General features: G+C 42.1%; 4 protein-coding genes across 12 annotated transcripts; 2 read left to right on the plus strand and 2 right to left on the minus strand.

The window, feature by feature from the left end:
- Nucleotides 1-35,820: 35,820 nt before the first annotated feature.
- KLHL24 (kelch like family member 24) lies at nt 35,821-78,060 on the plus strand. 4 transcript variants are annotated; one of them, XM_084874203.1, is made up of 10 exons: nt 35,825-35,976; nt 42,566-42,660; nt 43,913-44,082; nt 44,278-44,340; nt 49,747-50,727; nt 59,440-59,624; nt 61,085-61,203; nt 65,590-65,778; nt 67,192-67,380; nt 72,878-78,060. In XM_084874203.1, the coding sequence occupies exons 5-10, from the start codon at nt 49,808-49,810 to the stop codon at nt 73,076-73,078; spliced, it is 1,803 nt and encodes a 600-aa protein (XP_084730329.1). In that variant the 5' UTR covers nt 35,825-35,976; nt 42,566-42,660; nt 43,913-44,082; nt 44,278-44,340; nt 49,747-49,807; the 3' UTR covers nt 73,079-78,060. The 4 variants fall into 4 exon arrangements, with proteins under 4 accessions (XP_084730328.1, XP_084730329.1, XP_084730330.1 ...); XM_084874205.1 differs by having other exon boundaries at nt 35,841-36,012; XM_084874202.1 differs by lacking the exon at nt 43,913-44,082 and having other exon boundaries at nt 35,821-35,976.
- Nucleotides 78,061-95,667: 17,607 nt separating this feature from the next.
- On the plus strand, nt 95,668-188,051 carry YEATS2 (YEATS domain containing 2). 3 transcript variants are annotated; one of them, XM_084874183.1, is made up of 31 exons: nt 95,668-95,864; nt 114,944-115,061; nt 120,572-120,669; nt 121,209-121,301; nt 124,853-125,098; nt 127,293-127,408; nt 128,806-128,967; nt 131,998-132,109; nt 137,497-137,541; nt 141,166-141,346; nt 144,803-145,042; nt 146,494-146,652; nt 148,688-148,791; nt 150,147-150,254; nt 150,739-150,921; nt 161,638-161,896; nt 162,386-162,547; nt 164,170-164,342; nt 166,633-166,791; nt 168,733-168,909; nt 169,898-170,078; nt 176,307-176,435; nt 176,995-177,093; nt 177,722-177,824; nt 178,986-179,059; nt 180,468-180,547; nt 181,181-181,382; nt 183,132-183,358; nt 184,096-184,170; nt 185,122-185,195; nt 186,397-188,051. In XM_084874183.1, exons 2-31 carry the CDS (start codon nt 114,962-114,964, stop codon nt 186,503-186,505), a joined length of 4,230 nt encoding a protein of 1,409 aa, XP_084730309.1. In that variant the 5' UTR covers nt 95,668-95,864; nt 114,944-114,961; the 3' UTR covers nt 186,506-188,051. The 3 variants fall into 3 exon arrangements, with proteins under 3 accessions (XP_084730309.1, XP_084730310.1, XP_084730311.1); XM_084874184.1 differs by lacking the exons at nt 183,132-183,358; nt 184,096-184,170; nt 185,122-185,195; nt 186,397-188,051 and having other exon boundaries at nt 169,895-170,078; nt 181,181-182,239; XM_084874185.1 differs by lacking the exons at nt 176,307-176,435; nt 176,995-177,093; nt 177,722-177,824; ... (5 more) ...; nt 185,122-185,195; nt 186,397-188,051 and adding an exon at nt 172,951-173,582.
- Nucleotides 188,052-188,931: 880 nt separating this feature from the next.
- On the minus strand, nt 188,932-198,078 carry MAP6D1 (MAP6 domain containing 1). Its single transcript, XM_084874234.1, has 3 exons — nt 197,641-198,078; nt 192,682-192,799; nt 188,932-192,160 (listed from the first exon to the last, which is right to left on the minus strand). Exons 1-3 carry the CDS (start codon nt 198,021-198,023, stop codon nt 192,080-192,082), a joined length of 582 nt encoding a protein of 193 aa, XP_084730360.1. The 5' UTR covers nt 198,024-198,078; the 3' UTR covers nt 188,932-192,079.
- A 2,376-nt stretch (nt 198,079-200,454) lies between these two features.
- PARL (presenilin associated rhomboid like) lies at nt 200,455-230,662 on the minus strand. 4 transcript variants are annotated; one of them, XM_084874214.1, is made up of 11 exons: nt 230,478-230,657; nt 220,114-220,309; nt 219,499-219,639; nt 216,906-217,010; nt 216,530-216,573; nt 209,903-209,998; nt 208,273-208,422; nt 206,296-206,366; nt 204,325-204,426; nt 204,090-204,187; nt 200,455-200,773 (listed from the first exon to the last, which is right to left on the minus strand). In XM_084874214.1, the coding sequence occupies exons 6-11, from the start codon at nt 209,934-209,936 to the stop codon at nt 200,662-200,664; spliced, it is 567 nt and encodes a 188-aa protein (XP_084730340.1). In that variant the 5' UTR covers nt 209,937-209,998; nt 216,530-216,573; nt 216,906-217,010; nt 219,499-219,639; nt 220,114-220,309; nt 230,478-230,657; the 3' UTR covers nt 200,455-200,661. The 4 variants fall into 4 exon arrangements, with proteins under 4 accessions (XP_084730340.1, XP_084730338.1, XP_084730339.1 ...); XM_084874212.1 differs by lacking the exon at nt 216,530-216,573 and having other exon boundaries at nt 216,962-217,010; nt 230,478-230,662; XM_084874213.1 differs by lacking the exon at nt 216,530-216,573.
- Nucleotides 230,663-231,290: the final 628 nt, after the last annotated feature.

The following is a 231,290-nucleotide window of genomic DNA, read 5'->3' on the forward strand; positions in this document are numbered from 1 at the left end:
TATCCACAAATGAGTGAGGTCATGTGGTGTTTCTCTTTCATTGATTGGCTTATTTCACTCAGCATGATGTTCTCCAATTTCATCCAAGTTGCTGCAAATGCTGAGAATTCCTTCTTTTTTATGGCAGCATAGTATTCCATTGTGTAGATGTTAACAGCACAATTTACAATTGCTAAGATTTGGAGCCCTGACCGGTTTGGCTCAGTGGATAGAGTGTTGGCCTGTGGACTCAAGGTTCCCCGGTTCGATTCCGGTCAAGGGCATGTACCTTGGTTGTGGGCACATCCCCAGTGGGGGGGGGGGGGGGGGGAGGTGCAGGAGGCAGCTGATCAATGTTTCTCTCTTATCAATGTTTCTAACTCTCTATCCCTCTCCCTTCCTCTTTGTAAAAAAATCAATAAAATATATTAAAAAAAAAAAAAAAAAAGATTTGGAAACAGCCTAAATGCCCATCAGCAGATGAATGGGTTAGAAAATTGTGGTACATCTACACAATCGAATACTATGCTGCTATAAAACAGAAAGAACAGCATGGTTGGACCTGGAGAGCATTATGCTAAGCAAAATAAGCCAGTCAGAGAAAGATAAATATCACATGATCTCACTCATTTGTGTGCTCTCACTCATTTGTGGACTACGATGAACAACATAAACTGATGAACAAAAATAGATCCAGAGACATAAAAGCATTGAACAGACTGTCCAACCTCAGAACCTCGTGGGGGGGGGGGGGGGGGGCTGAGTAAGAGATAAGCCAAAGGATTTGTTTGCATGCACATAACCAATCTTCACAGACCGGGGGGCGGGGGGGGGGGGGGGGGGGGGGGGGGGGGGGGGGGAATGAGGGCTTGTGCTCAGGGGTTGGTGTGGGTGTGGGGGGGAGAGGTTAAGGGGGGGGGAGACATATGTAATACTTGCAACAATAAAGAATTAAAAAGAAAAGAAAAAGAAATAATATAAAAATGCACCCCTTCCCTCAATCCCAACTGGCCCGCTCAGCAGAGTCCCATGCTGAAGCCCTGCTACCAGCTCCCTGGGCCATGTACTGGGTACAAAATGCACTAGTGCACTTTCATTACTTATATTATTTTAAGTTAGCACTCATAACTAAGGGAAACAGTTTTTCTGGGAAATCATTGGACTATATGGCAATCCTTTCCTAAAATCCCAGCAGCAGCCACAGAAACTAAGCATGATTCATTCAACCTCATTAAACTTTTTCCAAGATTGTAACTTATTTCTGCCAAATAATTCTGCAAAAACCTGTGACTTCACTGAGCTCTGACCAATTCAGAAATGAAAAATGAGCACAACTTTAGCCAGTTTGGCTCAGTGGATAGAGTGTTGGCCTACAAACTGAAGGGTCCTGGGTTCAATTATGCTCAAGGACACATACCTCAGTTGTAGGCTTGATCCCCAGCCCTGGTCGGGGTTCCTATGGGAGGCAACCAATTGATGTGGCTCTCTCGCATCGAGTCTCTCCTTCTATTTTCGACTCTCTCTAAAATCAATGGAAAAATATCACCGGGTGAAGATTTAAAAAAAGAAGAAGAAGAAGAAGAAGAAGAAGAAGAAGAAGAAGAAGAAGAAGAAGAAGAAGAAGAAGAAGAAGAAGAAGAAGAAGAAGAAGAAGAAGAAGAAGAAGAAGGAGAACGACGACAGTCTAAGGTTGAATGGACCTCCCTGGACAAATTATCAAGGTCCGAGTGCCAACAAGTTGTCAAAGTCAAATCACTAAGGAAGAGCAATCTAGTAGCCTTTGAGTCTCTCAGAGCTCAAGTTCCAAGTAAGTCATTTTTCTCAAGAAGCAAGCCAACAAATCTCATCCCAGCCACTCATTACATTAAAATAAGCCACTCTCTGTACCCTTTGGGCTCAACTACTTCCATATGCCTGAAACTTGTAATAGTTCAAAGCACAGGTATGAGGAAAATGCATAATCTTAATCGTTTTTCATCATATCGTTCAATAAACCAGACTTGAAATATAGCCCTAATGTCAGAAAGGGTAGCTCTGCCCCTTTAAGAGCTAGACAAGACAGATTCAAATCCTTGTTCCGGGTCATGTGGAAAGTCCAGGGCTCTCCTCAGATTTCTGCAAATGGAGCAGAGCAGGAAGGGTTGTGCTCAGAGCTCCTTTGGTTCTGGTTCCCAGCGTCCCTGGAATCCAGGCTCTCCATTCTGCCCCTTGGGGTGTTCCTTTAGCCTGGCGCTGGTATGATTCACCCAGACCAGCCCTTCCACTTGTGACCCTGTGAGGCAACCATGAAAGGTAGGCTGCCTGGGGCGACCTTACAGGGCAGCCCTATAGCCGAGGACACTCATGTACACAACCTGTTGTCAAAGGGCCCCTCAGACAAGCAGCCCTGGGCATATCCCACTGCCCACACCTAACTGGGAACATACTGGCCTGGCTCCTGCCTCTCCTCCTCCTCTTCCCTCTTTCCAACCACCACCTGGGTCCAAAATCTCCTCTCCATTCGAGATGAACCAATCAGCCCCTCCTTCCCAAATCACCCCAGATCCAACTCGAAACAAACCCTAAAAGGGGCCCAGCTGAACAATGGCCCATTTACTCTTTCAGCAGAGGCCTCGACTTTCTAGTTGTTTTTAACTAATAGTCACATCCTGGCTGTGGTTTCCAAGGGCCATTTTTTTCTCATTTTTGCTTCTCTCATGAATGGTCCCATCAAAGTCGGGCACTTGAACAAATATAACAGTGGAAAGCTTTTTCCTCCCTTTTTATGGCAGGTGTCTGGTGTATGGTGAGTGCATTCAACTTTTCCAAGCTTAGAATGAAGTTCTCAAAATAGGGCCTGGCAGGTGGGGTAGTTCTACTTATTTATAGAGCTGACTACGTAGGTTTAGAGACAGAGAAGAGCTGTAGTTTAATACCTCGGCAGGCCCCGGCCCAGCACGACAGGCCCATTTGGTTGACAAGTTCCGTAGTAAGCAGCCTCTCTCAGGAGCACTGCCTGGCAGTACCTCGAGGCCGTCTGCACATTGAGTGGGTTACACCAGTCAAAGGGCTGGTCGTGTTTACTCTCACGGCTTGTTTGGCTGACAGTCATTTTGCAGTTTCCTCTGAACCTTCACTGCCATCCCTACTCACACATCCCAAGATTCTACTGTTCTTCATCTTCTCAAAATGAAATAAAAAGGGACACTCTCTTACCGTATGTGTGCATACATACACATGCATGCACACATAGTGTTATATGCATACATGTGTAGTCTATGGATATACATTTGTTCACAGACTCCTAGAACTCATCAACAGGATACCAGAATCACCTGGGGCACTGTGAGAAAAGGTTGACGCCTTGGCCCAGTGGTCGGCAAACCGCGGCTCAAGAGCCACATGCGGCTCTTTGGCCCCTTGAGTGTGGCTCTTCCACAAGATACCACGGCCTGGGCGAGTCTATTTTGAAGAAGTAGTGTTAGAAGAAGTTTAAGTTTAAAAAAATGTGGCTCTCAAAAGAAATTCCAATGGTTGTACTGTTGATATTTGGCTCTGTTGACTAATGAGTTTGCCGACCACTGCCTTGGCCCATCCCGGATAGATTGTATCCTTCTATCTGGAGGTAGGGCTTGGGCACCTGTATTTTCTGAGTCTTTTTTAAACTCCCAAGGAGATGCTGATGTAAAGCCAGAACTGAGAGCTCCTTGGAGGTCCTCTAAGCCTAGCTACTCAAGTCTGAACAGCAGGGCAGCATTGCCTGGGAGGCAGAGTCTCAGGCCCCGCCCTGGGCCTACAGAATCAGAATCCGCATCTCAACACAACTCCAGGTACGCAGTGTGCATGTTACAGCGTGAGAAGCCCTGCTCTGGTCCCTCTCTCATTTGATCCATGAGGCACCAGGAAACTAAGTGACTTCACAGGTCATGCTGTTAGCTGGGGGCTCAAGTGGGACTGGAGTCCAGGGCCCCTTACTACTAAACCCTTTATTCCCACTTCCTTATTTTTCAGAGTTAGCCAATAGTTAGGTATTCCTCAAAATGTGTAAAATATAGTTTTACACATTTATCACAGCTAACTATGACTTGCCTCTGTTTAAAAACAAAAACAAACACACATAAAATATAAAACACATTTAAGACTTTCAGAAGTTCCCTTTTCTGCTGGTAGAGGACAAAATGGTTAGATATAATGACCAAAAAATGTATCAAAAACGACTGTGGAGGAGAGATGGAGGACATTGAACCAAACAATCATCCCTAAGTTGTGGGCCAGCAGGTTGCAAAAAGAAGCCTCGCTGATGTCAGCAGAGGGCACAGACATGGCCTCCAATCTGTCAGGTCTGCATCTTGTGACAAATCAGAACTCAGCATAGAGGAAATGCCAGAGCCTCTGTCTTGCACCTAAAAAGAGGGCAAGTTGTTTATAGGCTTGGGAATTTCACAGGCCTCTCCTGTGAAAGCAATCTACATTCCTTTATCACAGATCAAGGAAGCTAGACAAACTCCACAGATCCACATAAGACAGTTTTTCAGTCAGGGAGGCCAACTAGATCAGGAATCTGATCAACCCCACTCCTCCATAGCCTAGGCACCTGCAGGATTCCCCTTCCACAGGTTCCAGGCCCAGCCTCCCATCCGTGCACCCTGTACAGTAGGGGTGTCGAACTCAATCAGAGAAGGGGCCAAAATCTAAAATCCAGCCTAAATCGCGGGCCGAATGGTTTACTGAACAGTCATAAACTGACAATGTCATAAACTGACAGCGGAGTGCAGTGATGACAGCGCGGTGCGGGCCACACTGCAAGGCCTGGCGGGCTGGATTTGGCCCGCGGGCCTTGCGTTTGACACGTGCTGTACAGCAAGCACGTGTAAGCCCGCACACCAGCCCCAGAATCACCTAAGAGAAGAGAGACTCCCTCACAAGGTGCTGTTCACAGCCGTCATTTGACCCGGGCTCCCCGCACCGTTGCTTGTACCTTATTCCATTCTGAGTGTGCTGCTGGTTTAAGGGAGGATTTCAGTTCCCCACCTTTGGCCACATGGGCTCAGGCTGCTTCAAGCAAACAGCCCTCCCCCATCTGACCTGCCTGTGACCCTCGTGCCCTGGCCCCACTCCACGTAAGTGGAACTATTTTCAGTCCTGAGAATGGCATCAGGCCACCAGGAATCCACAGTCCCCGGCCCAGAAGCACGTGCTCCTCCCTAGTTCTCTCGTCCCACCCCTGTAAGACTCCCAAGGCCCTGGGAGAACAATACCCCACCCCCAAGGCCCCTGGCAGAACCCTGAGAAGAGGCCCTTGGCCTGTGGGCTGAGCACTGAGCAATGCTACGGCCCTGGCTCAGGGCCGCTCCCTGCCCCGATTGCTTTGCTGGGCGTTTTCAGGCAAATGATAGCAGCTGCTTGGCCTCTCTATGCAGTTTATGCTGCTGTGACTGTGACTCTCAAGAGAGGCAGAATGCATGGTGTTTTGGTTCCCTGCCTGGTGAAAGTGATCCACTTCCAAGGACACATTCCTTATGTGCTATGCACTGCCGCTCCAGCTATCTCTGGCAACGGTGAGCTCAAATAGCAGGAGAGGCCACTGCTAACGGCAAGCATTCCAGAAAAGAGACTCTGCAGCTCAAAGAGGTCATACTATCAAGGAAAACGTCCCTCTGCAAAGACAAGCAGAAATTTTCCTGCTGTCATGAAGGCGGGGAGGCAGGGCGGGAGAAGGGGGCGGCCCAGCTTGGGTGGCAGCGGAGAAGGAAGCAGCAGCTGTTACAGGGTAATTAACCTCAGGCAAACTGCAGAGTGGCCAGGAGGTTGACGTGAGGTCAGGCAGGACCAGGCAAGCCTTTACTGCCAATAGACAAGGATGGCCCATCTAAGCACAGTCCAAAGGCAAGAAAACTCTAACTGTAGAGTTCTAACAAGTATTTCTTCAGAGAATCCCACCCCCAGATCCATCCTGTCACTGCCAAGGATGACTCCCATTGGGGGCTCCTTCAGGGAGGCCGAAGAGGCCCTGTTTCTTGTTATCAGATGATTTAACTGATAATAGGAAGTCTTTTTCCTACTTTATGGTCTATTGAATGGATGAATAGATAGATGAATGAATGAGAGAGAGAGTAGGAAACAAGTATATTGCGTAGAGAAGTAGGAACAAGAGTATTACATAGATAACAAGTATTAAGGCCAGCATGTATCACCCTCCCCAAACTACCTGGGACAGTTGAGGTTCAGGAATGCCCCAATGAAGCTATGAGTATGACCTTCCCGGGCTGGTACCATCGCCAGAGAGCTGCTGCTACATACCAAGCACTGTGTCATAGGCTGTAGTAAGACCATTGCATGTTCTGTGCAAGCTACTTTGAGAAATGTTATTTCAGTGAATAGATGTGATAGCTGTTCAATAATGCCTGTAGAGAAGTGTTTATAAACACTTTTAATAATAATGTTTATAAAAGTGCACCCTGGCCAGTATGGCTCAGTTGGTTAAAGCCTCATCCTGTACACCAGAAGTTGGTGGGTTTGATTCCCGGTCAAAAAACATACCCAGGTTATAGGTTTAATCCCCAGTTGGGGCATGTGTGATAGGCAACTGATCAATATTTCTCTCTCTCCCTTTCTCTCTCTAAAATCAAATTTTTTAAATGCTCATATTTGTCCTGGTAAGGACAAATAAAACTGTTTTATAAGTGAAAAAAAATCAGACTCTTATTGTTATGAGTAACAAAACCCAAATGGACACAAGGCTAAACATAGATATTTTTACAGATATGGAGAGATCACTTTGAACCTATGACCAGGTAATGAACCAACAGACATTCTCTTCTCTTAGCATCTGATTTATTATTTTCCTCAGGCTGGCTCTTTCAGCTTCCCTATTCATGTGATAGAAAACGTGCCTCATCTCTCATGGCAAACAATTACCCAGTGCTGGAGGGCATATGAGAAATGTCATTGGTGACGGGCTAGAAAACAGAGGCTTTGAAGACACCGGATGACATAAAGAGGTATTTAACATAGTCTCATGGCCTTATAGTTTTTCACTTGTCTACCAAGAAGTTGAACTGGCCTAGATTTCCATTCCCCTGTTTAGCCTTAACCTCTTTAAAAATAAAATAAAATAAAATAAAATAAAATAAAATAAAATAAAATAAAATAAAATAAAATAAAATAAAATAATAATAATTTTTATTAATTTATTTGAGCCAAACTAGTGACATTGCCAGGGAGCAAGATTTCAAATCCTCCTATAGTTAACCTCTTAAGCCATGTTTCAGCCTGCCACCTTCTAACCCAGCTACTTCCTGATAGCCTCCTGCCCCATGAAATTAGGTTTCCTTTTGTTTCCAGTATGAATCACAGATGCCTCCAAATCTTAAAATATACTCATGAGCTGTTAAATGTCCCAATACCTGGACTTAAACGAACTTGAAATCAACTTCTTCCTTTAAGGCTTCTCTAAAAGGCTCAGCTCCTCCCAGGTTTATAGAGATGGGAGGAGGAAAGTAAGACAGGCTTTGCGATGTATAATAGTATCCATATGAAATGTTTAGCATGCTGAGGTGTAAGCTGAAAATCTCCCACCATAATGATCATACCACATTTGTCGGCCCTTTCCATGTGTCAGACCCTTCAGCCCAAACAGCTTCACAAAAATAATGAATTCTTAAACAGGAAAATAAAGATTCAGAGGGGTTAAGCGACTTGCCCCAGATCCATTAAGCCAGTAAGTAACAGAGATAGAATTTGAACCCCAGTATCTCTGACCTCCAAGCCCAGGTGTTTTCCACGTGGCTGATCAGATAGCCATTGTCATCTATTTCTACTTGCAATTTAAATTTCACTGGGAAGGAGGGAGTGGGAGTTGTAATCATAGCAGGGTATCCCAGAATTCCTCATCACTTCTGTGACTCAGAGCACCTCATTCAAGTGAGCTTGGAGCCTTTATTCGTTGGGTGTACACTAGACATTGTCAGCCTTAGCAGGGCTTGAGGGCTCCAGGTTAGGCGAGCGCTCTGTCCCTGAGAAGGGAGGTTTTCACCTGAGTCCTGTGCCCTGAACAGGTCGTCGCTCAGTGTAGCCATACAGATTGGGATGCTTCAAATTTGCCCTTTCTGCCATTTTATTTTTAAAAAATACTTTTATTGATTTCAGAGAAGAAGGGAGAGATAGAAACATCATTGATGAGAGAGTATCATTTTTTAAATATATTTTATTGATTTTTTTTTTACAGAGAGGAAGAGAGAGGGATAGAGAGATAGAAACATTGATGAGAGAGAATCATCAATCAGCTGCCTCCTGCACACCTCCTACTGGGGATGTGCCTGCAACCAAGGTACATGCCCTTGACCGGAATCGAACCTGGGACCTTTCAGTCAACAAGCCAACGTTCTATCCACTGAGCCAAACCGGTTTCGGCCTTTCTGCCATTTTAACAGGATTTTCAAGGGGGGGGGGGGGGGGGGGAGGGGTAAGTTTGCTTCTCTGTCATCTTCTAGCTGCAGAGAAGACAAAACTAATTATTGTTCACATCTACCTTCCCCAGTCCTTGAAGACTCTGTCTCCCTCTCCCCAGGTAACATGATGGGGTGGGGCATTGGCCCATGCGGTTGAAGGAAACTCCACTTGGAAGCAATCTCTTTCCCTCTGATTTCACTCTGCAGGGCCCTGTGGTTTCACTCTGAGCTCTTCTAACTCAGGTCCACACGGTCCCCCGGAGGATGTCTACTTCTTGCTGGATGTTGCTCCTTTCATTTATTTAGTCACTGAGGATTTATGGAGCACCTACTGTCTCCAGATACTATTCTAGGTGCCAACAATACTGGTGTGGAAAAAAGATGGGAAGGTCTCTATGCAATCTATTTTCGCTAAGATAAATAAAACCTAAAATAAGTAAACAAACAAGTAATAAGATAATTTACATGTGCGATCAGTGCTGTGGGTAAGAGGAGGCTGTCAGAGTAACGAAGGACTAGCTACTTTAGAAAGGGAGGTGATAGTGGAGCAGGGAGCTGCAGCTGAGAAGAATCCGGCCTTATCAGAGGAAAAGAGCATTCCAAGCAAAGGAAACAGTAAGTGCGAAGTTCCTAGGTAAGCAAGAGACTGAGCCATTCAAGAAAGAAGTGCTGCAACACAGTGAGCCATAGAGAGAGCGGTCAGACAATATGAACTTAAAGAGAAAGACGGGGATTTGGCCATAGAGGATTTTGTAGGCCATGATTAGGAACTTGCAGTTTATTTTATTTTATTTATATTCTATGAAATAGGGAAATAATGGAGGATTTCCACAAAGCCATGACATTATTAGATTTAAATATTTAAAATTCACTCTGATGACACAGAAAGCAGACTGGATGGGGAAATGGTGGAAGAAGAGAGACCAGATAGGAGAGCTTGGCAATAGTCCAGGAAAAGTGGATGTTGCCTTAGGTGGCAATAGAGATAGAGAGATGAGGATGGATTGGGGATATGTTCTTCAGGTAGAACTACAAATCAGAATTATGCACTGAGAGTAAGAGATGATGATGACATCCAAAATGACTCTTGGATTTTGAGTTTAAGCAACTGGTTGCAAAGTGATGCCCTTTATTATTATAGGAATGAATTGGCTGAGTGCTGGGGGAAAGGATGGTGGAGATAAGACAGGGATATCTGAGGCATGTTAAGGTCCCTATTAGACTCAACAAGTGAAATTGCCCGTACCAATTATATTCGTGATTCTGGGGCTCATAGAAAATATTTGGGCTAAAGATACACATTTGAAAGTCATCAGCATAGAGTGAAAGCATAAAATGAAAAGGGATAACATATCAAGAAAAGGTAGTCAAATAAGGGGAGAAGATCCAGGGCAAGTACTGGGTACAACCTCATATGGATGTTGGATCGATGAGGAAAGAGCTGATCTTAAAGATATATTGAGCAAGAAGGATACACTTAACCTAATCAGAAAACCATTTTATTCTTTTTCTTCTCTGCCTGTTCACACAATCCCTCTGAGCAACTGTTTGTTCCCTATTCCTTAAATAAAATGAAGGCAAATTTGTGACTTTTCTAGACATTCTTAAGTAATGACTAAAGCCACTTAATCATCTCTGATCACACACATACACACACAGAGATTCTCATTTACAAATGGTTCAGGGTGATAACAAAAACTTCCAAATCTCTCCCTCAGCTTGGCTATGCTCCATCCTGGCTGCCTCTAGGGTATAGTTGGCTCTTTATTTCTCTTGCCTCAAACATGTAGTCCTCTTCCCCCCTTATTAGGCTGCTTCTGGTTCCTGAAGGCTTGGAGCAGAGTGGGGAGGAAGGGAAGGTATGGGACAGGAAAGATCTTACTTGACTAGTCTAGCTATTTGTGATTGGCTGGTGTTTAGAGTCTCTCATGGAACTATTTTTGGGTGTTTTTATTTCCCGCCCGAGACTCCACCATCCCAAAAAAAATCTTGCAATGGCAGTTTCCTTGCTGGAGTAAATGCATCTCTTAGGGCTGGTCACTTAAAATTCTCCCCTCACCTCCTCAGAATCTAATGGTACGTCTTCAAGATTTGTTTGTAGTTTGTTTATTTGTTTGTCTCCAAGCAGCCCTTTTGGTCAGGATCTATCTAAGAAAACCCCATGCCTGCTCCTTGTGTGTGTACTACTACTTCAAGTCCATGGGAAGTATTCAAGCATCATTGCCCAAACTCTGGGAGAGCCCCTGTCCCAATATAGCATTGTCTCTTCATGCTGTCACAGAGGAGCTAGCCAGCCACAGTCAGACCCCAGTCCTCCATGCTCCTCTCTCCAAGGTACTCCCCAGCAAATCCCCTGTCCCTAAACCATCAGGGCAGACCAAGCACTCCCACTGCTTCCCTACTTTGGTGGAAAACTTACTATACAAATCCTCATAGGTCGTTTTCTCTCCACTATCCTTGCACTTTGGTCTCTCCTATCTTTTTTTTTTAACTGGTTGATATAAGAGCGAGAGAGAGAAACATCAATTTGTTGTTGCACTTATGTATGTATTCATTAATCTTCAACTTTTTTATAAGCTGGAAGTGTTTCATCAGCTAAGGGACATAAAACCCACGCTTAGCTGCCTCCTTTGCAAGTGCGGGCTCATCAGCTCATTCCTCAATTTAAAATGTGGGAAATATTTGCTCTGATTATGTTGGGAAGACTAAGCTGAAGATAAAGTAGGATGACTCCTGTTTTACAATCCTGTGTACCCAGAAAACCAAGAAAGAGCAACCAGAGGGGAAAGTAACGCCAGGAGAGTGTGACAGAGCAGAAGCTACAGGATACTCAAGTACTCAAGTGTTGCTAAAAGGTGGATTAAGATGAAGACAAAGAAATTCTCACTGGAATTCGGTCCCTGTGCAGCTCCATTTCAGTGTGGTGTTGAGGACAAAAGTCAAATTGATATAGAAGATACTTTCCAAGAAGCTGTTCTCTTCTTCCTTGCAAGCAGAACCCCTATAGCCAGCTCCAGGGTAAATCTTGATTGGTCCAAGCCAAGCCCTATAATCTGCTTTCCTCTGGCAATGATTCATTTAAGAATGGGCATGTGCAGTCAGAGAAAGATAAATATCACATAATCTCACTCATTTATGGAATATAATTAACAAAATAAACTGATGAACAAAAACAGATCCAGAGACAAGGAAACATCAATCAGATGGGAGAGGTAAGGAGGAGAGATCAACTAAAGGGCTTGTATGCATGCATATAAGCCTAACCAATGGACATGGACACCAGAGGGGTGAGAGCATGAAGGGGGAGAGAGGAGATAGGGAGGGTAATGGGGGAATAAGGACATATATGTAACACCTTAATCAATAAAGACATTTTAAAAAATAAAAAAAGAACATTACTATAATAAATACAACTATTTTTTTTTAATGGGCATGTGACACAATTCCGGACAAGACATGAGAAGTGTGTTGAAGGATTTCTGAAGAGCTCGCTTTTTCCTTAAGAAGAGACACAAGAAGACAGCTCCTCTTCTTCCATGGGCGATTGCCATTTGTGTGTGTGACACCTCGTTCTGTGAAAACCATCTTGGTACCAGACTGTGGATAAAGCCAACACCAAAGAGGAAGGCACAGCCAAGAGAATTACCACAAAGCAGACCTGGAGCCCGCTCTATCTGTGGGGTTCTCGCTCGTCTCATAAATTCCCATTTTATTTTACACAGTTGATTTGGCATTCTCTGTTATTTAATGCCAAAATCATCCTAAAGGTAAAGGGTGGGCTTCAGGGAGGTGAAACATTGGAGGCAGAGAATTTGAGACATTTTTCTGGGAAGAGAGGCAGAGAAATGATCGGACTGTTGAGGGGGATGAAGGATCTAGTGATGGATTCTTAAATATGGGAGACGCTGCAGCCAGTTTGTAGCTAGATGGGAATGATGCCGTAGAAAGGGGAGAGGGCAGAGATGCAGGTTCAAGCATCTTCTTGCCACCCCACTGAAAGTCCGCAGCCTCTCCTAGAGTCTCCCCCACTGATCTCCCTGACGCCCTCCCAGGAAGAGCAACCCCCGCCCCCCCCCCCCTCACGTCATTGCCCGCATTGTCTGACTATAACTGTTTGCACACTACCTCCTGAGCTGACTGTTGGCAGAACCCCTTCAGGCATCTCTGAGCTCTTTCTTTGGAGAAGAAGCAATGGCTGGTCCCCGCGGGACTGGTCTCTCTTGAGACAGGTTGACAGAAGCCCAGCTTTTTATTCCCTTGAGATCTTCCCAAGGAGACCCACACCTTATGTTACTTCCCCTCACAAAGAAGCACAGGCTACCCAAGAGACTAGCTTGCAGTTATTGGTTTATCCTCCAAGCCCAGCCTACCCCAAAACCCCACTTCCCGGGGCTTCACCTTAATGAAGTTTGCTGTTACATAAACTTATCCTTCCTTAATATCCTATTTCCTAATTATGATCACACAAAAGGACACTCGCTCCTGCCTGTTGGAGGCTGTAGCTACCCTCCTCCAAGGTGGAAAGCCCAAGTCAGGGCTCCCTCCTTGTCCTAGCCACTGCGTTTTATGCAAATTAACTTAAGCTACTGGGTCTTTCCCCGGGGAATGGAAACATTCAGTACCCGCGGGGCTTGCGCTATGTCAGACTAGGTAACTGTGTTTACTGAACAACTAAATGGCGACCCAAAAGGGCATCGCTGTGAAGCATTTCCAGTAAAAATGTAAAAGCAGCGCCGAGGACCAAGTCAAGAGCAACGTTGATTTGCCTTTCTATTGCTTCCTGTCCAGAGCAATGATTTGTTCTGCATTTCACTTCCCCTATTTAGCAGTAAAACAAGATAATGTAGCTTAAACTGTTTAACACCCTGAGATACGATTATCTACAGTCATATAGAAACACCTGGTAAAAACCAGACAACTGGGTTTCATTTCCTTATGAAATTTCTACAATTCGTTAACCAAAATATTGCAATTGACCAAAATATTTTAAATATCTAAAACCAGCCTCCTCTGTTGATTAAATTCAAATTGGTTAGCTAGGTCTTATTTTACTTCATTGTCTTACTAAAGTAATAAAATACAGTCTGTGTTTAAGTAAAGAGATATACCAACCAAATACTCACTTTTTAAAAACCTCCATACCTGCCGAAACCGGTTTGGCTCAGTGGATAGAGCGTTGGCCTGCGGACTCAAGGGTCCCCAGTTCGATTCCGATCAAGGGCATGTACCCTTGTTGTGGGCACATCCCCTGTAGGAGGTGTGCAAGAGGCGGCTGATGGATGTTTCTCTCTCATCGATGTTTCTGACTTTCTATCCCTCTCCCTTCCTCTCTGTAGAAAATCAATAAAATATATTTTTTAAAAATCTCCATACTTGCCCTAGCTAGTTTGGCTCATTGGATAGAGTGTTGGCCTGCGGACTGAAAGGTCCCGAGTTGGATTCTGGACAAGGTCACATGCCCCGGTTGCAGGCTCAATGATTTTTTTCTCATCATTGATGTTTCTATCTCTCTCTACCTCTCCCTTCCTCTCTAAAATCAATTTTAAAAAATTAAAAATAATAATAATTTTTAAAAATAATAAAAATAAAAATCTCCACACTTACCCACAATCACTAGAAATGATATTTTTCCACTTAGAATAAGAATTTAAGTCACACTTGAAATTTTTAACCATTTTGGAGTAAAGCATTTTAATACTAAATTTATTTATTTTCTGGGCTTGTATTAAAGTCTGTACCTGTGCATACTGTAAGAATTAGTTCCTTCATACTCTTTTATAAAATAAGGCCATAATTAATTAATTAATTAATTGTGTGATGATCTTTCTCTTGATGATGATGAGTCCTTGCAGTGAGCATCAATGATATAAGGTTGTCAGAGACTCCTTTGGAGATTTTCCTCTGAGAACTGCCCTTTCTTGTGGAGATAATTTCCATAAACATGGTCTTGTTGATTTTACTCTCTCTTTTTTTAAAATATGTTTTTATTGATTTTTATAGAGAGAGGAAGGGAGAGTTATAGAGAGACAGAAACATCGATGAGAGAGAAACATCATGGATTGGCTACCTCCTGCATGTCCCCTAATGGGGATCAAGCCTGCAACTTGGGTATGTGCCCTGACAGGGAACTGAACCAGTGACCTCTTGGTTCACAGGTCGACACTCAACCACTGAGCCACACCAACCGAGCTGATTTTACTCTCTTGACCATATTTGAGGAAACAATTTTACTTTACCTATGTCACCCCTCCTCAAGGCAGCACAACTCAGTGCTCAGTGCCAAGAGAGACCTACTCAGCCCTGATTTCTCCCATGAGAGAACGTGAGTAGGTAAGTGAACACCCCGCTTCTGCAGCTATGCCAGATGCTGCCAGAGAGACCCAGTGCTTTCTCCCCATCCAGAATGCTAAGAAGTGCTGTGTGATGGGAGTGAGGGGCAGTAACCGCTAGAACAGTAGACAGGGCTCTTAGAGAGAATCAAGGAGCCAGAGATCCTACTAACTGTGTCATGGACTCCACCAGGAATCACACTCATGATCTGCTTGGGATGCCTTACCTGTGGATTCACCAACTTTCCCACAGGCGTCCCCAATGTCCCCTGTGCCTCACCTACACATACTGCCATCCCATGGCTGGCTCCCGGGTATGACTTAGAAAGTAGCAAAAGTAAGCCTTTGCAGACAACTAGCGAGCACAAAGAGAAAGTTGGCCCAACTCCAGAGGATTCATAAAAAACAAACAAAGTTAAGTGTTCGGCACCACCCTAGAGAAAGCAAACAGGAGGCTGTCAGCACCCAACCTTGCTTTGTATGCAATCTTTTTTTAAAAACTGAATTTATGTGGTGACATTGATTAATGAAATTATACAAGTTCCTGGTGTAAAGTTCTACAATACATCATGTGTATATTGTATTGTGTGTTTATCACCCCAAGTCAAGTTGCATGCAATCTTAATCCACCCATCCCCAACCCTAACCCTAACCCACCCTGCCCCCCCCCCACACACAGACATACACACACACACACACACACACACACACACACACACAGAAAAAGAAGTGTGGAACTGGCATATTCTTAGAATAGGTTGAAGAAAGCCTCAGAATCCCTAACAGGGCTAACAAAAGGTATTTCTTTCCCAGCGCCAGTAAGTAAAGACTGAAGGAGGTGATTGCTTCTTCAAATACAAAGACAGCAATGTAAGACTTCAAAAAACAAGAAAACATGATATCAAAGGAACTCAGTGACTTTCCTGATAAAGAATTCAAAATAGCCGAAACTGGTTTTGCTCAGTAGATAGAGCGCTGGCCTGTGGACTGAAAGGTCCCGGGTTCGATTCTAGTCAAAAACATGTACTTGGTTGCAGGCACATCCCCAGTAGGGGGTGTGCAGGAGGCAACTGATAGATGATTCTCTCTCATCGATGTTTCTAACTCTCTATCCCTCTCTCTTCCTCTCTGTAAAAAATCAATAAAATATATATATTTTTAAAATAATTCAAAATATCTGTTTTAAGGAAGCTCAGTGTGCAGGCTCCCCCTCTCAGAAGCACACCCATGCCTTTCTTCTCTCACAAGCACGCATCTCCTAAACTCTAAGGGTCCCCATGAGACTTTCAACCAGGGGAGCAATGGTCAGTGGCAGCATGTCCTAGGCTAATCCCCTGACCCTGTCTCCAAGACCCTTTTTCTTCAACTTTTCAGTGAGCTAAAGGAGCCTCACCTAGGTTCTCTCCTGTTTTTTCTTCTATTCTACACCCTTCCTTTAATAAACATAATCTCAAAATAAAAAAGGAAAAAGGAAGTTCAGTGAACTACAAAAAAAAAATAATAATAATTCAACATAATCAGGAAAACAATACATTAACAAAATGAGAAGTTTAACAGAATGATAAAAATCATAAAAGAGGACCAAACAGAAATTCTAGAGGTAAAGAATACAATTAATGAAATGAAAAGAAAAACATAATAGAAAGCATCAACAGCAGACTCGATAAGCCAAAAGAATCTGTTAAGTAGAAGACAGGTCCTTTGAAATTATCCTGAGGATAACGACAACAAAAAAAAGAATAAAAAAGAGTGAATAAAACCTAGAGGAGCCAAAACCGGTTTGGCTCAGGGGTTGAGCATCTGTCTGTGGACTGAAAGGTCCCAGGTTCGATTCCAGTCAAGGGCATGTACATTGGTTGCGGGCACATCCCCGCTAGGGGGTATGCAAGAGGCAGCTGGTCGATGATTCTCTCTCATCGAGTTTCTAGCTCTCTATCTCCTCTCTCCCTTCCTCTCTGTAAAAAAATCAATAAAATATATATATTTTTTTAAAACCTAGTGGAACTATGGGACACCATTAAAAGAAACATTATATGCATTATGTCATTCCAAAAGAAGAGAGGAATAAAGGGACTGAAAACTTATTTAAATAAATAATGATTAAGAACTTATAAAATCTTGGGGGAATTTTAGACATCCAAGTTCATAAAGATCATAGGTCCTCAATGTATTTAAACTCAAAAAAATCTTATCTAAAACATATTATAATAAACATTCTAAATTTAAACACAAAGATATAAATTTAAAAGCAGCAAGATAAAAAAATTCCTCAGGTACAAGGAAATTTCCATAGGCTATTAATGGATTTCTTAGCAGAGAGCCTGAGAGGCAAAGAGAGAGAGGGATAATATATTCAAAGTACTAAAAGAAAAAACACTGCCAACCAATAATACTTTACCCATCAAAGCTGTCCTTCAGAAATAAAGGCAAGAAAAATACTTCTCCAGATAATGAAAAGCTGAGTGAGTTCACCACCTCTAGAACATCCTTACAAAACAAGATGATGAGCTCTAACGGGTTTGGCTCAGTGGATAGAGTCAGCCTGTGGACTCAAGGGTCCCAGGTTTGATTTCGATCAAGGGCATGTACCTTGGTTGCAGGCACATACCCAATAGGGAGTGTGCAGGAGGCAGCTGATTGATGTTTCTCTCTCACTGATGTTTCTAACTCTCTATCCCTCTACCTTCCTCTCTGTAAAAAAATCAGCTGAAACCGCTTGGCTCAGTGGATAGAGCGTCAGCCTGCGGACTGAAGGGTCCCAGTTCAATTCCAATCAAGGGCATGTACCTTGGTTGTGGGCACAACCCCGGTAGAGGGTGTGCAAGAAGCAGCTGACCTATGATTCTCTCTCATCGATGTTTTTAACTCTGTATCCCTCTCTCTTCCTCCTGTAAAAAATCAATAAAAATATATATATTTTTTAAATCAATAAAATATTTTTTTAAAGATGAAAGGAGTTATTCAAGTTAAATTGAAAGGATGCTATTAGTAATATGAAAATATACAGCATGCTAATGAAAGTAAATATGTAGTCAAATTTACATTACTCTAATAGTAAACTAAGGTGGTGTGTTAATAACTTAACTATAGTATAAATGTTAAAGGACAAAAGTGTTAAAAATAACCATAGCTATAATAATTTTTAATGGATATATTATATCAAAAGATGTAGATTGTGACATCAAAAACATAAAGTGTGCCAGGGGTAAGTAAAAGAGTGGAGTTTTTATATGTGATCAAAGTTAAGTGGTTATCAGCTTCAAATGGACTGTTATATCTTTAGGATGTTTATGTAAGGCTCATAGTAACCACAAAGCAAAAATCTACAGTAGATACACAAAAAAATTTAAAAAGAGAGAGAATCAAAGAATATCACTATAAAAATGATTAATTCTCAAAGGAAGACAGCAATAAAGAAAGAAAGGAACAAGGAAATAAAGCAGCCAGGAAACAATAAGATGGCATTAGTAAGTCCTTACCTATAAACAACTCCTTTAAATGTAAATTAATTAAACTATCCAATAAAAAGGCGTAGAATGCCTGAATTGTTTTTTAAAAAACAAAACCAACATTCAACTTCAGTCGTGCACCACTTGATGATGGAATATTCTGAGAAATATATGGGTAGGTGATTTTTGTCATTGTGTGAATATCACAGAGTGCACTTACACAAACCTAGATAGTATAGCCTGCTATACACTAGGCTATATGGTGCGGCTCTTTGGCCTCTTGAGTGTGGCTCTTCCACATAATACCACGACTGAGCAAGTCTATTTTGAAGAAGTGGCATTAGAAGAAGTTTAAGTTTAAGTTTAAAAAATTTGGCTCTCAAAAGAAATTTCAATGGTTGTTCTGTTGATATTTGGCTCTGGTAACTAATGAGTTTGCTGACCACTGGTATAGCCTATTGCTTCTAGGCTACAAGCCCATTAAGCATGTTACTGTACAAAACAACACAAGATTAAATCAAGCACAAGAGAAAATTATACAATACAATCCTGAAAAGCCAAAGGACTGAAAAAAAATGTCAAAAAATAACTTAAAACAAATGAATATGGAAACAAAACATACCAAACTGTAAGGGATGCAGCAGCGGCAGTTCTTAGAGGGAAGATTTGAACTTCATGTAAAAGAGCACGTCCCAGCACTCTCCACAAATTTAAATATTTTTAAATTTTAATTGTTGACCAGAGTTTGGAAATAAATACACCCAGATATTGCCTTTGCATTTCAAATTGATTTTATTTTTCTCAGCACAGACTGGCAGGCTACAAAGCTCTTTACACTTTGACCTAATTATTTCACTTCTAGGAATACTAGAGGCCCAGAGCACCAAATTGTGCACAGGTAGGGTCCCTAGGCATAGCCTGCAATCAGGGCCCTCGTCCGCCCACTCATCAGTCCCAGTCCCGCCACCCACCCTAGCTCCCCATGGTTCCCCATTGGCCATCCATCAATTAAAGCCTGCAAGCTGAGGGGAAGGGACCGAAAGGTAATCAATGCACCTCATAGGAACTGGTCGACCAGACGTTCTGGTCATTATGCCATTATGGTTGCTGGCCTTTTATTATATAGGATAGCACCAAGGAAATTTACATTCTGGGCAAAAGCTTTTATGGTGGCGCTGTTTTGAATAGCTTAAGCAAACAAACCTTAGAAACAACAAAACCTATAGCTACAGAAAATAATCAAACTAAGATATTTTAGCATGCTGGAATACTATGTACAACAATATTTATAATTTTAACCATCTTTTGAGCACTTGCAATGTGTAAAGTATTGTGCTGGGTGTCTTAAATAGTCTATTTTGCATTTGCATTTCATCACTTAATAATCTCTAACTTAGGTAGATATTTACAGATGGAAAAATTAAAGCTCAGAGAGGTTCTGTCATGGACTCAAGTTTGTAAGTAATAGCAGCAGACAGACAACTGAGGTCTGTCTGCATACAAGACCTTTCAAAAACCTTTTCCACTCTATCCTGGAGTGGGAGGATCTAAATAGGACAAACCCCAAAGTTTGCAGAAAAAGTCAGAAAATAAAACTTTGAGACCAAAGGATGATATCCTCAAAATAAAATTATTTATTACTGGCCAACTATAGAGATCTTCCCAAGAAGTATTTTTGTTGATGTAATACCGTTTTCAAAAATGTAATGCACCCTCTCGGCCATCTCACCAAACCCTTTCTTTGCACCTTCTTTCTGTTTCCTTGGCACCCTTGCCAGAAACCCTTCTTCTTCTATCTGATCCTCCCAGTCTCCTGCCTCCCCCCATCCCTTCTACCCATCCCCCAGGCCTTTCCTCCAAAGAGGCAGATCTCTCTGTTGTGGAAGGGGCTGGGCACATCTCTCCAGAGCTGGGGAAGTGAATTCAGAACTGATGCAACTAGTGGTCCTGAGAGTTGAACAGGGCAGAACAATACTGAAGGGAGTGGCTGGGGCCACTCCAGGCGGCCAGACACTCTGACTCAGTCTCCCTTCCCCAGTCACAGGGACTGAAGTCCCACAGAGGAGCCACACTAGGGGAAACCAGAGGGATGTTTCATAATAGATATGTTTTTCCTATTGAAGTAAAATAAATATGTAGTTTCAATTGTTTTTATTTTACAAATTCTGAGATAAATACAGGAATATCAATATTGCCATTTTGCAGTCATTAACCTATAAATGTGTTGCTGATTAATTTAATTGCTTCATCAATTCCTACAAAGGGGCTTGGGATGTCTTCATTATATGGAAGGCATTAATTTAAAATGCAACTGTTGAAAAAATAAAAATAGAATAAAATAAAACTGATAGAGAGGAGCTATAGGTTTTTTAAAACAATGTCATGTCTGCCCAGTTGGCATGGCTCAGTGTTTGAGTATTGACCTATGAACCAGGAGTTCACTGTTTGATTCCTGTTGTGGGTTTGATCCCCAGCCCCAGTGTGAGGTGTGCAGGAGGCAGCTGATCAATGAATCTCTCATCACTGATGTTTTTATCTCTCCCTCTCCCTTCCTCTCTGAGATCCATAAAAATACATTCTTTTTAAAGAAGAAGAAGAAAAAGGTGTCATGTCTAACAATCAGGAAAAGCTTCAGGTACAGAATACTTCAGTGACTGAAAATGAAAGAGGAGGGGGAAAAAATCTACCTGCGTTTACAAAGGACTGTCCACAGGAGAGACACAGGACTTAATGAATTCTGCTCCCTAGAAAAGTGCACCTTACAGTGGAGAAATTCTCCATACTCCGACATAGCCAGATGAAGCAATGGGCACACACACACACACACACACACACACACACACACACACACTGGACTGAACTCAAGAGGTACAAGCAGGAAATGGCTTTGCTATCTCCCACTGTCCTTTAATATTCCTTGCTGGATCTATTTTTTAGTCCCTGGACAACATATCAGGAAGAGCTTAAAGTTTTTCAGGTTCTATTCACAAGGTTATCTGAATAGTCTCACTTGGGAACCTTTTGAAAAGTCCTCCCCTCCAAAACCGGTTTGGTTCAGTGGATAGAGCATCGGCCTGCGGACTGAAGGGTCCCAGGTTCGATTCCGATCAAGGGCATGTACCTTGGTTGCGGGCACATCCCCAGTAGAAAGTGTGCAAGAAGCAGCTGATCGATGATTCTCTCATCAATGTTTCTGACTCTCTATCCCTCTCTCTTCCTCTCTGTAAAAAAATCAATAAAATATATATTAAAAAAATTAAATAAAATAAAGTCTACCTCATGTTAAACAAAAAATACCTCACATCTCATTCAATACTTCTCCTTACCACCCAGGCTTGGCCTGTAGCTGGGGATCAACATTGGGCAAGAAGGTCTGTGTAGTCTGCAATTTCACTCTCCACCTCCTCCATCTCGTCTTCTGCCTTTTCCAGGACTGGGTTAAAAAGGCAAAGGTCTCTTAACTTAGGCTGGTACCGTTTGTGGTCTTCCATGACTAACTTAGTTGGCTGAGGTTGAAATACTAGATCTGTAGAGGGGAAGCATTTGTGGATTCCTCGGAGACCCAGGTGGCACCTTTGTAGAGCATGGCTCCCCAGGGCAGATGATGTACTCTTTGCCTATCGTGCTGTTCTCCACCCCTCAGCTCCTGACCTCTGGGGTTAACCACCGCCTCCTCATACTGTTGGAGTCCAGGCAGATAGCCCTCTGAGGCAGGGGCCCATCAAGTCCACTGCCCACTGCCCACCACAGAGTTCTCTTGACCAGGGAACACTCAAACATAAATAAATAGATAAACAAACTAAATAAACAAATACATGCAAACATACATACATACCATTGACTTGTACATATTAAATAGGTGAATTGTACAGTATGTGAACCATGTATCAATAAAAATGTTTCTTTAAAGACCCCTGGAGTGGTTTTATTAATATTAGATAAAGTGACTTCAGAATTTTAGAAAGGGATAAAGAGGCACATTTCTCAATAATAAAGTGACTACTTCATCAAAAATATATAATAATCCTTCATGTGTCTGCACTAAATAATGTAGTTTCAAAATTCATGAAGCAAACCTGAAAGGATAAAGATAAATCCATAATTATTTTAAAGATATGAATACTTCTTACTCAATAATTTACAGTATAAGTAGACCCCAAAAATCAGTTAAGACCCCAAAAATCAAATATTTGAACAACAGTATTAATCAACTTAACCTAAATAATATTTTAGAATGCACCACTCAACAACAGAAGCTATCTTCTTTCCAAATGTACGTAAAGTGATCACCAAGATAGACCATATGTTGGTATTTCAAAGAAGAATGGGACCATTATTGTTTTGAATTCTGTTTTTAATGCTGATCAAGCATTCTAACCAGACATTGAGTCTTAAGTCCCTGCTCCGTTTCTATCAAACTGGTTTCTGCCCTGCTCTCCATACACCAGAGGGGGAACCAAGCTGCTGAGGTCCAGTCCCTGTACCTACAGCTTCTGCAATGTTCTCTTATCTTCCAGGCACTGAATTCCTAGAGTTATCTGGCCACTGGTCACAAGAACTTACTCCCTTCCCCTGCCCCACCATCATGAGTGCCTAGGCTCTGGTTCCAGCTACCCAGGAATGGCTCATGCATTCATTAAAAATAATTATTAATTAATTAATTAATTAATTAATTGATTGATTGATTAAGCACCTACTATGTACCAGGCATTGGGGTAGGTGCTGGTAAGTACCAGACAAAGTTACTTTCCCAAAGTAGTTACAATCTAGTGGGGGTATAGAAAAGTAGCAATACGATTACAGAACACTCTGCAAGCAAGTCCAGGGAGATCTGAAAGCACCGATGATGGATACCTGATTTGTACTTCAGGTGTCAGAAAGACTTTCTAGAAGTAATCAAGTCAAGGCTGAGACCTGAAAGCGGGGTGGGAATTAACCAGAAGGACAGGAAGAATAGTACAATGTTCTTGGCCAACAGTTTCAAAGTGTGTTTCCAGACCAGCAGCAGCAGCAACAGCAGCAGCCACTGATAACGTGTTAGAGATGCAAGTTCACAGCTCCTTCCCCAACCTACAGAACCAGAAATTCCAGGTGTGGGACCCAGCAATATTGTTTTAACGACCCTCCAGTTGATTCTGAGGCATGGTAACGTTTGAGAATCTCTGCTCTAGGCTGAGGAACAACATGTGCAAAGGCCTGGAGAGACTGTGGCTTCCTTCACCCAGAAGTCACACTCATTGATCATGAGAATGATGATGTCAGTGCTCATTTGCTATGACAACACCACGCTTAGACCAGTATTTTACTGCATAACAGTAAAATAGGTTAGAGGACTACCACCTGCTAAGTACATAGTACACACTAAGCCCTATGCTTCACATAGTTCCTTTTAACTAATTTCCCCTGTATCCCTGTTAACGTGTCCATTTCACAGATATGAAACATGAGGTTCATATATATTAGGGAATTTTGCCCAACCTCATTCAGCCAGTAAGTACCAGAACTAAAATTTGAAACCAGTTCTCTCTGAGTCCAAAACACAAAGATTTTTCTACACCAGCCCACTGCTTCCAGGAAAAATATTTCAAAATTAAGAGATTAGGACAAGACCAGAATGTGGCTAGACTCTTGAATGGACAGGATAGGGTGAAGAAGGAAATCTCAGTTTCTCCCCATGTCCCCTCCTCCCAGACTCTGCTCCACAGAGAGATGACCAACCGGCAAAAAGCAAAGAGACCAAGCTCTTCCATTCCAGACTGAAATGGGCGTGAGGGACCCAAGTTCAGGGTTTCTCAGTTAAAAAGCCTAATCAGCTGAAACCAGTTTAGCGCAGTGGGCATCGGTCTGTGGACTGAAGGGTCCCCGGTTTGATTCCTGTCAAGGGCATGTACATTGGTTGTGGGCACATCCCCAGTGGAGGGTGTTCAGGAGACAGTTGGTCGATGTTTCTCTCTCATCGATGTTTCTAGCTCTCTATCCCTCTCCCTTCCTCTCTATAAAAAAATCAATAAAATATATATTTTTTTAAATAAAAAGTCTAATCCAAGTCTATGTTTCATGTTGAAGGCTTATCCTTATGCAAATTGACCATCACTCCAACACACAAGATGGCCACCCCCATGTGGTCAAAGATGGCCACCTCCATGTGCACACAAGATGGCTGCCACAAGATGGCCAGCAGGGGAGGGCAGTTGGAAAGGACCAGGCCTGCAAGGGAGGGCAGTTAGGGGCAACCAGGCCTGCAGGGGAGGGAAGTTAGGGGGACCAGGCTGACAGGGGAGGACAGTTAGGGGCAACAAGGCCTGCAGGGGAGGGCAGTTAGGGGTGACTGGGCCAGCAGGGGAGGGCAGTTGGGGGGAAGCAGGCCTGCAGGGGAGGGCAGGTGGGGGGGGGGTTTGACCAGGCTGGCAGGGGAAGGCAATTAGGAGCAATCGGGCCAGCAAGGGAGCAGTTAGGCATTGATCAGGCTGGCAGGGGAGTGGTTAGGGCAGTGTTTCCCAGCCTTCTCTCATGATGAGAATCACCTGGTGGAGTTGTTAAAACACAGATTCCTGAATCCCAACTAAGAAGTGCTAAACTAGGATTTTTGAGAACATATAGGTAAAATTGCATACCTAACTTAGTGCTCTGTATATAACATCTGTCTTAGAGCACTAGTTAAGTATACAATTTTACCTATATGTTCCCAAAAATCCTAGTTTAGCACTTCTTAGTTGGGATTCAGGAATCTGTGTTTTAACAACTCCACCAGGTGATTCTCATCATGAGAGAAGGTTGGGAAACACTGGGTTAGGGGATGAGCAGGGCAGGCAGGTAAAAACAGTTAGGGGCAATCAGGCAGCCAGGCATGTGAGCAGATAGGTACCAGCAGTCCTGGATTGTGAGAGGGCAGTAGGACTTCCCTCGAGGGGGTCCCAGATTGAAGAGGGTGCAGACTAGGCTGAGGGACACACACACACACACACACACACACACACGCACGAATTTCATGCACAGGGCCTCTAGTCAGAAATAAATGGTATAATTATCTAGAAAGCAATTTGATCAATTATGTAGTAAGAGCCTTATGCTTTTAGACACTAATCTAACCTCATCTATAAACAAAGTGCAATCATGAGAATAGTCCCAATATATTATTAAGAAAAAAGGTTGGCCCTAGCTCGTTTGGCTCAGTGGACTGAAGGGTCCTGGGCTCAATTTCGGTCAAGGGCACATCCCTGGATTACGGGCTCCATCCCCAGTGGGGAAGTGTGCAGGAGGCAGCCAATCAATGATTCTCTCTCATCTTTGATGTTTCTCTCTCCCTCTCCACTCCTCTCTGAAATCAATGAAAAATATATGTATATTTTTTAAAAGGTTGAATAAAAAATTATATATGTAGTGTGATTTCAATCATGTTTAAAGTCCTTGATAAAGAAAAGTAAAAGACAATATACCAAAATGTTAAAATGGTTTCTTCCCCAACTAATGCAAAGTAACTTAAATTTAAGAGAAAGATTTATGTACCAAGATGTTCTTTACTGCATTTTATTTATTTATTTATTATTTATTTATTTATTTATTTATTTTTAAAATGTATTTTATTGATTTTGTACAGAGAGGAAGGAAGAGAGATAGAGAGTTAGAAACATCGATGAGAGAGAGAGAGAGTCATCGACCAGCTGCCTCTTGCACACCCCCTACTGGGGATGTCCCCGCAATCAAGGTACATGCCCTTGACCGGAATCGAACCCAGGACCTTTCAGTCCCCAAGCCAACGCTCTATCCATTGAGCCAAACCGGTTTCGGCTCTTTACTGCATTTTAACAGCAAACCCCTAAAGCAATGTAAATATCCAATATTTTTAAAAATGAAAACAAATTAGGGTTCAATCATATGATACAATATTTAGCAATAATCAAAAGTGAAATTTTTAAAAGTATTTTTGTCAAGACCTTGGCTCCTGCCTGCACCCAAATGCCTCCAGAAGCAGGGCCTCGGCTAGACATCTTTCCAAAATGATGGTGAGAGACAGGTCCACAGAGGACAGAAATGGGCTCAGTGGGGCTTCCTGGAAAATGAGTTATGAGTTCAAGTTATACCTTTCCTCTCTCAGGAATTTACCCTGCTGTGGCTGGGATTAAATACAGATCCAACCGAAACCGGTTTGGCTCAGTGGATAGAGCGTAGGCCTGAGGACTGGAGGGTCCCAGGTTCAATTCTGGTCAAGGGCTTGTACCTTGGTTGTGGGCACATCCCCAGTAGGAGGTGTGCAAGAGGCAGCTGGTCGATGACTCTCTCTCATCGATGTTTCTAACTCTCTATCTCTCTCCCTTCCTCTCTGTAAAAACATCAATAAAATATATTTTTAAAAATATATATATTTTTAAAAATACAGATACAACAAATCACAGATTAAGTTGCATTTAAACAGAAAGAAATTCTATTTACATCTCACTTCCTGACTACTTACCCTCTAGCACCCTGCACATCCTAGATAGTGTGTTTCCTGGTAGAGCTGTGACTGATTCACCTCTGAGTCCCTAAGGAGGACAGCACCATTGTTCTCATTGCTCTCGGTCATGATTTTCAGTGGCTGCCCTTTTTTCTGCAGCTGAGGTCAGCCAGCTGCCAGCTCACAGACCAAACCCAGCCCTCCATCTGCTTTGTAGGTCAAGTTTTAAAGGAACGAGCACACACACACACACACAGCATTTTTGAGACCATGAAAATAGTCCTAATATATATATTAAGGAAAAAAGATGGGATGGAAATTATATATACCGTGTGATTCCAAACATGTTTAAAATGCTTCATAAAAAGACTAGAAGGGAATGTACCGAAAAGTGAAAATAGCTTCTCCCTTGTCTTATATGGCCATCCTGTTATAATGGTGCCCGTTCCACGGATGAGGGTGCAGATTGATGGCCTCTGGAGCGTGCAATTGAGGGTGGCTTATTCCTTTTCTATAATTCTACGCCTGTCCCTATCCCAGGAGGTGGGAGGAAGGGTCCTAAAGGAAAAATCCAAAAACAATCCCTGAGGCTCCAATGAATCCCATCTGTACAGACGGACTGCCATCTGTCAAGGACCTCTGGGGCAGTGAGGACACAGGTGCAGCTGTCTATACAATTTAATTTAAGATACAATTTTAAAACCAGAGCCATCCTTGATTAATTAAAATCAATTTCATTCCATTGTAGAAACCCAATCCAAGGCTGCAGAGCAGCTGCCTCGGAGAGAAATTTGGAACTTTCCTGGTGCTATCTCAGCCCCCAGCTTCCATTTCTGCTTTATTCACTCTTCTGGTTCAGAATCTCTTTGTCAACCAGAGGACCCAGCTTCCTTCTGATTATGTACAGATCTGATACCTCTTCAGGCCCACAGCTCCCCCGGGTTCTGTCTGAGCCTCTTGGTGACAGCCCTCAGCCTCCACCCCGCCCCTGACTCCCTGCTCCCTGCCCTTGCGGGCCACCCACTTGGCCAGCACCCTCACAACAGCTCTCAGCCCTGCCCTTAGCACACAGACAGCCACAACATTTTGTGAGGCAAGGTAGCGACCAAGAGGAGGGGTCCGATTTTATTTCTGGTGGCGATTTCAGCAGGAGTTTGAGTGGCTCCTGGTTATAGCTAACAGCCCAGAAACTAGCTCGGGCATTTCGAGGGCTCTCTATTTTTGCTGTTTCTCTGTCTACGCTTGCCACGGCCTCTCTTTTCCCACCAAGCTTTGTTGGTATCATTAAATTTTGTCTCAAATAGAATCCCTGATTCTGAACAGAGTCGAACCCATCAACTGGACCTTAAGTGCCTCCATTTCCCAATGGTTCTTGAATAACGAATGCTTAGGTGCTTATAAATCGAGCAGAGGGAAATGTCTCCAGCAGCACTGCCCGGCTCAGTGCCCCAAATGGCTTTAAACTTGACCTCTCTCTGGGCTGCAGATTCAGACTCTAGAAAAAAAATTTACTCCTGGACAATTCGAGATACCTGACCGATAATTCGGGCCTTAGTCTTTTGACTGACTCCTCCATGAACCTACTAATAAAAATGGGAATGGCTTGTAACCAAACCCCTGTCTTGAAACTTCAGGCAACCTTGTTCCCCTGCCTGCACAGTAGATATTTGCTGCCAGAGCAAAACGTTCATGTACCAGTAATAGAAGCAGGCAGGCTTCCCAAAGTATGCCAGGCATGTGTTTGCAACACTGTCACAAGCAGGGTCAAGAGCATCTGGCCCTGTGTGCTGGTGACCTGGGGGCCTTGCTGTTTTGTAGGCCAGACAGAGAGATCTGGGGCTGGAAGGAAAGGAGATTGCATAATAGTGAGCATGGGTCCTTTTAAAAACCACACTAGGCAAGGGTTTTCTAAAACACTTTTTTAAATTTAAAAAGGGCAGCCCAGCTCAGTAGTTGAGCATCCACCTGTGAATCAGGAGGTCACAGTTCGATTCCCAGTTGGGGTACAGTCAGGGACATGCCCGGGTTGCAGGCTCAATCCCCAGAGTGGGGCGTGCAGGAGGCTGAGTTATTGTTTTTTAAATGTCACATACTTGCTGAAAAAGCATATGTCTACCCTAAACCCCAATTACATTAGTCCCTTGGTCAGGGAACCATGGTTTAAGCTCAATTATGTGACCCCCTGAGTGTGAATATTTTATCTCACTCTTGCTCTCGCTCTCTTTCTATCTTATAAATGCCCACTGGGAAAGATTAAAGAAGTTAGAAACCAGGACCCCAGTGAGTGTTCAGAAAGGCTGGCTTTGTTTTCTGGGTTTCTATATCACTTCATTTCTTCAGGCTTGCATTTCAGATCTAGATAATAGAGGTTGTATGCTTTGTTTTACCTCTTATTTCCTTCCTTACCCCTCCTGCTCATTTTTTAAAAGTTCTTCATTTATTAATCCTCTCATGAAAAATCTGCACAATCCCCAGAGAAAAGCATGAAAAATCTTTAACTCCTTCCGTGTCCAATCTCCAGCTCACTTGTTGCCAGCCCCAGCATTGGCCTCTGCAGTCTCCCTGCTATTTTTCATTCTGTTCTTGAATTCCTTTCTCTGTTTTCCTAAGGTCTTCTTCTCATACAGGCCATGTCTTTCAAGTCTATATTTGGGTTAATTTTTTTCCTTTTTTTTTTTTTTTTTTTTTTTTGAGAGAGCGAAAAAGGGAGAGGGACAGAGAGACAGAAACATCAATGATAAGAGAAACGACAATCGGCTGCCTCCTGCACACCCTCCATTAAGGATCAAGCCCGAAACCTGACAGGGAATCGAACCATGACCTTTTGGTTCATGCATTAATGCTCGATCTCTCTGACTCCATCTTGTTCAAGCCTGCTTTGCTGACAGAGCCTTCAAGTAAACAGCTCCTTGCAGACAAACATGCTAATCATTAGAGGAATTCTGCTTGTGTCTTGAGTTTTACAGAAACAGCCCCTTACCAGAAAGTATCTCGAGGAGATGAGGGAAGTATGTATTGTGTATCGAATATTTGCAGGAACCTCATGACCAGACTCACATCAAGTAGGGTCAACAGACTAAGATCAATCTTTCTCGGACCACTTTGGGTGTCCAGATGTCTACAGTTGTCAATCACCTCTTGACCCTTCCATTTTCCCCTTCCCTTGACATAAAAGAAGCCTGAATTCTGTACTTTCTTAAGCTAGATACGAGGCACTACTAGCTCTCCTATCTTCTTGGTCGGCACCTTCTTGATCAATAAACCCTTCCTTAATTAAAACTCCAATGTTTTGCGTTTTTGGCCTTTTGAACCATCAGGCACATGGACTTTGGACCAGTAAAAAGAGTATCGAGTGAGCTTACTAAAGTGAGAATTCTTGGTCTGGAGATTGGTGTGCCAGCCTCAACAATTTCTTAAGAGACTAAATGGTATCATCCAAGAAGAGGTCTGCAGCAGGTGTTCTTGGACACCCTTTCATACCTTCTGATGGTTACCTGGGAGGGCTGCACTCAAGCCAAAGGGAACCACAGATGGAAGACACACTCTCAGAAACTGCAGCTCCTTGGAGGGAGAGTAGTGCCAGGTGCACCATGGGAAGATCAAGTTGGAATTAGTACCTGCCTCTTAAATGTCGCGAGTGGCAAGAAACTGAAGATAGCCCTAGTTGGTTTGGCTCAGTGGATAGAGCATCAGCCTGCAGACCGAAGGGTCCCAGGTTAGATTCCTGTGAAGGGCATGTATCTCAGTTGCAGGCCCTGGTCAGGGTGCATGCTGGTGGCAAGCAATTGATGTGTTTCTCTCACATTGATGTTTCTCCCTGTCTTTCACTCTTTCTGGAAATCAATGGAAAAATATCCTTGGGTGAGAAAGAGAGAGAGAGAGAGAGAGAGAGAGAGAGAGAGAGAGAGAGAGACTGAAGATGAAGCCAAAGTCTGCTATGACCAGAAGCAGGAATTTTATACAGACTCAGCCATCTGTGGGGTGGAGTGAGCAGCTCTAAGAATAAAAATATAGCTATTTTTTTAAGAAGAAACTTTCCATATGTGCTCATACTTGAGAGGGGTTTGCAACAAGTCATGTTAAAAGGTGTTAAGAGAATCAGGCCCACCTAGAGCAGTCAGGGCAGGAGTACTTTATGACAAAAGACATCAGGTTTCTTCTGAGACCAGAGGGGCCACTTGAATTTTCACTACTGGGGAAGAAATTAAGAAGAAAGGAAGGTAAAATCAGATGTCCTTGGGGCAGAAGAATAAAGAAAAGAGCTGAGTCTGGCCTCACAGTACGGGGAGGATGCAAGTATGCCTCCGCTCCCCGCAATCAGAGCCCAGGGTTCCCAGGGATAACCAGTCACCCTTATCTGCAACGTGTTGGGAGCCAGCAGAGTTGAGGCAAGCAACTCAGTCTTAAGGAAATAGAATTAAGTTCCTTCTAGCAGAAGTTATGCGGTGCCCTGAGGACTTGGCCAGAAGATAAGATAACCTGCAGCTTAACATCTTCCTGCTTAGCATCTTCCTGCCACTTCCCCTTCCTGATCCTCCCCCCCCCCCCCCCCCCCCCAGATAGCCCAGCCTTGGAATGTTGCACCTTGGAATGTCACACCGCCCCTGGCAGTTAGCCAATCCTGTGTTGCCAGTTACCAAAGACCCCCCTGCATAGGCAACCCTGCCCCCCTTTGTTTCTGCTGTATAAATACAGCCATTTCAGAGAATAAAATTCGGAGCTTGATCAGAACCTTGTCTTGCTCCCATTCTTTCGCGTTCCTTGTTTGCCTCATTCTCTTAGGTGGTTCCTGCATACCCCTGTTGTTGTCCTGCAAGCCGGGACAGCAATGAGCAGGGCAAAAAATGGGCACAAACAGGACCTGGAGGCTACTGAGGCACCAACTCCTGGCCTCTCGTGGACGTCCCTCTGTGAAGGACAGTTTCCAGAGCAAAGCCGGGATTGCCACTGCACTCCACCCCCAGACAGGAAGCTCACTTTGTTTCTGTCGCCAAGGAAGAACACCTTGTGGCAGACCGCGCTCCTGAGGGGAGAGCTCAGGGACGGAGAGAGGAGGCTTGCCCTCCACGAAGCAGAAGACGTACCCTCTTCCCCCAGATCTCAAAATGGAAAATTTCCCAGCTATCTCTTTCCTTGTTGAATCCTAACGCTACCCCAAGTTCTAACTGGTCTCGTGGAGCCCATGACGGACTATCTGGGCGGGGTGGGAGTGACCCCCCAGAGGGGCAACTCAAACCTTCCCTGGTAACTCACTACAAAGCCAGGGAGAGTCAGACCTCTGCATCCACAAAGGCTTCGGAGCTGAGTCACTCTTACCTAATGGGAGACTAAGGGAGGGGAGGGAGGGGAGGGCCTCAAGACTGGAGAGGCCCAGGTGCCATGAGCAAATAATGTACTGTGTTTATTCTCCCCTTCACTCAACACTGGGAGGGCTGTTGTGTAACAGACCTGCCGCGATGTTAAATATGTCCGTGGAAGAATATGGTGAGGGGGGTGGGGATCATTTGTTATTTATGAGCTTCTGCTCTCTGAAGGCTGGAACTCTCTGTTTTGAAAGGGGATGAGTGTACAAATGCAAATTACTGAAAAGAGTGTGTGTGTGTGGGGGGGGGGGGGGGGGAGTGTCTAGGAGGAAAATGGCAGGGATCATAGAAAGGGAGAAAAGCCAAGCTGATACTAGAGAGAGGCCCAGAGAGAGGGTGCCTAGTGAGAAAAGAGGGGTGGCTGAAGATGGAGCTGAGGTGAGGGAACAGATGTTTAAAGAGAGTGTTAGTGAGTTTTGTAGTGTAAAATGCCATGTAAATCTCCCTTTGTGGAACCTTCAGTAAAAATCTCCATTCATCAGTGTTTTGCAACTGGGATTTATTGTTGGGGAGAAGCTCGAAGTGCTGGGCCCATACCTGTCAAAGGACCCAGCTGCCTCCAGGGGCTGGGTATAAGCATAATGCCAAATCACAGTCTAAATACTGGAGGTGTGGGGGGCAGGAGTGGTGGGGTGGGGGGCCAACTGGGGGGAAAGGAGACATATGTAATACTTTAAACAATAATAAATACACTGAGTGGCCAGATTATTATGATCTCTGAATGCATAATAATCTGACCACTCAGTGTATATCCTATATAATAAAAGGCTAATATGCAAATTGTCCCCTCGACCAGGAGTTCTACCATCAGGCAGGCTAGCCAACTGCCCATGTCCCCTCCCCCTGGCCAAGCTGGCCAGACCTTACCCATGCACGAATTCATGCACTGGGCCTCAGAGATCATAATAATCTGGCCACTCAGTGTAAATAAATACATAAATACACTGGAGGTGTGCACAGCTTCATGGTAGGTGGGAGAGAAACTCAGAGAAGGCCCCACAGAAGAAGTGGCACCAGAGATGAGCTTTAAAAGAGGACCAACATTTCTGCTGCAATTGTGGACAAGGAAACTTCAAGTGCAAGAGGCCAAAAGCAGAGGCAGGAAAGGCTGGTGTGTTTACAGAGTGATGTTGTCTGCATGGGGAAGAAGAGCCTGCTGGAGAGAGAAAAATAAAAAGAATGGCTGGAGGGACTATGGATGCTTGGCAGCCTTAAACCTTAGAGACTGTTACGGATGCTCTGGAGAGCAAAACGAGGGCTGCTGTGTGCTCTCTGTAAGAAGACAGTCTTTGGAACAATGCTGTATATCCCCAAAAGGAAAGGTTCCCCCCTCTCCAACTTTCTGCCTCTTCACATGACCAGGCCAACCTGGATTGTAAACACTGCATACAATAAGTCACATTACATTACAGAATAATCTCACTCCGTTTCAGAAGATTCCCCCTAGACTTGAGAGCTCTGCTTATGTTCCAGCCCCAGCTGAAAAAGAAAAAAATAGAAAAAAGAAAAAAAGGCTGCTACCTGGCCATGCTCACTGGTGTGGAGTACGCATACCTTCCAAGGCCCTTCACCAATCCTGAAACCACTCAAACTCTGGCGCCTGAGGAGCTCTCATGTCCACCAGCAGTCCTCTGCCCGTGTCCAGGGCTGCCTGTCCCATTGTCCCCTCCCTCACTTCCTCTCTCAAATGACTATCCTGTACCTATCTGCCCCAAGAGAGGAGGCATTCTGAGGAGGACATCATACAGCTGAGCCCAAGTGGATCCCAGGGTCTTGGTGGCACTGCATTTTTTTTTTTTTTTCAGGCGCTTTTAAACTCAAGAAGTAGAAACCATTCCATCCGTGACTAGATACACAGTGGACACCTACGAGGTGAGCTATGATATAAAATGACTCCTGACCTGAGGGGGTACTCAGCTGGTAAAGGCGTGTAAATAAACATGGGCAATTAGTGGAAAGACTGCTGGGAAGGAGATAAAGATGGGTTGCTGTGGGAAGACAGAGGAGAGAGACCTAGTCCAGAGAAAAATGGGAAGGAAAAGAGGGTGTCCCAAGAGAGACTCACAGGCTGACTCCTAGAAGGAAGAGCAGGAGTTAGTCTAGTGAATGGGGTGAAAGGAAGGAGGGGGCATAGGAGGCGTGGGGAGCAGGATATGAATGGGAATGGCCTGGATACCGAGAGAGTGAGTCCTTTGGGCCACTGTGGGCAGTTTATTAAAGCTGGTGTGTAGGCTGCAGAGACAGACCCTAAGGTGCCTCAGGAAGGACCTGTGTGCACTGCCAGGGAGTTGAGACTTCACCAAGGCAGTGAGGATCCACTAGTTGCCTGCCTATTCCTGGAAAAACAAAAATCCAAATAAGAAAAAAAAAATTTGACTCAGTCATGAATAACTTAATTATTTAATCAGAAATTATAATATTGGAAGGACAGGGGACAGGGATGACAATTACTTACATAGAAAATAGGAATATGGTATATAGAAATAGAGATTAAGTGTCAGAATAGTTCAAATAGTTGCAAATGGTTGCTTTTGGAGAATCAGTAAAGGGAAGGGAGGGAGATGGAGCTGCTATTGCACAACTGACCTTGTAATACATGTTTCTTTGTTAATAAACTATTTAGAAAGAAAATTGTCTACCTACATTAACATAAATACAATTTTTTAAGTGTATGTGTGAATTCCAGCTTCACCATTTAATAACCTGGGCTAAAACTTTATCCTCTCTGCAGTTTATTTTCTTATGGGATAATACTACCTATCTTGCTGAGTTATTATAGGATTAAAGGATATATATAAAGTGCCTAACACTGAGTCTGGAGTTTTGTAGTAACTTAATAAATTGCAGACATTTTCATTTTTAATAAGAGACGGAAAGAAACCTAAAAAGTATTTTTAAGAGGCCTGATCTTCTATTTTATCCTAGAGGCCCAGTGCATGAAATTTGTGCACTTGGTGGGTTAGAGGTCAGTCTGAGAGCTGTCAGGGGATGTCCAACCGCTGGCTTAGGCCCACTCCCCACAGCAGTCAGACATCCTTAGCTCTGTGGGAGCACAATGACCACGAGGGGGCAGCTCCTGCATTGACCATCTGCCCCTGGTGGTCAGTGTGCATCATAGTGACTGTGGTTCTGCCATTTGGTCAATTTGCATATCAGCCTTTTATTATATAGGATACACCTCTGGTCATTGCAACACAATCCTTTATTCAATAAAGGCATGACTGTATTCATATTGAATAGAAGAGAGAGGTTATAATTCTGACATCAGAAACCAAAAGCTAGTTAAATGTTTGAGAGTATATATACCCATCCTTGAAAAAAATATCTGCAGATAATGTCCTTAGCTGAATCTATTTGCCTTGGAAAATAGGGATTTGCAACAACTTTGATTTGCATGTATGTCTAAAATAAAAAGGTAACTCAGATTTACACAGAAAGACAGTTTCCCTGCGCCGTCTAGCGACTAGGGTTCTTGTCCCTTTCACCCTCAGGCCCTCAGATTTCACAATTGGGAACCAAGGGATCAAATTTAAAAGATCTCTAAACCTGGTCGCACAAGGTATCTGCGACTTCATGGAAATGTGCTTTTGCCTTGGACGTGGCAATAAACACACCACTCAGGTTTCTCATGAGAATCCTAAAACGATGCATTTCATTTTAACCTGTTTCTAACTAAAACAAAGTATTCCCCAGTCACCAGCCCCTGTGGCCTGGGTCACCTCACGCACGCTTAGCGGTAGCCCCCGCAGTAGGAACTACATCTCCCAGGGTGCCCCGCGCGTGGGGAGCCCACTCGGATTGGCCCAGGGCCTGTGACGCTCAGTGTTTTGGCCCGGCCGGTCACATGTTTCCTTTGTTGTGAGCTACAGCGGTGGCTGGTGGCTCCAGGAGACTTCAGGGCTGGAAGGAGCGCTGCGCCGCCAGCCGCTAACGGACCGCGGGGGCAGCCGCCGCTCGCCACTGCCGCTGGCCGCCTCCAGCCTTCGCCGAGAGGTACCCGGGGATGACAGCTCCGGGACCGGCCGAAAGGCGAGGAACCGGCCGGCGCCGGGGGCGGAGGGGCGACCGAGGTCACGACCACGGGGGTGTCTGCAGGAGGGAGGCCAGCGGCGCCCGGCCTCTCGGGGGCCAGACACAGGGGCGCCGAGGAGAGATTGCGGTTGGGGCTGCTGGACCCCTGTCTGGGGTGAGGGAGTCTGTGGGGCGTCCCTGGAGAGGTCTTTAGCCCCGATCGGCAACGACAGTCCTGAAAGGAGGGCACCCCAGCCTCCTGGCACTGCCGCCCGGAACCGCGGCGGTGCTGACGCGGGGCGCAGGGGCCGGGCTGGGAGGGACAGGGCCGCCGGGCTGGGGTGAGCAGGTGTCGGCCACCCCGTCGCCTCGGGGGCGGGAGCAGCTGGCGAACGGGGCTGGAGAGAACGGGTCCTGCTGTTGCCGACCGGCTTCGAAGGAAGCGCTGAATGCGAAGGCCTCAAATCAAGCCTTTCCGTTTTTATTGGTTTTTTTTGTTGTTTTTTTTTGGGGGGGGGGGGGGGAGGCGATCACTGTCTGTCGGGGAGGACTTGACGGGGTCAAGGCGGGCTCCCAGAGTAGCCCCACTGAAGCGTTTGCGAAATGTGCTCGGTCCTGTCACCTGACCGCTACCCCCGCCCCAACCCCCTGCAAGCCTTTGTTTACCACGGATCGCGGCGGGGCCCGGGCCGAGAACCCGGCCCCGGAGCCGAGCGACCGTCCCCGGGGAGTCGTGGCGGGAGGGGCTGCGGGCGGGCGTTCCGCCGGCCGAGTCCCCGCCTCACCTCCCCACCTTCCCTCCACTCCGAGGCCCGGTTTCTTAATTTAGTTCCTCCCTTCCCCGCCCCCCGAGACCCGGACTTTCCGTAGGCGGACTGCTAGCGCGGTCGGGATTGGGCGTCAGCGGGCGGCTTGCGGGGCTGGAACCCGGGGGCGCGTTCCGAGCGTTGATTGGCGGCCGGCTGGTCGCTAGGTGGTCGGCCCGGCCCGGCGGCCCCGCCCCGCCCCCGCGAAGGTGACCTGGAGGACGCGCGGGGGCGCGCTCCGCGCTGCGCTTCCCGCTCCTCGCTCCCCGCTCCCCGCACCCCGCTCCCCGCTCCCCGCACCCCGCTCCCCGCACCCCGCTCCCCGCTCCCCGCTCCCGGCTCCCCGCTCCCGGCTCCCGGCTCCCGGCTCCCCGCTCCCCGCTCCCCCTGCAGCCCGGGACCTGCCGCCGGGTCGCTCCGGGCTGGGCCCCGCGGCCGCCGCCCGGTGCTGTGTCCTCGGGGAACCGCAGCCGCGGCCCGCCCTCCAGGACCGCAGAAGTAGGCCTTCTCTGCCACCACGTGGGGCAGGAAGTCTTCTTGCGAATTTGTTCTTGATGGTTTTTGTAAACAGGATTTAACACGTTAAGCGCCAAGCCTGTTTTGTCTTCGGTTCCGTTTTCGCCGATTTAGCCCTGGATATCCGATGTCACCGACCTGCTGGCGGCACCGGTGACTGGCCGGTCCGGACGGAAAGTGCAGTGTCAGTCACCGGTGACCGGCATGGCGCTTAACGTGTTAAATAGCTAAGAAAGGACCCTAAAGCCGCATTTTAGGGTGCCTCAGTCACTCACACACACGCACACACGCACCACGGGCAGGGACTGTACACTAGTTTGATGGATTTTAATGACTAATTTCTCGCACTCTAGAGCAGCTTTTTAAAAATCACGTCTCAGTATTTGCAGCTGCAAACAGTTTAGGTCCAGCAGCTGAGATTGATTTTTTTAAAAATATATTTTATTGATTTTTTTTACAGAGAGGGATAAAGAGAGAAACATCGATCAGCTGCCTCCTGCACACCTCCCACTGGGGATGTGCCTGCAACCAAGGCACATGCCTTTGACTGGAATCGAGCCTGGGACCTTTCAGTCCGCAGGCCGACGCTCTATCCATTGAGCCAAACCAGCTAGGGCTGAGGTTGACTTTATATACATATATATTTTTATTTATTTTATTTATTTATTTATTTTTCCTTTTTTACAGAGAGGAAGAGAGGGATAGAGAGTTAGAAACATCAGTGAGACAGAATCATCGATCAGCTGCCTCTTGCACATCCCCTACTGGGGATGTGCCTGCAACCAAGGTACATTCCCTTGACCAGAATCAAACCTGGGACCCTTCAATACGAAGGCCAACGCTCTATCCACTGAGCCAAACCAGTTTCGGCAGGGTTGATTTTTATTAGGTATGTAAAATAGATTTAAAATCTGCCAAAACTGGTTTGGCTCAGTGGATAGAGTGTTGGCATGCGGACTGGAGGGTTCCAGGTTCGATTCCAGTCAAAGGCATGTGCCTTGGTTGCAGGCACTTCCCCAATGGGAGGTGTGCAGGAGGCAGCTGATTGATGTTTCTAACTCTATCTCTCTCAATTCCTCTCTGTAAAAAATTAATAAAATATATATTTTTAAAAATAGATTTAAAATCTGCCTGCTGTCGACCAAGGTGTAAAATTATAATTCTAAAATATTAGATATCCTTTGAGGATATTCTCCTAAAAGTTAAAGATTCTTCGATACCTCCGTTTAAATTCGTTGTTTTCTTTGGTTGGGGTGGGGTGTTATAGCTCACTTTTCTAGGTATTAATCCCCATGGTAATTCAGAATTTGTGAGAGCGAATTGCAAATATGTTTTTGTTTGTTAATCCTCACCTCAGTATATTTTTTCCATTGTTATTTAGAGAAAGGGGGAAGGGGGGAGAAGTAGGAGGAGCAGAGAGGGGGGGGGTGGGGAGAGTAGGGGGGAGAGAGGAACATCAATGTGAAACAGTAATTGTTTGCCTCCCCCATGCACTGGGATGGGGCCCGAATGAACCTGCAACCCAGGTTCAAGCCCTTGACAGAAATCTGCAACCCACCCTTCCGTGTGAGGATCGTCACTTTCAACCTCAACCACGTAGCCTCGTCAGCCAGGGCAGCAAATGTCTTGTTTTGAAATTATAAGTTACTGTGCCTGTAATAAAATCTACCAAAATGTTCATTTTAGCCATGGTGTGTTGAAGATGCAGTTTTCCTGATCTCATGGGGAGATTCTGGAAATAGTGCTTGGGTTTTATCAGTGTTTTTCCCCCCCCTATAAATCCATAGGAATTGACCAAAAACTTAATACATTTCTGTAGCAGCTTGATTGAGCCATCTCAGTAAAGCAGGACTTGAATATGAACAATTCTCATTGATTATGCATCCTATCTAATAAAATAGTAATATGCAAATTAACCATCACTCCAGCACAAGATGGCTGCTCCCATGTGGTCAAAGATACTGCCCCCATGTGGACACAAGATGGCTGCAGGGGAGGGCAATTGAAAGGGACCAGGCCTGCAAGGGAGGGTAGTTGGGGGCAATCAACCCTGTAGGGGAGAGCAGTTGGGAGGGACCAGACCTGCAGAGGAGGGCAGTTAGGGGCAAACAGGCTGGCAGGGGAGCAGTTTGGCATCAATCAGGCTGTCAGGGGAGTGGTTAGGGGGTGATCAGACTGGCAGGCAGAAGTGGTTAGGGGCAATCAGGAAGACAGGCAAGTGAGTATTTGGGAGCCAGCAGTCCTGGATTATAAGAGGTATGTCCATCTGCCCATTTAGGCCAGATCTATTGTTATTTAGAGAAAATGGGAGAAAGGGAGAAGTAGGAGGTGCAGAGAGAGAATGAGTGAGAGAGAGTAGAAGAGAGGAGGAACATCAACGTGAGACACAATAATTGTTTGCCTCCTCCATGCAAGTTTAGTGATCAGGCTTAAACGGGCAGTCAGACATCCCTGGAGGAGTCCCAGTTTGGAGAGGGTGCAGGCTGGCTGAGGGACACTCCCCACTCCCCCCATGCACGAATTTCATGCTCTAGGCCACATGTGTCAAACACAAGGCCCTCGGGCCAAATCCAGCCCGCCAGGCCTTGCAATGTGGCCCGCACCGCGCTGTCATCACTGCACTCCGCTGTCAGTTTATGACATTGTCAGTTTATGACTGTTCAGTAAACCATTCGGCCCGCGATTTAGGCTGGATTTTAGATTTTGGCCCCTTCTCTGATTGAGTTCGACACCCCTACTCTAGGCTCTAGTTTTAATATATGTTTTAAATAGAAGTGGAGATGACCACCATAAGGAGCAGCTTCTGTGATCCCAAACTGATCTTACATGCACATTCAGGGCTTTTAAAAACCTATCTAAATAAATTTAAAAATGCAAACCTTTTGAAAAAAAATAAAACCACCATTCAAAAGGTTGCTTATCCAGATAAAGCCTGTGTCTTAGTCTCTAAACAGGAAGAAGAAATAGTATTCTGAGTAGAGCTATCAGCTTTAATTCAAACTTTCTTAGCTTTTGTCCACGTTGCTAACTCCTTAATGCTTTTTGCTATTTCTTTAAAAAGTGGCTGAAGTTAATTTTGTATATACTTTTTAAGATCCTATTCTACTAAACACAGTAGCTAAACTGACTTTTTTTTTTTTTTAATTGACCAGTTTGTCACTGCTTAAACTCACATAAGGGCTACAGTTTTTCAGATTTGGGCACATCTAAAAGTTTACTAAATTAGTGTTTAAATTAGGCTTTCAGTTGTTTCTAAAAGTTATTTGTGTCACCTAAGGTAAATAAAAATCACTTGACTTATAAAAGCTTTTATATAGAGAGAGGTCATTTTAAATATTGGATCTCAAATTTGTTCAAGTGACAGAGCATTGATAGTGTCCTTGCAGACTTCAGTAGTTCTAATAAGAGAACAGAAAGCATAATTCTAATCTTATATAATAAAACCCTAATATGCAAATCAGAATGACCAGTCGCTATGATGCACACTGACCACCAGGAGGCAGATGCTTGAGAGGGAGGCAACCAGCCGGGGGGGAGGGGGGAGGGCAGCTAGGATCAGCCAGCAGGCAGAGCCAGGCCACTAGCCAAGGCAGATGCCAGCAGGGGGCCCCTGATTTCCCTGTCCACTGTTTACCCCACAGATGGTCCTGATTGCCAGCCAGGCCTAGGTACCCTACCCTATATATTGGGAACAGTCTTGTAGATTTAAAAATTAAAACCTGGCAAGGCTACTCTTAACACTGAAAAAACAGGATGATGCAGCAATGACATGCATGGACTCTGGCTTGCACATTTTGTGATCAGCCTTTATTCTGATACTTATAACTGACCAAGCCAATTACTTAGCTTCTTTCTCCTTCAGTTTTCCCACCCATAAGATGGGGGAAATGGCACTACTGCCTCAGAAGGATCATGTTATGTACTACTTTTCATAACCAGGACAAAAAAATGTGGCGGTCCATACAACAGCAAGATGCCTTTCACCTGTGTGAAAAGTGTGGTCACTGGTGCATGCAGCATCCTGGATGGCGAGAGGGATGTCTGACTGCCCTTTTAGGTCTGACATCCCATCCCCCGAGGGGCCTCAGATTGCGAGAGAATGCAGGCCCGGATGAGGGACCCCACCACCCCCGTGCACAAATTTCATGCACCGGGCCTCTAGTAGAAAACAAAATTCTAACAGAAACTATAACTATATTGTATATCTATAGGTCTTTCCATTTCAAAATAAAACAATGCATTAAATACCTAAAAGAAATATGTTAGCAAGGTAAAGCCAATGAAATTAAATTTACATGTCAAGTCTGGTGAGAGGCATGAGTAGACGCAATAGGACAGCTTAATACCAGGTATGATGTCTGATGATTAATGATTTGTTTTTCTTCCTTTGAGGAATATTAATAGCCAAAATTTTTAAGGCACGGAAAAGAAACACTGAGTGGAGAAATTCAATTTTTTTATTCTGTAATTTGGAAAAAAATAATAGTATTTTTTTTTTAGTTATAGAATTGTACGGTTTAGTCTGACATTGTCTAAACACTCCTAAATTTTTCATCATCATATGCTTCTTATTTCTTTTTCATTAATCAAAGTCATAATGTATTGAGCATTTGAGGTTCTAGTAAACAAAGGATTATCACTAGTTGCTATAATTCTAGGCAAAGAAATGTAAGGTTTTAGTTTATTTCTGATATCTTAAGTGGGTAAATATGTTCTTGGTGGTTCCATCAGAGATTAGAAACATTGAAAATAGCAGCTTGCAGACTGGACTTTAAATATTTCATTTACAAGACTTGGTTCAGGAATCACTGCTCCAAAAGTAAACCTTTAAATTGAAAATTTAGGAGCATAAATTTAAATATAAAGGTTCAAATAAATTAGTTAACTTTTGTGAAAATATCAGAAATTTATAAAAATGGCTTAGTTTTACACAGTATCACATTAAATATAATTTTCTAGCTATTTCAACATAATAGATTTATTATATTGCAGTTGTTTTCTTCCTTCTTTTGACTTACTATGTATCTTTAAAGATAAACTTCTTTTTGCTTGGTCTTTTGTTGGCTCTGCTATTTTTCACTCAAGGTTAAATTTGAGAAAATGCAGTCGTGTAGAGCATAGCATGTGGCAGTGTTACAATGACTGTGTGAATAAAAATGTTGTTGGTCTCTGGTATTTACTAGTCTCAATAAGCCCCTCATTAATCTGTACTCTCTTTAAGGCTGATTGTAATTTCTTTCTTTTTATAGAATTCCTGCATTCTAAAGGAAAAATAAGCTTGGTTGCAGCACAGCTATACTGTAGATTAATTCTTGGGACTTTGTATGCTGACCCCCTCTGTCCCGTAAGTATTAGCTAAAAGCCCTGCAGAAAATGTCCAGATGAATTGTCTTGCCCTTCCACTTCTTAAGGCGGCAATTTTCTACCTTTTTTCCAATCTTGTGGCACACAAACTAAAATTCTGCAGCACACCAAAAAAATACATTATTTTTTTGACAATCTGAAAAAAAAAAGTATAATTTTTTTATTTATTCATTCATACTGGATGGCTCTTGTTGTGTTGGCTCCTGTCATTTTTCTTATTTGGCTGTCTAAGGGAAAGGAGGTCAGTGCCCCTGACTGGATAGTCAGGTATTGCATGTTTTAAAAATTCTTGCAGCACACTGGTTGAAAATCGCTGCCTTAAGATATAATTCTAGATCAGATCAGTCATGAGAGAATCTCTTCCAATCTGCACCTGTGTTTTCTGTTAGAGAAACACTGAGAAAATGAATCTATTTTAATATCAGTCTTTGAGTTCTTGTCTGGTTCTTATATTAGCCAATCCCAAAGTCTAAACTGGGATCTGAATTCAGTATTTGCAACCCCAGTGCCAGACAAAGAATAGGCTCTTTATAAATGTTTCTTGAATTGAGCTGAATACCTGTGTTGGCTCAGAATCTTATTGCCATTGGAAAGAAGCATTTAGCTAGGATTAACAATCCCCTGATCTGACCCATTTGAGATATTCTTTACCAAAGGTACACACAAGTTAGACTGCGTTCTACAAGAAAAGAAACAAGCTGGATAACATTCACCTCACAATCATCGCATAATCAGGGTATAGAGAAGTGTGTTCATGTATTTCTATAGAAAAAAAAATCAATAGTCCATAACTTGGTCTTGAGAATTTATGAGTTCTATTTATAGATATATGGGCCAGAAACCAGGTCCATTAATGTTCAATTGCTATTCTGTGCACAGTTCAAGATGCTAATATTTTTCTCTTAAGCATTCCTCTACTCCCCTTCTACGACCCCCCAAAAAGGAGTTATGCTAAATTAGTTTCTATAGGTACTACATCTATATATGCTTCAACAAAGCAGAAGAAATAATACATTTATATTAAAAGTTTAAAAATTATTTTGTAATTTTTGGAGATTCTATATTGATAATCTAATTACTGTGGATTTTAAAATGAACTTTTTCCTGAATTACCTAGAATACTTGAGGTTTTTCTGAAATGTATTCCTTGTTTATATTATATATAATGACCAAATTGTTTACTTTTAATATTGATAGACCAACTAAGAATTATTTAATGTCTCCAAACTCAGATGTGATATCTATTACCAGACATTCTTCAAATATCCAAATGGAGAATTATCACAAGATATCTATTTTTCTCATCTTACTGTCACCATTAGCTTGCTGTTGATGCCAGTGTTTACTCATCTTTCACTCAAGAAACCTTACTGCAGGATAAAATTGTCAAGTAAAGAAGTTGGTAATGAAACTAGTTTGTATGTGAAATAGCAATTTGCTTTCAGGAATTGTTATTCAGTAATGATTTTCTATACAAAAGTAAACTTCCAGTTGGAAACTAAAAGCATTTTTTAACATATTAGTAAATCCTGCCAGCTACCAGTATAAGTGATTCATATCTGATTTATATGTTGCTGCTGTTCTCCATTTATTTTAGGTGTGGAAATTGAAACAACACAAATATTTTGACTGAGGCTTTGATCAAGCAAATGCTAAAAAGGTATTTATAATATTTATAAACTATTTAAAAATAGTTATTTGAGGATTTAAACCATTTTACTTTCTTGAACCAAGGGTCACTAAGGTCAGTAAGAATCACAAGGAATAGTTCTGTCCTCAAGATGATAAAGGAAGGCAATCTCACGGTCGTTTCCAATACTAAATATTTACCCAGTCCTTTCCACCCTGTCCTGATACTCTCAGTCTCCCTTCAGCATTTTATTTTATTCTTAGAGACAATAAAATAAGTTATCTCCACTCATTTTTCTGGGACATAAATCAAATACATCTAATTTTAAATTCACTTAACAATCAGAAACTAGGTCTATAACATGTATGAGTTCTGTAGCTGGAAATAAACCCTGCAATATCCTTAACAAGAAGAATCTTCTGGCCCTGACCAGTGTGGCTCAATTGGTTGGTCGACATCCAGTGCCCTGAAAGGTTGCCAGTTGGATTCTCATTCAGGGCACATGACTGAATTGCAGGCTGGAGCCCTGATGTGGGGCATGCAGGAGGCAGCCAATCAATGTTCCACTCTCACATCAATGTTTCTCTCTTGCCTCTCCCTTCCTCTCTCTCTAAAAATCAATTCAATTAAAAAATATTCTGTTAAGAAAAGTCTTCTTTTCAAGTGATAATGTAGCTCCAGAAATAAGACCCCTGAAGAAATGAGAGGAGAAAAAAAGTTAGTAGCTTTACTAGACAAATCATGTGATATGGGCAGGCAGTCATTGACACGACAGCCTGATCACCCTTGCATCCACTAATTTACCTCAATATACACTGAGTGGGCAGATTACTATGATCTCTGAATGCATAATAATCTGGCCACTCAGTGTATATCCTATATAATAAATGGCTAATATGCAAATTGTCCCCTTGACTAGGAATTCGACCAGCAGGCAGGCTGGGCAACTGCCCATGTCCCCTCCCCCTGACCGAATTCATTACACTGGGCCTCTAATACACACACACACACACAGAGTGGCCAGATTATTATGCGTTCGGAGATCATAATAGTCTAGCCACTCAGTGTAATTTTCTAATTAAATTTCCTTGGAACAAACATTTTCCTCTTGTTTTGTCCAGAGATGCCAAATTGATTTCTTGCTTTTTCCATTACTAGTTAAAATAAAATACTTGATTTGTGTAAAATGGGGAAACAAAGCTAATAAATTAACATATAGAAGCCCAAAAGATAAACTTTGAAATGCATCTCTTATTTCTAAGATCCTTCCTGGCAAATCATTTACCCACCCTGTCATCTAGGAAGAGTTTATGTTTTATGCTTTGTGGAGACTGATTAATGGGAGAGTTTCCAGAAAGTCCAGAGAAGGCAGGATGTCCAAAAGCCAAGCCAACGCTGCTCAGAAGGAAACAGCCCAGGTCTAAGAGACAGCCACTTACAAGCAGAGCAGTAGACAAGTATCTTGTTACTGTTGAATACTTTATAATAGCAGGTGATTTTTATAGTTGTTCTAATTCAGGATTCTCGGTTTTATGTTGGGTAAAAGACATGAAAGAGCTCTTGTCAGTCAGTTATTAAAAAACCAGCTATGAGCCGAAACAGGTTTGGCTCAGTGGATAGAGTGTCGGTCTGCAGACTGAAAGGTCCCAGGTTTGATTCTGGTCAAGGGCATGTACCTTGGTTGCGGGCACATCCGAGGCAGGGAGTGTGCAGGAGGCAGCTGGTTGATGTTTCTCTCTCATCGATGTTTCTAGCTCTCTATCACTCTCCCTTCCTCTCTGTAAAAAATCAATAAAATATATATTTTTTAAAAAAACAGCTATGAGAATAAGGGGCAGAAAATATCATAAAAAGACAGATCCTTAACTCCTAGAAAGTTTTTGGGGTTTTGTGTGTGTTTTTATATTTTTGAAAGCAGTTTATTAAAACTGAGGACATTGAAACAAGGAAGAGCTTGGGACAGAAGCAGCAACAGGAGAGCCTAGGCAGAGTCACTTAGTAATGCCATAGGAAAGGAGTGAGCCTAGGTGGGGGGTTGCTTTGGCTCACTGAGAAGTAAAAGCCACAGTGAACGAAGTGAGCCAAGGCTGGCTGTTGTCAGCTCACTGCAAGGTCAAAAAAAGGGGGCCTTGGAGACAAGTTCAGGGGGTTAACCCAGGACAAGCTGTCCGCTGCTCCATGGTTCCCTGGTTGCAAGTCTCAGTGGGATCCCTTAGAGTTTAGGGGATGCATGCCTGTGAGGGAGGAAGGGCAGGGAAAGGCCCAAGCGTGTGCTCCCCAGTGCTCCCCAGGAGGGAGAGCGCACAAGTTTTGTTTGTTTAATATATTTTATTGATTTTTTTACAGAGAGGAAGAGAGAAAGAGAGAGAGTTAGACACATCGATGAGAGAGAAACTTCAATGAGCTGCCTCCTACACATCCCCTACTGGGAATGTGCCCACAATCAAGGTACATGCTCTTGACCAGAATCGAACTTGGGACCCTTCATTCTGCAGGCCGATGCTCTATCCACTGAGCCAAACCGTTTAGGGCAAAGAGCACATAGTTTTTTTTTGTTTGTTTGTTTGTTTGTTTTTTAAATATATTTTATTGATTTTATACAGAGAGGAAGGGGGAGAGATAGAGAGCTTGAAACATCGATGAGAGAGAGTCATCGATCAGCTGCCTCTTGCACACCCCCTACTGGGGATATGCCCGCAACCAAGGTACATGCCCTTGACCGGAATCGAACCCGGGACCCTTCAGTCCCCAAGCCGACGCTCTATCCATTGAGCCAAACCGGTCCCGGCCAAAGAGCACATAGTTTTAATCAGCCTTATATTAATACTTAACTCACTCAATATGCTACCCCAAAGTTAATACAGTAAGATACTAGAAAACAAACACAGTAAGATTTTTTTATTATTATTGATTATGGTATCACATAATTGTCCTCATTCCCCCATTCCCATCCCAAACCCCTCCCTACATATGCCCCCACCCCACTGTTGACCGTGACCACTAGTTAGGCTTATGTGCATGCACACAAGTCCTTTGGTTGATCTCTCCCCCATTCCCACACCCTCCCCTATCTTCCCTCTGAGGTTTGACAGTCTTGATTGCTGCTTCTCTGTCTCTGGGTTTGTTTTTGTTCATCAGTTTATGTTGTTCATTATTTCCCCTAGATGTGTAGATTATTGAATACAGAACACAGAATATCTTTTCATTTATGTAAGAAAATCTTGTCCCTTTTACCCAAAAGGGAGATTCTATAATGCTGCAGTGATCAAAGGGGTGTATATATCTTTTCAAATTAGTATTTTGGATTTCTTCAGAAAAATACCCAGAAGTGGAATTGCTGGATCATGTGATAGTTCTATATTTAATTTTTTTAGGAACTTCCATACTGTTTTCCATAATGTTAAGCATTCTTCATGCTACCATCATTTGGCCTGGATATCTGACTGTTGAAATATTTCAGGAAAAAGCTGGGACCTTTATAAGTGATTGTGTATGAAATTCTGAAGGCAAGGGCATAGATGAGAGCTACCCCGAGTGCTCTTAAGCCAATGGATAAATGCATTTTGAGTCATATATCAACTTAAAATGTGAAAAGCGAGTAGGAGAACCACCTTAAAAATTAAAATTTAAGACAATTGATAGCTATAGCCCAGTGCCTCAATTCATTAGCTACCTATCCATAGTCACTTCTGAGCGAGGTTTAAAAACAAATTATTTCCTATGTATAGTGGACATTTAGAGGGAAATAGAGAAAAACAAAACAAATCACTTCAGATTTTCGCATATGTGCCTCCTTTTTTCTATCTCTAGATGCATTGATTCATAAAATTTTCTATTTCTTTAGCATATGTTTTATGATTTGCTTTTCACTTACTATCTAGTTAATTCTTCCCCATGTCATTAAATAGTCTACATAATTTTTTAAAATAACTTTTTATTGATTTCAGAGGGGGGAAAAAAAAAGAGGAAACGAGAGAGAGAAACTTCAATGATCAAAATAATTGATCATCTGCCTCCTACATGCCTCCTACTGGGGATTGAGCCCAAAACCCAGCATGTGCCCTGCCCTGAAATTGAATTGTGACCACCTGGTTCATAGGTGGATGCCCAACCACTGAGCCACACTGGCCGGGCTAGTCTACTTAATTTTTTAAAGGCTGCATAGACTGTGTTCCATCCTTAAGATGTACTTTGGTTTAACTAATCCCCTATTTAGGTCATTTGAGTTGTTTTAAGTATTTTTATTAAAACAGCATTGGGGTCCTAGCTGGTTTGGCTCACTAGCGTCAGCCTCGGGACTGACGGGTCCTGGGTTTGATTCTAGTCAAGGGCACATGCCTGGTTTGTGGGCTCAGTTCCCAGTGGGGGAGTGTAGGAGGCAGCCGATCAATGATTCTCTCATCATTGATGTTTCTCTCTCTCCTTCTCCCTCTCCCTTCCTCTCTGAAATCAATAAAATGTGTCTTAAAAAATACAGCATTGGGGCCGAAACTGGTTTGGCTCAGTGGATGGAGCATCGGCCTGCAGACTGAAAGGTCCCAGTCAAGGGCACGTATCTTGGTTGCAGGCACATCCCCAGTGGGAGGGGGCGGGTGGGGGGGTGTAGGAGGCGGCTGATCAATGTCTCTCTCTCATTGATGTTTCTAATTCTCTATTCCTCTCCCTACCTCTCTGTAAAAAAATCAATAAAATATATATTTTTAAAAATACAGCATTGGGCCGAAACCGGTTTGGCTCAGTGGTAGAGTGTCAGTCTGCGGACTGAAAGGTCCCGGGTTCGATTCCGGTCAAGGGCATGTACGTTGGTTGCGGGCACATCCCCGGTAGGGGGTGTGCAAGAGGCAGCTGGTCGATGTTTCTCTCTCATCGACAATTCTAGCTCTCTATCTCTCTCCCTTCCTTTCTGTGAAAAATCAATAAAATATATATTTTTAAAAAATACAGCATTGAGTATCTCTGTAGATAAATCTTTCTACATACCCTGTAATTTCCTTAGTAATGCTGGAAAAGAACTTGCTAGTCAAACAATATACATATTTTTAAAGACCATTAATAAATATAATTGAATTCCTGTCTAGCAACACTGTGTATTAAGATAATATACACTTATTTTAGGATTCTGAATATAGTCAAGTTCTGTGTCTTACAGTATTCTGACTTACCTTTATAGTCAGTGGGTAAAACCCAGTGTGTAAAGGGGAAGACAGAAGGTTATTAGTAATTCACAAAGTACATGGTATCCTTTCACCTGGGGGTCTAATTGTGCAAATGCAATTTTTATTTATCAATGTTTATTAAAACTAACTCTATATCCTACATGAAATATATTACACGATTCTGTTGCAGAGTTACATCAAAATGAAGTTATGTAATTAGAATACTGAATGTTTTACTTATTAAAATGTTTTCACTGTTTGTTTGTTTTTTCACTTTTAGCTACGTAAGGAAGATCCCTAATAGTCATTTCTCAACAGTTATATAGTCAACTGATGTAACGATGGTCCTAATATTAGGACGAAGACTAAACAGAGAGGATCTCGGGGTGCGTGATTCCCCAGCAACGAAGCGTAAAGTTTTTGAGATGGACCCTAAATCTCTGACAGGCCATGAATTTTTTGACTTCTCTTCAGGATCATCCCATGCTGAAAACATACTCCAGATATTTAATGAATTCCGAGATAACCGATTATTCACAGATGTCATCATTTGTGTGGAAGGGAAAGAATTTCCTTGCCACAGAGCTGTTCTGTCAGCCTGTAGTAGCTACTTCAGAGCCATGTTTTGTAATGACCACAGGGAAAGCCGAGAAATGTTGGTTGAAATCAATGGCATTTTAGCCGAAGCTATGGAATGTTTTTTGCAGTATGTGTATACTGGGAAGGTGAAGATCACTACAGAGAACGTACAGTACATCTTTGAAACATCAAGCCTCTTTCAGATCAGCGTTCTCCGTGATGCGTGCGCCAAGTTCTTGGAGGAGCAACTTGATCCTTGTAATTGCTTAGGAATTCAGCGCTTTGCCGATACCCATTCGCTCAAGACACTCTTCACAAAATGCAAGACTTTCGCGTTGCAGACTTTTGAGGATGTGTCCCAGCACGAAGAGTTTCTTGAGCTTGACAAAGATGAACTTATTGATTATATTTGTAGTGATGAACTTGTTATTAGTAAAGAGGAGATGGTTTTTGAAGCTGTCATGCGTTGGGTCTATCGTGCTGTCGATCTGAGAAGACCACTATTACATGAGCTCCTGACACATGTGAGACTCCCTCTGTTGCATCCCAACTACTTTGTTCAGACAGTTGAGGTGGACCAATTGATCCAGAATTCTCCTGAGTGTTACCAGTTGTTGCACGAAGCAAGGCGGTACCATATACTTGGGAATGAAATGATGTCCCCAAGGACTAGGCCACGAAGGTAAGAAAACTGTTTACCAATTAACTACAATATAATTAACGAAAGTTTTTGTTTTTAACGTATTTTAAACTTCCTGAAGGTAATTTCAGTGTAGTCATGTAGTATACATATTGTTGCATGTAGATGTATATAATTTAAGATTTGTTTTAAATGTCTCTCCCAGTGACAACTACAATAGATTCATTCTTTGTTATTGTTCTGAACTGTCAGGAAGTGTTGCAAAGGGTCTTTGTAGCTGTGCATGTCTCAACATATTTCTACTAATTTCTTGTAGCCTTTGTAGGGTCCCAAAGCATTCCACTTTTCTTTCCAGAGAGTCTTTGGATAGAAAGGAGCTAAAGACTTTGGCAGACTAACAGGCAACATGAAATATAGAGGTGGAGTAAGTAAGCTCATGTACATTGAGTGGATTCTCAGATATAAAACCCAACCTTCAGATCTTTTCTCATTGCCATACTTACTATATTTAATGTTAATCTCAATTTTTAAATTTTTTTCTGATTATAAAATTTGTATCATCATACAGAATTTGGAAAATGTGTTATGTTTAATGCCATTAAATATTGTACAATTATATCTCAATAAAACAAAAACACTGACTCTAGTTTTTTAAAAATTGTTAATTGTTTAACAAAGGACAAAAAAAATACAGTTTTATTCTATAAGTGTGCTGATTTTTTTCTAAGTTCCTGTTCTTTTTTTTTTTAAAGACTGTTCAGAGATTTGGGCTGAGTTTAAAAATGTGGAGAGGCCAAGGTTTTTAAATGTATTAAGAAAAGTAAACAGCTTCAGGGATATTCCACAACCTTTCTGGGTGCACAGTATCCCTCCACGGAAATCACTCCTTCTTCCAAACAGAGTCCCTTGTAGCAGAAGAGTGTTTTGGGATCAAATAGGGCTCATAAAATTAAAATCGGGACCAAGGGATATATGTTGTAAAATCAAAATAAATCATTTATTATTAACTAGAGGCCCGTTGCATGAAGATTTGTGCAACAGATTTTTCTTTTCCTGGCTGTCGGCACTGGTTTTCCTCAGTACCCGGGACCCAGGCCTTGGCTCTGGTTGCTGCCTTCCATCTTCACTCCGGCCAGAGCCTTCAGTCTTCGCTCCAGCTAGAGTGTTGCTCCTGTAGCTCCCTCCATCCCTCTTTCCCCCTCCCCACCCCACCCCCTGCCCTCCTCCTCATAGCAGGCATCCCGCCTTGCCCAGCCCAGCCACTCTGTGCCTGTATGCGTGCTGCCCCTCTGGGCCCAGAGTGGCTGGGGGGGTGAGGCTGCCATCTTTGTCAGGTTATTTTGCATACTCACTCCTGATTGGCTGGTGGGCATTGTGAAGTGATGGTCAATTTGCATGTTTCTCTTTTATTAATGTAGATGTTATTTACAAAGAAATGACCTGAATGAACATTTGGAGCCTCAGGCTAATTAGGTTAGATGAAGATAATAAATACTTTCCTGATTCACTTAATTATTTGATTTATAAAAAGTTACTTGCAATTTTGAAGGGGACCAATCCATTTTATACAGTGGATCACATCTATATAAAAGATTGCTATATCATCTTTCTTTAGAAGGCAAATAGAAAAAAAAGAAACTATAGTTATATTGAGTTTACAGACTATTATGAATATAATAGCAGATATTTATTTTGTGATGAATCCTTTATTTTACAACTCTGTAATTAGCTTCTGTACCTCATATTGTCTTTCACTTACTTGTTACTGCATTTAATACCCAGCACTAGGAATTTCATTATCTGAACAATATGTATTATTTGTACAGGTTATCATCTTTCTGAGAAACTCCAAACTTCTTTGAAAAAGGAGTGATGTCTCCACTTCTTCAACTGCAGTTCCTTCCTCTGACTTCTGCTCCAGTCACTCTCCTGAAACTCCTCTCAATCAAATCATCACTGACCTTCTGTTTGCTATTTGTTAGACACCTCTTTTCAGTCTTTATCCAGCTTCATCTCTCTTTAGAATTTGACATCATAAATTGCTTTAATCCCTCTTGAAACTCCGTTAGCTTGTGGAGTACCATTTTCTTCATGGTCCTCTTACTTATCCAGCTGCTCTTTTCCAGTTGATGGTTTATATCTAGCCTTGGGAATGTTGATAGTCCCTTTGGTTCACATCTCTTTGTCTTGCCTTACACACTTTCCTAGGCGATCACATCTACTCTCATGGTTTTAATTACCATGCATGCTATTAACTATCAAACCTATATCTCAGTCCAGACTTTTTCTTTCATTCATTCATTCATTCATTCAGCCAATGTTACTTTTTTTTTTCTTTTTTTTTTTCTTGAGGATGCATCTTTTAAAAAAGATAACAGGCAAAATAATACCACACTTAAAGTTAATAGTTATTTAATATTATCTAATACCCAATTCATATACATACTTCCTCCAGACTGTTCTTTAATGAATCTGGATCTAATCCAGGATCACTTATTGCATCTGGTTATTTCCATGAAGTCTCTCTTATTTCAGAACAATTTCTTTTTTGTGATTCTGACTTGTTGATGGGCAAGTTGTCCAGAAAAGTATTCCGCCTTCTGTATCAGTCTGGTTGCATCCATCCTTAGGGTATCAGTTACCTGCATTTAGTTATGTTTCTGGAAACAAAGTTCGCTCTGCTAAATGGAGACCAGTAAAGTATTACTGGCAATGCGACACATTAGGAGACACAGACTATCTAGTTGTCTTCACATTAGCAATGCAAAGATTAACTCCAGATTAATCTTAATTAACTCCACCAATGAACAGTTAGGTTATACTCCACATCAGTCAGTATTTCTTTAGTGTTTATCCTGTGCCAAGTATCCTTCAGAGCTCAATCCACGTGTCTCTTAAATAACAGAAAACCCAAAAATGCACCCAAACATGAAAGTTTGATAATCTTCACTGCCAGTTGTAAACCTTTGAGTGCATGGAGACAAAACAGTGGAGACCAGTCACAGAAGGAGCAAAGGTTAGGAAGAGCAGTTGTCTTTTTAATAATATATATTATGCAACCTTAAATGTCTGTGCTAATACATAATATTAATAATATTTTTTATTGATTTCAGAAAGGAAGGGAGAGGGAGAGAGCTATAGAAACATCAATGATGAGATAGAATCATTGATTGGCTGCCTCCTGCACGCCCCCTACTGGGGATCGAGCCTGCAACCCGGGCATGTGCCCTTGACTGGAATCGAACCCAGGACCCTTCAGTCCGTAGGCTGATGCTCTATCCACTGAGCCAAACCAGCTAGGGCCATAATATTATTTTTTAATAAACACCAAGTGCAAGCATCATGATGTGTTTAAAGTACTGACTTCAGCCGAGACCTGTTTGGCTCAGTGGATAGAGCGTCAGCCTGCAGACTGAAAGGTCCTGGGTTCAATTCCGGTCAAGGGCATGTACCTTGGTTGCGGGCACATCCCCAGTAGGGGGTGTGCAAGAGGCAGCTGATCAATGATTCTCTCTCATCGATGTTTCTAACTCTCTATCCCTCACTCTTCCTCTCTGTGAAAAATCAATAAAATATATTAAAGTACTGACTTCAGAAACAGACAGGCCTGATTATAATCTGGCTGTATACTATCAATAGTTAATTCTATGATCTTGTGCAAGGCACTTTAACTACACTATGTATCAGTTTTCACATTTGTAAAATGAGCATAATAGTATGTACCTTGAAAAATTGTTGTGAGTACCTAGCCAATTTGGCTCAGTGGATAGAGTGTCAGCCTGCAGACTGAAGGGTCCTGGATTCAATTCCAGTCAAGGGCACATGTCTGGATTGCAGGCTCGATCCCCAGTGTGGGGCTACAGACGATCAATGATTCTCTCTCATCATTGATGTTTCTCTCTCTCCCTCTTCCTTCCTCTCTGATATCAATAAAAATACATATATTTTTTTTAAATTGTTGTATTAGAGATATCATATGAAAGAATGCATAACCTAGCATTTGACACACACACACAAAAAAAAAAAAAACACTTAATAAAAAGTATTACTGGTTTCATGAAGAAAATACATTTTAAATTTATGCTGCACTTTTACAGAATAGGAAATGTGATTGAAACCGAAATGCTTGCTATCAAATGGTTCATTTTAAGTATAAATTATTCATATCTATGAGGAAAAAAATGTTCTTTGCTATACTCCATTGAGCAATAGGTAGCTAATATTTAATAAGCTCCTACCTCTTGTCCAATAATCAGTTACTATTTAATGAATATCGGAATATAACTGCCATAATGAGAACAAGGTTTAAGTTCCTATTAGGAACCATTTGAGAAAACTGGTTTTTGTGTGTTCTTTAAAGAAATGGTGTTTTAGTTTAAAGAGGCCTGTAAATACAGAGAAAAGACTCATGGTTGCCAGAAAGGAGAGGAGCTGGGGGACTGGGTATGAAAGGTGAAGGGACTAAGTACAAACTGGTAGTGACAAAATAGCCACCAGGATGTGTAGTCAATAATATTGTAATATGGGAGGGGGGGGCAATGTTAAAATATGTACACAGATAATAATTTAATTTAAAAAAAATAAAAATAAATTAAAAATAATAATATTGTGATAACTAGGTATGATACCGCATGGTCCTGGAAACATCAGGGGGAACACTTTGTAAAGTATATGATTATCTAATCACTATGCTGTCCACCTGAAACTAATACAAAATAATGTTGAATCTAAAAAAAAAATAGTTTTTTAAGATTAATAAATACCTTCATTCTTTATTTTATAGGTAATAAAACTGAAGCACAGTTAAATGAACCAACTTGTTCTTGTCATAATGTTACTTAGTGGCAGAGGCAAAACTAAAATTTTTTGTTCTGAATTTTTGTTCCAGTCCCTCTTAATTTTATATTAGAGGATAGGTGGTTTCCCATTTTTAATACATGTTAATTCATTGTTATTTTGAACTCAAACTTTATTACATAAAAGCATATATATATTGTAATTTTCCCTCTACCTGACCTTTGGTGTATCAGTTGTCCCAAAGGATACCTCTGTTACCAAATTTTTTAACTCTTTTATAGAAATATTCTTTGCATATAAGTATGGTGTGTGTGTGTGCACATGTGTATGCATGCCCACATACTCCCACTTTTGTTTATGCAGATAGTAGGGTACTACAGTTTTGCACCTTGTTTTTATAACTTAAAAGTATCTTGTTGATTGTTCTATATCACCACATAAAATACTTTTTTTTTCATTTATTTTTACTTTTGTTATGAATTTTTTCAAATCTTTTTTTGTTTGTTAATCCTTACCCAAGGATATTTTTTTCTATTGATTTTTAGAGAGAGTAGAAGGGAGGGAGGGAGGTGGAAAGAGAGAGAAAAAAAAACATCCATATAAGAGAGACTTACCAATTGGTTGTCTTCCACACGTGTTCCAGCTGAGTTGGGGATAGGAGTTGGGGTGGGAAGGTGGAAGGTTTGTGTCCTTGATGGAGAATCAAACCGTCGACCCTTTGGCCAATGTTCCAACACATAGCCACACTGGCCAGGTCTCAAATCATTTTTTAAAAATTGTATAGTGCCCCATATATGGATACCATAATTTATTTGATTCATCTCTTAATGATATAATAGATGTTTACGTTGTTTCTAGATTTTTGTCATTACAAAGAATGCTCAGTATTGTGCATATGTCTGCATACACTGATAATTTATAACTTGAATTTCTAGAAATAGAATTGCTCAGTCAACTCAGTCATAGGATATGGGCATTCTTAGTTTTGGTAGCTACTGTATAAAATTTTCTTCCAAGCTATACTTCAGCCAAAAATGTGAAAGTATCCATTGTCAGCATATCATATTATTAGTTTTTGTAAATCTTTGCTACTCTGGAAAGTAAAAACCATATCTCATAATTTCTTTTAGAATTTTTATTTATTGATTTTAAAAGGAGTAAGGGAGGGAAAGAGAAAGAGATATATCAATTTGTTATTTACCTGTTTATGCATTCATTGTATAAACAGGTAAATAACATATTTGTATGTGCCTTTACTGGGGATCAAACCAGCAACCTCTTGGTGCAGAGGACAACACTCCCACTAACTGAGCCACACTGGCCTGGGCAAAGCCAACTAACTTTAAAATTCCATAGACCCTTATGAACAAAGAGCTTGGATAAGCCCTTAGTTTTTCCTGTCTCTATCTTAAATTTAAAGTACAAAATTAAAAAGCCAGTATTTAACATAAATTCTGGGACTCTCCTAATGCTCTTAAAAGTTGTTTTTTCATTCTAAAAATAGCCCATGCTCATTATTGTTTTTGAAATTTTATGTTAGAAAGTGGGAAGGCCACACATCCAGAAACAATCATCATTAGCATTTTGGTCTATTATTTTTTAAATATGTTTTTATTGATTTTAGAGAGAAAAGAGGAAGGGCAAGGGAGAGAAAGAGAAATATCTCTGAGAGAAACCATCAATTGGCTGCCTCCTGCGTGCCCGTACTAGGGATCAAGCCCACAACCTGGGCATGTGCTCTGACTGGGAATCGAACCGTTGAACTCTCGGTGCATGGGACAGCTCAACTAACATGAGCCACACCAGCCAGGACCTTTTTATCTTATTTTTCCTTTTTTAATATATTTTTATTGATTTCAGAGAGAAAGGGAGAGGGAGAGAGAGAGATAGAAACATCAGTGATGAGAGAGAATCATTGATTGGCTGCATCTTGCACGCCCCTTACTGGGGGGTCAAGCCTGCTGCCCAGGCATGTGCCCTGGCCAGAAATCAAACCATGACCTCCTAGTTCATAGGTCAACGCATAACCACTGAGCCACACTGGCTGGGTGCAGACCTTTTTAATATAAGTATTAATCATACCTTATGTACAGCTTTTTAAAAAATATATTTTATTGATTTTTTGCAGAGAGAAAGGGAGAAGGATAGAGAGTTAGGAACATCAATGAGAGAGAAACATCGATCAGCTGCCTCCTGCACATACCCCACTGGGGATGTGCCTGCACCAAGGGACATGCCCTTGACCAGAATGGAACCTGGGACCCTTCAGTCCACAAGCCTATCTACTGAGCCAAACTAGTTTTGGCATGTACAGCTTTTTATCTTGCTTTTTTCTTAACATTCTTTGTTATAAACTGTAATAACATTTTTAGTGACTACCAACATTTTGAACGGGATTACCTAAATTTACTTAACTTAAAAAATTTTTTTTAGCCAAAACCGGTTTGGCTCAGCGGTAGAGCATCGGTCTGCGGACTGAAAGGTCCCAGGTTCGATTCCGGTCAAGGGCATGTACGTTGGTTGCGGGCCCATCCCCAGTAGGGGATGTGCAGGAGGCAGCTGGTTGATGGCTCTCTATCTCTCTCCCTTCCTCTCTGTAAAAAATCAATAAAAAATATATTTAAAAAAATTTTTTTTAAATAATTTCTATACATACACAATCATGTTGCTTAGTGAAAGGTATACATTCTGAGACATTCCTCTTTAGGTGATTTTGTAGTTGTGCAGACATCATGGAGTGCATTTACACAAACATAGGCTGAATAGCCCACTGCACACCTAGACTGTACGGTATTACCTCTTGCTCCTCAGCTGTAAGCCTCTACACCTTGTTACTGTACAAGACTACCTGAGATGAAATCAAACACAAGAGAAAACGATGCAGTCAGGAGACACAATAAACAAAATGTATGAGGCTGTTGCTGGTATGACAAGTATAAAGAGTACACTCCAAAACAATGATTTAAAGTAGAGTATAGTTGCCAAAACCGGTTTGGCTCAGTGGATAGAGCATCAGCCTGCGGACCAAAAGGTCCCAGGTTCGATTCCGGTCAAGGGCATGTACCTTGGTTGCGGGCACATCCCCAGTAGGGGATGTGCAAGAGGTGGCTGATTGATGATTCACTCTCATCGATGTTTCTAACTCTCTCTCTCCCTCTCTCTTCCTCTCTGTAAAAAATCAATAAAATACATTTTTTTAAAAAGTAGAGTATAGTTAATACATAAATATACTCATTTACTATAATTTTCATGTGTTATGTATCACATATAAATCTATATGCTATACTTTTATATGATTGGCAGTGCCATAGGTTTGTTTGCACCAGCATCTCCACAAACATGAGTGATGCATTGCACTGCAACTTTATGGCCACTATGATGTCACTAGGTGATAGGGGTTTTTCAGCTCCATTACCGTCTTATAAGACCCCCCCCCTTCCTTCTATCTTCAGTCTGTTTTTGACCCAAACAACTTATGTGGCACATAACTGTACTCCTTTACAGGGTAGTAGATTATACTGTGAAGTGACTTTTTTAGACCTAGCAATCTGACAGAAAAATATCATTTTCTTACACTTAGAAAAAGTGCATCATCATCTTGTGTGGTTGTGCACATCTGAATTACTGCAAAACTTCACTTGAAAATCATCCTTAATATTACCAGAGTTCCAATTGAGTTAGGTAGGCTCTTTGGACCATTTTCCATTTTTTAAGGCAAATTCAAAAAAAAAAAAAAATTACTCAGGAATTTTCTGTGGGAAAAAATGATAACACTAAATCCCTTGTAAATGTTCTCAAAGTAGTAATTAATAGCTTGTGTTATTTGGTACATTCATAGAGAATAAATTAAACTGTTTATAATACTATTCCACGTTCTTTATGGTATGCTTTTAGGGTCTGAAATAATCTTGAGTGTATTTTAAACATATTGCTTTTTCATTCTTATAATAACTCTAGGTCAACCGGCTATTCGGAAGTGATCGTCGTCGTTGGCGGCTGTGAACGCGTCGGCGGCTTTAACCTTCCGTACACTGAGTGCTACGATCCTGTGACCGGAGAGTGGAAGTCTTTGGCTAAGCTTCCGGAATTCACCAAATCAGAGTATGCAGTCTGTGCACTAAGGAATGACATTCTTGTTTCAGGTAATAAAGAATTGTTGTAGCTACTTTTAATTTGAACATAGCTTGGTTCTTTTAAATTAAAAGTGTCACAGAAGAAAACAGTGACACTGGTTATGATGCCCACTTTAGGCAGATCAGTTTATACGACAAGTAAAACCAAGATGACATTTTGCTGTAACTACAGTATCTATGGTCTTAAGTCTGTTAATTGATTAACTAATCCTATTAGCTTTGCAGATCACTAGATTACTACATATTGAACATATAACAACACATTTTATTTTGTACAGTGGTATGCCTTTTTAAAACTCAATCATTTTTTAAAATTTTTTAAAAGTAATTCTGGCCCTGACCGGTTTGGCTCAGTGGATAGAACATCCACCTGCAGAATGAAAGGTCCCAGGTTTAATTCCGGTCAGAGGCATGTACCTTGGTTGCAGGCACATCCCCAGTAAGAGGTGTGCAGGAGGCAGCTGATTGATGTTTCTAACTCTCTATCCTTCTGCCTTCTCTGTAAAAAATCAATAAAAATTTTTTTTAAATGGGCACAAGATACTGGGGGAGGAGGGGTGGAATGAGGGCATGTGACAGGGAGTAGGGGAGACTGGGGGAAGGACAATGGGGGGGTAGAGAAGGAGATATATGTACTACTATATGTAATACTTTAAACAATAAAATAAATAAAATATCTTTAAAAAAAAAATAATTCTGGCCTAGCCAGCATGGCTCAGTGGTTGAGTGCCGACCTAGAAACCAGGAGATTACAGGTTTAATTCCGGGTCAGGGCACATGCCTGGTTGCCAGCTTGATCCCCAGTAGGGGGTGTGCAGGAGGCAGCTGATCAATGATTCTCTCTCATCATGGACGTGTTTCTCTCTCTCTCTCTCTCTCTCTCTCTCTCTCTCTCTCTCTCTCTCTCTCATCAATAAAAATATATTTTTAAATAATAATAATTCTGTTTTTCGGGTGCTTCTGATGACCGACTCCTAAATTAATCTATATACATTTGTAAAATTCAGAGTTTGCATTTTATTATTTGAGGCCTATAATTATTTATTTTATTTTTAAGATATATTTTTATGTATTTCAGAGAGGACAGGAGAGGGAGACAGAGCTAGAGAGAATCATTGATCAGCTGCCTCCTGGCCACCCCCCACTGGGGAAAAAGCCGGCAACCCGGGCATGTGCCCTGACCAGGAATCTAACCATAACCTCCTGATTCATGGGTCAGTGCTCAACAACTGAGCCACGCGAGCCAGGCTGTAATTATTTCTCAAGATAACTGTTGGCAATGTTAAAATCTGTTCTGTAGAACTATTTGCATTAAGCTTTCAGAGGGTCCTTGTTTTCATTTATTGAACTGAATTCTTAAATCCTTGGGCTGAGTGAATAAATCCCTTGTTTTATTATTTATGCCTTGGGCACAGATCCTTTGGTGATAGGTACATATATATTGAATGCGCATTGTTTTGCATTTGAAGGTGGAAGAATCAATGGCCGTGATGTCTGGATTTATAATTCACAGTTAAATATTTGGATCAGAGTTGCTTCTCTAAACAAAGGCAGATGGCGTCACAAAATGGCTGTCCTCCTGGGTAAAGTAAGAGAAACCACTTTTTATCACTATTGCTGGTACATTTCCAAAATAAATACCACAGCTGAATCCTTTATTTTACTCACCCTCTGGGTATTTTGACTTCAAATTGTATTTCCTTCCATTTCTAACCTCAATAGATAAACCGAAGATATAAACAATTTGACACTGTACTTTTGAATGGATAGTTTGTTCTCTCAACTTGGAATTCGTGACAGTACCCCACATTTCTCTTTTCATGCGCCATTGGAGTCTAAATGCCTAAGAAGCATTGGAAAATAAAGGCGTTGCATTGAGTACAAAAACATGCCAACGTCTAATCCAAGCAGTTTTTTTCCTTTTACTGACTTTGGCAGTCCGGCAGAGATATATTTATCTAGAGTGATGCTATTTTATCTTTTTTATTTGTACAAGTAGCGGCAAAACAAACTTAAAGCAAGTATGCAGATAAACTCACCAACATATTTTAAACTAAACTTGTTATTGACTGCAGCTAATAAGTTTTATAAAAACTATGTAATTTGGTTTGGAACCCTTTGCTGTTCTTAGGAACTTGGGAATCACTTGTGGACTAGTGGTCTCCAAACTTTTTAAAAGTAACTACACCCTCCTTTTTAAAGTTAAATCTAATGTAAATTTTATTCCAAGAGCTAACTTGGGACCTTTAGTTTTTCCCTGCCTCCATCTCTATCAGCTCTTCCAAAGCCGCCTCAAACTGACAAACAGTCTAAGAAAAAGCAGCCTACTTGCTTGCACATGTATTTTTTTTAAAATATATTTTATTGATTTTTTACAGAGAGGAAGGGAGAGGACTAGAGAGTTAGAAACATCGGTGAGAGAGAAACATCAATCAGCTGCCTCCTGCACACCCCCTACTGGGGATGTTCCCGCAACCAAGGTACATGCCCTTGACCGGAATCGAACCTGGGACCCTTCAGTCCACAGGCCAACACTCTATCCACTGAGCCAAACCGATTTCGGCCACGTGTATTTTTGACTGGTCCCTTAGTACCAGGCTCTCCTGTGGAGATATTTCAGAGCTACCAATGAGAAAATGGAATTGCTCTAATTTGAAACAGAGATGGTACCAGGAACCTCTCCCACACAGCCTCCCCTCTCCCATGCCCATAGAGCAGGGGTCTTCAAACTACGGCCCGCGGGCCACATGCGGCCCGCAGAGGAGTCTGATCCTGCCCGCCAGGTTTTTTGGGCAGTGAGCGCAGCCAAGGTGTTACAGTAGGAATTAGTAGTTCATATAGTCCGGCCCTCCAGCTCTCTGAGGTACCGTGATCTGGCCCCCACTTTAAAAAGTTTGAGGACCCCTGCCATAGAGGCTTCTAGATAATCTGTCTCTACTCTAGAATACCAGAGCTTCTCAAAGCACAGAGGAAAGCCACGGTTAATTCCGAAGGATTTTTTTATTATTATTATTCCTAAGAATATTGATCTAGTGTGGTGCTGCTGTCAACAAGGTCAGTGAAATATTAGATATTTGTAATGGAAATATTAGATAGATGTAATGGAAAGAAAATATTAATAGAATATTTTATAAAACCCTGGTTTGGCAGTACTTACTATGTTATATATAGTTTTGGTAGCTATGCCTCAAGAATGACAAAATTTTACTGAAAAGGGACTGCTAAAGTAAGGGGAAGAGATGAGGTCTGATTAAAAATATTATAATTAGCCCTAACCGGCCTGTGAACTGAAGGGTCCCAGGTTCGATTCCAGTCAAGGGCATGTATCTTGGTTGCGGGCATATCCCCAGTAGGGAGTGTGCAGGAGGCAGCCGATAAATGTTTCTCTTTCATTTATGTTTCTAACTCTCTATCCCTCTCCCTTCCTCTCTGTAAAAAAAATCATTAAAATAAATAAATAAAACAAAATAAAAATATAATTAGTCTACATACGAAGGTATTAAAATTATTTATCAAGTACTTTATATGGATTAATTAACACAAATTTATTTCATGAATATCAGTATATTTGACTTGAGCTACCCAAAATTTGAAATCACTAAATCAAGAAATAGCCGAAACCGGTTTGGCTCATTGGTAGAGCGTCTGTCTGCGGACTGAAAGGTCCCAGGTTCGATTCCAGTCAGGGGCATGTACGTTGGTTGCGGGCACATCCCGGTAGGGGGTGTGCAAGGGGCAGCTGGTCGATGTTTCTCTCTCATCGACGTTTCTAGCTTTCTATCTCTCTCCCTTCCTCTCTGTAAAAAATCAATAAAATATATATATTTTTTTAAAAGAAATAAAAGGAATCCTTCCTACTTTATACAGCAAGTACTCAATCCATGGAAACCATTATTCTAAAGTTTACAATATAGGCTGAATTCAAACCTACTATCCCTAGTAGGAGGCTTGCAGAAGGTAGCCATTCAATGATTCTCTCTCATCATTGATGTTTCTTTCTCTCTCTCTCTCTCTCCCTCTCCCTTACTCTCTGAAATCAATGAAAAAAATATACATATTTTTTAAAATTAATAAAGTTAATCCAGAGACCCAAGTCACTTGCCCAAGGTTATACAGAAAGTGATAAAGGGACAAAAGCTCAGATTTTCTTAGGCTAGCGGTGTTTTATCTTGATGCTCACAGCACTTATTTTTAATGTAGGGAAAATTAGGTAGCCCTAGGCGGGGTGATAAGATCAGTTGGTTAGAGTGTCATCCTGGTTTGCCAAGCCTGTGGGTTTGATTCCCAACAGAGCACATACAAGAAGCAACCAATGAATGCATAAATAAGTGGAACAACAAATTGACTTTCTCTCTCTCTCTCTCTCTCTCTCTCTCTCTCTCTCTCCCCCCCTCCCTGTCTCACTGTCCTCATCCCTATCTCCTTCCTCTCTCTCTCTAAAATCAATTAACTTTTTTTATAAAAAGAAATTAGGACTGAGTCTCAGAGAGTATAAATTGCCCAAAGTCTTAACATTGTCTGGCTGCCTCTCCTGACTTCAAAGCCTATGTCCTACTGGCTGCATTGTAGGACAATTTCCATATCCCTTCTAACTGCACAACCTTGAGTAAGTTGCTTAGCCTCTCTGAACTACATGGTGTTAGAACAAACCCACCAACAGATCATTTTTAACATAATGTGAGAAAAGCAAGATAGAAATGGCATTGGCTGCTGTGGAAATTTGGCGGAACACAGACTTTCAATGATAATATATAACAGCCTTGATCCTTAGGCATTCATTATTGAACTATTAAAAGGAATTGGTGAGGTGTTTTAGTAAGATTAGTCTGTGGTTTAGAGACCAGTTTAATTGAGAGGTATGAAATGATATGGACCCTGAGGGAGGATAATGGCAACAGGAAACAAAAGAAAGGGACAGATGTCAGAGATATTGTGAAAGAAGACTCAGTAAGTATTAATAGTTAATTAGATGTGGAGGGAAGAGTTGATGATGACTGTCCTTTAAAAGAACTTTGGATGTTAAACAGGAGAACTCCTTTAGTTAGAAGTGTCTTGTATGTCTCATTATGTTTAATGGACTATTCTACATATAAGTCATTTAATAAATGGCTTGTTCATTAGATCATCTGTCATATAAAGATATTAATTTGCCCTATCTTCCTAATATTTGTGAAAATAAAATGTACATGAAAGCCCTTTGAAATATATAGTATGGAGTTCATTATGTGTCAGGTACTTTTCTAGGTACTTGTAGAGATTAAAATGAAGAACAAGCCCTAACTGGTTTGGCTCATGGGATAGAGCATTAGCCTGCGGACTGAAGATTCTGGTCAAGGGCACATGCCTGGGTTGGGAGCTCAGTCCCCAGTAAGGGACATGCAGGAGGCAGCCAAGCAGTGATTCTCTTTCATCATTGATGCTTCTATCTTTTTCTTCCTATCCCTTCCTCTCTGAAAACAATAAAAATACATTTTAAAAAATAAAATAAAATACGAACAAGAGCGGCCCTGCCTCCAAAGATCTCAGTCTAGTAATCCTTACCTAGTATTGTATTTACTAGCTTTCTTACTTTATCATAATCTTATATTTTCATCATTCATGAGTATGAGCATTTAAACTTAAGTCGTGTAATTCTTAGCTCAAGCAGTATTATCCCTAAGGAGGTGAAGATTTGTTCTTGAAGGGGTAAGAAAAAATGTAGTTTCATGTATAAAGCACAGATATACATACAGTACATAAACAGATATACAATTATCTGTGGTATTAAAATTTCATTGAGGAGGCTATTATGAAAAAATGTCTAAAAGACTCTTTGGTGGTGATAAATTTTTTAAAATTTCAGAAGCTGAGCTAAATATATTGCAGTTATAGTTATCAATTGCTCTTTAAAGGGGAGAGGTCACTTAATTGTTTAGCCAACTAGTTCAGCATTCCAGCTTTGTTAATTAAGATTCTTTCCCATGTGTTTATATAGGTATATGTTGTTGGAGGCTATGATGGGCAGAACAGACTTAGCAGCGTAGAATGTTACGATTCCTTTTCCAATCGATGGACTGAAGTTGCTCCCCTTAAGGAAGCAGTGAGTTCTCCTGCTGTGACCAGCTGTGTAGGCAAACTGTTTGTGATTGGTGGAGGACCTGATGATAATACTTGTTCTGATAAGGTAAGCCATGATCTCTTACAGAAATTACCAATGATATATAAAAAGAGAAATATGCAAGGCTTATCAAGGGGGTAGCGAGGTTTCTTAGAGTGAAAGGCCTTTTAAAACTTGGTACTTGAGGGAAAATACTGAATTTCAAGTTATTAAAGAGATTCTAATATATCTGTCATTTTTCTGTAAAAAGCACGATGTGATCTGTTTGAAATGAGACTAATCTCAATGTTGAGATCTTGTACTAAATAAGTTGTTTTAAACCTTTTACTGCTATAGTCAACAGAATTGAAAAATTATTCGTACAAAACACAGTTGGGAAATGAATTAGCAAAGGATAAGACACAGTTACTAATTATGTCGCCTCCAACTGGGTCATTTTCTGCATACTTTACAAGTATTTTTTAGAACAAAGGTGAGAAAAGGAAACCTCTGTAATATAAAAGGAGGATCGTTCAAATTTGCTGCGTTTCAGTTGAACTTTTGGACAAAAGAACTTATGCCACGCTGACATCTCAGGAAATACAAAGTTTATTCTGGAAACAGCTGTCTATTACCTAATTGGTTTAGCAATAGTTAACTGAATTTTATCAATTAATTTTTTTTCTAAATTAACTTTACACAATGTGGTCAAAAGTTGCATATTTAAATTCATTAATTCAGAATTTGTTATCATTCAGAGTTCACTGAATTGAGATTTATTTATGTTCTTTTGAAGAAAGATATCCCTAAAAGTGAAAAGAAATGATATTCAGATTATTATAAATTATAGTTATGCTATATAATACAATTTTTTAAAAAATCTAAACTATTCATTTTAATAGAAATAAGTAAAGCAGACTTGGTAGCCATTCCTCCTGGAAGCAATCTCTGTTTGTTACTTTATTCTGCTTGATGATAATAAATGTACATTTGAGAATTTCATATTTCATAGTTCACTATCAAGCTAACTCCCTTAATTCTGTGAATTAATGGGTTTGACTTTTAATCATGTTTCTGTATATTGATAGGCTTTTTTTTCTTTTCTTTTTTAATTGATTATGGTATCACATAATTGTCCTCATCCCCCCATTCCCATCCCAAACCCCTCCCCATGTATGCCCCAACCCCCCTGTTGTCCGTGACCACTGGTTAGGCTTATATGCATGCATACAAGTCCTTTGGTTGCTCTCTCCCCCTTATCCCCACCTTCCCTTACCTTCTCTCTGAGGTTTGGCAGTCTTGATCGCTGCTTCTCTGTCTCTGGGTCTGTTTTTGTTCATCAGTTTACGTTGTTCATTATTTCCCCTAGATGTGTGAGATCAGGTGATTGAAGAACCAAAACTGAGACAAGCCATAATGGTTTTCCTTGATAGGCTTTTTATTAAGCAAATTTACATTTTTGTTTAGAAATTTTAATTAAACATTTCTTTGTATTATTAGGTTCAATCTTATGATCCAGAAACCAATTCTTGGCTACTTCGTGCAGCTATTCCAATTGCCAAGAGATGTATAACAGCTGTATCCTTAAACAACTTGATATATGTTGCTGGTGGACTGACCAAGGCAATATACTGTTACGATCCAGTTGAAGATTACTGGATGCACGTACAGAATACATTCAGCCGGCAGGTAATAACATAAAAATCCTAAAGAAAAATGAATGTAGGAGGACTAAGTACATGACAATTATGAATATATTACAATTCTGGTATTCAAATATTTCATGCGTGCTTGAAATTTTTAAATTTCATAAAAATTTATGAAATTTAAAAATTTCATAAATTTTTAAAAACTTTTTACCATCCCATGGCAAAGTAGCTATTGTGCTTGAGCTGTTGATTTTTTCCCCCTCGACCTTTGTCAGACCCTGCTCTAGTCCTTATCACTCTCTTGCATATTTTAAAAGATAAGAAATGCTCCCAAACTGGTTTTTTCTTTGTGTAGTCTGAAGCTAGTTGTTTATTTGTTACAAAGAAAATGGCTGATCGTGTTTTCATCCACACACTCTGGCCTGTATCTTCCTGCTCCCCCTCCACCACTGCTCCCAAAAAAAGGCCTCCCCTCAGCCTTTAGATTCATGGCTCCACTCTTCTTTCTTCTGCCAAAAGGCATGATGGTTCTGATGCTGGAAATCTGATTCTACCCATACCACTCTAGAGATCTTATACTCTCAAAGGTCATTCCTTATCTCCCAGACTCATTCATATTTGCTTATCTTTTTTCTACACAGCTTTTAAATATGGGTTTTCCTTGAGCCTCTTCCCTCTCCCTTCTTCACAGTTGATACTCTATTCCTGAATGATCTCACCTACTGCCCAATACTGATGACTTAAAAGTCTGTATCTCCATTAAAGCCTCTCTTTTGTGCTCCAGACTCAAATTTCAAGCTGCTTATTTGATACTAGAGGCCCAGTGCACAAAATTCATGCACTCAGAAGGGGTCCCTCAGCCCGGCCTGCACCCTCTTGCCATCCAGGAGCCCCCGGGGAATGACCAATTGCCGAGGAGCACCACTGCTGCGTTTGCCAGTCGTGAGCCTAGCTGCTGGCTGAGCGGCACACCCCCTGTGGGAGCGCACTGACCACCAGGGGGCAGCTACTGCATTGAGCGTCTGCCTCCTGGTGGTCAGTGCATGTCATAATGACTGGTCGTTCAGCCATTTGGTCGATTTGCATATTAGCTTTTTATTATATAGGATTTTCCATGAGTGTTCTTCCCCAAACCTACTTTTTCTGTTTTCAAATAAGCTAGTGAATGGACAAACCCTGTTTCTCCCTTACTCTCAAAACACTTCTGACACCAGAAATGTGTTTTTTTCCTACAGCAGTTACTTCTTCACAGTCTGGGTGTCTTACAATTCAATTCTGTTCTGACACTATCTACCTGGACTTAGTGTTAGATTCCACAAGTCAAGGGCTCAGTTCCACTAGACCAGGGGTCTGCAACCTTTAAGACATAAAGAGCCACTTGGACCCGTTTCAGAAGGAAAAAAAACCTGGGAGCCGCAAAACCATTGCGACATTTAAAACAAATATAACACTGCATATATTGTTTCTTACCTTAATGCTGTATACCGGACCATGCAGTTAGCTGTCAATCTGAAGAAAAAAAGGACTTTTTCACTTAACAATGTAAAATATATTTTTGCAAGTTAATAGCTAATTAAAATATTTAATTTACCTGGTTAATGGGATTTTTGCTCCTGAACCTCAGTGCACAGTGTCTGCACATCAGGGCTGTAAGACGTTACCTTCATTTTCACACAGGCTTGCAAGTTGTCGGAGCCGCGGTAAAGCTTCAAAAGAGCCGCAGGTTGCCGACACCTGCACTAGACTGTCCCTGCTTCAAATGCCAATCACAAGTCTAGGTTGTCCCCAGTATTTCTGATCTACCAGCTAAAAATCCAGGTTCCCACCTTTAATAATTTGTTTGAACAGCTCACTGAATTCAGAGAAACATTCTTTTTTGTTTCCTGGTTTATTGTGTAAAGGGGTGTTCTAAAGGATACAGGTGAACAACCAGGTGAAGAGGTGTATAGAATGAGGTCCAGAAGGGCCCCAAGCAGAGGAGCTCCTGTCATTGTGCAGTTGGGATGTGCCACCTTTCCAGCACACGGATGTGTCAACAACCTGAACACTCCAAATCCCATACTTTGGAGATCATGTAGGCGTGATAAATTATTAACTCAGTTTCCAGCCCGTCTCCCTTCTCTAATCATGGCTTCACCTTTCTGGCGACCAGCCCCCAGCCAGGAACCCACCAAGAGTCACCTCATTAGAGCAAAAGACACTCCTATCACCCAGGAAATTCCAAGGAATTTAGACGCTCTGTATCAGAAACGTGGGGCCAGAGACAAATATACACACACATTTTCTGTCTATAATAATTAAGTGTAATATGCTAATTAGACTGGACAGCCAGACGACCTTCAGGACAAAGCCACAGCTGCAAGGGCTGAGCCCCTTGCACAATCTCGAGCATCAGGCTTATTAATTCACAGCTAGAAAACTTCCTAGATTTTCTTCTCTTTTATATTCGATCAATCTAGCCTATCAGTTCTCAGAGTTTCTCCTATTCTTTTCCATTTCCATTCTTGCTTTTGTTCAAGTTCTTATCAGTTCCTACCTAAACTGAAGCAATAATAATCTAGTGTTCCTTTGACTAATGTCTTGCTTCTCTAACCCATTTTGCCGCCAATTATTTTCCAATAAATGTAATAATCATGTCTCTCCTCTGATTGGAAACTATTGAGTAAAATCCAAAATTTTCCTACTTCCTTCTATTCTAAGCCTGTGTTGGCTGACCTCTGCTTGCCTTCTTAGCTTCACTTTCTGCAACTATACCTCAATTATATTAATATCTACCATTTAATATCTACAATTATATTAATATCTATTATTTTATATCTACTATAAGATCTAATATATCCTATATAGATCTTATGTGTTCTTGCCTTAGTTCATACTGTTCCCTTAGCTCCTCTTGCCTTTTCTGGCTTCTGTGTTCACTAAGAAACGATAAATCATCTAATTTCATGGTAGACAGTTATTTGAATCCAAGGCTACATTTTCTTTTCTTCCTTTCTTTTTTTTATTTTTAATATATTTTATTGATTTTGGAGAGGAAGGGAGAGGTAGAGAGAGATATAAACATCAATGATGAGAGGAAATCATTGACTGGCTGCCTCCTGCATGCCCCCTACTGGGGATCGAGCCTGCAACCCAGGCATGTGCCCTTGGCCAGAATCAAATCTGGGACCCTTCAGTCCACAGGCCAACGCTCTATCCATTGAGCCAAACCAGTTAGGGCTACATTTTCTTAAATGCTTAAAAGAGCTAAAAAAAATTGGGTTTTTTGTTCGTTTGTTTTGCAGTCCAAATGGACCCAGCCTTTTTTCTCTCACTATTTTCATGCTTCTTGACTTTGCATAATTCATAAAAGCCACAGTTTGCTATTTTAAACATTTTGCATTTTAATTTTTATCAGAAACATCCTTTAAAAATATTGTGGGATTTTAATTCAATTATGATTTTTTTAATCTTTTTTCAGTAGACCAGTTATTTAATTTAAAGTGTCATTAAAGTTTAAAATAATAAATGAAATATGATTCTCTTTTTCTTTATTGTTGGCATTTAAGCCTAAGGAATATAAATAATAATAATTAAGGAGAGGATTATTGATTTGTTTTTTTTTACAGTATTAGGATTGTGTTTCATTTTAATCTATAGTACATGTAATTTCCTGATACGAAAGTATAACTATTTCAGGGTTGCTTGTTTGGTTTAATTCTGAGCATTATTATCTGAAATGATGTTAATAACAAGATCCTATTAACAATGTAGTTTAAGAATCATCATAAAAGTGACTGTAAGGTTTAGTCATGAGGGTTTGCTTAGCCCTGGAAACTAAGGATTTTTTTTTTTGTGGGTGTGTGTTTTTAAGTATATTTTTATTGATTTCAGAGAGGAAGGGAGAGGGAAAGAGAGATAGAACATCAATGATGAGAGTCATTGATCGGCTGCCTCCTGGGCACCCCTTAACTGGGGAGCAAGCCTGCAACCTGGGCTTGTGCCCTGATTGGGAATTGGGCTGTGATCTCCTGGTTCATAAGTCGATGCTCAACCACTGAGCCACACTAGCTGGGCAGGATGTTATTTTTTATTGTAGTAACAACTTTTAGAATTTAATAGAAAGAGCTTGTGTACTTTAAAAATATATATTTTTAAATATATTTTATTGATTTTTTTTTTTTTTTTTTTTTTTACAGAGAGAAAGGGAGAGGGATAGAAAGTCAGAAATATCGATAAGAGAGAACATCGATCAGCTGCCTCCTGCACACTCCCCACTGGGGATGCGCTCGCAACAAAGGCACATGCCTTTGATCGGAATTGACCTGGGGCCCGTTAGTCCACAGGCCGACACTCTATGAACCGAGCCAAACCGGTTTCGGTTTCGGCTTCGGCTTTAGCTAAAATATATATATATATATATGTGTGTGTGTGTGTGGTTTTTTTAATTGATTTCAGAGAGGAAGGGAGAGAGAGATAAAAACATCAATAATGAGAGGATCTTCGATCGGCTACCTCCTGCATGCCCCACACCGGGGATCGTGCCCTGACCCGGAATCGAAACGTGATCTCCTGGTTCATAGGTCGACGCTCAACCACTGAGCCACACTGGCTGGGCATAGCTTTGTACTTTAGATGAAAAATGTTATAGTTTGGCACATAATTGGTACAATTCATGGGTTAGGTCACTCACGATAATTAGCCAAGTCATTTTGGGTGTATATGAACTATAATATAGGCATTTTTAAGTACTCATTCTTTTTTAATTATTATATTTATTTTTTAGAGAGAAAGGGGAGAGAGTAAGAAACATTAAATTGTTTTTCTATTTATTTACACATGCATTGGTTGCTTCTTTTTTCTTTTAATATATTTTATTGATTTTTTACAGAGAGGGAGAGGAATAGAGAGCTAGAAACATCGATCAGCTGACTCTTGCACCCTTCCCCCCCTCCCCCCCCACTGGGGATGTGCCCGCAACCAAGGCATATGCCTCTGACTGGAATCAAACCCTGGACCCCTCAGTCAGCAGGCCGACACTCTATCCACTGAGCAAGACCAGTTTTGGCCATTGATTGCTTCTTGTATGTGCCCTGACCAGAGATCAAACCCGCAACCTTAGCATATCGGGACAATGCTCTACCCAACTGAGCTACCCGGGCAGACTCACTAATTCTTTTATACCCGAAGATACTATCCTAATCATATTATAGCCACTTCCTATAATAAAGAATCTTCCTGTAATAGAAGAAGCAAGCCAAGCTCTTCAAATATGTTTTCTTTCGGTTATCATTAGGTTAAAACCCATTTCCCAGCCCACCACCCTCGCTTCACCCCCTACAACTTGGCCCAATTACTAAATATATTTTACTTAACACTCACTTCATCCATGCAAAATCACCACTCACACATAGAGTAAAAGTTCAGCAAAAGGGAGCTATTTCATGTCTCCTTTTATTGACAGTGTTAAAGCATGTCTTATTTTACTTTTCAGCTGCTACCAAATCTCTTACTTTCAACAATTAATGTGAGATTTTTTTATGTGTTTTTTAAAACAGGAAAACTGTGGTATGTCTGTGTGTAACGGTAAAATATATATCCTGGGTGGAAGACGGGAAAATGGAGAAGCCACAGACACTATTCTCTGTTATGATCCTGCAACGAGCATCATCACAGGGGTAGCTGCGATGCCCAGGCCCGTGTCCTATCATGGCTGTGTGACTATCCACAGATACAATGAGAAATGCTTTAAGCTCTAACACCAGGATTCTTCACCCAAGAACCACACCGATCCAAGACGAGAGGTTTCAAAAGCTCCGGAGTGGGACCTTGGCATATCTCCTTTCTGCCATATGCACAAAAAGTAAAAATAGTAATCGTGGTGCCTTTCTCCCCAAAATATCAACCTTTCAAACTGTAGTAAAGCCTTCCCTGCAATTGGAAAATACAAGGGGCTTGGATTGTTGTTGAAGATAATGGTGGTGTTGCTTGGGCTTTGAAAATGCATCTTTGTAAATATTTGTGAGAAACCTATGTGGAATAGGAGATACTGTCTGATTACCTTTTAGGAACTTGTGAATGGTCTCTTCATTTATGTATGTTTATCTGAAAGACTGTGTATTCCTTATTTTGTCATATAGACAGTTAGAAAATTGCATGACTTAAGGCTTCATTTAGGTTGAATCACGTAATGCTTATACCACATCCTAAGGAGGGAAAAAATCAATTTTCAAAATCTTTGTCACTAAAAATATATTCAAACTGATTAATTTTATTGAAAGGATTTTTTTTCTATAATTGATAAAAATGTGGTGACAGCAATTTGAGTAAGATACCAAATTATTACTTTATGCTTAGAATTGCTGTCTTAAGTGTATTCTTGAGAAGAGATTGGGTAGAAGATAGAAAAGCAGATGCCGTTAAAATGACAGGTTACTCCAGTATTTAGCGTATCCTCTCTAATGCCTCTTAAAGAGGTTCCTTTTCGTGAACCTGGCAAAGGAGTTGAAATCCATTTTGTAATATTGTCCTATGGAAAGCAGGGACAGGTCTTCTCCCGAGCCCAGTAGGGTTTGACCTCATTAATATGGTGCTTTGGGTGAGGACTTCTCTGGTCATCCTACTTTCATGTGGCCCGCTAAAGTCCTGGGAATCTCTACAATTAAGTTGTCTTTAAAGGATAAACCAGGGACCACCTAACTGGGCCCTTTTTTTTTTTTTAATTAACAGTCTGAATAAACCAATGGCAGTAATTGCAGTCTTCTAATCTCATTTGGTACCATTGTGTAAATTACTGATCAAAAGTCTCAAGCTTCTATACAACAAATTGCCTTCGTCTAGATTTTCCAACTCCAGTTTATAAAACTTAACTAGTATTCAGGGATGAACTTAAATTTTCTAAGGCAAATGGAGCAGCAGGAACTACAGCATAAGTGACTGTTATTTCTCGGTGGACCAGTGTAATTTATAACATTTTAGGGATGTTCCAGGTAGCCGCCTATGTTTGAACTTCCCAGGCACTATTGTCTTTATACATTAAAATTAATATGGTCCTTGTCATAGGAGATATGTTGCAAATATATGTTTGGAATGTCACCACATTTAAAACCAAGGTAGTAATAAAAAAATTAACATTGATAAGCTTAATTTTATTATCCTAGAATGATAACAGAGATTTCAAGTAAACTACATGGCATCAACTTGAATGCTTAGCTGGAATCAGAATTCTGAGGAAAATTCTAAAAAACTTACAAATTTTTAAGGAAATTTTACTTTTCAAATCATAATTTTAGATGATCTATACCTTTTTGTGATAATTATCAGAGCAATTCAGAAAACAACTTTCTGACATTTTAATTGAAAAATAATTGTATGGACTGTTAGAATACTTGTTTTAATTTTTGAGTAAATATCTACTTTTGCATTATATCCTTTGTGTAGATAGTGGTAACTATTTAGTTCAGAAATTCTTTGCAGTATATGAGGTAATGTATGAGAAAAGTGTAAATGCTGAGGATTATACAGATGATACTTGTTACTTCATGTTTATTTCTAAGATCATGCCCATTCATAAATACAGACATTTCACATAAAAAATATTTTCTCAAGGTAACTTGTATTCTGGTACTTTTATCTATTGTATTTTGTTATTCATTTATTTTAATATCCATATGTTCATTGTAGTAATTTGGAATGAAATTCAATAGAACAGAATTTGTTTAAACATGACCTCATACCAATATTGTTTAATTTTTTTATACATAATTTAAAACTACATCAATTAAATATTCAAACCAAGAACTTAGTTATACTAGGAAATTAAAGAACTATTTTTAAAGTTACCCAAATGATATTTTAATTTTCTTTATTTATCTTCCTTTACTGATTGTTGGTAAATAATAGTGTTAGCCTTTTAAAAAAAAAAAAAAATTTTTAGATATAATTAGTATTTAAAAACGAAATATGATATATCTACCAAATTGATCAGATTATATTCATACTGTCATCACATAGTTGACAAATTTTCTTTTTTGATAGGTAATGCTTATATAAGCCTTTGGGTTAATGTGTATGTATACTATACATGTGTATGTATGTAGAGAGTATGGTCATGTGCACACATATATACTAGGACAAACACCAAGAGTTGAATAAGTTTGTAATGATCAGGGGGGAAAAAGCACATAAATTAAAAAATAATTGACCTTATTAAATTCCATTTCAGAAGATTTTTTATTTGGGAATTTCTAGATTACTTTTTTTACATTTAAAAGTACATGATAAGTATTCGTATGCATACTTGTATATAGCCAGAATCTACATAAAACAGGGTTTTACAAGGTCAGAAAACAAATTGGAGGTAGAGATGCATTTGCTAAACCCACTCAGTGGGGAAGGGAATTGAAAGTAAGTTTTGTGGGTCAACAGAAAAGTACAGTTTGTTTTTTCATGAACTTTAATCCTTTTCCATGTGTGAGTGACAATAGAGTGGTCTGATTTTTACCCCAGAACTCCCTTTTCTACTCTAATCTTCCCACTGACTTGACTGCACAGGTATGAATTGGTAGCCTGGTAGATTTTAAATAACCTTTTTTCCCCTAGATGACTAAAATATAGATATTTACTCCATTTAAAGAGGTGTTTAAGAAAAATCATGTATATACTCAGGGAGGGTATTAAGTTATCAGTTTGCTTATTTGGGGGGTTTAAAGTGTCATAACTAAGTAACCTTCAGTTCATGGTTCTAGAGTAAATTTAATTCGGTAAAGGGCTTCACACATAGCAGTGGTTGAACATTCATTCTTTTGTATTTAGGAAGATGAAAATGTTTTGTGGACTGATACATTTTCTCTTAGTGAATATGAATTGTTTATATATCTCTACTGTCAAAAACTCTTCTTGAAACTCAGGAAAGACAAAGGTTCAATTATACTACTTTTGTCAGTATGCAAACCAGGTGTATTGAGTGTGGGTTGTTGTTTTTTCCCATGTTGTCTGGCTATGGCAATAGATTTTTTTTTTTTAATTGATTTCAGAGAGAAAGGGAGAGGGCGAGAGAAATAAAAACATCAGTGATGAGAAGGAATCATTGGTTGGCTGCCTCCTGCATGCCCCATACTGGGGATCAAGCCCACAACCCAGGCATGTGCCCTGACCCTGAATGGAACTGTGACCTCTTGGTTCATAGATTGATGCTCAACCACTGAGCCACCCTGGACAGGCAATAGATTTTTTTTTTTTTTAATTGCTGTGAGAACTTATACATGAAAAGAAAGGGGTCAAGTTGTTCATGTGTGCCTGTGGTGTCTTGAGACATAGATGTGGAAAAGACATCTATTCCAGACTGTATTTTTAAAGAATAAAAATTGCTGTTTATATGGTGCCATGTGATAAGATGATTTCTGTTAAAGGCTTCCTGTGGACAGCCTTTATTTTAGTAAACTCAAGACACCAGTTAACCTCAATATAATTTTGGCCTTATTAGAATTTGTTGTGCATTATATTAAAAGCCAGGTTTACATCACCTCAACCCATTATTCCTTTTAGTTAAGTAAATATATTCACCACATCATGTGACCAGAATGGGGCAATTTGTTTGACCTTTAGGGCAGTAGGTTTGACTAGCTAGCTATACTTATTGTCATATCTAATGTTACTCACTAGAAACCACTTGAGCCAAGAGTGTGAATTGAGAATTCCAGAGACATTTTCAACATACTTCAAACATTTTAAAATATTTTATATAAATGTTTTACATTTGTGTGATTGCCTAGATATTAAATTTACTAAGTGCTAAAGATGGTCATCATACATAATTTTTAAAACAGCATTAGTCATAACTTATTTTATATATCATATTATTCCAAAGAAAAGAATTTTAATATTTTTTAAATGACTGCATCTGAATTTGTGCCTTAAGTTCTCCCAGTGCTACTTCAACTTTTTTTCAACCTAAATAAAGCTTAACCTTAGAAAAGTTTCATATTTGTTTCCTATAGAGTAAATCTCTTAAAAAATTTTTTTTTAATTTTAGTTCTCCTTCGACTTTTTAATTAGCACCAGCTGTATGGTTGCTTGGCAGAATGAGAATGTTAAGAAAGGTGGTTGGGTGTTTGGAGTTTTATTATATTTTTTGGTTTGGGTTTTTGTTTGTTTGTTTTTATACCAAGGTGCTTTTTAAAATATTCAGGAAAAACCATCAATCTTACATAGATTACTAAGCCCTTGAAAACATCATTTGCAATATCTACATCCAATGTCAGAAAAGTAAATTTTTTTTTTGTTCCTTTATATACTGTTCTTTTTTTTTTTTTTTTTTTTTTTTTTCCTCTCTACAGACTTTTTCGGTTAACTTTCTTGGAAAAGTTCTTACTCTCCCCCACCCCCCCACCTCCAACACCCTTCCATGGTTTCTTCATTTAAATTTTTGTTGAAGTTTCTGGAGCTATCTGAGACAACACGATTACAGAATTGAACAAAAGTATAGTATGCTTTAGAACTCGTACAGAATGGGCAAATGTCATTTGCCTTCAATTGGAGGCTCTCTAGGGTCTTCACAGTGGAGAGAGAAAACAAGGCTTTGTATTTCTTTGTTCTCAGTTCAGTTGTAGCACATTAATACTTACATGTTTTGTTTAAATATATTTTGTGCATAGTGTTTTTTAAAAGTTGTATCTAATAAAATGTCTTTTAACCATTATTACTTGATTATATGGGTGTATTAAATTTTGTTTACCAAAAATTTGTTGTTTTGTTTTTTTGTGAATCCTCACCCAAGGATATTTTTTTCTGTTGATTTTTAGAGAGGGGAGGGAGATTGAGAGAGAGAAAGAGATTCATCCACTTGAGGGAGACACATCAATTGGTTGCCTCCCGCTCTCACCTCAACTGGAAATTGAATCCAAAACCCTTAATGTACAGGCCAACACTCTTAACCACTGAGAATGCCATTCAAGGCTGTTGTTCTATTTTATTTTAAATACTAGAGGTTCAGTGCATGAAATTCATGCATGGGGGGGTCCTCAGCCTGGCCTGCACCCTCTCCATTCCAAGACCCCTGGGGGGATGTCCAACGGCCGGTTTAGGCCCAATCCCTGTGGGCCAAAACCAGCCATCAGAGATCCCTCTCCAATCCAGGACCACTGACTCCTAACCGTTCACCTGCCTACCTGCCTAATCGCCCCTAACCACTTTGCCTGCCTGTCTGGTTGCCCCTAACTGCCTCCCCCTGCTGGCCTGGTCACCCCTAATCGCCTCTGCCTCGGCCCCCACCACCATGGCTTTGTCCAGAAGGATGTCCAGTCTAATTAGCATATTACCCTTTTATTAGTATAGATATCCAAATGGTTGTGTGGAAAAGGGGTAGGGGTGAAATACGTATTAATATATGTGTGTATTTACTGGTGTGTGGCGGGGGGGGCCAGATATGGCGGGGATCTCCCTTTTCCCCGTCAAGCACAGAAAGAAAGATGAACCGGTTCTGAACAGAGGTGGCTGGGGATTGAGAAATAAAAGAAGACGCAGAGATAGAATCAAAGCTGGAAGCTGGGTGAGACGCTGCCCTCTTCTGATGGAGGGACAGGGACCCAGAGCCAAAGCAGTGTGTTTGTTTATACCCCCAAACACCAGGGGGTTTCACCAAAAGTTAGGATCAAAGGATCTTATTTGCGTTCTTGAGTAGGCCTGACTGGATTTACATATCAAAGTCACACTCCCCGACACCTGGGCAACATTAAGAGTCAGTACTGAAAACAAGTCCGCCTTTTTGGGGAAGCATGTTCCTCTGCACTGGTGTGTTCATAAAGTAACTACAAGGATTGCTTATATTTGTTTTTGTTGGTTTTTTAAAATACATTTTTATTGATTTCAGAGAAGAAGGGAGAGGGAGAGAGAGAAACATCAATGATGATAGAGAATCATTGGTCAATTGCCTCCTGCAACCCAGGCATATGCCCTGACCCAGAATCAAACCTTGACTTCCTGGTTCATAGGTCAATGCTTAACCACTGAGTCATGCCAGCCAGGCAAGGATTGCTTATCCTATATAATAAAGAGGTAGTATGCAAATTGTCCCACCCTCACAATATGGCTGCCTATAACCAGGCCAGCCGGAGGGGGGGAGGGCGGGGAGGGTTAGTGAGGGACAAACAAATGACTAAATAAATAAGCAGGCTGCATGGCACAACCAGGCTGGAGGGTATGGGGTATGAGGAGTGACCAGGCCTGGGGAGGGGGGCGGGGCAGGGAGTTAGGGGCAATCAGGCAGGCAGGTGAGTGATTAGGATCCAGTGGTCCAGTTTGATTCCCATCAGGGCACATGCTGGGCTTGCAGACTCAATCCCCAGTAAAGAGCATGAAGGAGGCAGCTGATCAAGATTCTCATCATTGATGTTTTTATCTCTTCCCTTCCTCTGTCTGAAACCAATAAAAACATTTAAAGAGAAAATAACTTGTTGCTGAAACCGGTTTGGCTCAGTGGTGGAGCGTCGGTCTGCGGACTGAAGGGTCCCAGGTTCGATTCTGGTCAAGGGCATGTGCATTGGTTGCGGGGCAACCAATTCCGGTCAAGGGCATGTGCATTGGAGGCAGCTGGTTAATGTTTCTCTCTCATTGACGTTTCTGGCTCTCTATCTCTCTCCTTTCCTCTCTGTAAAAAAAATCAATAAAATATATATATATTTTTTTTTTAATTTTTTTTTTTTAAAAAAGAAAGAAAGAAAGAAAATAACTTGTTGAAATAACTGGTTGACACTCTTAATTCCATGGTCAGCAAACTGTGGCTCGCAAGCCGCATGCGGCTCTCTGGCCCCTTGAGTGTGGCTCTTCCACAAAATACCACGGCCTGGGCGAGTTTATTTTGAAAAAGTAGCATTAGAAGAAGTTTAAGTTTAAAAAATTTGGCTCTCAAAAGAAATTTCAATTGTACTGCTGATAATTGGCTCTGTTGACTAAGGAGTTTGCCGACCACTGCCTAGTTTATATACCTGGCTGGCTGATCTGAAATTTTCAAGCTTTGCTTGTTGCCAAAATAAATACAACATGGAATTCCCCAAATCTTGGCTGTGTGGGGGTGGGGAGGAATGTTTCCTGGGCTTATCTCTGTGCCTTGGCTTCCTTCTGCTGGAATCCCTGGCCTCTAGCTATCTCCCACATTCTCAGAGAGAGCAAGATTCATTTCCTCAGGGCAGCTTTTGTCTGAGTTAAATAAGCTCCTATGGAGGGAAAAAAAAAAAAAAAAAAAAAAAAAGAGGAACTTTTGTAATAATACGAACAATAAAGATTTATTTTTAAATAAATAAATAAGCTCCTGTGTGCTCCCATTATCCTCTCCTTATACTTCTGTCAGCACACTTTTCTGTCTACTTGACTCTTTACCTCCCTCCCTGAGACTATAGATTCTTCAAAGTGAGGTGAGGGCCAAGAACCTCTAGCCTAGCCGAGACCGGTTTGGCTCAATGGATAGAGCGTTGGGTTGGGGACTGAAGGGACCCGGGTTCCATTCCGGTCAAGGGCATGTACCTTGGTTGCCGGCATATCCCCAGTAGGGGGTGTGCAAGAGGCAGCTGATCGATGACTCTCTCTCATCGATGTTTCTAGCTTTCTATCTCTCTCCCTTCCTCTCTGTACAAAATCAATAAAATATATTTTAAAAAAAAGAAAAAAAAAAAAAAGAAGAACCTCTAGCCTAGAAATCAGTCAGGAGAAAGGATCAGTTGGGGTTGAGAGGGCAGAGCAGGGCGGGGCTAACTCCTGACTCCATTTTGTACTGTGGGGCAGGGCGGAGCTATCCTCCATTTTCTAACTGGACCCTAGCCCTCACCCAACCAGTCAGGGTCAGCCAAAGCAGTGACATCACCACCCCTATAAAACCCCTTGATCTGTTGAAGCTCACGCTCTTCCGCCAATGTCGGTGTGAGTGGGACAGAGCCCATGCTAGCATGGATAAGAGGCTCTTTTGTTCTTTGCATCGGACTCTGCTCCCTGTTGGTCCTTGGGGATCACGAAATCTGGGCGTAACAGGGTAAGATGCTGGTAGTTAGTAAAATATATAATAAGGTGGGTTAATTAGGTGATATATAAATTATGTCTCAATAAAGCTGTGACACTTTTTTAGACTTTGTATAAACTCTTTTCTTCAAGAAACCCATCCTACCCAAGGCTTAGTGGATAGTTTCGGAAAGCTCAAGGTCGCTGAAAAGGGAAAGGAGACAGACTATGGCTAGAAAGTAGAGTGCCAAAGGCAAATGACCTATTTTGACTGCCTAAAACGGAAATGTCTCATCAATATTTGTTAAATCATTTCTAATGATTTCCTGGCATCTTCTATAACAGATAGTGACTTTCCTTGACCTTATCATTAGGTTTTGGGTTTCTGTCTAAATTTAGGTTCAGAAGCAACCTTCTCTTTGGTTCTGAGTCCCTCTCAAATGCTACCTTGTCTAAGAAGTCTCTCCTGATTCCCCAAGTGGGTTTATTTTTCACTCTTTGAGGACAAGAACCAAGTCTATCTTTTTATCCTAACTCTGTCCCCAGGACCTGGCAAAATGCCTGGAACAGAGTAGGTAATGGATATTTATTTGACTGATAATCACTATGGGAGGCAGAAGGGATGTGTTTAAAAAAAGGGAACAGGGCAAATTATAAAGTCTCCAAAGTCCTTCAGTGATCCCCGGTTTGGGTCACAGCTACTGCCTCTCTTGTTATGCTAAGTGGAAGCACTAAGGGATTGCTATCCAATCTTCTATTCCTGACTTACTCTGGTACTGCTCCCTAACCCCTACCTGGTACCCATGCCCCAACATCTGCATAGTTAGTAAAATGTATATAAGTGGTTAATTAGATTATACATAAATTATGTCTCAATAAAGCTGTGACTTTTTAAAAAATAAATATTTTATTGTGGTGGTTTTTTTTTTACAGAGAGGAAGGGAGAAGGATAGAGAGCTAGAAACATCGATGAGAGAGGAACATCGACCAACTGCCTCCTGCACACCCCCTACTGGGGATGTGCCCGCAACCAAGGTACATGCCCTTGACCGGAATCGAACCTGGGACCCCTCAGTCCATAGGCCGATGCTCTATTCACTGAGCCAAACCGGTTTCAGCAAGCTGTGACTTTTTTAAAACTTTGTATAAGTTGCCGAAACCGGTTTGGCTCAGTGGATAGAGTGTCGGCCTGTGGACTGAGGGGTCCCAGGTTCGATTCCGGTCAAGGGCATGTACCTTGGTTGCGGGCACATCCCCAGTGGGGGGTGTGCAGGAGGCAGCTGATCGATGTTTCTCTCTCATCGATGTTTCTAACTATCTCTTTCCCTTCCTCTCTGTACAAAATCAATAAAATATATTTTTAAAAAAGAATATTAATCATGCTCTGTTAACCATGATTGTTTTGTTCTAATTAAAGAAAGCACATTCTGACCTGTCTGAGAGTTGTATTCCCTGTGCTTGTGCGGCCCCCACCTCCCCCAAACCTGCCTGCATTAGCTGTAATCTGTAACCATTTTACCCATTCTTATGCCTTTTGCTTACTTCCCCATGCCCGTAATACTCACTTGTATCCTTTCACATACCCATTCTTATTCCCACTGTGGACAAAAGGGGCCACACGCTAACCCAGGGGTCTTCAAACTACGGCCCACGGGCCACATGCGGCCCGCAGAGGAGTCTGATCCGGCCCACCAGGTTTTTTTGGCAGTGAGCGCAGCCGAGGTGTTACAGTAGGAATTAGTAGTTCATATAGTCCGGCCCTCCAGCTCTCTGAGGGACCGTGATCTGGCCCCCACTTTAAAAAGTTTGAGGACCCCTGCGCTAACCTGATAAGCTCAGGGGAGGCCTGCATGGCAGTCTTGCAAACTCGGAGACCTAAAGTAACCACAAAGGATGGTCTGAAATTAAACTTTAAAAGCAGTTATGGTGGGTAGTTACATCCTAGGCAGGTAACTACACTGACAAGGTCAACCTTTACCTTAACTGAGCCTATCTGTCTTTTTGCATCTATGATAACAGACCCTTGAAATGTCTGGGTAACTTGTAACTTGCCTTTTTCTGGATCCCCTGGGGCACAACCTACTGTGCCTGGGCGCCAGGACAAATACCACAAATTCCTTCATTATCATGTTCATTGTTCCTGCACCCACCTAAGTATGTGTCTATCATTTTACTTTTTTTTTTTTTTTTAGATAATTCTTTATATATATATATATTTTTTTAAATTGATTTCTTACAGAGAGGAAGGGAGAGGAATAGAAAGTTAGAAACATCAATGAGAGAGAAACATCAACCAGCTGCCTCCTGCACACCCCCACTGGGGATGTGCCCGCAACCAAGGTACATGACCTCGACCGGAATCCAACCTGGGACCTTTCAGTCCGCAGACTGATGCTCTATCCACTGAGCCAAACCGGTTTCGGCTATCATTTTACTTTTTATCCAATCCCAGGAGATCCGCTTTCCCCCACCCCCCCTCATTCCCACTCTGCCCCCCCCATCCCGCTCCACCTGGCTTTGCTTTTTCCCACCTCTCTAATCTATCACCAATAGATTTCCTGTAACCCACCCACATCCCTTTCCTTTGATTGCAATGTATAAATACAGATGTAACCTGCAATTCACTGAGGTTCTGTTTCCCGGCATATGTTGACAGTTTGGCTCAAATAAACTCACAAAATTTCTTTACAAGTTTCAATGGTTTTTAACATAAATACCACTTCCCCATGTAATCTTTGTTGTTCTACCCAATATAGCAGCTGGCTTATGGGGGGAGAGGGTAAGAAGGGGAGGCAGGATGACCTGCTGCTCTCCCATGCTGCCAGCATTAACGGAATAAACACTCAGACATGATTCAACCCTGTGTCTGCTGAATTGGCTCAAGTAGTGACAGGCAGCCCTGACCTTGTTTAGTTGTCCAGTTTCAATGGGACTTTTTGCCCTACTCAGCATTTCCTGACACGAACAGGGAGCCAGAACTATGGATGGATGATGGTGATACCATGTGTGAAGACGTGTAATAGAGAGACAATTGGCATAGTGGAGCAAGCACAGATTTTGAAACCAGATGGCCCTGGGTTTGAATACAAGCTCTGCTACTACTAGCCTCCACTCCCTCTTTTATCACTTGTAGACAGTGATGATGGTCCGTAGCACTATTGAAGAAATCATAAGAAATACTGTCATCAAAGAATCCATCATAGTGCGCAAGGCCCTGCAAAAACAGTAAGTACTTCTCACACCTCAGGAAGCACAAAAGTCACCTGGGGATCCTGTTACGTTGCAGATTCTGACTCAGTAGCTCTGAGGTGGGCCCTGAGATTCTGCCGATCTAACAAGCTCCCAGGTGATGTCTGTCTCTACTGTTGGTTGAGGACCACAGTTGAGCAAAATGATGAAGTGCCAATGGAGCGTGGAGGAGAAGGCAAGAAATTAATTCTTCAGGAGAAAGGAAGGCAGGCACTTCTTGAAGAACTGGAGTTTGCAAGGAATGAAAAGGGAGCATGCATGCTAGGCAGGAGGAAGAGAATGAGTCTAGACCTTCACTGCGTAAAAGTGGGAGGTGGCTTGGGAAATGACCAGGAATGTGGTGACTGGGAAGGTGACTTCTTAATGATCTTAAACGTGGTGTTAATGAGTTTTCATTTTAGCCTGAACCAGTGGTTCTTAAAACGTGGTCCTTGGTCAGCATCATCCCCAAGTTTGTTAAAAATGCACATTTTAGGACCTACCCCAGACCTACCGAGTCAGAAACTCTGGAGGAGGAATCCACAATCTGTTTGAACAAGTCCTTCAGGTAATGCAATGACCTGTAAAGTGAGAACCACAGGTCTTGGGCAATGGAGGGTGGGGGCACTGGGAGGAGTTTTAAAGAGTAGAGGGAAGCGATCAGATGTGTGTTGCAGAAAGGTGATCCCTGCCCTAGAGGTGCAGTAGAGGGGGATAGGAGGCAGGTAGCTTGACCAATTGGGAGGAAAGGGCAGGAAACCAGGTGTCATCCAAGAAAGTGCCTGTCTGCACTTAACAGAAAGCCTGAACTCAAGTTGTTTAAAAAATGAATGATATTTTTCTTACACAGCAAGTTGGCAGTCCAGGTTTGGTACTAAGGCTCTGAACTATCCTTAAAGACCCAGGCTCCAGCCCTAATCAGCTTGGCTCAGTGGATAGAGCATCGGCCTGCGGACTGAAGGGTCCCAAGTTCGATTCTGGTCAAGGGCATGTACCTTGGTTGCCGACACATCCCCAGAGGGAGGTGTGCAGTGCATGAGGCAGCTGATCGATGTTTCTCTCTCATCGATGTTTCTGGCTCTCTATCCCTCTCCCTTCCTCTCTGTAACAAAATCAATATTAAAAAAAAAAAAAAAAAAAAAAAGACCCAAGGTCCTGCTTTCCTCTGCTCTACCATGTTGGCTCCTGATCTCAGGTTTCATATCCAAATTTAAGATAGAAAAAAGGAGACCTAGGGGCAAAGGCAGGACTAGTTACAACCCTCCACTTCCTTTGGGAGACTTTTTTTATTCATTGACTTGTGGTTTCATTTTCTTGATCCACATGGTCACGCCTGGTTGCAAGGAAGGGTAGGGAATTGAGTGTTTAATTTTCCTGCTTCTATAGAAGGTAGGGGAAGAAGGGTTGGAAAAGATGTGAAGCCTGCCAAGCTGACATGTATGCCACATCTAAAGGAGATGGGGAGGTGAAAGCAGGAGAGGAGAGGCACAGCTTATCCTATATTGTTGCATAAATAAGTCATTTATACAAAAATATAGATGTCACTCCAGCCAGTTTGGCTTAGTTGATAGAGTGTTGGCCTAAAGATTGAAGAGTCCCAGGCTGAATTTCGATCAAGGGCACATACCCCAGTTGTGGGCTTGATCCCCAGGGAGGGCGTGCAGGAGACTGCCAATGATTCTCTCTAATCATTGGTATTTCTATCTCTCCCTCTCTGAAGTTAATTTAAAAATATATTTAAAACACACACACACACACACACACACACATATATATATATATATACTAGAGGCCCAGTGCATGAAAATTCGTGCACGGGGGGCGGGGGGGTGTCCCTCAGCCCAGCCTGCACCCTCTCCAATCTGGGACCCCTCAAGGGATGTCCGACTGCCCATTTAGGGATCGGACCTAAACAGGCAGTTGGACATCCTTTCACAATCCAGGACTGCTGGCTCCCAACTGCTCACCTGCCTTCCTGATTGCCCCTAACCACTTCTGCCTGCCAGCCTGATCACCCTCTAACCACTTCCATGCCAGCCTGATTGATGTCTAACTACCTGTGTTTCCCTGAAAATAAGACATCCCCTGAAAATAAGATCTAGCGCAACTTTGGGAGAAAAAATTAATATAAGACACTGTCTTATTTTCGGGGAAACAGGGTACTTCCTTGCCAGCTTGTTTGCCCCCAACAGGCCTGGTGCCTCCCAACTGCCCTCCCTTGCTTGCCTGATCACCCACAATTGCCTTCCCTTGCAGGCCTGGTGCCTCCCAACTGCCCTCCCCTGCTGGCTATCTTATGGAGGCCATCTTGTGTCCTACATGGGGACAGGATCTTTGACCACATGGGGGCAGCTATTGTGTGTTGGAGTGATGGTCAATCTTCATGTTATTCTTTTATTAGATAGGATAGAGGCCTGGTGCATGGTGGGGGCCAACTGGTTTGCCCTTAAGCTTGTCTCGGATCAGGGTGGGGGTTCCCTTGGGTGTGGTGTGGCCTGGGCAAGGGGCCTGTGGTCGTTTGCAGGTCAGCTATGCCCCCTGGCAACCCAAGCAGAGACCCTGGTATCTGGAATTTATTTACCTTCTACAATTGAAACTTTGTAGCCTGGAGCGGAGCCAAGCCTTCTGCTTGGTCTGTGGTGGTAGCTATTTCTGTTTGGATTTGTTTACCTTCTATAATTGAAACTTTGTAGCCTTGAGTGGAGGCCTGGGCTGGCAAGGGGAGGCGGAAAGTTTGGCTTCTTCCATTGCCTGGGAAACCCAAGCCTCCCAACTGCTCTCTGTGGTAGCAGCCATCTTAGTTGGGGTTAATTTGCATACTTGTTCTGATTGGCTTCTGGGCATGGCTTTTGGTTGTAGTGGAGGTATGGCCAATTTACATATTATTCTTTTATTAGATAAAATATATATATATATGTCAACATTGTACAAGCAGTATACAATTAAAGGTCAAAAAAAATTTTCCCAGATATCATACCCCTTATTATTTGTTTTTGTTTTACTTTAAAACTGATTGCCTGCATTTGGGGCCTTGAAGATTAAAGTCATTCTACACAGAAACTGTGACTACTTAATCTTACCTACAATGAATCTTAAATAAAGCAGCAGGGAAAATTACCTGACAGTTTCCCCTCCTTTTATTCCTTTTATAATGACAATAATTCTTCTCCTGGCACATTTATGACTTCTGACATTACTGCTGCTCAGCTAGGGAATACCAAACCTGGATGGGTTTAGTCTGAAAATTTGAAGAAGGCATTTTATAAGCATAGAAGGAGGAACATAATGGTCATACAAAATATGAGTTTGGAGATGTATGAGGAAAATAAAAGTTATTACACATGTGGTATGTCTTACTGCCAAGGTCAATTTATAGAAGATTATTTATCCCAATTAAACCCCTCTGTTTACTTACATTTGAGGAATCTGAGGGTTGAATACAGGGGCAAAGTCCCAGCATTTGCCATTGGGTGCCCCATTGTGAGGACAGAATAGGATTCTAGCATCAGGGTCAACAGGATAGCACTCTGGGCAGTATCTGATTTTAGAACCTGGTATATGCAACATTGTTTGTTTTGGCTCCGTTTAGGCCACCAGAGATCTTTTATTTGGGAATGAAGGTTATTTACAGTCAGGACTGTACTTCTTGATTAAGGGCATTTGGGGGCAGTCTGGAACAGAAGGGCCATGCACAAGGAAGCCAGGAAGAGATCAGGATAAAACCTAGCAGAGAATAATACAAGTAAATACTATCAAGGAAATTAAAGGCTATAAGAAATTCTGTCAGCAAATAAATAAGCTCAGTACTAGTGTTGTTGCTTATCTTTCATAACAGAGAACTGTAGTGTGGAAGTCCAATTTAAAAACAATTAGAGCCAAAACTGTTTTGGCTCAGTGGATAGAGCGTCGGCCTGCAGACTGAAAGGTCCCAGGTTCGATTCCGGTCAAGGGCATGTACCTTGGTTGTGGGCACATCCCCAGTAGAGGGTGTGCAGGAGGCAGCTGATCGATGTTTCTCTCTCATTGATGTTTCTAACTCTCTATCCCTCTCTCTTCTTCTCCGTAAAAAGTCAATAATATATATATATATATTAATATATTTTATTGATTTTTATCAATAAAAATATATTTTAAAAAATATATTTTATTAATATATATATATTATTGATTTTTAAATATATTTTATTGATTTTATATATATTATTGTAAAAATCAATAATATATGTATTTTAATATATTTTCATTGATTTTTTATCAATAAAAATATATATTTTAAATATATATTTTATTGATTTTTTACAGAAAGGAAGAGAGAGGGATACAGTTAGAAACATCAATGAGAGAGAATCATCGATCAGCTGCCTCTTGCACACCTCCTACTGGGGATGTGCCCGCAACCAAGCTACATGCCCTTGACCGGAATCGAACCTGGGACCTTTCAGTCGGCAGGCCGACGCTCTATCCACTGAGCCAAACCGTTTCGGCCAATAAAATATATTTTAAAAATGAAATAAAATAAAATAAAATAAAATAAAGTATATTTAAAAAAGAATTAGGGGGTGGGAGTGCTGGGGAGAGGTCAATGGGGAGGAAAAGGAGTCATAAGTAATACTTTATTTTTAAATTTATTTTAAATTCTCACCTGAAGATATTTTTCCATTGATTTTTAGAGAGAGTGGAAGAGAAAGGGAAAGACAGAGAGAAATATCGATGCAAGAGAAACACATCTATTGGTTGCCTCCTGCACGCACCCCGACCAGAGTCCAAGATGGGGAGGAGCCTGCAACTGAGGTATGTGCCCTTGACCAGAATGGGACCCGAGTCCCTTCAGTCCACAGGCCGACGCTCTATCCACTGAGCCAAATCGGATAGGCAACATATAAAATACTTTGAACAATGGGAAAAGCCTGGCTTTTCTCTCTCTATAATGGAAAAAAATTTTTTAAAATCCTACCTGTGTCCCTTTGTCTCCAGTTTATATATGCTGCAGTTCTTTGTTTGAACCTGACCCATTCTTATTGGTCCCTTTCCTTAATTTGGGACCCCCATGTTTTCCTCATTGGCCATTCTCCTAAACAGAATTAGTTTTCAAAGCCCACTCGGTGCCCTCCTTTTTCTCTCCCCCTTATCTTGCTGGTGGGAGTTGGCCTTTGATCTCCCCAACTGCTCAGGCCAGAGCCCCTCAGCCCCCCACCTGTCCTTGGTTTATAGTTGTTTTAATTGTTTAGGCCAGAAATGTTTCCATTTGCCTGGACCCTCTCTTCCTGCGGCATTTCTCTATCCTCTGTATAAAATAAGCACCCTTGCGTCTTTAAGTCTCCATCTATGCATTCCTCTCCCATGGACCCTCCTTATACCCTAAAACCTTCCTAATTAAGCTAGCTAGCTAGCTAACCCTTTCAATATGGTTTTACCAAAATCCAAATAGGCCTAACAAACGTTTGGTTTCTTGTTTGGACCTGGCTGGGGACAATCATTTATTTTTAACTATCCGAATGTAATTCCCAGGCACTCATTTAAGTTTGCTTGAGGCTGTAAATAAGCGAGGCTCTCATTTTACAGGTCTAATTAGTCTCTGCATCCCGGTAGGGGAACCTCATTACCTTCAGGGCTCCGGGAGTCAGGTTCCTGCTAATCTTGGGAAGAGTGGTTGGTCTTCCCAGGGAAGAAGCCCGGGATACCTGGGGCCTGGGAATCTCTGGTCAATTTAGCAACCGTTTTCCCTCTGAGCCAGCTTCCCCTTCCCACTCAGGCCAAGCTGTGGACCCACCACCCTTCTCAGGTTTTCTTTCCCCCGTTTCTCTGCTGCAAGAAGCTATTTGCCAGCAATTGCCAGAGTGAGGCTCCCCCAAACTGCTGGCTCCCTTTCCTAGGTCAGTGTCAACACTCCTAGAACCGCCCCCCAACCCCCTGTTCCCGCCCTTACCCTAACCCACTCCCCACCCTACTCCGCTCCTCACCCCTCCACCTCCAGTGATTGTCCCGGGGAAGAATGCCCGAGGAGGCCTGGCCAAGGAGGGGCCTGAAATCCAACCTCCAGCCACTTGCCCAGCTGCGTGCCCCAGCACAGGTCTTTTCTTTTTAAATATATTTTATTGATTTTTTTTACAGAGAGGAAGGGAGAGGGATGGAGAGCTAGAAACATAGATGAGAGAGGAACATCCACCAGCTGCCTCCTGCATTGGGTATGTGCCCGTAACCAAGATACATGCCCTTGACCAGAATAGAACCTGGGATCCTTGAGTCCGCAGGCCGATGCTCTATCCACCGAGCCAAACCAGTTAGGGCCCAGCACACATCTTTGTCTGCTTGAAGGAAAGGGTGGTTCTTCCTCATGTGCCATTTGACTTAGAAGAGCTTTTTCCCAGTTCATTACCAAGTCTCTGTATTTTGTCCCCAGTTGCTGAATCCACCCACTGACTTTCCTCCATCGCCACTGTACAGTGGAAGCCACTCTCCTATTTCACCTGGGCAATTCAAATTGCTTTCCAACTGTCTGGATGCTTTTTTTCTTTTAATTGATTTTAAAAATATATATTTTATTGATTTTTTTACAGAGAGGAAGGGAGAGGGATAGAAAGCTAAAAACATCAATCAGCTGCCTCCTGCACACCCACCACTGGGGATGTGCCCACACCAATGTACACGCCCTTGACCGGAATCGAAGAACCCGGGACCCCTCAGTCTGCAGGCTGCGCTCTATCCACTGAGCCAAACCGGTTTGAGCTCTTTTAATTGATTTTTTAAAAAAATATATTTTATTGATTTTTCACAGAGAGGAAGGGAGAGGGATAGAGAGCTAGAAATATAGATGAGAGAGATACATCGACTAGCTACCTCCTGCTCACCCCCAACTGGGGATGTGCCCGCAACCAATGTACATGCCCCTGACCAGAATCGAACCTGGGACCTTTCAGTCCGCAGACCAATGCTCTATCCACTGAGCCAAACCGATTTCGGCTTTTAATTGATTTTTTTTTTAAAAATATATTTTATTGATTTTGTACAGAGAGGAAGGGAGAGAGATAGTTAGAAACATTGATGAGAGAGAGTCATCGATCAGTTGCCTCTTGCACACCCCCTACTGGGGATGTGCCCGCAACCAAGGTACATGCCCTTGACCGGAATCGAACCCGGGACCCTTCAGTCCCCAAGCCGACGCTCTATCCATTGAGCCAAACCGGTCCCGGCCTTTTAATTGATTTTAAAGAGAGAGAGAGGAAGGGAAAGAAACACCAATGTGTTGTTCTACTTATTTATGCATTCATTGGTTGACACTTGTATGTGCCCAGAGGTATCAGGAGGATGTTCCAACCAGCTGAGCTATCTGGCCAGGGCATGATCTTATTTTGAAGGGAAATTAAATACTGTTCACTCCACACTTAACACTCTTGATGACCTCTTGTGGTTCTTACAATAAAGATCAAAATCTTAATGCCACTTCCTGTGTGATCTTGCCTCTGACTAACTCAGCCCCATCCCAGCCATTTTGCTCTTGCTTAGGTTACCTTGTGTTCGGGTGGTCAAAGCAGGAACACACGAAGCCCAAAGTGGTAAGGACTTATAAATGGATTAGGGCATCTGGAAAACCAGATGGGCTGAACCCCAAAATGGCACTAGCACCCAGGGACGGGAGTCAGAGATTTTAAGGGACTTTCTCTGGGGGGCAGAATTCTCTAGGTGAGTCCGAGTCCTGGGAAGGTCCAGAGGGGGCAGGTAATGGTTTTAGCATGTAGCATTTAGCCAAGTGGAATGTGGTCTAGCAAGTGGAATGTGTTCTAAGCGAAAGGGAATGTTCTTGTAAAGTGGTCTAAAGGTCAGTTCCCAGGGGAGGGGGTTTCGATTCAATGATTTGATCAGACCTAACACCCTGGACTTCTCTGACCTTGTCTTGGGCTTTGTCATGACCCACAGCTCCTACTGCCTCCGGTTTCATTCAATGCTTTTTTCAGGGAGGACTTTCTTACTTCCACTTCGCAGCACCCTGCCCTCTTCCTTCGCAGAGCTTATCTGTTATTGAAATGGACACATTGCATGCCCATGTGTAAATATCTGTAGCTATGTTATTTCTCTTTAAATATGCAAGCTTTCTCATGGACTTTCATTCCTATGGGGACTGGGCTCCACTCAAACTTGCCTATTAAAGTTACCTGGTCTTAAACAGTCTCGTTGGGAGTAAATATTCAGTCAGTTTAAAGTTGCAGCCCTTGGCCGAAACCGGTTTGGCTCAATGGTAGAGCGTCGGTCTGCGGACTGAAAGGTCCCAGGTTCAATTCCAGTCAGGGGCATGTACATTGGTTGCAGGCACATGCCCAGTTGGGGGTGTGCAGGAGGCAGCTGGTCGGTGTTTCTCTCTCATCGACATTTCTAGCTCTCTATCTCTCTCCCTACTTCTCTGTAAAAAATCAATAAAATATATATTTTTTAAAAATAAAGTTACAGCCCTGCCAGACTTTCCCCACCCCCTCTTGACTTGCCTAGATGGCTTGTGGGATCACAGGGAAACTTCAAGAAAGTGACAGGAGCTGGGAGCGGTAGCCTGGGTCCTCAGTGGCCTCTGCTCCCTCATTACTCCTGGTCACCATGGCCCTGCTGGCATCAGCTGCTGAGCTTGTTCACCTTCAGAGTCTGACATCTCACTTCCCTCCACCTCTGCTCTGCTCACCAGCTGACGGAGGAGCACGTCTGTTCCTGTTGGGGGCTTCGGCTTTTCCCGTCCTTGGGGTCTTAGCCACATTCTCTGTGCGCCTTGCATTTGGTTTAGGATCACCGTGCCCATTGGCCTGTCCCTGGCTCTCGACCATGCTACTTTCTGCCTGCCTGGCAGGAAGCATAGAGAGAAGGGTTTCTGGCATGCCATGTGCAAGCTGTGGACACCCAGCAGCGTTCTCTGACTCCTCTCCCTCCCCAATGCTGCTCTCTGCTCCTGAGCCCGGCTCAATGAAAACTTCTACCAGCACTGGGCAGCCTTCCAAGAGCTGGAGGGGGGGGGGGGGGGCGGGAGGGGGAGGGAGGAGAGAAAATGGGCTCCCAACCTCACCTCCTGAACCCTGCTTAATGGGGTACTTTAGTGCTCCTGTATCAGGGTTAGACCCCAAAAGTCAGGAACACTAGCACACACATGCTGACCTCTTACCTTACCTATTTCTCCGTGGAATTTATTCTTAACACCCCAATGCCTAATATTTCTGTGGGTCTTAGCTTAAAGCTCAGGGAGGCCTTTCCTGCCTCTCACATAAGATTGATCACAAATTTCACAAGGACAGGAACTTCTTGGTTCATTTCTGATTCTCAGTGCCTAACAGAGGTCTTGGCACACAGTGCCAAAACACAGAGTAGAAATGCAATAAAAAAATTTGCTGAAGCCGAAACCGGTTTGGCTCAGTGGATAGAGCGTTGGTCTGCAGACTGAAGGGTCCCAGGTTTAATTCTGGTCAAGGGCATGTACCTTGGTTACGGGCACATCCCCAGTAGGAGATGTGCAGGAGGCAGCTGATGGATGTTTCTCTCTCATTGATGATTCTATCTCTCTCCCTTCTTCTCTGTAAGAAATCAACAAAAAATATTTTTAAAAAATTTGCTGAACAAAATAAAACAAGCCGAAACCAGTTTGGCTCAGTGGATAGAGAGTTGGCCTGTGGACTGAAAGGTCCGGGGTTCGATTCCGGTCAAGGGCATGTACCTTGGTTGCAGGCACAACCCCAATAGGGAGTGTGCAAGAGGCAGCTGATCTATGTTTCTCTCTCATCGATGTTTCTAGCTTTCTATCCTTCTCTCTTCCTCTCTGTAAAACAACAACAAGGACAAAAAACACCCTCAATAAAATATACTTAAAAAAAATTGCTGAACAAATTTCATTAATCTGGTTAACCCCTAATAGTCCTAAACCTCAGCCAATTACTGGCCCTTTTATTCGTTCACTCAACAAATACTTTTTGAGTTCATACTATGCTATTAGAGATAAACTAAATCCTTTAAGACAGTGTTTCCCAAAGTGTGGTACGCGTACCCCCAGGGGTACAGAAAGAGTTTGGTGGGGGTACGCGTTGCACCGGAGTTTGGTGGGGATATGCACTGCACCGTGCTTAGCTGCGCCTAATTCTACGTTCTCATGAGTACGAGGGGTACTCAGCGTTACGAAAATTATAGAAGGGGTACACATATGTCAAAAGTTTGGGAAACACTGCCTTAAGACGTGTTTATTAAACATTAAATACATCCAAAAGCTGACATATGTAAAGTATAAATCAATTGCAAAGTGAACCCTCTCTAAGCCTACCACCCATCTCCAGTGGTAAATCCTATTCTATTAATTTCGATATAAAATAAAAGCCTAATATGCAAATTGTCCCCTCAACCATGAGTTCCACCAGGGGGCGGGGGCAGCTGGTCAACTGCTGGCAGCCCCTCCCTCTGCCCAGCCACCGGATCTGCCCCGGGCAGGCCAACCAGACCCCACTGGTGCACCAATTCATGCAGCAGGCCTCTAGTCTTTACATAATGAAAACAGATGAAGGGGAGACAGGACAGAAACAGATGCCTGGAGACCTGTTGGGAAGCTAGAGCAGTCTTGAGCAGAAAGAAGTAGCAATTTGGGGCAGGGTGGTACAGGGAAAGAGAAGGGTAGAGTTGGCTCAAGAGATATTTATTTACTTATTTATTTTTAAAGAGATATTTGAAGGAAACCTGGATTTGATGGATTGTCACTCGCTAGTTGTGTGACCTAGCCTTTTCAAGCCTCAGTTTCTGCATCTGTAAAGTAGGCTGGTACTAACTGCAGTTATTTGTATTCCTAGCACCTAGCACAAAGCTTGGTACAAGAAGATGACACACAAAAATCATGGCCCCTGTTGTCAATACTGTACTAGGTACACTTCATAAATGCTGGCAAGAGAATGAACATTCTGTCCCGCTTGGAGCTGGAACCTTCCATTTCCTTCTAGGAAGGAAACCGATCAAGGATGCTGCTAACTCTGCCCTCACTAACCCAGGAAAAGTGGCCGCGCGGGCCCGGGTCTGAGCCTGGGCCAGGCCCCGCCCACATTCCAGCGAGCCCCGCCCCCAGGCCGCGCGCGGCGCCGCCGCCGCTGCCGCCACCGCCTCCGCGCGCGCCCGGCCCCGCCCCCGCTGGTGACGTGCGGCCGAACGAACCGGGCGGGCTGCACCGAGCCTTGTGCTTCCGCGGGCTCCGGGGTCGTGGGGCTTCGTGGCGCTGAGGGGAGGGGGGCGGGGGGGGCCTGTGCGGGGTTTCCGCCTGCTCCCTCACCTTCCCCGGGCGGCCTCGTGGCGGCTTCCTGCTCGGCCTGCGCTCCGCCGGAGACCGGGGACCGGGTGAGTGTTGTTGGCGGGAGCGGGATGGGACCGGCGGCGGGGAGCGCGCTCCGCTCGCGGGGCCTTGTCTGGGCGGGGGCGGCGCGGGCACGTGCGCGCCCCTCCCCCACCCCGGGGCAGAGGGTGGGGGGCCTGGGGGTGGGGGTGGGGGAGGCCGCGGGGGAGTGTGGAAGGAGAGGACCCGGAGGGGGAGCTGGGTGCTGGGAGGGAGTGTGTGTGTGTGTGTGTGTGTGTGTGTGTGTGTGTGTGTCTCTCTCTCTCTCTCTCTCTCCCCGGAGCGGGAACCCGGAATTCGGGTCTGTGTGTGGGAGGTTCCTTTCCTCGGGGGCCCCCGGAGCTCCCGGAGCGTTCCGGTGGGTGGGTGAGCGTGGAGGCCTGCGGTGGGGTTCAGCTTGAGCAAGTTGTGGGTTTATTTACCCACAGGAATCCTGGGCTCTCCCTCCAACCTGCCGCCGGCCCCGCCGCCGTGCAGGATGCGGGAGGGGGAGGGGGGGTGGTCGGAGGGTATTCCAGGAATGCCGCCCGGGGCCCGCGGCGGAGGGAGGGGAGGTGGGGGCCCCGCGGAGGGGGGTGGGCGGCCGGCGGAGGGGGGTGGGGGGCCCCGCGGAAGGGGGTGCGGGCAGAGGGGGGTGGGGGGCCGCCGAGCGGGGCTGCGGCGCGGGGCTGGGGGAAGCGAGCACCGGGAAGCGAGGTTGGCTTGTGGTGGGTTGTGGCCACCAGGCTGCAGAAGACAATGAAGTTTTATGCCATAACATTTCCCCCCTGTTGTGAATGTGATTATGTTTAAAAAAAAAAAAAAGTAGAGGAGTAAAGGATCACCAAATAAACCGTACGAGTTTGATAGATGTTTGCTAGTATTTTCGTCGACCCTTCTAACAGTGAGAGGTTGGCTACCTTCAATTTTCTATTCCGCTTTCTAGTTATCATGTAACGTGCGATGGTAAGAAGGAGTACTCAGGAATGTGATTTTCCCTTTCTTAATAAGCAAGTAGCAAGTATTCATCATAGAAACATTTAAAAATACAGGCAAAACGAGGGGGAAAATAGTATCCATAGTTTCCCGGTCTTACAGAGATGATCATTGAGTGTGTATTTTTGGGTGTGTGTTTTTCTTTCAAAGGTAGGAGCACATGATGCCCTGATTAGGAATGCAGTTTTTATGGAAATCTTTGGAAGGTTTTTAAGCAGGTCAGGATCATAATGTGACTGCTATGTGGAGACCAGTTAGGATGCTGTTTGCAGTACCTTGAACTAGGTCCACTACAGTGGGACTAGAGGAGGATAGAAAGATACTTTGGAGCCCTGGCCCGTGTGGCTCAGTTGGTTGAGCATCATCTTGTGTACCAAAGGGTCTCTGGTTCAATTCCCATTGGGGGCACACGTCTTTGTTTTGGATGATCCCTGGGGGCAGTGGGCGGCTTCGATGAGGAGGCTACTGATTGATGTTTCTCCCTCTAAAATAAATAAAAAACATTAACGTTTTTAAAAATGTTTTGAAAGGCTGCGACTGGTTTGTCTCAGTGGATAGAGCGTCGGGCCTGTGGACTGAAAGGTCCCGGGTTCGATTCCTGTCAAGGGCATGTACCTTGGTTGCAGGCACATCCCCAATGGGCGGGTGTGCTGATCGATGATTCTCTGTCATCGATGTTTCTAACTCTCTATCCCTCTCTCTTCCTCTCTGTAAAAAATCAATAAAATGTATTTTAAAAAATGTTTTGGAGGAAAAATAAACAGTTATTGGAAATGGATTGGTTAGGGAAAAGGTGACGTCTTTGCTTTTCAATATTTGTTTCGAGCAACTATGAGTGGGTGGTGCCATTCACTGGGGAGAAGAATGGAAGAGAAATGTGAGGTGAGAAAAATCATGTTTTGTTTGGATATATTAAATTTGAGATGCGTATTAGTTTATGAAGTCAGTATATTGAGGAGGCAGTTGGCTGTACAGGTTTGGCACTCAAAGAAGAGAGAGCCTAGAGCTGGAGATAAAAATTTGGGAGATCCTGGCAAGTATGGCTCTGTGGTTGGAGCATCTGCCAGGGACCTGAGGTTTCAGGGTTCAGTTCCAGGTCTAGAGCAAGGGTTGCAGGTTTAATCCCCACCACCCAGAGACAACCAATCAATGTTTATGACTCTCTCTCTCTTTCTGCTTTCCTCCCTCCCTCCCTCTCATCCACTCTCTCTAGGAAATCAATGAAAAAAATATTTCAGGGTGAAAAGTATATCCTGGGTGAAGAGTAACAAAATAAAACAAAAAATTGGGGGGTGGGGTGGGGGGAGTCCTCAGTTATATAGGTGATATCAAAGTTTTGGGACTATCTGAGATCACTTAGGAAGAATGAGTTAGCTCCTGCACTCCAATACTTTGAGTGGTATTGGTAGAAGGAGAAGATTGAGCATAGCAGGCCAATGAGGTCTGAGAAAAAGCAGAACACTGGTGTTATGGAAGCCAAAAGAGAGAAGTTTCTGGAAGATGGAGAATTTTTTTTTTTTATCAGTATTTTTAAGATATTTGGTAAGCTGCTCAATTGGACTTGACATCATAGAGATTATTGGGTTTTGGTCTATCCAATAATCTAGAAGTGAAAGGTGGAAACAAGATTGGAATAATTGAATGGGATGTGAGGAAGTGAAGACAGTGAGTGTGAATTTTAAAAAAGTGCTCCACGGGACCAGTTTGGCTCAGTGGATAGAGCGTCAGCCTGTGGACTGAAGGATCCCGGGTTCGATTCTAGTCAAAGACATGTACCTCGGTTGCGGGCACATCCCCAGTAGGGGGTGTGCAAGAGGCAGCTGATCGATGATTCTCTCTCATCGATGTTTCTAACTCTCTATCCCTCTCTCTTCCTCTCTGTAAAAAATCAGTAAAATATATATTAAAAAAAAAAAAAGAAAAAAGTGCTCCTTCTTCAAGATCTTATGTTCATGTACCCAAAACTAAATTTGATAGGTGAAAAATTGATGTCTTGTTTAATTTTTCCATTTCTTGATTACTAATATGGTTGAAGATTTTTTTTTTCACATTTATTGACCATTTGTGAGTTTCTGTTCCTGTCCTCTGTACTGTTGCTTTAAAAAAAAAAAATCATTTTTTGATTAATTGTTGAGTTCTTTCTTTTTTGGGGGGGGGAGCTTCCGGTGCAAGCTGGAAGACCTGCTGGACAAATTCAAAAAGATCTGTAAGCACTTATTGTTGAGTTCTTTAGGCAGTAATTATATGTAGCTGATATAGTGGAATCATATGTCTTTTTGTGGCTGGCTTATTTCACTTAGTATAATATTCTCTATGTTCACCCAGGTTGTAGAATGTGTCATAATTTCCTTTTTAAGGCTGGATAATATTCCAATGTATGTCTACATTTATTTTGTTTATCCAAGTGTCAATGAACACTTGGGATGCTTCATGTTTTGGCTGTTGTGAATAATGCTGCTAGGAAGGTGGGTGTAGATATCTGTAGTAGATACTAGTTCAAGTTCCTGCTTTCAGTTCTTTTGGATATATACACCCAGAAGAGTGATTACTGAATTATATGGTAATTCTATTGTTAATTTTTTTTTTGCAGAATTGCCACATTGTTTTTTTGTTTTTTGTTAATTCTCACCCAAGGATATTTTTCCATTGATTTTTAGAGGGAGTGGGAGGGAGAGGGAGAGACAGAGAAGCATCGATTGGTTGCCACCTGCATGTACCCCAACCAGGGCCGGAAACCTGCAACCAAGGTACAAACCCTTGACTGAAATCTAACCTGTGACTTTTCAGTTCGAGGGCCAACACTCTGTCCACTGACCCAAACCGGCTAGGGTAGTGGTCGGCTAGGGTAGTGGTCGGCTAGGGTAGTGGTGGGCAAGCTCATTAGTTAACAGAGCGTGTATTGGTTGCCTCCCACACATGCCCCATCCAGATCAGGGGATAGAGCCTGCAACCAAGGTACATGTCCTTGACCAGAATCGAACCCAGGAATCTTCTGTCCATGGTCTGACATTCTATCCATGGAGCCAAACTGGCTAAGGCAGTGGTTGGCAAACTGCGGCCACATGCGGCTCTCGAGCTGTGGCTTGCTGCTCTGTTGACTAATGAGTTTGCCGACCACTGACCTAAGCATTTAAAAGAGGAACACTGGCTCATTAGTTGAACTTTGACCTATGAACTAGGACAGTGGTCGGCAAACTCATTAGTCAACAGAGCTGCAAACCATGGCTTGCACAATGCATGTGGCTTGCGAGCTGCGGTTTGCTGACCACTGGTTGATTCATGTATATTGGGGTGACACCCTAACCAACCGAGCTACCCAGCCAGGGTGAAATGCAACTGATATTTGTGTGTTGACTTTGTATCCTGCTACTTTGCTGAATTCTTTCTAACAGTTTTTGTGTATATGATTTTCAGGGTCTTCTACATATAAGATCATAATAAAAAAATTTCATATTCATTTAGTGCAATGGTCGGCAAACTCATTAGTCAGCAGAGCCGCAAACCACGAGCTGCAGTTTGCCGACCACTGATTTAGTGGGTACACTATAATTTATTGGATGCACTATAATTTGCTATGGACTATTTCCAGTTTTTTAAATTATCAAACTAGAGGCCCAGTGCATGGATTTGTGCACCGTTGGGGTCCCTCAGCCTGGCCTACACCCTCTCACATACCCGCGGGGGTTGGGCTGGTCTGACATCCCCCAGAGGGATGTAGCAGAGAGGGAAGTGACCAGCGGCCAGGGAAGAGCCTGAGCCCGGCCCTGTGGTGCCTGCCTCTGCTGCCGCTGCTTGGTAGTGCTGCCCTGGAGGCGGGAGAGACTCGTGCCACTGCAGCTGCTCTCACCAGCCATGAGGCCCACGTCCGTCGCGAGCGGTGCTCCCACTATGGGAGTGCCCTGACCCCCAGGAGGCAGCTCTTGGACTGAGTATCTGCCCCCTGGTGGTCAGTGTACATCAACCGCTTATAGGGTTTTATATATATAGAATACATAGGAAGAGGAGAACTAACATTTAAGCAGCCCACAACTGATGTACATCACCCTTCCTTGAGAGTATTTCCTTAGGATAGATTCTCAGAAATGCCTGATCCTCCTCTCTTCTCATTTGACCACAGATTTCTTTAAAAAATATATTTTTATTGATTTTTCACAGAGAGGAAGGGAGAGGGATAGATAGCTAGAAACATCGATGAGAGAGAATCATCGACCAGCTGCCTCCTGCACACCCCCCCACTGGAGATGTGCCCGCAACCAATGTACATGCCCTTGACCGGAATCGAACCTGGGACCTTTCAGTCCGCAGACTGACGCTCTATCCACTGAGCCAAGCCGCTTTCGGCTGACCACAGATTTTTATTTGAATCTTCATTACTATCTTCTTAAATTGCCCTCCCGTATCCCTCCTTCCCTTTAATCCTGGTCCCTTTTCATTCTGTTTTGTACACTGCTACCAAATGAAGAGTGAAGGTCTGTGTGCTTTTCCCTCATAGAAAACAAGACTTATGAAACAGATCGTTTCTGTATCATCGGTTCCGTGGGTGTTAGAAAAAATAAAAGTTTTCAAAGGCTGGAGTGCATTTCATGGATAAGTTGAAATTTAATTTTATTCTTGGATGAAGTAGCATTTTAATATTTTTTATTTTTATATATATTTAATTTATTTTTTACAGAGAGGGAGAGAGGGACAGAGTTAGAAACATCGATGAGATAGAATCATCAGTCAGCTGCCTCTTGCATACCCCCTGCTGGGGATGTGCCCGCAACCAAGGTACATGCCCTTGACCGGAATCGAACCTGGGACCCTTCAGTCCTCAGGCCGACGCTCTGTCCACTGAGCCAAACCGGTTTCGGCTGAAGTAGCATTTCAGTAAGTAAAAAGAATGCAGAGGTGAAATATTACCCATTAGAAGGTAATTGTGAGATGTTCAGGCATGTGAACTTTGATGACTGTATTAGACAAGGAGAGGTAGAACTCATTCTCCTAGATAAGGATTGTTTATTCTGCTTATCTGAAGAATGAGCTAGGGTTTTAGATACATTGGCGATTTTTACCCATTTTGTTTTAGAAAAAATAGTTTATTTGAGGTTGTATGTATACCCTTTTATTGAGGTATAAATCACAAGGTGTAAAATTCATCTTTTTTTTTTAAATACATTTTATTGATTTTTTTACAGAGAGGAAAGGAGAGAGAGAGAGAGCTAGAAACGTCGATGAGAGAGAAACATCGACCAGCTGCCTCTTGCACACCCCCCTACTGGGGATGTGCCCGCAACCAATGTACATGCCCCTGACCGGAATCGAACCCGGGACCTTTCAGTCTGCAGACTGACGCTCTACCACTGAGCCACACCAGTTTCGGCAAAATTCATCATTTTTATTTATCTCTTTTTTTCTTTATTAAGGTATTACATATGTGTCCTTATTCCCTCATTGCCCCCCTCCCTACCTCCCTCACTCATTCCCTCACTCTCCCCTGGTGTCTGTGTCTATTGGGTAGTCTTATATGCATGCATACAAGTCCTTTGGTTGATCTCTCTCTCTACCCTACCCACCTACCTTCCCTCTGAGGTTTGACAGTCTGATTGATGCTTCTCTGTTTTTGTTCATCAGTTTATGTTGTTCATTAAATTCACCATTTTTAAGTGCATAAAGTATATTCTCAAGGTTGTGCAGTCATTACTATCTAATTCTGTAAGTTTTCCATCTCCCCAGAAGGAAATCCCGTATCTGTTAGCAGTCATTCCCAGTTCCCTTCTGCAACCATTTTCTGTGTCTATTGACTTGCCTGTTTGTGGACATTTCATATAAATAGAATATACATAGAGTAATATTTATATTGTGACTTTTTGTGTCTGCTTAATATTCTATTGTAAGAGAGAGAAAGAGAGAGAGAGAAAGAGAGAGGTATTGATTGGCTGCCTCCTGCATGTGCTCCGACCAGGGCCAGGAATCAAACCTGTGACCTTTTGTGCAGGTGCCAACATTCTAAACACTGAGACACACTGGCCAGGGATAACCAGCTTTATTGAGGTACAATTCACATATCACAAACTGTACATACATGAAATGTACAATTAGATAAGTTTCAACATCCTTATATACCTGTGAAACCATTCCCATAGTCAAGATAGTGATCATCTGCATTTCTTACGCCCCTAACTGCCTCTGCCTGCCTGGTCGCCCCCAACTGCCCTCCCCTGCTGGCTTGATTGGCCCTAACTGCCTCTACCTCGGCCCCCACCACCATAGTTTTGTCCAGAAGGAAGTCGGATGACTGAAAGATGGCCAGTTGAACCGGTCTAATTAGCATACTACCCTTTTGTTATAGATTATATAGTTAGGATTGCTTAAATGGGGCGCGGCAGAAGGCCTTTTTCAGCAGGAGGAGATGCTCTTGGCAGACAAAAACACACAATCAGTATATCTGGACTAATAGCCATATGCACTATACTGCCAAACGGGTCATTAAAAAATTGAACCACTTTCTTATACCTTACACAAAACAGCTGTTGCCCTTAAAACCCTCCTCAACCCCCACCTTAGGTTCTGCCTTCACAGTTTATCCAGATTTGGTTCTGATTGGTCGGTTTTTATGCCAGTCAACATCTCCAGGCCTGATCATGGAGGCGGGGCTGATCAGCCGCCTCCCTCCCTCTCTCTCCCTCTCTCTCTCTCTCTCTCTCCCCCGCCCCCCCCCCCCCCTCCTTCCGAGAGGTCAGCAGTGCTCACTTGCCTGCTGCGCATACAGCCTGGCGTTTGGTTGAGCCTTTGGTCGTTTTGGATGTTACGATTCTGGCGCGCGCGCGCTCTCTCTCTCTCTCTCTCTCTCTCTCTCTCTCTCTCTCTCTATATATATATATATATATATATATATATATATATACACACACACACACCCTGAGGCCCGGTGCACGAAATTCGTGCACAGGGGCGGGGGGGGGGGCGGGGGGGGGCGGTGTCCCTCAGCCCAGCTTGCACCCTCTCCAATCTGGGACCTCTGTCCAACAGATTGTCCTAAACGGACAATGAGTTTCTGACTAGCACAAATAAAGTTGCCTTGAACATTTGTGTACAAGTTTTTGTATGGTCATATGCTTTTATTTCTCTTGGGTAAATACTTAGGAGCAGAATAGTTGAGTCATATGGCAGAGTGTGTTTAACTGTTTAGGAAACTGCCAAACTGTTTTCCAAAGTGATTGTTCCATTTTTCATTCCCACTAGCAGTTCATGAGAATTCCAGTTGTTCCACACTCTAATTGTGTTCTTTTTAACATACAGAGAAGTAAGAAAACAGAAAGAGACATAAAGATACTTATAATCAATCTCTCAGATTGTTCTTTTTGGCATTTTCCTCCCCCAAATAACTCATACATGATTAGAAAACTTAAACATTGTAGTCAGGAATAAAATGAAAAGCAAAACCAATACCCAGAGACAATGATAGTTAATTGTTTTTGATGTAGAAAACACCGGCATCTCTTTTGTCTCTTTTTCTTCTGGTTTACAACAGAAGCAAAGTATTGACGTTGTTCTGCACCTTGTTTTTTTTTTCACTTTACAGTTTATTTTAGAGATATTTAAATAGTTTCATTACAGTCTTACAGTAGTACCATCAGTTTTGCTACAGGAAAACACAAATTTGTTCAGTGCAATTGATATAATGGGAATTGTTTGTGTGTAATGTGAAGTTTGTCTGCAAGAAATGCTAGGAAAATGCAGGAAACTACCCTGCCACGGGAGGAATACATAAGCCACACACAAGCATGCACTTCAAATACTTTCCAGCAACCTCAGTTTACTGCTGTGTAATCAGTCATACCCATCCACATCTGATGTTACAGATTTCTGTTGATTTCACATTACCTTCCTACCACTGGACAGTAACTTATAAGCTGCAAACTTAAAGTCTTTTTCAAGGTAAAGTGCCATGTTTATTTATGTACTTGAGGCCTGGTGCACAAAATTCGTGCATGGGTAAGGTCCTTAGGCTTAGCCAGTGATCAGGGCTGATCAGGGCCTTCATTCTGCGCCGCCCCCTGTTAGTAAATATCATAGCAGGTGATTGAACTCCAGGTTGGTTAAACTCCCAAGGGAACAATTTGCATATTGGCCTTTTATTACATAGGATTTCTTAACCATTTAGCATGTGTAAAATGGCCACCATTATAATTAGACTCACTTTTTTATGTTATTGGTAAAAATTTTGAGTGTCATACTTCGAAACTTCATTTTTCCCATAAGCCTCGTAATTTTTATGATACAATTTTACACAGCGTGGTACATTTTTTAAATGTGTCTGTCACATAGAAGAATTGATTTATTTCATTGTATGAATGTATGTAATTTCTTTACTTTTTAAATTATTAAAGTTTGTTTCAAAAAATGGGGATATACATCATATATACTAAAGAGCACATAAATAAGGAAGTTTGTTATAAAGAATAGTAGTAAAGCAATAAATGACTACTTAACTCCCACCCAGCTTACAAAATAGTAAATTATGTACTAATATTTTTGAATTTACTGTATGCCCCTCACTGAGCATTTTTACTTTTTTGAATATCTGAAATATTTCATGATAAAATTAAATTTAAAAATATTTAAAATCTGTACTTTCCCCTCAACTGGTCTTCCTAATGAATATTCATTCCTCAGCTGATACCCCTGTCAGTGTACAAATAGTGCGCATACGTATACTGGGGGGTAGAATAATCTGTAAATATATTTCTGTTTAAGATTATTGTGTGTTTGGTTTATCCTTGTTATTTTTTATAATTGTTTTGTTGAAACGTAATTCATATGCCATAAAGTTCACTCTGGTAGCCAAAACCGGTTTGGCTCAGTGGTAGAGCGTCGGTCTGCGGACTGAAGGGTCCCGGGTTCGATTCCGGTCAAGGGGCGTGTACGTTGGTTGCGGACACATTCCTGATGGGGGGTGTGCGGGAGGCAGCTGGTCGATGTTTCTCTCTCATCGATGTTTCTCTATCTCTCTATTTCTCTCCCTTCCTCTCTATAAATAATCAATAAAATATTAAAAAAAAAAAAAGTTCACTCTGGTAAAGTGTAACATTTAGTTTAGTTTTTTTTTTTTTTTTTTTAATATATATTTTATTGATTTTTCACAGAGAGGAAGAGAGAGGGATAGAGAGCCAAAAACATCGATAAAAGAGAATCATCGATTAGCTGCCTCCTGCACACCACCCCCTGGGGATGTGCCCACAACCAAGACACATGCCCTTGTCCGGAATCGAACCTGGGACCTTTCAGTCTGCAGACCGACGCTCTACCACTGAGCCAAACCGGTTTCGGCGTGTTCATCAGATTTTTAATTCACTTGATTATCTTTTTTCTTCTTCCTCTTAATACCTTTCAGCATTTCATATAATACTGGTTTGGTGGTGATGAGCTCCTTTAGCTTTTTCTTATCTGTGAAGCTCTTTATCTGCCCTTCAATTCTGAATGATAACTTTGCTGGGTAGAATAATCTTGGTTGTAGGTTCTTGCTATTCATCACTTTGAATATTTCTTGCCACTCCTGTCTGGCCTGAATAGTTTCTGTTGAGAAATCAGCTGATAATTATATGGGTGCTCCCTTGTAGGTAACTAACTGTTTTTCTCTTGCTGCTTGTAAGATTCTCTCTATCTTTTGCTCTTGGCATTTTAATTATGGTGTGTCTTGGTGTGGTCCTCTTTGGATTCCTTTTGTTTGGGGTTCTGTGCACTTCCTGTACTTGTAAATCTATTTCTTTCACCAGGTGGGGGAACTTTTCCGTCATTATTTCTTCAAATAGGTTTTCAGTGTCTTGCACTCTCTCTTCTTCTGGCACCCCCATAATTCTGATGTTGGTATGCTTGAAGTTGTCCCAGAGACCTTACATTATCTACAACTTTCTGGATTCTCTTCTCTTCTTGCTTCTCCAGAGGAGTGTCCTTTGCCTCTTTGTATTCCAAATCTTTGACTTGATTCTTGTGTTCTTCTAGTCTGCTGTTGGGTCTCTGTATAATATTTTTTATTTCAGTCAGTGTATGTTTAATTTCTAGTTGGTCCTTTTTCATATCCTCCAGGGTCTCATTAAATTTATCGGCCTTTTCTAGGAAATTCTTGAAAAATCTTATAACCGTGGTTTTCAACTCTGTATCCAGTCTTTTGTTCTCCTCCATTTCTTTTGTTTGAGATCTATTTCCTTGTATCGGCATTTTCGCTGCTTCCCAGAGTTGGTAGGATGGCTTGTGTGTTTGGTGTCCTACATATGGCCCAGTGCAGAGGTCCTCAAACTTTTTAAAGTGGGGGCCAGATCACGGTCCCTCAGAGAGCTGGAGGGCCGGACTATATGAACTACTAATTCCTACTGTAACACCTCGGCTGCGCTCACTGCCCAAAAAACCTGGCGGGCCGGATCAGACTCCTGCGGGCCGCATGTGGCCCGCGGGCCGTAGTTTGAAGACCCCTGGCCCAGTGGGTCAGCCTCCCCAGTTACCTGAGGTAGACACTCTTGGTGCTCCCCTTTGTGAACTGCATGTACAGCCTTATTGTAGTTAAGTCTTGTTATTGGTATCACTGGCCAATTGGATGTGAGTATCAGCTGTGTCTACGCCAGGATAGCTTCTGTATTGGAGACAGTCTTCTAGGATCAGACTTGCAAAATTGCAAAAGCCTCTGTGCTCAGCTTAGATGGGGCGGAGTCTCAGGGCTTAGCTGACAGCCTTGGCTTCCCATCAGCCCTGCCCTTGTGCACGCCTCAGACTTCTGTCTTCTGCGGCTCCCTGAGTTTCCGCCTAACAGTCAAGATTCCCCCTGCAAGAGCCTGGATGCCCCAGGGGCTCGCCCGGAACTGGGTTGGGTCTCTGTAGTCTGGAGCTTCCGACTCCTTCCACTCTGGAGCGGCTGCAGCAATCCGCAGTCAGACCTCTCTGCGCACACTCACTCGCATGCGACTGTAGCCCCTGCCCGCTGCGGCTCCCAGCTCTCCCGAATCTCCCAGTCTCTGAGTCTCCAGGTGCCTTTCTCTACAGTCCAGACTTCACCCATGTGAGCCTGGGCCCACTGGGTTTCAGCGGGGGCTGGAGTTCAGTGCAGTCGGAAAGGGTTCAGTGCAGTAGGGGGCTTCCTTTCCCCTCCCGCCAGCCAGGCATTCGGCCGCCCTTCCTCTCTGCACATGAGCGTTTCCCTACCTCAGCGCTTTAAGGCTCCCAATCCGATCTGTGAGCCTCTTTCCTTTCCAGTTGTAGATTTTTCCACTCAGTCAGCTTTCTTGTGGTTTTGGATGATGTCCGTTGTGTCTTTTAGTTGTTGTTTTGAAATTGTTGTGCGAGGTGGCAGCTTAGGTGCTTACCTAGGCCGCCATCTTGGTTTCTCCCTCTGATCAGGCATTTTTGCACATCTCTTTATTTTAAACATTTAGCCATAGTGCTTTTGAAATTGTAGCAATATGAAAAATAGATTAATAAGTATAGCATTGTGGAAAGCATGATGAAAACTTAGTAGTTATAGTTCCTGTGGCTTTTTACATTTTGTTGTGTATTTTAGTTAGCCATTAATTTATTCAGCAAATAGTTTCTTGAGAGCTTACAGGAACTGTTTAGGGGAAAGATGGAGAGAGCTATCTTGGAAGTTATGATCAGGGAAGGCTTTCTCTGATAAGGTGGACATTTGCGTTGGGATCTGGTAAAACTAACTTAGGGGAAAAGCATTCCAGAGAGAAGGAACCTTAAGTCCAAAAACACTAAGGAAAGATTGAGGTGTATTTGGGGAACAGAAAGAAAACCATTATGTCTGAATGTTAATGATAATGAATGGAAAGGAAGGCTGGACCCAATTCATGTAAGATCTTGTAGGTCATGTTAAAGAGAGTGATTTTATTCTAAGTGTTATGAGCGGCCATTGAAGATTTCAAGCAGGGATGACATGATTAGATATATATTTTTATTGTCCTAAACTGAGGTATAGTGAAATACATGGGTTTTAAGTATGTGGTTGGATGAGTTTTCATGATTGTATATCACACCATTATTAAGATATAAAACATTTCTATCATCCCAGAATGATCCTTATTCCTCTTCCCAATCACTCTCCACCACCAGCACCCCACTACTATTTTCTTCCCATTCACCAAAGATAAAGTTGTTTCAGAATTTCATATGAGTGGAATCACTTTATGCATTCTTTTATGTCTGGTTCTTTTACTTACCATAATGATTTTGAAATTCATTCATGTAGTTGCTTGGATAAGAAGTTCATTTGGTATACCACAGTTTGCCCGTTCTGTTTTGGATTTTGTAGCTATTTTTTAAATGTCTCTGGCTAATAGAGGAGAATGGTTGCAGATTCTCTCATTCAAATATTTGATAAAGAAACATTGGTTGTCATGTTAACAAAGGGGAAAATATTTTGTAGGAAGTGAAGACTATAGAAATAGGGCCAAAGAATTATAAAAACCATTATTAACATCTTAGAAACATTTGTCTATGTGGAAGCAGATGGAAAATGATTATTCTGCTCCTCCCCATCCCCCTTTTTAAATCAGATGGGAAAGTTGTCTTAAATAAGAGCACAAAATAGTGGTTCTAATGAGATTCAAATGCCATAAAGATCATGGAATTTTAAATAAGTTTTTATTGATTTCAGAGAGAAAAAGGGAGAGAGATAGAAACATTAATGATGAAAGAGAATCATTTATTAGCTGCCTCCTGCACGGCTCCTTCTGGGGATAGAGCCTGCAACCCAGGAATTTACCCTGACTGTGAATCAAACCCTGAACTTCTGGCTCAACCACTAAGCCACACCAAGTGGGTGATCATAGAATTTTATATTGAGAAGATACCTCACATAGTACATAGCAAATTTTTCAAGGACCTCCTTCCCCTAAGAATTGGCCACCCTTGTAAGATATGTTTCAAGACAGTGTTCTAGGACTAAATTCTAGGGGTTCTATGTTTTCTCTGACATGAGAACTAAAACTTTTTACTAAGAATTTCTAGTGACTATATACCCTAATTTTTATGTTTTTAATTATATAATTTTTTAAAATTTTTTCTCTTAGAATTTATTTCAAAATATAGACTATTAAAACGTTTTGTTTTGGTTTTGGCCTTTAATCTTTTAAAAAAAATTCAGACTAGTTTACGTTACTTAAATAGGTGTGATCCAGGCTGGTTTTGCGTTCTTACATTATACGGGGGGAAAATGTGTTTTTTTAAGGCTAATGACAACATTTACTGTTTATAATGAGGCTGTTTCAATGAGATGAAAATTTTAAATTACAGGAATGAATATTACATATATTTCTACATTAGTATTTGATCCCATGGTATGGAAAAGTCCTTTTTCACAGACAAATTATAAACATTAACAGATGTTTTTAACAGTTCACAGTAACATTTCAGTATTCTTTTAAATTTCATTTTATTTAAAATCTAAAAAGGATTAGGAGGACATTTTATGTCAGAGTTGAATCTGACAATAGCTAACAGCTGTTCACATTTCCTTTTCATAAATCTCGAAACCAGACAAGAAGAATCCAAAAATTCATATTGCCATGGTTTGTTACACATTCCATTTGCTTATTTATTACATCATGATGATAGCATGCTTCTGCATACGTGCCTAGCCTTAGCTAGCATATACTTGAATGCAGCATGTGTATACTTTAGTATTCTTGCTAAGACTAAAGCAGACTGACTTATTTAAACATGCTCAATACACTCCTAAATCTTTTGATAATGTTTATCGGAAGCTCAAGTTTATGCCCAAAGATGGCAGGAGAAGATTGCTTACAAGGGCTGCATGAAATAGGAATTACCTTGGCTGGAAAAGTTAACTCATTTGTGGCTTCTTCCTTACTTACCCAATCCCCCACTACCAAATTCTTCCCTTTTCCTCTTCTATTCCCCCAGCTTCAGAGCAAACGTTAAAAGAGAGATTTTGCTTCATTCCTTAAGTGAGGTTAAAATAAAGTACTATTTTCTTCAAGAAACCCCAACCTTTCTGGGGAAGAATTTCTGTAATATTGAGATTACTTGAGGGGTGGTGGGAAGAGAATATGCAGATTATGTTGTCCCTGGAATGGGTTAGTGAAGATGATGCTGGATTCACTCATCTTCACAGGTAACCCCATAAGACTCTTGGCAAACGGGAAGACAGGTGATCTCTGAGGAAATGGTATGGCGCAGAAGTAGATTTGGAGATCTGCTGGGTTGTCTCTGCCTCCGATTTTAGATTTGTCTGAGAGTAAGAGAGTTATTGTTTTTGTTTTTTTCTTATTTGCATTAAGGAAAAAGGAATGAAGTTTACTGATTTTTAAAAAATATATATTTTTATTGATTTTTTACAGAGAGGAAGAGAGAGAGATAGTTAGAAACATCGATGAGAGAGAGTCATCGATCAGCTGCCTGTTGCACACTCCCTACCGGGGATGTGACCGCAACCAACGTACATGCCCTTGACCGGAATCGAACCTGGGACCCTTCAGTCCGCAGGCCAAAGCTCTATCCACTGAGCCAAACCGATTTTGGCAGTTTATTGATTTTATTAAAGAATGTATTCTTGCTGAAACCGGTTTGGCTCAGTGGTAGAGCGTCTGTCTACGGACTGAAAGGTCCCAGATTCGATTCCGGTCAAGGGCATGTACGTTGGTTGCGGGCACATCCCCGGTGGGGGGTGTGCAAGAGGCAGCTGGTCGATGTTTCTCTCTCATCGACGTTTCTAGCTCTCTATCCCTCCTCCTCTCTGAAAAAATCAATAAAAAAAAAAAAAGGAATGTATTCTTCATATAACTGTCCCAGAATTTCACTAGAAATTCTTAGTGACGGTTTGTTTAAAACTAGTTGCAGACCAAATGGAGAAGGCTAAAAGAAAAGAGTAAGATTTTACTCTCACTTTTTATAAGCTCTAAAAACAGAAAATAATAGATTCAAGGTCTGTATAAAAATAAAGTCTTATTTCTGAATTAAAGCAGGTTAGGTAATGATGGTGAATAACATTATACGTACATGGCTTGATTAAGTATGTTTATTAACACTGAAGTTTTTAGAACATTTTAAAGCTTAGGGCTGTTTTGCATGGTAACAGCTATAGGGGAAATGTTCTCTTAAACCCAGGATTTACATATATGTATATCAGTACATGAGTCTGACATCTGAATCAAGTGAGTCTGTCCCTGGGATGGGTGAAAGAACTGAACTAAGAGCCTTTTTTTTTTTTTTTTAAGAATAGATTTTTTTTTTTTTAATTCTCACATGAGGATATGTTTATTGATGAGAAGGGACGGGGGAAAGATGGGAAAGAAACATTGATCCATTGCCTCCTGTTAACACCCCCATGTGGGATTGAACTCGTTACCTAGATATATGCCCTGATCAGGAATTGAACCTATCATCTTTTTGGTGTATTGGACAATGCACCAAATGGAGCCAGCCAGCCTGGCAAGAGTCAAGAGACTTTTAAATTGTTATTTCTGTTAATTTTGAGTGAATAAAAAAATAAATAATTTTGCCGAAACCGGTTTGGCTCAATGGATAGAGCGTCGGCTTGGGGACTGCAACATCCCGGGTTCGATTCCGGTCAAGGGCATGTACCTTGGTTGTGGGCATATCCCCAGTGGGGGGTGTGCAAGAGGCAGCTGATCGATGACTCTCTCTCTCTCATCGATGTTTCTAACTCTCTATCTCTCTCCATTCCTCTCTGTACAAAATCAATTAAAAATAAATAAATAAAAAATAAAAAAATAATTTTGAGTTAACATTTCATCTTCATTAATCTTATTTTAAAACTTTATATTACCTCAATAAATATTCAAATTTTTTTTTTTTTGTCTTTGGTTAGGTACATGATCTCTGTTAGTGATAGAGCAGAGGTTTGGAAAACAGAGAAATCTTGTCTTTTTTATATTGTATATTATCTAGAGGCCTGGTGCATGAAATTTGTGCATGGTGTGTGTGTGTGTGTGTGTGTGTGTGTGTGTCCGTGTGTCCGTGTGTCCGTCCCTCAGCCCAGCCCGCACCCTCTTCAATATGGGACCCCTAGAGAGTGATAGGCCTAAACGGGCAGTGAGACATCCCTCTCACAATCCAGGACTGATGGCTCCCAACTGCTTGCCTGCCTGCAGGCTTGGTCACTCCTAACTGTCCTCCTCTGCCAGCCTGATCACCTCCTAACCACTCCCCTGCCAACCTGATTGCCCCTAATTGCCCTCCCCTGCTGGCCTGGTCACCCCTAACTGCCCTCCCTTGCTGGCTTGGTTGCCCTTAACTGTCCTCCCCTGCCAGCCTGGTTGCCCCCAACTGTCCTCCCCTGTCAGCCTGGTCGCCCCCAACTGCCCTCTCCTGCAGGCTTGGTCTCCCCCTCATCTGCCCTCCCTTGCTGGCCATCTTGTGTCCACATGGGGGTGGCCATTTTGTGTATTGGAGGGATGGTCAATTTGCATATTACCATTATTATATAGGATGCTAAGGGGCAACTCATGTAACTCCTGGAGCAATTTTTTTATTTATATGTCTGTAGAAACTGGCTGCCCAATAAGGAGCTACTAGCTATGGATGATTATTGAACCTTTGAAATATGGCTATTCCAAATTGAGATGTGCTTTCTGTTTAAAATACACACTGGATTTTAAAAATTTAGTACAAAGACAAGAATGTAAAAGTATCTTCTTGCTAATTTGTTTATATTGATTACATTGGTGGAGTAATATTTTGGGTATATTGGTTGAATGAAATACATTATTAAAATTAACTTCACCCATTTTCCCCCTCTTTTAAATGTGGCTGCTCGGCCCTGACTGGTTTGCTCAGTTGGTTAGAGCAGTGGTTGGCAAACCGCTGCTCGTGAGCCACATGCGGCTCTTTGGCCCCTTGAGTGTTCTAATGCTACTTCTTCAAAATAGACTTGCCCAGGCCGAAAACCGACTCCTGCACATGGGCCACGAAGTTTCAATTGTACTTATACCTGCGCGCCTGCACGTGGTATTTTGTGGAAGAGCCACACTCAAAGGGCCAAAGAGCCCCATGTGGCTTGGCAGCTGCACTTTGCCAACCACTGGGTTAGGGCATCATCCCAATGCATCAAGGTTGTGGGTTTGATCCCTGGCCAAGGCACATACAAGAATAAACCAATGAATGCATCAATGGGTGGGACAGCAGATCATTGTCTCCCTCTCTCTCTCTCTCTCTCTCTCTCTCTCTCTCTCTCTCTCTCAAATAAGGCAGCTAGAAGATACTAAATTTGTTTGTGGCTCACATATTTCTTTTGGACAGTGCTGGTCTAGACAGCATATCTTACAGTGACCTGTGAAAAGTTAGTAAGTGCTCAATGAAACAGAGTTTGGAAGAGGAGCACTGTCCAGTAGGACTTTTGCAGTGACATAATTCTTCTATGTCTTTGCTTATCGTAGTAGGTACTAACCACTCATGACTATTGAGCATGTGAAATGTAGCTAGTTCTGAAATGTGAAATATTGAAATGTGGAACAAAACAATTCTAGATTTTATTTAATTTTAATTAACTTTAAATAATGGGTAGTGACTCATGTATCAGAACAATGCAGATCTATAAGATTTATTGGACTTTATTATGAGTGTATACAGTTTGTTTATTATGAGTAATAATAAACTATCAGTAACAATATTTATTTGGTACCTGTTCTGTAGTAGGTATTGTGTAAGTATCAGAGAGAGGATTTATATAATAAATTTTTTATTGAGACTATATTGCTCATATTTTGTAATATGTTTGATACATTATGAATTTCAAGATAATGTGTGGGCCTACCATGTTTTCATTCAAGTCTGGTTTTTTTCCTTTTCTTGCTTTTCCTTATGATGGTCCTTCTGTGAAAGTCTGGCCCTTTAAAAAAGTCTGAACAATGTGCTGCTTTGTTAAAGGATTTTCTCTTGGGAGGAAATCCATGCTTTGTAACAGATGATGATGAGCATGATGGTCTTTTTAGTAAACTTTTGAAGTTGTTCCTTGGGATTGAGGGATATGTACGTATTTACACTGACTTTTAAGCGTCAGTATTTATTCCCTTTGTATGTATGTATACGTACATATATTTATAAGTACTAGTACCCAGCTGTGTTATTAATTAATTAATTTATTATTGCTTCACAGTGAAGAACGGATGTTATCATGTCTGGAATCAAGCGAACAATTAAAGAAACTGACCCTGATTATGAGGATGTATCTGTGGCTCTTCCAAATAAGCGGCATAAAGCAATTGAGAATTCAGGTAGAAATTCTCCTACCTTAGGAAATTGTGTATTTTTTTGTTGGCTTATGCTAAAATGAAATGCATTTCCAAGGTGTATATAATTTGAAGAAGCTTCTGAGGGGGATAACTAAGTGCTCTGTTTAATAGTAATACACCATGTGTGGCATAAAAGATAGGAACAATCAGGTAGACTGTGAAGCATCAGTAATGAGACAGGCTATAAGTTTGTATGTTAGGTGTAATCATAAAGTCTTATATAAGCTATGTGTACTACAGTGTGGTGTCATGTGAGATGATTATAGGTGGTACATGAATTCAGGGTTTTTTATATTAATAGTTAAATTATTTTAATGTCTATAGAAACGATGATGGTCTCTGAGACTTGTGGTTTCATGACTATTGCTAAGGATAAGGCTAAAATTATTTTAAACTATTATTTAATTATATGTTTCACATGGTTCTCAGATCTGATAGGCATCTTGACGGTGGTATATGAATGATGGAAATTTGGGAAACATTGATCTAGTTTACCTCTGCACATAGAGGATAGTAGTTAAGGCTCAAGAGCATTAAATTACTTGCTCAATGTCACATAATTAGTAGTTTTAAGTTGAAGACCATATCATCAATTGTCTGTAATTACCCAGAATGTTTTAAGCTATCTTTAAAAATGGAGCTGAATTTTGAGTTTTCAAAACAAATTACTACTGAAATTAAATTTTGAGTTTTCAAAACAATTACTACTAAAATTTATTATTGTTCATTTAAATGACAAATCTATATAAGTTAATACTTACAGCTGAATAAAGAAGGCATCAAAGTCATAAAAAGGTGTTACAGCTCCAACAAAGATGAGGACTCCTAGAGTTTAAGTAGTAAAGAAAATTCCTGTCTCTATAAGTGCAATCAAGTCATACTGTACCATCTACCAACGTCTTTGTAGGCCAAGATTATTAAATCTAATTCCAAATAATGAAAACATTTCATTGCAACCCCCCCATGCAGTAGAAATTTTATTTACAAGGAAATGTTTCCTTTCAGAAATAAACAAAATAAAGTATCATGCAACTCAAATATATCACATGACATAATTTTTTTTTATGAAATAACTTTTTAAAAAATATATTTTTATTGATTTCAGAGAGGAACGGAGTCGGAGAGAGAGCTAGAAACATCAATGATGAGAGAGAATCATCAATTGCCTGCCTCCTGCACACCCCATACTTGGGATCAAGCCTGCAATCTGGGTATCTGCCCTGACCAGAAATTAAACAGTGACCTCCTGGATCATAGGTTGACACTCAACCACTGAGCCATGCCAGCTGTGCAACATAACTTTTTAAAAATAAAAATGAGAATAGGGAAAACAGTGTTTTTGTAAACATCATAAATTCAATTTAATCCAATTTAAATTCCCAAGCACTCAGCCTAAGCAGGGATACTTTTTTGTTATTGAGCCACAATTTGTTATTCTTCCTCTTTTTCCCCCCAGCTTTTTTAAAAATTTAATAAATCTTTATTGTTCAGATTATTACAGTTGTTCCTCTTTTTTCCCCCCATAGCTCCCCTCCACCTGGTTCCCATCCCACCCTCTTCCCTTACCTTCCCCCAACTGTCCTCATCCATAAGTGTACTATTTTTGTCCAGTCTCTTCCCCCACGCCCCACACCCTTTACCCTCTGAGAGTTGTCAGTCCACTCCCTTTCTATACCCCTGATTCTATCCTAGTCACCAGTTTATTCTGTTCATCAGATTTTTTATTCCCTTGGTTTTTAGATTCACTTGTTGATAGATACATATTTGTTGTTCATAATTTTTATCTTTACCTTTTTCTTCTTCCTGCTCTTCTTAAAGAATACCTTTCAGCATTTCTCCTTTCAGCATTTCATATAATACTGGTTTGGTGATGGTGAGCTCCTTTAGCTTTTTCTTATCTGTGAAGCTCTTTAGCTGACCTTCAATTCTGAATGTCATCGTGGCTGGGTAGAGTACTCTTGGTTGTAGGTTCTTGCTATTCATCACCTTGAATATTTCTTGCCACTCCCGTCTGGCCTGCATGGTTTCTGTTGAGAAATCAGCTGACAATCGTATGGGTGCTCCCTTGTAGGTAATTAACTGTTTTTCTCTTGCTGCTTTTAATATTCTCTCTTTGTCTTTTGCTCTTGGCATTTTAATTATGATGTGTCTTGGTGTGGTCCTCTTTGGATTCCTTTTGTTTGGGGTTCTGTGCACTTCCTGGACTTGTAAATCTACTATTTCTTTACCAGGTAGGGGAACTTTTCAGTCATTATTTCTTCAAATAGGTTTTCAGTATCTTGCTCTTTCTCTTCTTCTGGCACCCCCATAATTCTGATGTTGTTGCGCTTGAAGTTGTCTCAGAGATTTCTTACACTATATTCACTTTTTTGATTCTTTTTGCTTTTTGCTTTTTTCCCCCCAGCTTTTTTAAAAATTTAATAAATCTTTATTGTTCAGATTATTACAGTTGTTCCTCTTTTTTGATTGTTCTTTGCTTCTTTGTATTTCAAATATTTGACTTGATTCTTGCATTCCTCTAGTTTGCTGTTGGGTCTCTGTATAATATTTTTTATTTCAGTCAGTGTATGTTTAATTTCTAGTTGGTCCTTTTCCATATCCTCCTGGTGTCTCTCATATCCTCAAGGGTCTCGCTAAATTTATCGGCCTTTTCTAGGAAATTCTTGAAAAACCTTACAACCGTGGTTTTGAACTGTATCTCCAGTTGTTTATTTTTCTCCATTTCTTTCGTTCATGACCTGTTTCTTTATCTCCGCATTTTCGCTGCTTCCCTGAGTTGGTAGGGTAGCTTTGTGTGTTAGGTGTCCTATATGGGCCAGTAGCTCAGCCTCCCCAGTTACCTGAGGTAACACTCTTGGTGCACCCCTTTGTGGACTGTGTGTACAGCCTTGTTGTAGTTAAGTCTTGATTGTTGTTGGTATCACTGGGAGGAACTGACCTCCAGGCCAATTGGCTGTGAGGATCAGCTGTGTCTATGCCGGGAGACAGCCTTATTCGACTAGTCTTGGAAAATTGCAAAAGCCTCTTGCTCAGCTTGGATGGGGCAGAGTTTCAGGGTGGAGCCTACAGTTTTGGTTTCCCATCAGCCCCGCCCTATGAGTTTCCTGGGTCTCAGTGTCCCTCTCTGAGAGAAAGGCACCCTCAAGTTTCGCCTACTGCCAAACAGTCTAGTCTCTCCCAATGAATCTGGATTCCCAGATTCTCGCCTGGAACTGGGGTTTAGTGCATTCCGGAGCTTTTATCTCCTTCCCGCTAGAGAACACCAGCCAGGCACTCAGCTGCCCTGTCCTCTCCATACGTGAGCTCACTCCCATGTCTCTGTACCTCAGGCTTTTACAGCTCCACTGATTTTCCTTGTGGTTTTCTCTTTCTTTCTTGTTGTAGAATTTCCAGTCAGTCAGCTTTCCTGTGGTTCTGGATGATGTCCGTTTTGTCTTTTAGTTATATTTTTGAAATTGTTGTGCGAGGCTGCAGTTTAGGTGTTTACCAATGCCGCCATCTTAGTTTCTCCCTTATTCTTCCTCTTGATGTCCAATACCCTATCTAATTCCCAATCATATTTTCAGAATTTTCTCAAAATAGACTTGGTAAGATGCTTCCTTTGCCTGTATTTTATTTTCTTTTTACTTATTCCATGAAAGAGATAACTTAAAAGAGGTTTTTTTTTGTGTGTTTTTTTTTTTAGTTTTTTTTAGGAGCTTATGATAAAGTAGCACTCAGTGATCATTGTCTCTAGGGAGACTTTCAGTCTCTGCTGGTTTCTGTACATAGGGTTTGTATAAAGAATACATACAGTAATACTAGAAAATATTCTTCACCGCAAATATGAGAAAAATTGGTCATTTGCTTCTATGCAGACATCTATAAGAATGTTTATATTATTACTAGTTTTAAATTGAAAATTTAATGGCATATTTTGTGGGGAGAAAGTGACAGGGGTGATCACGGAGTCCAAATTTTCTCTGTAATTTTTCATATACCCCAAAGTATGGTGATTTTTTTTTCATGTTACAAATACAGGTTGTTTTGCAAAATCCCAGGTGGTTCAAGTGGTTACTTGCCTCTTCTATTTTTAAAAATTCTCTATCAAGCTACATTTTATATTCTGATATTTTAACTCTTTGAGTTGCACGTTACTTTGAGTAGTCATCATCTAAATTCTATTACCTTAGGAGGAATTTTCTTTCCTTTTGAATTTTCTTTACTCACCCCTTTGGGTAGTTGTGGTTAGAAACTGCTGAATTGCTTGCTAGATCCTTCTCTACAGAAGGAAACTTCCTGTGTTGTTAAAAATTGCTCTCATGTTCCTGCTTTAGCTAATTCTTTACTTCTTTCTCCTAAGTCACCAAATTTTCTCTCAGAATCTTCATGAGTTTCTTTTTATATTTTGGTAATTTTATTTTGATATAATTTCAAACAGGAAAATTTCAAGAATTATCCGTATTTTTTAAATTATGATTAATGACCAGTTGTTTACATTTTGTCTCCTTTGGTTGATCATTCTCCCTCAACCAGTCATCCCAGTATTGTTTTTTGTAATGTCAACATAAATATTCAAACCTATCGAGAAGTTTTGTGAGTTTACTTGAGCCAAACTGTTGACAGTTGTTGGGAAGCAAAATCTCAACAGATTGAAATAATGCTCAGAGAATGGCAGTTTTGCACCTTATTTTATACAGTATAATCGGAAGAGAAGACATAAAATCCATTGGGATAGACCAGGGAGTTGGGAGAAAGCAAAGTGGAGAAGCCTTTGGGTTTGGGTGGAAAGTAAAATAACAGACACATATATCTTTTACATAGGTGGTTGATAGTCAACAGTTAACATGATAAAATAATGAGAGGCTTTATGGTCTCTGCTCTGGTGCATTAGTTGTGCTCTGATGGGTCTGGAAAAAGGGGGGAGTTACCCTGACATTCCAAAGGAATGTTATTGAAGATGCATTGTCTTTTGTCAGGGAAGATTCTAGTCTAGGACATGACTATTTGCCATAGACTGCTTTTAATTAAAATTTTTTAAATTTTAGACCATCTGATGTGGTTACCTTAAGTCAGTGAGCTTGCAAGGCCATCCTGCGGGCCTTCCCTAACCTTGTCAGGCTGTCATGTGGTCCCTTTCAACCACAATAACTCTTTTCCCCTCTCTGGGATCCAGTCCAGGATCACACGGTGCATTTAGTTGTCGTATCTCTTTAGTCTCTTTTAATCTCTTCAAATAGTAATGTTTGAATTATATTGGCCAGTTATTTTATAGAATGTTCTTTAGTTTAGGTTTGTCCCTGTAATTAGATTCAGCTTTTTGGCTGAGTGATGTAGTCTTCTCAATGCATCCTATCAGAAAACACAATGTTAGTGATGTTCACTTTTCATCATTGGTTAAGATGATGGCCATTAGGTTTCAGAGTTACTATTTTCCTGGGTTTCTTCTTTGCTTGCTGACTTAAGACAACCACTGATTAATTAGACCATGGATTACTTTGTTCTTTGTGTAGCTCGAGATGCTGCTGTGCAGAAGATAGAGACTATTATCAAGGAGCAATTTGCACTTGAAATGAAGAATAAGGAACATGAAATTGAAGTCATTGACCAGGTATAATGATGACAAGTTAAAAAAATACATAAAGCTATTGAAAAAATCTACACATGATGACTTGAAAAAAAGTCTCTTGAGATAGAATCATAGTTTAATTTTTTCCCTTTGCTGTTTTTTTTTTGTTTTTGTTTTTTTAAGAGCTTACTCATTTTTGGAAAAAAGACATGCCCCCTCCCTTTTTTTTGAATTAATGAAATTACAGGAAAAGATAAAAAATTTACCTGAAATTTCATCCCAAATATAATTCCTCTTTGCTCTTGTGCTCAATTCTTTGTGGATGTTTCAATGACAATGCATGTGTACACATAAATATACATATTAATATGTCTGTATGCTCTTGCAAAAACATTGGTTTTTGTCATTCTTTTAGGTCTTTTGCCAACCTGACTGGTGGAAAATGGTCATTTTTATTTGTCTTTGATTATTAGAGAGGTTGAGCTTTTGTTGGTCATTTGTATTTCTTATTTTATGAATTATTTATATATCCGTCCTGTCATTTCTATTTTTTAAAGTAATGAGTTGACATTTGTTTTTAGCGACTGATTGAGGCAAGAAGGATGATGGATAAACTTCGTGCCTGCATTGTCGCAAACTACTATGCTTCTGCAGGACTTCTAAAAGTTTCTGAGGTAACTTTTCCTCATATGCAGTCATTTCTGGCCACCCATATTTGTTGTGTGAAGGGGAAATTAGTGTTGGTGTGGAATTCCTGCCTTTGAAACATTTCTTATATTGTCCTTTAGAATTCAAGAAGCTTAGCCTACTTTCCTGGGAATGTACATAAACTTATTGTGTTCAACCGTAATCCTTTATTTGTCCTCTAATCGTATCTCTCTATGTTGTCAATAATCCCAAGTAACATTTTTTTCTTTTTAATTAATCCCTTTCCTACTAATATTTAGCAGTGTTGTTAGGCTTTGCAAATGCAAAAATAACTTGCCTTCTTTCTCTTCATTTGATTATGGTTGGCTTTGGAGGAAGTTGTAGGTTGATTTTTTTTTTTCTTTGACTTTTCATTGCTAATGAATGGAAATTTTTTGTTTCAATAGATTTGCCCTATTCAGGAAGCCCTGATTTCCACCACCCTCCCTCTTACTTTTTATGAAAAATTTCAAATATAAAAGGCTAAATAAGCACCTCTTAATGCATCACTTAGAATGAACAATTTTAACATTTTGCCATATTTGTTTTACCTGTTTTATTTTTCTCTAAAGCATTTGAAAATAAGTTCCAGGCATTATGACACTTTACCTCTAAATATTTAATTATATATTTCCTAATGGCCATTCTTCTATGTAGTCATAATACCTAAGAGAATGATTCACTGCTATTATCTGTTAACCAGTCCCTATTCAAATTGTCCTAGTTGCCACCAAAATATCTGTTAAAGCTGCTTTGTGTGTTGTTGTTGTTTTAAAATAAAACAAAACAAAAAAAACACAACAAGGATCTAATCAAGGTTCATAGCTACATTTAGCTATTTTTGTTTCTCTAGATTAATTTTATCTAGACCCGTTCTCCCACCTATTTCCCCCCACTCCTCCCCAGAATATTGACTTATTTTAAGAGATCAGGGCATTTATCTTGTAAAATCTCCCACATTTTGATTCCCCCCCCTCCCCCTTGGTTATTCCTTCATTCCCTCTGTTTTTCCTGTAAATTGAAAGTCAAGTCTAAATATTTGATTATTTTAAGGTTAAGTCGTTTTGGCAATAATGCTTCATAGGTGATGCTATATACCTCATGTTGTTTCACTTCAGGAGATATGGTAATCAGGTTATCCTGCTGTTGGTGATAAGAGTGTAATTATTTGGTTACTATGATTGCCACTAGATCACTCCAGTTATAAAGGATGTGGATAGGATTGAAAGGCAACAGGACAGATTGACATTTTGATAATTTCAGCATAACTTTGTTGTTCTCTCTCAAATTTATTTTTTCTTAAGTTTCTTTCAATTAGAGTTAGGTAGTTCTTCTTTTGGACAGTACTGGCTCTGTGAGAATGGCGGGAAGTATGATGGCATACTGCTTTGCATTGTGTCCTATGGTTTTATGGATAAGAGGTAACTTTCATATTTAGGTGTTCATGTCATCCCGTGGAGCTTTAGGGTGCCTGGTGTTGGTGATACTCCTATTGTTGTCTTAGAGAAATCTGGAGTATTATTCAAATTTAATTTTAGATGGTAGACAGTTGTCTCTTCTATTGCAGGAGTTTCCATAAAACATTAGAGTCTGAACCACTTTTCTTCAGCTAACAAATAATAACAAATTACCACAAGGTTGGTTGGCTTTAAACAACAGAAAGTTATGCTTCTGGAGCCCCATAGTCCAAAATCAAGGTGTTGGCTGGCGCATGCTCTCTTTGAAGACTCTTAAGAAGAATCTTTCCTAGCCTTGTCCTAGCTTCTAGTGGTTGCTGGCAATCCTTGGTGTTCCTTGGTTTGTAGCTGCATCACTCTAATTTCTGCCTCTGTCTTCACATGGATGTTTTCCCTCTGCATATCTTCTCTTTTCTCTCTATGTCCAAGTTTCCTCTTTTTAAAAAAAAAAAAATATATATATATATATTTTTGTTGATTTTAGTGAGAGAGGGAGGGAGGGAGAGAGAGAGAAACTTTGAAGCGAGAGAAACATTGATCTGCTGCCTCCTGCACCACCCCTACGGGGGATTGAGCCCACAACCTGGGTATGTGCCCTGACCCAGAATCAAACTGGTGACCTTTTGGTGCATGGGACGGCGATCAAACAACAGAGCCACCCACGCCAGGCCAAATTTCCCTCTAAAAAGAGCACTACTAATGGTATTAGGGCCTACCTTTATCCAAATGACTTTATCTGAACTTGATTACATCTGCAAAGACCCTATTTCCAAATAAAGTCACATTCATAGGTTTAGGGTGGACATGAATTTTTGGAGACACTGTTTAACCCAGAGTAGATTCCAATGTCATTTGTTATGTGGCTTGCTGTTGGCTTCAACAAAATGGACATCATGATCTAAGGGTTGTATGATGTAGGACTGTAGCTATTCTGAAGAGCTGATTATTCATTTAATGTTTTGTTTCCTTTTTTTCTTTCTTTTTTTTACCATTAGCAGTTTTGAGTTGTGCTATTTTGTGGTCCAGAAATGGAATGGTTTTTATCTTATATTCTGATTAGGATATATTCAGTGATATTTAGTTATAATTTTAGTTTGTTGTAAAAAATATATTTATAGCTCTAAAAAGATACTTTTATTATTGAAATTCAACAACTTTGTTGCTTTGATTCTGAAACACTAGTCTCTGGCTCCTTTTTCTTTCTTAAACAATTATTTTAATAAAAACAATTATTTTATAGGTTTTTTTGTTTTTTTTAATTTTATTTATTAAATTGATTGGGGTGACATTGGTCAACATGAACATAAAGTTTTCATGTGTGGGTTTCTATGTTACAAGATTTGTATACTGAACTGTGAATGGGACAAGTTTTAAAAGCTGGGCTTCCTAGGAATGTAGCACAGTGTGTCGTATTATATAACAGAACACACTGTATTTTGTATGCAGGTTAACGAGATACAGAAAAATACCCGAGGCTTCAGTACTGAACTGAGGTCAAAGTTTATGTCAGTATTAATAATTTAAAAAAATGTATACTTACATTTTTCTTCTATGTGGGAACTATTTACATATGCATATATTTTTATATTTCTTACAGGGATGTTTTATTCAGAGCTGTTCTATCTATGTAAAGCAATGTGAAACTTATTTGTTTACATTTTTTATTGATTTGGGGGAGGGGGGAGAGAAACATCAATTTGTTGCTCCATTTTTTTAAATTCATTGGTTTCTTCTTGTATGTGCCCTGACTGGGGATCAAACCTATAACCTTGGCATATCAGGACAATGCTCTGACTGAAACATATTTTTTTAAAGTCAAATTTTGCTTTCCATATGTTACTATGTATTTACCTTTAATTTTCATTTACCTTCAGAGGACTTGTATCGTTAGCCTTTAGTGTTAGGATAGTTACTTATCACTTTCTTGTTTTGGTGGTTCAGACCATGTTCAGGAATTAGGACTTTATTTTACGGATGTGGAGAGATTTTGAAAGATTTTAAGCATGAACATAAAGTAGATAATTTTGCCTACTTTTGATGAATTTGATTAAAGTTTATTTTGATTGCTTTCACTTTTGCAGGGATCAAAGGCATGTGATACAATGGTTTTTAATCATCCTGCTATCAAGAAATTTTTGGAATCACCATCTAGGTCATCATCTCCTGCCAATCAGAGATCAGAAACTCCATCAGCCAATCATTCTGAAAGTGATTCTTTATCTCAACACAATGACTTCTTGTCTGACAAAGACAATAACAGCAATATGGATATAGAGGAAAGACTCTCAAACAACATGGAACAGAGACCAAGTCGAAATACTGGAAGGGTATAGTTGGATGGACGGGAGGGAACCAAAGGAAAAGGGAACTATGTTTATTAGAGTGTGTACATGTTATTTCATTTAACCTATTTTATAGGAACCCTGGGAAATAAGTTTATTATATTCCTTTTAGAGATGGGAAAACTGACTCTCAATGAGATTAAAGTTGTATGTGTCCACAAGCATCAGAACTGAGCTAAACCTATGTTTTTCATTTTTGTTGTTATTTTTGTTACTCCTCATCCAAGGACATTTTCCATAGATTTTCAGAGAAAGTGGAAAAGAGGGGGAGAGACACAGAGAAACATCGATGTGAGAGAGAGATGTTGATAGGCTGCCTCCCACACATGCCCCCACCAGGGTTAGGGATTGAGCCTGCAACTGAGGCATGTGCCCATGACTGGAATTGTATTTGGAACCCTTTAGTCTACTAGCTGACACTCTATCCACTTAGCCAAACCAGCCAGGGCTAAACCTATGTCTTTCTTTAGTTCTTCAACATTTTTAAATTTATTTTTTAATTTTTATTGATGTCAGAGAGGAAGGGAGAGGAAAAGAGAAATAGAAACATCAATGATGAGAGAGAATCATTGATTCGCTGCCTCCTGCATGCACCCTACTGGGGATTAAGTCTGGGACCCTTCTCGGAAGACCACCACTTTATCCTCTGAGCAAAACCAGCTAGGGCTAAACCTATGTCTTTCTGATTTTAAAATTCAGTACCCCTGCATATGGCACCACTCCTAGTGCCATTCACATAGATATGAAAGAAATTTTGAGGAGTTGGCAATGCTGTGACCTTGCCAAGGTCTTTCCACTCTGTCGTGTTTATTTGCAAGTGCAGTGATTCTTTAGCATTTTACTCTGTGAAACTTGATAGTCTAAGATACTTTGATAACTGGAGGAAATTTGATGAATGATACATAGAATTGAAAACCATTTATTGCGCTTTGATCCAATATTGCGCTTTGATCCAGTTTATGGAGTTGCCATCTCAAGATACTCTGAACTTGTTAGTATAATATTTGGCTTTGTTTATTTAAAAAAAAATATTGGGGAAAAAAAAACCTTTTGAGAGAGAAAAAGGGAGAAGGGGAGAGAAAAACATTGATGTGGCAGTGAAACAGCCCTGACCAGGAATCGAACCAGCAACCTTTTGGTACAGGGGCAATGCCTACTAACTGAGCCACACCAGCCAGGGCAATGTTTGACTTTAGAAATAAGACTGATGGTTTTTCTCATCTACATTCTATGATAGAAGACATTTCAGGGTTCCTTTTCACAAACTCAGACATCAAGGATTTGATTTTTTTTTTTTTAAATAAAAGTGAAATTGGAAATATTTATTATTATAAATTCATGTATTTATTGCTGAAAAAATTAAAACCTCAGAAAAGTAAAAAAGAATAGAAAAATCAATTATAATGCCACTACTCAAAAATCAGAACTTGTAGTTAATGTTTGGGTTTACTTGCCTTTTTCAGTATTGTTTCTGGGGAAATACTATATATTTTTTCTTTTTATAATTAAAAAGAATTCAGGTTATGTTGATCATTGAATTTGGAAATTTGTCATCTTTTATATAACATACATAGCCATGTTTATGTAACAAATATTTAGCACTATGTTTCAGGCACTTTTCTAAGAATTGTACAAAGCAATCATGTAAAGTAAAAACTATCATCTTTATTTTATAGATGAGGGAACTGAAACAGAAGTTAAATAATTACCCAATATTACACATCTACTAAATGGAAAAAACAGGATTTAAATCCTGGTAGTCTGTTTCCATAACTAAACTAGAACTATTGTGTTGAAATTACTTCTTATTGAAATGTTTTGATAGTATAGAAGGTTGAAAAGAAAGTAAATCCCATTGTGCCCTTTCCCCTTTACCGTTTCCCAGAGGTAATCATTGTAATTAGTTTCTTGTGTATCCTTCCACACACTATTTGCATAGACAAAGCATATGTGTATGCCTATTAATACACACATGTGGGAATATAGTGTACAAACATTTTGTCTCAACTAATGCAAAAATTAGAGTAAAATTATTATTTTATACTCTGAGGTGCTACAAAGCCAGAGAATTTTATAATAAAAAAATTGCAAGTTATTCATTTCATACCTTGTATGATTTTATAGTTTCTGCCTATTGAAAATTGTCCAAATTGAAAATGAAAATTATGATTTCTTTCAGGACACCTCTAGTATTACTGGCTCCCATAAAACAGAGCAGCGGAATGTTGATCTTGCGGGAGATGAGACTTCACGACTTTTTGTAAAGAAAACAATAGTAGTGGGCAATGTGTCCAAGTGAGTATCCAGTTGAATTGTCTCATTTTCAGTCATCCATTTATGTTAATAGAACTCAGGCATACTCTTATTCTAATATATAAAAACTCAGGTTCCATAACGACCAAAGGCTCCATTGAGGGCTCCACCTGCCAGAAGTCAATCCTGCAATCAGTGCTGTTGCCCATGGCGACCCAGCACTGACTGCCAAGGGGGCTTCAGATCAGGTCCCGAAAGAGGCTTAGACAGAGAAGCAGGGTCTGACAGAGAATCTGTCCAAGGCAGCTGTTGATAAGCCCTTTCCTCTCTCTTTCTCTCAGTAATATTTTTTTCAAACTCTTAGTTGTTTTGTTTTAAAATATATTGGCTTATTTTACTTAGCATAATAATCTCCAGGTCCATCCATGCTGTTGCAAAAGGTAAGACTTCCTTTTTAATGGATGCATAGTTTTCCATTGTGTACAGGTATCACAGCTTTTTTATTTACTCATCTACTGAAGGCACTTGTTCTGTTTTCAAATATTGACTATTGTAAATAATGCTACTATGAACTTTAGCATGCATATGTTCTTTTGAATTGGTGTTTCAGGATTCTTAGGATATATTCCCAGAAGTGGGGTTGCTGGGTCAAAAAGTAGTTCCGGTCAAAAGGTAGTTCTGTTTTTACCTTTTTGAGGAAACTTCATACTGCTTTTCACAGCGGCTGTAACAGTCTGTATTCCTATAACAGTACAAGGGGGTTCCCTTTTCTTCACATCTTCCCAGCACTTGTTTGTTGATTTATTGATGATAGCCATTCTGATAGGTGTGAAGTAATATTTCATGTGGTTTTAATTTGATTCTCTCTGATATTTAATGATGTTGGACATTTTTCATTCTTTTATCTTTTTATTGTCATTTCAGTCTTCTCTGATCTTTGTTATTTCCTTCCTTCTATTAGCTTTTGGCTTAGTTTGTTTTACTTTTTCTAGTTCCTTAGGAATGTAGGCTTTTATTGGTATAAACTTCCTTCTTAGGCTTGCTTTTGCTGCATCTCTTAAGCTTTGGTGTGTTGTATTTCCATTTTCAGTTGTCTCATGTTATTTTTATTTCTCTTTTGTTTTCCTCTTTGACCCAGGGATGATTCAGTAGCATGCTATTTAATCTCCACATATTTGTGAATTTCCCAGTTTTCTTTTTATAATTTATTTTTAATCTTTTTTTTTTTAAATCAATCTTTATTGTTCATATTATTACAAAGGTTTCTCATTTCTTCCCCCCTCCACCAGGTTCCCACCCCACCATCCGCCCCCTTCCCATCCCCCATTGTCCTCATCCATAGGTGCAATTTTTAATCTTGTTTTAAGTAGGTGTTAATTGTTTTATTAGGCTTTTGAAGAGGAAAAAAAAAAAATCACTTTCTTTTCATTTTCCTCTAGGTATATACCTCCCGATAAGAGAGAAGAAAATGACCAATCAACCCACAAATGGATGGTGTATGTCCGAGGGTCTCGTAGAGAACCCAGCATTAATCATTTTGTCAAGAAAGTTTGGTTCTTCCTCCATCCCAGCTATAAACCAAACGACCTTGTGGAAGTTAGGTAAGCATACTTGAGTTTCAAGAAGTGCAGATTTGCCCTAACCGGTTTGGCTCAGTGGTTAGAACGTGGGCCTGCGGACTGAAGGGTGCTAGGTCAAGGGCATGTACCTTGATTGCAGGCACATCCCCAGTTGGGGGTGTACAGGAGGCAGTTGATTGATGTTTCCAACTCTCTATCCCTCTCCCTTCCTCTCTAAAAAATCAGTAAAATATATTTAAAAAAATAAAGAAGTGCAAATTTATTCAAGTGGAAGAAAAGTGATTTAATTTGAAAACACTCCCTTGAAATTCTTTCTTCCTTTCTTCCTCCTTTCCCTCTCTCCCTTTCTCCCTGTCTCCCTCCCTTCTTTTCTTTCTTCCTTCGCTTCTAGTCTTACATCTATCTTTTTTAAATTTACCATTTAAATTGATTTTCGAGAAAGGAAAATTTCAAACATGTACAAAAGCAGAGTATATTGAACCCTAATATATCTAGCACCAATTATTAATAGTTTGCCAGTCTTTTTTCCCATCAAATTTTCTTTTTCTTTCTTTTACAAACTGGGTTCTGACTGAAAATTCATTGGTTCAATTAGCATTCTCACGAGTTCCTCTCTGTGCTCTGAAATCATAGTCACTATTTGGGGAAGATCATATTGTGAACATATCTTTTAAGTCCTCTTAGCAGATACATTCAGATAAATTGTCACTTTCAAATAGAGTTTTTTCAAATAGTGTTTTTGCCAGAGTGGAGGAATAAATTAGCATTGGGGGTAGGGAAAATATATTTCAACCTAGGTCGGTCAAATAGCTATCATAGATTCTGACTCATATTGTCACATTCAACAAAAATTTTGTTAATATATTTTATTGATTTTGTACAGAGAGAAAGGGAGAGAGATAGAGAGCTAGAAACATCGATGAGAGAGTCATCGATTAGCTGCCTCTTGCACACCCCCTACTGGGGATATGCCCACAACCAAGGTACATGCCTTTGACCAGAATCGAACCCTGGACCCTTCAGTCCGCAGGCCGACGCTCTATCCATTGAGCTAAACCGGTCTCGGCACATTCATCAAAAATTTTATTTAATTTTTTTAAAATATACTTTTATTGATTTCAGAGAGGGAGGGAGATATATATATATATATATATATATATATATATATGTGTGTGTGTGTGTGTGTGTGTGTGTGTGTGTGTGTGTGTGTGTGTGTGTAAACAACAATGATGAGAAAGAATCATTGATTGGTTGCCTCCTGCACACCCCTTACTGGGGTTCGAGCATTTCCTGACTGGGAATTTAACCGTGACCTCAAAGCTCAGCCACACTGTTTGGGCCATCCAATCACTCTAGTTCATTATCTATGAAAACAATGACATTGGATTATATGGTACTAGGGGCCCAGGGGCCCGAATTCGTGCACCTTGAAAGAAACTGTGGGCCGAAAGGCTACGATGGGCACAGGGGCAGGTCTTGGCCCATCCTCCGTGTTCCCACAGCGTCCCTCCTGTCCCTCCCCCGTCCCCTGTGTGCAGCAGCCCTGCTCCTGCTGCCCACTCCCACACATTGACAGCATGGAGTGATTGTGGCTGGTGCCAGCATTGGGTGCAAGCAAGGTTGGCGTCAGCGGGTATGAGCGGTGGCTGCTGGCGGATCATCCTTCAGAAGCAAGGGGAGGTGGAGAAGCCCTCAAGGGCGATCGGCACCAGCAGTTACCACTTGCACCTGCTGACGGCACTGAGTGATTGGGACTGGTGCCAGACGCCGGCAGTGGGTGCAAATGATGGCTCTGGCACTAGCTCCGGGTGCGAGCACCGGGCTGGACCTTGGTGCACGGGAGCAAAGAATTTTCAGTAACCACCAGAGGCTCACCCTAATGATGACAACTGGTGCCCTGCCTTGGTCTGGCACCCCACTTACCTGCTCTACCATCCTGCCACAGCCGACATTTGCCATGTCCCTTATGCGCCCCCCTGGTGATCTGCACATATCATAGTGACCAGTTATTCGGTTGTTCCACCCTTCATTCTATTTACATATTAGCCTTTTATTATCTATCTAATAATAGGGTAATATGCATATTGGTCGGGACACTGTCACAGTAACAACTGATCAGCAGGCTGCGTGCACAGGTGGGCAGGGACTTGCAGTGTTGGGGAGGCAATGGGCGGCTGCCGCTTGACCAGGGCTGGTCCTAGGCTCAGGCAAGCTGCCGATGGCCGCTGCCGCTGCAAGGGTCCGAGGCTCAGGCATTGAGGGCCGGGAGAGTCACAGGCAAGCCGCAGTGGCTGCGAAGACTGAGGCTCAGGCAGCCTCGTGGCTGGCAATGGCGGCAGCAGAGGCGTGATGGGGGTGTCACCTTCCCCTGATCATTGGGTCGCCTGCTGCAGAGGGAGGCCAGAGGCGGCAGCAGCAAGGGAGTGATGGGGACAGTGCCTTTCCCTGATCAGCCAGCGACAGAGGGAGGCCAGATTAGTAGGACATCCCCTGAGGACTCCCGGACTGTCAGAAGGGGCAGGCTGGGCTGAGGGACCCCCCCCCCTGCCCCAGTGCACAAATTTCATGGACTGGGCCTCTAGTATAGGGTATCTTAGCTCTAAATATCCAGTAATTGAAAATTTAATGTAGGTATAAGTTAAATTTTTCTTTTATAATTTGGCATTTTATTTATTCATTTATTTTTAAATATATTTTATTGTTTTGTTTGTTTGTTTGTTTTACAGAGAGGAAGGGAGAGGGATAGAGAGTTAGAAACATCCATGAGAGAGAAACATTGATCAGCTGCCTCCTGCACACCCCTTACCAAAGTAATGCCCTTGACCGGAATCGAACCTGGGACCCAGGCTGATGCTCTATCCAATGAGCTAACCCGGTTAGGGCTATAAGTTAGCATTTTAGCATAATGCAGCATACTGATTTACCTTCAAATGAGGAAATGTAAATGATTGTCAGAAGGATGTGAATTTCTAACTTATCCATTGGGAGAAAACTTTTCCTTTAGAATGATTACATGTGGATTAATGTATTAAAATATCTGCTCTTCCATAGAGAGCCTCCTTTTCACCTGACCAGAAGAGGCTGGGGTGAGTTTCCTGTCAGAGTTCAAGTTCACTTTAAGGACAGCCAGAACAAGCGGATAGATATCATACATAATCTGAAGGTATTGTAAAAAACCATTGTTCTCTGGAAATGAAGTATTTCTTTCACCTGGTATTGAACATAGTAGGTTAGTCCTTCTGAGAGAAGTGGCCAGGTGAAGGATAGTGGAAGCATGATAAATCTTTTCGAGTGTGTTATGTTTACTGCTATACACTCCTTTGTCCTCTGAAGATTGTAAGGGGTTGGGGAGGGGGGGCACTTTACAGTTGAATGTATGTTCTTTAGATCAGATCATCAGAACACTTAAATTTCTGACCATAGCTCACTGTTATTGTGTTACCTGTTGTTAATCTGTTTTGTTTTGTTTTTAAATCTTTTCTATAAAATGAGGCAAATGTAGCCCAGGTGGCGTGGCTCAGTGGTTGAGTGTCAACCTGTGAACAAGGAGGTCACAGTTTGATTCCAGATTCAGGGCACATGCCCTGGTTTCAGGCTCGATCCCCAGTGTGGGATGTGCAGGAAGTCACTGATCAATGATTCTCTCTCATCATTGATGTTTCTACCTCTCTTTCCCTGTCCCTTCCTCTCTGAAATCCATGAATATATATATTTTAAAAATGAGGCAAATACAGGAAGTCCTAAAATGATGTTTCATTCAATGTCATTATAATGATGAGATGTCATAGGAACTTAACTCTTCTATATATCATTTAACCTGTAGTAGATTTGGTTTCATTATTCTATTAGAGGCCTGATGCATGATATTCGTGCAGGGGGTTCGGGCCTCAGAGCCCCAGCTTCGTCTGGAAGGTTGTCCAGAAGGTCATTCAGCTGTCCAGTCTAATTAGCATATTATGTTTTATTATTATAAATAGATGTTTTGCTTAAAGTTGCAGAACCTGTCAACGACATTAGGTGAGGATTTCCTGAAATAAGCCTTGTCTGTTTATCTCATAAGGATAAAGAATATGTTTACCTCCTAAGGGTAACAGTTGAAGTGAACATGTTGTAGAAAATGTAAAGTACTACATAGATGCTAAAATCCTCAACAAAATTCTAGCAAATCGACTCCAGAAGAGCATCACAAAGATCATACACCACGACCAAGTAGGATTTATTCCAGGAATGCAAGGATGGTACAATATCCGCAAATCAATAAACGTGATACATCACATAAACAAATTGAAAGATAAAAATCATATAGTCATATCAATTGATGCAGAAAAAGCATTCGATAAAATCCAACACCCTTTTCTGATAAAAACTCTTAACAAGGTGGGAGTACAAGGATCATACCTCAACATAATAAAAGCTATATATGATAAACCCACAGCCAACATTATACTCAATGGGCAAAAACTAAAACCATTCCCTCTAAGAACAGGAACAAGACAGGGATGCCCACTCTCGCCACTCCTGTTTGACATAGTACTGGAAGTACTAGCCATTGCAATTAGACAAGAGGAGGAAATAAAAGGCATCCAAATTGGAAAAGAAGAAGTAAAGTTATCCTTATTTGCCGATGACATGATATTGTACATAAAAAACCCAAAAGACTCCATTAAAAAACTAATTGACTTAATAAATGAATTTGGTAATGTAGCAGGATACAAAATTAATGCCAAGAAATCCATGGCTTTTCTATACACCAACAGAGAAACTGCAGAAACAGAGACTAAAAAAGCAATTCCATTTACCATCACACCAAAAAAATTAAGATACCTAGGAATAACTTTAACTAAGGAAGTAAAGGACCTATATGGGGAAAACTACACGACACTGAAAAAAGAGATAGAGGAAGATGTAAGGAGATGGAAGAACATACCATGTTCATGGATTGGTAGGATCAACATCATCAAAATGTCCATACTTCCTAAAGCAATCTATAGGTTCAATGCACTCCCCATTAAAATACCAACGACATATTTCACCGACCTAGAAAGAACTCTCCAAAAGTTCATTTGGAACAATAAAAGACCTCGAATAGCCACAGCAATCCTGAGAAAGAAGAGTAAAGTAGGAGGGATCTCAATACCAGACTTCAAACTATATTACAAAGCCACTGTTCTCAAAACAGCCTGGTACTGGCACAAGAACAGACATATAGATCAATGGAATCGAATTGAGAACCCAGATATCAACCCAAATCACTATGCTCAACTAATATTTGACAAAGGAGGCACGAATATACAATGGAGTCAAGACAGTTTCTTCAATAAATGGTGTTGGGAAAATTGGACAGACACATGCAAAAGAATGAAACTAGATCACCAACTTACACCATTCACAAAAATAAACTCAAAATGGATACAGGACTTAAACATCAGACGGGAAACCATAAAAATACTAGAAGCATCCACAGGCAGCAAAATCTCAGACGTATGCCAAAAGAACTTCTTCACTGATACTACCCCTAGGGCAATGGAAGCTAAAGAGAAAATAAACAAATGGGACTACATCAAAATAAAAAGCTTTTTTACAGCAAAAGAAACCATCAACAAAACAACAAGAAAGCCCACAGTGTGGGAGAACATATTTGCAAATGATACCACTGATAAAGGTTTAATCTCCAACATCTACAAACAGCTTATACAACTAAATAAAAGGAAGATAAATAATCCAATTAAAAAATGGGCAATGGACCTAAATAGAACATTTTCAAAAGAAGACAGAAGGAAGGCCAAAAGGCACATGAAAACATGCTCAAAGTCACTAATTGTCCGAGAGATGCAAATCAAAACAACAATGCGGTACCATCTCACACCTGTCAGAATGGCCAACATCAACAAATCAACAAACGACAAGTGTTGGCGAGGTTGCGAAGAAAAAGGAACCCTCGTGCACTGCTGGTGGGAATGTAGACTGGTGCAACCACTGTGGAGAACAGTGTGGAGTTTCCTCAAAAAACTGAAAATGGAACTCCCATTTGACCCAGTAATCCCACTTCTAGGAATATATCCCAAGAAACTAGAAACACCAATCAGAAAGGATATATGCACCCCTATGTTCATAGCAGCACAATCTACAATAGCCAGAATTTGGAAACAGCCTAAGTGTCCGTCAGCAGATGATTGGATCCAAAAACTTTGGTACATCTACACAATGGAATACTATGCGGCCATAAAAAATAAGGAATTCTCATCATTTGCAGCAAACTGGATGGAACTGGAGAACATCATGCTGAGTGAAATAAGCCAATCAATGAAAGAGAAACACCACATGACCTCACTCATTTGTGGATAACAAAGAGCATTATAAACTGATGAACCAAAAGATAGATATAGAGACAGTAAATCAACAAGTAGACTGTCAAATTACAGCGGGGAGGGGAGGAAGATCTGGGGGAGATAATAGATCAACCGAAGGACTTTTATACATGCATATAAGTATAACCAATGGACACAAAACTCTGGGGAGGGAGGGGATGTGTGGGAGGGAGGGTGGGGGGCAAAAAAAAAAATCAATAAAATATATTACAAAAAAAAAAAAAAAAAAAAAAAAAGAAAATGTAAAGTACTATAGCAGGTTGTAAAACTTTAGTTATTTATCCTCACCTGAGGATATGTTTATTGATTTTTAGAAAGAGGAAGGATTGATCAGTTGCTTCCTGTATGTGCCCTGACTGGGTCAAATCCCAACCTTGTGGTGTACAGGACAGTCCAACCAACTGAGCCACCTGGCCATGGTGAAGGTTGTAACACTTTGGTTTGAATTGTCAGAAATCCTTCTCTGATATATCCACATGGTTTGCTATGAAGCTATTATAAGTTACATTGTATTAAGTATTTTCTATGCCTGTGGGGAAAGTAGCATTATATAGTAAGCAGAAAGCACGGAGTATAAAGTATACGTATAGTATGAGGTCAACCATGATTTAAAAAAGACACAAAAGATATATACCAAATTGTTGGAGTATATAATTGAAGTAATGATGTTATGAACTATTTTCTATGACCTTTTTATCTGTGTGTGCTTTTTGAAAGTGTTTTTACATAAGAAACATATTTAACTTTTGAAGGTGGAAGACAGACTATTTTTTAAATGTTCCTCTAGGCCCTCTCTATAGTAGTCTTGTATACATTGTCTATATTGAACTTCTCCCATGGCACCCTTACTTGTGGCTTACTTCATTGTTCTCGTTAATGACTCCCTAAACTGAGCTAAATGAAACTGAGTACATCTGCAAAAATCCTTTTTTTGTTTCCTTTGTTCTACAAATGAACCTTTTCAACCTTAAGGCATGCTGAAATTTGCCCTCCATTGCTTGTTATGCAGCCATTGTAAGACAGTTCATGTACACATGATTTTCTAGAGATTACTGTGAGATTAGATTGCTTTATGACCTCAGAAAAACTCAAATCAAATAAAGAATTTACTGCCACTTTGTTTAGAGGGGCAAAACATGGTCCCACTTACTTAGAAGAAGGTCTAAGTTAGTTTTGCTTTCTTTTTATCCTTCTTTAAGCATTACACATACCATTTTGTAGACTGGGCCCAGCCCTTATCCTGATGATTAAGGAAGTTGTTTGCATAGTTTTGCATATTGTATTGTCCATATCATTTAGAATTCCTGGTGAAAGATTGAGGCACAGTATTTTTAAATGATGTATTTAAAGCATTTCTTGTCAAGGTTTTTGAAAATTTAATTTTACTACATATTCTGTATCAACTAGAGGCCTGATGCACGAAAATTTGTGCAAGAGTAGGCCTTCCTTCCCCCGGCTGCCGACACTGGCTTCACTCCGAGCCCCGGGCGGCTTCCTCCAGCCCCAGCTTCATCTGGAAGGATGTTAGCATATTACTCTTTTATTATAGATTGTCCTTGAGACCTTACACACCTGTGTTGTGACCATATGACTTTTATTTGTACTAGAGTATCATTTTTCCTGTCATTTCTATGTCAATCCTCGGAACCATCTTTGCTTCTTACATTTTTTGTTCTAAATATTTTTTTAATTGCAGACCATTATTCTTCATAATCTTATATTCTATCCTTTTATTGTTTCCTGATTAACTTCTTTAATTCTAATCTGTCTTCATTCTGCACACCATCAGATTAGACTTCCCAAAGTAGGAGAACTATTATGGTATGCCTGAGAAACCTATATTGCTTTTATTTTTTGTGATTATATATAATGCTGCAGTAAACATCTTTTTTTTGTAAAACATCCTCCAATTTTGGATTGTCCTTAGAATGGGTTGTTAGAAGTGTATTCGTTATATTAAAAGTATGATTATTACATGTTTGTCAGAGGTTTATATTAATTTTGAGTAAAATTAATTGAGAAATTCTTCCCCAAAATGTTAAGAGGGTTTTTGTTGAAGTGATGAATTTATATTATGAAAAAGTAGTTATGGTATGAAAACTTGTGGTGAAAGAGTTGTTAGATAAGATTATATTTATAAGTAAACATGTGAAACCTAACTCTTGCTTTTGTCTTTAAATAGCTGGATAGAACATACACTGGCTTGCAGACTCTTGGAGCAGAGACGGTAGGTTTTTCCCTCAATGGCATTATTTGGGAACAAATAGACTGAAAATTTATCTTCATTTTCAGTTAGAAAAAAGTGAGTGCTAAATTTAGAAAAATTTTATATCCTCATTTATTTACTTTTTAGTGTGAAAAAGTACACAAAATTTACTATTTTTAAGTATACATTTAAGTATTATTACATATATTCACATTTTGTGCAGTGATTGCTATCATCCTTTTGGAAAACTGAAACTGTTACAATTTACGATAATTCTCTATTCTGCTCTTCCTCTAGCTCCTGGCACTCACCCTTCTACTTTCTCTCTCTCTGAGTTTGACTACACTAGATGCAATATAAGTGGTATCGTACAGTGTTTTGCTTTGTTTTTGTAACTGGCATATTTCACTTAGCATAATGTTTTCGAGATTTATCCACGTTGTACAATAGATGTGTCTGAATTTCCTTCCCAAAAAGGCTGAATGATGTTTCATTATACATATATACTACATTGTGTTTATCCATTTATCTGTCAGTGAACACTTGACTTGCTTACATCTTTTGGCTATTGTGAATACTAAGAATGTGGGCCAGTTTGCTCCAGTCCTGCTTTTAATTCTTTATGATAGATACCCAGCAGTGATATTGCTGGATGATACTGTAATTCTGTTTTTAATTTTTTGAGGCCTGCTATACTGTTTTCCATAACAGCAGCACCATTTTATATTTCCACCAACAGTGCATAAGGGTTCCAATTCACCAGCATTTATTGTTTTTTATCTTTTTTATAGTAACCAGGTATTTCATTGTGGGTTTGGTATACATGTCTCTAATGGTAATTGATGTTGAACATCTTTTCATGTGTTTATTGGCCATTTGTATATCTTCTTTTGAGAAATATCTTCAAATCCTTTACTCATTTTTTAATCTGGTTGTTTGTTTTGTTGTTGTTGAGTTTTAGGAGTTCTCTCTATATTCTTGGTATTAGTCTCTTATTAGATATATGAAATACAAATATTTTCTCCCATTATGTGGGTGACTTTTATTTTATTTTATTTTTTTTAACTTTTCATGCTTGATTATGTCCTTGGATGCACAAAAGTTTTTAGTTTTGACACAGTTCAATTTATATTTTTTTTCTTTTGTTACATGTTTTTATGTGTCATATCCAAGAAATCATTGCCAAAGCCAGTGTCATAGAGCTTTCCCCTATGTTTCCTTCTAAGAGTTTTATTGTTTTAGGTCTTCGATCCATTTTTATTAATTTTTGTATATGGTGTAAGGTAAAGATCCACATTCATTCTAATGCATGTGGGTATCCAATTTTCTCAACACCATTTTGTGAAAGACAATCCTTTTCACATTGAATGGTCTTGGCCTCCTTGTCAAAAATAATTTGACCATAGCCCAACCAGTTTGGCTTAGTGGATAAAGCATCAACCTGTGGACTAAAGGATCCCAGGTTCGATTCTGGTCAAGGACACCTACCTTATTTGTGGGCACATCCTCAGAAGGGGGTGTGCAGGAGGCGGCTGATCAATGTTTCTAACTCTATCCCCCTCATTTCCTCTCTGTAAAAAAAAAGCAATACTATCTAATAATAGAGTAATATGCAAATTAACCATCACTCTGCTACACCCATAAGCCACACCCAACAACCAATCAGCAGCGAGTATAAATCAACCCAACCAAGATGGCTGCAGCCATGGAGCAAGCAGGAGGCTTGGGTTTCTCCGGCAATGGAGGAAGCCAAGCTTCACACACTCTGGCAGGCCCAGGCCTCCACTCAAGGCTACAAAGTTTTAATTATAGAAGATAAATAAATCCCAACAAAAATGGCAGCAGCCACAGAGCTGGAGAGAGCAGGAGGCTTGAGTTTTCCCTGGCGATGGAGGAAGTGAAGCTTCCCCAGCCCTGGCCGGCCTTGGCCTCCGCTTAAGGCTACAAAGTTTCAATTGTAGAAGATAAATAAGTCCCAGATCCCAGGGCTTCCACTTGGGTCATAGGGGGTGTGACCGGCTTGAAAACCACCACAGGCCCCTCGCCCAGGCCACCCTATGCCCCAAGGAAACCCCCTCCCTGATGCAGGACACCCTCAGGGCAAACCATCCGGCCCCCATCTGTGTGCCAGGCCTCTAACCTATCTAATAAAAGAGTAATATGCATATTGATCATCACTCCAACACACAAGATGGCTCTACTCCTATGTGGTCAAAGATCCTGCTCTCATGTGGACACAAGATGGCCGCCACAAGATGGCCAGCAGGGGAGGGCAGTTGGCAGGGACCAGGCCTGCAAGGGAGGGCAGTGTGGGCGATCAGGCCAGCAGGGGAGGGCAGTTGGGGGTGACCGGGCCTGTAGGGAAGGGCTGTTGAGAGATATACAGGCCTCCAGGGGAGAACAGTTGGGGAGGGAACAGGCCTGCAGGGAAGGGCAGTTGCGGGGACCAGGCCTAGAGGGGAAAGCAGTTAGGGGTGACCTGGTCCTCATGGGAGGACAGTTAGGGGTGACCTGGTCCACATAGGAGGGCAGTTAGGGGTGATCAGGCCTGCAGGAGACGGCAGTTAAGGGCAATCAGGCTGGCAGGGGAGCAGTTAGGCATCAATCAGACTGGCGGGAATAGTTAGGGGGTGATCAGGCTGCCAGGTAGGAGCAGTTAGGGGCAATCAGGAAGGCAGGCTGGCGAGCAGTTGGGAGCCAGCAGTCTTGGATTGTGAGAGGGATGTCCGATATTGGAGAGAGTGCAGGCTGGGCTGAGGGACACCCACCCCCCATGCACAAATTTCGTGCACTGGGCCTCTAGTAAAATATATTTTAAAAAACAACAGTACTTTAAAATAATAATAATAATAATTTGACCATATATGTGATATATTCTTTTCTAATGGTTTATATGTCTTTTATGCCAGTACTATACTATTTTAATTAATTTAGCTTTTGTAATTATAAGTTTTGAAATCTGGAAGTATGAGACTCCAACTTCACTTTTTCTCTTCTTACCAGGTCGTCCCCCTTCCTTCACCTTTTTTTGGATTTATGATATATCAGCAGTAGTCATTATAACTATAATTAGCTAGTTATACTTTGTGTTATATTAGAAGTTTTTTTTGAGCACAGAGTATATGCGAGGCACCAGTCTTGGTAGTGGGGATACAGATTTCTACACAAGATAGCTATTGTTCTCAACTATTCTTGGTTGTGTTGAGAACTGGCAGATGGTATACAGTAAGCATAAAAGCAAATAAGGTTTCATTTACAAATAAGTTCAATAAAGAGGAGAGTAGCTGGGGGACAAGAGTTGGTTTAGCTAGGTAGGTTAGGGAAGGCATAAGACGACGACATTGGATTGAGACCAAATGGTGAGAAAGAGGCAGACATGGAAAGATTTGGGGGAAGAGTGTTCTAAGGCATTGAAACAACAAATGGAAAGACCTCAGTTTTATGATTGCTATTACTAATTATCTATTAAACCAGAATAGATTATATTCTGGGATAATCCTTTAGTTTTTGAGATGGAAGTTGCCTTTGAAGTATGATTAGAAATCATTTGTCACATCTCTTAGAATATTGTGTTCTTAGAAGGTTTGGGGCTTTCTGGGACACTAATGATGAATTCATGAGCCCAATTATTGCCCGATTTTGTAGGTAGTGGATGTTGAGCTCCACCGGCATTCCCTTGGAGAAGACTCCATTTACCCTCAGTCCTCCGAGTCAGACGTCTCTGACGCCCCACCGTCTTTGCCTTTGACCATTCCAGCCCCAGTGAAAGCTTCCTCACCAATAAAGCAGTCGCTTGAGGCAGTACCTGATACCTCTGTGGAGAAAGGTAATGTATTTTTTTTTTTTGTACATTGATGTGTTTTTCCTTATATGGAGGAGTCATTCTGGGGCATTTTTCCTCATTTACATAATATGATAGTTAACTTCTACCTTCAGAGACTCAGAGAAAGGAAATTTTCCATAAGTAGGCATGTTGCCTCTACTACCGAGTACTATTATGAAAATATCAAAATGCTTATTATTCTCAGAAAATATCTTTCATTAAGTTCTAACATTTTGTAGAACACAAAACTCATTAAAAAGCATTAAATTTTTAAAATAGAAATTACTTTATTTTTATGGTTATATTGCTATTTTTGTAGATTCAACAAAAGCTAAATCCTTCTCTATAGGACATACTTGAATAAATCCGTGTGGCAAACTAGACCATGCACCAAGCCTTTTTTTCTTTTTTTCTTTTTTTTTTTAATTTCAGAGTGGAAGGGAGGAGAGAGAGAAGCATCAATGATGAGAGAGAATCATTGATTGGCTGCCTCCTGCACGCCCTCTACTAGAGATTGAGCCTGCAACTCAGGCATGTGCCCTTGGCTGGAATCAAACCTGGGGACCCTTCAGTCTTCAGGCCGACACTCTATCTACTGAGCCAACCCAGTTAGGGCCACAAATCTTTAAGTATGACAAATCGTTTATTAAGGAATAGATACCATTCTTCCATATGATAAAATAGACTAAAACATCAAAGTAATAATAGAGAATTGGAAAAATCAATTAACAGTCTCAATTATAGCTGAGCAGGGAGAAATAAAACCTCTTCCACTGTGAGATACACTGATGATAAATAAGGTGACCCTGCCGCCGCCTCCTCACCAAAGTAAAAGAATTCAATAACATTTCCTGTAACCGGATGATTCCCTAACAAAACATTAGTTCTGATTTTGCAGTATTAATGTTGGATTTTACAGCACAAACCTTATAAAACCATTTTCTCTGTTAAATGCTTTTGGCTTGAGACTTTCTTTTACGACAGATAACTCAGATAAAAGTAAGGCTTATCGACTGAAGTTCATGAGATTTGGTCATATCATAAAACAATTTCTGCTCTGGTTTGGGTTTGTAGATGTGTCTCACTGGGAGAGAATGTGCATATTTTAACAACCATATTAGAGAAAAGATAGACATTAAAAGTATAACAGATAATTTCTCTGTTTTTAACTTAAGGCTTTTCAGTCCAATTTAGGGAACTCATCATCATAATTAAAATCAAGCAGATAAATAAAGTTGCATTTTTTAGTTGCATCAATCTTTTCCATTAATGGAAAAACTACTTCTCATTGGCTCAACAAGGGGAACTATAAACATCCCTCCTAGAACAGACCTGTGATGTGATTATGTCTAGCATCATCAATGTCATGGAGCATATATATTCTTTTTTTTTTTTTTAATATATTTTATTGATTTTGTACAGAGAGGAAGGGAGAGAGATAGAGAGTTAGAAACATCGATGAGAGAGAGTCATCGATCAGCTGCCTCTTGCACACCCCCTACTGGGGATATGCCCGCAACCAAGGCACATGCCCTTGACCAGAATCGAACCCGGGACCTTTCTGTCCTCAAGCCGACGCTCTATCCATTGAGCCAAACCGGTTTCGGCTAGATATATATTCTTTAATTTAATTTTTCCCATCACCATTTAGCTCCTCTATGCCCTCTTCCACCTCCATCCCCCCTCTTACCCCTTGCAGTCACCACACTGTTGTCCATGTCCATGGGTCTTCATGGAGCATAGATGTTAATGTTTCTTTCCAGCCTGTCGTTGCACTCAATCCCTTTTATTAAATTACAACTAATTAATTGAGTTACAATTCTTGCATGTAGTAGATATTAAGTAAAATACCATGTATTTTAAGCCATTTTATGATTATATATAGTAAATACAGAAATATATTGAATTTTGTCAGTTCTTCAGGTGGAAGAAAATTATACTTTTTTTCTGAGTTAAAAATCATTGAATTTTTATTCCTTGATGATTATAGTAGTTTCTTGTAATTCTGGTCCAGTTCCCAATTTTGTGAACAAGAAACTTAAATAATAAATATCAAGTCTTATTTAAAATACTAGAGGCCCGATGTATGAAGATTCATGCAAGAATGGGCCTTTCTTCCCCGGGTGGCCAGCATCACCTTCGCTCCGACTGGAGCTGACTTTCTGCCTTTGCTCCGGTGCCGGAGCCACCTTTCTGCCTTCCCATGCTGCCCAGAGGACTGGAGCTGCTGAGGGGGGGCGGGGGGAAGGGGGGACGGTGCAGAATGCCTGCATTGTCACCATGGCAATGATGTGAGTGTCCTGTCCCAACCCTGCATATGCAAATTAACCTGCCATCTTTGTTGGGTTAATTTGCATACTCCTGATTGGCTGGTTGGCGTCACGAAGTTATGGTCAATTTGTATCTTTCCCTTTTATTAGTATAGATAATATTCATCGTCAATAAATCTTTATTCACTTATATAACTTACATACAAGAGATAAAATTGACTCTAAATGGTATTATTTTGTCTCAGCCTGCATTTTAATGTGATGTTAATATTTTTGTTTTATAAAATCTCAACTCTATTCCTCTTTAAATTTTAATTACATCTTCTTTATGGGCATTTAATAAGATAGGACATCATTAGATTAAGTGAATTCTTTTGAGTTTTTCTTCTCCAATTTAAACAGGTTTCAATTTGTATAAAAAAAATAGGACAAAATGAACTTGTATACTATTTATAGTTAATATGTTTTCTAATTCTCTAAAGAAACATTTAAGCAAAATATGATTCTAGGCATATTCACATTTGTTAAAAAACAAGGCAACAGGCCCCAAATGTGGTCACCTATGCCAAGTCACATCACCAAATTCAAACTTGCAGTTTCAGCCTCTTCCAGAAATGAATCTTAAATCAGTCAATCAGGAATCCCCTAATCAGCACTAGATGGATAATTGGCCGGATAGACAGGTGACCTTTTCAAAGCTGATCTGCTTTTTGCTCAATAACTTCCTTGCTCCTGTTCCCTTCTGCCTCTAAATGTCTTTCATTTTGTACGGCTCCTGAGAGCTGCTTTTTCTCTGCAACATTGGATGCTGCTTGATTCATTCATTGTTGAATAAAGCCAATTAAAGCTTTAAAATGTACTCAGCTGAAATTTATTTATTTACTTGTTTATTTATTTCATGCCCTTGACTGGAATTGAACTCAGGACTCTCCAGTCCACAGGCTGATGCTCTATCCACTGAGCCAAACCAGCTAGGGCTGAAATTTATTTTTTAACACACTTCACCCAAAAATGTATAAAGGAATAATAAATACTGTGGATTGTATTTATTTTACTAATAGTAAATGGCTTAAATGGTCGTTGAAATGATAAGGGATTGTTATTGCTTCATTCTTTTCCCACAATGGTAAGATTTTATTATTGCAAAGAGATTAATGACTTAATCATCTGCCTGTTTCATCTCAAGCAGAATTACCAGCCAATACTGAAACTGAGAGGCATACTACATTTTATTCTTTGCCATCTTCACTGGAACGAACACCCACCAAAATGACAACATCCCAGAAAGTTGTGTTTTGTTCTCATGGCAATTCAGCTTTCCAGCCGATAGCATCAAGCTGCAAAATTGTGCCACAGAGTCAGGTTCCTAATCCTGAGTCACCTGGGAAATCCTTCCAGCCTATCACCATGAGCTGCAAGATTGTTTCAGGTATTCAGATGATGTGTGTGAAGTTGATGTGTATAAAAATTATTGGAATGACACAAAAAAAAAATACTGTGGTTTAAAAAAATTTTTTTTTTAGTTCTTCTAAGCAGGGTTTTTGTTTATTTAACAAGTGAGCTAATCACTTGATTAGCAGAACAAAGGTGTCAGGAAGCAAAAATAAAAGTCATCTACGTAGAAAAAATTTTTGAATGAAGCAAGAAATGGAATTCAGAGAGGTCAAATTTTCATGTAGAATCAGCACAGGTAAAATGTTTGCTAGGATCATGGTTGAATTTAAAGTAGGAATTATGGTTTGTGATTATATATGGAAACCAGAGCAACTTGTAATAAAGCAAATGTAGAGGCCTTTTAGTTTGGAGTTGAAATTTCTTTTATACACTAACATAATGAGAAAGATTACTCATTTCGGTTATTATCAAGAAGGTTGAATTTCCATTGCCCTACAACAATTTCTCATTTATCTTAGGTAAACTTTTAGTAGGACTATATGTTTTTGGCCGTACTACCTCAGGAAAGACTGAAAGAGTCAGTAAAAGTATTTCGGCACTTGGAGGTTTCTGTATAATACTTAAATGAAGGGGAAGGAGGGAGTCTTTGTTGTTAAAAATAGAAAACTAAGCAGTAATATGAACCGAGGCTTTGAAATTTATGAGAAGTAAAGAATGTATAATTTTATCTACCAATTAGAAGCACTGTGGAACTCGCTGATTCAGAAATAGATGTTGGATATGTAAATTGGTTTGAAGTTTAGAGAAATTGAGGGATGACAAATTTGATCACTAGAAGACAATAGAGGACGTTTAATGGTACATTGATACCCTTTGAGTATATTTTGTGGGGATATGAATCTCTCTGGATTGTGGCTGTGGCATAGTATTGACAGAGACTTGGTTTTGGGTGGGTGAATTTCTTATTTTCCTATTGGAAATTAATCCTAAATCAAGACTCCTGGTTCCTAAATCCAATTTACCCCTAATTTTAACATCTTCGAATACAACCTGCCTAAATTGTTAAGAGATTTATTATCTAGGGATTCAACAGTTTCACACTGTTATGTAAAGCGCTGCTTTTTAAACTTTAATGTGCCTACCGGGGAACTTGTTAAAATACAGATTTATATTTGGTAGGTCTGGGTAGGACCTCAGAATCTGTTTCTAACAAGCTCCCAGATGATGCAGACGCTAATGCTGCTGGTCACCAGATAAGGCTGTAGAGAGGGAAACACACTAGTCCCTGGCCTCCACTACACCGAGGCTGCTGCTGCTGCTGCTGCTGCTCAGTACCGGAAATAGACCGTCTCATTCACTTTTCCTAATTTGTCACCTTTGTCCTGGCAGCCCTGCCCTTCTTTCATTATCTTCCAGCATCTTCTTAGATGGGTTGAATATATCTATTTTGTTTAGTTTATTTTTTTCTCTTTTTAATTAATAAAGGTTCCCCCATATCAACGCCAAGTCCATCACCATTGCCTCGAACCCCAACTTCCACTCCAGTCCATGTGAAGCAAAGCACTGCCAGCTCTGTTATTAGTAACCCTTATGTTATCATGGACAAGCCAGGGCAGGTTATTGGAGCCACCACTCCCACCACAGGTGTGTGTTTGATCAATATTTATGTGATCCAAAAGATTTGATCTTTTTTAAAGATGAAATCCTAGTGTCACTTAATAGCCATATAATAGGAAAATGAAATCTCCATCCATAAACAAGAGGAGGGAATATATGAGAGTAACACTAGTGCTGTTTTTCTGAGAAAGATTTACTCATTTTGTAAAAGTTGTATTTTAAAAAATAAATTTTTTTATTGATTTCAGAGAGAGGAAGGGAGAGGGAGAGAAACATCACTGATGAGAGAGAATCATTGATCTGCTGGCTCCTGCACAACCCACTGAGGATTAAGCCCGCAATCGGGGCATGTGCCCTGACAAGTCATCGAACTGTGACTTCCTGGTTCCTAGATCGATGCTCAATCACTGAGCCACGCCAACTAGGCAAAAGTTGTATTTTTAAGAATTGATTTACATTTTCTCTTTAGTTTCTAGATTAAAACTGAGCTGTAATTAATTTAAAAAGATAGTTGATTTTATTTCATTTGGAAGACATTCTTTTTGGGCCTGCAAACTGTGGTTATTTCCAAATTAAGCTTTAGTTCAAGAATAACTTTGTGAGCAATATAGTAGTACAGTGGTCGGCAAACAGTAACAATGTACCTACCTATATAATTTAACTTTAAAAAATTTGGCTCTCAAAAGAAATTTCAATAGTTGTACTGTTGACATTTGGCTCTGTTGACTAATGAGTTTGCTGACCACTGTACTATTTTATTTCACCCCAGTCAAATAAAAAAGTCACCTTTACTTTTCTGTGAATAAGATAAATTTTGCATCTGGGAGGGAAATTGTACCCTATCATTATAAAAAGGAAACACTAATAGGAAGAATGAGGCAGATTTGGATTCACCATGTTTGTCATATAATCTCATGTAACTACAGACTGCTTTTCAGGTGTTTTTTTTTAAGTACTTTTACTAACATTAGTTTAATTGAAGGTGATAAATAGAATATTTAAACACATGCTCCTCAGTGTAAACATTCCTGTAGTTTTCACTTCTAATTAAGAGAAATGGTAAAAAGGAAATATAATAAGAGATGATTGTAAGGTAGTGAAACCTTTCTCCCCCAAATATTTTAACATGTGAATGTGTGTTGGGCCATTTCAGGTAGGTTTTTGGAAAAGTTGGTTCCTTTAACAGTGATTGTAATTGTGGAACTCATTTAAAAAATGCTGCTTTCAGAAATTACCTAAGACCCTTTTGAATATCCTTAGGGATGCCAAACATGTGTGCTTTGAGGATACTTAGTTTTAGCAATCTGCCAAACGTCTTTGTAGACAAGTTTGGTAAAAATAGGTAGGTGACCAAATACCATTTTGGGTCTTGACTTTTTTTTTTTTTTTTAAATATTTTTATTGATTTCAGAGAGGAAAGAGAGATAGAAACATCAATGATGAGAATCATTGATTGGCTGCTTTCCACATGCCCCACACTGGGAATCAAGCCCACAACCCAAGCATGTGCCCTGACCAGGAATTGAACCGTGACCTCCTGGTTGATAGGTTGATAGTTAATGCTCAACCACTGAGCCACACCAGCCAGGTTTGACTTATTTTTGGCTGTAGATAATGTGAGTGATTTTTATCAGACCCTAAAGTCAGTTGTACAAACGAAGTGTAAAATGTTTACCGTTGGCTGGATTTCCATGTAGGTATTCCTTCTAGTGAAACTACTTTGAAGGAGCTAGCATTCACTTGAATGTATACATTTTGGCACATTGTTAAATAACCAATTCCATTGTGTTATAATACATTTTTATAGAGTAAAACTACGAACTTTACTTATTCTACATATTCTTACAAGCGTCTTGTCCCTTTTCAGATTGGTGAAGTGGTCACCTTTGTAGGATGAATCCTTAAGTGTTTCTTCTACAGTTTCAGGGTTGTAGGTTTTCAACCCTTAAAGATGAAAACCAGATAATGGGGGAAAGGGAAGGGTGGTGGAAAATGCTTTAAAATTCCATTTTGCACATTTTATTTTGTTTATACTTTACTTTTAAATCTGCCTTGCTTACAGGAAGTCCTACAAACAAGCTCTCTACTGCCTCTCAAGCCTCCCAAGAAACAGGTTCCCCTATTCCTAAAATTCATGGAAGTAGTTTTGTAACATCTACTGTCAAGGTAACCTTCTATTACATTATTGCCCTTCACTTGTTTTAAAGACTGTGTTTGAGTTCAATAGTAATTTGGTTACTTGAAAAATAATTCCTCTTTCCAAAATTTATTGTTTAATTTTTCAGGGAATAAGTCCTTTGGAATTTGGAATTCCAAATGTTATCTGACTTATTCAGATCAAAGTGCTAGCTATCTGTTCACTGTTTGGCAAAGACAATTCTTGTTGTTTAGTTAAGTTATTCAACTTATTTGTCGTTGTCGTAGCTATCTTAAGGCTGGAGTTCCTGAGGTATAAACTCCTTTGTGAGAATTGCCAAGAATTCAGAGATCATCTCTTACATGACTGTGTGCTAACATTGCATTTCTTATACTTAGGCACTTAATGGTGATGATATTGAATAGTTTCCTGGTCCAAGGCAAGGTTTTTCTCTAAATTCAGTGTAATGTGTGAGCACTTCGTTTATACAGATGTCTGAATTGTAATTAATTTTGTTTCTTGCACCTAACATTTATGACAAATTGACTCTGAGATTGCATTTTGTATTTGAGAATTGGAGACGACAGTATTTTTAAATGTTGGCTTTTGCTATCTTTACAGTTACTATTTGTTTAAGGTTTTTTTGCTTAGTTTTTTAAATTTTTATTGAAAAATTTCCCTGTGTCCTGGGTATTTATTCTGAGTACAGACAAGAAGTTGTGAGTATTATAAGAAGATATGCTGAAACACTGACTGCCTGTTTCATTCATTTATTCAGTGCCTAGGCTCTAGGGACAGAAAAGAAATAAAACCTAGTGCCTGTTCTTTACTAGCTTGCCATTTGGAAGGAGACTAGACCAGAAACCAGGGAGTTGACCAAATATGAGAGGTAGTGTGATAGGCATGTTCTAGCATACAGGGGGGCACAGGTGAATGGCATCCTGCCAATCACTAGTCTTGCTTTGCATTTGGTTTCCTTTTTTAATATATTTTTATTGATTTCAGAGAGGAAGAGAGAGGGAGAAAAAGAGAGAAGCATCAATGATGGAGAGTATCATTGACCGGCTGCCTCCTGCATGCCCCCCACTGGGGATTGAGCCCACAACCTGGACATGTGCCCTGACCGGGATTCGAACCGTGACCTGATTTATAGATCAATGCTCAACCACTGAGTCACACCAGCCAAGCGCATGTGGTTTCTAAAATAATATTAAAATGCAGATGTTGAGACTTAGAAGACCCCAAAACAAAAAGATTTGGGCTTTTTGTTTTTGGTTGTTTATAGTGCTAGAGAATGTTACAGGTTTGTATTAAATCTGACTATAAAGTATCTAAAGTCACTCATTTTATCTTAATTGTATAATATGTATCTTTACATTCACAGCAGGAGGATTCTCTGTTTGCATCTATGCCACCTCTTTGCCCAATTGGGAGTCACCCTAAGGTTCAAAGCCCCAAACCTATCACTGGAGGACTTGGAGCTTTCACAAAAGTGAGTATTTTTTTCAGGGCTCATCCTGTAAGTCAATATGGTCTTACATAGTCTTTTTTGTGGCATGTTAGAGTTGGTTGACACTACCGCACAACATGTAACTTTTTAATCAGCCTCAGTTCTAAGCCAGATCCTATTTTGGAGACATGCTTCCATTTATTCAGTGGTGTCTATCGGACAGCCCTTGGAGCCCAGGGAGATGGCACCTTCAGAGAGCAGTGTGTTTCTGCTGCCATGTGCCAGTATCTAAAACAAACGAGTAGGCTGAGTTTGTAGATACACAGGATCGAGTCCAGATCCTGCGTTGTCCTTTTAGTAGCTGTTATGGGCTACCTTTAAGCTGTGTTTTTACTCTTCTGGTGGAGCCATTCTTTGCAGACCAGGCTTCATTAATTAATTGATTTTTGCGAACAGAATAGATTCAGGTATTAGTAGCTCTTGTCTTGGGATGTTTATTCAGTGTCATTATCATGTTTGTTGCAAGGTAATCATCAAACAGGAACCTGGCGAAGCATCTCACGTGCCCACAACTGGAGCTGCCAGCCAGTCACCACTCCCCCAGTATGTGACTGTGAAAGGGGGTCACATGATAGCTGTGTCCCCTCAAAAACAGGTCATAGCTGCTGGAGAAGGGACTGCCCAGTCACCAAAGATTCAGCCCTCCAAGGTTTGTGTTTTGTAGGGATGGGGAGGTAACAGGTATGGCCATGCTTTGCCTAAATAATTGACAAGTGCTGAAAAGATACAGGTGACAGGGTTGCTGATCCCATAAAAGCCTGGGACCAAAGCCCCACTGGAAAAGCATGTTAGTCAACATGCAGTCCATCCCTCTTTAACCATTGCCCAGAGCAGGCATGTCTTATCGAGGGTCCTGGAACAGTCTGAGGCACAGGGCACAATGTTATCTCTGCCAGTGAGCACAGCTTTCCACATGATTCAGTCTAAAGTGGTTAACTGACAGGACCAAGGTCTACTCTTTTACTGACTTATTTCTGATAGGCGAGTGCCGTAGTTTATACCTCTAATGTGATCTGTTTAATAATTCTTGGCTCTTTGGAGAGTTTCTTTTCATTACAATTTGGAGGCGTGGGAAATTTTGTGTTGGGAGAACTGAAAAATTGCACATAAGTCCACGTTTTATACCTAGTAAGTGACAGGATTTCAACCAGGTCTGCTGACTCCAAGACTCCTCATTCCAGAACTAATTAAAATTTGCAAGACATAACATTAACATGCTTTTAGGACATCCAGAGTTAAATTATCTCACTTTTAGGGCAGATATATTTTAAAGCTCTTGAGTACATTATGTGAAGTGTTTGCTTTTCAACTTGAGAGCCAGCCTGTCTAGGGAGAGTGAATTGTTTTAGAGCAATAATAGGCAAACTGCGGCTCGTGAGCCACATGTGGCTCTTTAGCCCCTTGAGTTTTTAGCAAAGGCCAGCTTAGGAGTACCCTAATTAAGTTAATAACAATGTACCTACTTATATAGTTCAAGTTTAAAAAATTTGGCTCTCAAAAGAAATTTCAATCGTTGTACTGTTGACATTTGGCTCTGTTGACTAATGAGTTTGCTGACCACTGTTTTAGATGAATACTTTAAAGTAGAAAAAGGTTTTAGATATTTGGTTGGACTACATAGCCACAGATGGATCGAGATAAAAATTTATAGTGTTGCCCACCCAGCGAGGCTCAGTGGTTGAGCATTGACCTATGAACCAGGAGGTCATAGTTGGATTCCTGGTCACGTGCCAGGCTCAATCCCCTGAGTGTGTTATGCAGGAGGCAGACAATCAATGATTCTCTCTCATCATTGATGCTTCTATCTCTTCCTCTCCATCTTTGAAATCAATAAAAAAATATATATTTTAAAATTTTATAGTATTTTATAAGTGGTTCTAAAATCTCTTAAGAGTCCATTAACTACTTTCCCAAACTCACCTGGTCTTAAGAATCATCTGCTGATTTAAACACATAAACGCGTAGGCCCCTATCTCAAACTTACTGAATCAGAATCTTCTTGGGGGCCCTGGGAATCTGGATTTTTTAAAAACTCCCCTACTGACTCATGATTAGGCAAATTTAGGAACCACTGAGCTGCAGCATCAAATTTGACTTTGTGGCTTCCATAGCAGGAATCACTAAGATTGGTGCCTCAGTTGCATCCTAATCTCCCTCTGTTGTTTGGTCAGGGGCGAGCATTTTGTCAATGTCCTTAAGTGAGCAAATTATTGTCTTGCGGACTTCCTACTCAGATACTTCCTATATGTTCTTCAAAATCTATTTTATTTCACCTGGAGATGTATGGTATTACTGATTTGGGTTTTTTAATTAACACAGCATTTCTGTTTATGCTCAGGACTAGGTACCTGTTGCAGGAATATTCCTGCAAGACTTCCCTCCTGTCACCACCACCTCTCCTGCCATGGCAGGCAGGGCAGGGTGGGGCAGGGTGGGGCGGGGCAGGATGGGTGGGACGAGTGAGGCTGCCACTGCTGCCTCCAAGGTTGCATGCGCTGCCACTGCCTCTGGGGCCACACCCACCTGATCAGCCTCGCCCCGCCCCGCAAGCACTACCAGTGCTTTCCCTCCAGCAGCCACAGCCACCTTGCTTTCCACTTTCCCTCCCTCTTCTATGCTGTCTTCAGTCTTCACTCCACCCTCCCTCCATGTATGCAAATTAACCACCATCTTTGTTGGGTTAATTTGCATATTTGCCCTGATTGGCTGGTGGGTGTGGCTTGTGTAGTGGAATGGTGGTTAATTTGCAAATTACTCTATTATTAGATTAGATAAGTTAGTGGATTTTGCAAATCCACTTATCCATTAATGCTGTACTGGCTTTCTTGTCACATTGCCACCTATCTAATGGCAATGACAACTGAGAGGAAGTGGACGGGTTTTTGCACTGAATAAAGTTTAAGGACACCTAAAAAGAAAGTCACAGAAGAATGTGAAAGAACTGCAAAGAAGCATGAGAAAAGATATCACTGTTCATCCAGGAAATTTAAGTCATGCTTTGGGCTCGAGATCAGGCGCTGTCTGCAAGTACACCGTGGTTATTGCTGAAGTGCATTTGTAGAAACTGTGCTGGAAAACAAGGGTGAACCAAATGGTGTTGTTTTACCTTCCCTACAACTTCGGCACAATAAAAACACAGCGTATCATAGTCATAAAAGTAGAGAGAGATACTGCTTTTGACATGAAAAGGGACAGGATTTAGTAGGTTTGTGTGGGAGTTAAGCAGTGTAGATAGTAAAAAAAAGCATATACAGAATCGTGCTGACTTGCAAAGGTCTGTAAAGGGCACAGGAATGGCAGAAATAGAAACACTGACATTACATCAAAGTGATATATTTATAACAATACAGAAAAAAGAGTGTCTGCCTTGTAAAACTAAAAGGAAATTAGGAATATAGAGGATGTTTTAAGCCAAAATGTTGTATTGTTTAAAAAAAACACGCAAAGCTAATTTGGGGTTATAGTGTCCTACTTAAGAGCCTTCCTTGTGGTGTCCAGACAGCTGTGTGTGGGGTTCCCTCCAGTAAAATGCCAGACTTGCTCATTCTCGGGTATTTTAGAACAAAGGAGCTGTTATCCTGTGAGTGCTATGCTCCTAGTGGATAAGCTTGGCTAATAAAAACTGCCCTCCTGTGGCCAACTTAGGATACCACATGTTATTTGGCTCTGGGAGAGATTGTGTCATATCTGGAAATTTTGAAGCAATTGAATGTAAGGATAGAGATTGGCACATGGAGGGGGGAAAGCAAGTCAGATGCATGGAATTTGGAGGAAGAAATTAAAATAGGTCCAATATGTGTTATTATTTTCTTTAGGAACATGGAAATAGATTATGTGTAATTTAACTTATGCAATAGGTTATTATATTTGATATATTTAAAAAATGTGAAGACTTAGGAAAAATGTTCAACTTCTATAACCCAAGATATCCAAAACTTAAAAACTTCAGTAAGTTTATTTTTATCATACATATAAGACCAGTGGGCAGTTCTATGTTGATTCTACAATCATCAGGAATCTAGACTTCTATTTAGCTGCCTTGCCATTCTCAAAGTTTTATTTTCATCTTGTGGGATAAGAGAGCTACTTCATCTCAAGCTACCATGTTCACATTTCCGGCCAGCTCGGGGGAGAAGAGGAAGGGTGGAGGGGAGAAGCATAACCCAAAGGTTGCACTTACCACTTCTGTTCATGTGTCTTCAGCCAGAAATTAGGAGACCAAACCTACTTGTGCAGGGGCTGGGCGATGTAGTCCGTATTCTATGTGACTATCCCTAACTGAAAATTGGGGCTCTATGAGAGAGAAACAAAGAATGAATATTGAGGTTCAACTGGCAGTTGCTGCTATACACCAGAAATGTTTTTCTACTATTAAGGAACTTTTTTTTATGATGCACAGAAAACTTCTTGATTAGTAAAAAGAATTTTTATATCTCCACATCTCTGTGGGGGATGACTTATCCAGCTCTGCAGCCACAGCTCTGCAGAATGAGGCTGGTAGTCAGAATAAAGAGATTTGGGTAATCCTAAGGGATTGGTTCAACCACATCAGGATAGCTGGGAGAATTTCTCTTCATTATAGGTTAACTTGCTTTTTTATTTTATTTTATTTTATTTTTTACTTTATTTTTTTATTATTTTTATTTTTTTAAATAAAATTTTATTGTTCATATTATTACAAATGTTCCTTTCTCCCCCCCCCCCCATTGCTCTCCTCCACCAGGTTCCCATCCCACCCTCTGCCCTTTCCCCACCCCCCATTGTCTTCATCCATAGGTGCACAGTTAATGTTCAGTCTCTTCCCACATCCCCCTCTCCCCTTTTCCCCAAGAATCGTCAGTTCACTCCCCTTCCATACCTCTGATTCTGTTATATTCAACAGTTAATATTGTTCATCAGATTTTTTTTTTAATTTCCTTGGTTTTTAGATTCACTTGTTGATAGTTAGGTATTTGTTGTTCATAATTTTTATCTTTATTTACTTTCTCTTCCGAAAGAACCCCCTTCAGCAATTCATATAATTCTGGTTTGGTGGTGATGAACTCCTTTAGCTTTTTTTTATTAGTGAAGCTCTTTATCTGGCCTCCGATTCTGAGTGATAGCTTTGCTGGGTAGATTATTTTTGGCTGTAGGTTCTTGCTATTTATCACCTTGAATATTTCTTGCCATTCCCATCTGGCCTGCATGGTTTCTGTTGAGAAATCAGCTGACAATCGTATAGGTGCTCCTTTATAGGTAACTATCTGCTTTGCTCTTGCTGCTTTTAATATTCTCTCTTGTCTTTTGCTCTTGGAATTTTAATTACGTTTTGTCTTGGTGTGATCCTCTTTGGATTCCTTTTGTTTGGAGTTCTGTGCGCTTCCTGAACTTGGAAGTCTAATTCTTTCGCCAGATGGGGGAAGTTTTCTGTCACTATTTCTTTCAGTATGTTTTCGATATCTTGTTCTCTCTCATCTCCTGGGACTCCCATAATTCTGATGTTGGTTCGCTTGAAGTTGTCCCAGAGGTTTCTTACATTATCTTCCAATTTTCTGGATTCTCTTGTCTTCTTGCTTCTGTGGAGGAGTGTCTTCTGGTGCTTTATGTTCCAAATCTTTGACTTGATTCTTGCGATATTCCATTCTGTTTTTAGGACTCTGTATAATATTTTTTATTTCAGACAATGTATTCTTTATTTCTTGTTGATCCCTTATCATTTCTCGTTGATTCCTTATTAATTCTAGTTGATCCCTTTTCATATTCTCATAGGTCTTATCGACCTTTTCTAGGAAATTCTTGAAAAACCTTATAAGCGAAGATTTGAATTCTATATCCAGTCGCTTTTTGTTTTCCATTTCTTTCGTTTGTGACCTATTTCATTGTCGCATTTTCGCAGCTTCCCTGATGGGGCGGAGTTTCAGGGTGGAGCCTACAGCCTTGGCTTCCGTCAGCCATGCCCTATGCGGCTCCTGAGTCTCAGGGTCCTTCAGTACTCACTGCAAGCACCTCTAAGAGAAAGGTGCCCTCGATTTTCGCCTGCTACCAAACAGTCTAGGCTCTCCCCCAATGAGCCCGGCATTGGGGTTCAGTTCAGTTGGAAGTGGGATTGGAGGTGGCGTTCAGAGCAGTCTGGAGCCCCAGTGTCCTTCCCGCCAGGGCAATCCCACGGCACAGCCAACCAACTCTTCTCTGTGCGCAATGTGCGTGCCTCCGGGACCTCCTTTCGCCGCTCCCCCGGGGTTCTGCCTTACTGCCCAGCTCCCTATGGATGAGCCTGGGTCCCTAGGGTCTGGTATAGAACTGGGGTTCAGAGCAGTCGGAACTGGGGCCCAGCACAGTCGGAGCTTTTATCTCCTTCCCGCTAGGTAACGCCAGCCAGGCACTCAGTCGCCCCTGCTCTCCGGCTCCGTCCTCTCCGCGCACGCCGCGTGTCTCAATACCTTAAGCTTTTACAGCTCCTCCGCGCTTCCTTCTGGTTTTCTTCTTGCTTCTTGTTGTAGAATTTCCAGTCAGTCGACTTTCCTGTAGTTCTGGGTAATATCCATTTTATATTTTAGTTGTATTTTATTGAAATTGTTGTGTGCGGCTGCGGCTAGGCGTTTACCTGTGCAGCCATCTTGGATTCTCCTAGGTTAACTTGCTTTTTAAAAAATTGGTTAATTCTTTTGTTTCTTCCTTCTTTCCTTCCCTCCTCTCTAAACTTACATAAAAGTGGAGAGACTGCCCTGGCGGGTTTGGCTCAGTGGATAGAGCTTGGGGACTGGGGAGGTTCCAGGTTCGATTCCAGTCAAGAGCACATGCTCGGGTTGTGGACTCAATCCCCAGTGGGGAGCTTGCAGGAGGTAGCCTATCAATGATTCTCTTTCATCATTGATGTTTCTCTCTTCCTTTTCCTTCCTCTCTGAAATCATTAAAAAAAATTTTTTTTTAAAAGTGGAGAGACTCTTATAATGAATCCCATATGCCCATTATCCAGTTTCAACAATTACCAAAATTTTTGCTAATCTTCTAGAGTATCCTAAAGCAGACATCAGATGTTACATACTTTAATTTCTCTCTGACTAACAATCTAGGGTTTAAGATCAAAGTCCTCTGCCCTGGAAAAATGCTGAAGACATTGACAAATACTTGTCCCGTGGCTCTTCTCTCCGTTGAGTCTCGTGGGGTTTCATGGATTACCTTTTGTTAATTAATGAGTTCCAGGTTAGCTTGGCATTTCATAAACTTATTCTCATTTATGCCTCGGAATCTTATGAGGTAAACATTATAGATGAGGTGTCTAAAGCTAAAGCTCAAAAAAGTTAAATAATTTACTCAGCTACTAACTGATGAAGCAAAACTGGGAAAACAAGTCTGACTGTTTAGAAAAATCTATACTCTTTCCTCTATTATACTGTGGTTCATGTCAATTTTTTAGGGGACCATTTTCTGTTTGTTTGTTTTGTTAATTCTCACCTGAGGATGTTTTTCCATTAATTTTTAGAGAGAGTGGGTGGGAGGGAGGGAGGGAGGGAGGAAGAGAGAGAGAGAGAGAGAGAGAGAGAGAGAGAGAGAGAGAGAGAACATTGATGTGAGAAAGACACATTGAATGGCTGCCTCCCCAAACAAGACTGGAGATGGAGCCTGAAACCAAAGTACATGCCCTTGACTGGAATCGAACCTGGGATCCTTCAGTCTGAGGGCCACCGCTCTATCCACTGAGCCAAACTGGCTAGGGCGGGTCCATTTTCTTTACATCAGTCATATTATCCAAGCACATGCATGGCAAGTGCATTTCTCTATATTTACATTCTTTGAAAAGAAACCATGAATGATTTAGTAATTATTTAACTTAAATATTCCATTCACCAGTTGTATTTGGTTTATCATGTTGTCCCACCTCTTAAGTGATACTATTTTTTAATTTAGAAAGATTCTAAGAATCTTTAGAATTCTTTAAAATAGAGAATAATACAGTCATTACTCACATACCCTCCTTCCTAAATTAACGTGTTCATATTTAATTTAAATCATTTTTTCTCCAAATAAAACATGATTGATAAAGATGAAGTCCACTTGGTTCTTTCCCAAAGCAACACTATCATGAAATTGAATGTGTAGGGGTTTTGTTTGTTTGTTTGTTTTTAAATAAACCCTTAAATTTATTTGGCTCTTCGATTTTTTAAAAATATATTTTGATTTTTTTTTTTTTTTTTTACAGAGAGGAAGGGAGAGGAATAGAGAGTTAGAAACATCAATGAGAGAGGAACATCGATCAGCTGCCTCCTGCACACCTCCCACTGGGGATGTGCCCGCAACCAAGGTACATGCCCTTGACTGGAATCAAACCTGGGACCTTTCAGTCCGCAGGCCAACACTCTAGCCACTGAGCCAAACAAGTCAGGGCATGAATGTGTAGTTTTTCAGTCCATACTTTTATTATGTAAATACATAGCTATAAATAACATGTAATGTTTGTGTGTTGGAAGATTTACATGAAAGATACAGTTGACCCTTGAACAAATAGGTTTGAACTGTAAAGGCCCACTTATTTAGATTTTTTTCAAGAAGTACCTGTACTGTTTGATCTGTGGCTGGGAGTCCACAGATGCAGAGGGCTGACTGTATCCTTTGAGCTACACTATTTTATATAGGGGCCTTGAGCATCCGTGGATTTTGTATCTGCAGTAGTTCCTGAAACCAGCCTCTGTGGATACTGCAGGATACCTGATGCAGTTAAGTTTTGGGGGAGACAGAAATTATACTTGGATTTTTTTACTGTGAGGATATAAGTATACCAAACGCCTATGGTGAGGGGTCAACTATATTCTTAAAAGTAAAATTGCTATAACATGTTTTATGTGAATTCTCAGTTTTATTAAATATGCCAGTAGCTCTCTAAGTGGCTGTACAGATATACTTAAGCAATAAACAAAAGCTCCTGTTTCTTCATATCCTCCAGGTTCAATTGGTGTTATCAGACTTAAAATTTTCCCCTCCATTCTTACGGGGAAAGTCCTTTCTACTTTCTTTTTTGCCTTTGGAGGCAGATCTTTTGCCATTCTTGTAAAAAGAATTTCATCTAGATTCTGGTGCACATGTCTTTTTATGAAATAAATTGTTTCTTCTAATTGGGTATCCTATTTTGTCTTAAAAGAGCTCTGTAGTATCCCTAACCAGTTTGGCTTAGTGGATTGAGCATTGACCTGTGGACTGAAAGGTCCCAGGTTGGATTCCAGTCAAGGGCATGTATCTTGGTTGTAGACATGTCCCTAGTGTGAAGTATGCAGGAGGCAGCTGATCAATGTTTCTCTCTCATCGATGTTTCTAACTCTCTATCCCTCTTCTTTCCTCTCTGTAAAAAATCAATAAGAAAAAAAAACAAAAACCATCAAATAAATATCTATATATGATTTAACAAAACAAAAAAAAAATGAACTAACAAAAATTGGTTCATTTTGGAGCTAATATTCTGGTGTCCTGTAGAAGCTAACTTTTTATTTCTATCACCTATATTCTTCTATTCTGTGGGCTAGCTTATATTCCTCAGATTCTTATAATAAATATTTTTTCTTTCTTAAAAAAAAAATCAATAAGATATATCTATCTTATCTATCTATATATGTGTGTGTATGTGTATATATATTTTTATTATTTATTTATTATTAAAGAGCTCTGTAGTATTTTCTCACTTTGAAAGAGATCACTCTACAGTATTTTCAGAATCAGATATTTGTAATGTTCATAATTTGTGTACTGGGGTCTTTTTTTAAAAAAAGTCATTTAAATATTCTTTTTGTTTACACTTTTCCATTTTTAACCAAGTGCTTAGCTATAAGAAAGATAAGTATTTAGAAAGAGATGGCTTCTTTATATACATATATATATTATTGAGTTTTTACAAAGAAGGAGGGAGAGGGATAGAGAGTTAAAGACATCAATGAGAAAGAAACATCGATCAGCTGCCTCCTGCACACCCCCTACTGGGGATGTGCCCATAACCAAGGTACATGCCCTTGACCGGAATCAAACTTGAGACCCTTAGGTCCACAGGCCAACGCTCTATCCACTGAGCCAAACCGGTTAGGGCAAGAGATGGTTTTTAAAAATCAGTTAAAAGAAAAAAAAAATTTGCAATGGATGACATCATTGTTAGGAAGGAGTTTTAGAGATAAAGAAATAATAGTTTCCGATAGAGGTTATATAGAAAGGGTTACAGAAGAGGTGATATTTACCCCAGCTAGTTTGGTTCAATGGATAAACCATTGGCCTGCAAACTGAAGGGTTCCAGGTTCAGTTCCAGTCAAGGGCAAATACCCGAGTAGCAGGCTCAATCCCCAGTAGGGAGCATGGAGGAGATAATCGGTGATTATCTCTCATTGTTGATGCTTCTATCTCTCCATCTTTCTTCTTCTCTGAAATCAATAAAAATATATTTTAAAAAATTTATATCTATCTAAATGTGTATATGTATATATATATATATATATATATATATATATATATATAGGGTTATTTTAAAAAATGAAGAGATGATATTTACATTTTCATAGTGGAGTTTATAGTCCATATATGAGAATGTTTATTGCAGTTTTTCATAATGTAAAGTTTAAAATTACCTAAATATCTGTGCAGTTATGAAATGTTTACATGCCTTATGATATGTCAATTCTAATATATTATTACTTAGTTATCTAAAAATGTATTTTAAAAAGTGACCTGTAAAGTCTTATGATATGATGAAGAATTAAAAATTACAGAATTATATCTGTGACCTTAATATGATTTAAAATGAAAAAGAATTAGAAAGCTGAAACCAGTTTGACTCAGTGAATAGAGCATCGGCCTGCGGACTGAGAGGTCCCAGGTTCGATTCCGGTCAAGGGTATGTACCTTGGTTGCAGGCACATCCCCAGTAGGGGGTGTGCAAGAGGCAGCTGATCGATGTTTCTCTCTCATCGATGTTTCTAGCTTTCTATCGTTTTCTCTTCCTCTCTGTAAAAACTCATATATATATATATATATATATATATATATATATATATATAAGAATTAGAAGTAAATTCACTAAAAATATTGACAGGTGTTTTTTTTTTTTTTTTCCTGAATGAGTAGGATTTTTTCATACACATCTATTTTCTATGAAAACCTATTTGCATAATTAAAACAAGTAATATTAGCTGGGGTTAAGAGAAAAACTATAATCTGTTATTGTAATAATTTCGCAATTGTAAGAAATATTGTTGTTTGCATCTATCAGGTTGCTTTCCTACACTGTATTAGACCCCAAGTACCGTATCTAGGACTGTGCTTGGTTCTTTGCTAGCACACAGTGACTGTTCTGTTCTAAGTGCTCTCAAAGGGCTTTAAGAAGAAGCAGTGCTGGACTGACTTCTGTTTTCAACAGGTTGTTGGGGTGCCAGTTGGGTCTGCTTTACCTTCAGCAGTGAAGCAGGCAGTGGCGATCAGTAGTGGCCAAATCCTCGTGGCCAAGACCAGCTCTTCTGTCGCCAAAGCAGTTGGTCCAAAGCAAGTTGTGACCCAAGGAGTTGCCAAAGCAATTGTGAGTGGAGGTGGAGGAACCATTGTCGCTCAGCCAGTGCAAACCTTAACCAAGGCCCAGGTCACTGCTGCTGGCCCCCAGAAGAGTGGATCCCAGGGTTCAGGTAACTAATACTATTTGAGGATACTCAGCAGCAGGGCCTACCAAAACGTACTTTGCTAGTGATTTTATTTGGTATTTGGTTCTGTCTAGAAAACCTAGTAAGTTTGGGGTGTGTTAGCAGTAATAAGAAAAATACCACTTATTTCTCATGATACTGCTTTTAGGTTTGAAGAATAATTTTCATGTGTCCTCATTTCCACTTTGGGTTGTATTCATACTTAAAACTTTGTTCAGTCATTGCAGCATTTTGAGATATTAAACATTTGAATATGTTCTAGATTTTCATGTGTTTCTGTGAAGGCATGATATTTAAGAATATCTGCCTTTAAAGCATTGTGTATCTGAGAAACAAACTTTAGAATTTACTTTTTTTTTTATTGCTTTTCAATAAGTATTTCATTATTCTGTGTTTTAATTTTAAAGATGGCATTGCCCTAAGTTCCATTTGATCTTATTGCCTTTCTTCTCTTTTTCTTCTTTATCATTTTAGTAATGGCAACATTGCAGCTACCAGCCACTAACTTGGCCAACTTGGCAAATTTGCCACCTGGCACTAAACTTTACCTTACAACGAACAGCAAGAACCCTTCAGGAAAAGGAAAACTGCTGCTCATCCCTCAAGGAGCCATCCTGCGAGCCACCAACAGTGCTAGTTAGTCCATCATTAACTCGTTTGGTTCTTGGGTCTCTGGGTATGTTCATCTCATCCACCAGAGGCTCAGTTTTTACCTGTTTCAGGAAGCATTTCCATATCTTTGGTGGCAAATGGTAGTATTTGCCCAAATGCACTTAAATCGTGCATCATTTAACTAGAATTAGCTTTAAGTACCCATAGTCTTACAAGGTGACACTATTATTTTGGGTTTATCTACTCAGAGTTTGGGATCAAGGACGGATTACACTCATGAGATATGGCTCTTGAGGCTGTGCTGGGAGAAAGCTGTCTGTATGAAGTGTAAATGAAGAGAGGTCTTCCTTTCAGAGGTAACTGACAATAGGTGATACCTGGGGAGAAGTTCTATTCTTCAGGTAGCTGGAACCTATTTATGTTTTAAAGGAGACAGGAATAGAAAAACTATTTGAATAGTGTTGTAAAGGGATAGGTCAAAAGAATTGTTTTCCTCTAAAACAGAAGTACATTTGGTACAGCAATCAAATTCATTAGAAATTAGCCATTCCTGCCAAAAAGCAGTGTGTAAGCTAATCACCATTTTGTTTATTGACTCTGGTGATTTCCAGTCTCTTACCCTGGTGTTTTTTTCTTCCCACCTAATTTTTTTCTTCATTCTAAAATTCATCAGTTCCTTAGATTGTAGTTAATGTACAGTATGCTATCCAAACGAAAGCAAAAAGGGTCCATGGGCTTTAAAATAGAATTTGAAGAGCTAAAAAGAATGGGACCCTGGAGTCATCATAAATATGAAGAAAGTCTTAATTTTTTCCAGGGGGGTGGAAAGAGAGAGTACTGTAAAATCACACTAAGTTCTAGCAGTTCCACTAAAATTGAATCAGATGCCAAAAAGTTTGGAAGCATGTCAATGAGTACATTGAAGTGCTGATTAAAATTAATCAGTGGTTAATCATCGGCCCATGATCCAGGAGGTCACAGTTAGATTTCTTATCTGGGCACATGCTCAGGTTGCTGGCTCAATCCCCTGTACGGGGCGTGCAGAAGGAAGCCAATTGATGATTCTCATCATGGATGTTTCTATCTCTGCCTTTCTTTCTGAAATCAATAAAAATATATTTTTTTAAATAGTTGCTTAGAGCTGAAACCAGTTTGGCTCAGTGGATAGAGTGTCAGCCTGCGGACTGAAAGGTCCCAGATTCGATTCCGGTCAAGGGCATGTACATTGGTTGCGGGCATATCCCTGGTAGCGGGTGTGCAGGAGGCAGCTGGTCAATGATTCTCTCTCATCGATATTTCTACTATCCCTCTCCCTTCCTCTCTGTGAAAAACCAATAAAATATATATTTTTAAAAATAGTTGGTTAGAAAATGTCAGTATCAGACTTTCTTATGAACTTCCACAACTAAGTCAAAACAGTTGTCAAAGGTAAGTTCTTCATTCTACTCAGAGTTGAACTAATCAACTCATGCAGTTGAAAGTAAATAGATGTCACTCTTCAACTCTAGGAAGTTCTCTTGTCAGAGAAAGAAGAATAGGAAAGGGAGGGAATGGTGCTGAAAATGAAAAATCTCTGGGCTCGCCTGTTTTTCTGTTAAGCTTCTTGATACGTTTTATAATGTTGCTGTCATTCATTGTATTTGCAGACCTACAGTCCGGCTCAGCAGCCAGTAGTACTGGTGGTGCTGGAGGCAGTGGCAGTGGAGGTGGCAGCAGTGGAGGAGGGGGAGGAACAGGAGGAACCCAAAGCCCTGCTGGGCCTGGAGGGGTATCCCAGCACCTGACCTACACATCTTACATTCTCAAGCAAACACCTCAGGTCTGCTCGTTATGACTGGTGTCTTTTAAATCATTCCATTAACTACAAACTGCTTTTAGCTATTTTGGATTTACCATTCCAGCTCTGGGATTAGGAGTCAAAAACTGACATTTTAACTGTGTTATAAATCTATATTATCTATACTAATAAAAGGGTAATATGCAAATTCGTCAGGACACCATCATGGTAACCACCGAACAGCAGGCTGTGTGGGGCGACAAGGCCAGCAGGGGGTTAGTGAGGGATGTACAAACAACTGAACAGCAGGCTGCATGGGGCCACCAGGCCGGCAGGTGAGGGGGGGCAGTTGGGCACAACCAGGTCGACAAGAGGGGCAGTTAGGGGCAATCAGGTAGGCAGATGACCACTTAGGAGCCAACAGTCCCAGATTGTGAGGTCCTCAGGATCAGGCTTAAACTGGCAGTTGGACATCCCCCGAGGGGTCCCAGATTAGAGAGGGTGCAGGCTGGGCTGAGGAGACTGCCCCCCCCCCCATGAATTTTGTGCACCGGGCCTCTAGTTTACACTAATAAAAGAAACATGAAAATTGACCATCACTCCGCTACGCCCGCCAGCCAATTAGAGCAAGTATGCAAATTAACCCAAATAAGATGATGGCCACCACAGAACTGGAGTGAACAGGAGGCTTGTCGTCGATGGAGGAAGCCAAGCTTCCCACCCTCCCTGACCAGCCCTGGCCTCCGCTAAAGGCTACAAAGTTTCAATTGTACAAGATAAATAAACCCCAGATACCTGCTTCCAGCCAGCCCTAGCCTATGCTTGAGTCTTCGAGGTGTGTATCCGTCCTGCAAACCACCACAGGTCCCTCGCCCAGGCCACCCCACACACCAAGGGAATCCCCACCCTGATCCAGGACACCCTTAAGGGCAAACCAGCAGCCCCTTATCTGTGCACCAGGCCTCTTATATCTAATAAAAGTAATATGCAAATTGACCATCACTCCAACACAAGATAGCTGCCCCATGTGGACACAAGATGGCCAGCAGGGGAGGGCAGTTGGGAGAGACCAGGCCTGCAAGGGAGGATAGTTGAGGGCAATCAAGCCTGCAGAGGAGAGCAGTTGGGGTGACCAGGCTGGTAGAGGAGAGAAGTTGGGGGCGACTGGGCCTTCAGGGAAGGGCAATTGTGGGGGACCAGGCCTGCAGAGAAGGGCAGTTGGGGGGGACCAGACCTACAGAGGAGAGCAGTTAGGGGTGACTAGGCCAGGAAGGGAAGGCAGTTAGTGGCAGTCCGGCTGTCAGGGGAGTGGTTAGGGGGTGATCAGGCTGGCAGGCAGAAGCGGTTAGGGGCAATCAGGAAGGCAGGCAGGTGAGCATTTGGGAGCCAGCAGTCCTGGATTGTGAGAGGGATGTCCAATAGTAGAGAGAGTGCAGGCTGGCCTGAGGGGCACGCACATATACCCCCATGCACGAATTTCGTGCACTGGGCCTCTAGTCCTATATAATAAAAGGCTAATATATAAATTGTTCCCTGGGGAGTTTGACTACTCTCTCTGACATGTGCTGACTACCAGGGGGCGGCACAGAACAAAGGAAGGCCCCAGTTGGCCGTGATCACTGGCCAGGCCTAGGGACCCTACCCATGCACGAATTTTGTGCACTGGGCCTCTAGTTCGTTATAAATGTTACAAATCTGTGTTGTTTTGTTTAGACAGAAGAGGGAGTAGAAATTCAGAAAGACTTAAGTAACTTATTCAAGGCTTCTCTGCTAAGCCATTGCATTTAAACCTAGATCTTTGGATTTAAACCTAGACCTTTCTGACACACAGATTTTCACTCCGCTATTGCTTTCCAAATCCATGAGGTAATAAACAACCTTAATGTGCAACTCAACATGTTCTCTCAGAAAGGAGTAACCAAAGAGACGCTATCAGACTGTGGTATTTGGAGTTAGGTTGGATTCAAGATGAGGATCAGGTTTCTGCCTTCTTCTCCTTATCCGAGGTCTTGGCTCTCTAAGGAAAGTCATGGAATTTTGGTTCCAGACATTTTTATTGAGAATAATGAATAGAAATCAGTCTGAGTGATTAAATCCAGCTTTCAGGACTAGATTACATAAACTTGAGTCTCCCACACCTCTGTAACTACTGTGCCAAGTTTGAGAAGCAGTGGTAACGTGGTAGTGACACCAAGCACTGTTCTTTTCAGTTACTGTGTCTGCGTCACACAAGTTATAGCTTGTAACATGGGACGTTGTGATTTAAAGGATCAGAAGAAGTTATTTGAATTTAACAAGTTATTGATTTGATCTTTATTTTTTTCTAACTTAGGGTACATTTTTAGTTGGCCAGCCATCACCCCAGACATCTGGAAAACAGCTGACTACTGGGTCAGTGGTCCAAGGTACTCTGGGAGTCAGCACATCTTCTGCTCAAGGACAACAAACATTGAAAGTCATCTCTGGACAAAAAACCACTTTGTTTACCCAGGTAAACACATAACCACACACACACACACACACACACACAAACAAATACATGGTGATTGTGGCATTTATTTACAAATTTACAACTTATTCTTTCCACAAAGAAATTAAGGTTAGATGAGAAAATGAACAATAATGTAGTATAAAAAAAATAATAAGATCTTGAGATTTGAGAAAACATAAGTAGAATGAGAAAATAAAGCCTAAGTTATACAGATCTACAAATAGTAATGTGTAGTTAATAAAATTTGCCAAACCAGAACAAGAAGCACTATCAGTCATAAAGTGTACACTATTTGTGAGAGAAAAAAACTAACGACATAATGTTTCCTAGAAGAAACAAACATTTTCTTGACACTTCATTCTAAAATGTCTCTGGAGGTACTTCCGCAGGAGATGCTGAATACTGAGAGGTGATTTCAGCCACATTGTCCATACAGGAAGTAAACACTGCAGGGAGTTTGGTGCACATTTCTATGCGCTTCTTAAAAAGATTGTTCTTTTTAATTTTAGTCATTTTTGTGACTATGAAATGATACCCTGTGTAAGATTCAATGCAAATTGTGCTGTGGCTGCAGCTCCTTCAGTTACAGGCAGTCCTTAGGTTACGTCGGACTCGAAGTACGTCGTTTTGTGGTTATGTCGCCATCTCCCATTTACTTATTTAAAAAAAAAAAAAAGTTCCGTCATTTCAACAAATGTACATATGTGCTTTATGTTTTTTTATTATTTACCACAAGTAAAGGTCAGGAATTGTTATCTTTCTTTTAAATTCTTTTTTACTGTTTCACTTCTTTACTGCTATGTATGTGCTCCATGTGAGTGACATAGGTGGGTTCGGACCTACGGCGAAGATCGCGTTACATCGCGCCGTAGGAACAGCTCTCCGACGTAACCTGAGGACCTACTGTAGTAGCTGTGTGACCCTGGTAGTCATTGAGATTATCTCTTCACCTTTAAAGTGGGACTAAAATCTACCCTATAAAGTTTATGAAAAGATTGAATGATATGAGATATGTAAAAGTGTTTTTGCCATTCCTGCATATAGTATGCCCACAGAGAGTGAAAAATGGTATGATTTGTAGGATGCGTTAATCTGGGGCACAAAGCAATCATTTAGACCAAGGGTCAGCAAATGACACTCAAAGCTTCCTATTTTTATAAGTAACATTTTATTGGGACACAGCCACATACATTTAATGCTATAAAAGTAGAGTTGAGGAATTGCAACAGAGATTGTATGGCCTGACATGCTCACTCATGCCATTTGCTGAGCCTTGTTTTAAACTATTAAAAGTATTATAAGTTGTTGAATGATTCTCCAGGACTAAATGCTAATCCTTTACTAGTCTAGAGCACCATTAATTTACCCACTTAAATCTGGCCCTCTCAGTTCAGTTTTCATGTTTAAAGATTATATTTAAGAGCACTTTGGACTCAATTATTTTAATAACAAATGGCCTGGTGTCACTGAAGACACTGTTGCCAAATAGTGGTTAGCAATTGCATTCATTTACTTGTTCTGTATTAGGGGTAAAGAATATTTGTAAGTAAAAGGTCATAAACTTGAGAATTTGCACAAACACTTCCCATAGTTTTGATCAGCAAGAGTTTCTTGCAAGCTGAAACCAGTTTGGCTCGGAGGATAGAGCGTCGACTGGACTGAAAGGTCCCAGGTTCGATTCCGGTCAAGGGCACGTACTTTGGTTGCGGACACATCCCCAATAGGGGGTATGCAGGAGGCAGCTAGTCGATGTTTCTCTCTCATCGATGTTTCTAACTCTCTGTCCCTCTCCGTCTCTGTAAAAAATCAATTAAAAATATATTTTAAAAAAGAGAGAATTTCTTGGACACGCTCTAATTCTACAGGCACCTGTAAGTAAGGAATGAATTGTGCCTATTACCCAGGGCAATATTATTACTTCAACCCATTTTATTTTTGCAGGCAGCCCCTGGGGGACAGGCCTCTCTAATGAAAATATCTGATGGTACATTGAAGTCTGTGCCAACTACCTCACAACTCTCAAAGCCTGGAACCACCATGCTGAGAGTAGCAGGAGGGGTTATCACAACTGCCACTTCGCCAGCTGTGGCCCTGTCAGCAAATGGTCCTGCACAACAGGTGAGAATTGGCATGAGCAGAGAAAATCATAAAACCTAAAAGTACTGAAAGCATAAGATATTCAGCAGGCACACAATTGGGCCATATTACTCCTTTTAAAAATGGAAATGTAATTTACCCTAAAATTCACCATTTTTAAGTGTATAATTCAGTACACTTTCCAGGTTGTGCAACCACTGCCATCTAGTTCTAGAACATTTTTTCCCCATCCTGAAAAAAAACGCTCTGTACTCGGTAACAATTGACAGACATTTGACTACAATGCATAATGCTGCCATAAACGTTTTGTACATGTTTTTATATAATATATTTTTATTTCTCTTGGCTGTATACCTAGGAAAGGAATTACTAGATCATCTAGTATTTAAGTTTTTGAGGAACTGCCAAACTGTTTGCCAAGTGGCTGCACCATTTTAGATTCCACCAGCAATGTATAAGGATTCCAGTTTTTCCACTTCCTTGCTGACACTTGTTCTTACTCATTTTTTAAAATTATAGCCATTCTAGTGGGTGTGAACTCGTAATTCTTTTGCAGTTTTTATTTGCAGCTCCCTGTAGCTAATGATATTGAGTATTTTTTCTTGTGTGTTTTTTTTTTTAAGATTTGTGTACCTTTAGAGAAATGTCTATTCAGATCCTTTCCCCATTATTTTATTGAGTTATTATCTTTTCATTATTGATTTGGATAAACAATATGGCAGATCCATAAAATTGAATATGATTCAGCTATAAATAGGAATGAAATATTTTATAAATGTGGTAACCCTGTAATACCGCCTCATTTAAAAAATTTTCTGGCCCATGAAATCTAAAAATATAGGAACCACCAAATTAGAGAAGTAGTCTTTCTAAATGGCATTACATCTAATAAGTAGGTAATAATACTAGTAGATAATATTTATTGAATATGCTGCATGGCAGTCACTGTCCCACGAAAATTACTGCTTTCTTTTGTATTTCTGTTAAATCTGGCCCTGTGGATGAGCAGGCAGAAGGAACAGCTCCCAGTTCATCATCCACTGTCGGTTCCATAATGAAAACTGGGCAGCAGCAAGTGTGTGTGAGCCAGGCCACCATGGGAACCTGCAAGGCTGCTGCTCCCTCTGTCATCAGTGCCACATCCCTGGTGTCCACACCTAACCCCATCTCCGGGAAGGCTACAGTGTCAGGTCAGTTGTATCATAATGATATTATTTCTCCCTCCCTTCTTTGACTATAATATTTTTGGAAGGTCTTAAATAATATTTTTACAATTTAATCCTCTCCCAAGGATTTTTTTTTATTGATTTTTGTGAGTGTTGGGGAGAGAGAGAGAAACATGGCTTGGTTGCCTCCTGAACAGCCTCAGCCTGGAGAAACCTGCATACCTCATCTGGGGACAAATGTGCCCTCACTGGAAATCAAACTGGCAACCTTTCACCAACTGAGCCACACTGACTTTATTTATTTATTTATTTATTTATTTTGTATTTATTTACTAGAGTCCTGATGCACAAAATTCATGTAAGAGTAGGCCTTCCCCCAGCTGTAGGCACCCAGGACCCTGGCTTCCCTCATAGCCTTGGCTTTGTCCAGAAGGTCATCCAGGAGGAAGTCCGGTCTAATTAGCATATTATACTTCTATTATTATAGATTTGTTTGTTTTTGTTAATCCTCACTCAAGGATATCCCCTCACCCTCACCCCCCTTTTTTTTAAGGGAGAGTGAAGGGAGAGGAAAAGACAGAGAGAAACATTGATGTGAGAGAAGCACATCAATGGGTTGCCTCCGAAAAGCCATGACCAGGGCCTGGGCCAGAGAGGAGCCTGCAACCAGTATATATGTTTTGACCGGAACTGAACCTGGGACCCTTTGGTCTACAGGCCTACGCTCTATCCACTGAACCAAACCAGCTAGGGCCACACTGATTTTTAAATAAATTTAACTATTTTTAAATGCCATATTAAAATATTAGCCATCTGGAGCTTTAGTGGGTATTTTAGCTGCTTTCAATAGTGTAATTTTGCCGGGACCGGTTTGGCTCAATGGATAGAGCGTCGGCTTGGGGACTGAAGGGACCCGGGTTCGATTCTGGTCAAGGGCATGTGCCTTGGTTGCGGGCGCATCCCCGGTAGGGGGTGTGCAAGAGGCAGCTGATTGATGACTCTCTCTCGTCCATGTTTCTGGCTCTCTATCTCTCTCCCTTCCTCTCTGTACAAAATCAATAAAATATATTTAAAAAAAAAAATAGTGTAATTTTGTAGAAAGCTGACAAAAGTACCAATTTCTTTTTTTTAAATCAGTTTTAAATGGAACTCATCATAAAATATAATACATCTCATTGCTTTTACAAACAAAACATATAAAATATAAATTAGACTTGCTGACTCTTTAACATTAGTTATTGTATTAGGTAGTATTAGGTGATGTGCTTGAGGTTTGACAAGATGAATGATATGTTTTTTACCTGAAGGGCACCAGAGAAGTGTGCCTTTTACTCTGTTGGGTGACATATATCCAAGAGCCTTAATTCAAATAACTTGCATATGCCCAGGTTGTGGGGGAGTGTTGGAGGGAGTTGGTGGATGTTTCTTTTTCATCGATGTTTCTGTATCTCTATCCCTTTCCCTTCTTCTCTCTTTAAAATCAAGTTTTTTAAAAACTTGCCTCATTTTCCTGATAATACCTGCCTCATTGAGAGGATTGAATGAATTAATATATTAATGCTTATCTGGCATGTAGTAGCTAGTCCTATATAATAAAAGGGTAATATGCAAATAGACCAGTCACTATGACATGCATTGACCACCAGGGGACAGACATTCAATGCAGGAGCTGACTTCTAGTGGTGAGTGTGCTTCCACAGGGGGAGTGCTGCTCAGCCACAGGCTGGGCTGATGGCTGGTAAGCACAGTGACCCGCCTCCGTGGTAGCCCTAAGGATGTCCAACTGATGGCTTACTTCCATCAGTCAGACATCCCCCGAGGGCTCCTGGACTGGGAAAGGAGTATATAAGTAATTGCTGATATTATCATTTTCAGTGTCGGCATTGTTAATCCACATTTCCTTATCCGTAATTATAAGATCTAAAAAGCTGTGAAAACCAGAGATTTGTTTTTTACTTTCATAACTAATTTTAGGGTGAAATCTAACCTCCATTGATAGGCTATTTATACTAAATATGGATATTTGTATTTTGCTGAAGAAATATTAATGTATTTTATTACATTGTGCTATCCTTGATGCCAGGAGCTGATGTAATTTGCAGCATTGTGTCTCAGACTTGAGTTTTGTTTTTCTACAATCCAATTCAGATACTTTTCTAAAATACTATAAAAATGTCACAGCAATGTCAAAAAGTTTCTGAACCCTCTTAATTTCCATAGTAATATAACAGATTAATGTCTTACTGTAGATTGATAACAGTGTACCAATTGGCACTGATACAGAAAAGGCTGTATACTTAAACGTGCATAAACGTACATACCACTTTAATCCCTTTGGATAAGAGTGAGAATATTGTTGTTCTTATTAAAATTACTGTCATTGCTTTGAGGTAGAGGAGACCAGAAGATGAAGGCTGGTCTGTCTCTCCATGACTTCCACCTCCCAGTTGAAATTGATCAAGTCCTAACTAGTGTAAGGAGTGCTCTGCTTTACTGACTGTTTGTTGGAGGCAGGCATCAGACCAGAATAGATACTGTAAGAAATGAGTGCCCTTCCCTTTTCTGATTAAGTTTTTAGCATGCAATAAATGAAGTCTCCCTGCTTTTAAGTTCTAGTTTCATAAGATAGTATTTTCATAACAGAATCCAAGTATTTCCTCCTGACCAGTAACTTTAATTACATTGTGTGTGCGTCATAAACTAGTTTGAACAGGTCAGTCACCACTGGGACTGGAGCAGAGTGGGCGAGGGAAAGGGCACTAGAGATTAAGTCAGGGAGATGGGGCCACATCACTAGGGCCTGTAGGTCATTCTAAGAACTTTGACTTTTACTTCAAGGAAAGCCACTGACAGGTTTTAGCTAAAGGGTAACATGATCTGCCTTATCTTTTAACAGGATCACTGGCTGCAGCCTTTAGACTAAACTATGGGGCCCAAATTGGAAGCAGGGAATGGACCAAGAAGTAGGCACTAAAAAAGAAAAGTCAGTGATGTACCAGGGAGCCCCGGTAGCATTAGACTAAAAGGAGTTCCAGAAAGAAAACAGAAAATAGTGGGAAAGAAATGATCCGAAAAATGAAACAATGTAACCCAGAATTGAAGGGCACGAACTTCCAGGTTCAAAAGTCACAGTGGCCAGCACAGTGAATGAACGATGGCTCACATCACGGCAAATTTGTTCATGAAATCACAACACCAGGGACAAAGAGAAGATCTTAAGAGCTGTCAGACAAAGAAAAGTTCAGAAATTACATATCATTGGCTTTTCAGTAGCAATGCTGGAAGCTAGAAGACAGCTTTTCAAAATTCTAGGGTGTGCCACATTGGTTTGGCTCAGTGGATAGAGCGTCGGTCTACGGATTGAAAGGTCCCAGGTTTGATTCCGGTCAAGGGCATGTACATCAGTTGCGGGCACATCCCCGGTAAGGGGTGTGCACGAGGCAGCTGGTCCATGTTTCTCTCTCACCGATATTTCTGGCTCTCTATTCCTCTCTGTAAAAAATCAATAAAATATATTTTTTTCTTTCATTTTTTTATTAAGGTATTATATGTGTACATATCTTACCAATCCCCCCCTGTCCCATACATACCCTCCCTCCCCAATAAAGTATATTTCATTTTTTTAAAAATTCTAGGGTGAAATTACTTACAGTTTAGAATTCTGTAGTCAGCCAAAACAATACTGAGTGTGAGAGTTGCCAGTGTATTTCCTATCCACCCTGTCTCAAGACATTACTAAAATACAAGTTTTATCAGGATGAGAAGTTATAGACCAAGATAGAAGAAAACAGAATCCAGCATAGAAGGCAGAGGGAACTCCAGAGTAACGGTGGAGGCTGTCCCCAGGATGAGAACTTTGCCGCAGGCCTAGAAAGCAACATCCAGATTAGAGCAGATCAGCGAGTTCCAGGAAGAACATCTCTTACCAAACGGAACTGTAAATTGTTTAGGAGATTTGACTATGTGGAGAACTGTATTAAAGGGTGGTATAGCACCATCCATGGCCTCATTAAAGGGTGGTATAGCAATCTTGAAGAAGTGAAGACTTAGATGTTAAAAGAGAATTAAACAAATGAGAAGAAAGAAATTATTAAGCCCAGAAAATAAAATGGAGTCATAGTATCGTGGTATTTTTTGCATGGATAGAGAACAATATTTGAGTATTAAGAAAGAAAGAGTATCCAAAACCGGTTTGGCTCAGTGGATAGAGCGTCGGTCTGCGGACTGAAAGGTCCCGGGTTCGATTCCGGTCAAGGGCATGTACATTGGTTGCGGGCACATCCCCGGTAGGGGGTGTGCACGAGGCAGCTGGTCGATGTTTCTCTCTCATCGACGTTTCTAGCTCTCTATCTCTCTCCCTTCCTCTCTGTAAAAAATCAATAAAATATATTAAAAAAAGAAGAAGAAGAAGAAGAAAGAAAGGGTATGAGTACCTTCACGTGCTTAAGTCTTAATAGTCAGTGTGTAACATTGTAATGTTACATCAAAATGAATCAAGGCCTATAAAATACACATTCTTTTAAAAAATACTGAAATAACTATTAAAAGAAACTACCAAAAAGGGTTGAGTGGGTGCTACTGCACTGGTTGGTTTGGCTCAGTGGATAGAGCATCGGCCTGTGGACTGAAGGATTCTCTGTTGGATTCCGGTCAAAGACACATGCCCAGGTTGCGGGCTTGATTCCCAGTGGCGGACGTGTAGCAGGCGGCCAATCAATGATTCTCTCATCTTTTTTATTTATTTATTTATTGATTGATTTTTTTACAGAGAGGAAGAGAGAGGAATAGAGAGTTAGAAACATCGATGATAGAGAAACATCCGTCATGCCTCTTGCACACCCCCACTGGGGATGTGCCCGGGACCTTTCAGTCCGCAGGCCTACGCTCTATCCACTGAGCCAAACCGGTTTCGGCCTCTCTCATCTTTGTTGTTTCTATCTCTCCCTCTTCCTTCCTCTCTAATAAAAAAAATCAATTAAAAAGTATTTTTTTTAAAGTGGATGCTATTGGGGAACTAGACAATGCTAGAGAGGTGGAGCAAAGGACTATTTTTAATTATAAGCCTGTTAGCACTTTTTATTTTCAACTGATAAGCATGTAATATTTTAATAAAAAAGAATTTTAAAAACATGAAAATAGCCTGGCTGATGTTGCTCAGTGGTTGAATGTTGACCACTGAACCACATGAATCAGGACGTCATGGTTCGATTCCTGGTCAGAGCACATGCCTGGGTTGTAGATCCCTTCCTCTCTCTAAAATAAAAATGTAATTTTTTTAAATGAAAATATAAGGTCATTGTTTTACTCTCTGGTGGCATGTCTCAAGAAGTACTTAAAAAGATTGGTTTAGCATTCACTACTGCAAAAAAAAAAAAAAAATTTCCTTTTTTATTTAAGGCTTTCTTCTAGAAAGTACTTAAGATATTCCTTTCCTTAAAGCAACTGCTTTCCACTTGCTAAAGTATCTTTAGCTGCTGATGCTGTTTTAAGTAATGACATTATAACAGGTGTTTGTGTGGTATTTGTTGCCCTTTGTCACCTTACTGGCCTCTGAATGCCTAGCACAGTTCTGTAATGGAGATAGAAATGTGGGAACGACATTTAAAGGAAAGTGGGAGAAGATGACTCTCTCTAAAATGCCGAGTTGAGAATCTCTGGTGTTTGACAAATAGAGGCTGCACAGAGGAGATTGTAGGGGACAGCAAGTAGAGAGTCAAGTATTCGCACACAGGGATGGTGTGAGGGGATGCAGGTCAGTTGGGACCAGATGAAAATGGACTCTGAATGCTTTGAAACTAATTTTGGAAACATTCTCTAGGCACTCGGGAGTCAGAGAAGATTTTTAATGGCAGTTATCTAAACAAAATAAGCTTTATATCCAGATTTGTATGACAGCTATGTACAAAATAAATTGTCATAGAAAACAAACATGGAAAAGAATGCTTAAGATGTTCAATACTGGTTGTCTCTGTCCTAGAACTTTAGGTGACTTTTTCTCTTTTCTATTAGTTCTGCTTTTCCAAAAACTTCTGTATTTGTGATTTCGAGGTAAAAATAAATCATGATCATCACACCATTGTTTCCTTGTGAAATCTGCCACATCCATGGCCTCATGCTTCCAGCTCTTTGTTTATTGAAAGGGGGAGTGTCCTAAGAACTTCCTCTTGTGAGAAAATATAAATGCTAACAAGGGCAGGAACTTCAAGGAAGCATCTGATCTTCAGCTTGGCCCTATCTTCCAACTTATTTTAGGATTGTTAAAGATTCACTCCAGTCAATCCAATCCCCAGCAGGCGGTCCTGACAATCCCCAGCCAGCTCAAACCGCTCAGTGTAAATACATCTGGAGGTGTGCAGACTATACTGATGCCTGTAAATAAAGGTAAGTCCTTCAGCAGGGGCTGTCCTACTGTGGTTGTCTCCAGTTTGTCGTGGGGGAAGTCCATACATATTCTTTCAGGTGGTGACTGCTCCCCCTCGCACACCCTTCGGCTGTCACATGCTCCCTGGCACCTTGAGCTCTAGAGCAGCAGTCGCCAACCTTTCGGACTTCACGGACCACCGGTTGGCAACAGCCAGCCACTCTAGAGACCAACTCTAGAACTGACAGGAAAACCCAGATGGCCCATGGCCTCTAATAGCTGTCCATTTCTGAAGTCGAATAGAGGGGGAACACTGTAAGCATTTATGAGACTTCATAAATGGATTTTTATTTTCTTAATTTAATGACAAGCCCCATTTCCACAGTTGATGGATGTGACACAGTTACTCTAGTACTAATGGTAAACAGCCCACCTTGTCAAAATCACTATTAAAAAGGACCTGTTGTACTCTGATTGTTTTGTGCTATTAGTCTAAATTGGGCTATCATCTGTTAGATCATCCTCATTACAATAACTCCTATATTTCTTATGTTCTCCCCTGCTCTTTCTTGCCTTTAGTGGTTCAGTCGTTTTCTGCCAACAAATCACCTACCATTCTGCCAGTGGCTACCCCCACTCCAGTTGTCCCCAGCTCTGCTCCAGCCACTGTTACAAAAGGTATGTCGTTTCTCACAGTATATCTGCCCTCAGGTTTTATGCAAGACATTAATGAGTCCCTTGGGTCTACAACCCAAATATTTTTTAGCATCTGTGGATCAGCCACCTCAAAAATAATTCCTGTTTACATATAGGCTTGACATTGAGGGAAGCATAGAGATGTAGCATCATTTCTGCTCTTTAGGAACATGTAATCATGTTGAAGAGGGTTGACTGAGGTAGATAGTAAGTAATGAGTGATAGATGCAGCCTAAGTGGATTCTGGAATATTTCGATCTAGGATGTCTGATCAGGGATGGTGGGTGTGGAGGGGGATAGAACTTTGTATGGACATGGATTGTCACCTGGATTCTAAAAGAGTGAAGCCTTTGTAGCTGTGGAGGGAGAGGTCAGGAGCATGCTGGGGTAAGGGGACAGTAGAGACAGACCCATGAGACCCAAGCTAACAGTTCTCCCCTTGTCCGCTGACTGCGAGGACAGGCGCCATCCCAGGCCCCGGCTGGGTCCCCACCACAGCTGCTGCGGCACTTCCCTCACTGGTCTCCACGGAGGGCTTTTGTTTCTGCCTGCACGTGTCCTTCCATCACTGCTCCCTAACAGCACGCTCTTTGTTGCTCTTCCCTTGTAGTGAAGACTGAACCAGAAGCTCCCGGGCCAAGCTGCCTCCCTCAGGAGGACCAGACGGCAGTGAAAACAGAAGAGAGCTCTGAGCTGGGGAACTATGCTATTAAGTAATTATTTCCATCCTTCCTAAGGGAGTTGTGCTTTGAATGTTTTTCTGAAACTTAAAAAGCCATGCCTGGGACAGTTGAGTATGTGCAAGGTTGTGGGTGCACATTGTGAAGCCCCTTGCTGGGTGGAGACCTGTCCGTGTGATCAAGTATTGATGCACAGCTCCCGAGTCTTCGTTTTACACACTGATGGGCCTGAGGCATCACCCACCTTATCTGTTGTCTCCGGGGCCTCGGTTGGAATTACTGACCTCCCTCTCGAGCTTGCCAGCATGTGTATACTTTGCACATGATGTAATTACTCAGGTGTGTGCACATTTTTTTGTCCAAGTACCCACGTACCTGCCTAAACAGCTGCCTTTTCATGGGCCATACGCACTCATTGCTGCTTCTAAAAACACTTCATGCCCTGGCCGGTGTTGTTCAGTGGTCAGAGCATCAGCCCATGTACCAGAGTCGATTCTGTGTCAAGGGCACATACTTGGGTTTGGCAGGTTTGGTCCCTGGCCCTGGTCAGGGCATGGAGGGGAGAGGCAAGGCGACCAATCAATGTGTCTCTCACATCGATGGTTTTCTCCTTCCCACGCCCCCCCCCCAAAAAAAAAAAAAAAAACACCTCCAAAAATCAATGAAAAAAATACCCCTAGGAGAGGATTAACAACCAAAAAAACAAACAAAACTTCATATGATTTTCCAATTTCCAAATTGGTACCCACCTCTAACCACATATTTTGATGTATTTCAGGCTGCTGGCAACAGTAGAAAATTAGTCATTTTCACATAATAGTAGACAGCTTGTGAACTGGAATAACACTAAGACAGGCAATTTTTATTACAGGATTTTCTGTTGTAGTTGCAGTCACCATACAAAAAGGTTATGTGGCTATTCACAAATATAAGTAAAATAATGTCTACTATTTACATAATTTGCCATTCCTGGGGTCTTATCAGTTTATTTAGTCTGATGGGTTTGGTTTTTTTTTTAACATAGAATGATCTCCTTTTATAAAGAAGGGTGTCTATGGAAGGAAAGACTGCCCGTATAATTAGTTTAGTTTTAATTTTCTCAGAAAAGGGGAATAGGTATATAAATTTATGTGTATATATGGCTAGAAACCGATATATGCATTAACAACCTCAATTTTCTTTTATCCTTCTCAGGATAGACCATTTAGAGACTATCCAGCAACTCTTAACGGCAGTAGTAAAGAAGATCCCATTAATCACTACAAAAAGTAAGACACTTATATTAAATATATGGGTGCATTTTTTAAAAGCTGTAAACTACTACTTGGGATATCGAGTCAACATAATCACTAGTACAGTAATTAATATTGCGGTGGTTATCTTAGAGGGTTAGCTACAGCTACAGATCATTTACAGAGTTTTAGAATTCATAGTATCTTGATCAACTAGTTAGTCTTTTACTGTCTTTAGTGTTTGACCTACAAGAGGAATTTTTCACATCTTTTGTATATAAATCATTAATCTGTTATGTATATCATTAAAGCTGCATTCGTTTTTAAGGAAAGAAATCAACATTTCTTTCTGTTATGTATATCATTAAAGCTGCATTTATTTATAAGGAAGGAAATCAACATTTGCCTACAGTGTGCCAGACTCTGCAGGCTCATTGCATTTACTATTTTATTTAATCAGTCTCTTGTGGGATGTATCTCTGTTTACAGATGAGAAAACCGAGGACAGTAAAATTAAGTAACTGCACAAGGTCACTGGCTGTGGGTGGTGAGGAAGGCTGCAGCCCCAGTTCTGTTTGACTCCAAGGCCACTCAGCCTCCCTCCTCCACTCACTGTCGCTCACTGCGAAACGCATGATTGTCACGACCTCCAGCAGCGAGGGCTGCCCTGTCGCTGCACTGTTCGCCAGACTGAATCGCTGGCTTCTCAGCACAGGTGTTCTGACAGAGTAACAGCCTCACTGAGGGAGGCTGCCTGTGATACTTGGAAATTTAGAGGGAAGGGATGGAGCACATGATTATATTATATTCATGCAAATATGAAAGCGGTAGGCCAACTACAGACCACCATGCTCATTTTATCCCAATTGTAATAACAAAGAGAGTATCTTTTTTCCCTGGCTGAAGTTCAGAGGGTCATTTTGAGGTAGGTAGTTCAAAATGTACTTTTAATAACATGTTCCTAGCCCAGCAGAAAAAAAAAATCAATCAAAAATCTTTTTTAAAAATTGAGGTACAAATACCTCAGAGAATTAGAGCTGGAAGGCAGTTCAGAACCGTCTTTCCCAGCAGTCTCGTCCTCCGGATGAGAAAACTGGAGCCCCGAGAGGTGACTGCAGGTCCCCCAGCCACGAGGTTAAGGTCACGGCCAGAGCCAGGTCTCGGGTCGTCTGGCTCCTGGAGGAGTTTTATTTCCACTTATTTTAATAGCTTCAGCCAGTGGACTGCCTTTCTCTCCCAAAGAAGCTGGCTGCCCACCGAAGGGTGGTGTTGTGAGTGCTCACGAATGAGATGCCTTCTCTCTTAAGGAGAAGCACCTGAACTTGCCCGGTAAGGAACGTACTTCAGTGAGGAAGTCTAAAGAAACTTTGGGCATGCTTCCAGCAAATAAGACTTGAATTAAATCATGGTTTTATTCAGAGTTTGCTGGATCTGTGCCTTCTAGGTGAGGATGCCAGCTGTTTTTCTGCAAAGTCTGTGCAGCAGTATTATGGCTGGAACATCGGAAAGAGGAGAGCCGCCGAGGTAATCCATGTCTACCGCGTGCATTCTGGCCGCGTCCATAAGCCTTGTCATATGGACCAGTGATAAATGTGAAGCATATTTTGTTAATATTTGATGATAGAATCTTTTCCTCGGTTACATATCTCGTTCTTCAAGACTTGTAACTAGCCTTTGAAAGGTCCACTTTTTTTTTTTTTTTTTTTTTTTTGCATTGGTAAATATTTTTACAACATTCCTTAATGAATTTCAGTATATTAAAATTCAGTCAAGTGTTTATTCTCCAATGTGGCAGCTACTATGCCAGACAGGGGGGTTATGTGGAAACAGGGTGTGCAAAGGCATGCTTGGGAGCTCGGAGAAGGTCATTGCAGAGGGTTTGGGGGAGGTTGGAGGAGAGGAAGTGGTAGATAAAAGGTTGAGACCAGGTGACTTGTAGGCCAAACTTAAACTTAGGAGAGCCATTTTATTTTATAAGCATTAGGTAAAAGTTCTTTATCCTTTTGTAAAATTTGGTGATTAACACAATCAGGTTGTTTTCTTTAGAAAAAAATGATTCTTCAAGTTAGTAGGGTGATTTATAATTGGGTGATTTGTTTGAACACTCTACTAAGTTGAAGAATTTGGTTATGATTTTTAAAAAATTATTTTTTTAAGTGGCAAAGAGCAATGACAATGCGAAAGGTCTTACAAGAAATACTGGAGAAGAACGCAAGGTTTCACCACCTGACGCCCCTGAAAACCAAGCACATTGCTCACTGGTGTCGCTGCCACGGCTATACCCCACCTGATCCCGAGAGCCTGAGGAGCGACGGGGACTCCATTGAGGACGTGCTGACCCAGATCGACAGTGAGCCAGGCAAGCCTTCAGGGGAGCGGCCTGAGGCCTGTTCCCATGGCACCCGCTCATCTATCTCTTCCAGCCCCTGCAGTTACCTAGGACTCCACAGGTTACTGTGGAGAACAGAGGCCTTTGCTCACTTCTGACCCTGTGACCCCGCCCTCCCCTAACAGAGCCCCTAGGAACTAGTATTTATGCCCAGGTGCCGTGTCCCAGCCAGCAGTGTTCTGTCCGGGGTCATACAATAGGCACACTCCATGTGTTCAGAAGTGTCCTCCTCAGCACCATTTCTTCTCGGAAGACTGTGCTAATCCACCTCCTTTCCTCCAGGCAGAAGTGACTTCTTCCTTTGTGACCTTATAGCCCTTCTAGGGGGGTCCAATCTCCTTGAATCTGGGGACACTGCTTTATCTGTTACTTCATCTGCAGACTTGGTGGCGAGGCACAGACATAAACTAACAGTGTTGCATATAAAATGAATTGTTTTATGATAAAATATAAGCAGTTGTGTTGTGGGGTGGGAGATCAGGGCCTAAAAGATATATTGGGAGAATATTTTTAGTATCACCTTAAAGAGTAAGAAAGGTTGCTTCTGACTGGTGTGGCTCAGCGGTTGAGTGTCAGCCTATGAACCAGGAGGTCACAGTTCATTCCCAGACAGGGCACATGCCTGATCCCCAGTGGAGGGTGTGCAGGAGGCAGCCAATCAATGATTCTCTCTCATTGATGTTTCTATCTCTCACTCTCTGAAATCAGTTTTTAAAAATGTTTTTTAAAAAATAGGAAGGGTTGTTTTCTCCTCCAAACCCCATTTCTGTAGAAAAACAGAAGTTCTGCCTCCTCGTCTGGGGGAACGTAAAGCACAGGGAGGGTGGGTGGGGTCCTTTAAGACTTAGCACAAGTCTCATTTCCTCCAAGCAGCTTTCCTAAGACCCCAATGCAGGACGACCTCTCTCTGCTCTGATCTCTTACAGCACTTAATACAGAGCCTGGAGGGTTTGTCATATTTATGCAGCTAAGCTCTGGAGGGCAGAGACCATGCTAGTTACTTCTGTGCTTCACTGGTGGTAAATGTAAGGCATGATGCTCCACGTATACTGGGATCCCCGTTAATGTGACTGATGAATTGTGGGTGCCCCGTCTATAAAGCAGAAGCTGCCAGGAGCAGGATGCTCCACCTCATCCCGCGGTGGTCTGACCTTGCTCAGCCATAGGGTGAGAGGGATGCCCTGGAACAGCGGTCGCCAGCCTTTCGGACCTCAGGACCACCGGTTGGCGGCCGCTGCGTTGGAAGATGCCTAGGGCCTCCGCTGGCTGGAAGTTCTCGTGCTCTTTGTTACATCTCCTATAAGCCAGCTCATGAATCTGGCTGGGAGGCGTACCTAAAACGATAGCAGCACTTCTCTGAGCAGTGAGAACATGAGTGATTTTCATTTTCTTCACTTTTCATTTAAAAACATGAAAAAATTAGTCATTAATATTTGCAGGATGAGGAGATGGTCTAGTGTTGGTGGCATGAGGCAGAGTCATGTGCTGGCGGTGTCATCTCAGGTGGCGGTGATATCACCTACACCGAGCAGGTGCCTGTTCTGCTCGTCGACCTCATGAGTTACTAGTTCTGCTAATCACAGAGCCATCGAGCGTCAGGGCCAGGCGCTCAGTGCCCTTGATACTTACTCCTCGGCCTCGGGCCGTTGGCCTCCCAGAGGTGGCAGGCCTTCTCTTTCGTCACCACAGCTGTTCTAAGACTGACCACCTCTCCTTTAGAGTGCCCGTCGTCATTCTCCTCCGCCGACAGCCTGTGCCGGAAGCTGGAGGACCTCCAGCAGTTCCAGAAGAGAGAGCCGGAGAACGAGGAGGAGGTGGACATCCTCAACCTCTCGGAGCCACTGCAGACAAACATCAAAAAAGAGCAGGAGGAGAAGCAGGAAGAAGTGAAATTCTTCCTGCCACCAACACCAGGGGCTGAGTTCATTGGCGACATCACCCAGAAGGTAGGGAGATCACACGCAGGTTCTCAGTGCTCGGACAGGCACCCGATAAACCAGGCTCTGTTTCCCTTGGGCAAGAAGTTAATTACCCGTGAAAAGGGTGCTTGTTGAGTGTGGAATTAAAGCAAAGGCAAGAGATTTTGTTATTTTTCATCTCCTTTTTGCTCATTTGCCTCAGTAGAAACACCTTTCTCTCGTGAGGGAGGCATGTCATAATATTTCCACGTCAGACTTGAGAGCGTGAGCTCCCCCTCACATTCCCATAGCCCCCGGGCCCTGTCTGCCGTGCAGATGCGCCTGATGGTGCAGGAGAGCAGCTGTCCCCTGGGAGGGAACTCAGCAGCTGTCCAGCACCTGCAGCTGCAGTTACTCAGGAGCCACAGTGAGAGGCAGTGTGTTGTCACTTGCAGGAGGAAATGAAAAATGCAGTCAGGCACTATTTCCAAGCACTGGTATCTCTGCATCACCTTTGGCAAACAGCGCCTTAGGTTGAGTCCAGACTTCCCGATGTTTTGATCCCACTATCGGGATTCATGGCAAATCCTGATCACGGTCTCCCGTGAGGAGGGTGTCGGGGTAGATGTGGGATTATAATAGCATTTTTAACCGTCACTTAAAAGCATGAGAAATGGGATATCTTATTCCAACTGGACATCTCCTTGGGTACCAGAGAAATGTGCTCTGTTTAAAGAGGCTGTCTGTGTACAAACAGGAGCTAATGCTTCCGTTGGCTCTTCCAGATTGGGATCACCCTGCAGCCCGTGGCGCTTCACAGGAACGTATATGCGTCGGTGGTAGAGGACATGATCTTAAAGGTGGGTGCCTGTTGGCAGCAGAGGGCCAGTCAGGCGGGGCAAGCTGGATGGGTGGCAGGCTGTTTAGGGTACGGGACAAGGACAAACAGAACAGAGATGACAAGGTTTTCTTCTGTGTTTTGTTGTTAATCCTCACCCGAGGATATTTTTCCATTGGTTTTTAGAGAGTAGAAGGGATGGGGAGAGACAGAAAGAGAAACATTGATGTGAGAGACACATCGATTGGTTGCCTCTTATATGTGCCCTGGCCTGGGGCTGGGGATCGAGCCTGCAACTGAGTTACAAGGGACATGCCCGTGACTGGAATCAAACCCGGGACCCTTCCGTCTATAGGCCAATACTCTACCCACTGAGCCGACCGACTAGAGCCACAAGTTTTAAGATTTCTCACCATATTCAGGCTTAAAGTTTTCTCTATTTTGTCTTCAGACTTTTAAGTGAAGTATGGTTCTTCTAAGTGTAAACGCATCTGCAATAAGAGTTCCTTTCCTGGCGTCACTGATGTTTTCAGTGTTATTCCAAGTGCTTTTTCAGCCATTGGGGGTGAGGGTTGGTGCTCTCTTTGCTTCAGGAGGTGACCAAGGCCTGGGTGTCCTGCACGGGTCACACTCAGAGAAGTAGCCTCCACTCTCCCAGCCCAGCCCGGGTCCAGCTGGTCCTTCCCTGCTGTGTCCCTCCCGCAGCAGAGGATGCCAAGTAACCCGCCCTTTGTTTCCTTTAAAACAACTTCTGATGGATGAAAGTCACCCCATCCCATTTCTCAGTCGTGGCGCCTGTCATTGTGGCCTACTCACTGTGTGTGGCCTGTTATTCCCACCTTTAGTTTTTCCTTGATGACTTTTGACCCTTAGGTACGGTTTCCAAGGCGCAGGGTGCGGGCTGGGGTCAGATGAGCCCTTCTTGCCTGAGAGCGGGTGGCCGCTGCGAGAGTAACAGCGTGTTGTGTTGCAGGCTACGGAGCAGCTGGTGAGTGACATCCTGAGGCAGGCGTTGGCGGTCGGATATCAGGCAGCATCCCACAACAGGTACCGTTCTCTGCGGTCGGTGGTGTCAGGCCTGCAGATCCTTCCTGACAGTTCAGTTGCTCATTAAGATGTTTTATACCTAAGTCAGTCCAGGAGGAGGAGGAGGAGTCGATGCTGGAACATTCTCAGAGGCAGGCAGACTCCAGGTTCTAGCTGGTTATTTTGAGAAAACCTGTTGGTGGTGGAAGCTCAGCTTTGCCGAGAGTCTGCACCTGCCCAGTCGCTGCTCCGTGGATACCGTTTAGTAGGGCTCTGCTGTGCTCCAGGGTCAGACAGTGACCAGGTCTTTGCAATTTAAAGATAGTAAGTGTCCATTATACGTCAGACGTTGGGGCCTGGCATCCATATATGAGCTGAATTTTTTTTTTTTTTTTTTTTTTTTTTTTTTTTTTTTTTTTTTTTTCCCATTGCAAAACCCATAGTCCCCTTTTGGACATTGGGAAGCCTGGCTTTGTAAGGTGATCTTCCCTGGCTTTTCCAGCACACCCATGATAAACCTAGAGGCAGGCCCAGCCTCCCTGGCTGCAGAGCCCACTCACAGGCTCACCGCTGGCTTGCTGCCACTCTCATTATAATTGATGGGGACACTGAAGTTTGCTCTTTTCCTGACCCTGAAAGAATGGTAGACAGGCCCTGGGTCCACATCCTGGCACTCCTTTCAGAGGAAACAAACATCTTATCCCATTGTGATCAAGTTGTAAGGGTGCCTGCGGGCAGATGTAAAGGGCCTGTCAGGACAAGATCAGGCTTCTCGGAAGGCGGCACCGGGCACAGAGGCGTTCTGGCGATCCACTTCTGTCCACTTGAAGTCCAGGAGCGGGCTGAGCGCCTGCTGGGCCCCTGCCCGCCCCCTGGCCTGATGGTGGAGATGGGGGGACTGGTGCTTTTGATGAGAACATTTGACATCACACTTGGCCCGGCAGGATTCCATCCAGCTTTTTGAAGTATATCTCATACCTGTGGCCGGAAAGTCAGATTTGAGCCCTAAGTAGGGCTGAGTAAAGTGGGTAGCCAAACCTTCACCAAAGTTTTAAAAAATTAATAGGAGAGAGAATGCCCCTGGCCACTCCACAAGTGGCCCTAAGCCATGCCTTGTCACTCAGCATTGTCCCCACCAGGGCCTGTGCAGGAGATGGCCCTTTAGATAGATGAGCAGAAACTTGAGAGAATTGCACCTAACAGCCTTTGTTTTTTGGACCAGGATTCCCAAAGAAATTACAGTGACTAATATTCACCAGGCCATTTGCAACATTCCTTTTCTGGACTTCCTCACCAACAAGCACATGGGGATCCTGAACGAAGATCAGTGAGTGGGATGAAGACACCCCTAGAAAAGCAGGACCCGAAGCTTTCAACTGTGATGACTCTTCTGTTTGGGGAAGGGGGTCGTCCGGGCCTCAGAACGTCATGGTTAACACACCGTTCCCCCCACCCAGTTCAGCGCAGCACCGGAGTGTCAGTCCCAGGGCAGATCCCGTTAGGACACAGGCTTCCTGGTTCTGAGGTGAAGCTGTCGGCTTGCATCTGTCCACTCTCTGTAAAGCTCATGGAGGGTCCAGAGCTGGGCCAGGCCTTGTATCAGGTCCTTCTCCCCGTGGGCTGTCCTCAAGGGGGCACTTTGGGCCTGACTCTCCCTCCCGGAGGAGAACATGAGTCTGGCAGGCTAGAGATTTCACCCATTCTGTGGGCTGGGTTATAAGCAGCCCAACGGTTACCCTGGCAACACCTGGAGGAGTAGGCTCACACCCAGCGGTGGCCACCGTGCGGAGAATCGGCACTCGGCCCACGTGCGTCGGCCACAGGACGCGGTAACGCTGTGCGGGAGACGGGCCCGGAGGTTGCAGCCTGAGCACAAGTGTTACTTGATGGAGCATGGGAGCATCACCACCTACCTCCAGCCTCAGAGAGGAGGGAGGACAGGTCACAGGCAAGGAGCAGATACATTCCGGCATTGGTCTGGGAGGGTTCCACTATACCCAGGAGCTCTCGGTGTTTCCAACAGACAATGCCACCAGTGCCGGCTCCCGCAGTCTCGCACAGGCAGCGAGCTGGTGTCACCGGGCTGAACGGCCAGCAGGAGCAGCTCCTGCGACAGCCCCGCCAGGACTATGTCCTTTCGGTGGATTCCATGACCCCTTCTCGGTCAAGTTTTTTGCAAGAAGGAAGGTGTTTCAAAGAAACCCTTGTGAGTGCCTTAAAGGTGGAGAAATGACTGCTGAAGCCGAAAGACAGGGCTGCCTGCTCAGCAGGGAGAAAAGAGGGTCCGTGAGCAGGTGAGAGGGAGAAGCGAGGAGGAGGGTAGCTCTACCTGGAAGACGTCCAGTTCCATTAACGGCCCCAGGCTTCCTAACAGTCTGTGGAAGTAATGGGTTTATTCCCAGCCAGGAAGCTGCCCGAAGACAGTTTGGAACCTGTGAGTCAGGGTCAGTGGAACTTATTAGGCAGCATAATTCGTGTTTTCCTGAGTCCGGCAGATGTTCGTCAGGAAAAGAAGGTGGGGAGGTGACACGGTGAGAAATCTGCCCACTTTTATTCAGCATCTGAGGAGTGCACATGCAGGAGGACGTCTGTTCGAAAGGCCAGGGTGCCCTGGTGTGGTGGTGAACAGGCAGTAAAGGCTCAGTCACCCGCGGACGGGTGTGGGCAGGTGCGTGGGCTCCCTCAGCAGTGGACTGACAGCCGCAGGACGGGGTTTCATCCCAGTGAGAACAGCCCGACTGCAGGCATGAAAGCCTAGAAATCACCTTTTTACAACAGAAACAAATGATTTAACAGCCCCCATATGTCTGTACTTGTATCATAATGTGTAATATAATTGTGTAACAATACCTACAATAAATCTTTTAGTATTTGTGATGGGTTTTCTGAATTTGAATCACCACACTGTGGTCGAGTTCTTACATTACGTTAGAAAGAGCCAGGGGAGGGCAAAGATACAGGTATTTGCGTTAAATTCTCCCTCTTCTTCCCATAAAAGAACATGAGGCTATCTGTGCAAGGTAAAGGGTAACAGCTACGTGTCTGAAAAAATGTTGTAAGATCCATGTTGACACAGGACACACTGATTGCTGACAGCTTGAGGCAAAGGGAAGCTGCTGACGGAGCTCAGAGCGTCCGCACAGCCACGGTGGGGAGGGAGCAGCTCTGCCTGACCATCGCGGGCGTGGCTGGCAGGAGGGGACTGTCTGTACCGAGGTGTTGGAGAAGTTACTCCCGAGACCGTCCTGCATGGCCATCTGCTAGCATAATGGCTGAAAACTAGAGATGCAGAACGTTTCAGAATGACCACTCTGCCCCCCTTCCTGCGATAAGGCGGGGAGGCCCGCCTTGGCCGGGGGGCGGCTGTGTGACAGCCAGGCACAGAGCTTTCGTGGGAGCGGCCTCACCAGTGTGGGCCTTCGGGGAGCCGAGTGGCCGGCGGGTGGGGGCAGGGGTGCTGCGAGGCTCCCTCCTGCGGACGGAGGAACGGCGGCCAGGCTGCAGGGCCACGGCTTCCTCACAAGCTGCTTTTCGTAGTTTGGCCTTCAGTCCTGGCGTCATTACCGGTCCGTAAGTATTCGTATTTGAGGTGGGTTCTGAGTTTGAAGCACCACAGAGCGGGACTTGCTCTGAGTGACCAGCTGAAAGGACCATGGGGCTTCCCTCCGCGGGCCCCTGGGCCGCCTCCCGCTGGCGGAGGGAGGCGCTGGCGGCAGGGCTGGCGTTGCTTATGGAATCAGGAATACTGAACTCTTCCTTCTGGCTGACGTCAGCTCACAGATTGAACTGTCCTTTATTTTTAAAAACCTTTCTCTTTACAGAATTAATACAAAAGTGCTTATTTTATAGAAATTTTAGTAAATGAGTAAAAAATTTAAAATTACCCGTAAATCTGCATCTTAAGGATAACTACCATTCCAGTGCATTTTTCTTTGTCAGTGTATATTACATATGTGATTTGGGACAGCATGGTTGAGACTGTTGTCTCAATTGTCCTCCTCCTTATCCCCCCGCTTTTTTAAAAGTATTTTTTTTTTTTATTTCAGAAAGGGAGGAAACATCAATGATGAGAGAGAATCGTTGATCACCTCCTTCTTGCATGCCCCTTATTGGGGACTGAGCCTGCAACCTGGGCATGTGCCCTGACTGGGAATTGAACCCTAACCTGGTTCATAGGTAGACACTGAACCACACCAGCCAGGCTCAGTGGCTTCTTAAGTCCACTCCAGTAACAGTGTTATACCTAGAGCCAGTGAGAGGAAGCTCCTTCAGAACCCAGATGTCCTTCTGATTGATGAAGTCTGGTTAGGACGGCTGTCAGGCTGGGGTGTTCGAAAGCCCCGTTCTAGAGCGTTCCAAAAAGGTCTTTGGGCGTGCACTTGTGCCAGCGGGAGGCAGGCTCCGGGAGGGAAGGGCAGGTCTCAGTGGGGGGGACTGTGGGCCTTGGGGAGGTGGCACAGAGCAGCTCTCAAACGGGGCGGGTGCTGGGGTAGGAAAGAATCATTACAACGCTGCCCTCTGCTTCCTGTCCTAAGTCCCCTGCACATAAACCCAGACTCTTAGCCCGGTCGGGGTTCGCCTCACTTTGCAGATGAGGAAACGGGAGCTTAGACTGCTCCCAGCTGGTGGCTGGAGAAGTCAAGATCTGAGTCGAAGACTGGCTTCAAAGACAGTTGTTCCCTAGGCTCCTGGGAGCGGGGCCCGTGGGGGAGCTAACTGGCGCCGGTGGTGGGTTTTGTGAGGCTGATGTGACACGGCGTGGACTGCAGCCAAAGCAGGGTTCTCGGCTCTGTGAGCCTTGGGGTGTCAGTGGCAGCCGGGAGACACTCAGGTGCTTATCATCAAGAGGAGGATGAAGGAAACTAGGAGAAGGTGCTCATTTATAATTAAAGAAAAAATTAGAATACCTTACTTTTGTGTTTTAGTAAAATCTGAAACTGTCCCATTAATCTGTTCACTTCCCACCGGATGCCCAGCAGGCAGTCTCTGCTTTTAGAAACATCTAATGCGCAGACCAATGAAGTATGAAATAATGGAGCTCTGTGTGTCAGCAGATTGGTTTTCCCTTTAAAGTGATTCTGGGAGCTGGAATGAGGGGGAGGGCTATCCTACCAGAGCCAGCACCTCTGAGGGTCACTCCCTTTGCAGCCTGAGCTAAAACAGCCCCTCCTCCACACAGAGGGGCTTCTGAGACCCGAATGTCACCTCTCGTGGCTTAAATAAGTGCTCCAGACTGGGGTCCCCTCCGGCGGTGAGAGAAATCCAAAGGGAATCCTTGCGCCTCTTACCAAACGGACCCGGGCTGCGCCTCCAATCCCAAAGGGGACATGGGCTCCTCAGGGCTTGGAAGGGCTGCTGTGCGGAGGGGGCCTGGCTGGTTCTCCACAGCCGCTGGGCTGGAATTTTAAAGGGAAGAGTTTTCCAAAGACAAAATGAGCTGCCGCCTCAGCAGGCGGTGGGCTCCCTGTCCCTGTAGAGGGCAGGCTTGAGAATAAAGGCGGGTGTGGATGACACTTTAAGGACTTTCAGGGGATGAAGCTAATACTGCAGTCTTATTTTTTAAAAAAAAAGAAAAAGCTAAAGGCTCCCTCCGGTGTGGCTCAGTGATTGAGCATCTACCTAGGAATGAGGAGGTCACAGTTCAATTCCCAATCAGGGCACATGCCCAGGTTTTGGGCTACATTCCCAGTAGGGGGCGTGCAGGAGGCAGTCGATCAGTGATGCTCATCATTAATGTTTCTCTCTCTCTCTCTCTCTCTCTCTCTCTCTCTCTCTCTCTCTCTCTGAAATCAATACAAATATATATCCTAAAAATAACATTAAGTTAAAAAAATTTTAAAGCTCCCAACCATGGCTGGGTAGCTCACTTGGTCGAGCATCATCCCAATTCGCCCAAGTTGTAGGCTCGATCCCTTGTCAGGGCACATACGAGAAACAGCCAGTGACCGCATGAAAGGCGGAGAACAGCAAGTCGATGTTTCTCCCTTACTCTCTAAAACCAATAAATTAAAAAATTAAAAAAGAAAGCTCTTAATTCTTAGCCTGTGTGGATGGTAGTTCCCTTCTGGTTATCAATGTGTTAAGGGGGAAACTGGAAGTAGTAGTAAAATGTGGGGCTCAGCAACCTTCCACAAGGTAAATGGCATTTGTTCATTCAATACTTCAAGCACTCATCCCAAGAAATCCTTTGTTAAAAACATGAGTCGCTCTAGCCGGTTTGGCTCAATGGCTAGAGCGTCGGCCTGTGGACTAAAGGGTCCCAGATTCAGTTCTGTCAAGGGCACATGCCTGGGTTGCGGGCTCAATCCTCAGTAGGGGGCATGCAGGAGGAAGCCAGTCATGTTCTCTCATCATCAGTGTTTCTATCTTTCCCTCTCCCTTCCTCTGAAATCAATAAAAAAACAAAAAACCACATAAGGGTAATCTTGGCCATAAAGAAACTAAGTTGAAACCCTGTGATTGATAGTTTCTTTTGGCAACTTCTTCCTGGTAATTCTGAATCACATGCAGGTGATAGCTAAGGTTTCTTGTGGTTGGGTCACGTGGGACATTTGTAGGAACATCCCAGAGCGTTACGTTGGGTCACCGCAGGTGTGAGTTACCATGCAGCGGGAGCACAGCAGGCATGACTGGCTCAGGGACCTGCTGTCCGCATGCCTCGGCACCCCGGAGCCAGTTCAGTCACAACAGAATTGATCCTCCGGTTCTTCCGGTTTAAAAATAAGGGTGGCAATTAGAAGATGGGAGCCTTCCGCTTGGATGGCTGAGGATGGCTGAGGTGCCATGTCCCTCCGTGCCAGGCCTGCAGCCCGGTGGCAGCTGGGGGAGTGCACCCCGGGGTGAGAAGGCGGGAGCCATCCCAGACCCACCCAGACTCCAGCCGCTGGCACTCTGCTCGGCGGGAGTCACACGTGGAGGATCCGGGGAGCTGGCGTCTGGAAGATGGCTGAGGGGTTAGGACCGAACGTCTTCCTCACCTCGGGGACCTGAAACACGAGAGAGGTGGCACAGACCAGTGGGCCTCCCTCCCTTTCCCTCCCCCAGCTCCGGAAAAGTTCCCTCTTCGCGGCCCCCCTTTATGATCTGCGAGTTGGAGCTACTCACCGGAAGGGTCCCCGGGGGACCTCCAGTGGGGGGGTCCCTGCACAGGTCAGATAGTCATATGACCGTCCATTTGGCTCCCTGAAGCCTCTGGGTGGAATCGGGAGCTGAACAGTCCCCACCTCCCTTCCATTCCCACACGAATGCCTGTCACTACTGCCGAGCGGTCAAAGGTAGGGAAAGACACCTGCTCACCAGAGAAGCAGCGCTGGGGACACCTCCTGGCCAGTGCAAAGAGAGACCACTCTGTTTATTGAGAGACCACTGGGTGCTCAGTCACTGCTGCCCCAGCCATAGTGCCATTTACACCCTGCCGTCTGACCCCGCGTCCCTAATCTGGGGGTGGGGGTGGGGTGGGGGAGAAAGGCCTGTTCCCACGGGCCCTGCTGCACTGGCTCAGGCTGACCTGGAAGCCGGCCCCAGGGCCGCCGGCCCATCCCGAGCTGTGGGCTGTGATCACCGTGGTCGGTTTCGCCTTCGTGGAGCGTGACGGCTTGGCTCCGGTCCAGGGCTGGAACTCCTGTCTGGAACAGAAACCAGAGTCACAACCTCACAGAGTCGGCCGTGGCTTCCCCTGCCCCTGCAGGGGCCCTGCCCACCGCTGAAACAGCTCCAGGGCTCCTCCCCACAAAAGCTAGCTGCCCTGGAGGAAGGGTCTGGCTGCCCTGCCCTTTCTGCCTGCTCCACCTCCGCCCGAAGCTGGCTCACTGACCCCCAGAGGAAGTAGCAGCAGAAACACTTGCCAATGAGCAACTGGCTCCGGCTGCGCGGGGTTAGAGAGAACTGTTAGCGCTTGATCTTATTCTCCCAGACCGCCAACAGCTGGTGTGCTGGGCCCAGGGGACACTCCAGCCCCAGCCCTCCCCTCCGGTGCTCCCGGTGCCGTCTCCGGGCGCTCAGAGGGCCCTAGAGGCCCGGCGCCAGGGAAGGATGCTGCCTTCCAGCACGGCACAGGCCCGTGTCAGGAGGTGCCGGCCTGCAAAGTCCTCCGGGCGAGTGAGGAGAATAGGGCTCAATGTTACTTTTAGCTAACAAAGTGTCTTAACTCCTGCAGAAGACAATGATCATAGTGGCCACTGCAAAACCTACAAGATGGTCTGGCTCTTTTGCAAGGCTCTGCACTCAAGCATGAGTGTGTGTGGGGGGAGGCGGTGATGCAACAGGAAAAGCCAGCTCCCTGGAGGAGACGAGTGACTGACGGGCTGCCACCCCCCTCCATGTCCTTGGAGTAGCATTCTCTAGCTCAGTGTTTCCCAAACTTTTGACATACGTGTACCCCTTCTATAATTTTCGTAACGCTGAGTATCCCTCGTACTCATGAGAACGTAGAATTAGGCGCAGCTAAGCACGGTGCAGTGCATATCCCCACCAAACTCTTCCCTTACCCCTGGGGGTACGCGCAGCACACTTTGGGAAACACTGCTCTAGATGAAGACTTAATTCCTCTGAACAAAGAAGGCCTCCTAATTACATCAGCACTGCCATACGGCGAGCTCCGGAAGGCAGACCCGCAGGAGCACCTGGCCTGGCGGAAAGTGTCCCGCTGGCTGGGCAGCACCCCGTGTGGGCTGGATCCACTCCTGTCTCCCACCCACAGCCCAGCCTGGCTTCAGGCCCTGCAGTCCACAAAGCTGCCTTCCCCGGGCAGCAGCACAGCCGGGCCGGCTGCGGGGAGCAGCCTGTCTGCCCGGGGTCAGGATGCCGGAGGCGAGCGGGACCAGGGCCTATCAGGTCTGTTTTGCCTCTGGAGCTGCAGGTTCCCGAGGCCGCTACCTGCGCCATCTGCTGCTCTGTTCCTCCCGGGGGAGCAGGCCCTCTCCTGGGCAAGCCCTTCTGGCCCCGAACTGAGCTGGGCCCTGGGCTTGGTTCCCAAGCTGCTGCCCAAGGTGGCTGAGGGGTCCCAGAGCAGGACGCTCCTCCAGCGGGGCCGGTGCTGGAGCCCAGGGGGGGCGGGGAGGAGGAGATGGAATCAGGGAATAGGAGGGACCAAAGATGGGATCCCCAGGACCTGGTGACTGCTCAGGAGAGGAAGGCAGACTAAAGGATCCGACCAAGAAGATGATAAAAACAAGACTAGCCAAGGCCCGCGGGCCTCTCCACCAAGCAGGTTCTACTGCCACCCTCCCCCTGAGGGGCAGGGTCTGCCCAGGGCCACTCGGAGAGCCCAGGACCCAGGGGCCGGAGGCCTGGTTCTCAGCCCAATGCGGCTTCAAACAAATCCCTTAACTGCTCAGCCTTCATTCCTCTGCTGAAAAGTGCAGCTACTGCTCCATGTCACACAGTTAGGAGCCTTCATGCCCGGCAGCTGGAAAGGTGGGAGTGAGTCTCGCACTTGAACTGCTGGCCCTTCAGCTGACGGGCCGGGGCCGGGCAGGACCTGCTGGGTCCATCTGAGGAGGAAACTGGTCTTGCAAGGCGTGTCAGGCCATAAAAACAATGCAGTGCCCTTGGGGAGGGGGGGTGTATCGCTGGCCCCAGGACAGATCATCGGATATGGCCTGGGAACCCCCAACCCCTGGGGGCCTTCCTGTAAGCCCACGAAAGGGGGTGGAACCATATCTGCAAGACCAAGAGACCCCAGCAGGCTAAATATAGACAGGCCCTCTGCGTGTTTCTTCACTCGGATTTGGAAATGATTCCCGGAGTCCACTAGTGTTCACAAATGGGCCCCTCCCTTTCTCTAGGAAGCTCGGTATTTCTTTGGTCTGTAACGCACCTTGGGGAACAATTCACTGAGGTGCATCTTTCAAGAAGGCAGGCAGGAAGGACTGTTCATGCCCGGCCAAGAGCTGGGAGGGGAGGGTCCCGGCCTGCTGGCCAGGTTCCTCGTGGTCCTGTCTCCGGGTTTGGGGACCAGGCAGCCACCTCCCGCTCTTCCTGTTCCAGACGAGCAAGGGGCAGAGAGGCCAAGTGACCCCCAGGCTGCACACCAGGAAGTGGGCCACCACTCCAGGACTCAGGAATAGCCTGTGAGGACACATTCAGTCTCTGAGGAGAGACACACGGGGCCCCACTGCCTGCTCCTGGGCCTGATGCCAGCTGCTCAGGCTCAATGGGAAGGACAAAGGGTTCCTGTGAGGTCTGGGGCGATAACCCGAGGAAGTCCTGAGCCTGGTGCCCAGTGTGTGCTACGCAGAGTGACAGCTAGTGCCATACGTGTCACTGGAGCGGGGAGGGCCCAGCAGGACATTCAGACCCACCATCTGCTCACCATGGAGGAGGAGCCAGCACCACACGAGGCAGCTGCCCCTGACAGTCAGTCTGACTCAAAGTGCCCTGCCTGAGCCGAAGCCGCTCCCGCCGGCACCCCCGTCCTGCTCCTGGGCCCAGAACATCAGCCCCGCGAAGGCGCTGCACACACAGGACCGCGGCCCTTCCAGACCTCCACCGGCCCCGCCGAGGGCAGCCGTCAGAACCAACCACCTCCTTCCCGGCCCCGACGGCCCCACACGCCCCGAACAGGGTCCATGAACACACCACCCTCTGTCGCTCCCCATCGAGTTCTTAAAAACTACAGGCCTCACCGAAACCGGTTTGGCCCAGTGGATAGAGTGTTGGTCTTTGGACTGAAGGGTCCCAGGTTCGATTCCAGTCAAGGGCATGTACCTTGGTTTTGTGCACATCCTCAGTGGGGGGTGTGCAGGCGGCAGCTGATCGGTGTTTCTCTCTCATCAATGTTTTTAACTCTCTATTCCTCTCCCTTCCTCTCTGTAAAAAGTCAATAAAATATTTTTAAAAAACAATCAAAAAAACTACAGGCTGTGAAGGAGGTGGAGCATTCTACATGTCTTGATAATGATGGTGGTGCCCAGGCTTCTACCAAAGTTACCCACTTACAGTGGATGTATTTTACTCTGGAAATGAGGCCTTAGTTGATTTGAGCCCTAGCCAGTTTGGCTCAGTAGACAGAGCATCGGCCTTTGGACCGAAAGGTCCCGGGTTTGATTCCAGTCAAGGGCACGTAGTTCGGCTGCAGGCTCCTCCCCGGCCTGGGCCCTGGTCAGGGCTCCTGCAGGAGGCAGCCAATCAGTAGGTTTCTCTCACATGGATATTTCTGTCTTTCCCTCTCTCTCCCACTCTCTCTAAAAGTAATCAATGAAAAAATATCCTCAGGTGAGGATTATTAAAAAAAAAAAAAAGTTGATTTGAAAATAAACTGATGTGAAAAGTTTATATCTTTTTGCTCCTTTAATTCCACAAGTAGGAATTTATACGAAAGACATTATCATAGGAGCGAAGATTTAGCTATAAGGATGCTTATAAGAGAAGTGTTTTTTCTCTCTAAAATTTTATTTACTTATTTGTTTAATTTATTTAATTTATTTTTGGTTACTCCTCACCAGAGGGTATTTTTAGAGAGAGTGGGCGGGAGAGAGGTAGGTGGGGAGCGTATAGAACACCCAGGTGAGAGAGACACATCGACTGGTTGCCTCCCTCACCGCCCGGACTGAGGAAGGATCGAATCTGCGACTGAGGTTTGTGCCCTAGACCTGGAATCAAACCCTCGGTCTTTCCCGACCGACCGGCCAAGGCAAAATATTGTTTGCTTTTAAAAGGTAACGCCTGGGCGGGTTTGTTTGTTTGTTTGTTTTTCTTTTTAAAGCAGCAGTGTGAGACAGAGTATGGTGAAAAGTCGGACTCCCTCCTCCCTAGCAGCATCTTCCCTCCTCACCCTCCGCCCTCTCCCCACAGGTCGCCACCCCTCAGAGACGCCCTGTGCCCATCCCTGCACGTCCACCCCCTTTGAAAGCAGAGCGGCAGGCACGCTGTTTGCATCTCGCTGGTGTGACCTGGGCCAGTTGAGGAGCTTCTGTCACCAGCACCTCCCGGGCTTCCCTGTCCACCTCGGGCTGTACAGTGTGGCCGCGGCCCTCCTATTCCTTCGCTCCTCTCCGCACGGGGCAATTCCTGGGCGCGAAGTGGCTGGGTCTCAGGGGCAGTGTTTCTAACAGCCCAGCTGCTTGGGCATCACCACGAACACCCACCCCTAACCCCCCCGAGGGCGCGGCCAGAGGGGCCCAGGCAGTCCGCCTGCGCGCACGCCTCCTAGGCCGGGCCCACCTGGTGCAAGTTAACGGGACGCAGCTTTCCGGCGGCGCCGCCCGGGATGGGTGCGGGGCGGGCAGTGCGGTGGTGAGCTCCCCGTCCGCGGAGGTGTTCGCTCACTCCCTCTGAGGCCGGTCAGGGAGCAGCTAAAGGGCCCCTGCCGTGCTCAGGGGCCAACGGGAATGATCTGCGAGGCCGCCCGCCGTCTCCACGTCCTGTGGGGTGGGGGTTCCAGGCGCCCCCTCTCCCCCACCCACCCGTGTCCTCCGCCCGCCCCCCGGGTCCGGACACCACGCACCCCCTCCCCCCGGCCCCGTACCTGTACGACGAGGTGGCCGCCACAGCCGCGTCCGCGTCCCCGATGGGGAGCACGTAGACCCCCTGGCCCCCAGGGGCTGCGGGAGAGGCGCCCCTCCGGCCGCCCGCCCCCGGCCTGCGCCCCTGCGCCGCCTCCCGGGGCCCGGCGGGCGCGGGCCACGCGCAGAAGTCCCGCTGGTACTGCGTGCGGGGCACGTCCCGGCCGGGGGCCCGGGCGCCCGCGGGGGGCGCGCCGGTGCGCGGGGCGGCGGCGCCGGGGCCCGGCTCCTCGCTGTCCAGGTCCGAGTAGCTGTGCAGGGTCAGCGGCACCGCCACGTCCGAGCGGTCCCGCTGGTTCCAGCGCCGCGCCAGGCAGCACAGGCGGCTGATGCAGGGCCACGCCATGCCGCCCCGCGCCCCCGGCGGCCGGTCCCCGCGCCCCGCAGCCGCCCCGCCCGGCGTCCCGCCCCCGCGGCCTCCCCGCGCCGCAGCGCCGCCGCCTGGCCGGGGGTGGGATGGCCGTGAGCGAGGGGGGCGGACGGGGTGAGCCCGGGAGGTGGGGCGGGGACCCGGTGCGCACAGCGGGAGCGGGGTGCGAGCCCGGGAAGACCGCAGCGGGGGTAAGGGGGGAGGAATTGACAACGGTCCAACTTTGAGGATGTTTCATAATGTGTGTGCTCGCTTCGGCAGCGCATGTACTAAAACTAGAGTGTTTCATCATGTGATCCAGAGTTCCCTAAATGTTACCTTATAAACCAGGCCTGGCTCTCCGCCCGCACTCGGACACGCTGCTCAGCGCGTGTTTGTCGCGGGGACCGCGTGTCCGCGGCGAGGCTGCCGCATTGGAGAGGGACCCGGGGAAACTTGGGGCTATGCCTCCCAGAGGAAACGCATGAGTCAGCCCGTGAGTCACCAGCTATTGGCCCTCACAGTACTGAATGTGTGACAACCAATCCACTTCTCATTGAGAACTGGCATGAGCCCTCAGCTGACCTTTCCCACGTTCTGATTTGGAAGCAAGGTGGAAGGCTTTATCTAGTTTATAAAACTGCCAAAAATCTTTGGCCACTATGCTACAAACATAAGGACATCTAGTAGCATGGATAGACATTTACAACGTGTACAGTAAGAAGCGAACCCTGTAATAATTATGATTGTAAATTATAATCTATACTAATAAAAGGGTAATATGCTAATTAGACCAGACATCCTTCTGAACATCCTTCTGGACAAAGCTATGGTGGTGGGGGCCGAGGCAGAGGCGGTGAGGGGCCATCAGGCAGGCAGGGGTCCCAGATTGGAGAGGGTGCAGGCTGGGCTGAGGGACACTCCCCCCCCCCCCCCCGCATGAATTTCATGCACCAGGCCTCTTGTCATTACAATAATTATAAATTCCCTTCGGTCCTGTGTCTACATTCTACGTTCTTGTTTTATTACAAAGCTAAATTTGGCTAATCCTCCAGGCTAAAACTCATCTGCATGCAAGTATCAGAAACAACACCCTGGCCACAATCAAAGATTTCCTGAATATGCTTTTAAATAAATTTTTATTTCAGAGGAAAGGAGAGGAAGAGAAACATCAATGTCTAGAAGGAATCATTGATTGACTGCCCCCTGCATGTTGGACGAGGCCCACCCACAACCCAGGCATGTGCCCTTGCCCAGAATCAAACCTGGGACTCTTTGGTCCGCAGGCCAATGCTCTATCCACTGAGCAAAACTGGCTAGAACAAAGGTCCCCTGAATATCTGACACCTGGCCTCAGTGCCCACAGCAGAGCAATTACAGCAGTATCCCTAGCTGCATTCCAAGCACATTCTTGGATGGTATCCAACGTGTCGCACCTCAGAGAGAAGTGCAGTACAGACCAGCCTCACAGGGTTTCTCTGCCCGTCTTAGCTTGGAGTCACAGCATAGGGATGTAAGGGCTGCCCTGGCGGGGCCATGGCCCAGGAGAGGGGCATACTGTGTCCACCAGTGGAGCAGCTGTCTTTGTGTGACCTCCATGGACCAGGAATTAGCCATCTAGGTTTGGTGACTGAAGTATTTAGTCCTGCCCGGCTGGTGTGGTCAGTAGTTGAACATTGACCTATGAACAAGGAGGTCCCGGTTTGATTCCCAGGCAAGGCACATGCCCAGGTTGCCGGCTCAATCTCCAATAGGGGGCGTGCAGGAAGCAGCGAGTCAATGATTCTCTCATAGTTGATGTTTCTTTCCCTTCCTCTCTGAAATCAATAAAAATGTTTTAAAAAAACAAACTCTTCTGTAAATCTACTCAAGAAAAACTTAAATTCTCAAATTGCATTTCCTAGAAATAACTCTCAATCATAAGGGCAAGTTAGTTCCACAAAAGTGAAGCTACTACGATGCCCACCGTGTGGTATTTCAGTAAAACGCTTAAATTCAAAGAATGTACCTTTTCAAATGTAAGATGCAATTAGGCCCAGGCTCTAGTCTGAATTTATCCAAGATACTTCCTTTAAATCTCTAAGTTTCAATGTTAATCAAGAAAGCAAAAGCCTAAAAACAGCTTTTTGTGTATGCCACTGACTGCCAGGAAACTAACTCTTGGGGAACTTTATAAAAGAGCAGCTGCTGTTTCAGACCATGTCAGAGAGAAGATGCTCTTACAGGAAAGGGCAGGTAGGGAGGAGGAAAGGCTTAGCAGGATGTGCGAAGGCCAGTGTGCAAACCTGGGAGCCATTCCAGATTTCCCTCCAAGTCTCCATCAGGTCTTCCCCCGTGCGCCCTGCTGGGTTCACAGCTCAACCTACATCCGACATAACAGGATTCCAGGGCAACGTGACTGCTCTTCCAAAGAGACGCACAGCCTCTGTTTACAAACTAGAATATAAACCTTTATTTCATAACATTGTCACAGTTCACTTTCTGGTAAGACAGGTTCTGAGGACAGTCTAAAATTCTGGGAAAGCAGAAGCCGGTGTCTTCCAGGCAGGAGCGAGGACGTGGTCACGCCAGGCCGATGCGTTCCTGGGGCCTCCAGGCAGCGAGGACCAGCTGCACCAGTGTCTTCCAATCCGTCTTACTTAGAGCCACCTCCTTTTTTGGGGCCATTAGTCCTCATTTCATGCCAAATTTTCACTAGAGGCTCCCTGTTCTTCCAAATGAGTTCATGACCGTAAGTAATGTACCATCTGGGAAAAGAAAAACAAAGCAGGCCCACACTCAAACAGTATGACACACACATGGTAAGTACCACGATGACATTTAAAAAATTAATGCCGCCACAATTTACTATCTAGCTTATTAAAATAGCTGATTAATTTATCTGAAATACATCCATAATTTACCTTTTTTAAAAACTTATTTATTTTAAAATATATTTTATTGATTTTTTTACAGAGAAGGAAGAGAGATAGAGAGAAACATCGATGAGAGTCATCGATCAGCTGTCTCTTACACACCCTCTACTGTGGATGTGCCAGCAACCAAGGTACATGCCCTTGACCGGAATCAAACCCGGGACCTTTCAGTCCAAAGGCCGATGCTCTATCCACTGAGCAAAACTGGTTTCGGCCATAATTTACCTTTAATATCTGGAGTACGTAAAGGGTCGAAGTAGGGTGGGACCACATGAGACCGAACTGAAAAGTGAAGTACTTCACACACACACACTACTCTGGATTCACCACAGCCCTGCAAGTTAAGCATCTCTTCTGTTACAGAAATGAGGAAGCCAAGTCTGAGATAAGGTAATCTGCTCAAGGAGCTAACAGCTTCTAAATGGCCCATCAGGGACTCACCAACAGGTCAAACCAATTCTAACCCTGGTGAGAACATTCAGAAGTAGAGTTTACTTACTAATGAGGGCCGGTTTAAGTGCTTCTAGTCATATTCCTCCTGGCTAAGCAAAGGGTTGTTTGCTGATCCAAATTCTACCCATCTTCTACAGTACAGTTCTAATCCCCATTCTCCTGTTAAAAACTGCCTGAAAGCAGCCTGAGCTAAGGAAGATGAAACACTGAGAAGTTTAGTGACTTAACTAGCACAACTAGAAATCACCAGAACTGAGACCAGAACCCACTCTGACTCTGAAACCTGTGCTCTAACCACTACACCTCTAGGGAGCACAGAGGAGGGGCCTGCTCTTGAGAAGCTGAAGCTGAGAGGTCCGGTACTGCAAGACCCGGTGCTCAACCCAGGGCGGCACAGGTTGCAGTGTGACTCGGGGGCATCTGCCTCTCCTGGGCAGGGGAAGCTGGGAGGGTCCTGGAGGAGGTGGGATTGATTTGAAATGGCCGTTAATGAAAATGTTTATGACTGAAACCTTTATTTTTGCCCTGGCTTCCCCAGATTTCTTGTCCCCCAAGGGAAAGACCAGATTTTGTTGATTTCTGCATCTCTCAGACATCTGACTGAAAAAAATGCACTATCTGCATTACATGAGGATCAGAAGAGCAGTTTAAGGTTTTAACATTTTTAAAATTCCTGAGTATTTTTTTTAAGTTATAAGTGCTTTGTACCTAAATCTTAATATCAATAAAAATAATTAAAATCTGATAAAAATACAGTCACCATTAAAATTTTGAAAAATTAAGAAAACCAGTAAACTCACAGAAAGAAATTTATAAAAACATGCAGCCCTGGGCCAGTGTGGCCTGATGTGCAATCTGGAACTCTAGCTCTGCAATGACTTTGTGACCCAGAATGAGTGCCCTTTAAGCAGCTTCCTTTCTGCAAAAAGGAATACCTCACCGGTTTAAGAGTATTATGCACATCAGGCCTTAGCTTAGGCGTACCACACACGTTCAGTCTGTCAGCTACTCTTGCAGCAGTACAAGGAGAAGCCCATAAAATGTGGAGGGACATAAAGTCAAGGAAAAGTGCCGGATATTAATGGAACCTTTACTGTTAGCACAGACTTTAAATCTAAATATGTTCTGGATATGACTGAGATCGAGTAAATAAAAGAATTGAAGTTAGAAACAGCAAAGAAAACAAATTCCTCCTGGACTTAAAATGTATCTGATCCAATTATTTTCAGAATGGGAAATGGTCACCTAATTATAGTTCAGGAGAATAAAACTTGCTGGGGATAAGTACACCTGGAAGGATTCAGATAAATTTAGAGTTCATAAAACAGAACCCTTCTTCATAAGTCTTCGTTTCTCATACTATAATATCAGGTCAGTTTCTACTATTTATAATGTGCTGATGTTAAAGCTAGAACTCACATATGCTATTCTTTAATCACTAAAAATTAAAAATGGCATAATGGCATTTAATTCTACCGCCTACTTGGCAAAACTGCTCCACTGAGAATAGATTCTTCTTTTCTTTTTTTTAAAAACTTCAGTTTTTCCCATTGTCATGAAACAAAGTCAAAACCACGTAAGGGCAAAAGGCAACATTTATACAAGAAAAGATAGGCCCTCAGGGGACCCAGCACATCAGACGGACGATAACTGCTGAAGGGACTCTCCCGGTCAGGCGGCTCCGGAGTCCTGAGGAAGTTCTGGGACCAAGAGGCCAGGCATAGAGAGCTCAGGGGCAGATCTGTGACCACACGCAATTATACTCCAGTGTGGCCGGGCGGGAGGGGCTCTGGAACCGAGATGAGATCTCTGCTCAGCTACGTAAGAGCAGTTTGACATTTCTAATTTAAAGACAAGAATTCAGTCAAAAATACCACCACTGCCCTGACCGGTTTGGTTCAGTGGACAGAGCGTCAGCCTGCAGACTGAAGGGTCCTAAATTGGATTCCGGTCAAGGGCATGTACCTTGGTTGCGGGCACATCCCCAGTAGGGGGTGTGCAAGAGGCAGCTGATCGGCGTTTCTCTCTCATCAATGTTTCTAACTCTCTATCCCTCTCCCTTCCTCTCTGTAAAAAAAAGACACCTCTTAAAAAAAATACCACCACTGTCTCCACAATACTCACTGCTCCAAATCTTCCTGTAGCAACTGAGCCCATTCACATAAGACAGAGGTAGCTGTAGTATAACATGAGGTGGCTAGCGCATTGGCTGCCATGTAACAGATGCCCAGTAGTGGTCACCACGGGCCTGTCACGCAGCACGCACGCACGCACGCACGCACACACGCACACACTCACTCACTGCAGGCAAAGCAATAGCTCTGCCCCTCTGTCTGCCTAGCACCTGTGAGACGGAGGTCAGGGTGGGTTTGGGCAGGGGGAGGGGAGGCCTGAGAGTGGGGAAAGGAGGGGACAGCCCAGACTGGGAGCTGGGGAACAGTCTCCAAAAGAGGCTGGGAATCGTGACAGGCCAGGAGCTGGGGTGGCCTGAGGTTAAGGGCAGGGTAAAGTGACTGAGGCAGGGGCAGGGCTGAATTCTCATGTCCCACCTCACACGTGAAACTGGGCAAGGCCAAAGCAAACCATGCTGAGGATCCTCACCCTCCCACCCCCACCTACCCCACCTCACTCCGTCTTCTTTAAAAGAAAATGACCGGAAAAGGCAGTGCAGCAATCAATCACACTCAAAACTTACATTCCAAAGAGAGCACCCCCAAGATGTGCTGCATGATCAAAAAATTTCCATCCCAGGATCATTCCTGCCGTATCCATGGCAATAATGGCTTTTAGGGCCTGTAAGCAGCAAAAAAAGCACATAACTGGTACAACTTTGCTTCCTTCAGCATTGACATTTCTAATTTAAGGGCAAGAATTCAGTCAATATTAAAATACCACCCCCGTCCCCAACCTCCCTTCACAAAAATACTCACGTTCCCTGCGGTGAAGGTGAACATCGGGAGAAAGATAATGGCGAGCCTCCCGTCAGGGATCTTAGTGCAGACGGCGGCGAGGACCGTCATGATTGCGCCCGACTGCAAACGAACAACGGGTGAAACTCAGCATGCAATGCTCAGTGACCTCAAATCTAAAGTAGAAATACTCTTCCAGAAAGTTGACAAGCCACAAGTTTCTAGGTGAGCACAAAGCTCAAAGGCTTCCAGTTACTGCCCTGGCCGCTGGCTCAGTAGGCTGCAGTATTGGCCCAGATACCAAAAGGTTGTGGGTTCGTTCAAGCCTGTGGGAGGCAACTAACTGATGTTTCTCTCTTACACTGATGTTTCTGTTTCTCTCTCTCTCCTCCCCCCCCCCCCAAAAAAAAAATCAATAAAACAGCCCTGGCCAGTTTGGCTCAGTGGATGGAGCATTGGCCTGCAGACCAAAGGGTTCCAGGTTCAATTCCAGTCAAGGGCACATTCCTGGGTTGCAGGTTCGATTCCCAGTGGGGCATAGCCAATCTGTTACTCTCTCATCATTAATGTTTCCATCTCTCTCCCTTCCTTTCTAAAATCAATAAAAATTTATTTTTTTAAAAAATCAATAAAACATATCCTCGGGTAAGGATAAAAAAGCTTTCAGTTACTACTGTACAAAATATTGGGCAAAGGGGTTAAAAAATGGGCAAATGATCTGAATAGACATTTTCTCTAAGAAGACATACAAATGATCAACAGGTACATGAAAAGGTGCTCAACATCATGGATCATCAAAACCAAAATCGGGTATCACCTCACATCTGTTAAAATCTACACTAATAAAAGAAACATGCAAATTAACCATCACTCTGCTAGCCCACCATCCAATCAGGAGGGGATATGCAAATTAGAAGGACAAAATGTCATCCACAGGATGCTCCAGATGTGGAGTGGCTGGGCGGGGCAGGACACCTGCTATGAAAGGGGGGATGGGGGGCGGCGGCGAAGGGATCTATAGGAATAGCGCTCCTGCCACAGCGAAAGCAAAGACGAAGATAGCAGACTCCAGCTGGAGTCTGTAGCAAAGGTGAAGACGGCAGACTCCAGCCTGAGCCTGCAGCGAAGCCAAAGGTGGCAGACTCCAGCTGGAGTCTGCAGCGAAGATGAAGGTGGCAGACTCTAGCCGGAGCCTGCAGCAAAGACGAAGAAGGCAGACTTTGGCCATAGGGAAGGCCTGGGTCCAGGATGCCGGAGGAAAACCGGTGCTGGAAGCCAAGGAAAGGAAGGCCTTTAGTGCCTATCACAAAAGGTCATGAAATAACAGGTGTTGGCAAGAATGTGGAGAAAAGGGAACCCTTGTGCACTGTTGATAGGAATGTAAATTGGTGCAGCTAATTTATTTCACTTAGCATAATATTCTCTAGGTCCATCCATGTTGCTGTAAATGGCAAGATTTCATTGTTTCTAATGGTTAATACACCACTGTATATATATATGTGTGTGTGTGTGTGTGTGTATACACACACACATATACAGTGGTGTGTATATGTAATGAATAAAGATGTAGCATATGTATATATATATATATATATATATATATATACATATGCTACATCTTTATTCATTCATCTCTTGATGGCGACCTAGGTTGATTTCCCATCTTGTTGGCTACTCTTGATATGTACTCTATTCCAGTAAGCATATATAAATGACCAATAGTTAAAATTTATAGCCTCAAATTTACAAGGCTTTAGAAAAGTATAAATTCTAAATTAGATATAGATTAGATAACAGTTAATAGGAATAATTGTTTCAATGTTAACGTCCTGGCTTTGATAACTGTGTGGTCCTTCTGTAGTTAACAGTAGGGTGAAGGCCATATAGGAACTCTCTGTACTAATTGTGCCACTTTTTGCAATTCTAAAATTATTTCAAAATGAAGTTAAAAACTTCTGTAAAATTAAAATATTTTAAATTAGAAATACTTACTGCTCCAAGTGATGGTCCATATCTTCCTGTAGCGACTTTACACACATAACTGACAAAGGTGGAAATAACACCTGAGAAATAAGTCACATTTCAGTCAATTTGGTGAGGTATCACAATGGTTCCCATTTCTGATCACCACCCACGGAGACGGACAGTGCCTGGGACCCAGCTGGGCCACTACGAGGTGCAGGCATGGACACTATCCAGTCTCACTCCAGGTATTTACAGGAAACGAAAAGCCAGACTGACAGCACAGCTTTCTGAGTAAGAGTCATTTACTTGACCTCTCAGTCAGCTTTTTCTTCAGCTATATCGTGAAGACAAGAGACTAATTCCAAACTCACCAACTGTCCGGGAATCCTCTGGGCTGCATTCCAAACACTAAATCAGAACCCGCAGTGGGACCGAGGAATCCCTGTCTACCCAGCTCAGCCACCGATTCTGCTGCAGATTTAGATTAGATGGTCCTTTACAGATCCCTTTGCCTCAACATCACCTGAGTGTGGCTCATTTATAAAAACAACTTCCGCCGAAGCTGGTTTGGCTCAGTGGTAGAGCGTCGGTCTGCGGACTGAAAGGTCCCAGGTTCGATTCCGGTCAAGGGCATGTACCTTGGTTGCGGGCACATCTCTGGTAGGGGGTGTGCAAGAGGCAGCTGGTCAATGTTTCTCTCTCATTGACGTTTCTAGCTCTCTATCTCTCTCCTTTCCTCTCTGTAAAAAATCAATAAAATATATTTAAAAAAAAAAACCCAAAAAAAACAACTTCCTACAGAGCAGGTATTAATGGCATTAAAAGACTCTTGGACCTACAATACAACTAATGCCTGGGGAAAAACTACCCCCTTATCTTACCCAGAGAAACCACCCATCTTCTAGTTCTGAGGGACTAAACGAACTTGAGTATTTAATAACATTGATTAAGTACTCATTCTGGGCCTTGTGGTTGATGCTTCTAATTTAATCCTTTATCATTATCCTCGGAGAGGTATACAGTCTTTTCTGTAACATCACACAGCTGGTGGCAGAAAAAGTATCTAAACCTAGGGCTTCCATCTCTAAGTTCACTACAGAATAATTATCAGATATCCTGCTTTAAATGAAGGGACCTAAAAAATGAATTTTTATACTTTATGGTTTTAATTAAGTACATTTTACAAAGAGAGATGAACAAAATTTAATGAATCAATTGCCAAGTTAGCAACATCTAGGAATCTGGAATCCTAACCACCGCTTCCTGAAATAAGGAAATGATGCCACCGCCAGGACCACAGCTAAGGTGGGTCCCTGCTAACATGTACGCTTGCAAGAATAAACTCCTTCTCACAATCTTACTGAGTAGCTCTGGAAAAAGCGTTCTGGAGGCTGAACACACTGTGGGAATGAGCTTAAGGTCACTGAATGTTCAGATGACTGCGACTGCAGGGAGGTCAGGGAACTATTTATCTGTAAAATACAGAACCAAGCCCAGCCGGACTGGCTGTGGCTGAGCATCGACCTATGAACCAGGAGGTCCCAGTCACGGCACATGCTTGGGTTGTGGGCTCGATCCCCGGTGTGGGGCATGCTGGAGGCAGCCAATCAATGATTTTCTCTCTCATCACTGATGTTTCTCTCTCTCTCTCTCCCCTTCTCCCCTCCTCTCTGAAATGAATAAAAAAATATATTTTAAATAAAATAAAATAAACCAAGACCTAGTGACATAAAAAGGACATGTTTAAGTTTCACACAAAACTTTAATTACTGAGTAATTTAAAACTAAACAGTAGCTAAATAATTTACATTAAGAGGAAATCTGCTGCAAAAGTGAAGCAGCAGTCCCACCAGTCTGTGGTCGTCTTCTGTGCGCGAAATCTGAGAAACAAACGCATGCTGAGCACTTCTTGTACGGAGAACACGGCTCTAATCCTTTCCGGTGTCCCTTCTCCTGGTGGGTGGGTGTTTGCACTCTGAAAAGCCCAAGAATAAAGCTTGCTACCTGCAGATAAGTACACGGCCATGAACTGCTCCTGGCCCAGGATGTTCACGATGCTGGAGGAGAAGCTCCACAGCACATACATGTTTGCTGCCATGTGAAACAAGGAGAAGTGGCTGAATGTGGACAGCAGCATCGGAGTGCAAAGGACCTCTAAGAGAGAAAGAAAAACACACTGGTAATCGTGGAACATACCACCAGTAAAAATAGTCTATTTTAGATTTTTTCATTATTATTGCGAAATCAAACATGGGAAACAAAAAGAGCCAGTTAAAAGATTAAATAAGCCCTAACTGGTTTGGCTCAGTGGATGGAGCATCAGCCCAAGGACTGAAGAGTCCCAGGTTTGATTCTGATAATCCCCAGCCCTGGTCTGGGTGTGTGCGGGAGGCAACCAATCGATGTGTTCCTCTCACATCAATGCGCCTCTCACTCTCTCCCCGCCCCTCCTCCCCTCCGCCCCATACCCCATCTCTAAAAATTATCAATGGAAAAATATTCTCAGGTGAGGATTAACAAAAATGTTAAACAAATTGCCCTGGCTGGTGTAATTCAGTTGGTTGAGCATCGTCCCATTCACCAAAAGGTAATTGGTTTGATTCCCAGTCAGGGCACATGCCTGGGGTGCAGGCTCGATCCCTGGTAAGGAGGAAGCTGATCAATGTTCTGCTCTCAAATTGATGTATCTCTTTCTTCCTCTCCCTTCTTCTCTTGAAAATCAATTAAAACAGAAGGAGAGCCGAAACCGGTTTGGCTCAAATGGATAGAGCATTGGCTTGGGGACTGAAGGGTCCCAGGTTCGATTCCGGTCAAGGGCATGTACCTTGGTTGCAGGCATATCCCCAGTAGGGGGTGTGCAAGAGGCAGCTGATCAATGACTCTCTCTCATCGATGTTTCTAACTCTCTCTCTCTCTCCCTTCCTCTCTGTACAAAATCAATAAAATATATATTTCTTAAAAAAGAAAAGGCTATAGGAATTTAAAAACAAAACAAAACAAAACAAAAACAAAACAGAAGGAGACAGAGAAACATCAATGATCGATTGACTGCATCCTGCATGCCCCTATTGGGGACTGAGTCCACAACCCGGATCTCGACCAGGAATCGAACTGTGACTTCCTGGTTCATATGCTGACGCTCAACTACTGAGCTACATGGGCCGAGCTAAATCTCTTCTACTTATTAAGCAACCAATAACAATTTTCAACTCAATGAAAGTAACATCATCATGGTGTAAATTGGTTAGAAGAATGAATTAGTAAATAACAGTCTCTCAAAGAGTAGTAAACAATGATGATTCTCATCATTGATGTTTTTCTCTCTTACTCCCTCTTCCTTCCTCTCTGAAATCAATAAAAATATATTTAAAAAGAGTAAACATGTAGTGATCATTGAATTTTAAGTTACTAAGTAATATTTAGACATCTATTATGTGCAAGGCACATTGTGGGTACCCAGGACATAGCAGTAAGAAAGTGGGGTCCCTGTTCTGAAAGAGCTTATAGGCTATCCTCTGATTTTGTTTATAACTGTTAATAAGAACTCATTCTTTTTACAACATTCAATTAACATAAAGCATATTTCTTTCATATTTCCTCTACCTCAAAATAAAATCACATAAGTCAGACTTACTTGAGGCTGGATTGGATGTGAAATATCTGATCATTCCCCGCTGTAGAGAAGGTACTCTCCATAAACAGAATACAAAAACATTTGCAGCTATGATACCTACAAAATAAATATTTATAACTTAGGATAGTTAAAAATAAAAACAAAGCAAGTCTGATTAAAAGTCTACCACAATTATGTAAAAGTCTTACACACTTGGGGAGAAAAAGCGAGCTAAGGATTTTAAGTATCAAAACTGTCACATACTCTGGCCGGTTTGGCTCAGTGGACAGAGTGTCGGCCTGCGGACTGAAAGGTCCCAGGTTTGATTCTGGTCAAGGACATATACCTTGGTTGTGGGCACATCCCCAGTAGGGGGTGTGCAAGAGGTAGCTGTCGATGTTTCTCTCTCATCAATGTTTCTAGCTTTCTATCCCTCTCTCTTCCTCTCCGTAAAAACTCAATTAAAAATAAATAAATATATTTATTTTATATATATATATAATATATATTAAATATATATATTTAATAATATATATAAACTGTCACGTGTTGGTAAAGTCAGAGAATTCCTGAAAAATTGCAAATGCTCTAGGAGCTAACTTCTCTCACTCAGATCCATAGTTTACTTCTGAACAGTCTACTCTTCTAAATCAATAATTAGATCTATAATTATTGTTTGGTAATGGCTAACCCAAAAACAGAAATAATGTAGACTAGGTCCTTTAGCCAAAAGGAGAAAAGCTATAAAACATCACGTCTTTTTCTACAGGGAACAGTATGCTCTTTAAACTTAGGAATAGCTTATGAAACGTCTATGTATTATCTATGTAGATGAAGATCCACGTGTTTGAGAAAAATACATTGGCTAAGAATTCAGGAATAATATGGAAGATTTATGCAATTGCTTTAAAAATGTTTACATTTAGGCTTTGGGTGATTTTCATATTCCTGCAAGAACTGATGTTACCAGAACTACCACTCAACTGAGTTGATTTATTTAAAGACAGAATTAACTATATAGTTACAAAATTATTATTGAGGCTGGATTGGATGTGAAAACTATAAACTTTGCCTGGCTGGGTTGCTCAGTGGTTAAGAATCAACCTATGAACCGGGAAGTCACTCAGGGCACATGCCCAGGTTGCAGGCTTGATCCTTAGTGTGGAGCATGCAGGAGGCAGCCAATTGATGATTCTCTCTTACCACTGATGTTTCTATCTCTTTCTCCCTCGACTTTCCTCTATAAAATCAATAAAAACATATTTTTTAAAAACTACAAACTTTAAAACTACATTAATTTTATGTACCATTGCTCTTTGCACATAATAGGCAGCCATCTAATTGAACTAAAGAAATTAAAACATTTATTCATTCCTCAATCTCTTTCAGCAACAGGCAATTAGCCCTTTCAACATCTACAATCATAATTAGGACTGATTCCAACATTCCGGTAACAGGATTTCATTTAGAAGATATTCACTGCACAGACCCTGCTAGCGGCTACATCTTGGAATTACCGCTGGCTTCCATATTTGCTCACTCTGTAAAGCTCCAGCTACCCCCTGGCATTCCTAGTCTCTCCAGTGTTTGCTCTCCTACTTGAGAGTTATGTATGGAAGAAAACTTCCACTTTCATAGATTCTAAAATATTTTCCATTTAATATCTGAAATCAGAATGTATCTTACAATTGGTGGAATGTCCTGGTGAACTGGAAGCATTTTTTCTTTCTCCTAAGTAAATTAAATGGTGTTCACTGGTACTGCATCTCACTGACTTTATTCCATCAATTTTATTAGACTCTTATTAGTGGGGACTGTTACAGCTGTTATACCATTTTTGGAAACTAACTGGAACTCTTTCAAAGATGGTGAGAGAGATAGTATTTATGAAAGAATGAGAAAATGGACTCATAGCAAGTAAGTATGAGCACTGTGTACTAGTATGTGCATCTCCTAATGAGGCGCCTGGAACTCTGGGAAAGGCAGGTGAGCAGAAGCTCCTCAGATGGGAGGAGAGACCTCAGGAGGCTATCCTAAAGGAAGTGAGAAGTGATTACTGTGGTACCTGGGGTTCTTTAGTTTCTTTGGGGTGAGGTAAATACCCAGAGAACTCTCTTAGGTCTATGTCATTGTACACAGTGATTTGGTATCTCAGGGAAAAGAAGACTGAGAATAGTTTTGCCTAGGTTTCCACCATCAGAAAGATAATCAGTCAGAGCTTTGCAATTTGCTCCAATTGTGATTCTATGCAAAGAGAGCAAGATTGGGCCCCTGATCCTGCCAGTCTACTCTGCCAGTTCCACAAGCTGCTTCAGGTTCCTCCCAGAAACCAGTGACAGCATACAAGTTTGAAAATCAGAATCACCACAACACTGTAGGGAAGTAGAAAGCATCTCTGGCTGTAGAGACTACAACTGGGGAAAAGACTTGAAAAAGGGAAAAATAAACCACATATATCAAGATCAACAACTGTCAAAGAATTAACATTGCCAAGTTTTCAACCCAAATACTAGAAACCTTTCTGGTAAATTATGACAGAACTAGAGGCCGGTGCACACATTCATACGGGGGTGCAGGGTGAGGGTGCAGGGGTCATCCCTCAGCTCAGCCTGCACCCTTTTGCAATCCTGGAGCCCTTGGAGGATGTCTGACTGATGGCTTAGGCCCGCTCTCCGCCTAAGCTGCAGTTGGACATCCTTAGCAGTGCCACGGAGGTGGGCCACTGTGCTCACCAGCCTGGCTTGTGGCTGATGGTACTCCCCTGTGGGAGTGCACTGACCACCAGGGGGCAGCTCCTCCGTTGAGCATCTGCCCCCCAGTGGTCAGTGCATGTCATAGCGACCAGTCATTCCGCAGTTCAGTGGATTTGCCTATTACCCTTTATTATATAGGATATGGCCTTGGAACACACTGTAGTCCAAACCCCTCACACTTTATAGACCAGAGGTCTATGATTAGACATCCCACTAGTAAACTACTGAACAAATATACCCAAATCATGTATATGAGCTACCATTATTCATTATACACACACTAACAAATTAAAAAGAAATGAGGAAAGTAGCAGATATTTTCTCCCTTGCAGATCCCATTTTGAAGGCCAATTATAGCTGAGAAAACTGTGGCTCTAAGAAGTACAAGCTTTCAGAGAGCCAAATTTAGTGGCCAAACCAGAATTTCTAATCCAGAGCTCTTTCTAATAGAGACGTGGGTAGCCAAAAGGATTTCTTCCGACCTTGGTCACTCTAACACTTCGGACACCAGACAAAGGTCTCCTCACCAGGGAAACAGCATAGGCTGTTCCCAGCAGCAGGTGAACAGAAAAAGATGTATGGTAATCCTTGGCCTATGAAGCAGCAAAAAGGAATGGGTGAAGGAATAAAGTAGAACTGACTCTGCGCTGATTACACTAACCTGGCCAAGAGGTCTAACTGCTCAGCCTCAGTTTCTTCTTTTGTAAAATGGGGTTAATAAAGAACTGAATGATGACTAAATGAAAAAGGACCATTAAATATAGCAGTCACACAGTGACAGCCCAATAAATCAGCGGTCACCAACCTTTCGCACCTCACAGACTACAGATGGTCCGTGGACCATCGCCTGGCGACTGCTGCAATAAATGAAAATATGTAGAAAGGAAATGGCCTTTACAGGTCTGAGTCCTAGGTATATCACTCAATAGCTTTGTGGCCTGTAGCGTTTCACCCACTTCACTTCAGTTTCCTCATTTATAAAATGAGGATAATATTCCTACACCTCATAAAGGTTGTAGTGAAGCTTAAATAAGATAGTACATGCACCTAGTATGCAAATGCTCAAAGAAGTACAATTTCTTCCAGAATAAGAAAGAATACAAAAACATAGTTAAAAGAATAAAATGTCAATAAATGAGTACCTATCAATAATCACTTTAAATGTAAATGGTTTAAAAACTCCAATCAAAAGACAGGAATTGCTCAAGTTTTCTGCTTATATCTCCACTTAGAAGGAGTGTTACCTACCTCCACTTGACTCAGTAACTTCATGGATAAGGTCAGAGCTATTGATTTGGGAAGGTTTCTGCTGCCTCAGTGCCTACCTTTACCAAAAGTGATGGGCTGGCCCTACTGGTTTGGCTCAGTCGATAGAGCATTGGCCTGCAGACTGAAGGGTCCCAGGTTAAATTCTGCTCAAGGGCACACGCCCAAGTTGTGGGCTCAATTCCCAGTAGGGGATGTGCAGGAGGCTGCCAATCAATGATTCTCTCTCATCACTGATGTTTCTATCTCTCTCTCCCTCTCCCTTCTTCTCTGAAATCTATAAATATATATATTTTTAAAAAGTGAAGTACTGGATTACATCAGAGAGAATAATGAAGGACCTGCAAAGAAATCTCTCCTTCATAAGAATTGGCAAAAATTTTCAGAATCTACTTTTTCAGAACACTGCAAACTAGCCGAGGACTTGCAATAGCCCAGTATTTAAGAAAAATGGCAGAATCCTGCTAAGAACAATGAGCTTGAAGCATTGTAACTTGCCTAGTCCCATCCCCCACTTTCTAGCTATAAGTTATCCTTGAAAACAATCCACTTTCCTAGTGCAGCCTGGCTACCAACAGACGTAACAGAGTGGACCTAGAACTCTTTCAAAGCCTCATTCCTATTATCATCTGACCTATCTGATAATAGTTCTCTGGCAGACCCCACTCACTTGCAAGGCAACTGTCAATATGTGACCTGCCTGGGAACTCAAGTACAAAACCCCCTTTCCAAGAAGGTGTTTGTCAAATACAACTACAGGCAAATGTTTTAAATTTGAGGCTGCCTCGGGTGAAAAGAACATTTGTGGCAAACAAGAGATTAAACAAAGCCACAATCTCTTCCTATTCTGTGTAACACTCAGAGAACATCTACAAATCCAAGGTAAGAGAGCAGCACAAGTGAATCTGTCACCCCATAAGTCTATCCTCAATCAAAACCAGGGCTGAGCTCACCTCACTTCGGATCAGAATAAGGAAAGCAATCAGAAGAGCTAAGCAAAGTTAGAACTGGTACCCCTGAAAAGAGATAAGACGTAGCTAAAGCACTAGTTTGTAAGCCATGAGAATCTTAGTATGTAGTTAATTTATTATTAAGCTTCACTAACAAATGTTGTGAAATTATAATCACTACAACCAGGATAATTACTTTGCACAAGAGAAGGCTGAGGTCACACTGAAACTTTTCTCAGCCTTTAAAAGTCACTTAGATAATCTGACAAAAAGGATTCAAGATCATTAGAAAGATTCGAAGCACTTTACACTCAACATTTGTCTCTCTACTGCTATGTTCTTCATGCCAAAGAACTGATTTGACTAAACAAAAAGCAGGCTCAGCAAAAGAACTCGCATTTTTAATTATATACTGACTTCTTTGAATAAACTATTTATTGACATGAGAAAGTTTTAAAATTCTGATCCTAGGTTTCCTCAAAATTAAATGGCATAAAATCTTAATCATCTTCAAAGAATACAAGGTACCAACTAATTTTAAGATACTTTGAAAATATCAAAGAAATCAAAACTTTGCTATCCTAAGGGAGTTAATTTTGGATACTTTCAGAAAACAAGCATACCCACCCACACACACACAAAACCCCCCAAAATCCATTAATTCCATTAGAAAAAGATGTGCTGTTAGTTATCTTGAAGTCATTTTTATTAAGACCTCACTGACTACTTTATGACACTATATCTTTGAAAATCTCAACCCTTTGACTCAAGATCCCACTCAACATTCATTCACTCAACAGATTTTAACTGAGTGTCTTCGTGCAAGTAAAGTGCTAGGTGCTATAACCAAATGAAAAATCTCATTGATGTCCTTGAGGATGTTGCATGTAAATTATGAAAGGCAGGCTCTGTTATAAGTTATTAAAAGGTACAATGAGTTCAGAAAAATATATGCACTTCCTATAGGAAGTAATGTCTGAACCATAAGCTTGAAGACTAGATCAGGTACCAATGAGGACACAGAAAAACAAAAAGTTAAACACCTTTTCTCCACTTAGGTACAGAATATTTAAGAGTATCAGAGGAGCCGAAATAGCTCAGTTGGGAGAGCGTTAGACTGAAGAATACTTAAGAGTATCATTTGGTCTAATCATATTTGAGAAAAAAGCAATATTTTGCTATTTCCCTAGGAAGTTATTTTTTTCCTATGTGCACAATTCTTCAAGTACTTTCAAATCTGGCCCTGGCCAAGTAGCTCAGTTGGTTAGAGCACTGACCCAATGCACCAAGTTTGCAGGCTCGATCCCCAGTCAGGGCACATCAAGAATCAATCAATGAATGCATTAAGTGGAACAACAAATGGATGTTTTTCTCTCTCTCTTCCTATCCCTCTCTCTAAAAATTAATAAATGAAAAAAATTTTTAAAAAGGACTTTCAAATCCATTTCCCCAAATTTATCAAATAACTAAGTTCATATAACAAGTCTCAAATACAAGTATTATCCTGAAGAGTCAGAATTGTCTTTCTATAAAAATTTACAAAGAATAAAAATTATCATGATGACATGCATGGCATGCTTACATTTAAAGAGGATTTTGTAAATAGCATGGCACAGTAAAGAGAAAATCGCTTTAGAATCAGACAGACCCAGGTTTTGAAACTCGGTTCTACTACTTACTAGCAGTGTCGAAAAGTTCCTTCTCTGAAAGCCAGTTTCCTTATCTGTAAAAAGGGAAATAACTAACCTGTAAGCAACCTTGTGAGGTAGGGAGAGAAAGTGTATAAAGCATTCTGCATAAAGAAAGTACTTAATCAATGTCCCCCTTTGTTTCTTTAATAGCGGAAGTAATAATTATTCATAGCCTATTTCACAAGCTGGGATTCTACAACAAAGACAGATGAAAATTAAAAATAATTGACCCAGAGCATCATGTATACCTTTTTGCCAGACTATTCTTTACACTGTGATATTAGCCTAAAGGTACAGGACTCCCTATGACTTCTAAACCATTGGTGAGCATGGTACGAAAGCCATTGACTGTGACATACTGTACCTTTTGGTTTGATTTCTCTTTCCTTGAATGGCTAAAACGTGTAAGCTAACACAAACCTGTCACAGTCCGCTGGCCATCACTTAGGTTATTCCACCACTTGTTAATCTAAAACAGAAGAAAAACTGCACATCACCATATGTTAAATCCTTTCAGGGTAGACAAATAAAAAGCTAGAAAAAAAAATGCTTTGTGCACATGAAAATCACTGGTGAACAACAAACATAATACATGTGGTAGAGTGGAAAGCACAAGTGCTTTATAAGAGACGGTCTTATCCTCTACCCAGAGCCACTGATTAGCTGTGTGGTCTATTAGTAGATTACTTCTAAACTTCAGTTTCCTGATTATAAAATAGAGATAGTAACGGATATGTACGGTAATAGCATTATTCTGAGAAATAGCAACAAAGTAAAGCAATTACCACACTATCAGATATAAATAAGTATCAGTAAGTGATTATTCACCAAGGTCCACTCTAGTTTTAAAATTCTGAGAATATTCTCTACTAAAATTACCCTTTTTTTAGGTAAAATAATCGTACTGAGGTTTAGAAAAAGAGAAACAGAGAATCCTAATCTTTTGGGGACACCCAATGACATTTTTACGGATGAAATATGCCTAGGATATGCTTTATAGTAATCAGTGCTGGGGAGGGAAGGGAAAGAAAGGAGACTAGATGAAAACAAAGCTGCCTGGCCAGTGTAGCTCAGTGGCTGAGCATCGACCCATGAACAAGGGGGCTAGGGTTCAATTCCTGGTCAGGATACATGCCAGGGTTTCGGGCTCAATCCCCAGTAGAGGGCGTGCAGGATGAATTTTCTCATCATTTGATGTTTCTATCTATCTCCCCCCTCCCTTCCTCTCTAAAATCAGTAAAAATATATTTTTAAAAAACAAAAATCTATGCAGACGTGTTGGAAACCTGTAACTTTCTAAAGGACCTGGGATTATGGAATAAGTTAGTTTTACTATTTCTAAAACATATTGTACTGGATAAAAACCACTGCTACTGCCCAACTGAGATGGTTCAGTGGTTGATTATCGATTTATGAACCAGGTCATGGTTCAATTCCCAGATAGGGCATATGCCCAGGTTTTGGGCTTGATCCCGTGTGGGGCATGGAAGAGGCAGCTGATGAATGATTCTCTATCATTGATGTTTCTTTCTCCCTTCCTCTCTGAAATCAATAAAAAAAAAAAAAAATTTAAAAAATCACTGCTGTATTGCAGTTTTCACCTATATATATCCTATCCATTGTTCTGCTGACATAAAGCCTCTCTGAAACAGGTCGGACTCATGCTTCTTGTATGTCTATAGGCAAGCAAAGTGAAATGAATCCTTCTCCCTACTTTGAGAAATCTTTCTTTGGAAAAAAGAACCCAAGGCTGCCCTCTCAGACTCTTGCTGGCCAGGATTAAGTTCCTAGGAAGGACAAAACTGAAGAGGACATTGACCCTCTCTCCAAATTGGAAGGGCAATGTGTCTTAAAATAATGAAGGTGCTTAAAAACCTCATGGACCTGGATCCGCATAATAGCTTCTGGCCTCAGTGCTCAATAATATTGTCAAGTGAAATAAGATATATGTCTTATCTAAAAGGCAATATTTTTTAAAAATCAATTAAGAGGAAAGAGGGCCATCAACTTGGATAGGAAATAATGAAAGCTCTAAAAGCTATGTATTTGTACCTTCTTGCATCATCTCAACAATGGATATTTACCAGAGGCATATAAACATGTCACTGAGAAGTTTTCTAAATCTACAAAGTATCTCTACCCCAATGCATAAATATTTTGAATAATACTCTGTAACTCTAATATGGAATATAGAATAAAAAAAAGTCCAGGAAGGTTATGCAAATAAAACTGGCCCTTAGGAGGAGGATCTGGGGGAGATAATAGATCAACCGAAGGACTTGTATACATGCATATAAGTACAACCAATGGACATAAAACTCTGGGGAGGGAGGGGATGTGGGAGGGAGAGAGGGGGGCAAAAAAAAAAAAAAATCAATAAAATATAAATTAAAAACAAAAACAAAAAAAAAACTGGCCCTTAAACTTTAGTAGGCCTGGGAGAGGCCCCCAAAACATTAACAACTAGCCCTTGTGATTCTTTTTTTCTTTTTTTTAGAGTAAGGATTTTAAAATTATTTATATTTTTATTGATTTCAGAGAGGAAGGAAGAGGGAGAGAGAGAGATAGAAACATCAAGGATGAGAGAGAATCATTGATAGGCTGCTTCCTGCATGCCTCTTATGGGGATCAAACCCAAAACCTGGGCATGTGCCCTTGACCAGAATCAAACCTGGGATCCTTCAGTCGCAGGTTGGTGCTCTATCCACTGAGCCAAGCCAGCTAGGGCTCCCTAGTGGTTCTTGATACACATGGGTAAAGGGACAAACCGCCAGGAACACTGTCAAGTACAACACTGCCAGATATACAAACTATTATTAAATACTTGACTCCAAAGAATATTAAGTGTACTGATTTCACATCTACTGATTCAAAATTGTCATTAACTAAAAACACTTCATAAATAACCAGACTTCAAGAATTGTGACCAATAGAGTAAAAGCCATGTTTATGTTTACCTCCTTTCTGAAGTCTCCTTCTTTCTGGGGTCTTATGCTATCCAACCAATCAGCTTTTATACCATCAAAATAACTCTGGACCCTAGATTTCAGTGATTCATATTGCCAAATAGCAGCTGATCCAAATGCAAAGCCTGTAAACTAAAAAAATATATTACAAAATAAACTTAGAAGAGAAATAAATCTATACACAGTTCCAAGAACAATACTTCATTTTTATGGCTTTATACAAACCAATAGAAGGAACATCTGACACAGTGAAACCTATTAGGTGAAGATAACACTTGTTTCCCATGTTTAACTTCATGGTACCCTCAGGCCTATGAACAGCTAACAATTTTTTAAGAAAATTAAAAACATTAACTTAATATCACTTGAAATGTTATTTCAAATAAGAGGCCCATAAGTTTCTTTTCTGGGATTACATAAGTGAACCAGAGTCTAACAGCAATTATTAAATCCATGCTCTCTTGTAATTATGTATGACCCGAAGATACCCAGATCCTTTTGACCCCTCCCCTCCACTTGTCTTTAAGGGAACCCAAATAGGACAAATGGTACTTTAACACTGCACCTGCAGCAAAGAACGTAACTCCTAATAATATGAGTTCTTACCCCAACAGTAAAAAAAAAAGGCTTTACAAGAGTCCGTATAGGATGGGGAGAAGGGTAAAAGACTGTTTCTTCTACAGGAGGAATCAAAGCACTTCTCTTGTACGCGTCACCACTTGTTCCTGTGTCTGATTTTCGAGGTTCAACTTTCCTGGGTGCTTTTCGGAATCCACATTTTTGCTGAATGAAAAAATTAAACCTATAGAGGAAAATAACAGATTAGAAACAGAACTGCATCTTCCAAACATCAAAACCTCTATGACCTCCCCACTTGGCCAGTATCATCACCACCTCAATTTATTCACTCAATAGCCCCAAAGAAGCCAAAACACCTACTCCCAGGTGGGATTTAAAGTCAAATCATTGAACTGTGGAGGGAACTTGTTTGGGCTGTTACTCTTTATCAATCAACAAAATAATTTTTATCCATCCTCCACACAGAGTTTGCAGTCCTGTAAAAAGCGGAATAACTCTAGGGGAATAGGGAAATGGAGAAAAAAATATGAAGAGGATTAAGATGTACAAATAGCCAATTATAAAACTAGTCAGAAATGTAATGTACAACATAGGGAATATAGTCAATAACTACATATGGTGACAGATGGTTGACTTATTGTGGTGATTACTTTGAAAGGTATATAAATGTCTAATCAACATGTTGTATACCTGAAAACAATACTTATTGTATGTCAAATGTGATTTAAAATAAATGTTTAAAAAAGAGAAAGTAAAAATATAGGGAAATGGAGCAAAAATAAATTTTTAAAAAGCTGGAGTCCTGGCTGCTATGGCGGAGTTGGTTGGGCATCGTCCCATGAAGTGAAAGGTGGGCTCCAAACCCAGCAGAGGGGCGTGCAGGAAGCAGCCAATCAATGTTCTGCTCTTACATGGATGTTTTTCTCTCTTTCTAAAAATCAGACATAATTTTAGAGAGGAAGGGAGAGGGAGTAAGAAGAAACACCAATGATAAGAGCAATTCCTTTATCAGCTGCACACCACATACTGGGGTTCAGACCCACACCACACACCACATACTGGGGTTCAGACCCACAACCTGGCCATGAAACCTTGACCGGAATTGAACCCGGGATCCTTCAGTCCACAGGCCAACACTCTATCCACAGAGGCAAAACAGCTAGGGCAAAAAAAAATAATTAAAAAAAAAAAAAATCAGTATTTTTATTAATTTCAGAGAAGAGAGAGGGAGAGATAGAAACATCAATGATGAGAGAAAACCATTGATTGGCTGCCTCCTGCATGCACCCTACCGTGTACCGAGCCCACAACCTGGGCATGTGCCCTTGACCAGAATCGAACCCAGAACCCTTCAGTCCATAGGCCAATGCTCTATCCCTGAGCCAAACCTGCCAGGGCTACAAAGGGTCTTGTTGTTTGAGCCTCTTTAGCCTAACCTCCCAAAACATCGGACACACCTAGCCAATAACGGGTAGAGCATCAGCCTGGGCCCTGCTCCGGGCTCCTGCAGCAGGCACCCAATTGGTGTGTTTCTCTCACATCGATATTTCTTTTTCCCTCTCTTCTACTCTCTCAAAAAAATCAATGGAAAAATATCTCGGTTGAGGGTTAAAACCAAACCAAAACAAACCTGACACTACTGATGACACTTGCCAGCCTTTGCTGCTGTAAGACTGCACTCCCTGCTCTTCAATTTCCCTTTCCTGATGGCTTCCTCTCTTCTCCTCCTCCTAATGACATATGCTTAAAGGCTCCAGCCGTTCCTTTATACACTCTCAGGCGGAATCCATCTACAGGTAGACTCCTTCAAACTCAACCCACATAAATTTGTGAAGCATTTTGTTTCTTTTGTAAAACTCTACCTTATTCCAGGTAGACAATGTTATACAAGGTGGCCCCATCAAGTTCAGCTGCATAATACATATATTAAGAGTATATATATGAGAATTACAGTTTTTACTCAGACAACTTATTTTTCTCCTGTAATCAGTCTTTTGTCAGTTTAATTTACAGGATCACAGCCAATGAACCTAGAATTGGTAGAGGCAAAACTCCCTTTTCTCCCTTATACTACACATTAGAATTGCCTGGTAAGCTTTTAAAAATACAAGCATACCTCATTTTAATTGTATTTCACTTTACTGCACTTCAGATAGTGTTTATCAATTTAAGGCAAGACCAGCGAAATTACAACTTGCTTTTTTTACAACTCCGTTTTTAAAAAAATAAATCTTTATTGTTCATATTATTACAAATGTTCCTCATTTTTATCCCCTCCATTGCTCCCCTCCACCAGGTTCCCACCCCACCCTCTGTCCTTATCCATGGGTGCAGTTTATGTTCAGGCTCTTCCCGCACCTCCCACTCCCCTTTTCCCCGAGAATCGTCAGTTTGCTCTCCAACCATACCTCTGATTCTATTATATTCACCAGTTAATATTGTTCATCAGATTTTTTTTAATTCCCTTGGTTTATAGATTCACTTGTTGATAGTTACGTATTTGTCGTTCATAATTTTTATCTTTTCTTCCTCTTCCTAAAGAACCCCCTTCAGCAATTCATATAATTCTGGTTTGGCGGTGATGAACTCCTTCAGCTTTTTTTATTAGTGAAGCTCTTTATCTGGCCTTCGATTCTGAGTGATAGCTTTGCTGGGTAGAGTATTTTCGGCTGTAGGTTCTTGCCATTCATCACCTTGAACATTTCTTGCCATTCCGGTCTGGCCTGCATGGTTTCTGTTAAGAAATCAGCTGACAATCATATGGGTGCTCCTTTGTAGGTAACTACCTGCTTTTCTCTTGCTGCTTTTATTCTCTGTCTTTTGCTCTAGGAATTTTATTATTATTTTTTAAATATATATTTTATTGATTTTTAACAGAGAGAACAGGAGAGAGATAGAGAGCTACAAACGTCGATGAGAAACATCGACCAGCTGCCTCTTGCACACGCCCTACCGGGGATGTGCCCGCAACCAAGGTACATGCCCTTTACCAGAATCGATCCTGGGACCTTTCAGTCCGCAGATCGACGCTCTACCACTGAGCCAAACAGGCTTCGGCTGCTCTTGGAATTTTAAATATGATGTGTCTTGGTGTAGTCCTCTTTGGATTCCTTTTGTTTGGAGTTCTGTGCGCTTCCTGGATTTGTAAGTCTAATTCTTTCACCAGGTGGGAGAAGTTTTCTGTCACTATTTCTTTCAATATGTTTTTGGTATCTTGCTCTCTCTCTCTTCTGGGATCCCCATAATTCTGATGTTGGTTCGCTTGAAGTTGTCCCAGAGGTTTCTTATATTATCTTCAACTTTCTGGATTCTCTTCTCTTCTTGGTTCTGCAGAGGAGTGTCTTCTGGCTCTTTATGTTCCAAATCTTTGGCTTGATTCTTATGATCTTCCATTCTGTTTTTAGGACTCTGTATAATATTTTTTTATTTCAATATATTCTTTATTTCTAGTTGATCCCTTTTTATTTCTAGTTGATCCCTTTTCATATCCTCATAGGTCTCGTTTATTTTATCGGCCTTTTCTAGGAAATTCTTGAAAAACCTTGTAAGCATGGTTTTGAACTCTATATCCAGTTGCTTGTTGTCCTCCATTTCTTTCGTTTGTGATCTGTTTTCTTGTCTCGGATTTTCGCTGCTTCCCTGAGTTGGTAGGGTGGCTTTGTGTGCTAAAGTGTCCTATATGGTTCAGTGGGTCAGCCTCCCAGTTACCTGAGGTGGACACTCTTGGTGCACCCCTTTGTGGACTGTGTGTACAGCCTTGTTGTAGTTAAGTCTTGATTGTTGTTGGTATCACTGGGAGGAACTGACCTCCAGGACAATTGGCTGTGAGGATCAGCTGTGTCTATGCCGGGAGACAGCCTTATTCGACTAGACTTGGAAAATTGCAAAAGCCTCTGTGCTCAGCTTGGAGGGTGCTGAGTTTCAGGATGGAGCCTACAGCCTTGGATTTCCATTAGCCCTGTCCCGTATGAGGTTCCTGAGTCTCAGTTCCTCAGTGTCCTTCGGTATTCACTGCAAGCACCTCTGAAAGAAAGGTGCCCTCGAGTTTCGCCCACTACCAGACAGTCTAGTCTCTCCCCCAATGAGCCCGGAACTGAGGTTCAGTGCAGTTGGAAGTGGAGTTGGAAGTGGGGTTCAGTGCAGTCCGGAGCTTTTGTCTCCTTCCCGCTAAGGCAATCCAGCGGCATAGTCAACAGTCCATCCTCTGCGTGCAATGTGCATGCCTCAGGGACTCTGCCTTTCGCCGCTCCCCTGAGTTTCTGCCTTACAGCCTAGATTCCCTCTGTATGAGCCTGGGTCCCCAGGGTTTCGCCCAGAACTGGGGTTCAGTGCTGTCGGAACTGGGGTTCAGCACAGTCCAGAGCTTTTATCTCCTTCCTGCTAGGGAACACCAACCAGGCACTCAGCCTCCCCCTCCTCTCCAGCTCCGTCCTCTCCCCATGCGTGCATTGTGTCTCCGTACCTTAGTCTTTTAAAGATCCTCTGATTTTCCTTCCAATTTTTTTCTTTCCTTCTAGTTGTAGCATTTCCAGTCAGTCAACTTTCCTGTAGTTCTGGATAATGTCCATTTTGTATTTTCTGAAATTGTTGTGCGAGGCTGCAGTTAGGCATTTACCTATGTAAATTTTTTTTTTAAATTTTTTTTTCTCCTACAACTTCCTTTTTTACAAGCCGCTTTATTTCAGTGGTCTGGAACCAAAATTGTAACAGCTCTGAGTCATACCATCTTTTAATATACCAGAGCTCCACTTTTTACCAATTAAATAGTCTCTCCAGGGATAGGACTGGGGCATCAATATTTTTTAGGAGCTCCCAGGGGATTCTCATGTGCAGCAAGGGTTTCGATCCACTGCAGATATGGGAAAACTAATTTAGTGTACATACAAATCACCTGAGCATCTTGTGAAAGTCAGGTTCTAATTCTGTAGGGCTGCTATAGAATTTCTAAAGCAGCTCCTAAATTATGGGTTGACAAACTATGGCCTCAAGGGCGGATTAGGCCCACCAACTAAGAATGATTGTTATAATACATTTTAAAAGAGTTGTTTAAGAAAAGTAAAAGAATATATGACAGTTGACCATGTGAGTGTCACTATTTTCATATAGCCTTTTGCAAAATAAGTTTGCCAAGCCTGTCCTAGATGCCTACACTGCTGGTTTGTGAAGCATTTAGAATAGCAAGGAACCAGAGCCTGACTCCCCACACTTCCAACAGTCTTTCTACTTAAATTAGAATGGTTATCTGCAGGTTATTACTATCGGACTAGGATTAACAAAAATTAGAATTTGTAACAAAACAAAGAATTTCAATACAAAAATTTCCCTAGGGCTGACAGTAGCAGCATTTTGGGCTACCTACCAGCATCCATGCCCTCTTTCCCTCCCTAACAGTACTTGGAATTTCCAGCCATTGGGGGTGAGGAGGCTCATGTAGCTCCTGACTGGCTTAAGCCAACCTACACTAAGTGATAGGAATTTTCAACTCTATTAAAATCTTACTGGTGTACACAGTCCATCATTGACTGGAATGGCAGAAGTAAACTTATTCCGCTGGATTTGAACCCAGAAGTATATAGCCCCAAGAGTTGCTGGCAGCCATTTTACAAGGAGATAGCATGCTGAGAAAATAAAGCCAAATTCAGTTAACAGCCAACCCATGCAGAAAAATGGAACAATCTGAAACATTGGGTCTCGCCTCTGGACTTGTTAATTGCATAAACCAATAAATTACCCTTGCTTAGGTGATTACAATTGGGTTTCTGTTGGTACATGGATGCTTTTAGGTGTGGTATTTCATCACATGTTTCATGGTAAGGTACATTCTCTGTCCTTACGGAGGTTTTTTTTTTAAATATATATTTTTATTGATTTTTTACAGAGAGGAAGAGAGGGATGGAGAGTTAGAAACATCAATGAGAAAGAATCATCGATCAGCTGCCTCTTGCACACCCCCTACTAGGGATGTGCCCACAACCCAGGTACATGCCCCTGACCGGAATCGAACCTGGGACCTTTCAGTCCGCAGGCCGACACTCTATCCACTGAGCCAAACCGGTTTTGGCGAGTTTTTGTTTTAAATATCTTAAAATATAATACCAACCAAAAAAAGCATAATTTTCTCTAATTAAGAATGTCTGAAATCATATTTACAGGCTTGGGTTCTTTAGCTCTACCCATTCATGTGGGTATATAAGACGGAAAAATAAACGACAGTAAATGACTTGCCTGAAATAAGTTCTGAAAACAAATGAAACAACACAATATAAAGAGAAGAGGGCTGAAACTGGTTTGGCTCAGTGGATAGGCCTGCGGACTGAAAGGTCCCAGGTTGATTCCAGTCAAGGGCATGTACCTTGGTTGTGGTCACGACCCCAGTGGGGGTGTGCAGGAGGCAGCTGATCGATGTTTCTAAATTTCTATCACTCTCCCTTCCTCTCTGTAAAAAATCAATAAAATATATTTTAAAAGAGAGAGAGAGAGAGAGAGAGAGAGAGAGAGAGAGAGAGAGAGGGAGGGAGGGAGGGAGGGAGGGAGAGAGAGAGAGAGAGAGAGGGAGAGAGGGAGAGAGAGAGGGAGAGAGAGAAAAGGGTCACTAGTGGTATAGAACAAGTCATGAAGACAGGCTTTTTAGCTTTGCTACTTTGGCCCTTCTGCCAATAACTAGTGATTTGTGAAAGCAATCTAACATGCTTAAAGTGGGAAAACCTTATGTATACTTGAATTATCACTAGTCACACAACTGTTATGGTTCAGTGTTTTTAAATATATTTTTTTTATTGATTTTTTTACAGAGAGGAAGGGAGAGGAATAGAGAGTTAGAAACATCGATGAGAGAGACATCGATCAGCTGCCTCCTGCACACCCCCTACTGGGGATGTGCCCGCAACCAAGGTACATGCCCTTGACCGGAATCGAACCCGGGACACTTCAGTCCGCAGGCTGACGCTCTATCCACTGAGCCAAACCGGTCTTGGCTGGTTCAGTGTTTTTAAAATATGATTCCCATAACTTTTAAATAGGTCATCCTATAATCAATAAAGAAACTAAAAAATAAATAAATAGGTCATCCTATATAATAAGAGTAATATGCAAACTGACCATCATTCCAAAACACAAATGGCCACCCCCAGTGGACACAAGATGGCTGGCAGGGGAGGGCAGCTGGGGGGGACCAGGCCAGCAGGGGAGGGCAGTTAGGAGGAATCAGGCCAGTAGGGGAACGGTTAGGTGTCAATCAGGCTGGCAGGGAAGTGGTTGGGAGCCAGCAGTCCTAGATTGTGAGAGGGATGTCCATCTGCCCCTGAGGGGTCCCAGATTGGAGAGGGTGCATGCTGGGCTGAGGGACACAACCCTCGTTCCCCCCACACCACCCCCGTGCATAAATTTCATGCACTGGGCCTCTAGTATCTATATAATTGTTAGTTTGATGGTGAAATAACAGTCTCATGATGTTTTTCAGTGTATGGATTTAGGATAAACACAATATAACTTAGATATATGTACAAGTCAGCACGAATGTCTATTAGTAAATATTTGTGTGAATAAATGGCCTAATGTAAAATGAGACAAGATGTGACCAAGTATACAGACAACCAATTCATTCCACTTAAAAGAAAATAGATGGCCGAAACTGGTTTGGCTCAGTGGATAGAGCATCAGCCTACTGACTGAGAGGTCCCAGGTTCCATCCCGGTCAAGGGCATGTACCTTGGTTGTGGGCATATCCCCAGTAGGCAGTGTGTAGGAGGTGGCTGATTGATGTTTCTCTCTCATCAATGTTTTTATCTCTCTCCCTTCCTCTCTGTATAAAATAATATAAATATAAATATAAATATAAATATATATATATATATTTTTTAAATAGATGTTTTTTGGGAAGGGAAAATTCTACAAAACTCTTGCATGCCAAAATTACCCATCTTGAGTTAATAAATGGTAAATTACACAGGGAAAGTAATTGAATATACCTGATTTACTAATTTGTCATGTTTTTTACCTAAATATATCTTAGGACTGATATCCCAATCTAAAAATTTAAGGGATAACTGCTACAATCATTTTTTTTTTCTCTTTAAATAATTGACAAATAATGCAACTTCTTTCTAGCCTTAACCGTTTTTCAGAAGTGCTGACAGAAGTTAGATAATGGTAAAGCTTCTGAACCATCTGAGATTTTTCTCCTTTTTCTGTAAAGGGCCAAATGGCAAATAGTTTAGTCTTTGTTGTGAGCAACTTAAATCTCTGTTGCATCTTGTTTTATAAAAACTATTCTTGGCTGGTGGGCTGCCTTGAACCCGCTGTAGTTTGCACAATTCTTGTATCACTACCTGCAGTGCTTGTATAAAATGCAAATTCTCAGCCACACATCAGACTTTTTACATCAGAATTATGAAAAATGGGTCCAGAATTCTGCTTTTTAACTGTATTCCTGATTTCATTCTTCTGCATAGTACTAATTTCAGAAGCACAGGAAGTCACAGCGGACCTAATACATTATATGTGGTAATCCATCCTCCCTATTAACTTTAAATGCTTATTTCGAGGCAAGTAGGCATATACTCTATTTCAACTTTACCTATATTTTCCTATAATGCACATTTTTCTATTCAACCAAATAAATGTAATATTTAAACTCTGCATAGAAATGGCAAAAAAAAATTAGATACTAATCTTCAATATCGTTTATTCATTTGCTTTTCTCAAATGGCCTTCAATTTTTACTGAAGACTCATTAATAATTTTTTTTTTTTTCCTCCCGAATGTATAGCTTTAACACTTAATACACCTGTTGCTTTCTAACAGCCATATTCATTTTCCTCCCCCATCAAACCTACCAGGAGTTTAAGATTAGTGCCTCATGCTCCATGTTAAGTGCATTATGAAGGTACAACATATGTTTCTTATGTTTCACCAATCCCTGCTCCGATTCACGTGGAAAAGCCGCTCATAAGACTATGCAAGAGGCAAAATGATGCTCTCCTCTGATTCCACCTTCCCTTACTTCTCTAGATGCTAGATAAGGTAATTTGTAGAACAACGGCTTTAAAAAGACGAAAGAAAATACTATCTCCGTACTACCATCCTGCCAGCTATGTAACTGCTTCACTTAAAAAAGGAGTAGAGCCGGGACCGGTTTGGCTCAGTGGATAGAGTGTCGGCCTGCGGACTGAAAGGTCCCGGGTTCGATTCCGGGCAAGGGCATGTACCTTGGTTGCGGGCACATCCCCAGTAGGGGGTGTGCAGGAGGCAGCTGATCGATGGTTCTCTCTCATCGATGTTTCTAACGCTCTATCCCTCTCTCTCCCTCTCTGTGAAAAATCAATAAAATATATTAAAAAAAAAAAAAAAAAAAGAGTCGAACACTGTCCCCTGCACCAAAAGGTCATGGGAGCACATAAAGAAGGCAACTGACCAATGTTTCTCTCTCAAATCAATAAAAACATATCCTTGAGTGAGGTTTAAAAAAAAAAAAAAGTCCAGAAATGGGTGAAAAAGGTGAAGAGGTATAAGAGGCACAGACTTCCAATTACAAAACAAATTCCAAGGACAAACACAATACAGGGCACGGAATATAATCAATCTATATATATTATAAAGCCTAAGCCACCATTACGACCAAACAACTGGGACGGAACAACCAGTTGCTATGTCACACACTGACTACCAGGGGGCAGACGCTTAACACAGGAGCTGCCTTCTGGCGGTCAGTGGGCTCCCATAGCCAACCTCCCACAGCCAGGCTACCTCCTCACGGTAGGCCCCTCCCTGTGTCCCACAGGCCCCTTCCCGCAGGCCCGGGCTGGCAGTGGGCAGGCCGGGACTGGCAGCTGGCCCAGCCCTGATCAGGACTGGGTGAGACAGCCCCAACAGGCTCTGCTTGTCGGCCAGGCCTAGGGACCCCGCCCATGCAGAATTCATGCACCAGGCCTCTAGTATCTTAATACTTTGTATGGTTACTAGACATATTGAAGACCCACTCTTGGACACTTGAAAATATTATATATGTCAACTATACTTAAAAAAAAAAAATGCTTGACGATTAGAAAGACCAAAATCTAAAATAAAAAAAAATGGGGGGAGGGGGGGGAGACACGGGGTGGTGTCCAATGCCTTCCTCGCGGGATTATGAGGCCGTGGCGCCCGCAGCCCTGAGATTACTTCCCCTCCCGCCCTCCCGGCGGGAAAGGGGCGGCACGGCTCGCGGACGCGGGACCGGGTGTCGGCGAGAAGCGAGAACTGGGCGGAGGCGAGAGGAGGAGATGGAGAGACCAAGGGAGCGGGACGGAGGGAGGGATGCGCCGGAGCACCCAGAGGGACGGCACGGCCTCTGCCCCCGAGGATGCGCGGCCGGAGCTACCGGCCCGGGGGAGGCGCCGAGTGCCGGCCTTTACCTGCGTCCGAGCAGCCGCGGCCGGGCCAGCGCCGCGGGGAGCTCCGAGCAGTTGCGGGCGGCCCCCGGCGCAGCCCACGCCTCACCGCAGCACCAGCCTCTCTGCGCCCAGCCTCGCCACGCCATCTTCCCAACCTCTGCCCCACCATGGCCCGACCTTACCAACCCCTGCCCGGAACCACTTCCGGGGCGGAGGGGAAGAACCATAGAGCGCCGCGGGACAGCCTAGAGCGCCCCCGCGCGGCTGGGCGGAGGCTGGACCATCCCGAGGAACCAGAGACCCGCCGCTGGCCGCTCTCACCCTGCACCGCCTTTGCAGGATGAAACTCGGAGGAAAAAGAGGAGAGAAAACTAGAATTTGCTGAGGAATGCCATGTGCCGGGCACTTGCCCTAATTGATTGTTTTAATCCTCCCCAAATTCTTGAGGTTGGTATTATTACTATTTGCAGTGGCTCAGAGGTTCAAAGAGGAGTTAAGTTTTCTTAAATTACGAGGTTTTTTTTTCCTGCATCTCACCATTTCATGTTATAACATACTTAAGAGAATGTGTCTCATATCTTTTTTTTTTTTTTATGGTGACAACTGAACTTAGTATTTTTAAAACTGTAACTTTTTTCTGAGTAATGAATTTAAATAGAAAAGAATTGGAAATATAAAATGTACAAAGAAAATAAATAAAATATTACTAGTAATCCCACAATATACATATGAGACATTGATAAATATATATGTACATCTGTAGTATATTTGAATGCACACTTATTTGTATATTATATACATATATGCCTGTTTATATATGTGGATAACAATTAA

The sequence above is a fragment of the Pipistrellus hanaki genome, assembly GCF_964339955.1.
Source record: "Pipistrellus hanaki genome assembly, chromosome: 2".
Classification (NCBI taxonomy): Eukaryota; Metazoa; Chordata; class Mammalia; order Chiroptera; family Vespertilionidae; genus Pipistrellus; species Pipistrellus hanaki.

Excerpts from the sequence above, each read along its gene's own strand:
- KLHL24 (XM_084874202.1), top strand. The coding sequence starts at position 49,808 with ATGGTCCTAATATTAGGACGAAGACTAAACAGAGAGGATCTCGGGGTG. Across the intron at positions 65,779-67,191 it reads ATAATACTTGTTCTGATAAG|GTTCAATCTTATGATCCAGA; the intron begins GTAAGCCATGAT and ends TTGTATTATTAG. Across the intron at positions 67,381-72,877 it reads AGAATACATTCAGCCGGCAG|GAAAACTGTGGTATGTCTGT; the intron begins GTAATAACATAA and ends TTTTTAAAACAG.
- YEATS2 (XM_084874183.1), top strand. The coding sequence starts at position 114,962 with ATGTCTGGAATCAAGCGAACAATTAAAGAAACTGACCCTGATTATGAG. Across the intron at positions 115,062-120,571 it reads TAAAGCAATTGAGAATTCAG|CTCGAGATGCTGCTGTGCAG; the intron begins GTAGAAATTCTC and ends TTCTTTGTGTAG. Across the intron at positions 164,343-166,632 it reads TTCTCAAGCAAACACCTCAG|GGTACATTTTTAGTTGGCCA; the intron begins GTCTGCTCGTTA and ends TTTCTAACTTAG.
- MAP6D1 (XM_084874234.1), bottom strand. The coding sequence starts at position 198,023 with ATGGCGTGGCCCTGCATCAGCCGCCTGTGCTGCCTGGCGCGGCGCTGG. Across the intron at positions 192,800-197,640 it reads GCGGCCACCTCGTCGTACAG|ACAGGAGTTCCAGCCCTGGA; the intron begins GTACGGGGCCGG and ends TTTCTGTTCCAG. Across the intron at positions 192,161-192,681 it reads GCCCTGGGGCCGGCTTCCAG|GTCCCCGAGGTGAGGAAGAC; the intron begins GTCAGCCTGAGC and ends CTCGTGTTTCAG.
- PARL (XM_084874212.1), bottom strand. The coding sequence starts at position 230,602 with ATGGCGTGGCGAGGCTGGGCGCAGAGAGGCTGGTGCTGCGGTGAGGCG. Across the intron at positions 208,423-209,902 it reads CACATCCAATCCAGCCTCAA|AGGTCCTTTGCACTCCGATG; the intron begins GTAAGTCTGACT and ends TTTCTCTCTTAG. Across the intron at positions 204,427-206,295 it reads ATGGACCATCACTTGGAGCA|TCGGGCGCAATCATGACGGT; the intron begins GTAAGTATTTCT and ends GTTCGTTTGCAG.